Source organism: Zalophus californianus, chromosome X (assembly GCF_009762305.2).
Source record: "Zalophus californianus isolate mZalCal1 chromosome X, mZalCal1.pri.v2, whole genome shotgun sequence".
Lineage (NCBI taxonomy): Eukaryota > Metazoa > Chordata > Mammalia > Carnivora > Otariidae > Zalophus > Zalophus californianus.
The window spans coordinates 1546714-1820109 of record NC_045612.1 but is presented as its reverse complement, the minus strand read 5'-3'; the positions used below and the strand labels follow the sequence as shown (position 1 = coordinate 1820109).

Here is a 273396-nt window from a genome sequence, read left to right as displayed (position 1 = left end):
CTTCTTGATGGGAGGAGTGACAAAGTCACATTGCATACGAATGTAAATGTCTGCGAATACACGAATGGGAAGACTTTGTGGCCATTTTACCATTGACCATACCTCCATCACCCATTCTAGATTTCTCCCATCCCTGGAAAGCACCACTGCCAGTCTAGGTTTTTTTCCTGGAGGGCTCAACCGGATCTTCATCCTACGTAGGTCTGAACCTTTCATTGGTTTCCTCCTTGTCAGGCCACAGTTGTGCAATTGTCTGTTTATGAAACACAGAGACACTCTATTGAATGTTCTCAGTTGCAGGCATTCTTCTTGCTCTCCTTAGAGAGCAGCAATGCTAGCTCCTAATGGACACAGGATCAATTGCCCCACCAATATGACAATCTTTTCATGGCTGGATGGTCCATGGGCATGAGGAGCCTACGTTGACCAGATGGTAACTTTTGTTTCAAGTTCAACAGAACACTTACCATGACCCCTGACAGAAGCAATGCCCCTATCCCAAGAACCAGGAAGGCTTAAGGTTTCAGAAATAGGAAACACCAATTCCTCAAATGGGTCACTGGAAATGATGGGGAGAGCAGCCAATCCTACTCCCACTTCTTGGCTCATAGCACCATGTATTGACTATTAATTCCCTGCATTTGTCACATTATAGAGTAACATCCCCCAACACCACAGGGTGCTTTCCCCAAGGCAGAATCTTTGCTGAGTCTTCAATAGGCTCTAGGTGCTTCTGAGTGATGCAGTGTAGGGCAGGGCCAGTGGCTCCCAAGCACGTGTGCTTATTGTCACACCCCCTTTCTTGGAAAAAGAGTCCCTTGCTCCGAAGTATTGTGTGGCATACCATGTCAATAGATCAAGTGTTGTGTAAGCCCTCAGATGGACTGCTAGCAGAGATGCTGTGCATAGGGAAGGCAAATCCAAATCCGAGGTGTGACTAACTACTGCCCCTTCCAGCATGGGAGGAATCCTGATGTAACCCTCTTGCTACCAAATGGCTGGCTGGTCCTTTTGAGAAATGGCATCATACCAAGAGATCACCATTGATCTCTGCTGCCGGTGGGTTGGGCATTCCGTAGCGGCAGTATCAAGATCATCCTTGGGGAGAGAAAACCCTTCCTTTTCGACCCGTGCAGAACCTCCAGCCCTTGCACCAAGACCACTGCCTTCATGGATCCATCGCACCATGGAGAGAAGCTGGCTGACCTCCACCACAAGGTTTCCTCTATTTGCCTGGTGGTTGAGTTTGAGTTCCCATTCTGCTGGGGGCCATTGACAGAGACACAGGAATCCACGTACCCTTCTTATGCACTCCCCTAGGTACATTAGATAACCACACACCTCTCCTCCAAACCTTCTGGTCTCTGATTGTAACATTGTGATTTATAAAGAAAAATATATATATTTGGTCTTTGTCCCTGTTTTTGGCCCAGAGCTCCTAAAACGCTTGGAATTTCCTGTGAGGAGAGCAATAAAGATGTCTTTTGTTATGTGAATGAGGTGACTTTGGGACCACACAAAGGATGGGGGCTGGTTGCGAGGAGAACCAACTGAATAATTAGAGGGTTGGAACTTTCAGTCCTCCTTCCCTGACCTCCATAGAGGGAAGAGGGGCTGGAGGTTGAATCAATGGCCAATGGCCAGTGTCCTGATCAATCATGTCTTTGTAGGGGCACCTGGGTGACTCAGTCAGTTAAGCATCTGCCTTGGGCTCAGCTCATGATTCCGGGGTCCTGGGATCAAGCCCCCGGGCAGGCTCCCTGCTCAGTGGGAAGTTTGTTTCTCCCTCTCCCTCTGCCCCTGCTGGCGTGTGCTCTCGCTTGCTCACTCTCTCTCTCAAATAAATAAATAAATAAAATCTTTTAAAAACAATCATGCCTTTGTAATGAAGCCTCCTTTAAAACCCAAAAGGAACAGTGTTTGAAGACCTGCGTTGGAGGTACGGGAGAGTGGCATGCCTGGAAAGAACATGGAAGCTCCGTGCCTTTTTCCCATACCTTGTCAATCAGGCTGTTGCTGAGTTATAATAAACTGGTGATCTAGTAAGCATCCTGTGAGCTGCTCCAGCAAATTAATCCAACCCGCAGAGGGGGTCTTGGGACCTCTGATTTATAGCCAGTCCGTAAGAAGTACAAGTAATAACCTGGATTTGACGGGTGCCTGGGTGGCTCAGTCGGTTGAGCGTCTGCCTTGAGCTCAGATCATGGTCTCAGGGTCCTGGGATCCAGCCCTGCATCGTCCTCCATCATCGGGCTCTCTGTTCAGCAGGGAGCATGCTTCTCCTTCTCCTTCTGCCTCTCCCCTGCTTGTGTGCTTTCTCTCTCTGTGTCAAATAAATGTATAAAATCTTAAAAAAAAAAAAAAAGACCTAGATTTGAGACTGGTGTCTGAAGTGGGGTGAGGTCTTAAAAGAGTGAATGCTCAACTAGTGGGATCTGATGCTGTCTCCAGGTAGATACAGTCAGAATTAAGCTAAACTATAGGACACCACATGGTGGACAAGAATTGCTTGGTGCTCTGGAAAAACTCCCACCACACATTGGAATTGGGTACAGAATGTTTTTTACTGACCTTCCAATCTTATTCCTCCTAGGTCCCTGACCAATCTTCCAAGTCATTTTTCATGGACATCTTTATCTCAGGCCATTTCTCTCTCTCTACCAAGTAGAAAACCAAGTGTACTGCTCACTGGGAGGATTTCTCCTCATCACTATCCCTAGGGCCACCCTGAATGGGACTGTAGCTAGGCAGCAGTCTGTTTTTACTAGTACCGACACGATAAGATGACCCTCTTCAATAAGCCAGGTCTAAATGTTTCCCTGTCATCAGTAAGTCTTCCTGACTCCCGCCCCCACCACTCCTGAGTGCATAGGTGTGAACTAGCTGAGGGGGGAGGACCAGTGTGATGGAGGCAGAAGACTTGGGGTCTAGACTACGGGACCACGTACCTGACTTGAGCCTCTGATTCCAGTTAGGCCTGGTCCTGAAGGTGCCATCTTCACCATCTTGCTTCTGTGCCTGCCTGGCCACATGACTTGGAGAGTCTGCCAATACTTAGCTCACAATGGGCAGCTCCGGTCACATAGGTACTAGATGTCCCATGGTCGGCGTCTAAGTCTGTACCAAAGCCCAGTAGCATGACAGCAGCTGCCTTTTGAATAGTAAGTAGCTCTGCCACGGAAGACAGGGCCTTGTTCCTGACCTTTATGGGTCTGTGCCTGGATCCTTCTTTTGAGGCTTCCCACAGACTCTTCACAGCATCATTGTCTACCATGGACAGATCCTCTCGAGCCTTTAGGTTGGCTGTATCTTACGACTGTAATGGCCGAGCAGCTTGCCCTGCAGACCAGACCTTCTGCGGGATCCTTTCTTGCTCTGGGCCACACTCCAAACACGTCATACCTGTGCATCCCAAGACCTGCTTGATCAAACATTCCACCATTTCAGTGATCTACTCAGCATCATGCCAAATACACCCCTCTTCTTGCCTGAGTTAATGTCAGTTTCTTTTTGCAATCAGAAAATCCTGAGAAAATTGGCAAACCGTAAGAGACTCCTAACTATAGGAAACAAACAAGGGTTGCTGGAGGGGAGGTGGGTGAAGAGAAGGGGTAACTGGGTGAGGGACATTAAGAGGGACACTTGATCTAATGAACACTGGGTGTTATATGTAACTGATGAATCAGTAAATTCTATTCCTGAAACTAATAATACACTACATGTTAACTAAATCGAATTTAAATAAAAAATTTTTTAAAAAGAGAAAATCCAAAAAAAAAAAGAAAAAGAAAATCCTAACAGCCTTTTTCCTCTTTGCATCTGAGAGCAAAATGGGTCACCAACAACTCTACTGAAGCCATCTGAGGAAATTTGGCCAGGGTCTTGCCACGTCTGCTCAACCCAGCACGATCTGATCTGGAAATACGGCCTCAATGTGTGCGGTCAGTGTTTCCATCAAAGGATACAGGCTTCATTAAATTGGATTAAATGAACTTCCTTGAATGGGTCATCCAAGAGACCTACCTTAACTGCAGATATCCAAGATATCTACCTTAATGCTAACTCTTTATACATAAAATAAAAACACTTCAATTAAAAAAAAAAAAGAAAATCCTAACAAATACAAAGCCTTCCCAGAGTGTGGGAGAGGAAGAGATCAAGAGACAGTCAATTGATCCAGGGGTAGCTATTTGAACTGAGCTCAGCAATGAGGAAGAGACTGGGGGGGACACCACAGCATAGCAGGATGGCTGTCTCTACCATGACTGCCATGGCCATTGTAGCATTCTTTAGCCTGAAGACAAATGCCAAGGTGAGCCTTACCTGGGTTCTTCTTCTTTTTTTTTTAAGATTTTATTTATTTATTTGACAGAGAGAGAACGCATAAACAGTGGGGAGCGGCAGGCAGAGGGAGAAGCAGGCTCCCCAAGGAGCAGGGAGCCTGACACAGGGCTCAATCCCAGGACCCCAGGATCATGACTTGAGCCAAAGGCAGATGCTTAACCAACTGAGCCACCCAGGTGCCCCCTTACCTGGGTTCTTATCCAGACTGGTTCTCTCATGACTCTGTACTGCTTTCCCTCCATGCCCTAAAGCTTGGATCTCCTGAGGACACTGTATCACGCTATAGAAGGGTTCCACTTCAACCCACCCTTGATTACACAAAGAGGTCAGGAACTTACTTTTATTTTACCACTAGATGTGGTTTCTGGTCCTCATCCCAGCCTTGCCAGATGCCCATCTGGGGAGCCCTATTTCCCAGCAGTCGCTCATGACATTGCCCACTGGCTTCCCCGGAAGGGAACTCTCAGGGAAGCTGAGGCCAGACCCCAGCCCAGAAACTCTGTCCAGCTTCTCTTCAAGTGTTGAGGTTGCTCTCTCCAAAGGCAGCAGAAACTTTGTATCCCAAGAAGTCATCGCCAAACCCAAGGTCATCTAGGTTTTCCCCTAGGTTATCATCTTCTGAAATTTTATAGTTTGGCATTCTATGTTTCAGTCTACGATCTATTTTGAGTTAATTTTTGTGAAGTGTGTGAGGTCTATGTCTAGATTCATTTTTTTCCATGTGGATGTCCAAGGTGTTCCCACACCATCTGTTGAACAAATTGTCCTTTCTCCACTGAATTGCCTCTGTTCCTTTGTCAAAGATTAGTTGACAGCATTTGTAAGGGACCATTCCTGCTATTTCATTTGGCAAAACTGAAAACCCTGCTGATGGCATGGAGGAAGCAAATGGGTCCAGGGCGCTTCTTGTGTTCTGTATGAGAACATATTGTGGCTCTTGGGAACGTGGGTATTTCCTTTTTTATTTTTTTATTTTATTTTTTTATTTTTATTTATTTATTTTTTAAAGATTTTATTTATTTATTTTAGAGAGAGAGAATGAGAGATAGAGAGCACAAGAGGGAAGAGGGTCAGAGGGAGAAGCAGACTCCCTGCTGAGCAGGGAGCCTGATGTGGGACTCAATCCCGGGACTCCAGGATCATGACCTGGACCGAAGGCAGTTGCTTAACCAACTGAGCCACCCAGGCGCCCTAGTTTTTCTTTTTTTTTTTTTTTTAATACAGATGCACAGATTCAGATTACTCACTGTCCATAAAATTTGTCCACTCAAGGCCCACTTACATTTTGTTTATTTTTTAAAATAAGCTGACTAACGCCCATGAAACTACCACCTGGGGCGCCTGGGTGGCTCAGTTGGTTAAGCGACTGCCTTCGGCTCAGGTCATGATCCTGGAGTCCCGGGATCGAGTCCCGCATCGGGCTCCCTGCTCAGCGGGGAGTCTGCTTCTCCCTCTGACCCTCTTCCCTCTCATGCTCTCTATCTCTCATTCTCTCTCTCTCAAATAAATAAATAAAATCTTTAAAAAAAAAAAAAGAAACTACCACCTGATCCTGGCATGGAACCACTACCAGTAACTTACATATACCGTCATGACCCTGCAGTGGCCAATAACCTGCATTAAGATTCATCATTCTCTTGCTTTTTAAAATTGCAATAGAGGGGCGCCTGGGTGGCTCAGTTGGTTAAGCAACTGCCTTCAGCTCAGGTCATGATCCTGGAGTCCCGGGATCGAGTCCCGCATCAGGCTCCCTGCTCTGCGGGGAGTCTGCTTCTCCCTCTGACCCTCTTCCCTCTCGTGCTATCTCTCATTCTCTCTCTCTCAAATAAATAATAAAATAAAATCTTTAAAAAAAAAATAAAATAAAATTGCAATAGAGGGGGCACCTGGGTGGCTCAGTCGTTAAGCGTCTGCCTTTGGCTCAGGTCATGATCTCAGGGCCCTGGGATCAAGCCCCACATGGGTCTCCCTGCTCAGCGGGAAGCCTGCTTCTCCCTCTCCTTCTCCCGCTGCTTTTGTTCCCTCTCTCTGTGTGTCTCTCTCTGTCCAATAAATAAATAAAATCTTAAAAAAAAAGATTCTCTCCCTTTAAAAATAAATAAATAAATAAAATTGCAATAGAGGGACGCCTGGGTGGCTCAGTCATTAAGCGTCTGCCTTCGGCTCAGGTCATGCTCCCAGGGTCCTGGGATCGAGCCCCACATCGGGCTCCCTGCTCGGCGGGAAGCCTGCTTCTTCCTCTGCCCCTCCCCCTGCTTGTGTTCCCTCTCTTGCTGTGTCTCTCTCTGTCAAATGACTAAATAAAATCTTTATATGTATAAGACAAAATCTGCCATTTTCACCATTTTTAAGTACAGTTCAGATGTATTAAGTACATTTCTAATGCTCGACACTCACCACTATTTCCCAAACCTTTTCATCATCCCTTAAGTCTGTTTCCATTAAGCACTGGCTCCCCATTCCCCTCCTCCAGCCCCTGGTAACCTTTACCTACTTTCTGTCTGTGTGAATTTGCCCATTCTGGATGTTTCATTTAGGTGGAATTAGGTAATATTTGTCATTTTATACCTGATTTCTCTCAATAATGTTTGCAACATGTAGCATGGATCAGAACTACATATATATTTTCTAATTTTTTTAAAATTTTATTTATTAATTTGTCGGAGAGAGAGAGGAGAGCACGAGCAGGGGGAGCGGCAGGCAGAGGGAGAAGCAGACTCCCCGCGGAGCAGGGAGCCCGACGCGGGGCTCGATCCCAGGACCCCGGGATCATGACCTGAGCCGAAGGCAGGTGCTCAACCCACTGAGCCATCCAGACGCCCCTGTATTTTTTTATTTTTATTACTTTTAATTTTTTTACATATCTTTTTTTTAATTCCCTCCAATTAAAAAAATATATATTGCCTCCCATTTCTGTGAATCTGTGACCCTCAGGATGGGGAGTCCACTCCGCTGGGGAAGGAAGTGGACAACTTTCACTGCTCTGCCATGGGAGGTCTCCAGGCTGCTCTCCCAGGTAAGTAAGAATGACTATTCCTCAAGAAGTAAATGTCCCATCAATCACTTTAACCTGAAAGATTCAATCTCCATAGAGACTGCCAAAAAGTGCCAATGCCAACTATATTTCAAGTCGTCATGGAGGGAAATTAGCAATAATCGTGCCCCAGATAAACCTCGTTGGCTATGCTGCTGCAGCACAAACTAGATCTTCATATCCTTTTAAGGCCAAATGGTATTTCAACATATGATGGACCTCATTCGTTTCTCCATTTATCTGTCAATGGGCATTTGAGTGGCTTCCCCTTGTTTATATATTTTTAAAAGATTTTTTTAAAAGATTTTTATTTATTTATTTGACCCAGAGAGCATGCATGAGCAGGGGGGAGGGGCAGAGGGAGAGGGAGAAGCAGACTCTCCGCTGAGCAGGGAGCCCAAGGTGGGATTCGATCCCAGGACCTGGAGATCATGACCTGAGCCGAAGGCAGACGCTTAACCATCTGAGCCACCCAGGCGCCCCTAAAGAAATTTTTAAATCGTAGTGACACACAATGTTATATTACTTTCAGGTATACAACATGGCTATTTGACAATTCTGTACATTATGCTATGCTCACTAAGTGTAGTTACCATCTACATTATTACAATATTATTGACTGTATTCCCTATGTTGTACTTTTCATCCCTATGACTTATTTATTTTATGACTGGAAGTTTGTACCTCTTGATCCCCTTCACCTATTTTGCCCATTGCCCCACCTCCTCCCCTCTGACAACCACCAGTTTGTTCTTTGTATTTATGATTCTGTTTCTGTTTGTCTCTTTTGTTTTTTAGATTCCACACATAAGTGAAATTATATGGCATTTATCTTTCTCTGCTTTGTTTTTTTCAATAAAGCTTTATCATATATTTCTTTCTTTAGAGAGAGAGAGAGTGAGTGAGTGAGCTGGGGGAGGAGGACAGGGAGAGGGAGATGGAGAGAGAGAATCTCCAGCAGATTCCCTGATGAGTGCGACTCGATCTCATAACCCTGAGATCATGACTTGAGCTGAAACCAAGAGTCAGATGCTTCACAGGCTGAGTCCCCCAGGCACGCCTACATCACCTTATTTTTGAAATTTATACAAAAATAATCCTGTCTGTAGACTTCTGGGACTTACTTTTTCTCCTCAACATTATATAATTAAGATTTTGGTCCATGATGTTTTTTGTAGACGTAGTTCATTCATTTTTACTGATATATAATTGTCCATACTTTATTTACCCATTTTCCTGTTGAAGGGCATTCCAGTTGTTTCCAGTCTATTGCCATTGCAATGCTGTGAACGTTTGTGTGCACATCTTGTAGTGCAACATATGGATGTTTTTCTCCCATATATGCCCAGGAGAGGAAAACCTGCATGTGTTCAATTTCATAGGTGGGGCCTAATCGTTTCCCAAAGTGGCCCTACCAATTTGTACTCCTATCGAGATACAAAAGAGCTTTGGAATCTATGTCTTCTTCAACTTTTGCTATTTTCAGACTGTTTCTGCCAGGTCAGTGGGTAGAAATGGTCTCTCATTACAGTCTTGCATTTCCCTGATTTACTAGTCAGGTGGATCTTTTCTTCAGTGGTTTCTTGGCCATATGCGTTTTCTGTTCTGTGTTATACCTGGCTTTGTCTTCTGCCAGTTTTTGTATTTTTTCCCTTTTGTTTATTGACTTGTAGGAATTGTTTACATATTCTGAATACTAACCCCTTGCCAATTACATGTATTGCAATTTTCTCTCAATCTATGGCTTGCTTTTTCACTTTCTTTAAGAAAATCTTTGGTAAGCGGAAGTTCCCAAATCCAATATAGTTAAATCGACCAAAATCTTTTTCAGGGGATTACTACTTTTTATGTCTGGTTTCAGAGATCTTCCTTACCCCAGGGGCAGAAAGATACTCGCCTACATTAGCTTGTACGAATTTTATAATTTCTTGATAAGTCACGTTATTTCCTGGGCAAACGTCTGTTCATTCATCTTCTTCAGGGGTGTATTACCTAGTCTTTTTTTAAAATTTATGTATTTTTTATTTTTATTTTTTTTAAAGATTTTATTTATTTATTTGAGAGAGAGAGAGAATGAGAGATAGAGAGCACGAGAGGGAAGAGGGTCAGAGGGAGAAGCAGACTCACTGCTGAGCAGGGAGTCTGATGTGGGACTCAATCCCGGGACTCCAGGATCATGACCTGAGCCGAAGGCAGTCGCTTAACCAACTGAGCCACCCAGGCGCCCTAAAATTTATGTGTTTTTTAAAAGATTTTATTTATTTATTTGACAGAGAGAGACACACGGCGAGAGCAGGAACACAAGCAGGGAGAGTGGGAGAGGGAGAAGCAGGCTTCCCGCCGAGCAGGGAGCCCAATGCGGGGCTCAATGCGGGACTCAATGCGGGACTCGATGCAGGGCTTGACGCGGGGCTCGATCCTAGGACCCTGGGATCATGACCTGAGCTGAAGGCAGACGCATAACGACTGAGCCACCCAGGCGCCCCTAAAGTTTATGTATTTTTAAGTAATCTCTACACCCAACATAGGGCTTGAACCCACAAGCCCAAGATCAAGAGTAGCATGCTCTTTCTACTGAGCCAGCCAGGGGCCCCACGTATTACCGAGTCTTGACTTTTCCTCTTCCATAAAACCAACAATAAACCTAATACCTAAACCTACTTGAAAGAGTACAGAACAGGGGCGCCTGGGTGGCTCAGTTGGTTGAGGGTCTGAGTCTTGATTTCAGCTCAGGTCATGATCTCAGGATCTTGGGATAGAGCCCTGAGTTGGGCTCTGCATTCCCCGTGGAGTCGGATTGAGGATTCTCTCCCTCTCTCTCTCTCTCTCTCTTCCTCTGCCCCATTCCCCCAAATAAAAATAAATAAATTTTTAAAAAGAGAGAGTACAGAAAAAAACCTATGGACAACTCTCACTTTTGAATACAAGTGCAAACATTCTAAAGTAAAGATAAGCAAGACTCCGGGGCGCCTGGGTGGCTCAGTCGTTAAGCGTCTGCCTTCGGCTCAGGTCATGGTCCCAGGGTCCTGGGATCGAGCCCCGCATCGGGCTCCCTGCTCCGCGGGAAGCCTGCTTCTCCCTCTCCCACTCCCCCTGCTTGTGTTCCCTCCCTCGCTGTGTCTCTCTCTGTCAAATAAATAAAATCTTAAAAAAAAAAAAAGATAAGACTCCAGTGATATAGCAAAAGAATAAGATATGATGTATGACCAAGTAGGGTCTAGTCCATAAATACAAGGGTAGTTCAACATCAGGAAATTCTTTCATAGAAGTCATTACACAGGAAATCAGAGGAAACTGCTTCATCACATCAGTAGGTGCTGATAAGGATTTGATAAAACTCAACATTCCTCTGTTAAAACTGAGTACAAATGTATGAATATGGGGGTGAGAGACAGTGCTTTGACCCTTCTGGTGATCTCCCAAAACCAGTGAGGAGCATGGAAACGCTCTACCAACTCCATTTTCAGCAAAATGGCCCCACTCAAAGTGTAAGGGCCTCCCAAAGCAGTTAGAATTTGCATGGAAGCCACGGGGGACAGGTATGCAGAATAAAGAGTGTGCCTGCCTCATGATAGCATATCCCAGGTAAGACCAGTGCACTTTATGTAAGTACAGGGTTTGCTGAGAAGTGGGAAACCTATATCCCTTGCATACAGCAAGAACTACGGGACTTCAGGAACATCGGGAGGACATAGAACAGAAGCCACTTACGGGATACATGCAGTTAAAAGGCAAAGAACAGAGCAAAGCAGGGGAGCCTGGGTGGCTCAGTTGGCTAAGCATCCGACTCTTGATTTTGGCTCAGGTCATGATCTCACCGTCCTGAGATCGAGCCCTGAGTCAGGCTCCATGTGGAGCGTGGAACTTTTTTGGATTCTCTCTCTCCCTCTGCCCCCCGCCTAAAAAAAAAAAGACCATAGCCAAACCGCCAAGGGGCAACACATCTCAGAAACCACCTGAAACAAAGTACACTTCAGTCTTGACTACTGCCTGACACTATGCACAAAATCAATCCCAATTGTACTGAAAATATAAAAATAAAAGACAAAACGAAGCTTGTAGAAAACAATGAGAGAACGTCTTCACCAAATTGGCCTAGTGTTAGCAGAGCTCAGAAAATGCTAACTTATTGGGGCGCCTGGGTGGCTCAGTCATTAAGCGTCTACCTTTGGCTCAGGTCATGATCCTGGGGCCCTGGGATCAAGCCCCGCATCGGGCTCCCTCCTCGGCGGGAAGCCTGCTTCTCCCTCTCCCACTCCCCCTGCTTGTGTTCCCTCTCTCACTGTGTCTCTCTCTGTCAAATAAATAAATAAAATCTTAAAAAAAAAAAGAAAAGAAAATGCTAACTTATTAACATTTCCCTATGGTTAGTGCTTTCTGTGTATTAAATCTTTCACAACCCCAAGATCATGAAGATGTTCTCTCGTTGTTTTCTACAAGCTTTGTTGTTTTGTCTTTTATTTTTAGATTTTCAATACAATTGGAATTGATTTTGTGCATAGTGTCAGGCAGTAGTCAAGATTTTTTTTCTAAGAAAGGAAAGGAGAGAAAAAGACTTTTCCAGGCTGAAGAGGCTCAGGAGGGCTCTATAGATTCTTGTCAGCAGGCCCAAGGTGGTTGTTTTGATTGTTGTTTTAACAATGCCAGGAAGCCAACCAAAGTACTCCCTTTCTTTAAAAGGACATTGCAATGAGATGCAAGTCCCTTTGGGGACCTGGGGGCATTTGCGTATACAGATGGGTCTTGGGTACTTTTAAATTTGAAGGGAAGCCCTTGGAAATTCTTAGGGTCAGATTACAATTGCCTCCAGGAGTAAATGCAAACTAGGAGTTCCTGGGGAGGGGATATTGTCCATTCTCTCCCTCCACTCCTCTAAACGCTAAAGTTCATTGAAATGCAAGTCAATTTGAGGGCAGAGGCATTTGCTTATCCATACCAGGTCTGGGCTACTTTTTAAATTGTAAGGGGGCCACTGGAAATTCTCAGCGCCAGATCACAGTTGCTTCCTGAAACACAGGCATCCTGTGAGTTCCTGCAGAGTGGATATTGTGAATCGATCACACTGACAATTCTCAGATGGGCCCATCCTCTCCTTTCTGCCTCGGGTCCCACCATCTCCGCACAGACTATGGCCTCCAAACAGCTTTCTGAATTTAGTTTCCACCCCGCTCACCCGTCTTTCCTGAGGGTCCCTGAGAGAGCTTTTGCAAATGCAGCTGTGTCCTTCGGAAGGGGTGGTGCCCGCAACAGGGATGTGTGTCTGGGATTCTCTTCTACTCTCTTTGGGTCTCGAGCTGGGTCTAAGAATGAAGCTGACATAAGACAGATGAACAGGAGAAAAGCACAGATTTTGTTGAATTTCTGCAGATACATGGGGAAGCATGAAGACCTGAGGAAGTGAGTGACCAGCGCGGGCAGCTTTTCTACCTTTTATACAAAGAAACAATGAATCTGAAAACTTGACAAGACAGGGGGTAAAGGTGAGTTTAACAAGGTTTGTTTGTACAGATTTCTGGACCCCTAATTCCCCACATACTTTTGATATTAACACTCATTTTTCTTTAAAGATTTTACTTATTTGTCAGAAAGAGAGAGCGCAAGCAGGGGGAGTGGCAGGCAGAGGGAGAAGCAGGCTCCCTGCTGCAAGGAGCCCGATGCAGACTTGATCCCAGGACTCCAGGATCATGACCTGAGTCGAACGCAGACGCTTAAGCGACTCAGCCACTCAGGCGTCCGCCAACACCATTTTTAAATAAATTCATTTTACTCTTAGCCAGCTTAATCACACATTAAAATTCCCTTTCAAAGATTCCGTTCCACACTCTGATTTTACACTGTTTTCTTCTTCTTCTTTTTTTTTTTTACAGTCTCAAGATCAAGAGTCACATGCTCTACCACCTGAGCTAGTTGGGCATCCCTGCTTTTCTTCTTTAAACAATCAGCCTCACTTTAGGACAAAATTACTTTCTTTTCCCTCAATAAAAAAAATGCACCTCCATTCCTCATACCTTCTCTTACCAAAAATACGTCTTACCCTCCTGGCATTCAAAGCTGTTTCCCTTATTATTCCTTTTTTTTTTTTACGATTTTATTTATTTATTTGACAGAAAGAAAGCAGAAGCAGGGGGTGTGTCAGGCAGCAGGAAAAGCAGACTCCCCGCTGCGCAAGGAGCCCAAGGCGGGACTCGATCCCAGGATCCCGGGATCATGAACTGAGCCAAAGGCAGACACTTAACTGACTGAGCCACCAAGGCACCCCTCTCTTATTATTTCTACTAGCATTAATTACATATATTACTTAGAATTCTTAACTCTTAGAAACCTTAATTTCTAGTGAAAACTAGGAAATATTGTGAAATATACCAGGATTCTTTTGATTTGCAAATTTGATACATTTTATAATTTCTAGAAGCATGTTATTTATTTATTTGCCAGAGAGAGAGAGAGGGAGAGTACGAGCAGGGGGAGTGGCAGCCAGAGGGAGAAGCAGGCTCCTGGCCAAGCAAGGAGCCCGATGTGCGACTCGATCCCAGGATCCTGAGATCATGACCTGAGCCGAAGGCAGATGCTTAACCATCTGAGCCACCCAGGCGCGCCCCAAGAAGCATATATTTTTTAAGGTTTATTTACTTATTTGAGAGAGAGAGAGAGCACAGGCGGCGGGGAGGGGCAGAGGAAAATGGAGAGAATCTCAAGCAGACTCTTTGTTTAGCGTGGAGCCCAACATGGGGCTCAGTCTCACAACCCTGAGATCATGACCGGAGCCGAAATCAAGAGTCAGATGCTTAGGGGTGTCTGGGTGGTTCAGTCGGTTAAGTGCCAGCTCTTGGTTTCGGCTTGGGTTGTGGTCTCGGGATCCTGGGATCAGCCCCACCGTAGGCTCTGCACTCAGTGGGGAGTCGGCTTGAGGATTCTCTCTCTCTCCCTTTGTCCCTCCCCTCTCCACTCGAGTGCGCTCTCTCTCTCTAAAAAAGATAAATAAATCTTTAAAAAAGAAAAGAGTCGGGGAGGCGCCTGGGTCAGTTTAGTGTCTGCCTTTGGCCCAGGTCATGATCCCGGGGTCCTGGGATCGAGTCCCACATCCGGCTCCCTGCTCCGCGGGAGCCTGCTTCTCCCTCTGCCTCTGCTCCTCCCCGCACCACTCATGCTCTCCTCCTCTCATAAATAAATAAAATCTTTATTTTTTTTTAAGATTTTTTTTTATTTCTTTATTTGACAGAGAGAGAGAGCGAGAGCAGGAACACAAGCAGGAGGAGTGGGAGAGGGAGAAGCAGGCTTCCCGCTGAGCAGGGAGCCCGATGCGGGGCTTGATCCCAGGACCCCGGGACCACGACCTGAGCCGAAGGCAGACGCTTAACGACTGAGCCACCCAGGCGCCCTAAAAAAAATCTTTATTAAAAAAAAGAGTCACTTAACCGACTGAGCCACCCAGGGTCCCTGAAACAGATGCTTTTTTGAATGGCTATAAATTAAAGAGCAGTCGAGGTACTAGCACATCCAAATCTTGTTTAGTTTCTCTGTTATAAAAAGCCAAGAGTAGATAAATTGCCTTGGAAGAGCTCGAGCAAGCCTGACCACCCAGACCAGTTTGAGCTCAACCCTGACTCACACCTGTGCAGACAGACCATGGAGTGACCCATGGAATGACCAATAACCACCTTTACCTCATTAATAATTCTAAAATCTCCACCCAAGGAGTAGCACAAGCCTCATTTATATGACCTACAATGTAGGTATAGGCATGTTTCCTTAAGGCCCAGGAGAAGCTTTCTTTTTTTAGAGGGAAGGGGAGGGGCAGAGGGCGAGGGAGAACCCCACACCAGGCTGGATCTCACAACCCTGAGATCATGAACTGAGCCAAAATCAAGAGTCAGACACAACCAACGGAACCTTCCAAGCACCCCACAAGCAGCCTTTGTGCCTGTCTCTGCATAGGATGACCAGGCTTCCCTATCTAAACACGCATCCTACCCCTAAACAAAAGGAACCTATTCACCCTTGATCAAAAAGTCATGGCTTTGGAAGTTACTCTCCGAGCTCTCCTTATTTCCTGCAAATAAAGTTTACTTTGTGCGACAACCCCACCTGGTGTATCTGTGACTCCCCAAGGAGTGAACTCAACAGTGGTTTGGTTACATAAAGACATACTTGTTTAAAAAAAAAAAAAAATGGCTCTTCATTGCCAGAGTTTTGCCATCCTTGTAACATGGCAATGGTCTGCTCCTGAATCAGAAATTATGATGGCCAGGGGTGCCTGGGTGGCTCAGTCGGTTGAGCGTCCGCCTTCAGCTCAGGTCATGATCCCAGGGTCCTAGGATCGAGTCCCACATCGGGCTCCCTGCTCCGCGGGAAGCCTGCTTCTCCCTCTCCCACTTCCCCTGCTTGTGTTCCCTCTCACTGTGTCTCTCTCTGTCAAATAAATAAAATCTTAAAAAAAAAAAAGAAATTATGATGGTTCTTCCTGGCTCCCTGACAAACCCCATTTTTTGGTTTTTGCATTTGTTCACCTACCATAAGCATTTAAGATGACTCAAATTATGAATACAGTGGTGGAAAGACTTCTGTAAAGTCATAAAAATCTACCAGTAATGTCTGACCTGTTAGGTCCATAATCCTAGAAAAACTGGTTTTGTTCTCTGAGGCTTCAGGCCTCCTTCTGAACCGTTTAAACACCTGCAGCTGGACTTCAATCAACTGCCGCTTAGATTGAAGCTTTCTCTGGCTGCAAAGCTCATGTCCTCATGGAGGCAAAGAAGCTGTTAGAGAATATGTTTTCCACTTGCTATACCTTCTCCAATCTCCAGTGATCAAGGAACCCACTTCACTGGGCAAATCATATAAGCTTTAACAAAAACCTGCAAACTTTTTGGAATTATCACTTCTCTATCATCCTCAATCATCGGGCAAGATCAAGAGAACTAACGGGATCCTTAAACTTAAAACTTCTAAGCTTGGGGCACCTGGGTGGCTCAGTCGGTGAAGTGTCTGACTCTTGAATTCAGCTCACGTCATGGTCTCAGGGTTGTGAGATCGAGCCTCACGTTGGGCTCCGAGCTGGACATGGAGCCTGCTTGAGATTCTCTCTCTCCGTCTCCCTCTTAAAAAAAAAAAAAAAAAAAATTAAAATAACTAAATTAAGTAAATAAATAAATAAATAAAACTTCTAAACGTGCCAGAACTACTGCACTTCCCTGGCCTCAGGTATTGCTTTTAGGGTTGCAGACTGTTTGCAAACTGAGGTATATTCACATACAACTTTCTGCTGATCCCTTGTCTCATGCTGGTGTGACCAGCTACTGGCCATCTCTAATGTCTTATGCTCAAGCCTATCATTGACAGGTTACAGAAGCCTTCCCAGGTCCCAATGCAAAGGATCCCGCCAGTTCACAGTATGGTGACTGGGTGTTTCAGAAATGTCATCAAAGGAAGACAGCACCCCCCCCCGGAAAAAAAGGAAGACAGCCTTCCAGCCACTTGAAAGGGACCTTGCCAAGTGCTCCTGACCGCTGACACTGCTGCAAAACTAGAAAAGTATCAAAGCCGTGGGTACACATCTCAGCTAAAGAAAGCCCTACCTGACACATGTTCCTCTGTAGTTAAAAAGAAGAATCTAATTCAAAGGAAGAGAAGTCACTGACATGGGGGTAGCCTGCTTCTATCCAATGTGACAGAACAAGACTTCATACTTTAAACATGAAACCCTTTCGGGGGCGCCTGGGTGGCTCAGTCATTTCAAGTCATGGTCCCAGGGTCCCAGGATCGAGCCCCGCATCGGGGGGCTCAGCAGGAAGTCTGCTTCTCCCTCCCTCACTCCTGCTTGTGTGTTCCCTCTCTCGCTGTCTCTCTCTCTCTCTCAAATAAATAAAATCTTTAAAAAAAAGAAATAAACATGAAACGCTTTCGGGGCACCTGGGTGGCTCAGTTGGTTTAGCGCCCGACTCCTGACTCTTGATTTCGGCTCCGGTCTTGATCTCAGCGTCATGGGATCAAGCCCCACGCTCAGGGCTCTGCACTCACCGGGGAGTCTGCTTGAGATTTCTCTCCCTCTCCCTCTGCCCCACCCCCGCACATGTGCAGTCTCTCTCAAATAAGTAAATAAATCTTTTTTTTTTTAAGATTTTATTTATTTGAGAGAGAGAGAGACACAGTAAGAGAGGGAACACAAGCAGGGGGACTGGGAGAGGGAGAAGCAGGCTTCCCACAGAGCAGGGAGCCCGATGCGGGGCTCGATCCCAGGACCCTGGGACCATGACCCAAGCCGAAGGCAGACGCTTAACAACTGAGCCACCCAGGCGCCCCAGTAAGTAAATCTTTAAAAAAAAAAAACATGGAAACCCTTTCTCCTTTTCCTTTCCTTTACTCTGGCATTAGTGGGGAAAGATAACGCCCTGATCTCTACCTCCCAGGCCATTGCTAAGTGGGAGAGTCACTTCTGGAACTTAGACCAGCCTTTCATTTCAGCCTAGGAGAAAATGTAACCGTCCCAACTTTTCACAAGCAAAACAAGAGATCTCATTGGTTGACTCCCCTGAATTTACATTGTTAATTAGAAAGGACCTACCAGGATTCATGAACCAGGATTCATTGCTTTGGCCTGTCCCAACCTCCCTGGTTAGGAATAAAAAAATAAGGCTGTGATCAGGAATTTTTCCTTAATTCTTGAAATTATTGTAGAATCTGCTGCTAAAGATCCTTAGATTCTCTAGCCCAAATAGTTGTTGATAATAGGATAGCATTTTATTATTTTTTAGCTGAGCATGGACGGTCTGTATTGTGGCTAATATCACCTGTTATATCTGGATTAACACTTCCCGGGAAGCTGAAATTCAGTTACATGCAATCACTGAGCAAGCCACTTGCTTACAAGGGTGACTCCTTCAGTGAGGTCTTTCTATTTTGTGTGTGTGGTTTCTTTTTTTTTTTTTTTTTCATTCAATACGTGCCCTCCTTAATACCTATCACCGGGCTAACCCGTCCCCTACCCCCCTCCCCTCTAGAACCCTCAGTTTGTTTCTCAGAGTCCATAGTCTCTCATGGTTTGTCTCCCCCTCCGATTCCCCCCTTTCACTTTTCCTTTCCTGCTACCTTATTTTTTTTTCTTTTTAACATATACTGTATTATTTGTTTCAGAGGTACAGGTCTGTGATTCATCAGTCTTATACAATTCACAGCGCTCACCATAGCACATACCCTCCTCAATGTCTATCACCCAGCCACCCCATCCCTCCCACCCCGCACCACTCCAGCAACCCTCAGTTTGTTTCCTGAGATTAAGAAATCCTCATATCGGGCGCCTGGGTGGCTCAGTTGGTTAAGCGACTGCCTTCAGCTCAGGTCATGATCCTGGAGTCCCAGGATCGAGTCCCACATCGGGCTCCCTGCTCCGCAGGGAGTCTGCTTCTCCCTCTGACCCTCTTCCCTCTTGTGCTCTCTATCTCTCATTCTCTCTCTCTCAAATAAATAAATAAAATCGTTAAAAAATTTAAAAAAAAAAGAATTCCTCATATCAGTGAGGTCATATGATACTTGTCTTTCTCTGATTGACTTATTTCGCTTAGCATAATACCCTCTAGTTCCATCCACATCACAAATGGCAAGATTTTGTTTTTTTGGTGGTTTTTTTTTTTTTTAAGATTTTAGTTATTTATTCATGAGAGACAGGGGGAGAGAGAGAGAAGCAGAGGTAGAAGCAGGCTCCCAAGGAGCAGGGAGCCCGATGCGGGACTTGATCCCAGGACCTTGGGATCATGACCTGAGCCGAAGGCAGACGCTTAACCATCTGAGCCACCCCGGTGCCCTGGTTTTTTTTTTTTTTTTTTTTTTTTTTGATGGCTACAGAATATTCCATTGTATATATGGACCACATCTTCTTCATCCATTCATCTGTTGATGGACAGCTCTGCTCCTTCCACAGTTTGGCTGTTGTGGACATTGCTGCTATAAACATTGGGGTGCATGTACCCCTTCGGATCCCTACATTTGTATCTTTGTGGTAAATACCCAGTAGTGCAATTGCTGGGTCATAGGGTAGCTCTATTTTCAACTGTTTTAGGAACCTCCATACTGTTTTCCAGAGTGGTTGCACCAGCTTGCATTCCCACAACAGTGTAGGAGGCTTCCCCTTTCTCCGCATCCCTGCCAACATCTGTCGTTTCCTGACTTGTTAATTTTAGCCTTTCTGACGGGTGTGAGGTGGTATCTCATGGAGGTTTGGATTTGGATTTCCAGTGGGGTATTTCTTTGATTGGTTCAGGTCTTGCAGACCATGGCTCATTAGGAATTATCCTGGTGTATTATATCCTCTCAAAAGCTGTAAATGCCTGTCCGTGGCTACTAACTATCAAGCAAATGATCTCCCAGAGACTGGAACTTCAGAAGAAAAGTGAAGAGAATGGCTGACTTATGGGTTGTGGACCTGAAGTTGTGGCCTGTGAAGATCACAGGGATTTAGCAACAACTCGAACCTGTAAGTATCAGTAAAAGCTGTAAGAACTACAGAACCATAGCTGAAAGAGGGCTAATGCCTTAAATTTCAACCACATCTCTCAGTCAAGCTGAGAATTTGATCGAAAGGGGAGAATTGTTAAAAAGAGAAACCACAGATGCAAAATGGCATTACTTAGGCCAAGTCACCAAACCAGGGCTTAATACATTACCTAATTGCGATTTTGACCTCCCCCAGAAAGGTAAGTCTTAATGATCAGTTGGGAATTTTCTGATCAGTGCCAATAGGGAATCTATCACATGGGCTTTCTCCATCCCTCAAAGGAAGATGAGGTAACCCACCTAATAAGACTCTTTGTCCTTCCACCTAAGGGAAGCTGACCTTACCTGGAATAATCTTTCTCTTCTTTTGCTAATAACTTTTGGGACCTATCTTCCTTCCTACAAAAACCTTCCACTTTGTACAGTTCCTTAGAGCGACCCTCTACTTGCTAAACAGGATGCTGCCTCAATCATGAATCACTTAATAAAGCCAATTGTATCCTCGAAGTTACTCAGTTGAATTTTTCTTTTTTTTTTTAAGATTTTATTTATTTGAGAGAGAGCACAAAGCAGGGGAAGCAGCAGAGACGGGGGAGAAGCAGGCTCCCCGCTGAGCAAGGAGCCCGAGGCGGGGCTTGCTCCCAGGACCCTGGCATCACGATCTGAGCAGAAGGCAGATGCCCAACCGACTGAGTCACCCAGGCGCCCTGAATCTGCCAGCATCTTGGTCTTGGACTTCCAACCTCCCAAATTGTGAGAAATAAATGTCTGTTGTTAAAACCCCCTGGTCTGTGGTATTTTGTCATAGCAGCCTGAGCTGACTAAAGCATCTTTCTTTTTTATTGGATGTGTGGAAGTATTAGGGGGTGAGTGCCTTTTCAAAATTTTCTCTAGTTTTTCTAATTTTTTTATAATGGGTTTTATTTCTTCTATTTGAGATTTTGACAAAGGATATTATCTTACACATGATTATGACTCATCTCTTCAGTAAACTATTTTTATTGGTTTTATATCTTAAATTTAACCACCATCTTCATTCTTTAGGGCCCAAAAGGATGCAACAATTTGTTTCAGCTTGGGGATCTTTTCTAGCATGGTGTGAGATGGCCACTCTGTGCCATCCCCTTATTCTTCCAGAAGGCACAGAATAGCCAAAGCAAGTGTCTTCCCCGAGGAGCTCTTCAGACATCCCCTCTGGGAGGAGAACAGGGCAGCCTCCCCCCAGCAGGTTTCTGGGCAATTTGGAAGAAAGTAAGAACACATATCCCCAGTCAGAGAACCTAGCGGTGTGGGACCCATGGAGGAAGAGGAACAGTAGAAGGCTAATTCAAGATACCAGCAACCTGTACCTCCCCAAAAGGGCGAGGATGGGTTAGCCCTAGGAAACATTGTTGACACATAGATTCCTCAGTTCCCCACCTCTGAGATTTCCTCAGCCTTTGAGTTTTGAGCTTTTTTTTTTTTTAGATTTTATTTTTAAGTAATCTATACACCCAGTGTGGGGCTCAGACTCGCAACCCTGAGATCAAGAGTCTGACGCTCCACTGACTGAGCCATCCAGGGGCCCCAAGTTTTGAGCCTTTTGTTTCCTAGCTGAGGGTCTCGTCCCTGCAGGCCCCTGACTCTCCTGTCTTTGTGCTTCCAGCACCCTAGTGTTTTCAGATAAGGACATACAGTGTCATTCTTCCTTTTTCCCCCTTAATAGGACGGCCAAAGTAGAAATCAGTCTCTTTAGAAAAGAGTTCCAGGGGCCCTTGGGTGGCTCAGTCGTTAAGCATCTGCCTTCGGCTCGGGTCATGATCCCAGGGTCCTGGGATCGAGCCCCGCATCGGGCTCCCTGCTCGGCGGGAAGCCTGCTTCTCCCTCTGCCACTCCCCCTGCTTGTGTTCTCTCTCGGGCTGTGTCTCTCACTGTCAAATAAATAAATAAAAAATCTTTAAAATAAAAAATTAATTAATTTTAAAAAAGGAGGGTGTTCCAGCTGAACAATTAACACAGCAGTTTTTAATTTCTCCTTTTCTTCTTTGTCTTCCTTTAGAGTCCCCAAAACAGGGTATCTGCTGTTAAGCTTGGGCATTAGTCAGTCCTGGCCAGCCTCCCACCTTCTCTTAATTTGAGTTTCAAGAGTCAAGACAAAGGTGGTCAGGGCCAGAGAGTGATTTTTTTTTTAAAGATTTTATTTATTTATTTGACAGACAGAGACACAGCGAGAGAGGGAACACAAGCAGGGGGAGCGGGAGAGGGAGAAGCAGGCTTCCCGCCGAGCAGGGAGCCCGACGCGGGGCTCGATCCCAGGACCCAGGGACCATGACCTGAGCTGAAGGCAGACGCTTAACGACTGAGCCACCCAGGCGCCCCAGAGAGTGATTTTGACTTACCCTTGGATCCATCGTAATAAATTCTGAGAAACAGGGGAGCATGGTGGCTCAGTCAGTTGGGCGTTTGCTTTCAGCTCAGGTCATGGCCCCAGAGTCCTGGGATCTACACTGTGTTGGGCTCCCTGCTTCTCCCTCTCCCTCTGCCCCTCCCCTCACTTGCTCACTTGTGCTCACTCTCTCTCTGAAATAAATAAATAAAATCTTTTTTATAATACTAAAATAAATATCAATTTTGAGAGACAAAAATCCTCAACAAACCACAGATGAAATAAATGAGGGACTCACTATCTTCTGAGTATGCTGTTGCAGCTTCTCTTCAGCTCACCTTTACATAAAGATTTTGTGTATGACTGTCAGTAACCCCTCTTAATGGGTCTCTGAATGTTTTTAGTTCTTCCAGAGTTATAGGGGGTGGTTGCCAATTGGCTTCCCTTGGTCACTGTACCTCTTGATGTGGTGCCTGTACGCCAACATGCTTGCTCCATCAAATGAGCAAAATCTTCTGGTTGCAGAATTCCATGTGTGGGGTTGTAAATTTAAAACACTCTGTCAGGTGTTTCTGCAAACTTCTGGGCACAGGGAAAAGAGGGTTTTATTTCTTTTTTCACCTGTTTCTTTCTTCTTTTTTTTTTTTTTTTTGAGAGAGAGAGAGATAGGGGAGAGGCAGAGGGAAAGGGAGAGAGAGAATCTTAAGCAGGCTTCATGCCCAGCATGGATCCCAATGCAGGGCTCAATCTCACAACCCTGAGATCATGATCTGAGCTGAAAACAAGAGTCAGATGCTTAACTGACTGAACCCCCCAGGCGGCCCTAGAAAGAGGCTTTAAATGGGTAACATCAGATGACAAAGAAAGGCAAGTGGATGACCTCGGAGTCCCAAGTAGCTTCTCAATGGCATCAGCTTTCTGGCCATCCAAATAGGAAAGGCTGGTTTTCCTTGAATTGAGGCAAGAAAAAGGTAGGATTATATGGCATCTTGCTTTCCTTTCCAGTATTGACACCCATCAGCTTAACACCTTATTAATAACAGAAAGACAACAGGAAAATCTCCAAACACTTAGAAACAATCCATGGGTCAAAGAAGAAATGTCAAAGGAAATTTTTTAAAATACACTGAGCTGAATGAAAATGAAAATATAGCATGGCAAGATGTGTGGGAGACAGCTAAAACAGTGCTGAGGGGCGCCTGGGTGGCTCAGTCGTTAAGCGTCTGCCTTCGGCTCAGGTCTTGATCCCAGGGTCCTGGGATCGAGCCCCACGTGGGGCTTCCTGCTCAGTGGGGAGCCTGCTTCTCCCCCTCCCTCTGCTGTTCCCCCTGCCTGTGCTCTCCTACTCTCTCCGTCAAATAAATAAATTAATTAAATCTTTTAAAAAAAATAAAAAAATAATTTAAAAAAAGAAAATGGGCAAAACAGATGAACAGACATTTCATCCAAGAAGATATACATGGCCAATAAGCACATGGAAAGATGTTCAACATCATTATCCACTAGGGAAATGCAAACTACAACCATAATGAGGCATCAGAATGGCTAAAATAAAAAATAGTGATAACACCACACCAAATGTTGGTGAGGATGCAGAGAACTGGATCACTCTTACATTGCTGGTGGGAATATAAAATGGAGCTGCCACTCTGGAAAACAGTTTGACAGTTTCTTATAAAACCATGCATCTATCACTTGACCCAGCAATTGTAATCTGGGACATTTACCCTAGAGAAATGAAGAGTTATGTTCACACAACCCCGGCGCCCCGGGGTTATAGGTTTGAACCCTACACTGGGTATAGAGATTACTTAAAAATAAACAAATAGGGCGCCTGGGTGGCTCAGTTGGTTAAGCGACTGCCTTCGGCTCAGGTCATGATCCTGGAGTCCCGCATCGGGCTCCCTGCTCAGTGGGGAGTCTGCTTCTCCCTCTGACCCTCTTCCCTCTCATGCTCTCTATCTCTCATTCTCTCTCTCTCAAATAAATAATTAAAATCTTTAAAAAATAAACAAATAAAACCTTTAAAGAAATTTTAAAAATTAAAAAATAATAAAAAATGAACAAAAGATTTAAATAGACATTTCACTAAAGAAAATATAGGAATGGAAAATAAGCACATGAAAAATTGTTCATCTTATTTATCTTTAGGGAAACACAATTTAAAACCACAGTGAGGGTGCCTGGGTGGCTCAGTCGGTTAAGCGACTGCCTTCAGCTCAGGTCATGATCCCAGCATCCTGGGATCAAGACCCACATCGGGCTCCCTGCTCGGCAGGAAGCCTGCTTCTCCCTTTCCCACTCCCCCTGCTTGTGCTCCCTCTCTCGCTGTCTCTTTCTCTGTCAATTAAATAAATAAAATCTTTTATAAAATAAAAAAAAAAATAAAACCACAGTGATATGCCACTTCACACCCACACCCACTGGAATATGGCCAAAAAAAAAACCCAACAACCCCCTTGTTTGCCTGTTGATTCACAGGTACGAGGAGTCCAACGTGGCCAGGTGGCAGCCTTCACTTTCAGTTCAATGGAATCAGTAGTGTCCTTCCTGTTGGAAAGAACACTTACCTTCCTCTGGAGGTAAGGCCTCTAGGACAGCAGAGCGTAAGGTCACAGGAACAAGAAGCACAAATGTTGCTGGTGGGTCACTAGGGGTCATAGGGAGTTGGTGCCATTTCCACCCCTTGATTCCTGAACCCATGGATCCCGGCTATGGGAGAAAGAGCACCATTTACTGGATGTTGATTCAGAGCATATACAGCTTTCTGGAGAACCTTGCTCCAGCCCTGCAAGGTATCGCCACCTAGCCAGCACTGTAACTGAGTCTTCAGAATTCATTCCACACCATTCCATGGTTCTTTCAAGGCAGCTGCTTCAGGATGGTGGGGAACAAACATGGTAAGACCAGTGAATTCTATGAGCGTGGGCCCACTGACACACTTCTTTTGCTGTGAAGTGAGTTCCTTGATCAGAAGCAATGCTGTGTGGAACACCATGAGGGTGGATAAGGCACTCTGTAAGTCCACAGATGGTGGTTTGGAAGGAAGCATTGTGTGCAGGGAAGGCAAACCCATATCCTGAGTAAGTGTGTATCCCAGTAAAGACAAAATGCTTCCCCTTCCATGATGGAATGAATACCATATATACTAATATTTTAAGTTTTAAAATTTGGGATATTATCTTGCTTCTTGCTTGTTATATTATTGAATTTAGGTCAGATTGATGAGGATTTACTTGCAAAGGAAAATATATATCTCAACTGTTTTAATGTTTTATTTTTTTTCAAAGATTTTTGTTTATTTATTTGAGAGAGAGAGCATGAACAGGAAGAGGGGCAGAGGGAGAAGCAGACCCCCTACTGAGCAGGGAGCCCGAGGCAAGGCTCGATCCCAGGACTCTGGGATCATGACCTGAGCCGAAGGCAGATGCTTAGCCAACTGAGCCACCCAGGTGCCCCTAATGTTTTCTTTTTTAAAATGTCATGGTTTAAGAGACACTGAACTCTAGGAAACAAGCTGAGGGTTGCTGGAGGGGAGGTGGATGGGGGAATAGGGTAACTGAGTGATGGGCATTGAGGGCACTTGATGGAATGAGCACTGGGTGTTATATGCAACTGATGAATCACTAAATTCTACCTCTGAAACTTATAAAAAATGAAAATAAAACAAAACAAAATGTCATGGTAGAGGAACAATGATATATTGTCAGGAATGGAAAGGAGTTTTTAAAGTCATTTTCATAAACTCAAGATATTCATTTTCAACTTTTACCTAAAATGAAACAAGTGATGGTATATTTTCAACATTCATCTTCAATCCTTCACCAATAGCCAATTCCAACAAATTATCCTGTAAAGTTATAGTCAAATTTAAATAGTCTTTTAATTAGAGAAATAGATTTCAGATTTTATACACTTTAAGGTTTACAGTTGACAAAATATGTTAAGACACACCTTATAACTTGGTCCTGCTGTACCTACCTAACATACACTTTGTTCCACATGTGATTCACCACCAATTTGGACAACATCACAACTGACCTATATCCTATTCCACAAGGCAAGGCCATTGATTTTACTATTTAGATGTCTCAGCATTGTTCAATCGCTGTTAATGTTTCAAAAGCTTAGGACTTTTCTCTGGTGAAGTTCTACTAATAAGCAATTCACTTAGGTTTCTTCTTCCTGAAAATGTCTATTTCACTTCCTCCTCAAAGTTTATTTTATTTTTTTAAAGATTTATTTATTTATTTATTTGAGGGGGGAGGGGCCAGAGGGAGAGACTCTTTAGGCAGACTCCCCACTGAGCACAGAGCCCAACTCGGGGCTCTATTTCAGGGCCCATGAGATCATGACCTGAGCTGAAACCAAGAGTCAGACGCTCAACCGACTGAGCCACCCAGGTGCTCCTCAAAGTTTATCAGTTAGCTTTGCTACATAGTGAACTACTCCCAAACAATAATTTATTCACTCACAATTATGTGTGTCAGCAATTTAGGCCAGGCTCAGCTGTGTGGTTCTTCTTTTGGTCTCTCTTAGGCTCACTCATGTCAGTTGACAGGTTGGTTGGAGTGATGGGGTGACTGGGGCTTGTGTCTCCAGTGGACAAGCCCAGGTATATTCATATGGTAGTGGTCATAGTATTCCAGAGAGCAACAAGGGAGAAAGTCCTGATGTACAAACACTTTTTAAGCTTCACACTTGTTAATGTCCCATTGACCAAAGCAAATCACATGGCCAAGGGCATATTTGACCATGCAGAAATGGACTCCATCTCTTGAAGGGGGGAGCTGCGAAGTCATGTTGCAAAAGGATGTGAATATAGGATAGGAAGAATTTATGGCTATTTTTGTGATCTATCATAGATATTTACATTGGATATAAAATTCTACACTGGTAGTTATCTTTGCCAGCAAATCAAATATACCATTACATTGCTTTCTGGTTTCTGCAGTTTGTACTGAGAAGTTGGCTGGCTGTCAGTCTAATTGCATAACTGTAAAAGTAATCTATCTCCAGGGCACCTGGGTGGCTCAGATGGCTAAGCGACTGCCGTCAGCTCAGGTCACGATCCCAGCGTCCTGGAATTGAGCCTCGTATAGGGCTCCCTGCTTGGCGGGAAGCCTGCCTCTCCCTCTCCCTCTAACGTTCCCCCTGCTTGTGCTCTCTCGCTCTCTCTGTCAAATAAATAAAATCTTTTTTTTTTTAAGTAATCTATCTCCCCACCCTCCTGTTGCTTTGAATATTTTCTCTTTGACTTTGCTTTTCCTAAACTTTACTCTGATGTACCTGGGTGTGGTTTTCTTTTGTTTTATCTTGTTTTGGGTTCCTATGACTTCTAGAAACTATGAGTGGATGTCTGTCATCAATTTTGGAAGATGTTATTTATGCCCTGTTTTTTCTCTCCTTTCATTTTAGCACTTCAATTAAACACACATTAGACTTTCTTTCTGTATGCCCTATGTCTCTTACCTCCTTTTATCTTGTCTTTTACTATCCTTTTACCTCTCCAGATTTTATTCTGGCTATTTTCTTCTGACCTAACTTCTAGTTCACTGATTTTCTCTTCATCCCCTGTTTAACCCACCCACTGAATTCTTACTTTTGGTTGTTGTACTCTACGTTTCTAGAATTTTTATTTTATCCTTTTTGTAGTTTCAAATTGTCTGCTGATTTCTCAATTTTGTCTATTTCCTTAAATGTATTAAATATGATTATTTTATTTTTTTTAAAGATTTTATTTATTTATTTGACAGAGAGAGAGAGAGTGAGAGCAGGAACACAAGCAGGGGGAGTGGGAGAGGGAGAAGCAGGCTTCCCGCGGAGCAGGGAGCCCGATGCAGGGCTCGATCCCAGGACCCTGGGATCAGGACCTGAGCCGAAGGCAGATGCTTAACGACTGAGGCACCCAGGTGCCCCAAATATGATTATTTTAAAGTCTGCATTTGATAATTCCATTACTGGAGTCCATGTAGCTCTGTTACTGTGGTTTTATTTGTTTTTCTGTTTGTTTTAATGCACTCTACACCCAATGTGGGGCTTGAACTCACAACCCCAAGATCAAGAGTTGCATGCTCTACTGATGAGCCAGCCAGGTGCCCCTCTGTTACTGTATTCTGCTGCTTTTTGTAACTTTATTTTTTTTTTATTTAAAGTTTTTATTTATTTATTTGAGAGAAAGAAAGCACATGAGAGGGGGGAGGGTCAGAAGGAGAAGCAGACTCCCTGCGGAGCAGTGGCCCGGATGCAGGACCCTATCCCGGGACTCCAGGATCATGACCTGAGCCAAAGGCAGTCGCTTAACCAACTGAGCCACCCAGGCACCCTGTAACTTTATTTTTATTATATTTTCTTCCCTCCCTATAGCCTGGTTGTTTTTATTTATTTTTATTTATTTTTTTAAAGATTTATTTATTTATTTTGAGAGAGTGAGAATGAGAGAGAGGGAGAGAGAGAGAGCACATGAGAGGGGGGAGGGCCAGAGGGAGAAGCAGGCTCCTTGCCGAGCAGGGAGCCTGATGCGGGACTCAATCCCGGGACTCCAGGGTCATGACCTGAGCCGAAGGCAGTCGCTTAACCAACTGAGCCACCCAGGCGCCCTAGCCTGGTTGTTTTTAAGTGAGTGTAGGACATTATATATGGAAAACTGCATAAATAAATTGAGGCCAAGGATGATGCTATCTTCCTCCAGAAAAGATTTATATTTGCTTCTGGCAGGCAGCTAGGACAATGGAAATCTTGGATTTCTTTAATCCAGTTTCCAGGTATTAAAATGGCTCAGATCTTGACCACAGTCCCTTAAGGGATAGGGCTACAGTCCTTTTATTTTTATTTTTTAAAATTAATTTATTTTTTAATTAACGTATAATATATTATTTGTTTCAGAGGTAAAGCCACAGTCCTTTTAGAGGGCTGTTCTATTTATACTTTATGTTTACTCCTAGACCTTTGGGTTTTCAACCCAAAGCCTGAGATGTCACCTTTTTGGTGGACCCTGAACTCCAAGTCTTAATCCCTTGGCACATAAGTCTGTCAACAGCTGTGCTCAGCTTCTCATACTCTCAGCTGCCTCTTCTGGAATCAGCAGCTGAGCTCGCCTTTCTCTGTTTCCCCTTTCTCCCATATCTTGGCCCCATAATGCTTCACTGACTGTTATCACTTGGATATTTTCTTTTTTTTTAAAGAAAGATTTTATTTACTTATTTGAGAGAGCACGCGCACGAGAGAGAGCATAAGCAGGGTGAAGGACAGAGGGAGAAGTAGGCTCCCTGCAGGGAGCCTGATGCAGGACTAGAACCCATGACCCTGAGATCATGACCTGAGCTGAAGGCAGACACTTCATCGACTGAGCCACCCAGGCACCCCTTCTTTTTGTTTTTTAAATAATCTCTACACCCAGTGTGGGGCTCGAACTCACGACCCCAAGATCAAGAGTCACATGCTCTACCAACTGAATCAAGCGGGTACCCCTATCACTTGGATATTTTCTTTTTTTTTTTAAGATTTTATTTATTTTATTTTTTTAAGATTTTATTTATTTATTTGACAGAGAGAGACACAGCAAGAGAGGGAACACAAGCAGGGGGAGTGGGAGAGGGAGAAGCAGGCTTCCCGCTGAGCAGGGAGACCCATGTGGGGCTCGATTCCAGGACCCCGGGATCATGACCTGAGCCGAAGGCAGACACGTAATGACTGAGCCACCCAGGCACCACTTGGATATTTTCAAGCAAATGTTTTTTATATTTTGTTGAGCTTGTTTGGTTGTTCTCAGTGAGAACTATAATTCAAATTACTTACTCTGTCCTTACTGGCCACAGAAGCTATTCAGCACCATGCTTTTAGGCTTTCTTTATATTGCTGGATCTACATATAATCTTGCTTACAAATACTGCACAGTGCTCCCTGATGTCCTATTTGCTTCCTCAATGATGGATGCCCAGATTGCTTGCACTTCCCAGTCATCGCAAATAAAGCTGCAATGAGCTTTCTTACACACTCCACCTTACACCTTGTGTAAGAATTACTTTGTGATGTATAGCTAAAAGCAGAATTACTGGATGTATAGGCTAGGTATATGCTTAACTAAATACTCCTATGTTGTTGGGGCACCTGGGTGGCTCAGTCGTTAAGTGTCTGCCTTTGGCTCAGGTCACGATCCCGTGGTCCTGGGCTCGAGCCCCGCATCGGGCTCCCTGCTCGGCGGGAAGCCTGCTTCTCCCTCTCCCGCTCCCCCTGCTTGTGTTCCCTCTCTCGCTGTGTCTCTCTCTCTGTCACATAAATAAATAAATAAATAGTCTTTAAAAAAAATTGAAGTACACTGTAAGTCAGGATCCAGTCAGAAAAACAAAAGCTACACAAAGTATTTCAGTGGAGTGGATTGAATATAGAGGATTGATTATCCAAGCAGCAGCTGACTGGCTACTGGAGGACCTGAGCACAGAGGCAATAACTGGGAGAACAAAAGGAAGGTGCTGCATCATGACCCTTGAAGTTCAGAGGAGGGGTTCTGCGGAGGGAATGCATGCTGCCTATACTGCCAAGTCTTAGGGGAAGGGCCCGTGGTTCTGGGACTTGAACCCCTGAGGAGAGGTGACCCATGACTAGTTCTGAGAATGCCGAAATTAGCTGGAAATCAACTGATGCTCCCAGGCTGAGGACCAAGCCTGGGTGACAGCAACAGGAACAGGAAGCAAACAGGAAGGAACAAGATCCTCTAGTGGCCCTGCTGGTGGAACCTAACAGAGCTGGAAGACGAGGAAGAAATGTGGTTGCAGAATCCTAGTGCAAGCATCACAAAGCCAAATGTGTTGTATTTACCACCACCACCACCACCCCGCCCCCTTTGATGGCTTCTCGTCATCAGTACAAACCCTTCTACGTGTATTTGACCTTCAATCAGCAATGGTGACAACTTTTTGTTTCTGCCTGACAAACTGCCAGCATTATTGACAAAAAATATGCTCACACCCTCTCCCCAAGGTGAAGAGACACAAAGTCCCAACAGCCTTTGTAATCATCCCCAAATCACAGCCACAGTATTGATGATGTTAATTTCTCCTCTAAGTAAGTCATAGTCCCACTTGAATATTCTGTGACCCAGAGACTAAATTGTAAAATTACTCATCAAAACAATCGCTATATAAAGTACTAAAGGGAAAGGAGAGGAAGCAGAAGATAAATTACAATATAATATAATAAAGGGAGAAATTGTACACAGCTGTAACACTCATTTCTATCAATGGTCAGTCCGAAATTGATTTTCTTTAAGTTCCTTCTTCTGCACTTTGGCTGATTGGGGTTCAATACGTTGGGGAGTTTCTCAAACTTTTATTCCTGGAGAGTCTGAACACCTTTCAGAGTGCTGTCTCCCCCAGGGATTGGCTGCTCGCCAAATGGTGCTGTTTTATGGGGCAGTGTGAGTCTCTGCTGTTAGTAGATTAGGTCCTCGGCAGCAGTGAGGCCCAGCTTGGCCTTGGCACGGGAGAGTCTCTATTGTTGAAGTCATATACATAAGCATCCCTGGCACCATGGCCGCTTTGTTCATGGGCCCATTGAGAAAATACTGGGGTGGCTGGGAAATTGGTTGGCTGGCATTCACAAAGCATGTCATTTTATCCATCTGAGTATCGAGAGTCTCCCCTACCCCTTCTGAGAGGTCCATCCACATTCCTCTTCCCCAAACCTCTGTCACCAAACTTCCAACCCTATTCTTTCACCGAGTCATGACCTTTCAGCCAAATCATCAGCAGTTTCCTAGGTATCGATGTAGATCCATACTTCTAGCCTCCTCTCAGGCTGTCAGAATGAGCAACCAACTACATCAAGTTAAATAGCTACTGAGTGGGGCACCTGGCTGGCCAAGTTGGTAGAGCATGTAACTCTTGGTCTCAGGATTGTGAGTTCAAGCCCCGTGTTGGGCATGGAGCCCACTTTTATTTTTATTTTTTTAAAGATTTTATTTATTTTATTTGACAGAGAGAGAGAGACACAACGAGAGCAGGAACACGAGCAGGGGGAGTGGGAGAGGGAGAAGCAGGCTTCCGGCCAAGCAGGGAGCCCGATGTGGGGCTCGATCCTAGGCCCCCGGGATCATGACCTGAGCCCAAGGCAGGCTATTAACTGAGCCACCCAGGTGTCCCCTGAAAATACATTTTCCTAAAGAAGACATACAGGTGGCCAACAGACACATGAAAAGATGCTCAACATCATTCATCATCAGACAAATGTAAATCAAAATCACAATGAGATATCACTTCACACACGATAGAATAGGTATCATCGGGGGCACCTCGCTGGCTCAGTCAGAAGAGCATGTGACTCTTGATCTCAGGGTTATGATTTCGAGTGCCACGTTGGGTGTAGAGATTATTGAAAAAAATAAACTTAAAAAAAAAAAGAATAAAAGGGCGCCTGGGTGGCTCAGTCGGTTAGGCATCCAACTTCAGCTCAGGTGATGATCTCAGGGTCCTGGGAATCGAACCCCATGTCCATGTCAGGCTCCCCGCTCAGCAGGTAGTCTCACTCTCCCTCTGCCCCTCCCCCTTGCTCATGCTCTCTCTCTCTCTATCTCTCTCTCTCCCTCTCTCTAATAAATAAATAAAATCTTTAAAAAAGATCGCATGGAGTAAACTATCTGATCTTCTATTTCACCCATCCCCCCATCCCCCTCCCCTCTGGTAACCATCACTTTGTCCTCTATAGTTAGAGTCTGTTTCTTGGTTTGTCTCTCTCTCTTTTCCTTTGCTCATTTGTTTTGTTTCTTAAATTCCACATATGAGTGAAATCATATGGTATTTGTCTTTCTCTGACTTATTTCACTTAGCATAATACTCTCTAGCTCCATCCATGTCATTGCAAACAGCAAGATTTCATTCTTTTTTATGGCTGAATAATATTCCATTGTGTATATATACCACATCTTCTTTATTCATTTATCCACTGATGGACACTGGGTTGCTTCTATAATTTGGCTATTGTAAATAATACTACTATAAACATAGGGCTGCATGTATCCTTTCGAATTAGTGTTTTTGTATTCTTTGGGTAAATATCCAGTGGTGCAATTACTGGACCATAGGGTAGTTTTATTTTTTTATTTTTATTTTATTTTATTTTTTTAAGATTTTATTTATTTATTTGACAGAGAGAGACACAGCGAGAGAGGGAACACAAGCAGGGGGAGTGAGAAAGGGAGCAGCAGGCTTCCTGATGAGCAGGGAGCCTGATGTGGGGCTCAATCCCAGGACTCCGGGATCATGACCTGAGCTGAAGGCAGACTATTAAGCACTGAGCCACCCAGGTGTCCCGGTAGTTTTATTTTTAATGTTTTGAGGAAACTTCATCCTGTTTTCCACAGTGGCTGCACCAGTTTGCATTCCCACCAACAACACAAGAGGGTTCCTTTTTCTCCACATCCTCGCCAACACCTGTTGTTTCTTATGTTTTTGATTTTATTTATTTATTTATTTTTTAAGATTTTATTTATTTGAGAGAGAGAGAATGAGAGACAGAGAGCATGAGAGGGAAGAGGGTCAGAGGGAGAAGGAGACTCCCTGCCGAGCAGGGAGCCCGATGTGGGACTCGATCCCGCGACTCCAGGATCATGACTTGAGCCGAAGGCAGTCGCTTAACCAACTGAGTCACCCAGGCACCCATGTTTTTGATTTTAGCCATATGTGTGAAGTGATATCTCACTGTAGTCTTGATTTGCGTCTCCCTGATGATCAGTGATGTTGAGCATCTTTTCATGTGTCATGTGTCTATTGGCCATCTGGATGTCTTCTTTGGAGAAATGTCTGTTCTTGTCTTCTGTCCATTTTTTAATTGGATTATTTATGTTTTGGGTGTTGAGTTTTTTAAGTTCTTTATATATTTTGGATACCAATCCTTTATTAGATATGTCATTTGCAAATATCTTCTCCCGTCCAGTAGGTTGTCTTTTAGTTTTGTTGGTTGTTTCCTTCACTGTGCAGAAGCTTTTTTTATTTTTTTTAAATATATATTTTTAAATTTTTTATTTATTTGAGAGAGAGAGTGAGAGAGAGAGAGCACAAGAGGGGGTAGAGTCAGAGGGAGAAGCAGACTCCCTGCTGAGCAGGGAGCCAGATGCGGGACTCGATCCCGGGACTCCGGGATCATGACCTGAGCCAAAGGCAGTCACTTAACCAACTGAGCCACCCGGCGCCCTGTGCAGAAGCTTTTAATTTTGATGTAGTCCCTATAATTTTGCTTTTATTTCCCTTGCCTCAGGAGACATCTAGATAAATGTTGCTATGGCTGACATTAGAGAAATAACTGCCTGGGCTCTCTTCTAGGATTTTTATGGTTTCAGGTTTCACATTTAGGTCTTTAATCCATTTGAGTTTCTTTTTTTTTTATGGTGTAAGAAAGTTGTCTAATTTCACTCTTTCACATGTAGCTGATCAGTTTTCCCAACACCACTTGTTGAAGAGACTGTCTTTTTTCCATTGGACATTCTTTCCTGCTTTGTCAAGGATTAGTTGACCATAGAGTGGAGGGTCCATTTCTGCGCTCTCTATTCTGTCGCATTGATCTATGTGTCTGTTTTTGTGCCAGTACCATACTGTCTTGATTACTACAGCTTTGTGATATAACTTGCGATACCTCCAGCTTTGCTTTTCTTTCTCAAAATTACTTGAGGAGAATGGGTACCCCCTTACAAGTCACCAGAGAACTTTCATGAGAGCCCTAAACATTCTCTTACTTTTCAAGGGGCATCTGGCTGGTTCAGTTGGTAGAGCGAGCAACTCTTGATATCTGGGTTGTAAGTTCGAGCCCCACGTTGGGTGTAGAGATTAGTTAAAAATAAAATCTTTAGGGGCGCCTGGGTGGCTCAGTCCGTTAAGCGTCTGCCTTCGGCTCGGTTCATGATCCCAGGGTCCTGGGATCAAGTCCCGCATCGGGCTCCCTGCTCAGTGGGGAGCCTGCTTCTCCCTCTCCCTCTGTTGCTCCCCCTGCTTTTGCTCTCCTTCTGTCTCTCTGAAAAATAAATAAATAAAATCTTTTATTTTATTTATTAATTTGACATAGAGAGACACAATAAGAGAGGGAACACAAGCAGGGGGAGTGGGAGAGGGAGGAGCAGGCTTCCCGCCGAGCAGGGAGCCCGATGCGGGGCTCGATCCCAGGACCCTGGGATCATGACCGGAGCCGAAGGCAGACGCTCAACGACTGAGCCACCCAGGCTCCCCTTAAAAAATCTTTAAAAAACAAATAAGATAAATAAAAAATTTCTCATCCTTTTTGTAGCCATAGGGCTGCTAGTGCTGGGGATCAAGCACAAAGTTTCATTGTGCAGGTTCAGTCGGATTCCCAGCCTCTCCACGCTTCTCATGTGGAAGGCAGAACACCTCAAACTCAGTGGTGCTTTCAAGCCTGGAGAAGCAAACAAACCAATCCATATGGCCCCTCTTTTGGGATAGGATTCCTGACACCACTCCTGTTACCAGTTTCTCCATCAGTCTGGATCTTATGAGGAAGCCAAAACAATGACGGGTCCTTCCCCAGGAGGGAGCACAACTCTGCCGACACCTTGGTCCTGGACTTTTGGCCTCCAGAACTGGGAGACGCTACCTTTCTGTCGTTTAAGGCCCCTGGTTTGTGGTCCTGTGTTACAGCAGCCCCTGAGAATCATGGAAAAATGGGTAGGGGCTGCAATTCCTCAAACTGAGCAACTTAGAGACAGGGGCAGGGCCTAGCTAGTGCCGGGGCTCCTAAAGGTCAGAAGAGGGCCCTGGGGGGCTGGGACTCAGACCTCTGAGGAGGAGCGGCATTCCTTGCCTGGTGATGGCGTCTCAGAGGTGGGATGCACCAAAGCTGTTTTTGCAAGCGTTGGGAAATTTGAAAATTTGGTTCAGCTGGTGCCATGGGACGAAGCTGCTTGCTGCTAGCATGGAGAAGACTGCCAGGGGGACACATGGAAGGGGCACGTCCCTTCTCCCCCCTCAGCCTTGCAGCCCCCCTCTAACAGCCTCTGGCAGCAGAGTCTCAGATGCAGCCAGGCAGCCAAGCACGCACGTGGTTTGCACAGTCCCCATTCTGGCATCACAAAGCAGGTGACAGCAAAGCAAGTTGACCTCTGAGGTGGGACTGCGTGTACCCACTTCATCCATAATAGGCGGACCGGAAACCGCCCAAATGTCTACCAACAAGAAAATGGACACGTAAATTGTGGTGTATCCATTCAATGGATGCTGCTGAGCGACGAAGAGGAGGGAACTGACACAGAGAGCCACACGGATGATGTCACAGGAAAGGTGCTCTCTGGAGCAGCTTATCAGCCGAGTGGAGGCACGAAGGGGCTTTTCCACAGCGATGCAAATGTTCTACAGCTTGATCTGAGTGGCGGGTTTGTGGGTAAAAAGTGCAGGTGTGCACTTTATTTCATGCATGCTAAGTCTCAGTGAGGACATTTTTAGGGGATTTCAGGGCAGCAAAATAATTCTGCATGATACTGTAAAGGTGAATCAGTGTCATTATACGTTTGTCCAAATCCATAGAACACACAACAGAGAGTGAACCCTAATGTAAGGTGTGGACTCCAGTTAATAACAGACTGTTATTGGCTCATTGGTGCTCACAGGTGTCCCACACTAACACGAGATGTTAATAGGAGTGAAAACTGAGGTTGGGGAGTGAGGGACTCTACGTAGGAACCCCACTCTCTGTTCAATTTTTCGGTAAACCTAAACTTGTTTTATCTTTTTTTTAATGTTTTAGGTAGGCTCCACATACAATGTGGGGCTTGAACTCACGACCCGAAGATCAAGAGTCACACACTCTACCGACTGAGCCAGCCAGGCGCCCCTTAAACTTGCCTTAAAAAACAAAGTCTGGGGCACCTGGGTGACTCAGGTGGACCCCGGTTAGGGGTCCAACTCTTGATCTCAGCTCAGGTCTCGATCTCAGGGTGGTGAGTTAAAGCCCCGAGTTGGGCTCCCTGCCGGGCATGGAGCCTACTTAATCAACAAGAACAACATCTAGGAAGGCAGCCCAGGGCTGATGCCGCTGATGCACCAGGACCCCGGGCTCCTTTGGTGCTGCTGCTCAGCCATCCCCAATAGTCAGCTTCTGTTCAGTGGTCTGGGATGGCTCCTCCCAGGCCACCCGGCATTTGTGTTCCAGGGAGGAAAGAAAAGCACAGCCTAGAGGTTACCCATCCACTCACATTCCACCGGCCCCACCTAGGTGCAAAAGAGGGTGGGAAATGGACTTTCAGCTGAGCAAAATCCTATTGTTATGTCAAAATAAGCACAGATCCTGGGACGAGAAGCAGACGCTGACCGCCGACCGGTACCGCTGGAGATTAAGCAGGGATGATGAGCGGAGACAAGTCTTGAGGGGATTTGCTGTCAACCGGAGCACAGAAACGGGACAAGTGCCAGAGGGGCGGGTGTTCTTAGTGATGGAAGCTGTGATAGCAAGTTTGCCCACAAGACCGATCAACAGCGACAGGAAAATTAGAGACGCAGAGAAGAGAGCAATCCCTGAGGGGGTCATGGAGTGGGAGCCATTCCCCGGGCAGAGGGGCTGACTTCAACGGCCTGCGGCTCAGCCACGGGGGCCGGGAGGGCAAAGGGTTCGGGTCTAGGGCTGGGGGACTGATCTGGCAGTGAGAAGGTGGGAACTTGGGGAAAGAAATTCTCTTCTGATGCTTTTTGTGCTCAGTTACAGATGAAACACAGGCTACAACTGAGCCGTGGGGAAGGCACAGGACCTCACCTTGGAGAGCCAGGGGTTGGACGGACTCAGAAATCCCCAAGGCCGGCTGGTCAGCCCTGTGGGTCCACTTAAGGTGGTCATTCCTTTAAAGTGCGTTTCAATGGCTGAGAGGGTGGCCACCCCAGGGAAGCAGGCAGCCAGGCAGGCGCTCCCAGGTCAGTTATGTCCTATTACACAGGGAAGAGGGGCTCTCGCACCTGCCCCTCTGGTGGGAGCACACAGGTGTCTCGGAGGCCAGCAGGGCCCACGGGAGTGGAGGGCAAGGCTCTGGCACCTACCAGTGTGGGACGCAGCCGGGGGAAATCGTGCTTGGTAAAATGACGACAGTTCCTCTTCATTCGCAGGTTTTTATTTGCCTGTCATAATTCTGATATTTATGTACATATATATATATTTCTTTTGTTTTTTGTAAAGGGCTCATCAATAGACCAAGCAAAGGCATACAGGGAGACCTTGGCTGCCAGGCAGGAGCACAGCAGAGCTGGGAGAACCAATCTTTCCTTTTTCCTTTTTTTTTTCTGTGTGTGTGTGTGTGTGTCTGTTTTTATTTTTCCTAGGATGGGATCATCAAAGCTAATTGCTATAAAACCTAGAAACCACCTAGAGACTCAGACGTCTGCCTACACACTAGTGGCATATGGGGAAAGGCAAGGGCACAAACTTTCAAAGTCACGGTGTATTTACATTCCCAAGGTTGAGGGGCAGGGGAGGCTGAGGAGGGGCACTACTCGGACCGGACGGGGTGGCTAGAGGGTCCTGGGCTGCAGGAGGTGGCAGGGGCAGCGGGGAAGTGTGCCTGCCCCACACCCTGGCAGTGACAGAGGCCACTTGGATGTTGTCTGGTGGGCAGCGAAGGCAGCGTGTGTATAGAGCTCCTGGAAGCCGGCCCCGGGGTGGGGCAGGCAGCGGGCGGCAGGTGCCCACGAGCGTGATAGTGGCTGGTGGGGACTCTTGCCCACCTCCCATCCTGCTTGGAGCAGGTGGTGGGGACATCGAGTTCTGTCCCCAGTCCCAGCCCGGCTGTCCAAAGAGCGGCCACCCCTACTTCCTCTCTGCCCAAAGGCTGACGAGGCAGCATCTGAAGGCTCCTGATGTGTGGGGGATTGGCCCCCGAGCTGGAACAGAGCAGTGCGTGCCCAAGAAGGGGTGCAGCTGGGTTTTGGCAAAAAAGTGGGGACCGGGTAGTCAGAAGGGGATTAGCAGTGAGTTCCTCTCCTCTGCCCCCAACTTCAAGCCTCCCACAGGCCCAGGGGCCAGAGGCTGGGGCTGAGGCCTGAGAGGGGGTGGACGGAGCCTCGGTCCCAAGGGCAGCACAGGCGCTGGGCATGGGGGTCTCAGCCTCTGACTCCCCTGAGGCCCGGCCCTGGACTTGGCCCTGCCTGGCCTTGCCTGGCTGGAACACGCTACTCTAGGGCCCCGGCAGGGTTGATGGGGGAGGCGGCCCCTGAGCTGTCATTGCCTCCTGCCGCCTCCTTCTCCTTCTTGCCGCTGTACTGGCCAATGAAGGAGCCGTCCTCATTGAACTGGACATCCACGCTGCCCCCGTAGTCAGCCAGGCTGTCGTCGCTGCCCAGGGGCTTGATGTCTCCATTGAGGGAAGGCTGGCTACTGCCGAAGGCCTTCTCCTCATTGTCACTGTAGGGGCAGAGGGCGGGAGGGAGTGGGAGGCTGCCCGGCGGAGCCCAGCAGGAGCAGGTGGGTGCTGGCCTGAGGGAGGACGCCTGGCGGGAGGGCGGGGCCCAGGTTCCACCTGCCTTGCATTTGCTCTCAACGCACCGGGGAAGAAGTTCTCCTCCTTGACGTGCGCCCGGGACGGCAGGTGGTGTGCACACCACCAGCGGGGCAGGGCTTGGGCATGCCCAGGATCCCGGGGGGCCGTGAGGAAGGAAGTGGGCGCTCAGCCTGTAGGCGAGCCAGACATGGGGGTGGGGAGGGGAGCTGGGAAGGTGACAGGTAAGCCCAGAAACTGGATGTCAGTGTGGGGACCAGTTGGGGCACGTTGGCTTCTCCCTGAAACAGGGATCTGCTGGGCCAGAAGGCTGGGGGAGTGCAGAGCCCTGGCAAGCGTGGACCAATGGCACTCCCAGGCACACTGTCCGCAGGAAGGCCCCTGCCATCAGGCTCTGACAGTATCTTCCCACCTACCCCCCCACTCCGTCTTACCTCTCCAGGGACCTGACATCACCCAGCAGCACAGAGGAGAGAGAGACACAGGGTCAGATATGAAAGCGAGGGTGGTGCTGGGCGGCCGGCCGACACCTGCTCTTACCCCTGGCTCACCTGTACTCGCCGAAGGTCTCGTCCTTCATCGGCCGGGCCTCGGAGTCTACCTGGGTGTCCTCCTTATCCTTCACTGGAGACACAGACAAGGCCCGGCTTTCTCTCCCACCCCTGCCTGACTCTGGACGCTGGGTCCCATCCCCGGGTTGGAGACACGGGTGAGGCTTCCCCTCTGTGCTCTCTCGACAGCACTCAGAAGCCAAGAAGCCTTCGAGGTATACCGCTCACGCCGCATGGGCCTGAGGGCCCTTTGCTGCTGGTCTGCACAGAAGCTCCCTGTGGGCCCCCTGCCTGCCCCCACACGCCCATGCCATCCTGCCAGAGGCTCGGGGACCGAGGACGACTTGTAGAAGCTCTACCACCCTCGCCGGAGCCCCAGGCCAGGGGTTACCTGAGTATTTGCCGCCTTTGCTGCGCTTGATAAAGCAGAGGATGAGCAAGATGAGGAGCAAGAGAATGACGGCACTGATGAAGCCGATGAACCAGCCCTCAGTGGCAAAGCCGGCGGGAGGGAGCCTCACACGGCCTGCGGGGAGGTCAGGAAGACACTGAGCCTGGGCCCCAGCGAGACACCTACTCCCAGCCCTCTGTCCCTGGGGACAGACACCACAGGGGCTGGGGGTGGGGGTGGTGATGACCTGGGACCGAAGCATACTTGAAACTGACACTCGGCGGGGGAGCCCTCTGGGGGGCAGGGGGCGGGGAGGAGGAGGACCTTCTGCAAAGATGACTGCCTGGAAACAGTTAAAACAGAAGGATACTGAAAGGGGCCATTTCAGGGGCCTGAACTTCTCCATCACGGGCCAAGCAGCACCCAGATTCCAGGAGGAGGACAGTGGAGCCATGGCATGGGGCCTGGAGCTGGGACGGACGGAAGCCTCACCGGTGCCATTGGTCTTCACGGCCATCTTAAGGAGCACCCTCTCCTTGAGCAGGTGGATCTCATAGTCGGTGTCGGGCTGCAGGTCCCACTGTGTGTAGGAGCTCTGGTTGTAGCTGACATACTGCGGTGGCAGATGAGGGCTCATCTTCTCGTCTGCAGGGGCGAGGGCAGCAGGGGTCAGCAGGAGTGCCATGCAGCGGCCCGGTCCCATGCCACCACCCCCTGGGGGGGGGGCCCTTTTGTGCTCACCCCCCAGGGCTTTGAACCAGATCTGGAACCCAAAATTGCACTGGCCCTCCTTGGGGACCCAGGAGACCACGCTGTAATTCTCGCCGGCCATGGCCGAGATGTTGCCAAACTCCGGGGTCCCTGGGGAGCAAGAGCAGGTTGTGGGTCCTCGAGGCGGCCCAAGGCTGGCCCCCGTGGGCGTGGCTGTCTGCCGGGGCCTCCTCAGCCCCTCCAGCTCACCGGATAAGGCCATGGTGCCTCCCTCCCGCACAATGGCCTCTCCGGGGCCCTCCTTCGTGGTGGCCTGCAGCTGGAAGCGGTACCGCAGGTGAGGGCTGAGGTTGGTCAGGTTGTGCGTCCGCAGCTCAGGGTCCGGAAGGTCAAAGGACAGCTGCTCCTTGTCCCCGTCATCCACTGCGAGGAGAGGCAGGGAGTTGGCTGTGGCTTCGGGCTCTGCCTCCGCCCCCGCCCCCCCAGCTCCCCTCCACTCGTCGGCCAAGCCGGGCTGGGACGCGGGGCCCACGACACACGCACGAGGCTGGTAGGAGAGCACGTAGCCAGTGAGCACGCCGTTGTGGCTGAGCGGGGGCTGCCAGTGCAACAGCAGGCTGGTGTCCGACTGGCACTCCAGGTGTAATGCCTCCGGGTGGCCAGGCACTGTGGGGCACAGAGAGAGTGGCAGGTTCCGGCCCGGGCCCGCCTGGGTGGGCGGAGGGGCGGGGGACGGGGGGGGGGGGGGGCGCGGCGGTACAAGGCTCACCTCCCTCTGGGGTCCTGAAGGTCATCTCGCTGGCGGGCCCCAGGCCTCGGCCGTTAAAGGCCTGCACCTCCAGACGGTAGGAGCTGTAGGGCCGCAGGCCTCCCAGGACGGCACTGGTGGTGTTGGCGGGCACCACCACGTGGGCTTTGTGGACATGCCTTTTGCTGTGCTTCCTCTGACTGCCCTCCCACCAGTATGTCACCTGCAGGGGGGCAGGGGCAGGAGACCCCACTGCCCTCAGTGGGCGCCCTTTCCTCCTACCCCAAGGACTCCTGGGAGAGCAGTTCGCAGGTGGCCGAGGCCCACCCCAGATGCTGCTACTCCTGGTGGCCTCACACCTCACCCTGGGGACCCCCCCACCCCCACGCCTTGAACCCTTCCTTACATTGTATCCTCGGAGGTGGCCCTTGACCTGGGCTGGGTCCACAGGCCACCACCTGACCAGCACAGCACTTGAGTTAAGGATCTTGATGCCTTCCAACTCAGGGCTTGCCTGGGGGTCTGGAAACAGCCAGTGACATGGATGAGGGCCCGTGGCGCCTGGAGGCCAGGCCGGAACCCACCCGCAGAAGGAAGATGGATTTGGATGCTATATGGGGGGCAGGCAGTTTGATGAGCAAGGCGTGTGCATTGTGTCAGGGTCTCTCCTTATAGACTGTTTATTATTTGCAAGGGACAAAGGATCTGGACCAGGTGATCAAAATTAATATCTGGTAATGTTCCAGATGCAAGGAAAGGAGAGGCGCAGGACAACAAGACTTCATGGGGGATCCTGGACTGGATCCTGGACTGGGGGAAAAGACTGACAGAATTGGAATATCGGCTGCCAACTAGAAAAATATAGTGTATCAACGATAAACTTCTGTACTTTCACGAGGGCACTTTGGTTACGGAAGAAAATGTTCTTACTCCTAGGAAATGCTCTACTGAGAGCCCCAGTATGGAGAGAGGGGTGGGGGCCTCGCAAGGGCGTGTGGGCTCCACCCCCTGTGGGCGAGGCCAGCCCGATACTCACAGTCTTCCCCCGAGTAGCCAATGGTAATCTGGGGCTCAGGGCCCTTGCCCTGGCTGTTGACGGCCTGGACTTTGATCTCATAAGGCACAAAGGTGGAGGTGTTGGACACAACCAGGGAGGGGTCGCTCACGATCTGTTCCTGCCAGGCACCCCGCGTCCCCTGAGGGCGCCACTGGACACGGTACTGAACCTGGGGGGCATTCCAGTCCATCCACCTAAGGGGCTAGAGGGGGGTGAGCAGAAAAGGAGCTGGTCGGCCAAGAGCACCCCCTCCCGAGCCCAGCCTCATGTCCTATCATCCTCTGGTCCTTCGCACAGTCAGGGGGAGCAGCCGACAGCTGGATCCTGGCCTGATGTCCTGGGGCACGCTCAGCCCGGGGCCCCTCACCTTCCAAGTGATGACCATGTTGCTGGTCTCGTTCCCTTCCCCCTTCACATCCACAGGGTTCTTCTCTGGGGCTGGAAAGTAATGTGTTAACACATCAAAGCTGTGGGCTCCTGCCGAGGCTGTGAAGGTCAAGGCCCAAGGACGGAAGAGCCCTTTTTGGCCCTGGAGGCCAGGAGCCAGCATCTCTGATGAAACCCTGCCTCCCAACTCCCACTGGAAACCTAGAAGCAGAGGGGCTCGGGCAGGTCATTCTTCCCCTTGACTCCAGGTGGCTCACCTGCCTCAGGTGTGACCACAGTCTCGGAGGCGGGGCTGGGCTCTCCAGGGCCGTACTTGTTGATGGCAGTAACTCTAAAGGTATAGTGCACATAGGGCGACAGCTTGAGGGTGGTGGAGGTCTGGTTCCCGGGCACCTTGCCCAGACTATACCATTCCTGAGGCGCCATCTCCTTGTCCTCAAATTCGATGTCATACTCTGCCAAGAGGTGAATGGGCAATTGGGCATGTGGTCTATGGGGGAGGGGTAAGTGGGGGGACAAGTCTGGCTCTCCCTGAGGGGGAGAGGCAGTGCCCAAGGCAACAGGCAACTTCAGAGTCCCATGAGGAACCGTGAGCCCCAAACACAGGTGCAAGCCCCAAGGAGGGGGGCAGCCATGGAGCCACGGTCCGGGGAGGAGGGCGGTCCCACCAGGAGGGAAGGCTACCAGAGGTGGCAGGACGGAGGTGGGGAGGCATCGCGCTCGGGCCTCTTACTCTCGATGGGGGCGTTATGGTCCTCGGCGGGTCTCCAAGACAGGTGCACCTGGCTCTGCTTCAGCAGGTGACGATCAGACAGCTCCAGCTGAGGCACCGGCCCGGGGCTCCCTGAGGGTCACAGAGTGTGGATTCGCACTCCCCAGCTCGGGAGAGGCCTGCAATGTGACCGCGGGCTTCTGTGCCCCCCCCCCCGCCACCTCTAGGCCAGGAGCCCAGTACCATCCCAGGACTCACCCACCACCAGGAGCTCTGCCCTGCTCTCCACCATGTCCAGCTCGGTGCCAGCCACACAGCTGTAGTTGCCCTGGTCGCTGTAGTCCAGACCGTGGATGACCAGGCGCCCGTCCTCTATGAAGTACCTGGCGCGGGGGGGGGGGAGGGGGGCAAGCTTGTCCTTTTGTTCTGCTCCCCTCCGTCCCTCTCTTCCAGAACCTCCCTGCTCAAAGCAGAAGTGCTCCCCCATGGATGAGGCCAGGAGGTCTGGACACCCGGCTCTCCCCAGTCTGCCCCCTTCCACCAGTCCTGTACTTGTCACTGTCTCCAAACTCCTGGAGGTTTCGGCCCTCCCCTCGCCAGGTGATGCTGTGCTGCAAGGACGGATCAAAGGAGGCCTGGCACGTGAAAGTCACTTTTGAGCCTTTCTTCTCGATTGCACTCTGCGGCCCCTGTGTGATCCGAGTGGCATCTGAGGACAATGAAGGAAAGGGAGGGTCACTCCGGTGTCCTCCAGAGACCCTAACCCTCCCTCCTGGAGGTGTTGCTGATCATATCAGTGAAGTTGGGGGGGGGGCGGGTTATCACCTGACCTTTGACTTGCAGGTTAGCCGCAATGGTCACATTGTTCTGGTCATTGGCAGCCTGGCAGAAGTAGTGGCCAGTGTCATTGGCCTGGAGGTCCCGGATGCCCAGGGTCCCATTGGTGTAGGGGAAGAAGCGTTCATCCTGCAGCACGGTCTTCCCTTCCTTGTCTAGCCTACAGTGAGCAGGGCAGGCCCGGCTCATACCCCACCCGGCCGGGCGCCCTGCCCTCCCCGGCTCCCTGGCCCAGAAGATGGCTTAGAGGTGCCCCCTTTGGGGAGGGGTCACTCACCACTGGACGCTGGGCACGGGGGCTCCAAAGGCCTTGCACAGAAGATAGGCAGTGCTGCCCTCGACCGCCATGTAGGTCTCGTTGTCTGGGGTCAGGATCTTGGCCGGAAGCTCTGGGGGAGAAGTAGTTACAGAGGGCAGGGCAGGGCTCAGGGCAGGGCTCAGGGCAGGGCGAGGGTCCAGGAGCCGTCAGGGCAGGCACGGGGCTCAGCAGGACAGCCTCTCCCAGGAGGGCTCAGGGGCATTCTCAGGTCCCCAAGAGCCCTGCCCATCTTGTTTCCCTGCACCCAGGCTGAGCCTCCGCCTTCCAATGTGCCTCAGATATCCCTCCCATCCCAAGCACCCAAGTGTGTCCCATCACTTGAGGCTCCACTGACAGCCCACCTCTTCCTGAACGCCTTCCTGGCCCATCCCTGTCTTCCCCGAGGCTCCGGGAGAGGAGCCACCAGGCTGGCCTCGGGCACATCCTGGCCAGGGTGAGGCTCCACTCAGTGACACATGGTGGGCCAGAGCACTCTCTGAAGCCCCTCTGTAACCTGTAAATGGTGGCAAGCCCCCGCCCTTCCTCCACACCGCCACCCCCCACCCTCACCGCACGCTATTGATGAAGGTGGGCGAGAGATGGGGTGAAGGACCACAGGGAGGAGAGAGGCAGCCATGGTAGGCGAAGCAACTGTTGGCTGAGTCAGTCCAGGGGCCTCGCCTGGTGGGCTTCGGGGACAGACAGACGGGTTACTCACGAACGACATAGATGTAGGCATTGGCCAGCAGGAGCCCATGCCGGTTGCGGGCCTCACACTGCGTCACCATCGTGTCGCTGGGCTGCACGTTGCTCAGGATCAGGGCCCCACGCTGGATCCGGTACTTCTGGTCCGCGGCCAGTTCTGCATGAGCAGTAGGTGGGCCCCGGGCAGGGGCGGGGGGCGGGGGGCGCCCAGGGCAGAGCAGTGAGGCACGCTGAGGCCCCCACTCACCCTGCCCTCCCTCCCCAGGGCTCCCCCACTCTCCCCCAGGTCACCCTGCCTGAGGCCCCACTCACCGTCCACAGGAATGCCGTTGATTCTCCAAGTGACCTCTGGTTGGGGCCTCCCCTGCACTTGGCAGTCCAGGCGGGCAGTCTCCCCTGGCCCATACAAATGGCTCTGGGGTTTGTGTAGCCAGTAGGGGGCAGCTGCAAGGGGGAGGAGGGCGCCCTGAGCCCAGGGCCGGCGCTGGCCACAGACCCCGCCCCCTGCCACCACCACGGGCATTGCAGACTGCAGTCCCAGGAGGTGATTCCTGGGAGCCTGGGCCGCCCACTGGAGGCGTCCTACCCTCCACAGTGACGTAGTAGGTGTGCCGGTCGCTGCCCAGGGAGTTCTCGGCCAGGCAGCGGTACTCGCCATCGTCCTCCTCCACCACGTCCAGCAGCTGCAGGGTCTTGTTGTGGTTCTGGTAGGTGACTCGGTCAGCTGGCATGGGCCCACTTGGGCGCAGCCACTTGATGGTGGGTGTGGGGCTGCCCGGGGGGAAGAGGGGAGAGCACATGGGAGAGAGCACAAGGCTGCTCAGCACGGGCCCACGACAGGCCCCACTGATCTGCCCACACCACCACCCAGGGCACCCAGACTCACAAGCCCTCAGCGATGCACTCCAGGACCAATGGCTGCCCCTGCAAGGCTACCAGATGGCTGCTGGAGTTGCTGGGGAAGAGCAGGCGTGGCTTCCTGTCAATCATGCTGTTGGCTGGGAGGAGAAAGGAAGTGGGTGGCATGGCCCGCTCCTCGCTCCACCCACGAAATTACCAGGGAAGGGGTCTGGGCCAGGTGGAAGTGGAGGCCAAGCTGTCCCGGAGGAAGACTGAAGTCATCCGATCTCTGGGATGGGCTGTGCCTGAGGGTGAGGGGGTGGGGTGGGTATCCGGGTCTTTGGGACTCACTGGCCTTGACCCGGAGGTCAATGGGCTCCTTTTGGATGATGGTCCGCGTGCCAGGGAAGTGGGCGTGGCAGATGTAGTCGGAGTGGTTGTCCGAGGTGAGGACGTTGGCAAAGTAGAGATTGCCGTTCTGGCCCATTGTCACCCGCTCATCCTGCTTGATGTGCAAGATCTCTGCGGGGGTGGGTGGGGGGCACGGAGGCAAAGGTCAGGCCCCCATCTGGGAAGATGTACCCAGTGCCATCTTCAGCCCAGTCGGCAGCCCCCCCTCTCCCCCCCACGGGCACCCACTGCTATTCATCCAGTAGATCCGGAGTGGCTCGGCGCTGGGCGGGGGGTGGCAAGGCAGGACCACTGACTCCCCTTCCTCTGCCTCTACAGGTCTCACTGTCTCTTTCGGCCACTTGGGGGCACCTAGAAGTGACAGAGAGGCTGGCTCTAGGGATCCCAACTCTCCGGGCCGAGGGCATGGGAGGGCCAGGTGGAGAGGGAGTTGACGTTATCAGGAGGCAGGGACTCCGGGTCCTTCCTTTCTGGGCTCAAGGCTGAGGAGAGACTGGGCAGGAGACCCGTTGGCTGTGAAGGGTTAACCTGGGCGGAGGGGGGGGGGCGGTGGGGGGGTGGGGAAAGGCTGTGGTGTAGGAATGGGGGAGGGGAGCTGTGGAAAGATGTGGGAGTCACAGACCCTTCCATCATCCTGACACAGAAACCATGGCAACAGTTCCCAAGGTAACCAGAGGGGTGGAGAGGAGAGAGGAGCATGCTCCGGAGGCAGAAAGCTCAGGGAGGATGGGATGCAGAGGGAAAACCCCAGGGAGAGGGCAGCACAGATAAAGACAGAGCTGGAGAGGGGCGGCGTCGAGGAGGGAGATGGAGGTGGACACGGACGCAGCAAGGAGGAGGGAAAGCGGAGTGATGGGGGGGGTGGCAGGAGATGACCCAAGAGCCATGGAGAACAAGCTGGGACTGCAGAGACGCAGAGGAGAAGAGGGGACAGAAGGCCAAGCCCAGGCAGTGACTCAGACAGAGACAGAGCAGACCAGAGGGAGGGACAGGGCAGCTCAACAAGCCTGAGCCCGCATGCAGGAGCCATGCGGCAGGCCCCGGAGGCCAAGACGGGACAAAGCCCAGGGGAAGAAGCGAGGGAAGGGGAGCCAGGGGTGACCAGAAAGACAGTGGAGAAAGAGACAAAGCACGGAAGGAGGAAGGCGGCTGCGGCTGGCAGGGCCCCCAGTCTCTTCCACACACTAAGCCGCCAGCTGGGGGTGCACGGCTCCCAGCCCGGACTCCCACACCAGCTCCCTGAGACCTGTTCGGGGACCCTCTCATGTGCCCCAGGCCCTCCCAGGCCCCTGCAGCGCCTCGCACCCTCGGCCATGAGCTGGATCTCATGGGACATGGCCGTGCCCAGCTTATTGCTGGCAAAGCAGCGGTAGGTGCCCTGGAACCTCTGGGCAAAGTTGCTGTTGTTGCCCGTGATGGTGAAGGAGCCCGAATGCGGTGCCTGGTGCACGGTCACACCCAGTTCCTCCTTGGGTTTGAAGTGGACGCCATCCCGAGTCCAGCGGAACCTGTGGGCAGAAAAGGGCTCAGAGGCCTGAGACCCTGGAACCCAGGACAGGGGCTGGAACAGGCCAGAGGCCAGGCTGTGAGCAGCCCGGGGCCCCGGGGATGGACTGGGCAGGGCAAGGACCAAGGGTGATGAGAAAGATCTGGGGCATCTGGGCACAGAAGTTGGGTGGCCCTGGGAGGCACAAGGACTAGAAGCTGAGGTCAGCAGCCAGCAAGAGGGCTTAGAAGGTGAAGGTCACTCACTGCACTTCAGGTTTGCCACTGGCCTCACACTTGAGGCTGATGTCATCTGTGGGGAAGACGACCAGGCGCCGTGGAGACTGTTCCGTGATGACAGGTGGTTCCATCACTGGGGACAGGACAGACGGAGACGTGGCGTGGTGAGGACGGTGTCCGGCTCAGTCTCCACCCCTGTCCCATTGTGAGGGAAGCAGGGTTTGAAACCCTTAGAGCCCCAAGGCTACGGGGGTGGGGGGAAGGAAGAAGGAGCTAGAGAGCCATAGCCTTGTGGGTCACGAAAAGAGGGAGAGAAGGGGACACGGTACAAAGGTGGAAAGAGAGAACAGAGAGAACAGCAACAGAAAGTACAAAGCCGGACATGTAAGATGAAGCCGGAGACGGACACCAGGAAGTGCGCGAGGAAACGCGGGCCGGGGCAGAGCCAGGGCAGAGACGGAACAAAGACGGCCCACAGGTGAGAGAGCCAGAGAAGCGGGCAGCGCACACAGGGCACCGGGCTCCCGGGGAGAGCTGAGTAGGTGGAGCATATGCTGGAGGGGGACTTGCGGGCACCCCTCTTTCCCTGGCCTTCTGGGAAACACCCTCCCCCAACTTACCACGGTATCCTTCATCTAAGAAATCCAGGCAGCAAGGGAGAGAGCGGAGAGAAATGCTGACACTAAGCCCCAGCAGGGAGCCCAGTGGCAGGGACAGAAATAAGCCCCAGCAGACCCCCTGGGGAAGGGGAAGGAGGGAACCGGGGCCACGGGTGGTGTGACATGGGGGTTACATGGCAGGCTGGAGTTGTGGCAGGTCAAGACCCAGAGGGCAGGACAGTGCCCCGGTCACTGGTCTCAGGAGTGGGGTCACGCCCACAGGGGGCCAGGCTGTGGGGTTCTCGGCAGACAGGGAGAAAGGGAGAAATCTGTGCCTTTTACAAGGAGTGCCCTTTGGACAGACCCTTGCAACCCCCCCCCAGCCCCCCACCCCCCTCAGGGCCTGCATAACTGACCCCCGTTCCACCCAGGGTGCCTCCGAAGGTGGGGAGGCAGGCAGCTCAGCATCCAGGGCACCCTCCCCTGCCCCAGCCCACTTCCCTCCTAATCCAATTAGCACAGCTCAGTGTTTTCAATTACCCGGGCCCAGCCTTCAGAGCCCAGCCGCCCCTCCCCCCGTGAAACCCTCCCAAAGGCCTGGCTGCATCCGAGTTTCCATCGCCTGCAGGGCTAACGCCAACCCTCTCTTTCTCCCCTTCCTTCCTCCCCGCCTGCCACCAAGTTCCCTGGGGCGGAGGCCAGAGCTACTGCCTCCCCGCGCGGGACCCAGCCCGGCACTGGCCTGGGTGGCTGTGAGGCGGGGACAGGAGGCGGGGAGGCAGGACAGGGAGGGTAGTAGTGCGCTCCGAAAGCTTTGTCTCCGCAGAAGACCTCCGTTAAGGGCCCCCGAGAGAGGAGGAGGCTTCCTGGGGACACTGCAGAGGGAGCCCTGAGCTGGGGAGGGGCCAGTGCAGGCAGCCCAAGAGCAAGAGACGGTGACTGGGATGCGGAACAGGATGGGGAAAATCGACTGGATGGAGGAAGCGGGAATAGAGACAAAGGGGCCTGGAACGGCAGGAAGGGAGACGGTTCTAGCTGGAGGAGACGTTCCAACGGGGAGGCACCAGGCCACCCAGCATATTGTATTGGGGTCAATAACAAGCGCTGGCCGGTGCCCAGGGCAGCCCCCTTCTCTCTCCTCACTCCCCCCTTTCTCCAAATTCTCCCTGCCCCTCCACACACGGACACACCCGGCCAGATGGGCCAGCCAGTGTGGTAGCAGGGCAGGCCAGGCTGGTGCCCAGGGTAAGGCGTGAAAAGCAACCAAGAGGAGACGGAGGGGAAGGAGGACAAGTACATGTATGTCAGTGTCCAAAAGTGTGAATCCAGGCAGACATGTGAATGTTCCTGGGTGAACTGCCTGAAATATGTTTGCCCGGCAGTGTGTTTGTATATGGGTGTGTCTTGCCAGAGAACATCTGAAGGCTATGGGTGTGCGTGCTTGCATTCAGTATTGTACACCCGCCTCCATCTGTGTGGATGACTGCTCCTTTGTGTCTAAACCCCTTGCTTGTGTGTGGTGGTGGTGGTGGTGGTGTGTGTGTGTGTGTGTGTGCGCGCGCGCGTGTGCACGCACCTCTTATGTGTCCTCTCGGGGTCTCTGCCCCTTCTGTATATCTGGGCCTGATTGGATACAGGTGGCTTGTCTGTGTCTACCCACGTGTGCATCTATGTGCATCTGGAACCGGGGTCTGCACAGGTGTGACTGTATGGGCCTCCATGTGCATATCTAAGGGGTCATCCCCACCCTTTGTCCTGTCGGTCCCTCTCCACCTTCTCCAGACCCTCAGCTGCCTTCCCCCAAGGCCAGGTACCTTCCAAGCGCACCTCCCTCCACCCCTGTCCCACTCCTGGCATAGACAGTCTTCCCCACTGCCAGCCCCCAGCTCATCTTTCAGTGATACTGGCCTCCTCCAGGTCCAGGCTCAGAGACAAAGGTGGCAAGGTGAAGGGAGAAAGGATTGGAACTACCAAGGAAGGGGCAGGCTCAACATAAACATCATTATGGTAACACACACCCCACACGCAAATGGGTACTCACATGCGGCCCCAACTCACATGCATACACGACCCACTATACTCAAATGCTAACAGTCAAATACCTGCAGACCTTCCAAACCTGACCAATAAGTAACAGTTATAGTGACTCACAAACTTACACATACAGGAAATCAAAATCACACTCAAGAATATCCACACTTTGTCAGTCACAACCACATACTTACACGCAAAATACACAGTCTGTGCAACTCACAAGCATGTGCAAATTCTCATGTTTTGTCACAAACCTCCAGCCATACTCCCCAACACCCACACACCTACCCATGACCCTCCACAAACGAAGGTTCCAGCAGTCCCACCCCTCAGCCCCACCCAATCGTAAGGATCCAGAAACCTGCTGGGCCTTTGTAAGGTGTCTTGTCCCGTCTCACTTCACAGACAGGGCTACCAAAGGCCCGAGATGGAATTACTCGTCAGAAGGAAGGCAAAACTTGAATCCAGTGCACAAGCTAGCCCATAACCGGGGCCGGCCCCCTTCTCCTGCCCGCCACAATCCTGGCGGCGGGTGGGGGAGGGCGGGCCAAGGGAGAGAGCACAGAGGGCCCCCCCCACCCCGCCGCCAGAGCCAAGCTCGCTGTCCGTGGTCCTGAAACCGATCGCCCCGCCCGCGCCTGTTCCCTATCCATGGTGCTGACACACCCCGCGTCTTCCAACCTGTTCTCTCCAGAGGTCCTGGGTACCTCCCGCCCACTCTGTGCCCAGGAAAGTAGGAGTGAGGGTCCAGAGCCGGCAGAAGGTGAGGAGGCAGAAGATAAAGAGGAGCCCAGCGCGGCGGCGAAGGGAGGCGTCAAGGCTCCCTCCGGCTACTCACATTCGTCGGGGATCTGGATGAGCAGGCAGGGGCTGCACAGAAGGAGAGGCCACAAGTACCGCAGCGACACGGCCATCTTCCCGGCGGCGCCAGCAGCTCGGCACGGCACAGCCGGCCGGGCTCGGCTCAGGCTCCGGCCGGAGGGAAGGGGGCTGGTGGGCGGCTTGGGGCGGGAGCCGGGGGTGGGGGCACTGGGAGAGGGAAGGAGGGAAAGGAAAGGTGGGGGAGGAGAGAGGAGAGAACGGACGACTTTAGTGACTAACATCTGGGCGAGCCCGGGCTCCTGGCCCCGCCCCCCGCCCCGCCCCCAGCTGGCCGGCTCCCCCATCCCTCCCTCCCCCGCACCTTAGAGGGAGAAACCTAGAAGAGTCTTAGCACCGGCTAGGCCTCCAGGTTGCCTTTCATTCCTTTTCTCCTCTGTCTGTGCCTTCCACACCAGCTGCCTCTCCAGCATCAACTTGTTGCCCCAGTCAACTCCCCTGAGCATGCCACAGGCCACTCTGTGCATGAGTGTGGATGTGGATGGGCACGTAGCCAAATATGCACATTAGTATTTATGTGGCTGTGTGTGTGCATGCAGGAACACATTTGTATATGTCTTCTCTGGGAGGGGAGTGCAGTCACGAGTGGGTAGGTGTCTGGGAGAATCAATGCATGGGTCTAGATAGCTGTGTGTGCACACAGGAGAACGTGTGTCTTCTCGTGCGTGTCTGTGGGGGATCAATCCTCACATCTGCTACCTCTGTGTGCACACAAGCAGGGGCACGCATGTATATGTAGAGAGAGAACTCTTGTCGGTCTCATTGTTGTGGATTTCAGAGCCAACTAATCTCTGGGTGCTGTTCAGGTCTAAAAAGCTGGTGGGGGGCAGCAGGATCTTGGGAAGTGGGGACAGGGAAGGGAAGAAAGGGGCCCAGGAAGGTGGCATCTCATAGAATAGTTTGAGGAAATGGAAGAAGGGCGAAGGAAGCCTGACCTCAAGAAGTGGCAGGAGAAAAGCAAGTAGGAAAGCACCTCTCCTCTGTCCCTCAGGCCCCTGGGGGGGGGGGCAATAGAAGTGACTGTGGCCTCTCCCTTCCAGATGCTGCTGCAAGCCAGGGTCAGGGCAGGGATCAGCGGGAGCTCTGGGACGGTCACCTCTCAAGTGTCTGGCAGGCCCAGGTCTTTTTCTGAGTCTTCTTGGCTCAACTCCTAGATGTGTCCACCCAAGCCCAAGTGACAGCAGCCATACCCATGTTCCACCTGCATGCAAGAATCCCTGAAGACTGGAGGCAAGGGGGAGACTCCAGGCAAGGGGAGGTTCTCTGCCAATGATAGAAGAGGAAACACACTCCCAGGAAGACAGCTGACTTTGACTCCAAACAGGAACGGGTGTGAGAAAGAGGCAAGGGGAGAAAGTGCAGGAGGGGTAAAAATAGGTTGCTGGTTGACAGAGAGCTTGAGGCTGGAGCTGGGGTCTGGATGCCCTCCCCAAGACCATACTGGACATCTTCATTGTGCCCAGCCAACACCTCAACGAAGGGGGACCAAGCCTCATCCACAACGCTGAAGGGGTGGGTAGGGAGGCCTAGGATGCCATGCTAAGGCATCTAGACTCTGTCAAGAAGCAATCAGGAGCCATAAATTGGTTTTGGGTAAGGTGACCCGAGAAGAGTGGTGAATGCAACAGACTGCCTGGGGACTAGGTAGGGCAAATGGATGGTGGTGAAGAGCAGTCAGCTTGGAGGTCTCAGACTCCCACATCCAGAGCTGGACGGGGGAGGTGGAGAAGCACCAGGATAGGTCAACATGGATGGGCTGAAGGTCAAGAGAATGACTTGGAGGGCTGAAAGTGGTGAACGCATGGCCAATTCCCAACTTGTAAGAACTAAGCTGGGGCCCAGAGGGGAAGAGCAACAGCTCTGCCCCCACCTTCCCTCACCAAGCCAGTACAAGCAGGGTGGCCCCCAGGCATGCTTGGCCTCCACTTCAAGGCCTGTAGGAAACAGTAGGAGACTCAGATCAGAGGACAGGCGATCAAACAACCACCTTGGGAGCTCTGAACAGTCTAGACTTCAGAGGGGGAGGGGAGAGAAACCAGCGAGGGCAAGCTCAAATAAGGGCCTTTCTGCATGAAGGAGGCCTGAGTGCTCCCTTTGCTGGAATGATGATCACTGTCATGGCAGCTCCTCTTTGTCCTCAAAATCTAGGCTCCCAGAATGGGGCTCAGCACATATACCCCAGGTGTATATGCAGGGTCAGTACAATACTTCCAAGCCCCTGGTCCCCATTCTCTGCCCCATCCCAATGCCCCACAGTCTCCTGGTATTTGCCACCCAGCCTGCCACTTTCCCGGGCACTCAGACAGGCAGGAGCCAGAAGGTTGAGGCCCCCTGACAGCTGGGAGGGGGCTCTGCCTCCTCCACTCCCACTGCTGCTGGGTCTCTGATCTCTCCTCATTCCTCAGGCAATTACAGAGCAAGCAGCTCAGGTTGTCAGCTCAGCAGGCCCCCCAACCCCCATCAGCACCTCCAGGGGCAGGGAGGCAAAGAGAGTGTTCCACAAGCTGGTGTACAGATGGAGCCAAGGCCATGTCTGCGAGGGGTGGGGATGGGCTGGGGAAGACTGAAGGGTGACAGACAGGGTGAGAAAGAGGCAGGAGGGAGCAGGAGAGGCTGAGAAATGGGGCTGGGGGAGGGAGGGCAGGGAATGGGAGACAAAGGGTGCTGGGCCACCACTACAGTAACCAAGAGAGAAATCCAGCAACAGAGACTGGCACTGGGGAAAGGGAGGGGGAAAAGGTGTACAAAGAGCGAGAGATGGGAAACGGCCCAAAGAGCAAGAAGAGTGAGTGGTGTGTGTGTGCACACGGGCACAGGCCTAGTGGTGCCTCCTTGGGCGTCCCTGTCCCTTGGGGCGGAGGGGTGTGCCAGGCAAGGGACTGGGAAGGAGGGAGATGGGCCTGAGGAGGCGGGCTTCCTGGGCTTGGAGGTCAGGCTGGACTGACAGGCAGGGCAGAGAGACAAACGGCTGAGAAGCTGTTGAGCCAGGACCACAGATACAAAGCCCACGATAACAGACCAAGCAGCAGGTCCCGCAGGTCCCCGGCCACTTGTGGCACTGGGGCTAGGAGACAGTTGTAAGACACGATGAATGAGCCACTGCTGGCTGGCCCTCCCGGAGGAGGTGGGGACCCCCACAGCCGGGAGGGAGAAGCACTCGGAGGATCCCAGTGGAGTCCTTCCAAGATCTCTGCTAGTGCAGAGTGAGCGGCCGCCTGGCTAGGGGCAGGTGCCCACACGTGCGCAGGCACATCAGTGGGTGTCCGTGTGCATGCTTGCCCTTTGTGCTGGGGGGAATGCACAGCAAAAGCAGGCTGCTCCCGAGTGGGTCCAGCTGGGAACCCATCCCTCGCCCCCCACACCGCACAGACAGGAAGAAAGGGTGCGGCAGGCACGGAGGTAGACTCGTCCACTGGAGCCTGCAGGACTCCAGACGGGCTCCGCCCTTTGCCGCACCCCAGCTAGATTGTCCCTGGGTCCCCTGGGGAGTCCTCTCCTCTGGCCTCCTGTCCTCTGAGGGGAGGACAACTTGGAAGGTCATGGAACGAGGTTGAGACCTGGGGTCGCTGCTTTCCTCCCTGCGCGCGCACACACACACACACACATGAACCTTCAAGGGTGCCCAGCGTGAATTCCCAGGTCCTGTGTAGAGTCCTCGCTGCCTCTCCCATCTGATAGAAATGCACTTGCTCAAGGGACAAGTAGCGAGAGGGCCCTCCAGCTCAAGGTCTGTTGAGAATGGCAGTGTCCTAGGGCCTCACAGGCCCGAGCAGGAGCAGGGCTGGGGGCTCAGGCCCCAGGTGTGTGAGACGGTCCGAGTGTGGGTGCCTGGTGTGCATGCTCATAGACCTGGGGAATGGCTACGTGCGGGCACCCATGCCTGGGCTGTCTCCCCAGCAGGGCTGGTGGGGGTCTTTGAGCCTGTCACAGCATGTACAGGAGGCCGTGGGTGTCACCTGCACCCCGTGCACTGTGTTCCTTTAAGGCTCCTCCTCACCCTCCCCCCCCCCAGACTGTGGCTGGCGGGTTTCCATGGAGATGGAGCCCAACTCCCTCCACTGGCAGCCCGGAGGAAAGCCTGCCGCAGCCTAATGGGTTATTTAGATAATACATAAAGGAGGCTGCTGGGTGGGAGCCCCACAGGTACCTGGGGGCCTGGAAGCCTTAAAGGATTGCCACCTTGTCCTTTGTGGTTCCCCCCCCACATCGCCCCTCCCTAAGGCGCTCCCCAGAGTGAGCCCTCAGCCCCCTCAAGGCTGCAGTCTCCAAGGCAACAGCTCACCTGTAATGGACCATTCTCCTTAAAGGATGAGGAAAGGGTGGGACAGAGGTTAACCCTTCGTGGGAGAGCAGGGAGGAGAGACAGTCTCCACTGGGGAGGGGAGGGGAAGAGCTCACCATCTGTGGCCAGGACAGTTTTTCTCCACCCCCTCACGTGTGTGTCTCAGCCAGGTGCCCCATTTTAGTAAATAAAATCATGGATACCACTTACCACACGCCAGGGACCCTTCTAAGCACTTTTACTTACGTCACTCAATTAATCCTTAAAATCTCCCCGGGGAAGGAAGTGCTATCATGATCCCAATTTTACAGATGAGGAAACTGAGGCTCAGAGAGCCAGAGCAGTATCCAAGGTCACAGAGCCAGCATGAACGGACACTCACCGGGGGGTGAGCTTCTAGATAGGGCGGAGGTTCCCAAAGCCACCAAACACTACGGGGCGGGGGGGGGGGTCAGCTCACCTCTCAGGCGCCCGGCCTCCCAACATGTGTATCTGCTTGCTTTCCCAGGGGGCCAGGGCCCTGGACAAGGATGGCCTCCAAGCCGTCCTGCCCCCTTGGGAAGGGCTTATTTGCTAGGCAGATGGCAGGCAAATGTGGGGGGCAGGGAGGGAAATCTTGGGAGCAGGCCACGTGGAAGTAGGATGTGACCCATATCACGCCTCAGCACAGAGCAGAAACCATCCCATCCTTAGGCCTTGGGCTTTACATGAGGCCCCATCCAAGGACGCCAGCCAAGAGAAGGCAAATTCCTTTCCCTATTAGGCTTGGGGACAGCCGTGCAGAAGGGGAAACTGAGGCCCAGTGGAGCAGGGGCCAGGACTCCAGCCTCCCAGACCTCTAGAATGCCAGTGCTGTAGCCAAGTTTCCCATGCACAGTTGGGGAAACTGATGCCCACGGCCTAAAAGCTGCCCCTCTTTACCCCCTCTAAGCCTTCCCTTCAGCTCTGGAAAGTGAGCTAAGAACAAGACCAGAATACACCCCCATATGCACACCTAAGAAATGAACCTGGCACTAGAAGGGGCTTTGGGGGCCAGGCTAGAGGGCACAATGTACATCGCATTGCTATGGGCTGGCAGGGCCTGCCTCTAGAACCGGAGGGAAGAGCCGGCAGGCAGTGCAGGGAGGGTGCCAGGCAAAGAGGAGAGGCAAGAAGCCCCAGCTGTCTGCTCGGATCTGCCAGTCCTGGGACACCTGGCCCACGGAACGGGGTGGGGGACGGGCAGGAGGTGCCTGAAAATGGCTCAGAGACTGCCAGGCCCCTCCAGCCCCCTCAGGGCTCCCCACTCCCAAAGGGCTAAAGAGCAGAGGGGGCACAGGAAGCCTGGGGTGGACAATGGAGTCTCTGTTGTCCCCAGGGCCTCAGCATTCCTAAGGCATGAACGCAGGAGGCCAGGGGAGGGGTCGGAGGGCACCCCCCCACACACACAACGGGAAGTCCCATATCATGCGTGTCGTGCTGCCACCGCCATCAGCCCCGCCCCTTCCCGGCATCTGAGGGGACCCATTCGGGCACAGAGGGATCTGTGTGCCCACGCTCTCCCACGAACACAGACAGACGCACACATGCAACCAGATGTAGGATCCCCACACACGCAAAGAGGAATCCTGGAAGCTGCACACACACGCGTGTCCAACACCGTCCCCAGGCAAACGTCCAGCCTGGCTGCCCTCTCTGAGTGCTCTAGACCGGAGAGCTGAGGGAGGGGCTCCTGGAAACCCATCTCCCGCCTTCAAGCTCCTCAATCAGCCTGCATCACGATGGACAGGCTCAGAAGGCCCCCTCGGCTGAATGCACAAAGCCCAGGACTCTGTCACCTCCTGCCCCACCCAATCCACGGCTGACAAAGCCATCCCTGTGCAGGACAGTGGCCGGATGCTCCCCTGCGGCTTCATGAGCTAAGGAGAACACGGAGGGCCCAGGCAAGCTCCTGAGGCCCTGGGTGGGGGGCACTGGACAAAGAAAAGCTTCCAAAAAGGCCAGCAGTCCAGACCCTTCCCCTGCAGAGGGACCCCGGCCCCCTCTCTGACCATTGCCTTTAGGAAGCCACAAAGATCCTGTTGATATCTAGGGAGAAAGCAGACTGGCCTTGCTAAAGGCCTGTCCCCCAGTCCTCTGGCTGGTGGCCAGCAGGCGCCTCCTGTCCACCATCCAGGTCAGATGAGGCCCCTACAGGCAGTCTGGGCCCAACCCCAAGGCGTGGAGCCCACTGGAGGAGTGTTGGAGCAGCAGAGCAGTCACCCCGGGGCTGAGGCTCAGAGCTGGAGCCAAGCTCAGGGCGATTGGGAATGGGGCAGGGGAGGAGGGGGGGGGAGTAGACAAAAGGGGAAGCAAAGAGACTGAGCCCAGGGCACCAAGGGGGAAGGGTGGGGCAGGCAGAGGCAGGGGAAGGGAGGAGGGAAGCAGTGCACTCCCCACAGCAAAATTCAGCTGAGTGGGGAGGAGAAAGGTGATGCCTTTGGGGGGGGGGGGCACGGAGAGCTGGGGGTGGGCAGGGGAAGCCGAAGAAGGGAGGCGGTCAGGATGGGCCCGGTCAGAGCAAGCAGCAGGGTGAAAGACTGGAGGGCAGGGCCTGCTGAGGGCCCATCCCAGCGGGGCCCCACCCAGGGACCCAAACACAGCCGACCATCCATTTTGTGCGAGGAGCAGGCAGGGCCAAAACAGCGCCCGCTTGGGACCCTAAAGGGAAAGATCAGACCCCCTGCATCCCCCCATTGTCTGAATCACAGGCTGGGGCGGGGCCCCTGGGACTGCACTCTGCGTGTTATCTCCCCACCTCACACCTGCAGAGAGGAGCCTCTTGGTCAGCATCTCTACTCCATTCTCCCCTAGCGCATGCCTTCCCCAAGCCCAGGACAACCCTACAAACCCACCCCCTTCATCCCGGAACGGTTTGATCTTTTGCCCAAGAAGGGGGTCCTGGAAAAGCTCCCACCACCTTTGCCCTGGCTCTCCTGGGGGCTGGCCTGGCACTGCGGGTCATGACTGGCAGGGCCTGGCCAGGCCACTCTGCAAGGCCACGCAGCCCTCACTGCCCGCAGGAGGGCCCTGAGACGTTCCTTCCGGCTGCAGCCATTTACAGCAGCACCAGAGACTGTCTCGAGAGGGACCCTGGAGATGAACGAGTCTGTGCTCTCATGTGCTAGCCAAGAGGGCTGAGACTCAAAGCAGGGAAGGGACTGGGGGGCCCAAGTCACTGGGCTGGGAAATGGCAGGTATGGCACATGGGGCCGCCTCCTCCATCCTCCCCAGCCAGTTTGCCCAAGTGCGTGCCATGGAAGGCACCCGCCCCGGCAGCCAAAAGAGGCTAATCAGACAGCCGCTGGAGTAGACCTCAGACGAGGCCCTTCATCACTCCTTGCTTCCCTTTTCCCTTCAGAGAGTCGCAAAGGAAAAAAGAAAACCAATTCATTCCCTTGGAGGACAAAGACGGTGTCGGTCAGGTTTGTTACTGGCTTTTCCATCGGTAGCACGGAGCCTGGCCCAGGTGGGCACTTGGCAGTGAGCAGCTGCCCAGCAAATGACTGCCCACACCATGGGCCGCTGGGCTCCGGGGCAGGGAGGAGCTCATCACTGTGCAGAAAGGGGCCCCTGCCGCCTCGGGGCGCTGTGCACCCACTTAGTGCTCTGCAGGGGGGCTGAGGGCTGGGCACTGGGGGAGGAGCCTCTGGGGAGCAGGTGGTAGCAAACCAGGGAGACTGAGGCTGAGGTGCGCTGAGCGGTGATCGGATCACTGGCAATCCTTAATTTCTTTTGTTCTTTTCTGGATATTTCAAGTGTACCACGATAAAGCTGCATTTCCTCTAGGATCGCACACGCACGGACACAAATAAGTATGAAGGGAAAGAGAGAGCCCAGAATACACACTAGGAGCCACAGGACATTCCCGGTCTCAGCCCTGACACCAACTTGCCTTGCGGCCACAGATGGCCAAGAGCCCCTGAAGGCTGGGGAGCCCGTGGGTGCACGTGTGGGTGCTGCCTGGGTGCGAGAGGCTGGGCCAGACGCAGTCCCACCACCTGCGGCAAGGAGCTGGTCAGGAGTAAGAGGCCCCAGCCCGGACCCTGCCCCAGCCCTCCCAACAAGGGACAAGAAAGATGAGGTTCGGCAGCAGTTCATAGGAAGAAAGGCTGACTGGCTTATTCACTGTCAGGGCCACGTGAGTCAGCAGAGATGACACTGGGCTGCCCAGAAGCCCCTACCCTTTGGGTGGAGTTAACTGGAAGCAGGGCACCTCCTTGGGTGGGTGTCAGGCCTCCAACTCCTTGCGGCTGGCAGATGGCCCCCGGGGTTGCCTCCCTAAGGCAGGCAGTGATGAGCGGGACTCCAGATCCCTGTAGGGGGCACCGGGTTGTACTAGGTGCTCCTTTGCAACCCCTGCCAACCAAGAGATCCCAAAAGTCTGCCCTAGGGAGGGGGGAAAGAGGAATTGCAGGCCCCTCCCTTAGCTGAACAGAGACGGAGACCGGCAACGGGCAAAAGACGTTGAGGCGGGTAGTGACAGCGCCCTGAGCATCTCGCTTTCCAGAATCCCTGGCCCTGAGCCACTGGGACCCTCCCTCCCTCACCTCTACCCGACAGACCCACATTCTACACCCCTGTGCACTGCCGCACATCGGTAGGCGCCCAGGCTGACCTCACACAGTGCACCCTTTCTTGGCCACGAGAGCCTGCAGAAACTGAGGCTCCAGACACACCCTGCGCCTCCGCAGGAGGAGACCCCGGTCCTGGTGCAGGCTTGCAGGGGGGCCCCGGGAAGTCCAGGCTGGGGTTTGGAAAGAAGAGGGAGGAGAACAAAGCCCCCCTTCGCCCCCCCCCCAACGCGGCCTTGGGGCAGAGGGCCAGGCAGCGCCCAGCCCTGTCCCCACCCCTCCCCCCATGGCAGGGGCAGCCTAGGCCAACCCCTACAACGCAGGCGGCGGGATTTTCAGCCAAAGGGAGCCCTCGACTGGGGAAGAGGGGCAGCCACGCCCAGGGCCACACCCCAACGCGGCCGATGGGGGGGGGTCACTCGGCCCCCATCGCGCTCCCTTTCTCACACACGCGCACACCCGTAGGGATGTGCCAACTTCAGCCCCCACCTGCCCGCACAGGCCCTGCCTCACTCCCCGCGGAGTGTCCTTCTCCCGATCGGCATTTTGGGCGTCGCCCAGGTACCCCTCACCTGTCGGGCTCCGGTCCCCGGTCTCCTTCCCCCCCGCCCGGCTCCTGTCCGTGGGGCCCGGAGCCCGGTGCCTGGCCTGGGTGGGGCTCCAGCGACGGCCCCCACCCCCGCAACTGCGGGCAGGGCTGTGCGGCGCTCCTAGCTCTCGTCCCCCCGACCCCGGGCAGGGCTGAGCCAGGGGGCCGGGGGCGTCGCAGCCGCAGCCGGGGCGCGAGGGCAGGCCTGCCCGGCTTACCTGAGCTGCGGCTGGCTGCCGCTCGGGCTGCCCGCCCAGCCTCCGCGCACGCCGGCCTCGGACCCGCTGCCGGAGCGCGTCTGCGATGCCGATGCTGCGGCGGCAGCGGCGGGGCGGGGCGGGCGTGCGCGCAGGGGAGGGGGAGGGGAGCGCAGGGGAGGCGGGGGAGGAGGGAGTGAGATCACCTCCCCCGCCGCCCGCCCCGCCCCGCCGCGCCCTCGCCCCTCTTCTCAGCGGACCCCCGCTGCTGAGCCGGGCTGCTGAAGCCCCGCGCCGGCCGGGAGTCGCCTGTGGCCCCCTGCGGGAGCTCAGTGCGACCCCCGCCGCCAGATTTCGCCAGACCTGCGCCGGCAGCCCCGAAGTCCCCGGCCTCTGAGCGCCCCCGCACCGCGGCACCCCCGCCGCAGTGTCGGCTCGGGGTGCAGGAATCGCGGGGCTAGGGTGCCCCCGGGGCGCGGGGCTGGGCGGTGGAGAGAGGAGTCGGGGGGGGCAACAGCCAGGGCGACCAGGGCGACCAGGGCGCTGGCGAGCGAAGGGCACCCACACGCAACGCGGTCCCGGCCGCGCCCTGGTCGTGGGGGTGTTTGGACGCTCCCCCACCCAGGGGACAAGACTCCCAAGTCCCCGGGGTCTCCCCCGAATCCCTCCCATCCTAGGCACCGGGTCCAGTAGGGCGCGGACCTCGATTTCAGCCCACCAAAGACGCTCCAGGGATGCGGGCAGCCCAGAGCCCAGGGGCGAGGAGGTCACGGAGAGGGAGCCCCTGGAGCCGCCACTCTCAATTCTTAGATCTTCCTCCAACTCCCTGCCGGCTTTCTCAGGCCAGCGTTTTATTTCTTTGTCGTGAGGATTGGCCCCATCTCGACCTTTCCCAGAGGCCCCACTCTCTCCGGCAGTCTAGCACTGGAAGCCTGGGAGGGAGCTCCTCCCCAGCGCCCCCCCCAGGCCCCCCGGCCGTGACCTCCGATGGGAGGCAGAGGGCGCAGCAATTCCGGAGTGAACCGAGCCGGCCGCGGGGCAAGGAAGGCCTAGGGCCTAGATGGCAGATTGCGGCCCTGGTGGCCACGGTATTTTTATGAGCATGCCTGTTGCCCAATGAAGCATTCCCGGGCCTTCGACTCAGCCTCTCAAGACCCTCAAAGCCATGCAGGAGGCCCACGTGGGAGGGGCCCGGACATCCGGGCCTGGAGTTCCCACCCCACTGACCAAAGCGCCGGCTTCCAGTTGCCCTGCAAGGTGAGGCTCGGAGTCCTGCCCTCAGTGAGGGTCTGGATGCGATGTTTCTAGGGGTCTTTAGAAGGAGACTCGCTGAGGAGGATAGGCTCCTGAGTGAAGGCGGAGGGCTGCAGAAGCGGAAGAGCCAAGGGAGCTCCGTCCTGCCCCCCAGGGTTGCCAGTGCGACCCCCCCTCCGCCCCCGTTTGGCTCTAGTAGACCCAGAGTGGGCTCAGAGCTCGGAATGGAGGGCGGTCCTGGGCGCTCAAGAAGGGGGGTTTCCAGGGTCCCTGGGCTGCTATCTGCTTCTTGCCTGCTCTCTCTCCAGCCACCTCTGCCTCCCCACTCACCCCAATAAAGTTCCCAGCCTCTTCCTCCAGCCCCACCTCCACAGATCCTTTACTCCTTTCGGGAATATAGGCTTTGATGCTGATCACTGTGATAGCAGTTAACAGGAGTACAGAGGACAGAGCCCAGTCGGTATGCCGCCCCCGAGTGCATGGTGATGGGTTCAGCCTCCTTGAGTACACTAGGATGCATTCCTATTATGACGCTAAATCACGTTTATTGAGCCCTCCCATGGGCCTGCCATTGTTCTGAGCACGGTTCATGTATAAGCACATTTACTAAGCACAGCAGTCCGGGGAGGTCAATCATTATTAGCCCGTATTACAGGTGAGGAGACTAAAGTCCCAAGAGCTCAAGGAATGTGCCCAGGGAGCATAACTAGAAAGGGTCTCTTTTTCTTTGCTAGATCATTGCATCCACACACGACCCTCTGATGAAGGTTCTGTTATCCTCTCTCTCCAAGTGAGGAGCCTGAGGTCCAGGGAGGCCGTCCTGCAACCAGGAGGGGCCGTGCTGAGCATCCCACATGCAGCTCTGCTCACCTACTCCTCAGCCCATCACTATGGAATGGGCACCACTGTTGCCTCCATTTCACAGATGAGAAAACTGAGGTTCAGGCAGGTCAAGTGACTTACCCAAGGTCCCCCAGAAGGCAAATGGCAGAGCTGGGATTTACACTGGCTTCTATTTGACTAAAAAGCCCATTCTCCCACTTCCGTGTGCCAAGATGGAGGGGCCAACATCAGGGAGATCAGGAATAAGAGAGGACAGACCAGAGTTCCTCACAGCCGTCTTGGGTGCAGTAAACTGGCCCTGGGCAGCCACCCAAGAGTCTGGCCAGACCCCCTCCCCCACCCCCACACAGGACAAAGGCCATGTGATGAGGGAATGGGGTCACTGAAGGCAGTAGAACCAGCCGGTCAACAGGGTGGACTGATGAGTCTGACATAACTTTCTCTAGTTTTCTCCTTTCAGTTTTCCTGTGTCTTCCTGTCTCAGGTGTATCTCTTAAAACAGCACAGAGCTGGGTTTTGGTTTAGTTTCATCCAGCCTAACAATCCTTGCCTTTTTTCAAATCAGCTTTATTGAAGTATAATTTACATACAGTTAAATTTGCCCTTTTGAGGTGTACAGCTCAATGATTTTTGATAAATGTCTTGTAACCATCCCCAAAAGCAAGATATAGAACATTTCCATCACCTCCCCCAATTCCCTCATACCCTTTTGAAGTCAAGCACTCCCTCAAGCCCTGGTCCCTGGCCCCCACTGGTCTGCAGTCCCTGCTAGGATTTACTACAAACAGAACGGGCAGTGTATATTCTTTCGTCTGGCTTCTGTTGTTGCTCAGGATAGTTTTTGAGATTCATCCATATTGCTGTGCATGTCCGCAGTTCGTTCCTTTTTATTTCTGAGTAGTACGCCAGTGTTTGCCGAGATCCCAGTTTGTTTAGCCACACCCCCGCTGGGTCCTTTCCAGCTTTGGGCCCTGATGAATAGAGTGCTCTAAGCATTAACATACAGGTTTTTGTGTCAGCGTGCTCTCATTTCTGTACCGACCAAGGAGTGAGATTGCCTTTTTCTACCGTTGACTTTTACCTGTAGGGTTGAGTTGATTATGTTGGTGGTGGTTGCTACGTGTTTGGATTTGTTCTTGCCGGCTTATTAAGTGCTTTCTATCTGCCTTGCTTTCCAAATTTCTCTTTCTACCCCCCCCCCCCCCCCCCCCCCCCCCCCCCCCCCCCCGCCCCGCACCTTCTATCAGCAAAAGTTCAGGGCAAGATGCAGAAAGGGATTTTGTAAGCATAAGAAAGGGAGTCACAAACACAGCCCCTGGAGGGGCCCCGAAGGGTGTGTTCTGGGCAGGGTCCGCAGCTCCAAACCAGTTTCCCTAAGGCGCTGCTACCTCTGTCACCATCAGCAAGGCGGGGAAATAGGCGGCCACCAGGGCAAATGTTGGGTTCAAGAAGATAACCCCACAGCCCTGAGTCAGGGATCAGCCAGCTAGGACCAGGAAATCACTGCTGCCAAGTGGAACGCTGATGCCGAAGCCCCATGCTTCCTTGGCCTTGATACCGAGCGGAAGAACAGCTGTGAGTAGCAGAAAGGTGCTCTGCTTTTCCTTCAGCCTCTTCCAGATTTCAGGTGCGTGCACCTAACGGCCAAAATCCAACTTGCCTCCCAGAGCCTGGCTGGCTATGCGCAGTCTGGGAAATGCCACGCTTGGGCAGGAAGTTCAAAAGCACATTAAAAGGAGGCCCCAGGGACGCCTGGGTGCCTCAGTGGGTTGAGCGTCTGCCTTGGGCTCAGGTCATGATCCCGGGGTCCTGGGATCAAGTCCCACATCGGGCTCCTTGCTCAGTGGGGAGGCTGCTTCTCCCTTTCTCTCTGCCTGCCCCTTCCCCCTGCTTGTGCTCGCTGTCTGACAAATGGATAAATAAAATCTTAAAAAAAAAGGGGGGGGGGGAGGTCCCAGCCATTCCCTCTGCTCTTGGTCATCATTTAGATAGATTGAATTTGTGTTCTTGTTTCATTTTCCTTTCTGTTTAGAAGCGCTGTATGAATTTTTTTAGTAGTTACTCTAGCTATTTTAATGTGCATTCTTTTTTTTTTTTTAAGATTTGTATTTATTTATTTGACAGAGAGAGACACAGCGAGAGAGGGAACACAAGCAGGGGGAGGGGCAGAAGGAGAAGCAGGCTTCCTGCCGAGCAGGGAACCGGATGCGGGGCTCGATGCCAGGATCCCAGGATCATGACCTGAGCCGAAGACAGACACTTAAGGACTGAACCACCCAGGCGCCCTTTAATGTGCATTTTTAATAAAGCTTACAGTTAATCAATATCTCTGCTCTGGTGGTTTTAACCTATGGCCACAAATTCTTTGATGTTCCTTGCTTCTAGAGGTGGTGCCTCCTTTCCTCCTCTTGAGTCTGGGCTGGACTTGATGACTCATTTTTTTTTTTTAAGATTTATTTATTTGTTTGAGAGCGAGAGAGAGTGGGGGGAGGGGCAGAGGGAGAGAGAAGATCTCAAGCAGACTCCCCGCTGAGCGCAGAGCCCTACACAGGGCTCCGTCCCATGACCCTGAGATCATGACCTGAGCTGAAATCAAGAATCGGATGCTTGACCGACTGCGCCACCCAGGCGCCCCTTGAGGACTCATTTCTAATGAGCAGAAAGAAACAAAAGTGGTGGAGGGGAACTTTGGGGAGTCATGAAAGGCCCTGCTGCTTCCTCCTTGTTCTCTTTCCTGGATTGCTCTGTCTGGGACCAGTCAGTGGCCGTGTTGCGAGGGCACTCAGCAGCCCTCTGGCGAGGCTCCGTTGAGGCTCTTCTCACTGGGCCTGGCCACCCTCTGCCTCACTCACCAATGGCTCACCACCTTCCCCTCGCCCACACAGCATTCTAGCCTCTCAATTTCCTGACCTTCTTGTCTCCAAAGACCTTGACCTCACCTCAGCCTCCCCCCTCACAGTTATGCCTTATAGACCTCGTCATCATCCACAGAATTGCTCTGACATGTTAAGTTCCAAATGCCAATTCTGTGGGCCTGACTTCCAATCTGTTCTTTCCTGTTCTCCAGCTTCCTCCGTTCTGCCAGCCCTGCATTTGGGCTTCACAAGAGCTTTCCAGTCCCTCGACCCCTGTACCCGATCTATCAGATCTCACCGGGCCTCTTTCTTTTCCATGTCCCACCCATGCTTTTTACAGGCTCCAGTTTCTCCATTAACAGGGGGAATGAGGAATATCATTTGCATTAGTCAGGGCTCTCCAGTCAGACAGAACCAACAAGATGCATGTGTGTGAAGAGATTTATTATGAGGAATTGGCTCGTGTGACTACGGAGCCTGTGAAGTCCCAGGATCTAGTCAGCAAGCTGGGGAAAGTTCCAGTCCAAGGGCCGGCAAAGGCCAATGTCCCAGCTGGAGCAGTCAGGCCAGAGAGTCCCCTCTTACTCAGCCTCTTTCTTCTCTTTGGGTCCTCAGTGGATTGGATGAGGCCCACACGCATCAGGGAGGACAGTCTGCTTTACTCACTCTATGTATCCAAATGTTAATGTCATCCAGAAACATCTTCGCAGACACACCTGAGTGATATCTCACCAAATGTCTGGGCATCCCGTGGCCCAGTCCAGTTGACACAAAACGAACCGTCACAATGGTAGTCTCAGACGTGTGGACAGGAGCTCAGGCAGAGTCATACACCTGAGCTCTGGGGAGTGGGGACCAGGGTTTTAAGCAGCTCCTAGGGACCGGGTTATCCTATCCGCAGAGCCGACCTCTCACCCCTTAGCTGCTGCCCCGGGGTCTCAGCCCCTGCTGCTCCTTCCAGCAACCAACTCCGCTCCTCCCTCCTCTGCGTCTGTCTTTGCTTCATGTGGTTGCTTCTGCCTAATCCTAAGTTCTGCTTCCCCTTGGTTTCTACTGCTTCATGACAATGACATATTCCCTTTCCTCCCTGTGTCCTTTGGCTTCTAATCTCACTGTGGTTTAAGTAAGAAAGAAGCTTCTTGGCCCAAATACTCGCTGTCCTTACGTGGGAGGAGCCCTTGTGCAGGTAAACTGATTGATGGGCAAGTGACCAGTGCAAAGACTGGCTGTTCTTGGCCAGGTGCCTGCTCCTGGTCCAAGCAGCTGAGGCCAAGGTTGGGGCAGGCTCTGTGGTATACAGCGTGGCCATCTGCTATGGACTGAGTGTTGTGTCCTATGTTGAAGCCCTAACCCCTCGTGTAACTATATTTGGAGATGGGGCCTCTAAGAAAGTAATTAAGGTTAAATGAGGTCATAAGGGTGCGGCCTTGATCCAACAGCATTAGTGTCCTTATAAGAAGAGACAGCAGAGACTTCTCTGTCTCTGTCTCTCTCATTGTTGTATGACGACGCAGCAAGGAGACAACCATCTACGAGCCAAGGAAAGGGCTTTTGCCAGGACACCGACCTTATCAGAACTCGACCTGGGACCACCTGCCTCCAGGACTGTGATAAAGTAAATGTCTGTTGTTCACGCCACACAGTCTATGGTATTTTGTTGTGGCAGCTGGAGCCGACCACGACACCACCTATGTGTCAATCACCGGTTAGCGGTGCTTCCACGGCAGGGAGCCGTGGCTTGCTGGACATCTGGCTTGGCCCGTCCAGTCTAACCATGCTCAAGTCACCTCTTCTCTTGTGTTTCCTACACCCCCCTCCCCAGGCTTCGAACAGAACTGCCCATTTGGTGTGTGCAGCCCTCCCCTCCCCCACGCAGGCTGCAGAGAGTGCCGTTGGAGAGGGAGGCGCGCGGTGTCTGGCTGGGCGACGCCGGCCCGGAAAGACTGCAGTGCTTCGGCGCGCCTCAGCCGGCCTCCCTCTTCCACCCAGGCGCTCCCCCAGACTCGCTCCAAGTACCGTTGACTCAGAGAGGAAAGGGACAAGGGAAGCAGAGGCATTACTTTCTCTCCCTCCTGAAACGCCACTCAAATGACAGTGAATGACTGTGTTTTTTTTTAAAGATTTTATTCAATTATTTGAGAGAGAGCGCGCGAGCGAGAGAGCAGCAGACGGAGAGGGAGAAGCAGACTTCCCCGCGGAGCAGGGAGCAGGATGGGGGGCTCGATCCCAGGACCCTGGGGTCATGACCTGAGCCGAAGGCAGCCGCTTAACGACGGAGCCACCCAGGGGCCCCTGAATGACTCTTTAAAAGCAAACATTCCCAAGGACAAAAGCAAAGGAAGATGAGGTACCAGCCGCAGGCCGAGGGTGCTGAAGTCCCATGGCAGAGCTCATGCGGGCCTGAGGCGTCAGCAGGGGAGTCGAGGGGAGCAAATCTGTGTAAGAGGCAGCTGGACCCCTCCAGGCTGTCCCCCATCCCGGCAGAAGAAGTCCCTTCTTGGGAGATGATGAAACAAAGAGTGCCTTGGGGCGCCTGGGTGGCTCAGTTGGTTAAGCGACTGCCTTCGGCTCAGGTCATGATCCTGGAGTCCCGGGATCGAGTCCCGCATCGGGCTCCTTGCTCAGCGGGGAGTCTGCTTCTCCCTCTGACCCTCTTCCCTCTCGTGCTCTCTATCTCTCATTCTCTCTCTCTCAAATAAATAAAATCTTTAAAAAACAAAAACAAAAACAAAGAGTGCCTTGGCTGGGCAACACCGCGGACAGCTGGGGACGGGAGGACGAGGAAGATGAATACTTAACCTGCGCGCCACGCAGCCCTCTGGCCCTCCTGCCCTAGTCCGTTCGGGGGCCGACAGCCAGCCCCACTTTCACCGACTGGATGCTGGAGAGGAGTCACCAGCAAACGGCCGTCCGCCGGCTCTCCCCGCCAGTGGAAGGAGAGGAGAAGGGCGGTGGCCGACCGGCTGGCTGAGGGAGGGCCACAGCGCTCCGGCACGTATGCCATCAAGCTGTCTGACCGGGCCATGGACTTGGCTCGGCTCAGCGAGAACAAATCACGGTGCCCGATCTGCCAGGCCCGGATGCCCAGCAGCCCCTCAGTGCAAGAGCCTGACTGCTCGCTCCGCTCGCCTCTGCCGGAGGAGGAGGAGAGTTCAGAGGTCACCAACAGCGAGAGTCGTAAGTGTACGAGCTGTTCCACCCACAGCCCCCAGACCACCTGCAGAGGCTTGCGGATTCCGAATTCCATCCCCACCGCAGGCTAAGACCCAGGGTACCCCCAGTGATGAGCCCCCCCGAGCCCGAGCCCGAGCCCTCACCATGCCCACTCATCTACTGCAACGTGCAGCGCCGCGTGCGCACGCCCCGCGGGTGGAAGGCGGCGTCTCATGGGAACCAGCTTCGGTACTCAGGAAGCACGAAGATCCTGAGGGAGATGTGCGGGTGACAGTGATGTTTCCTGCCCCCCAACTCCCGCCCCCCAATAAGCATTCCCCTACTTCACATCCTCAGAAAAACACAATAAAGAGAGTAACGTTGGGATTCTCCACTAAAAGGGCTCAGGTACATCACCCTACAATGAAGGCCATAGTTGACCAGCCCACCGCTCCCAACACACATTCTTAAATATGAGACAACAGGCAAGGACCACTAGACATCCGAGAAAGCCTTTAGCGTGAAAGCATAAAAGACGGAGATCAAAATGAAGAGGAAAACAATTTGCGGGAAACGGGACCATGAGGGAAGTATTTTCTTAAAATTCCTTAAGGAGTTTTCTTAAAAACTCCTTCATTTCCTCAGGGAGATAATAGAATGTGAATATTCATGAAAGAAGAACAGGGTGCTCTAAAAAGGGAGATTCAAAGAACAAACAAGAACTTTCTGTGATAGGATAAATTAGAAAGTCAGTAACATGGATCTTTTGCTGCTGCCTAAGATACAGAAAGTTGCAAGACAACATCACTTCCATTCCTAGCTATTAGAAGCAGGATAACCTACAAAAGCACAGATTTTTTTTTTTTCTTTTGAGCCTATCAGGGACCTGAAGTTGTTACAAAAAGTGGGCCAAAATCTAAAACTGCAGGCCCTTCCTAGGAAAAAGACCTTGGCTCTTCTATCCTTGGTGGCGGCAGCAACAAGAGGAGGCTGCCATAGACTCGTGTAAGAAAACAGGAACTATGAACACATTTTTAAAGGTCACATATGGGATGGCATGACATTTTGAATCCCTAGGAGCCTCAGACACAAAGAGTTTGCATTCACTCACCAACTCTTCTCCATGGCCTTCGCCAAGAAAGTTTGGAGGTGGTGTAGGTGGGCTGAAGTATTAATGTGCTAGGGGTGCTGAAGTCTGGATGTAGGAGAGGAGAACCGAGAGAAACTCCACTCCAGACCTTCCGGTGGCAGTTGGTGGCGGGGGAAGGGCAGAAGAGCTGAGAGAAATACTGGGTCTGCTGAAACCTTCCAGGCTCCCTAAGTCCTACACTGAGGACAAAGCAAAAGCCTGCTATGGCGGGAGTCAAGGCAGAAGACCTGAAAGACATGCTCCTGAGGCACATTTTCATGGATCCACTAAAGTCTAAGGGTGATGTAGAACTGAAAAAAATCCCCGGACACAATAGATCACAAGTCCACATTTTTTTTAAAAAGATTGATTCATTTAATTTAGAGAGAGAGAAAGCACATGGTGGGGGAGGAGCAGAGGGAGCGGGAGAGAGAAACTCTTTTTTTAAAGATTTTTATTTATTTATTTATTTGAGCACGCATGAGAGGGGGGAGAGTCAGAGGGAGAAGCAGACTCCCTGCCGAGCAGGGAGCCTAATGCGGGACTCGATCCAGGGACTCCTGGATCATGACCTGAGCCAAAGGTAGTCGCTTAACCAACTGAGCCACCCAGGCGCCCAAGAGAGAGAAACTCTTAAGCAGACTCTACACTGAGCAGGGAGCCTGACGCGAGGCTCGATCTCATGATCTTGAGATCATGATCAGAGCCAAAATGAAGAGTCAGACACTTAACCGACCGTTAAGAACCACCCAGGCACCCCAAGTCCACAATTTTTTTTCCAAGTCTGCAATTCTTTAAAAGAAGAATTTGGGAAGGGCTCAATTGGGCCGTCCAGCCGGAGGGTCTCTCATGTGGTTGCTGTCAAACAGAAGCTGAAGCTGGAACCGTGTGGAGCTGGAGCAACTTAGAGGTGCCTGAGCATCTCTCTCTCTTCGTGTCTCAGAGCCCTTCCATGTGGTCTCTCCATGACGGCTAGTTTGGGCTTCATAGCGTGGCAGCGTCGGGGAAGTTGGACTGGTTAGGTGGTGGCTAGAGGCTGGAAGGTACCCTGCTAACAAGGCAGAAGCTGCGTTGCATTTTCTGACCTAGCCTCCGAAATCAAGCAACATCACTCATACCATAATATGTTGATTACAAAGAAGTCACAAGCCTGCCAATTATAAGAGAGGGGGTTAACTTCTACCTGGGTTTTTTTTTTTTTAAGATTTTAAGTAATCCCTACACCCAATGTGGGGCTCGAACCCATAACGCCAAGATCAAGAGTCACATGTTCCACTGACTAAACCAGCCAGGTGCCCCAAATTCCACCTTTTGATGGCAAAATGGCAAGGTTCCAGAACAGCAGAATGGGAGATACTGTTGGGGCTACCTTTGAGAAACACAGTCTGCCCACACACCAGTTAAAAGGCAGAGACTGTCAAGCTAGATAAAATAGCTATATGTTATTTACAAGAAGCATACTTTTAGCATAAAGACACAAGTTGAAAATAAAAGGATGGAAAAAGATACATCACACAAACTCAGCATAAGAAAGCAGCTATGACATATTACTATCAGAACAGAATTCAAGACAAAGAATATTACCAGAGATAAAGAGGGACATTTCATAATGGAAAAAGGACAATCAAAAAGACATAATCAGGGGCGCCTGGGTGGCTCAGTCGTTGGGTGTCTGCCTTTGGCTCAGGTCATGATCCCAGGGTCCTGGGATCGAGCCCCGCATCGGGCTCCCTGCTCGGCGGGAAGCCTGCTTCTCCCTCTCCCACTCCCCCTGCTGGTGTTCCCTCTCTCGCTGTGTCTCTCTCTATCAAATAAATAAATAGAATCTTAAAAAAAAAAGACATAATCATTTTAAATATGTAAGCACCTAACAAGAACAAAGCTCCCAAAATATATGAAGGAAAAATTTGACAGCACCCAAGGGTTCTAGAAATACACAAATCTCCAAACATAGTTAGAGACTCTAACATCCCATTCTCTATAATTGATAAAACAGAGGGGAAAAAATTAGTAAGAATATAGATTTGAACAACACTATCAACCAAAGTGACCTAATTGATATTTATACATCAAGAAAATAACAAGAGGGCGCCTGGGTGGCTCAGTCGGTTGAGCGACTGCCTTCAGCTCAGGTCATGATCCCAGAGTCCCGGGATCGAGTCCCACATCGGGCTCCCTGCTCGGTGGGGAGTCTGCTTCTCCCTCTGACCCTCTTCCCTCTCATGCTCTCTATCTCTCATTCTCTCTCTCTCTGAAATAAATAAATAAAATTTTAAAAAAAAGAAAATACACATTCTTCTCAAGTGTAGATGTAACTTTCACCAACACAGACTACATTCTGGGCAGTAGAACAAGATTCAATAAATTACAAAGGATAAAAATCTTTTTTTTTTTTTAAAGATTTTATTTATTTATTTGAGAGAGAGAATGAGATAGAGAGAGAGAGCATGAGACGGGGGAGGGTCAGAGGGAGAAGCAGACTCCCTGCCGAGCAGGGAGCCCGATGCGGGACTCGATCCCGGGACTCCAGGATCATGACCTGAGCCGAAGGCAGTCGCTCAACCAACTGAGCCACCCAGGCGCCCCACAAAGGATAAAAATCTTATGAAGTAGGATTTCTGACCACATTGATGTTGAATCAGAAATCAATAATAAAACAGTATCTAGGAAATTCTCAAATATTTGTAAATGAAAAAAATATGCTTTTAAGTAAGCTATGAATCAAAGAAGAAATCACAAGCTATATCTCATCTATTAGAAAGAAAATCTTATTTAATTGAATAAAACAAAAAACATAAAATATCAAAATTTGGGAATTCAAAATTAAACAAGTGATTAAAGGAAGTTGTTTAATATTAACTGTTTCTATTAGAAAAGGAAAAGTGTCCCAAATAATTATTTGAGCTTCCACTTTAAGAAACTAGAAAAGGAAGAGCAAATTAAATTTTTTTTCAAATTTTAAATTCAAAATAAGTAGATGGAAGAAAACAATAAAGATAAGCAGAAGTCAATGAAATAGAAAATAGAAAAACAATATAGTAAGTATATGAAACCAAAAGCTGTCTTTGAAAAGATAAATGAAATTGATAAACCTCTAGCCAGTCTGATCAGAAAAAAATAGAGAGAAGATACAAATTACCAATATCAAAAATGAAAGAGAGGGGCACCTGGGTGGCTCAGCCGGTTAAGCGTCTGCTTTCAGCTCAGGTCATGATCTCAGGGTCCTGGGATGGAGCCCCACATCATTGGGCTCCCTGCTCAGTGGGGAGCCTGCTTCTCCCTCTGCCTGCCACTCCCCGTGCTTGTGCGGGTGTGCTCTCTGTCTCTCTCTGATAAATAAATAAATAAATAAATAAATAAATAAATAAATAAATAAATATTTTTAAAAAGAACAGTGAAAGAGAGAAATGAAAGAGAAGCTGTCACTACAGATATTACAAATATTAAAAGGATAATAAAGGAATGCCATGAAAACTTATGCAATAATTACAGTACAAGTTAGATGAAATGGATAGATTCTGTGAAAGATACAAGCTATCAAATTCATTCAGGAATAAATAGATAACCTGAATAATCCTATATCTATTAAGGGAGTTGAATTTGTAGCTAAAAACATTTTCACAAAGAAAACTCCAGGCCTGTGTCTTCACTAAAGAATTCTACCAAATGTTATGGAAGAAAGAACACCAATTCTACACAAACTCTTCCAGAAAATAGAGGGAACAGTTCCCAACTCATTTTACAAAATAAGCCTTACCCTTATACCAAAACTGAAGACATTACACAAAGAGGAAACTACGGACTGGTATCCCTCATGAATACACATGATGTAAAAATACTAACCAAAATTTTAGCAAATCAAATCCAGCCATATGTAAAAAGATAATACATCATGACCAAGTAGGAATGCTAGTTTGCTTTGACATTTGAAAATCAGTCAAGGTAATTAACCATATTAACAGAGCAACAATGAAAAAGAAAAACCACATGATCATCTTGATAGATGCGGGGGGGGGGGGAACATTTGACATAATTCAACACCGACTTGTGATAAAAGTTCTCAGTAAAGTAGGAATAGAGGGAAACTTCCTCAGCCTGATAAAGGGAATGTATGAAAGACCCACAGTTAACATCTTATTTAATGGTGACAGACTAACTGCTTTTCCCTTTTGATCAGGAACAAAGCAAGGATATTTTTCATCACTTTTACTCATTGTTGCCCTGGAGGTCCTAGCTAGTGTGATAAGACAAGAAAAAGAAATAAAAGGGGTGCCTGGGTGGCTCAGTCGTTAAGCGTCTGCCTTCGTCTCAGGTCATGATCCTAGGAGTCATGATCCCGGGGTCCTGGGATCAAGCCTCGCATCAGGCTCCCTGCTCCACGGGAGGCCTGCTTCTCCCTCTCCCACTCCCTCTGCTTGTGTTCCCTCTCTCGCTGTGTCTCTCTTAAAAAAAAAAAAATAGTGCTTGGGCGCCTGGGTGGCTCAGATGGTTAAGCGTCTGCCTTCGGCTCAGGTCATGATCCCAGAGTCCTGGGATCGAGCCCCACATCGGGCTCCTGGCTCAGCGTGGAGCCCGCCTCTGCCTCTCCCCCTGCTCATGCTCTCTCTCTCTCTCTCTCTCTGTATCTCTGTGTCTGAAATGAATAAATAAAATCTTAAAAAAAAAATAGTGCTTAAAAAAACCACATAGATTAGAAAGAAATGTGTTTTAATTCGAGATGACATTATTATCTATGTAAAAAAAATCCTAAGAAATCTACAAAAACCAATAGAACTATTGAGTAGGTTCAGCAAGGTCACAGGATAAACAGTCAATATGCAAATATCAATAGTATTTCTATATACTAGCAACTGACAATCAAATTATGACATTTAAAAGTACCATTGGTTGGGGCACCTAAATGGCTCAGTCAGTTGAGCGGCTGACTCTTGATTTCAGCTCATGTCACGATCTCAGGGTGACGAGACTGAGCTCAGCATTGAGCTCCATGCTCAGCACAGAGTCTGCTTGTCCCTCTACCTGCCCCTCCCCCCACTCATGCACTCCCTCTCTCTCTCTTTCAAATAAATAAGTAAAATCTTTAAAAAAATAAAAATAAAAAAGCATGTGGTTTCACCATTTTTTCAGTTCCTCATTTCCTTACCAGTGTTCCTCTGTCTTGCAAAACTTACATAAATGTGTGTGCTTAAAAAAAAAAAAAAAGAAAGAAAGGGGCGCCTGGGTGGCTCAGTCGTTGGGCGTCTGCCTTTGGCTCAGATCATGATCTCAGGATCCTGGGATCGAGCCCCGCATCGGGCTCCCTGCTCCACGGGAAGCCTGCTTCTCCTCCCTCTTCCCCTGCTTGTGTTCCCTCTCTCGCTGTGTCTCTCTCTGTCAAATAAATAAATAAAATCTTTAAAAAAAATAAAAATGAAAGAAAGAAAGAAAAGTACCATTGGCAATAGCATCCAAGATATGAAATACTTACGGATAACTTAATAACATATGCAAAACCTGTATGCCAAAAACTATAAAATACTGCTGAGAGAAATTAAGGAAACTTAAATAAATGGAGAGAAATACCATATTCTTGGGTTGAAAGACTCGTTATTGTTAAGATCTATCTATAGATAGATTCAGATCTGTATCTATAGATTCAAATATAATAGCAATTAAAGTCCTGGCAGGAGGGGCGCCTGGGTGGCTCAGTTGGTTAAGCATCCAACTCTTGGTTTTGGCTCAGGTCATGATTTCAGGGTTGTGAGATCGAACCCCACATTGAACTCCATGCTCAGTGCAGAGTCTGCTCAAGACTCTCTCCTTCCCCCTCCCTCTCTGACCTTCCCTTGCACTCCAGCTCTCTCTCTCTAAAATAAATAAATAAAATCTTTTAAAATCCTGGCAGGATTTTTTTCCTTTGGTAGAAACTGACAAGCTGATTTTAAGCTTTATGTGAAAATGCAAATTACCTAGACTAACCAAAATGATTTTGAGAAAGAACAAAGTTGAAGAAGTTATACTATCTCATTTCAGACTTACTATAAATCTACAGTAACTGAGACAGTGTAACATTGGTATAAGGATGGGTATATAGGTCAATGGAACTGAAGTGAGAGTCCAGAAACAGACCCACACATGTGACCCATTTGTGGCAAAGTTGCCAAAGTAATTCAGTGAGGAAAGGACAGTCTTTTGAATACATGGTGTGGGAACAGTTGGATATCCACATGCAAAAGAATGAACCTAAACCTTTAACCCATAACATGGAAATATAAACCTTCTAGAATAAATCGTAGGAGAATATCTTTGCAACACTGGATTAGGCAATGACTTTTTACATAGGACACACAAAGTACAAACTGTAAAAGAAAAAAATGGCTAAAATTAGACCTCTTCAAAATTTCTCAAGTTCGCTTTTTATTTTTTCATTTTTTTAAGTAGGCTCCATGCCCAATGTGGGGCTTGAACTTAAAGCCCTGAGATAAAGAGTCATATGCTCTACCCACTGAGCCAGCCGGGTGCCCCTGAAGTTTGCTTTTCAAAGATTTTTATTTTTTATTGTTTTTTATTTTTTTTTAAGATTTTATTTATTTATTTATTTGTTTGTTTATTTATTTATTATTTGACACAGAGAGAGAGAGCACAAGCAGGGGGAGTGGTGGCCAGAGGGAGAAGCAGGTTCCTCGCTGAGCAGGGAGCTTGACAAGGAACTTGATCCCAGGACCCTGGGAATCATGACCTGAGCCCAAGGCAGACGCTTAACCGACTGAGCCACCCACGGGCGCCAAGATTTTATTTTTTTAATGTTTCTCATGTAATCTGTACCCCCAATGGGGGCTCAAACTTACAACCCCAAGATCAAGAATCACACGCTCTACTGACTGAGCTGGCCGCGTGCCCTGAAAGTTTCCTTTTTAAAAGGGACTGTTAGGGGCGCCTGGGTGGCTTAATTGGTAGAACATGTGACTCTTGATCTCAAGCTCGTGAGTTCGAGCCCCACGTTGGGGGTAGAAATAACTTAAAAGAGACTGTTAGTGCAATGAAAACGCAAGCCACATACTGGGGAAAATATTTACAAAACATATCTTTTAAAGAAGTATCCAAAATATATTAAAAATGAAAAAAACTCTACAACTCAATAATGGGGAAAACTTTTAAAAAATTGACAAAAGATTTGACTAGATATTTCACCAAAGAATGTATACAAATGGCAAATAAATATATGAGAAGATTCTCGGGGCGCCTGGGTGGCTCAGTCGTTAAGCGTCTGCCTTCGGCTCAGGTCATGATCCCGGGGTCCAGGGATCGAGCCTCGCATCGGGCTCCCTGCTCGTCGGGAAGCCTGCTTCTCCCTCTCCCACTCCCCCTGCTTGTGTTCCCGCTCTCACTGTCTCTCTCTCTGTCAAATAAATAAATAAAATCTTTAAAATATATATATATATATGAGAAGATTCTCACCATCATCAGTCACAAGGAAAATGCAAAATAAGATCCCAATAAAATACTGTTCAAATTAAAGAGGCTGGCACCGATGCAAAGCAGCAGGCCCACAGGTTCTCATCGACTGACCCAGTAGCCTCGGCGCTAAGGATGTACTCTAGAGAAGTTAAGTCGTGCGCACCCAAAGGCCTGTACTCAAGATTCAGAGTAGCCTTATTCATAACAGCTTCAAACTAGAAACAGCCCACGTGTTCTTCAACTAGTAATGGAATCAATTATCCGTGGTCCGTCCGTACAACAGAACCCTACTTAGCACAAAAGAGGAACAAACTCCTAACACACACAACAGACGTGAACTCAAAGGCATTCTGCTGAGTAAAAGAAGCCAGACACAAAATACTACATACTCTATGATTCTATTTTTATAAAATTCTAAAAAAGACAAATCTATATATATATATTTTTAAAGATTTATTTATTTATTTTGAGAGAGTGAGAATGAGAGAGAGAGAGAGAGCACGAGAGGGAAGAGGGTCAGAGGGAGAAGCAGACTCCCCGCTGAGCAGGGACCCCCCCCCCCGATGTGGGACTCGATCCCGGGACTCCAGGATCATGACCTGAGCCGAAGGCAGTCGCTCAACCAACTGAGCCACCCAGGCGCCCGAAAAATTTGTGAATTTTACTGGATATGAATCATACCTCAAAAAGTCTGATTTTGAAAAGTCTGCCAAGCCAAGGAGAGAAATCATTGCCTAGGTCATGGCAGTCAGAATACTGGAAACATTGAACGATGATGAAGTGGCCCAAGCCGCCACCATCAATGGAAGGCTGGCAGGAGGAAGGGGGGCTGCGTGGCAGGGGCACTTGCAACCACATGCCTGGCGACCTCTGACCAGAAAGGAGATGCCCTCGGCCAGGCTGCCTTCCCGTCAGATGAGGACCTCGTGGTCATCTGGGGGCACAGCCTTCACCGCTCACTTGCCCTCTACGCCCCCAGGTTCTCAGCCCAGAAGAGGGGTGCTCCCAGTGCCCGCTGGGAACCCTGCCCCTCCCAGCCTTCGGGGCTCCTAACCCAAGCACCACTCTCCTTCCTCCTGAAACCAGCAAGCAGGCATTGTCTAACTTTCAAAATTACTATTCACTTGAATTTGGACCTCAGGTGAGTGGACACCCTGTCTTGCTAGCACCATGGACCCATGCATGTCCCATGTGTTTTTATTAAATGTGTTTTTGCCCCAGTGGACCCTACCCTCCTCCCCAGTGCTTCTTGCAGACCATTGGAGCCTCTCCTAGGTGTTCGGTTGCCGTCAGTCTCCCCCGCATCCGCTCCTCGCTCGTCAGTCCGGCTGCTGCGCGGGGTTGGCCATCTGCAAGGAGGACATGCCCATCTCGCCTGCCGGCCTCCTGGCCAGATGCTCTCCTGGCTCCATCACTCCTTCTCCGTGGGTCTGGCGGCCTCCTCTTCCTCTCTCATACCCGAAATGTCCTTCAGGGTTTTATTCAGGGCCTGAGAAATGTCTTTCCCCTCCGTCCCATTAACCCACTAACGGGGTCCCACCATTTCCCCCCTGGGCGGTGGCCTCCCCACGCCCAGCCCTCTCAGCTGGACTGGCACAGGACCCTGCACTCCTTGGGGCAGGGCCCGGGTCCTCCCACCTCTGCACGCAGGGCACAGGGCCCTCAGCACCTGCCACTTGTGGAGCAAAGGGTTCTGATTACAGAGAGCCAGTGACAGAGCAAGACAGGCAGATCCGGGTCCTGCCAGCTCTGGTCCCCTGCCCTGGTGGCTGGCACCTGGGAGGCTCAGTGCCCCGGCTTGAGGCCTCCTGTCTTCTTCTACTCGGACACGGGGCTGGGGGAGACACAAGCCCACACCTTGGCTACCCACAGAATCCTTCCTGCAAATGTAATCCTGGAGGCATGGGGTGGAGGGGGGGGGATGTCTGCTCGGTCCCGCCCCCCGGCCTGAGGCCCACTGAGGCTAAGTGGCCCGCCCTGTGGCCAAGCCCTTCTTTGGCCTTTCAGAACCAGCTTCTCAGTGCTCCCCAGGGTGAGTGTGGGCGCATTTGGCCATGCCCCAAGCACCTCTCCGGGATCCCTCCTCTCTCCTCTCCACGGCCCCTACCCATCTGCTTGTCTCAGGGAGGAGTGGCCTCCAGGTCAGTGCCCTGCTCTCGGTTCATGAGAGGACAGAGGCCCTGGGCCGCCCAGTACCATCTCTGCCGATTCACGTGGCCTTGACGGTGAATAAGCCAGTCAGCCTTTCTTCCCGTGAACTGCTGCTGAGCCCCATCTTTAGTGCCCCGGGGCGGGGGTGGGGGTGGGGCCTGGGGCAGGGGCCTGCCTGAGGCCTGTCACCTCTGATCAGCTCCTCGCTGCAGGAGGTGGGACTCAGCACCTGTGCCTGAGCTATGGCCTCCCAGCCCTGGGGGCTCTCAGCAAGGGATCCAGACCCTCTCTGGCAAGCCCTCTATCTCTGGCATGCCCTCTGGTCTTGGTGGCTTCTCAGTTCCTCCTGAAGTTCCCCAGCACCTATTTAGGCTAGCAGGGGCAAGCTGTGGGCCCAGTCTCGCTTTAATGTCTGGTCTGGATGTGGCCACACACCCCTTGCCTCTTAGAGCCGGGAGAGAACCACCGAGGAGGGAGAGGCCTTCCCCAAGATCTTTGCCCCAGGCTCAACAACAGGAAACAAGGAGTGCAGGGAGTAGCGATGGCCAAGGAAATGGCCTCCCGGCTCAGGGGCCCCGCCCCGCACGTCGGCTCTCTGCCGGGATCTGGGCAGAGAGACCTTTCAGCTTCCCTCTCGAGCTGGCCATGCGGCCCCCTGCGCAGCAAAAGTAGGCTCTTCCAGGGGCTTATCGCCGGCCAGCTTCAGGTCTTTGCCCATCCTGTCACCATCGTCAGCCTTTGGGGGTTGGCTTCCCATTTTACAGAGACAGAAGTTGAAGCCCGAATTGCAAGGTCACACGGCGGTCGAGGGGCCAGGCAAGGACATGTGTCCTCCGCAGGCGCCTGAGTTTCCTGGGCAGATGGGGGAGGTTCCATCCCACCTGCGACGCTAGGCCCCTGGCATGGGGGGGCGGTATGAGAAAGGATGCTGGGTGTGGTGTGACTTTTTACCAGTGGCTCATGGCTTTCCCTTGAAAAATCTGTTCTAGAATCCTGCCCAGGAACTCCTACCTTCTACCATTTGTGTTGATCTGGACAGTAGTAGAAAAGTTGTTTCTGTGCTTCTAGGTTAATAATGGCACTGTGGTGGGCGCCTGGGTGGCTCAGTTGGTTAAGCGACTGCCTTCGGCTCAGGTCATGATCCTGGAGTCCCAGGATCGAGGCCCTCATTGGGCTCCCTGCTCAGCAGGGAGTCTGCTTCTCCCTCTGACCCTCTTCCCTCTCGTGCTCTCTGTCTCTCATTCTCTCTCTCTCAAATAAATAAATAAAATCTTTAAAAAAAAAGTTTAAAAAAAAATAATGGCACTGTGGTTACAGGGAGGAAAGCGAGAATGTTCTTGTTCTTAGGAGGTGTGGCTGAAGGGTTCTGACATGGGGTGTCAGCATTCTGCAACCTGTGCCCAAATTGTCCAGCAAAACACATTATAAATACGTGTGTGTGTGAATGTATGGTACGTGTGCACGTAGTAGGCGTGCAGGGGTGGGTGTGTGATGGGTGTGGGAGACCCCGCCCCCCGCTGCCTCCGCCCCGCCCCCGCCCTGCTCTCTGGCCAGGAAGAGGAGGCCTTAGTCTGGGCTACACTTGTGCCTGGTCCGTGGGAAGCCGTTTTGGCCTTTAGCCTTGCAGGTCATCAGGGAAGACGGACAAACAGGAAAACAGGGCCAACTGGGCTCAGAGCCTGGCCGAGAGGCATGCAGGCCACTGCCTTGGGCTGGGCCGTGCAGGCCTTGGCTGAGCAAGGCCAGGATCTGTGGCAAGAGCAGGAGGGGACTGGAAAGAGGGCTCCTGGAGGGGGCCGGGGTCCTGGACGCCGAGGACGCAAGGACGGAGAGCCCAGCCCTGAGGCCCCGGGAGGGGAAGCCGCTCTCAGACCCTCCACACAGTGTGCGGGGGCATAAGCGGGTCGAGTGTGGCTTTATGGGCATTTGGCTCTTTATGTGCATCTGGGTGTGTGTGAGAGAGACAGAGACACAGACAGAGACAGAGAGACAGAGATCTGAAGCCGCCCCCTCCTCCTAGGACAGGTAGGTGCAGGTGGGGCGGGGGGGGGGCGTCCCTGGCTCCCACAGGACCCTGGGGAGGAAGCTGGCTCTCACAGGGGTGCATTAAGCCCTGGCTCGACCCCGCCCCGCCCCCTCCCTGCCCGCCCCCCCTCATCTCCGGAGGAGGCCCTCATAGGCCCAGGAGGAGCCAACACTCATGTACTGGGGATTCCATGAGCTCTCACCCCTTCCTCGCCAGGGCCCAAGAGGAACAGAAGGAACCTGGCATGAGAAAGGAGTCAAGCTGTGCCACGAGAAAGCTGGGTGCCCTTCAGTAGGCCCCACCCATCTCTGGCCTCAGTTTCCCCACTTACAAAATGGAGCTGCTGAGCTACCTGATCTCCCAGAGCCCTGCCGGACCTGATCTTCTGGTCAGGTGGGCCCTGCAGGGGGGCAGGCGCAGGCAGGGGTTGGGGGAAAAGCCTGCCTGATGGTCACAGCCAGACCAAGCTGGGGACCAGCGTAGGAGGGCTCAGGCCCTCACGAGTCGGGGGGGGGGGTGGGGTGGGGAGGACTCCTGGGGACTAGACAGGAAGGGCAGCACAGGAGGCCAGGAGCTTACTTCCCGGTGCCACAGGCAGGAGGCCAGGAGAGGCACGTGGGGGAGGGGAGGGAGAGGAAGTCCCCTCCTGGGCAGGTCACTCCCAGAGGCCGGGCTGGGGCGGGGCAGGGGATGGAGAGCAGATCTGAGCTCCTGGGCCACCTTCGCACCCGCCACTGTCCAGCTGCCCGGAGCCCAGAGAGCCCAGCCAGGTAAGGGGCTTCAAGGGGCCCCAGGGACATGCTGGCCTCTCCTGCCCAACCCCCGCCCTCCCACGGCCACCTCTCCCGGACTCCATCTGGGTGTGTGGGGGAAGCAGGTCTGTATGTCTGCCTCAGATCTTGCGGGCTGCCGAGGTGGGTCCTAGGACATGTTCATTCATCTGCATGACTGCTCCTTTCTATCTTAACCTGCCCAGGATTGGGAGGAGCACAGGGAGCCCTGAGGTCCTTGACTGGCGCAGTGGGGCCAGACCTCACCAACCTTGATCCGACTAAGGGTGTAGACCCACCTCCCCATTGCGGGAACACACACACACACACACACACACACACACACACACACACACACACACAGGCACCTCACCACCCTGGCACCTCTCTAGGGGCCCCTGTCTAGAGATAAGACAACGTGGCTGACCCCTCAAATGGGAGGCTGAGCTCGATACCGTGTCTCCTCCAGGCGCTCGAGACACCTGCCCCAGCCCCACCATGCTCGTGGCATCCACCACTTCTGGTAAGGTTCCAGCCCCGGGGCCCCGACCCATCCCCCCACCAGTCCCTCCACTGGGATGAGCCAGGTAGGCTGAGTGGGGTTGGAAGAAGCAAAGAAGCCCCTCTTTCTGAGACCTCCCTCACCCTGCTCTCCAGGCTGCCTGTGCGGGGAGGGGAGGGCATGGCATGGCCCTGCGTGCTCACTGGGGGCTGGGGCTGCCCTTCCCTCCCCAGCACGTGAGGCGGGAATGGCATCTGTTTTGCTGGGAGCCGGGACATGGGAGGCTGGAGGGAAGCAGGAGGCCCAGGTTGATGGCTGCTCGGACCACTGGCTCCGCCCGTCCAGCTGGAACCTCCTTGGGCCCGGGGCCCCGTGCCCAGCACACCCCCTAACTTGGCCCTCTTCCCCCGCCCCTGCCCAGCTGTGCCCTGGACCCTCTCCCCGCCTCTTCTGCCCGGCAACAGCAGCGAGGAGCCGCCGGACACCCGGAACCCGCTGCTCGTCCAGGCAGAGCTAGCCCTGCTCTCCACGGTCTTTGTGGCCGTGGCCCTGAGCAACGGCTTGGTGCTGGGGGTCCTAGCACGCCGGGGCCGGCGGGGTCGCTGGGCACCCATGCACGTCTTCATTGGTCACTTGTGCCTGGCCGACCTGGCCGTGGCTCTGTTCCAAGTACTGCCCCAGCTGGCGTGGGATGCCACGGACCGCTTCCGTGGGCCTGATGCCCTGTGCCGGGCAGTCAAGTACCTGCAGATGGTGGGCATGTACGCCTCCTCCTACATGATCCTGGCCATGACGCTGGACCGCCACCGCGCCATCTGCCGCCCCATGCTGGCATACCGCCACGGAGGTGGAGCTCACTGGAACCGGCCAGTGCTGGTGGCCTGGGCCTTCTCGCTCATTTTCAGCCTGCCCCAGCTTTTCATCTTTGCCCAGCGTGACGTGGGAAATGGCAGTGGGGTCCTTGACTGCTGGGCCCACTTTGCTGAGCCCTGGGGCCTCCGAGCCTATGTCACCTGGATCGCCCTAATGGTGTTTGTGGCACCTGCCCTGGGCATCGCTGCCTGCCAGGTGCTCATCTTCCGGGAGATTCATGCCAGCCTGGTGCTGGGGCCGGCAGAGAGGGCTGGGGGTGGCCGTGGAGGGCACCGGACCGGCAGCCCCAGTGAGGGGGCCCGGGTGTCAGCAGCCGTGGCCAAGACCGTGAGGATGACGCTGGTGATTGTGATTGTCTACGTGTTGTGCTGGGCGCCTTTCTTCCTCGTGCAGCTGTGGGCGGCGTGGGACCCGAAGGCGCCCCTGGAAGGTGCGTGTGGCCGTGGCTAGGACTGCGGGGGACCGGCCAGGCTCGGCCGCATAGGCACCTTCACCCCCACAGACACCTCCAGCCTCGGGCTCGGGAGCACGCATGGGCTCACGTGGATTGCTCTTCCCTAGTGAGCAGATGGGGTCACTGCACCTCTGCACGGGCAACCTCAGTCCCAGCCCGGACTCTTCCACCCCCACAGAGGCCCCCTTCGTGCTGCTTATGTTGCTGGCCAGCCTCAACAGCTGTACCAACCCCTGGATCTACGCCTTCTTCAGCAGCAGTGTGTCCTCCGAGCTGCGCAGCCTGCTCTGCTGCGCCCAGAGTCGGGTCCCACCCAGCCCGGGGCCCCAGGAGGAGTCCTGCGCCACTGCCAGCTCCTTCCTGGCCAAGGACACTTCCTCCTGAGAGGCTTTTAGAGGCTCTGTGAAAGCCCGCTGCCTGCCTGGGGCTGGCCCCGGGAGCTCTGGGGAGGAGGGGGGCTCTCCGGGAACTGGCTCCGGGGCGTGGGGAGGGGCTTGGGCCGTGGCATTGGGCTTCCACCCCAGCCGGTGCCTGCCCCTGAGATGGAGGTCCCAGGGAGCCCGGCAGGAAGGAAAGGGGGTGGAGCCAGAGGACCTCCCCCCCCCCCCCCCCCCCCCCCGCCTCTCTAGTCCCCTCTCACTCTCTCCCTAATAAAGGTTCCAGCTCATTTCCCACCCGGTGAGTCTCCTTGGATCAGGGTAACAGCGGTTGCAGGCAGCGTGGAAAGTCATTCTCAGATTCCCCCCCACTGGCCACCAGACCCGGTGCACAGGTCACCACGCCACACGGCCCTGGCACGGACAACTCTGTGCCAAGACCCCTCGTGGAAGCTGTCCTGGCTGCCTAAGCTGCCACGTTTGCTGAGCACCCCGGCATCTGACCGTGCCTCTGCCTGCCCAGCCCCCCAAGACAGACAAGTGGCTTGCATGGGGGAGTGAACGCACAGGCCTTTATAAATGGCAGCCCACACCTGCCAGCCTCCACCAGGTTCGCACCCTCAGCTGAGGCAGAGACAGGCCCCGGGCACCCACCACCCAACAGCCCCTGACAGGCCGTCACAGCAAAGCCGGGGAGGGGCCTGCCCCCAGCCTCCTTCTACAGCTGCCTCCCAAGGGGGCCTAAGCCAGGGCTGGGGCAGGCAGCCGTGTCCTCCTCTGCGAAGGGGGCGAGGGCAGGAGCCCAGCGCTGGCTGCACGGGGCTAGGGAGAAGCCAAGGGTAGCCACCCGGGGCGAGGCGGGGCCTGCAGGGCAGCTGCAGAGCCTCAGTGCTTAAGGGGCGAGTCCAGGCTCTGGGGATGGGACGCCGAGGGGGACACCGGGGCCCCGGAGCCCCGGGAGAAGCCTCTGGTCTTGCCGAGGCGGCCACAGGCTGGAGACTTCAGGCTGCAGGGCCCGGGGCTGGAGGAGCTGGTGGACGCTGGCCCAAGGCCTTGGCGGGCGGAGGTCTTTCCCAAGAGCTCCTTAAACACGGAGTCCATGGTCTGTGCCACGGCCTAGAGGGGAGAAGAGAGAGGGAGGGCATCTGGTGAGAGCCTCCCCCAAGCTAGCCAGCCCTTTCTCCCATGCCCAGGTCAGGGGGTCACCACCTGAGCAGGAGGGGGGGCCTTCCTCCCTCTGCTGCCCAAGCGTCCACTTGAACTCCTTCTCATTCCAAAACCAAAGCCCTCGGCCACCTTCCTGTCACCATGCCCCTCCTCTCCACTGGCCCCGAAGCTGCTGCTCCTCCTCCCCTGCCTGGTTTCCCTCCTGCCACTCTTGGTGTGGCTGTCACAGACTCCTCTGGGGACACCAATAGATCCCCCCTTTTGTCATACCTACGCTCTCCCTGGCTGGGATCACAGCCACCCCTTGGCGCCCGGAGCCACCAGTGTGCTGGGGCCTCTCAGGTCAGTGTCCCCCTGCAGCCCACCTGGCCCTGCTGCCCACCCCCCCCACCCCTACACCACTTGACTCCTGCTTCCCTGGCATGAGCGTCTGTGTGGTCACAGCTGGCATGCTACGTGCTCTTGGGCTCTGTCGTCCAGCTCACACTGTCCCCAGGGCTTCTGTCTGAGCCCGGCGGTGCTCAATGGGAGCCCGCAAGTGGGTGTGCTAGGCCCATGAGAGCAGGGAGCCGGGTCTCCCCAGGCTGCCCCCTTGCCGGAGCCACGCCCAGCACCCATTCTCTCCTCCCATGAGAACCACCAGCCTGCCCGGCTCCCCAGCCAGCTACCCACCCCGTCTGTGTCTATCTCTTCCATCTGTCCCCTTGGCTACCAAGCGCCTGCTAGGTCACTTCCTGTCACGTATCCTGGCTCTAGATGCCATGCCTGCCTGGGACTCCCACTTGCCACTTCCCGCTCAAGAACCAAACGTGGGGCCCAATTGCATGAGCCCCTGTGTCCCCCTCCACCCTGCTTCTGGGCTCGTCCTTGCCCTCTGGACTCACACCCTTGCCGGCTTCTCCCTCCCTAGGCCGGGCTCAGCCAGCTGGTCTGAGGCCAGGAAGGGCAGATTTGAACCTTGGGACAAAAGAGTTTGGTTCCTAAGGGGAGGCAGAGACCCCCCCCCCAGGAGAGGCGCCCCCCCCCCCCCCGTGCCCCGCTCTCTGCCACACAGCCAGTCCTGGCTCTCACCTTGTCTACCTCCACATACCGCTCCGGGGAGGTGGGGACCAAGCAGTGCCGTCTGTGCCCAGAGGGGCCCCCGGGTGTGCCCAGAGGGGCCTCAGGTGGGGTGCATGGCTCTGGCCTGCAGGGTACAGACAGGGCATGGCCAAGGGAGGGGGGGAAGAGCGAGGCTGGCCCAGCGGGTCCATTCTGTCCTCCTTTGGTGTCCCTCACCCGGATAACTCTCCCCCAGCTGGGCCCCTCTCCACATGGCCAAAGCCAGACCCCAGCCCCTTCTGACCTGGCCCAGCACCTGCTGCCCGGGACAGCCTTGGCTCCCCAACAGCAGTGCTCAGGCCGAGGTGGGCAAGGAGGGCCACCAAAATGAGTCTTCCCGAAGAACCATCGTTCCCCCGCTCACCGATGGACGAATTCCATGGCCAGGAGGACCTCGGGACTGTTCGCCTGCGGCCCCTGGCCCACCTTCTCTGCACTAGGGTGGGAGAGACAGCTCGTTGAAAGCACTCATTCCTGGCCCAGGCTCTGGGGGGCCGGCGGGCTCAGTGCTGGCCAGAAGGGGTCTGGGCCGCCCCAGGCCTAGGGAAAGCTAGGACTCGGGGCAGGGGAGGGTGCAAGACACCTGGGGGATGGAGAAGCTGCTCACTCACCCCCCGGGCAGCGTGATGTACTTGTGCGGGATGAGTCCCCGGGCGCCTGAGCACTCGCCCCGCCACCAGTCGCCCGAGGCCCGTTCGTGCAGCCGCAGCACGTCCCCGCGCTGAAAGCTCAGCTCCTGGGCTGTGCGGCCCGTGTAGGCAAAGCAGGCCACGGCCTCCACGACCCCCTCCAGGTCTGGGGAGAAAAGGGGGTCCAAGTTGGGAGGCGGAGGGGGCACCCAGGGCGGAGACAGGATCGGGTCCCTCCTCTTCCGCCCTCACCATCCTCCTGGGCCAGGGTCCCAGCTTCCAGCTCCGGCTCGTTCTCCCCGACCAGGCCCTCCAGCTGGCCATCCCTGGGGTCAGAGCAAGGCACCTGAGTAGATGAGGGGGCTCCCCGCTCTGCTGGACCCCCCCCTCCCCCGCACACAAAGAGCATACCCCAGGCAGCTGGAGGAGGGTGGTGCCATGCACTTCTCGTAGATGGGGCCGGGCAGCAGGGTCAGGGGTGGGAAAACCCGGGAGGGCTGCACGATGAGAGTCTGCACCAGCTGGTTCACCCGGCCCTGCAAGGCCACTGGGTCCTGCCCGGCAGGAACGGGCAGCAGTGTCGGCCCGAAGCACACCGCCAGGTTGTAGGGGTCCATCATGTTCTCGTCGCTGTACTGAGCCAGGCTGGGGGCACACGTGGGTCACGGGCTGGGAACGCCCCGCCTGGTGACCCGCCCATGCCCCACTGCCAGCCCTCCCCGTCCCCCAGAAAGCACTCACTGGTTGAGGAAGGTGAAGAGGTAACGCAGGACGACCAGCACCGGTGCGGGCAGCTGGGCCAGGAGACGGCTAACGTGCTCCACCCGCTCGGCCACAGCCTCCAGCTCTGCGGCGCAGGCCACCCCCCACCCCGCCACCCCGGGGAGAGAAGCGGGAGTGAGGCCGCAGTGACAGGGAAGCGGCCCCTCCCGCCCGGCCGGCCTCCAGCCCTGGCCTCACCTGCAGAGGCCAGCAGCTCTTGGAGCAGGTCCAGTGGGAAGAGCGGGGGATCCAGGCTCCGGAAGTAGAGCTTCAGCACCCCTGCCACTGAGTCCAGGTCGTGAGCTGTACAGCCCTCCACCAGTGGGTCCTCCCCTGCAGGTGACACAGGGCGCCGGAGGCTGATCACACCAGCTCCGGCTCTCCCCCCACCCCTACCCCCTCCTGCCTGTCCCTACCTCTCTCAAAAGCGTCACGGATCTCTGAGACTCGGGGCTGGGCGCCTGACACCCGGAAGATGCCCTCGTGCTGCAGGCCTGGGGAAGGATGAGAGCCTATGGGTGCCAAGTCCCCTCACCACCCCCTCGAGGATCGGGCGCCGGGTGGGCGGCAGGAGGGCGCAGGTCTTGCTTACCATTCAGGTTAATGAAGCGGACACAGCTCTCCACCACCAGGGGCACGGGCTGGCCTGAGCTCTGGGGACAGAGAGAGTGCTCACTTCACTGTCCCTCCTTGTCACCGGCTCCCTTGTATTTTCTCTTAACAAGCCGTGATGGTTATTGGCAAGGAGGCCTGGCATGTGTTTTGTGAGATTCGCTCCCGGGCGTCTTACATTGTTTGCTCTTTGAATACACACAGAGTGCATAATCACATCATAAGACAGGCCAGCGCTATTTCTTCTTTTCAGACCCTTCTTGCTTCCCTTACTTCGCCGCCTAGGAACCCCAGTGGCACGCTAGCCGAAGCGGGGCTTGTGGGCTCTACTTCTCACATGCTCCTGCCTAAGGCTTTCTGTAGATGCCTGGGGTTTTTTTGGTTTTTGCTTGGTTGGTTGTTTTTAAATACTTTATTTATTTGAGAGAGAGAGCGAGCGAACACGAGCGGCAGGCGGGGAGAGGGAGAAGCAGACTCCCCACCGAGCAGGGAGCCCGACGCGGGACTCGATCCCAGGACCCCAGGACCGCGACCCGAGGCAAAGGCAGATGCTTCACCGACTGAGCCACCCAGGCGCCCCTCTGTAGATGCCTGCTACTAGTGAAGGATGTTCCCTTCACTCGGTGGAGGCCTGAGAGCGGCCCATCCAGGAAGGGACAGTTCACCAGCTGTCGACAGTGGAGGACACTGGGGGTCACAGGCAGCCGGGCCACAGAGATGGCCCCGGGCTGGAGAGAAACCAAAATGCAGGGGAGCGCCTGCGCTCAGTTGGAGCATGAGGTAAAGCCAGTACCTGGATAAACTTCTCCATGTCCCCCCCGAAGAGTTTCTGGTTGTACTGGGAGCTGGGGCGGGGGTGGCGGCTCTTCTGCTGTTTTCTCTGTGTGTACTGGGTCCTGTAGTGGACGGAAGCTGGCTCTGAGGGGAGGGGGCCCGGAGAATAGGCTGGCCCGCCCCCCAGCCCAGCCAAACAGGGCCTGGGAGCCCACGAGTTAGTCCAGAACCCACCGGGCAAAGGGGGAAATGGAAGCCACGGAACGATGAGCAGCAGAGCCGGGCCCCAGGAGAGGGGAGGTGGGGACATGGCAGCTCGGTCCCTGCAGAACCCACTCATCAGAACACACGGGCCCTGCACGCAGCACGCACTCACCAAGACACCTCCTGCTCCTCTTTGTCACCTGGGGGTAGAAAACATCGGTGCACTTTTCAGACCAGGAGGTCCTTAATGCACGGCAGAGAGAAAGGCTAACAGAACAGGGGCCAGGAGCCCTGCTGGGTTCTTTCCTACCTGCCAACCAACTTCTCTGGGCAGAGAGGAACATGGGCTGGGTGGGGGCCCCGGGCAGGAGAGCGGAGGGCAGGTGCGCTCCGGGCCCTGGGGGTGGGGAGGTAGGGGCCCAGGGCCAGAAGTGGGGCCCACCTCGCTGAATGGCCTCCTGCAGTTTCTCATGCTTGGCCTGCAGCTTGGCAAGGATGCTTCGTCCACTCAGGTACTGCTGGAGCTTCTGGGAAGCCCGAAGAAGAGGCCAGAGTTTTAATCCCAGCTCTGGGTCCTCCCCGTGCCCCGCCCCGGCCCCCCCAGCTGCCCCTTCCCCACCATGATGTAGAAGGTCTCCGTCTCCTGTTGCTGGCCCCGCCTCCGGCCCACCTGCCGGGTGCCTGGATCTGAGCTGGTGGACTTGAGGGACTCGGTGGAGGGGGTGGAGGGGCTGGCTTGGAGGGGGTCAAGCACATCCCCGTCTTCCGACGCCATTACCTCCAGCAGGGCCTGCAGTGTGGCCTTCAGAGTCTTGCTCACCTGGAGAGCGGCCAGCACCAGGGCAGGAAGAAATGGGGCACGAGCGAGGGACAGGTAGTCCAAGTCAGAAGGAATGGGGAGGGGAGGCCACGGCCACCTGGTTCCCTGTCTCCAGGTCCGTGTCCCCACCCCGAGCCAGGGCACTCATACCTCCTCCGTCTCGATGGTCTGTCGGTCCAGGCGGCTCTGGATATTCTGGGCTCGGGGCAGAATCTCGTCCCGCAGCTCCATCTCCAGCCGGATCTCAGCCACCTGTGCAGGGCAGCGTGCAGGGGACTGAGGGCTGAGCCTGGGGGCACAAAGCTCAGGCGTGGGAGTGGGCTGGGCAGTGGGCACCGAGGCCTCCGGGCATGAGGGCAGCATGCACGTTTCCACCGCCTCGGCGGCTGCTGTCCAGGACCCCCAGTCCTTGACACATAACACACCCGGCTCTCCCCAAGAGAAAGGAACTCGTACGTGCGCACGGACCCTTGCGTACAGACATGGCAGCACTACTCCTAACAGCCCAAGGACGGAGTGAGCCCAGTGCCTATCGGCTGATGAATGAAAAAGCAAGTGTGGGACATCCATACAATGGAATGTCATTCCGCCACAAAAAGGAGCGGTGTCCTGGCTGATCCATGCTGCATGTAGGTGAACATAGAAGACATTCTGCTCTGTGAAAGAAGCCAGACACAAAAGGCACATATATCATATGATTCCATTTACATGAAATGTCCAGGAGAGGCAAACCCACAGACACAGAAAGGAGGTGAGTGGGTAACGGGGGGATGGGGCAGGGGGGTGGGGAGTGACTGCTTCCTGGGTCCAGGGTTTCTTTTGGGGGGTGAACGTGTTTTGCAATGAGAGAGTGGTGATGGTTGCATAACTTGGCGAATATTCTAAAACCCATTGAATTGTACACTTGAAATGGGTGAATTACACAGTATATGATTCATACCTCAATAGAGCAGTTGATTATTTTTTAAAACATGGTCAGGAGGGCTGGGGTCTGAGACATAAGAGGGAGGGCCTAGCTAGAAAAACTGCTCACTCTAATCAGGCAGAAATAGATTCCCTGTGGCAAAATGCGAGTGCCTTGCCCCGTGGGCAGAGTGGGGGATGGGAGGAGACCGCTTTAGGAAGCGAGGAATGCCTCTCCTTTGAATTTAAGCATCCAGAGAACTCTGACACTGACATCAAGTTAAAATTGAGAGTGAAGACTTTGAAGGCGCCTGGGTGGCTCAGTCATTAAGCGTCTGCCTTCGGCTCGGGTCATGATCCCAGGTCCTGGGATCGAGCCCCGCATCGGGCTCCCTGCTCGGCGGGAAGCCTGCTTCTCCCTCTCCCACTCCCCCTGCTTGTGTTCCCTCTCTCGCTGTGTCTCTCTCTGTCAAATAAAGAAATAACGTATTAAAAAAAAAAAGGAAAGCTAAACATGCCCCGCTCTCTGTCCTCCTCAAGCCCCACTGGAAAGGGACGCGGGAAGGCCTAGGTCATGGGGTTACCAGGCGAGGCCGGCACTGGAGAAGCCACCAGAGCGGCAGAAATGCCACCAGACCAAGGCGGCAGGCACCTGGCAGGCACAGGAGGTGCAGAAACCAGGAGCTGCTAAAGTCTGTCCGGGAAATAATACCGTGGCTCCTCAAACAATTATACCTACACTCACCATAGGAGCCAGCAATGCCACTTCTGGGCGTTTCCCCAAAAGAAGAGAAAGCAGAGGCTCCAAGAAAGATTTGCATGCTCGTGTTCACAGCAGCCAAAAGCAGGAAGCAACCCAAGTGTCCATGAAGGGATGAATGGATAAGCAAAACGTGCTCTGTCCATATAATGGCATGTTCTTCAGCCTTAAAACGGAAGGAGATCCTGTCACAGGCTACAACATCCATGAACCTCAAGGACACTATGCTGAGTGACACCAGCAAATCACAACAGACAGATACAGTATGAGTCCACACGCATGAATGATCTAGAGTAGTCTAGATCTAGATTCAGAAAGACAGAAAGTAGGACGCTGAGCGCTGGGGGGCTGGGGGGAGGGCGAGCGAGTGTCTAACATGGACAGTTTCAGTTTGGGAAGACGCAAAAGTTCTGGAGACGGAGGGTGGGGATGGGCTACACAACAATATGAATGTGTTTAATGTCACTGAACATCGCACTTAAAAATGGTTAAGATTGGGGCACCTGGCTGGCTCAGTCAGTAGAGCATGTGACTCTTGGTCTTGGGGTCATGAGTTTGAGCCCCACGTTGGCTACAGAAATTACTAAAAAAAAAAAAATCCATCCATATATATATATATATATATATACAGCTAAAATAGTTAAAATGGTAAATCTCATGTATGTTCTATCAGAATTATAAAAAAAAAAGTCTCTCCAGGCTCTAGGAAACATTAACATTAAAAGACCCTCCCCCAAACCCATACAATTAGCAGAAAAGTCGAGATTTAGCCCCTGGAAAGGATAAATCAGAGGGATTTTGGACTTAGGGACACTAGTCACAGCTAAAGAAGGGGACAAAACTTCCTACTGATGAGAAAGAAGAAAGCAGCCACTGCCATCTGGAGCCGCCCAGATGGGACGTGGTGTTATCCTACTGAACATAAGGAATGTCACAGAGCATCAGCATCAGACAAGGTCACTCTGTGACCATGAGAGGTGACAACAAAAACAAGAACACCTCATAATCACATCCGAGTGCAGACAAAAACAAGAACTTTGTCCAAGCCACAGAAATAACCAAACCTCCCTCTGTTCAGGCTAATAGGAGTGTGGGCTGCTTTAGCCTCCCTTCATCCCCCACCCCCCCAACTCCTGCCCTCTAGATAAGATTTATGAAGACATCCAATCAGAGTTATCCCTTCTTCCCAACAGTATCTAGGCCGAGTCCCTCTCCCGAATCCCGTAACCTCAGCCCAGGTCCCACTAGTCCTTTCTAGCACCTTCTTACCAGGACACCCCAGGCTCCCCACCATGGGGTTCTCCCTCAAAGCGATGGTCTAAGTCCCTTCCCTGAGGGGAAGCCCCCGTTGACAAGCTCTGCTCATGAGCATCAGATATCTCATCTAATCTACCTCCCAGCAGCTCCTCTTAAATATGACCTGATGGCCAAGAATTGCCAGCCATTTGAGGGAAGCTCTAAAAATGAAAGAAAAAAAAATTAAATGAAAGAGAAAGACGAAAGCAAGCTTTTTTTTTTTTTTTTTTTTTTTTTTTTTTTTTTTAGCTGTAAGAAAACAGAAAATGCGGAGAGCGGAGAAAAATGTCAAGAAAACAAAAATGAGGGGCGCCTGGGTGGCTCGGTTGTTAAGTGTCTGCCTTCGGCTCAGGTCATGATCCCAGGGTCCTGGGATCAAGCCCCTCATCGGGCTCCCTGCTTGGTGGGAGGCCTGCCTCTCCCTCTCCCACTCCCCCTGCTTGTGTTCCCTCTCTCACTGTGTCTCTCTCTGTCAAATAAATAAATAAAATCTTAAAAAAAAAAAGAAAACAAAAATGAATGTTTCAGAATGATTTGAGAAAACATGATGTCCACAAGACAAGAACAAAGGGTTATTTTAAATAGGAATTTGGAAAACAAAGCAGAACTAAAAGGTATAGAGGTAGGAGAAGAAGAAAGAGAAAAGATAAGAAAATTAGAGAATCGACCCATGAGGTCCAACGTCCAATTACAGGAATTCCTGAAAGCGAGAGAAAAGAAAATTAGGGGGAGGAAATGATCAAAGGAATAATATAAGCCCAAAACCTAAGGCCACAGTATTCTAAACCGACAATGCCCACCAGTTGCCCAGCACCGTGAAGGATAAAGGATCCCCAAGGAGCATCATCACAAAATTTTATCAGGCAGGAAAGAGACTCCTAAAAACTTCAGGGAGAAAAATTGCAGGTCACACACAAAGGATCAGAAATCAGAAGGGCATTGGACTTTGCACCGACAATGCGGAAAGCCTGGAGCGATGCCTTTAACGGGTCAAAAGAGAAACTTATTCTCAACTCTGAATTCTATATCCAGCTAAACTACCAACCAATTTCAAGGCTAGAATACAGGCATTTTCAGACAAGCGAAGTCACAAGCTGCCTGGGGCGGTGGACGGAAGGAGAGGAGCCGGGGGTAGGGCTGCGCGCTAGGCTAGCCAGCTGTGGAAGGAAGTCTGTTGACAAGCAACTAGCAGCATGCTGTGCAATTTGAACACAGGGAGGGAAGCCCCAGAAACAGCAGGTATAGGGGACAGCAGGGAAGTGGCTGTTTCTGGGGAGTGGAATCGGGAACAGAAAGGGTGAGTCGGAGAACTACCAGGGGCCATCATAAGCCTTGAGTAACATTTGACTTTGTCAACTATGATTCGGATCAATATACAGATTAAAAAGCTAAAAGCTCTGTGCAATCCCTGTCCATTCACAATGCCCATTTGGACAAACTGGTAAGGAAAAAAAACAGCTCAGGGACAAGTGAAAAGATGCTAGCTATATTCTACTGCTTGTATGGTTTATTTTCCTTCAACTTGGTATTATGGATTGTCTAAAACATGCAGAACACTTGGACAAAGACTATATGGACAGCTAGATAGCCACCTACTACCTGGTGTCCACCTGGTGATAGTTCTGCTGTGTTTGCTGCGGTGGGGAGGTTGCGTTCAGCCAATGAACAGCAGAAGTTTGCTTGCTTCAAATGCAAGTGGCGAAACTTCTAGGGAGCCTCATTTGCCTCGAGGCCATTGAATGAGGGTCTGAGAAATAAGCTGCATTCAGGAGTTTCCACTCCTTAGCAAAGTGGGATTCATTCGACTTAACTGCTGTTACAATGAAGACCAGAGAACACAAAGCCCTTTTCATCCATGCCTGGGGGGCGGTGACCCTCACCTCATCTCCCTCATGGGGGTGGTAGTCAAAACGCAGTGGGGGACAGAAGGCAACTGCATGCATCTCCAGCACCTTGACCTTGTCCCCTAGAGGATCTAGGGCCTCCACGGCCTCTTCCAGGCTGCCCAGGCCCTGCATCTGGGAGACTTGGGTGTGGCTCTCGGCAGCCGCGTAGCTCCGGAGCACCTGCCCCAGGGCTAAGTGGAATCCTGTGTCACAGCACTGGGGAGGAGGCAAGCACATGGCTCAGGTGGGCCCCAGGGCATAGCCCCCTGCCCCCCCGCCTGCCCACCCGGGACTCACGTCCATGAGGTCCATGACATCATGCAAGTAGTAGTTGCTGACGGCAGCATTGACACTGGCCAGGCTGAGCAGGTACTCGTTGCGTGCCTTCGTGCACTTGAGTTTGTGCTCCAAGAACTTGGCCTGACGCTGCTCAAGACCACAAAAGTACACCAGGGTCACCTACTCGGCCAGCCAGCCAGCCCCCATCTCAGGCCTTCCACAGACTCTCCACACCCCCCTCCCCATGTGGACATGTGCCCACTCTGCCCCCCCCCCCGCCCCCGCCACGCAGAAACTCTCCCATCTCGGGCTGGCAACCCCCGTTCTGTCTCACCTCCTCCAGGCTTGGTACATCCCCAACCTTTCAGGGGCCACCTCAAACATTCTCTCCATGCACATCACCCAACCACCCATCCTATGTGTCTTCTTGCCCCTCTGAGACCTGACAGCACTGTGCAAGGCAGGGATGGGTGGGTGCAAAGGCTTCCTGCCTTGGGAGCACCAAAGCTCTCTTCACTCCAGCTGGGTAGGGGAGGACTGTTCTCCTGCCACCCCCCACCCCGGTACCTCATCTACCACCCTAGGCTGGAGAGCCCTCGAAAGCCAGCAGAACTGACTAGGCCCCAGCCTTACCAGCCCTGCTTTCTCCCTCCCTGCCCCACCTCCCAGCAGGTCCCAGGGAGAGCCAGGGATTCCAGGGTCAAAGGTTAGAACCAGAGCCTTCGAAGACAGACAGGTGCTCTCCAGGCCCACCTTTTCCACCAGCCGCCCTCCCTTCTTGAGGGAGCTCTTGCGGAGGGGTCCTGCCTCGGTGGTGGTGGTCGTGGTGGTGGCGGCGGCGGCGGCACTCCGACCCGCCCGCTTCTCCTCCTGCCGCTCGGCTTCCCGGAGCTTGGCCTCAGCATTCACGCTCTCCATGTGGTACACCTGGTATGTCTTCTTGGCCTGCAGGGAGGACCAAGGCCAGGCTGCCCTGCTGAAGGCCATGGCCACAGCCAGCCCTCCCACTCCTCCTCCCAGCCCATCTGGGATTCAGACCTGAGAGCTAGCCGACCCCATGTAAGCACTTGGGCCAGCCACCCTGTGCCCAGAACAGGGAGAGACGGCCGTGCTTGCAGTCCCCCCACAAACCCGGGACTCTCCTGGGTACTCAGTCCTCTTCCTTGCGCCTGGCTTGGGGGGGGCGCGAGATGATGGCCTCGCTCTGATGGGGGCGGGCCCCGCCCTGCGCTCACCGTCTGAAGCTCCGACACCACCTCCAGCAGCTCCTCCTGCAGCTGTTGCTCCAGATCCTTACTCTGAGGAGGACGCCGAGTGTGAGGAGGGCGCCGTCCCAGGGCAGCTGGGCCAGCGGGCACTCAAGGCTCCGCCCAGCCCCCCTCTGCCTGACACCCGCCGGGCCTCCCTCGAGCCTGGGGCCAGCCGCACCTGCTGCGCCCAGGGCAGAGGCCTTACCTTCTTGATGATGCGCCCCACATCCTCTGCGATGTGACTCAGGCGCTGGGCCAGGGGCCCGGCCAGCACCTCGCTGAGGGTCGCGCTCTCCCGGCTCTGCTGCCGCGTCTGCTGCAGCAACACGGCCCAGCAATGCAAGGGCGAAAGGAGGGACGGCTCCTTCCTGGGGCAGAGGGGCACTCAGGCCGGGAGCGGGGCCCTCGGGCCCTGCTGTGGCCCTCCCGCCCCGCGAGTACCTACCGGAAGCTTTGGTGCTCCCGGCTACTGCCCCCAAGGCGGCCGCCGCGGCCGGAGAAGCGCTCTGCCAGTTTGTCCAAGCCCCGGGAGTACTCCAGCTCCACCTCGGCGCGCCGCCGCATGAACTCGGCCAGCTCCTGCAGCAGCTCCCGCCGCAGCTCCCCCTGCAGCTCCAGGCAGCGCAGCTGCTCACTCAGCTGCCAGCGCATCTCTGCAGGGGACGGCGGCTCAGGCCTGGGGAGGGGTGCCCAAGCCCCGGGAGGGGAAGGAGGCTGGCCTCCAGGGAGGTGTTCTGTGCTCAGGCTAAAGGGAACAGCCCAGGCCCACCCAGCTGAAGAACAGGAAGGCTGCTCTAAGGAGAGAGGGAGCCTGGCCGATCTGCTGTGATGGTGGGAGCACAGAGTTGCCCCAGCCCCGTCTCACCCTGTCCCCAGCCCCATCACTCCGCGGTTCTTGGAAAGCCCCTGACTTGTTTGCTCTGCCACTTCCTGCCTTCCGGGTGCCTGGGACCCCAGGCAGGGTAGCCTCCTGCGAACACACACACGCACAGGGCTGCGTGCGGGCAAGGCTGTCACGGCGCTCTGCCGAAGCTGCAGTGGACTGGTGGCCTTCGTGGCCGGGAACCCTGCTCTTGGCCCCCCAAGGGCAGCCCCACCGTGGCCGGAGCGAGCTGGTTGGAGCTGACAAGTGAAGGAACTGAGAGAGCTGGCCTGCTTTCCGTCTCCGGTCCCCACTCCCCATCACCCACCCCACCTCCCAGCAGAAAGAGCCACACCCAGGGCCCCCACACCGCTGGCTTTTGACACCTTATCGCTGGCTTGATTTGGCAACACTGCTTTCCCCACTAAAGCAAAGAACCGCCTGAATGACAAGCTTAAGCAACCTGCTACAAACACTTTTGCCACCCACTGGGTGCCCAGGTGGGCACTGGGGATCCCAGGTAATAACACTGTCTGGGCTTCTGTCAAACAGGTCACCCACTGACTAATCTCCATCCACATACCCAGGGACGGACGGTAGTTGATTTCTCCATTCCGGAGATTGTTGATTACATACCCAGTCTGTGCTGGGCATGTTCTAGATGAGGATGTATAGTGGCAAAGAGGGTTGACCAAGGGCTTGCCCTCATGAAGCTGGGATGGGAATGGGGGTACAGATCACAAGTGGACAGGGTCATCTGGGTGGCTCAGTCAGTTAAGCCTCTGACTTCAGCAGCTCAGGTCATGACCTCAGGGCTCTGCATTCAGCGGGGAGTCTGCTTCTCCCTCTCTCTCTGCTCCTCCTCCCACTCATGCTCTGTCTCTCAAATAAATAAATAATATCTTAAAAAAAAAAAAACAGATCACAAGTGGACAGATATATCCTAGAATGTCCAGGAGCAAGGGGTGCTGAGGATGCAAACAGCAAGGTGAGGTCAGAGCTGGAGGTGGGGGCGGGAGGGGTTCTCTTAGAAGAGGGTGGTGGGGAGGTGAAGGAGGTGACAGAGGGGCCACAGGGCCATTTGGGAAAAGTGTTCGGACCAAGAAAAACAGTGAAGGCTTTTGGACCCAGTGTGGCTGCTGGGGGCAAAGTGGAGACGTGCGAGAGGCCCGTGGTGAGGGAAGGACGTCCGGCTGGCACCAAGGGAGAGAGCAGCCACAGCACCCGGGCCAAGTGGGGAGGCCAGGCAGAGGTCAGGAGACAGACACAAAGTGCCCGGCCCAGCTGGCACCTCCTGAACCAGTCCAGACAGAAGACGCTGAGGGCTCAGACCAGGGAGCGGAACTGGCAGGAGGTGAGAAGGGGCGGGACCCGGGGGTCCACTCAAAGAAGTCCACTGTGACCTGCTCAGTGCCAGTGCTGTTGGCATTTCTGTCCTGCCAGTGACTTCCCGGGGGCTGTGGGCATGCGGCAGCCTCCAGGGGTTGTGCCTGCCTGGCATCCCCATCGCCTCCTCCGATCTCCCTCTGGAGAATGTCTCCTTCCTATTCTCAGCCCCTGGGTCCCTCTCCCAGATGCGGCTGCACACACAGTCCTTCAGCCCCTCCCCCCCCCCCCCCAGCACTGGCTCAGCGAGGGGCTGGGGGCCACAGTCCTCACGCCTTCCCTGGAATTACTGAACAGGAGAGCTCTCTTTCCACCGCGGGATCAGGCTGGGTAAACAGAAGCCAGAGGTGGGGAGGGTGCTTCCTGACAGTGAAACCAACGCAAAGCAGGGCAGAGCCAAGTGAGACAGAGTCTCCCTATACCATCTGAGGCCAGGCTCCGGGGGCTGGCTCTCGGCTCCATGGGTCAGGTGGAGTGGGCTCCATGCCCCTTGGAATCTGGACTTTCTTCACTGAATCAGGGTAACATTTTGGGGAGAAAAGTACATCTCATTTCATTCTAAGCAAGACCTGAGATGTCCCAGCTCACCTCCCCTTCCTTTGCTGTTTGCCCCGCCCTCCCAGGGCAATCTTTCCCTGGAGACCAATTGCAACTGAACAGTGCTGAATAGAACAGCCATGCGTGGGTGGGTTGGAACCTGGATTCACACACTGGCTGGTGTCAAGAAGATCCTTGACTGGGGCTTGGCCCCCAGCCTCTGGGCTGTCACTATCCAGCTCTCAGATCTCAGCTCAAATGTACTCATCATCAACCCCTCCCTGACCTCCCCAGCAACTAGGTCTGGCCCTCCTCCCACACCCTTTCTTGACATCTGTGCTTTCCCTTTATAGTGGTTGTCACCATATTTGAACCTGATTGTGTTAGGGGTTTTTGCTACATGTCTCCCTACAGGCCCTGTGAGCCCTGTGAGGGCAGGGGCTGGTTCTTTTGCTTAGCACTGTATTCCCAGGGCCTAGGACAGAAGAGATGCATGCAAAACATCTGTCAGAAGGAAGGATGGAATCCACATATGCTTGCATTGCAGAGCTGGGTCCTGGGCCCCACCAACACTTCCTGTGAGCAAGGCATACGGTCTCACTTCTGCTGACAAATAAAGCAAAAGAGAAGATGGCCACCGAAACCACGACTATGCTGACCTTTCAGAATTTAGGGTGTCAAGGCAGTGATCCTTTTTTTTTTTTTTTTTTTTTTAGTATGGTAAATAGTTTCTCTGGCGGGGAGGAAGGGTTTAGAAGCTAAAGTCACTGGAGACCCAGAGCAGGCAAGGAACATTTTAAAGACAGCCTGGCTCAAATTCCCAATTTTTCAGCGTGAATTAACTGGTCCATATTTGCTGACTGAAGAGTTTCCAAAGTCCTTCAGCTTCCTGACATTTTGGGGAAGCAGGATGGGGGATCATTATCTCCACCCGAGAATGATGAAGGCAAGGCTTCTCTCACCCTGCAAAGTCACCTCAAGCTGGCTCCGGGCAGCAAGCCACCTTTTCCAGATGGGGAGGACTCAGGCATACTTTGGTGTTAATTGCTCGAATTGGATAATTATGTTAGAACTGCATCTCAGGGCACCTGGGTGGCTTGGTTGGTTAAGCACCTGCCTTCGGCTCAGGTCATGGTCCCACGGTCCTGGGATGGAGCCCCGCATTGGGCTCCTTGCTCACCGGGGAGCCTGCTTCTCCCTCTGCCTGCCGCTCCCCCTGCTTGTGCTCTCTCGCTCTGACAAATAAATACATAAAATTAAAAAAAAAAAAAAAAGAACCTGCATTTCTGGGTGGGAAAGAACTTCAAGGTTCATTTCCTTCTCCCTCCTAGGGGTTGTTATTGCCGTGTAACCAAGTGCAAGACACTTCTCCCTGAGCTTCAGTTTCCTTCATCGGTAAAAGGGAGCAATTAAGAGTGATATATGGGCTCACACATCTGAAGACACAGGAAAACTTTATGGTCCCAACTGTTGGCACTTGGATGCTACCTTCTTTCTTTTGGAAGAGTTACCACGCCCTGGATAAGACAGGCAGAAGCTGTCGACTAAGAATTTGCAAAGCTGATTTGCATGTGATTTGCACAAAGTGATTATCAGAACCCAAGGAGGTCTACCCTCAGAAGGCTTTGGAGCTGGCCCTGCTGAATCTCTAAGGCTGATATCCACTGCGCCAGTTTGACCCAGAGACAGCGGCCCTCAGCTCTGAGCCACCTCAGTGCCCAAGGGAGGGCAAAGGAACTGGTTTCAAGGCAAAGCCATCACTAATCCAGGCACCTTAGGCACTCAGACTCCTTTGCCTGGACCTCCTCCGCAAAACCAAGGTGCTCGATTTCACTGTGGCTACAATGTCACTTTCTGGGGGGCACCGGGTGCCCCCTTCCCTCACTCGGGCTCTTGGGTGAGGTGCAGGGAGAACCAAGGAGGGCAGAGTAACCAAAGGAAGGGAGGGAGGGAGGAAGGAAGGAAGGGGAAAGAGCCCGCGGTTGAGACCAAAGGGGCGCGGAGAAGCGGGCAAAGGGCTCAGGCTGGCGGGGGGGGGGGTCGGGGTCGGGGTCGGGCTCGGGCTCCCTCCCTCCCCCCCTCAAGCCCCTCCGGAGGTCGCTGGGGGTGGGTTGGGGGAGGGGAGGAGCAGCGGGCCCCGGGCCAGCGGCGGGACTTTTCCGGCGCCCCCACGACCTTGGGGTCTCGGCAGGGAAGCGGGGCCGGGGGTGGGGGGCGGGCGCCCGACGCCCTCTCACCTTTCACTTGTGCCTCATACTCGGCCTGCAGCCCCCGCTCCCGGCGCAGCTTCCCATGCGCTGCCATGGCTTCCGGGCGGCCGCGCCGTCGAGCCCCACTGCTCCCACGCGGCCGCGAGCGGGGCCGGGCGCCGGGACCTGAGGCTCTGCAGCCAGCGCCCCCGCCGGCCCCGCCCCGCCCCGCCCCCAGCTAGGCTCCGGGGGCGGAGCAACCCCCCCCGCCCCCCCCCCCCCCCCCCCCCCCCCGCCTGGCACTGCCCGCGAGGGCTTTCCGGCGGGGTCCCACTGCGGCTGGGCCCTGCCTCCCCCTCGTGCTGGGCTCTGGGCACACACCTGGGCTGCCTGTGCCCAATGCTCAGCTGCCAAGCAGCCAGAGCCCCTGGGAGAGCCTCAACGTGTCCAGCAAGCTGGCACCCTCTGGCTGCTGCCCCGCCCCCAGAAGGTTGTCTGGTCACCACTGCCAAACCACACCCTTCACAGCATGGCCATGGGCCCTGAATGCCAGTAGGCAGTGACACTATAGCTGCTCCGGACCCCCAGGACATCGGATGGAACCTACTCATCCCAACTCAGAGCCCTGATAAGCACAAGGAGCCTGGAGAGCCTGGTGGGAAGTTCCCAGGGTGGGTGGGGAAGGAAAGTCAGCACCAGAGATTAGAACCTCAGCCATTATTCCCTCAGGCCCCCTCGTTGCGTTGCGGGGAGAGCAGGGTTTGGCTAAGGTTCCCCTTCTGCTCAACCCCACAGGGAGGAACAAGCCTCATTTCCCCATAGGTAGTTACCACTTCCTGCCACTTCCTGCTGCCGGAAGAGACTCTTCTGCCTTCTTTCCCCTGCCGCTTGCACCTTCTTGCCCCTGCTGCTTGCACCTGCCCTGTCTTAGGCTTGGGGCCTGGGGTTCAGCCTTCCTCTTCCCCCTTCAGCGTAAGGCCTTAACAAGCCTGGAGGCAAATCTTGGGGCCTCCCTTATCCAGGAGTGCTGGAGTTTCCCTCCACCCCTCTCTACCAACTCGAAGCCAAAAGGCAGCCGATTTTCTCTAGTAAACTGGGAAGGCAGGATGTAGGTGACAGTTGACAAACCAGACTAGACAATGGTCTTTAGTTCAGTGGGAGGGAAATCCCTGGGGTATAGATGGTGGGAGGGGGCGGGGCAGTTAGGTTCCAGCCCTGTGCCCAGGGAGGCGAGGAAGGCCTGTAGGCACTAGTGCAAGGAGTCAAAGTCAGGCTCAGTGCAAACGTGGGCACATGTGACCTCGACCTGCAGCTGGGGGTAGAGTGGCGGGGGGGGAAGGAGGTTGTGCAGGTCCTTCTTGCATCTAACCTACGAGCAGTTCTCTTGCCCAGAAGGGGAAAACAGACGTCCTCAGCTCCCTGCCCACCCACCCCTACTCCTGCCCAGGACCAACGCCCTTCTCTAAGACACCACGTGTCCACGGGGCCTGGGGTTGGAAGGCCTGGGAGCTGGCCTGACACCAGCAGGCCCAGGACCTGGGCTTCTAAGAGCTGGCCTCAGCAGTACCACTGCTGGAGTCCTCTAGCAAGGCAGGCGAGCCTCCTGCCCCTTCCCGAAGCATGCACAGGCACTCCCGCATGGAAACCTGCCCGTGTGTCAGGAACCCATGCACCGCATCAGCTAACCCCAACACACCTTGCCCCCTACCCTCCATCTGAACACTGACTGTTCCCCCAAAGTCACTCCCCCATCCAGCAGAGCCATGCCCAGACCTCAACCCCCAGGAAACTGCTGCTGAACTGGCCTCAGCCCCTACTTTCAAATGCTCTCCTCTATCCTTTTCTTTTTTCTTTTTTTAAAGATTTTATTCATTTATTTGACAGAGAGAGACACAGCGAGAGAGGGAACACAAGCAGGGGGAGTGGGAGAGGGAGAAGCAAGCTCCCCGCCGAGCAGGGAGTCCGATGCGGGACTCGATCCCAGGACCCCGGGACCATGACCTGAGCCGAAAGCAGACGCTTAAAGACTGAGCCACCCAGGCGCCCCTCCTCTATCCTTTTCTGGCTCCAGAAATACTCATGTGATGCCCCATTAGGCCACTGCTTTATTTTTATTTTTTTAAAGATTTTTTTTTTAAAGATTTTTATTTATTTATTTATTTGAGAGAGAGAGAGAGAGAGAGAGAGAGAGAGAGAGAAACAGCACGAGAGGGGAAAGGGTCAGAGGGAGAAGCAGGCTCCCCGCCGAGCTGGGAGCCGGATGTGGGACTCGATCCCAGGACTCTGGGATCATGACCTGAGCCGAAGGCAGCCGCTTAACCAACTGAGCCACCCAGGCGCCCATATTTTTTTTAAAGATCTTATTTATTCACTTGAGACACAGAGATACAGAAAGAGAGAGAGAGCATGAGCAGGGAGAGAGGCAGAGGGAGAAGGAGAGGCAGGCTCCTCGCTGAGCCAGGAGCCTGATGCGGGGCTTCATCCCAGGACCCTGGAATCACGACCCGAGCAGAAGGCAGATGCTTAACCATCTGAGCCACCCAGGTGCCCCAAGGCCACTGCTTTAAAACTTGACATAAGCCCTGGCTTTTAGGATGCTCGTTTGGCCTTTGAGGCCCTAGTGCTTGCTCTATCTTCAGCTACATTACTCCCCTTCAAAGAATCCAAAAGCCCATTATCCCGCAGAAGATGAGGACCAGATGTGTGGGACCTTGCACAAGGTGTTGAGGAGTGGAGCATGCACTCGGTCCTGAGGGGTGACCTCAGGGCTGACATAGGTCAAGTATGCTGTGCGGAGGGACGGGCTAGAGGGAGATGAGATCAATGTTACAGCCGTCCATGTCAGAGCGAGAAGGGACGAGAATATTAATTGGGCAGTGAAGGTCCCATACGAAGATGCTGTGAGGCCCCTATTTTCCTACAAGTCGGATTTCCAGAAGAAGCTTAAGAACGGGGGCTTCCTTGGGGGGGGGGCGCCTGGGTGGCTCAGTTGTTAAACGTCTGCCTGCGGCTCAGGTCATGATCCGGGGGTCCTGGGATCGAGCCCTACGTGGAGTTCCCTGCTCAGCAAGGAGCCTGCTTCTCCCTCTGCCCCTCCCAATGCTTGTGCATTCTCTCTCTCAAATAAAATCTTAAAAAAAAAAGAATGGGGGCTTCTGGGGTCAAGGTTGTGCACCCAGTCTGTGTACAGGTTCATCCCTTGGGGAGACGTGCCCGGAGCCCAGAGAAGGTAAGGGTGCGCCTGCTTTCCCACCGTCTGCCTTCCAGCCCCAGCTCCGCTCAGCAAGCCCTGCACAGAAGCGGCCCCTCCCACAGGCGGGTGCTGCAGAGACCGGGAAAGAGCTGGGCCCCAAGGGCCGCTCGGGCCTGCGGCTTCCCCTCTCCCCTCCCCGCCCCGCCCCCGCCGCGGCCCCCACCTCCGCCCAGGAAACCCAACCGCCTGGAAGCGGCCTAGCGTCAACCTGCCGCCAGGGACACAGGGCACGGAGGGCAGAGGGCGGGCCAGGTCCCTGTGGGCCGGCCGAGGGCGGAAGGAGGGTGCGGCCCAGCGCCGTGGGAGCCTCCGCGGACTTCCCCCCCGCCCGCTCCCGACCAGCGCTGGGGCGCGGCCGAGGCAGTGCGCATGCTCGCCCCGCCCGGGAAGGCCCGCCCCGCCGCCGCCAGACCAGTCAGAGCCTGGGAAAGAAGGCGGTGGCGGCTGACGAAGAGGAAGGGACTGACGCCAGGCGCAGGGGGCGGGGCAAGGCTCCAGCTCCCCCTCCCAGAGCGCGCCGGCGAACGGGCGGGCTGGCGCAGGCGCACCTTTGTAGCCTCGCCCTCTCTAGTCTGGGCTTCCCCGGAGGCCTGATGGTCACGTGCCAGGCGCCGGCCAGAGAGAAAACGGAGCTCTGGGCCCCCGGTGGCGAATTACTCAGCCTAGCAGGGGAGCCGGGCGCTATCTGCAGTAGCAGGCGCATGAAGTACAGTGACAGCTTTGGAGTACTGACCTCTGCTGGGAGGTGGGCAACCCAGGCAGAGCCTGCCCAGGGACTAACAGCAGCAAGTGATTACACTGCAGCCAGAGGGAAGGGCAGGGACAAAGGCACGGGAGCAAATCTTAGGGCTGGAGTAAAACCACAAAAACGGAGGGCTTACAGAAACACACCCAGGAGCACCTGGGTGGCTCAGTCGTTAAGCGTCTGCCTTCGGCTCAGGTCGTGATCCCAGGGTCCTGGGATCGAGCCCCGCATCGGGCTCCCCGCTCAGCGGGAAGCCTGCTTCTTCCGCTCCCCCTGCTTGTGCTCCCTCTCTCGCTGTGTATCTCTCTCTTTCTCTCTCTGTCAAATAAATAAATAAAATCTTTAAAAAAAATGAAAGAAACACACCCATAAATACAGAGCACAAACTGCTGGTTGCCAGAGGGGAGGGGGGGTGGGGGATGGGTAAAATGGGTGCAGGGAAGTGGGAGATACAGACTTCCAGTGATGGAATGACTATGTCACGGGAATAAAAGGCACAGCACAGTGAATACAGCATGATATTGTGATAGCACTGTATGGTGACCCACGGTAGCTACACTTGTGGTGAGCATCGCAGTACAGAGAGAGATGTTGCATCACTATGCTGCGCACCTGAAACTAATGTAACATTGTGCGTCAACTATACTCAACCCCCCCCCCAAAAATGGAGGGCTTATAGTCTGCAGGAAATGACATTACGCATTTGTCAAAAAACAGAATGCAGGGCGCCTGGGTGGCTCAGTCGTTAGGCGTCTGCCTTCGGCTCAGGTCATGATCCCGGGGTCCTGGGATCGAGCCCCGCATCGGGCTCCCTGCTCCGCGGGAAGCCTGCTTCTCCCTCTCCCACTCCCCCTGCTTGTGTTCCCTCTCTCATTGTGTCTCTGTCAAATAATAAAAAAAAAAACAATGCACAACACAAAGAAGGAAATGTAAAGCCTGGACTATAGTTAATTATCGATATTGGCTCATCAACTAACAAATGCAACATTTAATACAAAATGTTAATAGGGGAAAACTGTGAGGGGGCAGGGAGGTACATGGAAACTGTACTATCTGCTCAGTCCTGTAAACCTAAAACTGTACTAAAAATAAAGTCTATTTCCAAATGAAGGTTTAGGTTAGGGGGCAGACTCTATGGGTATTACGGTGGTCAAACACACAAGACTTTCTGATCTCTTGGATGGCAGGGGAGGGAGGAATCGAGGACAGTTAGTTGCCAGGGCTTGAGCAACTGGGTAGCTGGTTGGGCCATTACCAGACAAGGACATCCAGTGAACAGCTGGATTTTACGCATCAGGAGCCCAGCAAGGCAGTGGCAGAGCAGGGCTCAGAAGGCAGAGCATCTGCCTCCCTGGCAGGGACTGGCTTCCAGAACTCCAGGGTCTCCCTCCCCTGGGCCCAAAGGTGCCAAAAGCCATTGGACTTAGGAGCCCCACCTCTAAATCCCTGACAAAGCTCTTCCCTTCTACTTGGGCTTTGGCAGGACACACGGTGCCAAGAGACTACGAGGTCCATATCCACAGGGACACAGAGGGGCTGGGGAGAGGCAGTCCCCCACCCTCTCCACCAATGTGCACACTCGCACGCACAAACTCCCCAAGGCCACTGGGTGAAGTTTATTGTGAAACCTCGAGGGGCAGCGAGGACAGAACGGGCATGTCAGGGTGGGGAGAGGAGCAAGTGCAGGCTCTAGGAGGCGGAGTCAGAGGCCTCTGAGCTGTCCTTGACGTCGGTGCTTTCTGTGGTCTCGCTGACCTCGCTGAGATCCTTGCTGTCCCCACCGCTATCCTCAGCAGCCAGGCCCTTCTCCTCACGACAGGCCTCTCCCGAGCTTGGAAGTGAGTTGCCTCTGCTCTCCACCTTGTTCTCGATGGAGCCCAGCACCACGTGCCTGCCCTTCTCCTTCAGCTCCAGGTGCCGCCTCAGCTGCCGCCAGGAGTCCGGGGAGACGCAGGAGGAAGGAGACAGGGCCTAAGTCTCCAGGCCACGCGGGCCCCCTCCTGCCACCCACGCTGGGGATGGGGGAAGCCTGCACCTGTCACTTGCTGGGGGCAGCAGGGCCAGGGCAGGGCCCTTTCTCCTCTGCCCAGCTGTGTCTCACCCCTGAACCCTGGGGGCCCTAGTTCTCAGCACATCCAAGGGCCTCCTCCCTCCCCTCTGCCACCACGCCTCAGACAGTACAGGCTGCCGCAGAGAATGACACCTTGGGGGCGACAGCCTCCTTTACAGCCCTGCCACGGCCCAGCTCCCCACCTGTCAGCTGAGGAACGGAGATGAAGAGGGCCAGGCCTCCCGGCTGTGAGGGCACCAGTCCCCTGGGGACACTTACCTCATCGGCCATCTGGGTGAGGTCCCGCTTCATGGCGTATGCATCTTCCCCATCTGCGTAGTACTTGGGCTCCACTTCGCTGATCCTGGGGGCGGGAGGTGCAGAAAAGAACGACCCAAATCAGAGGGCAAATTCTCCTCAGTCTTCTGGCATTCTCGGCCAGTGGGACAGCATATCTACTTTCCCCCGAAGGACCCTTTTGGAGACAGCAAGCCCCATCTCCCTCTGTGCTCTCCGGCAGTTAAGCAGTAAGTAGCCCCCAGTGCCTTTACGCCTCTGCGGGCTGCCACTGTCCTTTGTCCCTAACCTGGCTCGCAAGGATCGGTTTCTGCGGTGTATTATGAGCTGAAGCCCTGAATTTAGCCATCCCCTTCTCTCCATGCCCTGTTCCGTGTCTCTGACTCAACAAGGAAGACTGACTCCTGCGCCTAGCAACTGGAACCGAGGAGGACGGGTGCTGGGGCCCTGGTTCCTGACAGTCACTGCCAGACCATGTGACCCCCTGCTCTGAGCAGCTTAGGGGCCAAGCCTGCACGGGGAGGGGGTGGGGGGTGGGGAGGAATGTACGTGCAGACTCAGGTACCTTGCCACTGTTTGGAAGGGGCGTGGACGTGATAGCCTAGGAGAGCCTGGCAGCCCTAAGACCTCAGAATTGTTGGCCACCAGAGACATCTGCATCCAGATCAAAGATCCCTCCCTAAATGCCCGTCCCAACGGTCCCTCTTCATCCCCCACCAAACTGAAGCTAAAGCTGTCTCTGTGGGCCCTCCATCCCCAGCCTCACTTTCAAGCAGCTTTCGCCACCAGGTACTGTCGTATCACTTCCCTGCCAGGCTTTCTCTGTCCTGTGCCAGGCACACAGAGACTCCCATGTCCCCAAGTGGGCTTGCCCTCATCCACCAGGACACCCCAGAACTCTAGATCCCTCCACTGCTCTTGCCGAAGGCCCTACCTGCCTGGACGTGCTTAGGTTTCTGTAGCACCACATTCTCCTTTCTCCCGGTCCCTCTTAGATGCTTCTAGGTGCCAGGTCACCTTGGGCCCTGCTTCTGCTCATGTCCCGGGCCCTCACCTCTACTCCTGAAGCTTAACCAAGAAGCCTGTGTGCCCTCCACCTAGCCCTAGCCGACATCAGGCAACACAGCAAGCCACACCAAACACTCTCCTGCATCACAACACGCAGCTGCTGTTGCCACCGAGACTGAAGACATCCTGGTAATGTGTGGAGTCCACAGCCTGCTTCCCATCTCAGCCGACTCCAGGTCTTTCCTCCAGCCACCCCCATCCCCCCACCTGGAAGGCAGCTCAGCCCATCTCAGATGCCTGGATGAGCCACATCTGTGACCACCCCGTTCCATTAGAAAAGTCTCGAGCTACTTACTGAAAGTTGAGAGTGTTGGAATAGAGGTGCAGGGCGGCCCGGTTACTGCAGGAGAACAAGGCACTGCTGAGCTGCACAGACTTGGCCAGACAGGGACAGCATGTCCAGGTCCAGCCCCTCCTCCTAGCGCCCCCCTCCCCACTAATCCCACTTCCCAGATCTTCTCCAAAAGCCAGGGCACCCCAGGACCCACATCAAGACAGCATCTCCTCCCCGACCCTCCTCCCTCCCTCAGCCCTGGCTTCCACCTCTTCCTGACATGCAGGGAGACGTATTTGGCATTGAAGTTCTCTATCATGGCTCGGGAGGCCTGGTCCATCAGCTTCTGAGCCAGGCCGAGGCGTCGGTGGGAACGCTTCACAGCCTGGTGGGAGAAGGATGGGACCTCAAGGGCTGCCCCAACTAAACCCACCTCCACCCCTGCCAGAACCTGGGCGGGTCCTACGCACCAGCGAAGTTATATGTCCATGGGGCACATCATCCGGATCCTCTTCCCTAAAGCAAGAAGAAAGGAGAGGCTAGAAAGGAGCCTGGTGCAGATGCAGTCACCCCACACCCCCGGTGCATACGCAGAGCAGGAGCACCAACTCCTCTGCTGGCTCCAGGGTTGGGGAAAGCTGGGACTCTCAAAACCCCACGCAGCAGCCACAACACAAGCGCAGTGTCAATGGAGCACAATGGAAATGCTGACCATGCTATAAAGAACTGAGCTATCAAGCCATGAAAAGACATGGAGGAACTTTCAATGTGCATGACTTAAGTGAAAGGAGCCAATTCGAAAAGGCCCCCTACTGTATGATTCCAACCATATGACATTCTAGAAAAGGCAAAACTACAGACAGTAAGTAAATATGTCGGTGGTTGGCGTGGGGAAGGGGGGGGGGAGAAGAAATGAAATAATACGGAAGATTTTTAGGACACTGAAACTACTGATTCTAGAACAGCAGATACTTATTATATACGTGTGTCCAAGTCCACAGAAAATACAACACAAAGTGTGAACCCTAATATAAACCATGACCTTTAGTAATGAAGCAATACTGCTTCATCAACAGTCACAAATGTACTCCAAGGTGTTAGCGATAGACGAAACTAGGGGTCAAAGGGCAGGGGGTGTATGGGAACTCAATACTTTCCACTGATTTTGTAAACCCAAAACGGAACTAAAAATCAGTAGATTAATTCATTAAAACAAGAAAAACCGGGGCGCCTGGGTGGCTCAGTTGGTTAAGCGACTGCCTTCGGCTCAGGTCATGATCCTGGCGTCCCGGGATCGAGTCCCACATCGGGTTCCCTGCTCAGCAGGGAGTCTGCTTCTCCCTCTGACCCTCTCCCCTCTCGTGCTCTCTATCTCTCATTCTCTCTCAAATAAATAAATAAAATCTTTAAAAAAAACCAAAAAAACAAAGAAAAAAAAAGAAAAACCGATACAGGGCAGCATCCACCAGACACACGTGGTGTTGGTGCCCCCCCCCCCCAATCCACTCCCAACTCAGGCACCAGGTTTCTGTCTCCTTCCTTGGTGACTCACATTTTGGCCAGGACGTACCCCACAATCTTCCCGTTCTCATCCTCTGCGATGTAAGAGAGCTAGGTGACAGGGAGGAGAAAGAAGTTAGAAAATAACTTCCTGTCAGAGCTGGAGGAGCCCTTGGCAGACACTTGGCCCCACTGCCGGCCTGTCACTGTGTGCATGACAGCAACCGATCAAGTGGCGAGTTTAGTGACAGCTCCTGATCTCTAGGTCCAGTGGCTTGGTTTCCTTCCACACACCCCACTGCTGCTCCTCCCACTTGGATTCTCCCTGGCCTGGTTTTCTTCCCCACCCCCAAATTCCAAAGCTGCCCACCTGGGGCCAGGAAAGGCCATGGTAGAAGTAGTATTTCATCTGGTAGTTCTCCGGCAGACACAGCAGATTGCAGTGCTGCATGTTCATTAGGTCCTCCGGCTGCGGGGAAGGCAGGCAGTGGAATGCAGTCAGGCCAGGGGCTGTGGTGACTAAGTAGGCCTCAGCCACGTTAGAACCCTGCTCCCTGTCTGTCTACTCATCGACCCCCACCCCCGCAGGGCTGGGCGGGCGCTGTGACTATCTGTCTTTGCACAGGCCTGGCGCACAGCCGCTGTGCAAAAAACATCTGTTCCAGGAATGGACGTGAGCGCCAGGAGGTTCCGGGACACCATGCAACTGAGCCCCGACATCCCTGTTCCGGTAGGTCCAGCCCCACGGGGACGATGGCCTTCACCTGTCTGTGCCCTGAGGCCGCAGGCGTGTGGGGCGACCGGCCCGGTGCTCGGCCGGGCCCCTCGGGAGCATGCGCACGCGGCCCCGGGGCCGCGCACCCACGCGGCGCGGACAGCCTCCCGTCCCTGTCCCTCACCCTCGCATTGCGGATGTTCATAACGGCGGCGGGGCACGCGGTTCTCAGCGGGTCGTAAACGCGCAGTCAGCTGCCGCCGCTCTCCAAGGCGACACCGGGGCGGCCAGGCCGGGGCTGGGGCTGGGGCTGGAGCTGGGGCTCGGGAATCGCGGGGGCGGCGGCGGAAGGGGCGGCGCGCACCAGGCCCGGCCATCGGCCGGAAGTGCCCGCCGCCGAACCCGCCCTCGCGGCCTCTGGGCCAATGCTTGGGACGGGGGCCGGGGCGGGAGTGGGGCCTGTCCGCGAGGCGGGGCGGGGCGCGGGGCGCGCCAATGGTCGGGCGAGCCCCGGCGCGGGGCGGGCCTATCAGAGGAGTGGGGCGGCCCGGCGCGCGGGGCGGGCCGGGGTCTGCCGTAGGCTAGTACGCTCCAGCCGACTCCGTGCTACCCTCCTCCCGCGAGCCCACAGACGAACGCACACCGGCAGCGCAGCAGGCTCAGTTTTATTTCGCGCCTTGGCGGGCGGGGGGTACGGCGGGAGGGGAGCCGGGACTCGGGGCCAGGGTGAGGTGGCTCAGCAGGGCGCCCAGCATCTCCTCGCACATGGCGAGGCACCTCGGCACATGGAAGCAGCCTGCGGGGAGAGGCAGGACAGCGGGTTGGGAGGCCCAGGGACAGCCGACTGCCCCAAGCCCCTGCGGCCCCCGCCCTTTCTGTCCCCCACTCACCTTTGAAAGGACCCCCTTTGATGGTGAGAGCGACCTTCCCCTCTTGGGTCAAGTAGCCAAACCATTCCCCGTACTCAGGATCGCGAAACTGGAATAACAAGATAATGACAGCCTGGGCCTGCAGGAGTCTCCCAGGTGTCACAAGGCCAGTAAAAGGGGCGCTCACTGTCCCCACCGCACCCCTACCGCGGGGTCAGAGCCAGGGCTGACCCCAGGTCATGTGGCTCCAGAATCGGTGCTTTTATTATTTTTTAGTTAAGATTTTATTTTTTTATTTGACAGAGAGACACAAGGAACACGAGCAGGGGGAGTGGGAGAGGGAGAAGCAGGCTTCCCGCGGAGCGGGGAGCCCGATGCGGGGGCTCGATCCCAGGACCCTGGGATCAGGACCTGAGCCGAAGGCAAACGCTTAACGACTGAGCCACCCAGGCGCCCCAGAATCAGTGCTTTTAAAAGCGAGACCGCATCCAGGACAAAGATGAAGGCCTGGGGCTTTTCCTCTTTCTGCCTGGGGATGGGAGTGTGCAGCTAGACAACCCGGGGGGGGGGAGGGGGCCACAGGCTGTGACTTGAAACACTACAGAGAGGGCCTAAGAAGCACCCTGTTTGGGGATGACGAGAATGTTTTACATTTTGATAGATACACAGATGTGGTTACACAGATGCATACCTTGTTATATCTTAGTGAACCGAACACTTCGGATATGTTTTACTATGTATAAATTGTACTTCAATAAAACTGACTTAAAGAAACAAGGAGAACCCTGGTGGAGGTGCTGACCTTCATGTAACTTTGTAGCAAGTTGCTTCCTCAGGGAGGAGTCTGCTGGAGATTCTCTCTCCCCCTCTCCCTCTGCCCCCTCCCACCCCACCACCCTCCCCCTTCGCTTGCACGTGTGGGCACGCACACACTCTCTCTAAAATAAATAAATCTTCCTTAAAAAATAAAATGTATTCTTGGGGCACCTGGGTGGCTCAGTCGATTAAGCATCTGCCTTTGGCTTGGGTCATGATCCCAGAGTTCTGCTCAGCGGGGAGTCGGCTTCTCCCTCTGCCCCTCCCCTCACTCCTGCTCTCTGGCTCACTTTCTCTCAAATAAATAATCTTAAACAAATAAAGTGTATTCTTTAAATTTCACTTTATGCAGTTAAAACTGGTGGCCTCTAACACACGTTCCTTATCAATTCATTCACTATTAAGATAATAGCCTCAGGTCTCCTGATTCCCGTGTTTGGAAGTCGTCATTGTGTGTGTGCGCGCGCAGTACTTATGGACACATTTAGGATCTCTCTTGATGACAAAGTCTGGCACTGTTAATACCACCGTGGAAGTGAACGTTGGATTCCAATTAGAGGTTAGTGCAAATGAAGGTGTCATTTTCTCCCAGGTTTCGAAGCCCACATACCCCGGAATAAGACCACCTATATGGTCCCTCCTGTGCTGGGATCTACCAATGGAGTGTGGATCGCGACTTTAGAAACACACCAGGAATCTTCATTCATCACTAGGCTCAACGCCCAAGGTGCCCCCTAAGCAGCAGCTAGTACATCACTCTGTTCATAGTGCTTGGCCTCTGGTGGACCCCTGGCTTCCTTCCGACCTCACAACTGATTCTTGTCTCCTTTGCTGGGCCCTCCTAATCCCTCTTCTCTTTTCCTTCTGTACCCCAAAGCTTACTTTGCCTCACAACTCACAGTATCATCTATATTCTTATGATACCCAAGTGATCGTGGCCAGCCCAGACTCTGACCCCTCTGCCCACTGCAGCTCACACCCCAGGCCACCATCCTCACCTGTCTCCCTGCCTTTGCCCGTGCTCTACAGCCTCCCCTCCCCCCAGGACCCAGTAATATGCCTAAATCCCACAAGGTAACTCCTCTGTGCAGAGCAACCCCTTCTGCCTTTGCTCCTTCCCACTCGCCCCCCAGTCCCGACCTTGATCTATTTTCCAAAGCTGTCATTGCCATCCACATGTTTGTGTGTTTACTTGTTTATAGTCTACCCCCCCCCCACACACACACATCAGCTCCAGAGGGGCAGGAGCTGCTTCGCTGATTGCATAGAGGGCACCCGGGTCCAGACCTCCAGGAACTCAGGCCAGCTGAGGGACCATGCCCAGTGAGGGGGAGAAGGGAGTGTGGAATTAGCCTCCCCATCCCGGCCTGCCTAGCCTCCTCCCACAGCCCAAGAGAGCCTGGCTGTAGCCCGCCTGGAGAGGGATGGCTGCCTGCTGTTCCCTCCGCACCCACGCTGAGCCCAGGGAGAGCTATGGGCCAGGAAGCAGCACTTACCTGGCGGAAGGTGTACTCAGCCACCTGGTAGAAGAGGTGCAGCAAGGCAGGGTCCCCGCTGTCACTGTAGCCCATGAGGAAGGCAATCATGGCTTCACTGTGTGGCCACCAGAGCTTCATGGCCCACTCCAGCTGAGAGCAGAGCAGTGGCAGGTGTCTGAGAGCCCTGGGTCCCACCCTCTGCTGCCCCGCTAAGCCCATCCTCCAGATCTTGGCTCAGGCTCCAGCCGGCCCAATCACTTGGAGCTTCATCACGGGATGGATGTCCCTGAGGGTCTGAATGGCCCCTCTGAATGGGACTAGCTTCCTGACCCGGATGCACCCCCGAGCCACCCCTTCCAAAGGGCCAGGGTGGGGTGGCCTCCCCTTTGACCCTGGAATTGAAACCCTGTCTGCCTGCTCAGCCTGTCTAAAGCCCGATGGACACCAGCTCCTGCCGATGGCAGGGTCAGTCACCCTTTGCAGATCTCAGCAGGATCAAAACACAAGCAGAGGCATCATCAGATCTAAGGGTGCAAATCTGCTCCTGCTACTGACGCCTGAGAATCACCCAGAGCGCCTTTCAAAGATGAAGGGGACAGATGTCTCAGAAGTGGCATTGTCTGCACATGAGGTTGAGGGCCGCTGGCCTAGAAGTCAAGAGTTTACCACCAGGGTCACACTGGGCGAGTTCGTCACTCTGAGACTCAGGTCCCCCTCCGTGAAATGGGTGATGACAGCGCCCACCTCCCAGGGAAGAAAGCCTTGAACAGGCTAGTACCATGTGGCCCTGGGCACATTCCCACCTGGGTAGGGCAGAGGCCATCAGCATCCTGGAAGTAGAAGAGGCCTCCATGGTCAGGGTCCCATCCAGAGCGGAAAGGCAACAATAGGAACTTGTTGATAACGTGAGCTCGAAGCTTGGGGTCACCCTTCCTGATGGCGTAACGGAGCAGGAACCAGCCAGCTTCCAGCGCATGGCCTGGTGAGTGCTTGGGGTTAAGGCAGGCAGTGGATCCCCCCCTCCACAGGCAGGGGGGTCCACCTCCTGTGCTGACCACAGGTGCCTCCCTTCCTCCTCCACCAACTGTGGGAGCTGCTCTGAGCTCACCCCACAGCCACTCTCCTGCAGAAAGCTTGCCCTCCCGGTCTGTCCCAGACTCTCTTTCCTGCTGCTGACACCCCAGCCTGGGAGGCCTGTCCCGGCTTCTCTGCCTGGTCCTCAGTAGCAGGTGGGGGGTGGAGGGAGGAAGGCAGACCCCAGGCGCTCCCGACATCTGAAGCCCACAACCTGACACTGAGCATTCCCTTCCTCCTGGGCCACCCCCAGCCTACTCTACGCCTCACCTGGGTTCTGGTGCCTCCCCAGGCAACCAGAAAGTTCCTCACTGTCCTCTGACACGTTCTCCAGCACAGCCTGTCCATCCCTCTGCAGAGGAGGGAGGAACAGAAGGTAAAACTGCCTTCAGCTCCTGCCCACCAACCAGAAAGGCCCGCCCGCCCGCCCTTCCCTCTGTCATCTGCAGTCCTGGGCAGGCCTGGCTCAGGGCGGGGGGGGGGGGGTGGATTTGAGAAGGAGCCCAAGGGCCTGAATGGGTTCTGACCCTTGCCTGGGCCCCCGAGGTGGGAAGGGTGACACACTGAATGGGGGCTGAGATTAGGTCACCTGGGCTGCCCACAGAGGCCCGGAAGAACTTGGGTCTGGCTGGGTTTCCTGCTCTCTAACGTGCCAGGGCTTCTGGCACCTTCCCTCCCGGCCTTGGCCCCAGCAGGCTCCCTGGAGCCCTCTGCCTTTCCCAGGGTCTAGGCTCCTGGGCCCCAGCCATGCTCCCCGCCCCCACCCCCGCCATGTCTCCCCCGTCTGTATAAGGGGGCCACCGAGGCCCAGCTGGGGGTGTGGGTGTAGGCAGAGGAGGTGCCCCAGGGCATAGGGAGTGGGAGCCACCTTGCGCCCCCCCCCCCCCAACTCCCAGGCCCCATCTGGCAGGTGAATGTCAGCCTCCCGTCCCCTGGGTGTGTCCCCCCCCCCAACCTGGACATGCCGCAGAATCCTCTGGGCACACCAGTCCCCCAGCTCCGCGTAGTTGCCCGCCAGCTCCTCGTCCGCCTCTCCGAGCTGGTCCACTAGGTTGAGCAGCATCATGGGCACCGCCATGGACTCGGAGGCCAGGGCCCCGGGGAGACGGGGCCGGCCCAGCCCCGACGGGTCCTCCCGCACCCAGTACACGATCTGATCCATCATCTCCACCGCTTCCTTCTGGGTGGGGAGAAAGGGAGACGAGGGGAGGCCCAGGCCGAGGCCGCCCCCCTGCGCAGTCTGGTCCCTCAGGTCCTGACCCGGGGTGGGAGAGCCTTGTCCTCCCACCCGCTCACGGGACACCTGCACCAAGGGCCTCCTCTGGGCCCGGCCCTGGGTTGGGTGAGGGGGGGCAGGGGTGGATCTGTCCCACCCTGCCTCGGGGGGCTCCCAGTTTGTGGGTGCAGGCCACTCCCAGGCAGTGAGGTCGGGTCTGAAAGCCCAAGGGGCTCCGGGGAGGAAGGAGAGCTCCCTTCCAGCCAGAGCCGGGTGTGGATTGGTCTCTCTCTGCTGTGTGCGGAATCAGAGGTAAAGACTGCAGGGAGGGGGCGCCCCTCCCAGTACAGCACAATGAGGGGAGTGTTGCCAGCAGCCCTGGGGCCATGGGGGCCCAGAGGAAGGACTGACATTGGCAACAGACCCAGCCTGCAGACAGAGCCCAGGGAGGAGGCTTGCACACAGAACAGGAATGCATCAGGTGGTCAGGTCCCGCTCAGGTGAGGGCATGGAGACTCATAAGGCAGCCTTCCTCCCACACACCTGGTAACGCGCTTCCCCAGTCACCCGCCACAGCTCGTTCATGGCCATGGTGTAGAAACACTCGCTGAAGATGGTCCGCTGCACCTTGACCGGGCGGCCGTCCCGTGTTAGCGCGAAGGCGCACTTCTTTCCGGGAGGTGCCACTCGGGCATAACGCAGCAAAAATTCGCCACCTGGTGGTTGGGAAGTTGGCATGCTAGAACTCAGGTGAGGACGCCCCCCCCACCCCACTCCCCCCCCGCCCCCCCCCCGCGCCGCCGACCCGTCACTGCTTCTCAACCTCCCTAGGAACTAGAGTAAACTTGGAGGTGCCTCTGGGGACATGGGGACACGGAGGGGGCACCTGCTTTCGCTGAATCCAGAAGTTCAGGGCTGCGGAAACGCTCCAGTTTTCGGTACAGGCGACAATACATCCACACCTGTGGGGGAGTAGAGGGAATATGGCCGAAGTGGGGAGCAGCGGGGGTGCTTAGGTGCCCCCGTCACGGGAGGAGGAGTGTGGAGATGACCGGCCTTGTGCGTGCAGACTGAGGACAGGCCAAGCTGACTCCAGCTTCTGCCTCTGGGAGAGCGTCTAGCCTGGGCACATCCCCTACCTGCCTCCCCTGCAGCCAGACATACTTGAGGTCATCATACACCTGCCCATCTCGACCAAGGCATGTGAAGAAACCCCTGTGGGATGCATAGTATTAGCAAAGGGGGGAAGGGGCCTGGCATCCACCGGATCCACTGCTCTGCTGGGCTCAGCAGATCTGAGTCAGCTGACAGTGAGGTGGGGGCTCAGGAGGGGCAAAGACCCCTGCTGAGGGCACCAGAAGGGCGAGGCGCACCCATGCTCTTGGTCGTGAGAGTGCTCCATCCAGAAAGCCACCACACGGTCCAGTTCCTGCTCCACACGCTCCTTCCAGGTCTGCAGAGCCTCTCGCTCCTTTTCCATGTCCTGGGGGGAACTCGGGACTTGGAGACACAGCTTCCCCACAGACCTCCCCATCTTCCTAGGTCCCAACCTCCCCAACAGGCTCCTCTGTGCCCCAGGTCACCCCACACTCCAGTGGACCCAGGGCTGCCTGAGCCGTCTCCCCTGGGCCCCCAGGCCTCAGAACCCAGAACTCAGGGTTCCCCACACCCTTGCACGGAGCTGTCCTCTGGCCCGGCCCGGCCCCAGGACTGACCCCACCGTCCTGAGAATCCTCCAGGACAACACCCTCCCCACTACGGGCCCCACCACTGGCCTGCCACACTCGGAGACCCCCGCTCATCCTTCCGTCTCCTCCAGGAAGCCAGACAGAGCTGGTCTTGGTCCCGTGACTGTCACTCAGCTGACCCAGCCGTGCCCCACCCGCCCCCTCCTCCCGGAGGTTCCGCAGAGTCTGGGGGCGGGGCTTGGCGCTCGCATGGCTCCGCCCCCGTGCTCCGGCACCGCCCCACGCTCGCTGGCCAAGACCCTTGAGCCGCAGAGCAGGGCAGAGCTGCAGCAGTGAGCACTGCTGGGCGCCCTCGGCTCGAGATCTTCCTGATGGGAAATGCTGGGTGAACTGGCAGGGCACTCTGGCGCGGGCAACACGGGCCTGGCTCCCGCACATCTGCTCCTCCCAGCCACCTCTCCCCACCCTTGAACTGAGTTGGGGGGAGTGGTGGGGGAGGGGCCCGGGCAGGGCAGGGCTTGCTGAGGGTGGTGGCCCCAGCTCTTGCTTAGGGGAGGTCCTGGCTTTGGGTCCAGCTGGGCTTACACCCACCCACCCTGCTCACAGAGGCATGTCATTAGTTATGATATATCCCTTCACGCCCAGCCTCTCCCCGTGCTTTTCCAGCACTGCCCCCCTCATGCCTAGCCAAGGACAAGCCTTTGATATGTGGAAGGTTCTAAGGTTCCTGTGGACGAGCATGCTGGCCTTGGGTCCAGTGGATGGGGCCTTGGCCAATCCCAAGGCAGAGAACTGGTACCTCAAGGCAGGTGAGTGGAGGGATGGTGGATGTGGGTGCCACACGGCCATCTGACACACACCTGGCAGATCTGCACAGGCCCCCACCCCTCTGCGGCCAGCCCCACACGGACCCCTTTCACCGGCTGGCCGGCACCTTCCCACCCCCAGCCATCACTCCTACTGCTCCAACTTGAAGGGCATGTGCCCACCCCAACCCCCACCCCGACCACTGGGTTCCAAATCAGATCAGAACTGGTGCCATGGGGAAAACAGAGCCATGGTTCCTGGTATCATGATCAACAGGACAGGGCCCAACATGAGACACTGAACCCAGTGGAGTGAGCACCAGGGAGAGGCTTGCCCTGGGAGGCTTCCCAGGAGAGGTGGCCATGAGCTGGCATGGCGTGGGCACACACGCCCAAAGGGCAGGGATGGAACGACTGGATGAGAAGGTAACGAGGACATCTCCCCACGCCCCTTGGGTCCCTAGCACGAGCCCCACGTCCCCGCACGGCTCCTACTGGCCGGTCGGCACGACCCCCTCATGCCCCCATCCACTTAACCCCAGCTGTCCCACCCACGCTAGCGACACCACCACCAGTTGGACTGCCAGAGTTTGTTCAGTAGAAGTTCTGCTCCTTCTCTTTGGAGCCTGACGTGTGCACGAGGGAGCCAGCAGCGTGAGGAGTCACTCCTGCAGCACCTGCTGAGTCTCAGACACAGGAACCACCCCATGGGCGAGCCAGGTCTGTCCTGGGGAGCACTCTGGGGGACCTGAGCTCTCGGTGCAAAGAGCCCAGCTCAGCCCTCCCCACCCGTCCGAGGAGGACAGCGGCTGGTACCTGCCAGTCCCCTGTCCCAGTCCCCCGGCCTCTGGGTGGGGAAGGGAGGAAAGGCGATCTGGTCTCTAGACAGGGACTTGGCAGCAACTGCCCAGGGAGCCCCTTGGCCTCTAAACCATGGCTACTGTGGGACCTTTTGTGAGGAACCAGGTCCTGGCCCAGCTCAGTCCCTAGGACTGTGCGCCTCGGCGGAGCCTTGAAACTTGGGAGGCAATCGGGAACCCTGCTAACTGCCCTTTGAGCAAGAGGCTCCTAGAGGTTTGGTGAGCCACGGGGGTGGGTGGTGGCGTCACACCTCCAGCCTCCTCCCTGGGAGTCCTGGACACAGTAAAAGAGCAGGTGGTTATTTCAAAAAAAGTCTTTTAATTGTTCAAAATAGCACAAAACGACATCGCACTATGGTAATATTGAGTCACGGGGGTTACTCTACAATAGATGAACGGGTGTACTGTTCTCAGAAATGAGAGAAATCAAAGGGCGCTCAGGAGAAGGGACAGGGAAAACAACGGGACCAGGCGAGTGGGCTCCAAGGTGACTGACTAAACGTGACATTTTCCACAGCGAAGTATACTATAATACAACAAACCAGAGGCCCCAGAAGATGCGGGCCAGTGGCAGGGGTCTGCGGAGGCCGGGCCCCTCACTGCAGCTCATCTCCAGGGCAGAGATGGGGGGGGGGGTCTGAAAAGATTGGCTGCTCGCTTTAAATCCTTCTGCACAACCCGCTGGCAAGCCTTGCTCAGTGCCTAAAGCTTGGGTGTGGGGCAGAAAGCTGTCTCATGAGCCACACTAAGAAGTGCCCCAAGCCTCCCAAGTTTGGCCCTGGGAGGATGGCCATGGCCCTGCAAATTCACAGACCTGGTGTTGGTAGCCTGCTTCTTCCCCGTGGTCTCTCCTGGGTGACACCACACATCTGCTCTCCCAGGCTGCTCTCTGAGATGGAGTTGCCCTCCATCCCCTCACCCCACCCCTTTTGAAACTTTTGCCCGTAGGGGGTGGCTGCAGGAAGCAGCAGTTGAGGGTGGCAGATACTCTTAAGCCAGTTTGCCAAGGAGGGAGCCTGGGGGCTGGTGGGGGGGAGGGGGGGGTCAGAGGGAGGGGGGGTGGGGGGGATGTTGAGAGCCCTGCGAACCCACGACCTGCTCCTCCTCAGAAACCTGACTTTAGGCTCCAGCAGACTCTCAAGCTCAATCCTACAGGTGTAGAGCAATCACCCATGGGGAGTGAGGTCTGACAGCTCACCCCTCCTTTGTCCCAGAGGCCTGGGGACAAGCAAAGGGGCAGACGGCAGGGGCCAGCAAGAGGAAATTGGGCCAGGCAGCCAACACCAGGCCCGCAGGGGAGAATCCACGCCTCTCCTGTGCCAGCTGCCCCCAGCTTTTCTTCCAGAAAGATCCCTGCCAAGGCTTAGCCAAGGAGAAAAAAGTAAAAGTTAAAAAATAAAAAAAAAAAGATACACATTCTGTACACAGCTAACAACAACAACAAAAAAAGGGACAAAACCCCACACACTAAGGCTAAAATTACAATAAAAATGTTAACTTCATCAATTCCAACTTAAAAAAAATACAACAAATGCAGCAGTTGGTGGTGTGGCCCCTAGCCCCGACCCAGGGGCCAAAGCCAGGCTCGGTGGGGGCTACTCTACGCCCCGCTGGGAGTCAGGAGATTTGCACAGAACACTGCTCAGGCCACCACGGGCTCATTCCTCCCCCTTTCTTTCTTCTTCCTTCCTTTCTAGCTCTCTAACTGGGAAAGAAGAAGGAAGGGGCAAGGGGTGGGAGTACGAAGGCCGCTGAGACGGGGTTGGACGAAGCGGAAGCCCAGGGCCGGGAGGTGGCAGGATATCCAAAAGTAACAAAGGAAAATAGAACCAGATGGACATTGAGTGCACAGGTGCCCTGCCAATCTTCTCGGAGCAGAGGCAGGGGAGGGGAGCTGGGGGGGGGGGGGGCGCCTTTCTTCTGCTTCCATGCTGCAGCCCCTCCCGCCCTTGGTTGCCCCCCCTCAGAACCAAGGTGACAAACTGCAAGAGGCGTGCGCGTGCTGGAGGCACGTGCGTTCCGTTCCTGCGTCTCGGCTGCTTCATCCGAAGCGTCCGCCTCGCCCCCTCGAGGGCCTCGAAGTTCCGGGCTTGCTCGGCCCCCAGAGGAGGGCACTGGTAGGAGAGGAGGGGAGGGCGCACTGTCTCACTCGCTCACTGCTCTTCCAGCTCTGCCTTCTGCTTCCTCCCACAGCAACGGTAAAATGTGCTTTCTTGAGATTATTTCAAAAACAGAGGGAGAGAGAATGAGTGGCGGCGGCCAGTGGCTCCTGAGGGTGAAGTGTGAGCGCCGGGTGGGTAGGAGGGGTGGGCCCTGGCAGGTGGCGTTCCTGAAGCGGGGGTGGGGGGGGTGGGGGGGTGTCTGGCGAAGAATCCAGGTGCAGGGGAGCTGCCTCTCACTGACCATCTGCCTTAGATTTCTTTGGAGCGGATTTCCTTGGAAGAAGACAAGAAAAAGGAAAGAGAGAGCATCAGCACGGGCCCTGACGATGGCTGGGAAACCAAAGGTGGGCCTCACCGCCGGCCTCCGCCCGGCACCTCACACCAGCTCACACCAGCTCACGCCCTGTGCGCGGCCCCCACCGACGCTCAGAAGGAGACGAGCCCTACTATTTCTACCCCCGCTTCCTCCCAGTAGCCGCCTATCCCCAGCCTTAGAAGGTTCCCAAAAGGGGCTTCCTGCTCACATTTCCGGAGAGGACATGGGCCGCTTGCTGGCTGGCTTGGCGCCAGAGCTGTCTTTACTGGTTTCTGAAAGGAAAGACGGAGCGATAAGCAGCTCGGCGAGGTGGGAGGGCTGGCCGACTTCAGCCACACAGCAGCCCACAGGCCAAGAGAACGAGAGTGGAGGAGACAGGGGCACCCTGCCCGCGCCCTACAGAAGCCTGCGGAGAGGGACGGCCCCTCCTGCGTGCGCCACCTCTTGCGGTTGCCCTAGGCCCAGGCAGAGGCCCTCATGGTTCTCCCTGGTTGGCCTCATGGGAACTGGCGCAAAGCCCGACAGGGCATCCTGGGGCGTCCACTTCCCACCCTGCCCCCTGCACTTGGGCGTCACCTTGTACCTCCTACTTGAAATTCATAGTCCCCCGTCTCACTTCAAAACACCCCTGGGAGAGCTTTCCCCAAACCCGCAAATGAGGCGAGGTGCCCACGAGACCCCTCCACAGCACCCACCCTAGGTCATCTCCCCCTCAACTCCCTCATGTAAAGCTCTCCAGTCCAGCTCGGAGCCGGGTCACCGCACCTCACATGACGCTTGCCCAAGGAGCCTCCCGAACGACACCCACCTTGCAACCACCTCACTTGGGTGGCCGGGCCATAGCCCTTCTCATTGCGGGCGGCGATGCGGAAAATGATGGCGGGCTTGGTGGTGTAGTCGATGTGGGCGTTGGAGAGGCTGGAGGATTGCACCAGGCAGGAGGGGCTGGGCCCACAGTACACCCGCATGAAGGCCAGCTGGGCCGGGGTGGAACTCTTGGGCTCGCCACCGGCCTGCGAGCTCTGGATGGCCAGGTACACCGAGTACTCGATGATTTTGCCGGAGGTCACAGACGGTGGCTCCCAGGTGAGGTGAGCACCATCTGGACTCTAGAACCAAGGGGCCAGAGGTCAAGCCCTGCTGTCTGTGGCCCTTGTGACTATTTCACTCTGCCTGTCCGGGAACAGAGGAGCGAGAACACTTCGCAGCTCCCAGAACCGACTGCTCATACCTCACCCCTGTTCCTGACACAACAGAGCTATTTCACAGCAGATGCAAGGAGCTCTGAGGACATGGCCTCGCCTGCCCCGACCCGGAAGGCAGCCTGACGGAATGACGAAATAACACGAACGGGGACTCAAAGCACAGCCTCCCTTCACCTGCTCTGCCACCGACTCTGTGACCTGGCACTTAGCCTCTTGGTGCCTCGGTTTCCTCATCAGATCCCAGACCTCCTCAGGATGTCGAAGGATTGGATAAAAAAACATGTTGAACGTGGCAGGTGACAGACCCTCACTGAACACTAGCTGCCATGTCAGAGGGGGGGAGAACGAAGCCGGGTAGGGGAAGGAATTTACCCTCATCATCCTATAGCCATCTGCTGACAGGGCCAGAAGCTGCACCCCAGACCTGGCCCAGCAAGAAGGGAGCTCCCAGTGTATGGACTCGGGCTAGGCCTGCTCGACTCCAGCTGGGCACAGGGTCGCCCCACGGCAAGACTCACTTTGCTGATCTTAATGGCACAGGGGGCCCCTGGGAAACCAGGCAGACAGGTCTTAAAGGCTGAGATCTCGCTGAAGGGCCCCCGGCCGCAGGCGTTGATCCCAGCAACTCGGAACTTATAGGCTGTGCCCGGCTGCAGCTCCTGCTTCTTCAGCTGGTTGTAGTCGGGGACGGTGCCCGAGTCATCCTGGGGAAAGAGGCCGGAAGAACAGGAACAGAGAGAGAAAAAGATGACCTAAAACCCACTGTCGAGAGAGCAGCTCCGGGGTCGGGCTCCGGGGCCAGCACAGCAGTTTCCCACCCCGGGGATGGGGCAGGAGAGCAGCAATGGCGAGAGGGGAGCAGCACTGGGCTTCTTTGCAGCTTCGAGGGCCATAAGAAAAGGAAGTGTGTGGAGAAGGCTCTACACCTGGCTGTCCTCGGGCCAGCCCCAAAACGGAAGGCACCTCTGGGGAGCTTCAGAAGTTCCCACGAGCCCCGATACCTGCCTCATGGCCAGGATCCACCCACCCGAGGGCATCGGCTCCCAGGAAAACTTACGTCAGAAGGAACAGCATCATCTGGTGGCAGGAAATAATGTGTCACCATTACATTGGTACCCTTAATGACCCCCACATCAAACCACTGGTTCTCCTTCTTCACAGGCGCTTTGCTGGGCGGGGGTGGTAGGTCTGGCTTCTGGAAGGCGGGACAGAGATCAAACCCTCAGCCTTTGGGGCCCAGAGGCAGTATCCCCTGAAACCCCATCACACCAGACTCACCACACCCAGGGACTCGATGCCATTGGCCACTTCAGTCAGGGTAGCTGCAGCCTGCAGCTTTGCGGGGCTGGCTACCACCACCGGCTGGGGGGCCACAAACGTGTTGGACGGAGCCAAGCCTGTGAGGAAGAAAGACATCAGTGAGAGCGGCCCCAGAAACCTGGCTTCTGCGTGGGGAGCCCTTCCCTTGGGCCAGAATGCGCCGGTCATGCCTGTGTGGAAGCGCCCAGACGCTCGCCCCCAGACCTTTTCTCCCCAGTCAGCACAGCTCCCGGGGGGGAGGGGGGAGGCCCTCCTGCTTACTCTCGGTGGCCGTGGAGGGCAGCAGGGCCACGGTGCTGGGGACAGCCGCAGCCAGCTCACTGAGACAGTTGCTCTCGATGGTCGGGTCGTTGAGGCTGTCGGCAGGGGCCAAGGCCTCGGTGGGGAGGTGGTGGTGCTGCTGCTGGGCCTGTGCCTCCTGCAGCTGCTGCTGCTGCTGGACCAGGGCCGCCAGCTCCTGCTGCGTCAGCACGATGGGGATGGTGGTGGCCTGGCCCTCCTGGCCCTCGGCCGACAGGTGGCCCAGCTCCGCCTGCGTCACAGCCGCCGCTGCCTCGGCTGTGTCCATGGGCTCCCCGGTGCCTGCTCCGGGGGGGGGGGGAGGGCAGAGATACACACACACACACACACACACACACGCACGCGCTACTCAAGAGGAGTGCCAGCCGAGGTGGCCCAGCCACCCCCCACTCCCCTCCTAGCCTAAGGTCCCCTGGATACAGCCTCACTTCATGGCCCACCTGCACCCTGCCCTCCCCATACCAAGGGGCTCTGCCTACTCCTTGGGTGCCAAGTCCAGCCGCCCCGCTGGGCCCGCCCTCCCAATCACGTCTGAATCATGCCACGCTGGCAGGAAGGCTCCAGAACCCCCTGTCCTTGCTCCTCCCAAGGGGCCCATCTTCCCCTCAGGGCTCCCGTCTGGCCTGGACTGAAGAAGCTGCAGTGAGCACCCCCCCACCCACCACCTACCCATGACGGCCTGCTGTGCGGCCTGGAGCACCGCCTGGATGGCCAGGGCCTGGGCCTCCTCCGTGGCCGCGGCCTGAGCGGCTGCTTCGGCAGCAGCAGTTACCGCCAGCTCCTCAGGGGTGAGCCCCGTCACCATGAGGGTGGTGGTGCCCGCCTGGGCCTCAGCCATCAGCTCCTGGGGAAGGGACAACTGGTCTACTTCAGACTGTGTGGGCGGGGGCGGCTGGACCACCACAGTGGCCACCACGGCTGAGCTGGCAGGCTCCTGGCCCGAAGACGGGTCCCCTGTACTGCTCAGATCCACGGCGGCTTGGAGCTCAGGGGTCTGGGAGGCTGACAGGACCTCGGCGGACTCCCCCATCAGGGGTGTGGAGGCGGGCTGCAGGAGTTGCCGTGGCGGCAGCTGCTGGCGAGGCCCTGGCGAGGCCTGGAGTTCCTCCGGGGGCTGCAGGATGTCAACAGCAGAGAAGGGCATGTCAGAAGTTTCTGTGTTGGCTATGGTCACTGTTATCGTGGCCGGGATGGGGACTTCGGTGGTCAGAGCCCCTGGGGTAGCCTCAGTCATTGATGAGATCTTCTAGAAAGGGAGAGAAGCCCCCGTCAGAGGGGAGGAGAGAGTGGCCAGAGCCAGGCAGCCTTCATCTTTCCCCGGAGACCTGGTTTTTCATTCTCCGTGGCCAGCATCACCCCATCTGATGGGGAGGGCAGCAGGTGACTGCGCGATGCGGGGCGGGGGGCGACGGGGAGGAAGGCTGCGGCAAAGCAGGAGACCCTCGGGACCTGCTGGCCGATTTTCACCCATCCTCAGAGAGGCATCCTGGTCTAGCCAAAGGGGCGCTCCGGCTCCTGCCATGTCACCCTTACAACTTGTAGCCAAACGACAAGCCACGGGAGACAGCCACGGAAATCAAAGCGTCTCCGAGACGCGGGGGCCTGGGAGACCCCTGCCTCCTGTCCTATGACGCCCCGAGCTGCCCTTTCACGCTCAGAAGAGGGAACCGCGGAGCGGCCCTGTGCCTGGTGCGAGAGCGACACCTGGTGTCCGAGTCTGGAACAGCACAGGCCAAAAGTGCAGTGGGCAGCAGGGAGGAGACGCGGGGTCCTCCTGGGCTCTTACCGGCACCGAGGGGCCTGGGACCGGCGTGGACTGTGTCACAGTGGTCACGGCCCGCGTCAGCGTAGAGGACACGGTTGTTGTAACGGCACTGGAGCTGGTGATGTTCACGCTGTCACCCTGGGTGCTCTCCACCTCTCCTTGGTCACTGGCAGCTGGTGGGGGATCTGTAGGGGAGGGGAGTGAGCAGAGAGAGAGGTAGGGGAGGGGAGTGAGCAGAGAGAGAGGTGACGAGTAGTACTAGGCCAGCAGGGACCTGTGTGTGTGTGGGGGGGGGGGGGGGGCAGCGGCGCAGGTCAGCAGGAGCCGCAGGGCCTCCAGCTCGGTTCTGCCCCACAGGGGACACAGTCTCCTGGAGTACCCCAACCCGTGCTGGGACATCGAGCCCCAAGAAATCCAACTACTGGCCTCTGGCCAGGTGGGTCTTTTAGTTACCACGCCCTCCTCGGCCCCTGAGCTCCGGGCTCCAGGAGACGACTAACGCCACGAGGTTATCTTCACTCACCTTGGTTCGAGCTCATGTTGGCGGTGACGGTGGTGGCCGTGTGCGTGGTCCCGGTCTCGTGCGTCTCACAGGGGGGATTGGAACAGACCCTCTGTGTCGGGAAAGGAGCCAGCAACGAAGCACCGGCCTGGGGGGTGACGGTGGCCGGTGCTGCCACCTCCAGGCCGGACTCTAGGGTCCTGTGGGAGGGAACAGTATCGGGGAGCAGGGCGCCCACACTGACTGACATGGTGGTACCAGTGGAAGTGGTCTGGTGTGTCTCACAGGGGCGGCCGGCAGGAGGCTGCTGCCCTCCCTCAGGCTGGCCCGCACCCCCACTGGAGGTGGCTGTGGTGGGTGTGTGCGTGGTGCCCGTCTCGTGGGTCTCGCAGGGCGGGTTGGAGCACACCCGCTGGGCGCTGCCCGCGTTCGAGGTAGTGGCGGTGTTGGTGGTGCCCGTCTCGTGGGTCTCGCAGGGCGGGTTGGAGCAGACTTGGCTCACGGAGGCCGAGGGGCACAGCAGCGCCTCCAGGGCCGTCACAGTCACGGTGGTGCCAGGCGAGCTCTCGTACGTGGGCGTGGGGGTCCCCCGTGCCTCGCCGGGCTCCCCGGCACCCATGGCAGAGCGGACCGTGGTGGGGGTGTTGGTTGTGTGGGTGTGATGGGCCTCCAGCGGGCGCCCCACGGACACCAGCGGGCTCAAGCCAGCCACGGGGCCATCCTTGCCTCCGAGGACACCGGGTCTGAGCTGGCCGCTCATGGGAGCCAGCTGCACGAAAGCAGTGCCGCCGCGGCCGCCGGCCCCCACTGCCAGGCCCGGCCCGAGGAGTGGGCCAGCCGCGCACGGGGCCGCCCCGGTGGCCATCACAGTCATGGTGGTGCTGGTCACGCTGGTCTGGCGAGTTTGGCACAAGGGCTTCCCGGGACCCTGGGCCCCCTCCAACACCCCGGCAGCCACGCTGACCCGCACCACGGCAGGCGCGGGGCCAGCCACGCAGGCGCGCCGGGCATCTCGCTGCTGGCCGGCCACGGCGGTGGTGGCCGTGCTGGTGGTGCCGGTCTCGTGGGTCTCACGGGGCGGGTTGGAGCAGGGGCGCTGCCCGGCCATGTTGGACGTGGCGGTGGTGGCCGTGTTGGTGGTGCCCGTCTCGTGGGTCTCGCAGGGTGGGTTGGAGCACACGCGAACCACGCTGCCGTTCTGCTGCCCTACTGTCGAGGTCACGAGGGAAGCAGCCGCCTCCTGCTTGTCACAGACGAACTGCACTTGGGCGGGCTGGGGCTGCCCCCCGAGGTTGGCCACAACGGTGGTGGTGGCCGTGTTGGTGGTGCCCGTCTCGTGCGTCTCGCAGGGGGGGTTGGAGCACACCAGAGTCACGGTGCCCGGTTGCACCTCCCCCTGGCCCGAGTCAGCAATGGTGACCGTGGCCGTGGGCTGTTCTGTAGTAGGCGAGGCCAGAATGGACACGGGGAGGTCATGCACGGGCTGGGCCTCGACGCCACTGGGTGCCGTGATGAGAGTCACCTGGGTAGGCTGGGAGACAGGCTAGGGGAGATGACAGACGGGAAGAGTTACTTCTGTAACTGCCTGTCTGTCCGTCCCTCCGGCCATCCTACAGCGTTACCCATGCTGGGGGGGGGGGGGGCAGGAAACCATCCACTCAGCTCCTAAAGCGACAGCCCTGCTCTCCTTCTGACCCCCAGACACTGACTTGCTCAGGGACCAGGGAAGAGGCACGGCTTCACCTCAAAGGCCATGGGGACTGGGAAGGGGCTGTGGGGTTGGGTCCGAGGCTGGGGCCAGCCCTTGGTCAGGGACAGAGCCCCGCTGACCCTGCACCACACAAAGACCAGCAAGAGATGCTTTGCCACTTAAACAAATTCAGCTTAAGACGTACGAAGAAAAAAAACACTATGTACGCAGCAAGAGAAATTATTGTATCCTCTACGTGGTAAGAGAAAACATCTGTCCAGAATTCAAAAACCAGAACCACCTAAGACCTAACGTCTTGACACGACAGTCGGATGGTGACTGAGAATCACAGTGGTGCAACAGGGAAGTGCCTTCCCCCACCCCCGCCCCCGGGGTCCACGCGGGTGAGGAAAAGAGGGCCTGGCGTGGGGCCCCAAGACGAAGAGCAAAAGCCTCGGGCTGTGGCTCATCCGTGCGCACATGGAGTCCGGGACATGCGCCCGCCCACCCCTGCGCTCTCCCAGCTGTCCTACCTGCATGGTAATGGTGGGGGTGGTGAGCCCGCCGGCTGCCGTCAGCGTGGTCTGTGCGGCTGACACGGTGATGGCAGTGGGGTTGATCACTTGGCTAGAGAGGGTGGCGATGGTGCCCAAGGTGGTGATGGGTGTGGCCAGGGAGGCGCTGGTACTGTGGCCCCCAGCTCCGGCAAGGCTGGTGGAAACGGTGCCTGTCACTGTGCCGAGGGTTGTGACACCTGGAGGGGAAGGGGGCAGGGGTGGGGTAAGGCCCGCGGCTGGGGCCTTCCCCCTGCTAGCAGCTTTTCCCCTGGTGGGGCCAGGACACGGGCAGACCTGGAGCACACCCCAGGGGAACAGAAGGCTGGGAGTGGGCACCTCTCCCATGGAAAGGCGGGCCCAGCATCTAAGCTACACACCTGTGGTGCCCTTCACAACCAACGTGGTGACAGCTGGCTTGACGGCAGAGACTGTGACAGGAGTGACCAGGCGGACACCCCCCATGGGCACGGTACGGAGGATGGTGCCCGGCTGTCCAGGGGCCCCCTTTAGCACCACCTGGAATGCCAGAGGAAAGCGCCCCCATATCACTCCAAGGTTGCCCAGACCCTGTGCCGCCCCCTCCCGGGCCCCTCAGGAGGACACGTGTGGCCTGCTGGGGTCCTGGGCTGGACACTGGGGGAGGAGGGGAGGGCCAGGCATGCCTCACCTGAGTCACTCCTTGCTGCCCGTGGCCAGTGGCGATTTTAGGGACAGCTGTGATGATTTTGGCAGGTGCTCCCGTTCCCGAAGTCATCACCTTGGTGGTGATAATGGTGATGGGGGACTTGATGCCAGGACTGCTGGTCACACCTGGGCAGGAGAGGGGCGGCTTGGCCTCGGGGGCTCTTCTCTGTCAGTACCCCTTGCCCATCTCCCTCGTGCCTTCCCACCCACCACCCCTTGACTCACAAACCAAGTACCAGTTACAGCTGCACCCCTGCCACCTCCCTACAAACGTGAAACAAAAGGCGAGGAGAGGAAGAGAGAGAAAAGGCAGAACAGAAGCAAGAGCACGCCACAGCCCAGCCTCTGCCCGCCTGTGTGGCCTTCGCCTCCCTCCCTGTCCGTGCCCTGGAGGCGGCCCCTACCTGTGGCGCCAGCCTGCGTGATGATGGCCGACATGGGGATGGTCTTGATAATGGTGGTCGTGCCAGGCTTGGTGGTGCTCGGGGACACGCTGCTGATGCCCAGGATGGTGGGCTTAGTCCCAGCCCCACTGGCCTGTGTGGTAGTGATGATGGTGGTGGGCTTGCCATCTGCGGAGGTCACTAGCTTCAGGATGGTCCCGGCCGGCAGGGGCCCTTTGGTCTGCAAGAGCAGAACAGGCAGAGGACAAGGTGGACTGGCGTCAGTGCCAGGATGGAAAGTCTGACACCAAGTGTGCTCTGGCCCCTCTCTACTGGTGGCCCGAACAGCTCACGGAATGTTCTGAAGACTGGGAGAGATGGGACCAAGCCACAGGACTCTCTGTGCCACACGTGCTTGAGGTCTTCTCTAGGCAGGGAGGGGAGTTCTTCCTGCGGCCCAGTGCCCCCTACTTGTGTCCGCGTCTGGGGCCCACGAGCTCACCTGGATGATCTGAGTCACTGGGCCTGTAGATGCCTGGCCCGTGACTGCCGAAGTCTGAACCGGTTTGGTCTGAACCACTGACATCACTTTGCCCAGGTTGGAAATCTAAAAAGGAGTGATACGGAAACCAATCAAGAGCACAGCTTGGGTTGGGGCTCTCCCGGCACAGGCCCAGGGCAGCTGTCACATGCAGCAGGGTGGCACCTGTCACTCACCAGAGCACTGCCTCCTGGGACAGAGATGGGGCTCTTCACCAGGGTGATGGTCTTGGTGACTCCACCCACCACGGTGGTCACCACCTGGGCTTGCTGGGCCACTGTCACAGTCCCTGACTTGTGGACTGTGATGATGGGGCGGGTGGATGTGTTGGCAGCAGAGGAGACCGACGTCCCCACCTGGGCAGCCGCAGTCTTCAGCATTCGAGTGGCTGGGTTGCTCACCTTGAAGGGGCAGAGACGGGCCAATAAGCAGGACAGAGAGTCCGAGCCCCTGCCCAGAATGTCCTGGCAGGCCCATGGCTCCCTCCCCCACCTGCATGCTCTCCTACCTCCCCCCACCAACCCACCTGCAGAACGGCTCAGCTTGGTTTACCTTTTAGTGAAGCAAGGGAGGACAATGGCAGACCGCACACCTAGCCTAAGGCTGTCCCAGCCCCCAAAGTAACCTCTTGTTCCACAGCCCACGGCAAGCAGCAATTATGGGCCAACAGCCCTGCAGCTTGGTCCAAAGCCCGGAAGGAGTGACCACTGTCATATCACACTGTCCAGAAGGCCCCTGCCCCAAGGCTGCTGGCTCTGATTCAGGCCTGAGGAGTGCTCACCATGACTGGCGAGGAGGCCACCTTTACGGTAGCCGGGAGGGTGGTGGTACCAGGCGTCACAGCCACGGTTTTGACGATGGTGGTGCCTGCTGGGACACTCAGTACCGTGGGCGCCGAGGAAGGAGGGATCTTCTGTGTGGCGGCCGCTGCGGCCGCCAGTGCGGCCATGCCGCTCATCTGTGGGCTGCTGCCAATCACCTGCGGCGGGCACAGCGAGCATGAGCCCACTGAGGCCACCCAGCTCCCCGCTCCAGACGCTTCGGCAGAGCCCAGCATTCCTCTCAGTGGCATCCCTCAGCCCCAGCCCGGCCTCCTGCCACTGGCCAGGTGCCCAACCCAGCGGCAAGCGTCTGCCAGAAGCTCTAGGTCTTTTCTGAAGACCACGGAGTCAGATAGAGCTCTCTCCTCCTGGCGCCGGGTCAAACCCCAGCTGGCTAGCTTCTCCCCTCAGGCTTCCAAACAAGAAAGTTCATGCTTAGGATGCCCTTGTGTGAGTCAGATTCAGACAGCAGGGAGGTCCTTCTGAGGCATTAGCTTATTAATTTATTATTAACTCAGTAATGACAGGCTGCCTCCTCTGTGCTTCGCAGCCGAGAAAAGCCCAAGCTGGGCGCCGTCGATCACCAGGAAGTCCCACCCTACCCGATGGCTCCTCACCGTCCCCTGGGCACTCTGCGTTGGCACAACCATTCGCACGCCTGCAGGAAGGGAGGTCACGGTGACGGGGGCTTTCCCAGCCTGGCTGGCAGGTCTCATGGTGACCAATGGGGTTCCTGTTGTTGCCTGAGGACCGGTGACTTTGAGAACAGCGGGAACACCTGGCGAGGGAAGCAGGTGGCTATCAGCGGAGCCCCAGACCTCCGTTGTGTTCAATGTGTAAATGTGAAGCGCTTCCATGACCCGCTTGTGCGTCACGTAGGGTCCTTCCAGACACCCTCAGGGACTGGCTCCGTCCCAGCACTCGGCGGCCCGAGCCGGTGCCAATGACCATCAGGCGTGCTGTCTTCAGCAGCCCTCGCTCAGGCACACCATCTCCTGGTGGACTAGCCCCTACCCTCAGGCAAAGCACCAGGCCCCCAGCTCACCTTGAGTCCTGGCTGCAGTGGGCACGGAAATCGAGCTGCCAGGCACTGTCGGCAAGACCTGGATGGTGGTGGTGGTCGGGGGTGCGGTGGCAGCCTGGGGCAGGAGCGTGATGCCTACTTGGGTCAGCGGCTGCACAGCAGGTGCGGCTGCTGCTGGGGCAGGGCTCTTGGGAGGGTTGGCAGGCACAGACGGGACTGGATTGGGTGTGGGGGAGGTGGCAGTAGCAGCCGTGGCAGGAATGTCATATTTCTGGAGCTGCAGAAGGTAACTGTCGGCTGTCGCCACTGCCCCCCAGCTCACCTCCAGGGAGTTGGTGTTGGCTCGTACCAGCTGTACCCGGGCCGGGGGCGGTGGCTTTTCTGTAAGAGAGCGCAGCTGGTGAGAAGGGAGACCAGCAGAAGGCCCCACCCTGGGCCTCAGCTGTGTTGTGGTGGCCTATGGCTCCTATCCAGCTGCCTTACCTGTCTCCAGGTACCAGAGGTCCTTGCAGCAGACCTGGTTGTTCCAGGCCTTTCGGTAGCCGTCGCGCCCACTCCATATGTATAGGCGGGTATTGATGGCTACGGCGCAGTGGCCAGCTCGGGCCCGGGGAATATTGTCCTCAAGCGTGTCCATCAGGATGGTCTCCCAGGCCATGGTATCTGGGGAGGGTGGGAGGGGGAGGTCAGCAAGGGGGCAGAGGAACCCACAACCCCCAGTGGCCCTTTGCTGTCAGGGATGGGGAATTAAAAAACAGGAAGTCATCAAAGATTATTAAACTAAGAACAAACGAACGAAAAATAACTCAGTATGGCAAAAAAACCATAAAAGATAAAATTATAAACCACAAACTACAAACTGGGAAAACTATTTGAAACGCACAGCCAAAGGTTTCAGTTCTCGCACATCAAACAACACAAGAGCCTATAGAAAGAGATGGGCACAGAGGAACGCAAGTTACGGAAAAGGCGACAGAAGGCTCTAAGGAGAAATACATACCCTCGCTCAAAGTAAGAGAAATGCAAACTGAAACCGTAAGGCGCCTGGCAGTTTGATTCTCCTGCCTGTTGCAGCCGGGGCTCCAGGTGAGCCGGGGGGGGGGGGGGGGAGAGGGGGGCTGGGGGCGGGCCCGGGGGGAGAGTCAATCACCTATCAGACCTGGTGAAGAACAGTGTACCGGCGGCACCTACATGGGTACGGCCTCCGTGCAGGACGGCTTGGCAACGGCCTTCAACAGCGAGTCTACCTTTAGGTCTTTACCCTTCAAATGCACTTGCACGTAGGCGAGGACAGTGCAAGGATACTCACGGAGCAGCGTCTGTGCAAGTTTCAACACCTTGATAGCAATTCAAAAGAATGAGGCCGCTCGCCGTGCGGGGATGGGATGGTCTCCAAGACAGAATAAACCGAAACGGCCAGGCGCGGCGCGGCGCTGCGGAGGGCAGGCTGCCGTTGTGTTTGTTTGTTTATAAAGGAACCTACAAACGATGCTGGTATATGTAGAAAAGTCCCTGCGGGGTGGATGACAAGCCCCCAACATGGCTGCCTCTGCAGAATGGGGGGCGGGAGGGAGGCTCTGCACGGTTAAGCTTTTGTACTTTCAGATGTCGGACCATGTGTAGGAAAAGAGCCTATTCAAAACATGAAAGCGAGCACCCCTCAGAGTGCTCTGACCAGTGGCTACTTCTCGTGGATTCTAGAGGCACGGGCCTTAGAAGCAGCTTCGCTCCCTGCACACCCCACACAGCTCTCGGGACTGAGGAGGGCCAGCCTCCCGCAGCCCTCCGCAGGCCACTCCGAGCCCGAGGAGGCCATACCCAGGTTGAGACAAGCCAGTGTGTTGGTACACTTCCACTCCTTCTCGTGTGTGGCCACTTTGACGTCATCCATGACGAGAGGCACCCAGCCACCAAACACGTACATTCTGGGACGAGGGAGGGAAGAGTAGGAGAGGGTTGTAGAGGAGGTGCCAAGCTAGAGGCCACCTATTCCATCCAGAAAGTTCTAAACACGCTTGGTCCTCCAGCTCTCCCCAGGAGAGTCCCCCGGGATGCATGAAAGCTCTTGATGCAGCCCTCTCCTTGGTGGCTCAGCTCTCACAAGAACTGTGTCACCTCCACCACGTGGCATTGTTACTTAGCTCGTCTAAAGCTCACCTCAGTCCCCATCGCTCTCATATGCGCTTTGGGACCTTGGCGTTGACAAAGACACCCAGCTGCTTGTGTAGAGTATCTAGAACAGTCTGCGCCCCTCTACCCCGAGGTCTGTCTTGATCTCCCGGGGTCGTAATGTAAAGACGGGGCTGCAGAAGGCCAGCCCAACCAGAAAGAGGCCTCCTCAGGCCTTAGGAATTGCAGGAACAAAACTGAGAGCCCTCTGGGGGCGGGGGTGGGCTAGGAAGAGAAAAGCCATGGCCAGCTACTCACTTGTTTCCTATGGTTGTGGCTGAGTGAAGACTTCGAGGAAGAGGTGCCACCCCGCTGAGACTGGGCTTATTCCACGTCAGGGTCTCTGTGCAGAGCAACGGAGAAGGAAGGGTTACCTACACTAAGTCAGACTCGGGCCCTCTGCCCCAGAGGCTGTTCCCCAGGTGCAGGGAAGGCTCTGGAAAGTGGGTGCCCACCAAGTGCAAGAATTCCATGCCTGGCCTCCCTACAGCCCAAAGAGGCCCTCTGGTCACCAGGTTCCAGCATTTACCAAGCTCGGTTCACAATCCTGGCAAGTACATCTCGTCCGACACTTACTGAGCACCTGCTGTGAGCCAGCACTGCTCTCGGGGGTTCGGGCTGGAGTGGAAAGCGCATCCTCAAAAGGCACTGCACTCCACGAAACGCGTCCACCCCCATGCTGCCTCTACGGTCTATGGACCGAGCGTCGGCAAGCGCTGTGCTGCTAGGAATTTCGCTCACAGTAAACGGTTTCCTTTGAGTGCCAACACTGATCTACAGTTCAACGTATCCCTGCAGACACATCTCCCCGCAGCCTTCCTTCAGGCCAAAAACCTGACCTTTTTTCAACCACTCCTGATATCCACCCTGGTTACGAGCCCAAGTAGTCCCCGGAGGTCTCACGGGTCTCTCAACATCCCGTTTCACTGTGAGAGACCAAGGTGCGTCACTCCTATTACAGTCTCATCACTGACGAATTGACGGGGACGAATGCTACCTCATCTGGCCAATTCCATCCTAGAAAGGCCTTCACCCCCTTCCTTTTACCCTCCTCTGAGAGAGCAGACCAACTGAGCCAACTGAGCCTTGCTCTTTCTTAAAAGCAATGCCACAAGCCCGGGGCCAAGAAGAGCACAGCCACCAACAGGCTCCTGCTCCCACCCCGCCACAACGAGGAGGAGCTAAGCGGCACGCTCACTCCATCTCGCTGCGAGCCCCATCTCCCCACCCCATGCCGGCCGCCCCACAGACTAGCCTGGCTCCAAGGCTACCGGAGTAGCAGCACCCACGTCTTACCAATGTCCAGGGTCCAGAGGTCCCCCAGTCTGCAGCCACTCATCCCTCCATAGATCACCAGCTTGGACTTCTTATTGTCTTTCTCAGTGTAGACCACAGCAGTATGTGACTCCCGGGGCGGAGGCAGGACGCCGTAAGTGATGGGGATGTCCCAGGCCACCACTCCGGAGCCTGGCCGCAATTCCAGGATATATAAGTCATTCAGATACCTAGAGGAAAAAGGTCAGTTATGGCAAGCCCTGACTCCATGCGCCAGAGGCCTCACCAGCTCCCAGGGGTGAACAGCAGACTCCTTCGGAGACAAAGGGGGCTAAGTCACACGAACCCCAAGTTCTTCTACCCTGAGAAGGGGCTGCCAGAAGCTCCCAAGGATGAGTGTGAGTCCAAGAGGAGCAGTGGGATGGGGTGCGCTGAGCCGCCTCGCACACAAAACTGGGCACCGTGCTAGGGCCTCCTAGGGCAAAAGGGGGTGCCAGTCTGGGACTACCTTCAGACTTCAGAAAGGTACTTGGCCCCCGGCCTTGGAAAATACCATCATTAAGACTGCAGGCAGCAAAGGCTAGGAAGGAAAGCGCCAGCTCTAACTTGGTCTGAGGAGCAGGGACCAGCTGAAGGCAAGGTGGGTTGTGACCTCCTGGCCCAGCCCTCCTGCCGAGGAGGGAGCCACCTCCTCTGAGTTAGAGACCTCAGAGCCAGAAAGCTCCCTATAGGGTATCTAGCGTCACCCTCTCATTTTACAGAAGAAACGGACTTGGCACGGGGGAGTTGGCTGGTATGTGGCGAAGCACACCCACTCTCATGATTCCACATGAAAGGGACAAAGCCTCACCTCGGAATGTTGTTCTTGGGGTCCTCACTATCGTTGGCCAGACCTCCAAACAGGTAGCACTTGTTGCCCACAAGGGAGAAGCTGTGCCCAAGCCGAGGACATGGAGGGGGTCCGTTTTTGGGCGTCTTTGCTTTGAGTCTCTTCCATTCCCACCGGCTTGCCTGCAAAATCAAGACTCAGGGATTGAATCAGGGATGAGCTGGTCACCATCAGGGCCTGGGCCATTTGTCGGGGAGGGAGGAGCCGGGGGGGGGGGGTAGGTAGGCACCTGAATGGAGTAGGAAGGTCCTGCAGCCTCCCCTCCCACCCAAACATTGGGAGCGCACTGTGGGCCATTACCTGAAGCTCATAGAGGTCATTGCTGTATTTCCCATACTCCACCATCCCACCAAACACCAGCAGGCGAGTCCCATCACACACGAAGCCATAGGCTGCACACCCGGGGGGAATGTCCCCTCTCACGGCTGGGATGAACCACTGGTTAGTCGCTGGGGAATGAAAGGAAGCAGAAGTCAGAACACCTCAGGAAGTCTTAAGAACCAGAGCCCCCACTCCTCTTACTCCCCAAATCCAGCAGCCTGCAAAACGTGGTCTGAGAAAGGAGGGGCCAGCCCTCCATCCAAGCCATCTTCTAAGCCCCATGACCTCAGAGGCCACCTCAAAACAGCCTGCAATCACCCAGCTTCTCATCAAGGTCGTCTTAATAAGCAGGAAGTCACTAACCAAGATAATTCATTAGCTTCTGGGAATGTGGCCACTGACTTCCTTCCCCTACCGCTCAGTGGGTCCAATATTGGAAAGAAATGTCTGACACCCGAAATACCCTCTCAGTGGCCCTGTGCACCTCTTCCTGGGGGCGCAGGGCTACACTCTAAGTGGCTCAAAGAGTGACTGTGGCCAGCTGAGGGAGGCCAATCAAGGCAGCCCAGCCTGCTGGCTGAGGAGAGCCAGCGGGGGAAAGAATCAATCTCTGCTGGTGTCTCCTAGGTGATGGTCCACACCACCCACCTTTCCCCTCATGTCACACCCATGCTGATCTAGAACATTCCTGAAAGCCAGAAGTGGTGGCTGCAAAAGCTTCCCCCAAATCCATCACCTCTAAGTGGGGGTGGGGTGAGGAGGCCACCACCAAAGAAGACGGTGAATGAGAAGCCCTCCCTTGCTCCACCCAGCACCCCGCTCCTCCCCGCACTTCAGGCTTGCATCCTGGGTTCAGCTCCCCGTACACCTGCCATGCCAGGGCCTCCCAAAGAAGTGAGAGGGCGCACATTCTCCTCTTTTGAGGGATCCTTTTCATTACACATTATTTAAAGGACTATCCCTGGGGCACCTGGGTGGCTCAGTCATTAGGCATCTGCCTTCAGCTCAGGTCATGATCCCAGGGTCCTGGGATCGAGCCCCGCATCGGGCTCCCCGCTCAGCAGGGAGCCTGCTTCTCCCTCTCCCACTCCCCCTGCTTGTGTTCCCTCTCTTGCTGTCTCTCTCTCTCTCTGTCAAATAAATAAAATCTTTAGAAATAAATAAATAAAGGACTGTCCCCAAACAACATGCTACACTCCCTCCAAAAACCTCAAACCGGGCACCAGATGCAGATCTGATTCCACACGCCTAAAACTGCTTTTGGTCAAATGTGAGTGACTTGAGACTGAAGCACCCGGTGGGTGGACAAGGTACCGGAGCATGAGCAGCCCTGGAGTCTGAATGGGGGTTAGGATCATCCCACAGGGAGGGCCTTGGGAGGCCCCAGCTGCTCAACTGCTTCTCAGCCTTTCTGTATAGGCATGTACTTAACTTGGTCCTTGATACATCTCTTCTGCACACTAGGTAACAAGTCCTACATACACGTCAGCCAAAAGGCCCGCCCTCACCTAAAAGCACACTGTACCTCCTGAGAGTACAGCCTTTCCTGGGGTAAAAGTGCCCCGCCGCTCACTGCTACCCAACTCTACAAGTTGGTTTGGAACAGGCTGTTGATCCTCCCCCGCGCCACCTACCCCTCCTCCATGGTTCAGTGGCGTCACCGGGACTCCAGGATGAACAGCAGCACCCCCGCCCCCCCTGCCGTCTGCCACTTTCCTGGTAGAGGTGCAGCACTGTAGTGCCTGCGGCATGCGCGTGCGCCCAGACCCTGGGCCCCAGCTCACGGCCTCACTGTCATCCCCACTGCGAAAAACAAACCAAGAACGGCAGCAGCTTTCTCCACCGAGGCAAACCACCATGCACACACTAGAAGAGACGGAATTCCATCCAAGTTACTGAGATAAAAGCTAAAAGAAGCCTTGGAGACTGCCTCGGCCAAACCCCCTCAGTTGATAAAGGAACAGAGCCCGGGAGGGGAAGTGTCTTACTTACCTGAGGTCACAGAGCAAAACAGACACAGACAAGAACCTCGTCACCAACTTACGCTTGATCTTAGCCAAAAGGTCAAGAAGCAATACCTCGTCACCAACTTAAAAGTAATCACTAGGTACCCACCCAAGGGCTCCACGTACAGGGAGCTGTCGGCCGCCCTCACTCGCCTGAGCACCCTCCCAGGTGCTGCACAGAGCTATGGAGCCATTACGGGGCCAGTGTTCAGGGCTGTGACAAAGCTACATGGCAAACAGGGTCAACCCACAGCTTTCCCATCGCGCTCTAATCACGGGCCCAGCTGGCCCGGCTAGAAGTGACGTCCCAAGAGCTCACGATCGCCAGCTCATTTAAGAAGAGCTGATCTAGGGGCGCCTGGGTGGCTCAGTCGTTAAGCGTCTGCCTTCAGCTCAGGTCGCGATCCCAGCATCCTGGGCTCGAGCCCCGCATCAGACTCCCTGCTCAGCGGGAAGCCTGCTTCTCCCTCTCCCACTCCCCCTGCTTGTGTTCCCTCTCTTGCTGTGTCTCTGTCAAATAAATAAATGAAGTCTTTAAAAAAAAAAAAAAAAAAGAGCTGACCTTGTTCTAGAACACTCAGGGCAAGGACCCTCCACACCGCTGTCAAGAGCAGTCTGTCAGGCAGCACCCGTTTCTGGTATGAGGCCACAGCCCCAGTTCTGCCCGTGAGATGGCACAGCCGCCGTCTCGAACACACCAGCTGCTCTCAGTTGCCCCGTAATCATATTATCTCTAGCTCATCGAGCGGGGCATCTTGTAACCCAACCTCTGGGTCCCACATTCTCCATTCGCTCTGGCTTGTCAGTGCGCTCAGCCGGGAAGGGGTTTGAGGAGAGGAGGCCACCTGCACACAGGACCCTTCGTGGGATGACCAGAAACATGACTCCATCTTCTCTCTCCTCGGCAAGCCTGAAACCGCAGCTTTGGGGTTTTGTCAGCTGCCCCACCCCTTTCCTCACTAGCCACCTCCATCTGTAGTCGCTCCTGTCAACCTCTACACATCACCCCCTAGAGACTGTACCACACAGCTGGGGAGACAGTCCACCGGTGGCCTTTTTGTTCGCTCTGTCACGCCAGGGCGCTTCCTGCGTGGCGGACGCAAGGCCAAGCGCAGGGAGGCACAGACAAGCCCACTCTCACCCGCAAGCTCCCAATCTAGCAGGAAGGCTGCCGTGCCCTCCACTCACGATGGGAGGAGCGGCCTGGGACACGTCTGCAGCACACCTGAGCTTGGGAGCACAGAACAGGGCAATGTGGCAGAGGGGACTTCTCAGAAAAGGTGAATTTGGAGCCAGGCCTTGAAGGGTGAACAGGATTTCCTGACAAATGAAACTAACAGGCCCAATCAGGAAGTGACTGCAAGAGCCCAGTTAGAAGAGAGGAGGTCTCAGAACGGAGGGGGGAGCATATTTGAGAAGAGCCTAACTTAGCGGCCAATTAGCTACAGGGACAGAGGCACAGGAAAGTGTTTCCAAGGCGGTGGCCTGTGCCTGTTAACTGAAGGAAGAAACAGCCCAACTGTCTCCATGAAGATCTATACTCCAAGCGCTCCCGCGTGACCCTACCACCAGCTGGCAGGGTGACCCTAGACCTGTCACTTCCCCTCTCGGACCCCAATTTCCTCATGTGCAAAAACAAGGAAGTTCCACTAGATGTTTTCCAAGGCTGTTAACAGTCACTAGACGTTAAAGAACCACTGAGGCAGACCAGCCTTGGGCAACTGGTTTGGTGACCAGCCACACCCTCCCTTCGCCAGGGCACACCCCACCGTCAGCACCAGGTCCTCTCCATAATCCGCTTTGCTACGCTGAGATAAAATTTCCTAAGGCCAAGGACAGTAGCTACCTCAAGACCTCCCAAAGGCCAGTCAAGTGTCCCACAGCTGCTGTGATAGCTGTCGCCAAAGAGGAAGGACACACACCCTTCAAATGTCACCCCCAGATCACTGAGCTAACCAAGACAGCGAAGTGCTCACACACGCCCTGAACGCGCCCCCTGGAGCCGTTTATCTTAGCAACAGGGAATGCTTCCAGCCAGATCAGCTCTCTCTCCACAAGGTCTCTCATCCCACAAAAGGAAAAGTGCAAGAGAAGAGGCATAAGGAGGATATGCTCTGACCTGATTCAAAACAAAACAACGGCAAGCAGAAGGGCAGCTGTCGAGGCAACAGCTAAGGCTCCCAGGCCCCTGCGTCCGTGCCCCCACTGGTGGAAGAGGGGCATCTCTCCCGAGGAGAACGCAAGAACCTTGCAGCTACAAGAACCACAAGCAGACACCAAACGCTGGACAAATTCCTGCTCCGTTCAAATAATGAGCAAACCCTCAGAGGAACGGGGAGTTGGGTCTGCTAGTGGCTCTCCTGAGAAGTTGCCTGAGGAGTTGATTAGCGCAGTTTCCAAACTGCTAACCTGGAGGAATCCAGGGCTGCAGCCCTTTGGGGAACGCTGGCTAGCCTCTACTACATGACATTACCCTTGCAGATGTGGAATGAATTAATGTCAAAGTGGCCAATTCATTTTAATAAACTAATGAATATGCAGAAGCCCCTGGAAGCAGTGGACTTTAGAGCTGATGGTAATTAGGCCCCTGCCCTACTTTCTAAAATTGTATTTCCCTGTTAAGGAGCCTGCTCCAGGCCTTATGAGAATCAAGTCAGTCCAAAGAGTTTAGAGGATTCTGCTCAGGGCAGTGGCCTCTCTGAAAGAGCCCTGCCCCTCGGCCTTGCCTTACTGAGCGAACTGCCGCCGCCGCCGCAGCTGTCTGAGCTGGCACTGGGCACCACCAACCAGCCCAACCTCGCTGGGGGCAACAGGTGCTGAGACCCGGAACGCAAAGGGTCACCTGCAACCCACCAGCCTTTGAAAGTCAACTTAGTAGGGGCAACAACCTACAGGGAGCAGAGAAAGCTGCACACTCTGCCTCAGGGGAGGGAGAGGAGGGCACCCAACCCTCACCACGCTAACCACTTCTCCCTTGGGCGCCAGCTCCCCACCCCAGAGCAACCTCAAAGCTGGGAGGACGTGCCCAGATTCAAGGACCTGGTACTGCCAGAGCCCTGGGAAAGAATGGACCTGGAGCGAATGGACTCTGCTATAGATGCGATGCCGGAGAAAGAACTGGAAAACAGCTCCCAGCCACCACCAAGCTGAACGCATTCCCCTGCTGCAAGAGGGGGACTCCCTAAAAGACCACTGACAGGTGTGTGGGTGTGTGTGCGTGCGCGCTCGCAGCCAGCTTGTGCTTTTCCCCCAGAAGAGTGCACGCGGGCCCGCTGGCCTCAGGGAGAATGCCTAGCCCCTCCTTCTGAGCAAGGCGAGGTGCTGTGTGCCATGGTCCCTTCAACAGGCAGCAACACAGTGTGCAAAGCAGGCCAAAGAGGCCACTATGGGCAAGAGGCCACAGGAGGATGCGGCCCAGTCCCAGAGCTAGCAAGGACGCTAGGCAAGGGGCACGCACAGCAGCTTTCTGTGTCCGGAGGAATCATACTCCTCCCAATCAACGACACCCTGGGTTTGGGGGAGGTATGAAAATGGGCAAGGTAACGTCAACCTCACAGAAGGAGGAGAGGTAAGGACCCACCTAGCCCACTACGGATCTCACTGGATTTCACCTCCTACACTGGAGGGCCCTAGATCAAGAAAAGCAGCAACCTGAAGAGAAAAACACTACAGAAGTAAACGGCGAAAGGGGGAGACAGCAATGCCGCCCTATCTGTGAGTGCCCAAGGCTCCTGCACAACCTCCGAGACGGTTACCCAGCAGGGCACACAACCCCTCCCCCCCCCCGTCGGGATTAGGGTGCTCAACTCTGCCCCTAATCCGTAATCTAGAAGCCTGTCATTTCTCCCGAATAAGCATCAAAGATGAAGAAGAGCTGAGCAGGCGCAGGAGGAGGGAGGAAGGGGGTGGGACTCTGCCTGCGCCAAAGGGACGCATCCGCCAGCCCGCCCGCCCGGCGGGGTAACGGTGTGTGTCTCAAGTCAACGCCGGCGACGCCCCCGCCCCCTCACCAACCGGACTGGAGAATTCCTCTCGGATAATGAAAAGCACTCCTCAAATACAGGAGCCGAGGGGGAGGGGCAGTGGAAGAACGGGGAGAGAGGAGGAAAAAGAAGAGAAGCCGGGCTGAGCAAAGGGTCGCGGAACAGAGAAGAGAGCTGATCAGTGCGGAGGGAGAGGGAGGAAAGGGAGGGAGAGAAGGAAGGAGGGGAGGGAAAGAGAAAGAAGGGGAGGGAGGGGGGAGAGGAGGGAGGGGAGGAGGGAGAGGGGGGAAGGAGGAGGAGAGGGAGGGAGGGAGGGAAGGAGAGGGAGAGGGAGGAGATGGAGGGAGGGAGGGAAAGATCCCAGGACCCAGCGGGCTTTGCACTCACCCGTGTTGTACACGTGCAGTTCGTCCACTATCCCCTCGTTCCCGCCGCCAAACACCACGATGAGTTCCTTGATGGCCACGGCTCGGTGGCCGTGGCGGGGCCGGGGCACTGGACCCGACCAGCCCACCACTCGCTTCCAGCGGGGCTGCAGGAGAACCGCTGGCGAGTTGGCGGGCGACACGGCCGAAGCCATAGTTCCGGGAAAGGCCGCAGCGGGAAAAAGTCACCAAGCGGGAAGGGAACCCCCCAATTCCTCTCTCACACACCCCCTTTCGTCTAAGGTAGCTCTCAACGGAGAAGCGGTTCCTCACACAGCGGTGGACGGCTCCATGGAGGCCGCCATCTTAACTACCCTCCTTCCCTTCGGCTCTTCCCCTTCTTCTAGCTCACCGCGTCTCTTCAAGAGCCTCCCGAAACTTTCGAGCGCCTAGCCCCGAGAAGCTGGAGGCCGCCAAGTCCCGCCGCCCTGACTACTCGCTCGGGCGCTCCCGCTTACAAGCTCGGGCGGGAGGCCCTGGGAGCCGCCATCTTGAGCCGCCTCTCTCTCCTCCCTTCCTCAGTCGTAGCCCTCCCCCGCCGGAAATGGCGGAGCCCCGGCCCGGTTCCCACACCCCCCAAGTCCCCTGCACTGGCCGGCTTCCGGGGCGGGTGGAAAGGAGCCACAAGCACCGCGGTTGTCCCAGCCCCGCCGGCGCTCACACCACAATTGTGGGAGCCGCCATCTTGAGACCGTCCCGCTTCCCCGCCCAGCGCTTAGTGCAGCCTCCGCTCCCGAAACAGCCTCGACACTCGTAAGGGACAGAGGCGCGCCGGAGGCCAATGGAACGAACTTGAATGCTCGGAGACTCGCGCCGTACAGCTCGTGAGGTCTCGAACCTCTCCCTCGAGTCCGCCTCTGCTGCTCAGGCTGCGCCTGCCGCCCTGGGAGCCGCCATCTTGAGACTAACTCCCCCTTCCCCCCTATTCTCTTCCTCCTGGGTCAGTTCTTCCACTGCAAACCAAACGCAAGGCAGCGTCCGATCCTCGCTTCCCTCCTTATGACTCCTTCCCACAGGAGCCGCTCCAAAGAGCCAGAGTTAGGCCCCGAAGTGGCAACTGTACGGCAGGAGGAGCGGTAACGGCAGGGCGCTCATGCCTCCTCCCTGGGAGCCGCCATCTTGTGTGAAGAAGTAACAACTAAACATGGCGGCAGCGGCGGTCGGGCGAGGGGGCGGAGTCGGGCGACGTCACTGTCTCTTCCCCCCACCACCACCCCCGCCCTCGCAGGGCCGCTGTGAGCCGAGGCCTCTTAAAGGACCCCCGCGCTGCCTCGCGGCGAGGGCCCAGGTCCGCCGCGCGCTAAGCTTGGGCTCAGGCCGCTCTCGGGTCAGGCGCAGGCGCGCCCAGCCCCGCGGCCCAACCCCCCCCCCCCCCCACTGCGCCCTCACGCCTCCGCCCTGGGAGCCGCCATCTTGCCACTTCCCCTCGCCCGGCCGTCCACGGGCGTCAATAGCGACTTTCAGCACAAAACAAAGATGGCGGTTGAGGCATCTGGTGAATGCCCGGATGAGAATACCTCAAACGAGCTTGTCCCCGCCCCCTTGGGAACAGTACCCCAGGTCGCTGAAGGAACACACGCCCGAGGAGTTGCATTTAACTAGCAGTGGGGACAAGGCATAGACTGCTGAGGGAGGCTGAAGGGAGACATCAGAATTGCGCCTCGAGAGCGGACATATTCCCAATCCCCACACCCAGCGACCGCGGGAGAAACGGCGCGAGACGCGCCGGGGCTGGGGGGGGGGGGGAGTCGGAGGCGGGGCGAGTGGGCGGTGACGTGCCGGCTCCCAGGCTCGCCGGCTCCGCCCCCGGGAGCCGGCGCCACCGCCGGCGCTCCAACTAAAGGAGCCGGGCCGGGCGCCCGGGACCGCTTCCCGTCTCCCGCTCTGCCGGCCGCAGGGCGGGCAGCCAGGCCGGCGGTCTCCGAGCCGGGCGGGAGGGCGCGGGAGAGCTCCGCGTCGCCCCGCGTCACCTCGCGTCACCCCGCCCCGCCTGCTTCCCAGAGACCCGCGCCCCGCCCCTACGCGCAGGCGCAGAGCCGCTTTTCGGGTCCGCCCTTCTCCGAGATTTGAATTTCCCCCAGCAAATATAGAGAGGGAAGTACCCGGATGGTGATCACTGGCGTTTTCGCGCCAATACTGTAAGATCTCGCCGCAACCTTGAGAGGGGGGGTACTGGCATCAGCTCCATGTGCCAAATCTTGCAAGAGGCCGTCCGGGCACTGCACCGTCGTCTGCACTGTCAGACTCAGGCTGTAGTGCAGGGGTCCTGCGCAGGTGTCTGGGAGCTTGGAGCCACAACAGATAGTTTTCCCACTTTCTCTCAGCTTTATCTTTATTTTCACCAACTGATAGTCGAAATTTGGCCTTTCCTGCAATTACGAATGTAGGCTACAGAGCACAGAGTGTTAGCCTGGTGACTTTGTCACCAATGGAAGTTACAGATCATTTCAGATAATTTAGCTTTTGTTGTAGTTATCCTGAAATTAACTAAAATACAAGACTTACCAGCAGGCAGAATAAGGACTTTGAAATTATTGTAGCTGCAATCTGCCCGTAGATTCTGTAATTTCATTTACTGGTAAAGTAGCACATATATTACCGAATCACACATTTCCGAAACTATTTCCATACCATGTTTAAACATATTAAATTTATGTTGTTACTCTGTTTTTATGCATTTGGAAGCGTTTCTTTGAGAAAGGCCAAAGAGACCTGTGACAGCCAAAGGACAAGAGTCCTCCCCTGTAAATGACAGTGCCACCAACTGCCCTAAATGACCTTGGGCATTCACCTCATGTCTGTGGCCCCAAGTCCCTCCCCTGTAAAATAAGGAAGGTGAGCTGCTGGTTTCCAAGGGCCGTGCCTGAATTCAGCAATTCTCTCCCTAGAGTTCAGGAATCACTGGAGTTGCTCCAGGCTTCTTGGGTATCCAGGTGGCCCAGATTGGCCTCACCTGCTGGGGGTGTCGCATGTTACAGCCCTGAGGCTGGCATCCCCTCATCTGCAGAAAGGCACTGTGATTGCTGACGGTGCCTCCTGCTTAAATGCATATAGCCCCAGGAAGCAGGAGAGTCTAAGGAACATGTGTTAACACCTTAGCCAGGATATTGTCATCCTTTGGAGGACTTCCCCCAAAAGACCCCAGAACTGCAGGCCAATGCTGTTGAGCCTCTGGCCTTCGTGTGCCAGATGCTGGGGGAATCTGTGTCGTGTAGCAAGGGTCATGACAGTTCAGGTGTGCGGAGGAGGTTGGCTATAAAGTACCCAGCCTGGTCTTCTTGGTGGATTCAGGAAGGTGGTTTAATGACATGTCACTTTGAGCTTGCATAAGGGCTCAGATGGACTCTGCCCAGCAGCCAGAGAGAAGAGTCATTTTCCACGCCCTTCCCGGACCTCCTTCTCTAATAAGTTGACAGTATTTGACTCCTGTCCCCGGCTCTCATCCATGCTTGCGGGCAGACAGGAGGTCCCAAAGGCCTGGCACTTCATGCCACAGAGCCAGGCCCCAGAGAAGTGTAGGTGAAGTGTCCCAGCTGGAGTCAGGAGCTGAATGGGGAGGCCGAGTTGAAAGTGTTAGCAGACCTGAGGCAGGAGGGAATGAGGACAGCAGGATCTCATTCTAGCTGAAGGACAGACTGGGCCTGGGAGCTTTCAGGGCTCCATGGGGATGGCACTTTGACGTGTGGCCTGGAGATTGGGACGTGATCATGCATGGCGTGGAGAGCCAGCCACTGAACGGTGTTAACTGGGGACTGGCACCATCCAGCCCAGCGGTACTTGAGGAAGATGTTGGGGGCTGTTGTGCGCAGACCACGTTAGCAGCGGCCAGCCTGGAAATGGGAACCCCAGGGCCGGGGGGGGGGGACAGTCCCCCCCACCCCCGCCAACCTGGACCTGGAAGCTCGTTAGAGAAGGGCTTGGGGGAGGCATGTGACACAGCCACAAGCTGAGAAGGAGGCTTATAGTCAATGAGGAGATGCAGAGTCAGGGTGAGTGCTTTAGTTCACTGGTGGAAATGCTGGGCCTTATGGTCCTCCTGAACTATGGGCCCCCAAGGCAGGGTGGGAACAAGAAAGCTCAGTGGGAGGCTCAGCAGCTCCCTCCCCAGAGAGTATAGGTGGATGCCCAGGGCCCAGGTGAGAAGTGAAATGGTAATGTGCCAGTGGAAGCATGAAGAAGAAGAGAAGAGGTGCTGGCTTGGTGCTCGAACTGAATTGAATTGGAATTGAGCAGGGACTCACTGAGCAAGAAGGAGAGCAGAGAGTCACACCCCACCCTGCCCTTTCCAGGCCTAAATGGCCGGAGGGGGTATGGGCATTGTAATGCCTCAGAAGTAAACACTGTGCGGTGGTCCTCATGTATAAGAGCTGACTTAATCCTCACGATGACTCTTCCGCTGGGAGGCCCTGGCAGCATCTCACGGGACGGGTATGCAAACTGAGGCCCAGATCGGTTCAGGGCTGAGGTCACACAACTAGAAGGTGGGGGGAGCCGGAGTTTGAACACAGACAGTCCCTCTCAACCCCACCTGCCGCCCTCTTGGCTTTTGAGTCATTTTCATTTTCAGAGCACTGAACCTTTTCTCTCTACGATGGAAATACCTTTCTCGGCTACTAGGCCAACTCACACCACAGCTGGTCCCAAAGCAGTTGACAGTCAGTGATAAGTGCACATGGTTTTCCCATGGTCTAAGTCTGTGACTGCAGGAAATGGAAAGAAGGCAACTTGGGACAGTGTGGCCACTTCAGGGGAGGGCAGAGGGGAGAGGCTTGTCCTCCCCCCCCCCCCCCCGCCACCGTCGTCCTCCCCCACCTTTCCCTCCTTTCCTCCCCCCCTCCCCTCCTTCTCCTCTGGCACTGTCCCATCCCTTGCCTTGGATTCCAGAACTCACCATAGCTAACAGTCTCTAGATATTGGTTCTCGGGATATTTGGTTAAAAGGGCTTGGGGCTGACTGGAAATGTCAACATTTATGATACTGAGGTGGGAAAGCCCATTCTGAATTGTAACAAGAGACCTTAGAAAGGTCTAAGTCTCTAAATGCAGTGGCGCTAAGGGAACTAGGGCAACGAGCAGGATTTTTCTAGCACACAGATGAAAGAAGAACCGCATGGGGGTCAGGAGAGAAGGGCACGAAACCCCTAGGGGAGAGAACATTCTAGAGGCTTCCAGAAGCCACGAGTAAGAAGGTGAACACACTGTGGGTATTGCTTTACTTTTATTTCTATTTTCTTCTGATGAAAACTGTTGGTGGATCCTAAGGCAGAGAGTTGGGAAGATGGAGGCTCTCTTTTGGATAGTTTTCTTTCTAACCACACTCTTTTCATAACCACAGAGGAAAAAGGCAGAACGCTCTTCCACTCCTGCCAGCCAGTCGGCAGGACTGCTACCTCTCTCTGGCCTGCGTCCACCGCTCTGGGGCAAGGTCGCGGCATCTGCATCAGAAATCATGGGGACTTCTTCCTGCTGAAGAAGCTGGCTCAGCCGGGAGGCCAAGGCGTGTTTTGCAAAAGCAGTTTATCTGAATTCTGAACTGACAGTGGAGGCTGCCCCAAATCCTACCCGGGGGCTCCATGTGAAGCCCGAGTCCAGACAGGCCCTCTTCCACGGGGCTGTGGCCAGCTGCTTCTGCGCGGCCACCGTCTACACGGGGGGTGTTCGGTGGCATCTTCGTCCAAGTGGGCTCTGAACGCTGTGCCGAGGCCCGCGTAGCCAGCGTCCCCGTCTTCCTGGCCACGCCCTTCAACTCATTAAGTTGGCCTACGTCCTCCTAGGGGTGTACTGGCTACAGAGAAATGCCAGGGCCCCAGGGCGCCCCACGGAGACGCAGGGAGCTCATTACCTGAAGGATGTCTTCGCTGGCATGGCCCTGGCCTATGGCCTGGTTTGGTGGCTGCGGATCGCGACGCAGTTGCGCCCCGCTGCCCTGCTTGACCAGTGGCTCACCTTGTCCATCTTTGCGTGGCTGGTGGCCTGGTGCCTCTCCCTAGACAGGGGTTGGGAGGTTGTTCCTTGCCATCAAGTGTCTCTCCTTGGGCAGTTACGGCCTCACCCTGCTGCACCCCTGTGGGTTTGAGATCGCGCTGGGCACCCACATCGCAGCTGCCATGGGCCAGGCCCTGCGTGCCCACAGGCGCTACGGCACTGCCTCCTCGGGAATCTCCTTGGCTCTGGGCACGCTCTCCTGCTTGGGCTTTGTGGTCCTCAAGCTGTGTGACCATCAGCTCGCGCGGTGGCATCTCTTCCAGTGGCTCATGGGCCACTTCTGGTCCAAAGCCTGTGATGTGCTCCAGTTCCACTTTGCATTCTTGTTTCCGACAAATTTGAACACTTGCCAAAGCCCTCCTCCTGAGGGGAAAGTACATTAAAGTGTGGAAAGAAAAAACTTTAAAAAAGAAGAAGAAACGGGGCGCCCGGCTGGCTCAGTCAGAAGAGCATACGACTCTTGATCTCCGGGTTGTGAGTTCGAGTCCCATGTGGAGTGTAGAGATTACTTAAATAAGTAAAACAGAACTTAAATAAAGAAAACCAAAATGTGGGGCACCTGGGTGGCTCAGTTGGTTAAGCGACTGCCTTCGGCTCAGGTCATGATCCTGGAGTCCCGGGATCGAGTCCCACATCGGGCTCCCTGCTGGGCGGGGAGTCTGCTTCTCCCTCTGACCCTCTTCCCTCTCGTGCTCTCTATCTCTCATTCTCTCTCTCAAATAAATAAATAAAATCTTAGAAAAAAAAAAAAGAAAACCAAAATGTGGAAAGAAGCTGCTTGCAGCCACTGACCACCCCCCACCCCCCTGCAGCTGTCATCGGTGTTAAACTTCCCAGGTGTGATAAGATACGAGGGTTACATGGAAGACTGTCCCTTCCCTCAAAGTTGTGGGCTTCAAGATGTAGAGGTGAAATGTTATGCTGTCTGCAACTTACTTTCAAAGAGATAAAGCAGATATCTAAGTGCAGGGGGTGGAGGGGGTCATTGTACACTATTCTTGTAACTTTTCTGTAGTTTGAAATTTTTTCAAAATAAAATATTGGGGTCATTTGCCCCCAAGAAATCCATCACTATCACGGTTGGAGAGAAATGGTTACCTGCAATAGCTCTGGGCTATATGCATGTCAGGCCAGGCAGCGGGCATGCCAGTGAGTGTCCCCAGAGGCGAGTGGGTTCAGGGAGACCGAGTCACATCAAACACATGCTAAGCAGACTGATCAAAAGTCTGACTGCCAAGCTGACAGCAGGTCACGTGGAAGAAGCCACATCACCTCAGATCCTTTGTGGACCAAGGCAGGGTGTGTCTAGATGAAGGAAACACAAATGTCAGAAGTTGAATTCTCAGCAGAGGGACACCTGGGTGGCTCAGTCAGCTAAGCATCTGCCCTCAGCTCAGGTCATGATCCCAGGGCCCTGGGATCGAGCCCCACATCAGGCTCCCTGGTCAGCGGGAAGCCTGCTTCTCCCTCTCCCTCTGCCTGTCACTTCCCCCTGCTTGTGCTCTCTCTCTCTCTCTGTCAAATGGATAAAGTCTTAAAAAAAATAAAAATAAATGAATTCTCAACAGAATGTTGCCCTTGGAGCCAGGGGGTGGCTTAGATGTTCTTAGCAGCAAGGCTCACTGAAGCATTGTGTGTATGTTTCCATTGGAGAGACCCAGAGCCTGGTCTCGGCAAGCCCTGCCTCCCTGTTCTTTCATCCTGCTTATTAGCACGCCCTTTACATCCTTGTTTCATCCCCCGTCATTGGAAGGGCATCTGTTGTTGTTTTGTTTTGTTTTGTTTTGTTTTTTTAGATTTTATTTATTCATTTATTTGACAGAGAGAGACACAGCGAGAGAGGGAACACAAGCAGGGGGAGTGCGAGAGGGGGAAGCAGGCTTCCCCCTGAGCAGGGAGCCCGACGTGGGGCTCGATCCCAGGACCCTGGGACCATGACCTGAGCCGAGGGCAGACGCTTAACCGACTGAGCCACCCAGGTGCCCCGGAAGGGCATCTATTCTTGAAAGACAAAGGTGAAGGCAGAGTTAAAGAGGGCACTGTCTCTGCCAAATGGCATCTCAGGATGGGCTGCCCATGTGCACCTGCTCAGTGTCCCCCGAGGCCCCTCTCCCTGGAGCCTGCAGGTTGGCATGTGGACCATTGCTATGACCGTTGAGATACTTTTGAAACTGGGTACCTGTGCTGGATGTTCTGTCCCACCTGGGCACCTCTCAAGTGGGTGGTAGGTCTGAACCAAGCCATCACCTGAAGAACCCCACAGGTGAGGGCCGGTGAGCCTCGCCTCTGCTCGGGCAGTGGCTAGCCAACCTCTAACCCTCTCACAAGGCCTGGGCAAATGGTGTGGCCTGGCTCAGAGTTGGGGGCCCGGAGACAGGGCATGCCAATGGGTGAAGAGCAGGGTGGCATTTGCTTGGGGAAACAGCTTTGTTCCATGACAGTGTGTTGAAGGCTCTGTATGCCTTAGAAGAGGAAAAAGGCTATGGGTGTCTCTAGGGAGGCCACCCTTACCTCAGAGAAGTCAGCGGGAGGGAGGGGAAGATGTGCTTCCTTGGGTGGCTCAGGGAGGAATGAGGATGGGAGGGTGGGGGCAGAGGGGACCAGGGTCTTATCTGGGGGGCGGTTTCACCTAGTATCTGAGTGACTCCTCCCCCCACTTTTGCTGTTTTTCTCTTAGAAGCTGTTTGCCTCATTGATAGAGTAGAGCCACTGAAAATGGCTGGGGTCTGCACGGCCTTGTTCATTCCACACCTTTGAGCAATAACTTCTCATTTGATTTCATTTCATTTTTACCAATTCTTAATAAATAAGCCTGAGAACCTTCTGGTTTTTATGCCACTCCTGTGTCAGACTGGGTCTGCACAGGAAACAGGTGGCATGCTCAGATTTGGGTGACTCAGGACAGTTTCATGGAGAACTAGGCACACCACTGTGGGGGTGGGGGACCGTGGGGGGCCCTTTACCACGCCGGGACCCGGGGAGACACGGGGCAGAGCAGAGACGTCCAGAAGCCCAACCGCCTCTGTCCTGCCTGTCTCCCATCCAAGGTTGTCAGATAAAATGTAGCACCACAAATGATGTTTTAGTCCCAGCGTGTCCCAAATATCACATGAGACGTGCTTATTGTAAGAAATTGTTGCACTGTTTATCTTAAATTCAGATTTAACTGGGTGTCCTGTCTTTTTATTTGCTAAATCATCTAACCCCTCTAAAGCCAGAGGCCTGGAACCTTCTCTCCTCCCTGCCCCCATGCGGCTTCCTGCATCCCCTCCAGCCGTGGTGAGCCCCAGGTTCTGGGGCTGGCATCTCAGAGTGCCTCGGCCCAGCAATGTTTGAGCCACTAGAGGAAGAAGGCTGGTGGCTGTGCCACCCTTGCCTGTCCCCCCGCCCCGACCCCAGTCCCTGTGTCTGCTCTGTTTCTCCACCTTACCTCTGCAAGGCTGAGAGGCCAGTGGTTACCAGAGGGGTCATCTCCCTGCTTTTGGCCTAAACGGTCTAGAGGTCCCAAAGCTGGGAGGGCTCTCCGAAACCATCTGCCCCAACCCCCTCATTTCACAGAAACGAAAACTCCAGAAGTCCCCCTTGGCTGACAGTTGCATCAGAAACCCGGCATCCCACCCCCCTGCCCGAAGTCCTGCCCACTGCGAGGCTCTACCTCTCCCTGATGTCTCAGCCTCTCTTCCTTGCTTTCCCATAACCACAGCCCGGGGATGTGCCCCCAGTGAAAACAGTTGGGGTGGTTTTGCTGATTATTGGGGTGATACTGGCTCATTGGGCTGGGGTGGTGGGGGGGTGGGGGTGGACAACGAGCCACCTGAGAGACCTATCAGGATTCTGGTGGCCCTGTCACGGGACATGCAGCTCTGTGCACTTGCATCTTCTGTCCTTGGCGGGGGACTGATCCGGGCTCCTTCACCCCGGCCTCTTCCGGGCGCTGATTCCTTCCCAGCTTCCACCGGCTGCACGCAGTGCTGCTGGAAGCTGCGTGTGCGCTCCGCGCACCAGAAAGGTGTTAGCACGCTTTTCCACTTTGTGCCAACCTGATGGGGGCAAAGCGAGAGCTCACTGTGACTTTGGCTCCTGTCCACCCCTCCGCACGCATGCATGCACCACACACGGACGCACCACGCACGGACACGTGCCCAACTGGTGCTCATGCATTTGTTCTTCCTTGTTTTTTTTTTTTTTTTTTTTAATTTTATTTATTTGAGAGAGAGAGAGAAAGCACGCACACACATGAGCAGGGGCAGAGGGAGTGGGAGAAGGAGAAGCAGCCTCCCTTGCTGAGCAGGGACCCTGATGCGGGGCTCGATCCCAGGACCCTGGGACCATGACCTGAGCCGAGGGCAGAGGCTTAACCGACTGAGCCACTGAGGCGCCCCATGTTCTTCCTCATTCTTGACCTGTCTTTTTCCTTCTTAATTTGTAGGAACTCTGTTTTATATTATAAAGATTAACCATTCATCTGGCACACATATGATAAGTATTTATTTTTAATCTATCATTTGTATTTTGACTTTGTGGATATTTTAAAATAACATGGTTGAAGATTTACATGGTCCTGTATGGCTCTATGTCTCTCTTTTTCTACATAGCTTTTGGGTTTCTGGTCTTAAGACATTTTTCCAGGTGCCTAGATTATGCTTGTCTATTCATCAGGTAGCTTTGTCAAATCTTAACATCCCTATTGCGGCTTCAGATCTTTTCACTATAAAATTTTCATTATAAAATTATTAAAAATAGGGGCACCTGTCTGGCTCCATTGGTGGAGCAGGCGACTCTTGATCTCAATCAGGGTCGTCAGTTCGAGCCCCACCTTGGGCGTAGGGAATCCTTTAAAAATTTATTGAAAACAGGGAGCCTGTGTGGCTCATTTGGTTAAGTGTCTGCCTTCGGCTCAGGTCATGATCCCAGAGTCCCGGGATGGAGCCCCACGGTCGGGCTCCCTGCTCAGCAGGGAGTCTGCTTCTCCATCTAACCCTTTCCCCTCTCATGCTCTCTCTCACTCTCTCAAATAAGTAAAATCTCTTAAAAATTATTTAAAACAGTAATTATAAAAATAGTTAAAATTTACATTTAGAAATAAAACCATTCAGCTGATATTGTCAACGTGACAGTTTACCAAACTGTAGTTAGCTGGTGCTCTCTGTGATCATGTTGAATTGAGGAGAGAAAATGCCAAAACTGTGTGTAAGAAGTTGCATTGTAGGGGCACCTGGGTGGCTCAGTGGGTTAAGCACCTGCCTTCAGCTCTGGTCATGATCCCAGGGTCCTGGGATCGAGCCCCACACTGGGCTCCCTGCTCAGTGGAGAGCCTGCTTCTCCCTCTCCCTCTGCTTTTCCCCCTGCTTGTACTCTCTCTCTCTGTCAAATAAATAAATAAAATCTTAAAAAAAAAAAAAAAAAAAGCTTAATTGTAGCCTGGGAGGACAGAGGCATTTCCAACAGGTAGAGAGCACTTCCCTCTCACGTCTGGAAATCTCCGTAAGTTGAAATCTTTGGATGAGCATAAACCAGGTGGTTTATGTCCTCCAGTGTGATTGGAGAGCACCTCTTTCCTTTCCAAATGGAGGCTTGGGTCCCGGGTCCTTTTAGCAACCCCCGGGCCCGTTTCTAAGACAAGCAGTCTTCCTCCTAGGTGCCGCTTGAGCCCCTGCTGCCTTTCTGCTGAGCAGGCTGTGGTGGGCCTGCGGCTCACTGACGCCCAGGGCCTGGCCCCCGTGTGTCTGGGGAGCTGCCCAAGCCTGCTTGCTGTTTGCAGCCTGGGCCAGGGTAGCCTAGCAGGTCCTTCCAACCATGGTCAGGTTTTTTTAGTATTTTCTTCCATTTCCTGCCCTTTGCTTTGATCTTTGCCCTCTGTTTCTCTTCAGAATCGCTGACTTCTGGTTTTACTTCTGTCTCTTCTTTCTCGGCCCCGCCTGACTTCCACTGGGGCCTCTGCCAGGGTGTGTGGGCTGCTACCCTCTCAGCCGGCTCAGGTCTCTTCCTTTGAAAGACATGAAACCTGACATGAGCCCCATCCCTGCCTTCCTGCCCAGAGGTTACCCCCACCCAGGCTCAGGTATACCCTATCCCCCCACATGCTCTTATACCTTTCCTGTGTGTGGGCATATACACTAGCGATATTTGCAACTGTCTTGCGTGCCTTGTAACTTTCTATAAATGCAACACAGGGTCCAGACCCTTCTCCCACAGCCTGCAGGACTGGATCGGTGCGAGTTTTTCCCCGGGTCTCCTGGGGTGTCCGTTGACATAATCCCTTCTTGGGTGCCACATCCATGTCTCTCTTCGTATGTGTGAGCCCTTCACGAGCGTATCTGCCATGCACGGCTGCATTTGACTAGAAGTTGCCAAATCCATCGCCAAAGAGGTTGCTGAAATGACTGCCCACCAGAGTTCCCATTGCTCCCTGTCCTCACCGGCACTTGGTGCTGTCAGAGGATTTACTGTCTGCTGATCTAATGGGGGTGAACGAGAATGTCATTTCCTTCTTGGTTGCCTCTCCTGGCTTAAAATAAATTAAACATAGCCACCATATAAGCCAGCGATGCCACTTCTGGGTGTATCCCCAAAGAAGGGAAAGCAGGGGGTTGAAGAGAGATTTGCACACCCAGATGTTCGTAGCAGCATGATTCCCAATAGCCAAAAGATAGAAACAGGGGCGCCTGGGTGGCTCAGTCGTTGAGCGTCTGCCTTCGGCTCGGGTCGTGATCCCAGGGTCCTGGGATCGAGCCCCGCATCGGGCTCCCTGCTCGGCGGGGAGCCTGCTTCTCCCTCTACCTCTGCCCCTCCCCCTGCCCGTGCGCTCTTGCTCTCTGACAAATAACTTTTTTTTAAAAAGATTTTATTTATTTATTTGACAGAGAGAGAGAGAGATAGCGAGAGCAGGAACACAAGCGGGGGAGTGGGAGAGGGAGAAGCAGGCTTCCCGCCGAGCAGGGAGCCCGATGCGGGGCTCGATCCCAGGACCCTGGGATCACGACCCGAGCCGAAGGCAGACGCTCAACGACTGAGCCACCCAGGCGCCCTGTGACAAATAACTTAATTAACCAAAAAAAATAAAAGGTAGAAGCAGCCCTAAGGGCCCATCGAGGGATGAATGGAAAAGCTAAATGTGGTCTATCCACGCAGCGGAATGTTCTTCAGTCTTCAAAAGGAGGGACATTCAGGCACCTGCTACAACACGGGTGAAGCTGGAAGACATTCCGCTGAGTGAGGGAAGCCAGACACGAAAGGACAGACGCTGTAGGAGTCCCACCTCTACGAGGTGCCCAGAGCAGTCAGATGCAGGAAGTGGGAGCCGGGGCGGGGGTGCTGGGGGGAGACGGAGGGGGCGTCCGTGTCTAATGGGGGCAGAGTTTCAGTTTGGGACGATGGGCAGGTTCTGGGGAAGGATGGAGGGGTTGGCTGCACAAAATAGGAATGTTCTTAATGCCACAGAGCTGTACGCTTACAAATTGTTAAGATGGTAAATTTGATGTTCTCTGTATTCAACCATATGTTTTTTTAAAGATTTTATTTTATTTATTTGACAGAGGGAGACACAGCGAGAGAGAGAACACAAGCAGGGGGAGTAGAAGAGGGAGAAGCAGGCTTCCTGCAGAGCAGGGAGCCCGATGCGGGGCTCGATCCCAGGACCCTGGGATCATGACCTGAGCTGAAGGCAGACGCTTAACGACTGAGCCACCCAGGCGCCCCAACCACATTTTTTTTAAGAGAGAGAGAGAGAGAAAGAGAGAGAGCGAGCAGTGGGCGGGGGGGGGGGGAGAGGAGGAACAGAGGGAAAGGGAATCTCAAGCAGGCTTCATGCCCAGCATGGAGCCCCAATGTGGGGCTCCATCTCAGGACCCTGAGATCAGGACCTGGGCAGAAATCAAGAGTTGGATGCTCAACCGACAGATTCACCCAGGCGCCCCCAACCACATTTTAAAAAATCCGTGTTGATTTTTGCCATTGACTAGTTTGGGGGTATTCTGTAAGTTCTCTGTACCTCACTTGCCTCTCTTGCTCCGGGGGCGGGGGCGTGGTGGTGTTTGTGAGCAGCTTAGCAAGCATCTGCACGTAGTAATGTGTCCTTCATACTTTGCCTTAGAGATGAGGGAACACGCATCACACTGGCAAGAGCTAACAGTTATTAATTAAGGGCTTACTGTCCAGGAAAGTGAGTTTAGAGAAGTTGAATGACCTTCAAGTTCCTGCAGTTACGAAGTAGTCAAGGTGGGGTTCGCCCTGGGGCTTTAGACTGCCCTCCCCACCTGTTGCTGCTACTTTGTTGTTTGTAACTGAAGCCTCAACAGCCTGACTTGAGATCCAAACATCATTTTTGAAAATACACTTTTAAATTGAGATGGAAGTCACATCCCATACCGTTCACCCTTTTAAAGGGTACAATTCGGTGGTTTTTAGTATATTCATAGGGTTGTGCAACCATCACCACTGTCTCATTCCAGACCATTGTCATCATCCGAAAAGAAACCCTGGACCCATTAGCAGTCACTCCTGATTCCCTCTTCCCCCCAGCCCCTGACACCCACTCACCTCCGCTCTGCCTCTGTGGATTGACCTGTTATGGCCATCTGGTATAAATGGAATTGCTCAATATGTGTCTTTTGTGTCCCGGTCCTTTCATTCAGCGTGTTTGCAAACATTCATTCATTTTGTAGCCCATCAGTAATGACTTAGCCACTCGTCATTCACAGCGTTTCCACCTTTTGGCTCTTATGAAGAATGCTACTGTGAACATTTCTGTATACATTTCTTGTGTACGGGAGCAGCCCATGACTCCATGAGTGGCACTGAAAGCCAATGATGGCTTTGTAGCCATAAAGCAAGTAAGTGTGAAGACCTGCTGTCAGACCACATTCTTGGAGCCCAGCGCAATTCGGTCAGAAGTCAATAAACGGGCACTCTGACCGGCCGGCTTTTGTTACCATTGCTTCCTTATGGCCATTCTAGTGGGTGTGAAGCTTTGAAAACACATTCTTAATTTTCAAAAGCCTGTCATCTTTAGTGCACTGCAATAGCATGTGCACTAGGATGAGGTGGGGGCCAGGTGTGGACACGGGAGGCCCGTGACATCGCCTTCGCTAGAGAGAACCCTGCCCTTGCCCAGCAAGCACTTCAGAAATGTTTTCCAATGTGAAACTCTTCATCTCTGCCATTTGGATGGGCTTTTTCCTCCCAGATGATTGTTGCTTATATTGGTACAACCCCAACAGGTTTGGGGAGCTGAGACTGTGACTCCTACAAGGGACTGAGCCAGACCCACCACAAACAGCAGATATCACCCCTGAGGGGACTTCAGACAGGGACATGGTCAGAGACCGTCATAGCGTATCAAAACCACAATGTCCAGGCATATGCTGTTTACTAGAGACACACCTAAAACATGACTGCGCAAGATTACACGTGAAAGAATGAGAAAAAAGATACACTTTGGCACCTGCTAACTGAGAGGGCTGGAATAATGTTAAAAGAGTTTCAAAACACATAAAGCAAAAATTGACAGAACTCCAAGGAGAAATGGACAAATCTAGCATCAGAGAGGGAGGTTTCTATGGGCTTCCCTTGAAGGTATTTAGGTAAAAAAAAAAAAAAAAAAAAACAGTTCTGTGCAGTTGCAGGAAACATGAACAAGCCCATGAGTGGCATCGAAAGCCATAAAGCAAGAAGCAAGTAAGTGTGAAGACCTGCTGTCAGACCACATTCTTGGAGCCCAGCGCCATTCGGTCAGAAGTCAATAAACGCACACACACGCAATTGCCATACGTTGCAAAGTTTTACGAATCATAGAATTTTAAAATACAACTACATTAATAAAAATAAGTACATAATGACACTGGTGGGTGATGGTACTTCAAGCGAATCTTATAGCATGAAAAGCTGACATAAATTCTTTCTATGAGCCTTTTAAGTACGCGACTCGAACTTTCCACACACGTACACTGGAGGCTCCAACAAACCAACCCCCAATGGTAAACACGACTGTGACCTCTATCACCACAGATTGGTTTTGCATGTTCTAGAAGTTCACATAAATGGAAGCATATGACCTGTGACATTCATACACATAGTAGCACGTACATTCCTTTCTACTACCAAGTGGTATTCCAAGGAAACTAAAGGGACCCCATGAAAAACGGCTTTTTTTCGCTCCTTTTCCTGTTTCTGTTCTTGCTAGGAGCTACACCCCCGCCTTACACATGCCTTCTAGAACAGATAGTCTATATCCTCCTTGTGAAGGTCAAGGATTTAATGATTTTTTGGAGTCTTCCAGTCAACAGATAACACCTAACAGGTGACCAGACAGGGTCGTCAAGAACATTTTCCAAGCCCACCGGCTCATCAAGACCTCTGGCTCCAGGGCACAGGTGACTTATGGAGGACATCTACATACTCATGTTTGTTCCTGGGTTACTGAGGGGACACGCACCAGACCATTGTCCTCCATATAAACCCCAGATGAACTCATTCCCTCAGTCTCCCGGACGCTGCCTGTATCGACACTCTCGTAGGTCTTTGATAAACTCTACTCTCACTTTCTCTTGGCTCTCAGTTGATTTCTATCCTGCATGAAGCAAAGGACGCACGTGGCTGGTCCTCTGGAACCCCCTCTGGGTCCTCAGACCCACCTGGCCTGCATCAGTGTGGATATTGGACAGGTCTGTGGATCTGTTCATTTTGTTGGTGGGCATTTGGGCTGTTTCCAGCTGCTACGGACAAGGTCTTTGTGTGGATGTACACAGTCATTCCTTTTTGGTGTAACCTAGAAGTGGAATCGCTTGCTAGGGTAGGTGAAGTTGAAGTTCATAAGAAACTGCCCAACAGCAGACAGCCTCTCCTCTCTGCTCCCTTGGGGTGTATTCAATTAACTTCTAGCTCCTTAAAAAAAAGGAAAGAAAGAGAAGAAAAGAAAAAAGCAGAAACTGCCCAACAATTATTCACAGTATCCATGGTGGCTGCCCCAGTTTACACTTCCCCCCTGGCTCCATGTCCTCACCGACACTTGGTACGACCAGTCCTTTTAGTGTAATCATTCTAGTGTGTGTGTGTGTGTGTGTGTGTGTGTGTCACGGTCTTCTGCTTTTCTCTTGCATTTCCCCTTGACTAATGAGGTTGAGCATCTCTTCCTCTATGTCTGCCCTAGTGGGGAGAGCCAGAGGCAGGGGCGGCAGAGAAGGAGAAGAGGGGTTGCAGGGAGGAGAGCCCAGCAGGGAGAAGCACCGGGGGCCCTCAGGGCGGGGCTCCTCACTCTTGATCAGCAGTAACTGGAGGTGAGGTGCTTTCTGGGTCTGTGGCCCTGAGCCATGGGAGAGCCACAGGCTCTGGGCGGGGCCTCTCCTGGTTTTTGTTCCAGACTTCCTGGCTTTGGTGGGAGGGGCCCTCGGTGCCCCGCCAGGGGTAGCAGGGTTTTAAGGCACACTCCCGCCGGGGGACAGCTAGGAGAGCAGGGAAATTGACGTTGCCAGAGTTGACCCCAGAAGAAAGAGAACAGCTGAGAAGAGAAGAAAATGGGGAGAGACACCAGACAGCCACCGCTGCAACAGCCTCAGGCCTGCCAGAAACAGGTAGTTCTAGTGTATTAAATAAAATAAAGAAAAACTTCCAAATGGGTTTTACGAAACCAGAAGAACCTTCTCCTCACAGGAGAACATTAGCAGCACACAGACTGTGGGCTCATTCCAAGAGTTCAGGCTGACCGAATGAATGAAACTGGTTTCCAGAGTTGACAAAGAGAACACCCCACTACAAAGAAAACTGCAGATCATTATCACTGATAAATATTGATCCACGTTTTGAAAATAAAAATATTAGTTAATATAATCCAAAAGCAGGTTAAGAAATGAATATACCTTGCAGGATGGTCACGAATGAGACCGGCCTGGTTTGGACTCCCATGGGGCTCCTGATCTAATAGAGGAGAGGGATTTAATAAACACACACGCACGCACACACACAAATATATAGTCAGAAAATGTGACATTGTGTCGTGGGTGGGAGCAGAGGCACTACTGCAGGCAGAAGAAATAGCACTTGGCCTGCTAGGCACTTTTCGTTTAACTGGCTGAATTCTGCCCACTTAGCTGTGTGGCCTTGAACAGGTCACCTGACCTCTCTGAACTTCCTCCTTTCACCCACAGAGTAGAAACAATATCTGTAGCTTCACTGTATTGAACTATGCCCACATGATTTATCATCTACAGAAGGACACTTTTAAGAATGAGAAAAAGGCACTATTGCAATCAAGCAATAGTGGAGTTCATTCCAAGAGCACAGAGATAATTCAATTAGGAATTATGTTACCATCATTAGTAATATTAATGTGTCAAAGGAGTAAAACATGACATCAGTAGATGTCAAAAAGGTATTTGAAGCAATTCCACTTCCGGGTGTCCACTTGAAGGAACTGCATGCAGGCAGCATGACTCACAGCAGCTGAAAGGTGGAAGCCACCCAAGTGCCCATCAACTGATGGATGGATAAACAAAATGTGATAGAGACATACAATGGAATGTTATTCAACCTTAAAAGGGCATAAAAAAAATTTTTTTTAAAGAAGATTTATTTTAGAGGCGCCTGGGTGGCTCAGTCAGTGAAGCGGCCAATTCTTGGTTTCGGCTCAGGTCATGATCTCAAGAGTCGTGGGATCGAGCCTCGCGTCGGGCTCGGCGCTCAGCACTGAGTCTGCTTGAGACTCTCTCTTTCCCTCTCCCTCTGCCCCTCCCCCCAACTCTCTCTCTCTCAAATAAATAAATCTTTAAAAAGATAGCTTTTATTTTGAAGTAATCTCTACACCCAATATGGGGCTCAAACTCATGACCCAGAGATCAAGAGTCATGTGCTCCATGGACTGAGCCCGCCAGGGGCCCCAAAAAAGGAATAAAATTCTGATACATGTTTCAACTGATGAATCTTGAGAACATTCTGAGTGAAAGAAGCCAAGATATAAAAGGATACATAGTGTATGATTCCATTCTGTGAGATGGCTGCAGTAGGCAAACTCAGAGAGACAGAAAGTAGGGTGGTGGGTGTCAGGGACTGGGGAGCGGGCTGGGGAGCAAATGTCTGATCGGGACAGATTTCAGTTTGGGAAGATGGAAACATTCAGGGGATGGATGGTGGGGATGGTCACACGGCAATATGAATGATCTGAACTTCAATGCCACTGAGCTGTACAGTTAAAAATGGTTGAAATAGTAAATCTTATATGCATATTTTACCACAATAACAAAGTAAAAGAAAAAGATATTTGATGAAATTCACTTCTCTTAATGACATAGGACTCAGAATAGATGATGTTCCAGGGCGCCTGGGTGGCTCAGTTGGTTAAGCGGCTGCCTTCAGCTCGGGTCGTGATCCCGGAGTCCTGGGATCGAGTCCCGCATCGGGCTCCCTGCTCAGCGGGGAGTCTGCTTCTCCCTCTGACCCTCCCCCCCTTCATGTGCTTTCTCTCTCTCTCATTCTCTCTGTCTCAAACAAATAATAAATAAAATCTTTAAAAAAAGAGAGAGAAATATATATCTCAAGCCAAAAGGCAGTGCTATGCCTAATGGTGAAACCCGGGAGCATTTTCATTAGCCAAGAACAAGATGATATCCTCATGACCACCCCTATTTGACATTGAAAAAGAGAAATACAAGGAATATATGTTGGAAAGGACAAAGCAAAGTTCTCATTATTTGCAAATAAGATGATTGTACAACGGAAAATTCCAAAAGAATCAACTGAAAAAGAATTCTAAGAAATAAGCAAATGCAGTCAGTTGGGTGGTTACAGAATTAACACCATGCCACAAAAGAGTGGGTTTCTACATAAAAACGAGTTAGAAAATGTAGCGGAGGACCCTGTTTTGTACCCATTTCCTGTAGCAACACCACCAACGAGAAAAACCAACCAATACGCAAGAGCTGCGGTCTTTCCACTATTAAGTGTCATTTAGTGAGATGCCAGTCAGTGTTCCTCTGCTGACTGCCCCTACCCACCGTGGAGAGGGTTCATCCCCCTGCCCTAGCTCTGACTTTGGTGGCAGGAGACACACGGTGGCCGTGAGCCCAGTGGGAGCCCCTTATCAGTCAGCGAAGGGTCCTGTGGTTCCATTTGCTAGAATCGTCTTGCCAGCCTGGATTCTAGTCTCTTCACTGGGCCGAACTCGAGACTGGGCCCCACTTTCTCTCCAGCTTGTCTGATTTTCTTCAGCACCGGGTTCACCCTTTTCCCCAGTCTTGGGAGTAGTCTCAACTCTATGGAAGCAGACACGTGTAATGATTGTATTTTTACCATCAATTGCCCCTCCCTTCAGTTATACCAAATCCCCCTTAAGATACTGGAGACCAAGTCCATGGCTTTTCAGGACTCCTGTAGTTATTCTCCTTCTGATTCCTAATCTCAATGGTGTTCATTTTCAAACATGACCCTTGTACCCAATTCCAAGCACTCTCCCCTGCACGAGGACTTCTGCCTTACCCCTCAGCCTTGCCTACCCCACAGTTCTTGCTGCTGGCGGCCCTTCAGTAGGAGATGCTTGTGGGTAGGAGCTAGCGAGACAAGCCACTTGAAGCCCATTATCTCCTGGTGGTGCCAAACGGTGGCTAGAAGCTCTACCACTTCTAGATGAGACAGGGTGACTTGAGCAGAGGACAAGCCCCCCCATTCATTCCCCTCAAATGTCACAGCAGCTGGTGCCCCTTGTTGCCAGGGCACTAGTGTGACAGCTGGTGGCACTGGGAGGGCCAGTTCTGCTCAATTACGCCCCTCAGCAAGCTCCAAGGAGACGTGGCTTCCCCCAGATGCAGCAGCTTTTGACCTCAGAATGTGAGCTACTCAGCCGAGAACTGAAACCATAGATAATCACCCAGCCTCTGGTCTCCCAGTACTCACATGCCTTTGGTATGCCAGGAAATTCTCGTCTAGGAAGAGGAAGTTGCAAATAACTTGATTGTTTATTTCAGGAACTTCCCCAAAATCCATTTATCCAAACATTAAATTAATCAACTAGCCCTCATCAGGGTAACAGCTCCCACCAGAGAACGCTAGCTGGCTCAGTGGGTCTTTCAAGGTTTCCTCCAAAGCTTGCGCCTTGAAGCACCCACCAAGCCTAACAGGCTTCACGCAATCCCCATCACATGTCCTCGTTGAATGTCCCGCCTTAAACCAGACCCGAGAAACCGAATTAAAAACACCCCACCCTTGACCTCACACTTCCAAGAAGCTTGATTTTGCTTGACTTCTAGGGGAGTGGGAGCCACCACGGGCCTAGGGGTCTTAGTTGTGAAAGCTGAAACCAACATCCTTTCCTAGCCCTGTGTTAAACCGCACCGACGGCACTCAAGACTTCCTGCCGCCGCGGGAAACAGTGGGACAGGTACCCTTTCTCATTCCGTTCTCACACCGGGTAAGAGCAAAGTAAAGTCACTTCTAGCGCCAGAACATACTCATTCCCGGAAGGCAGGACTGTGACCCAGCGCTTCGTGGAGCCTCATCTCAGCTCTTTCTGAGTCACGCCCCTCGGCTGTGGCCACCAATCCAACGTGATGATGTCATAACCTCGGACTCTCAAGGCTCGTGTGCTTCTGTTCATTTCCTCTGTCGAGGTGGTGCTCTTCCTCATTGTAGTGAGTCCAATAAACTCAGCTTTGCTTGATCAACAGGTTTTTCCGGTGGTCATTTTAGGGGGCCCATAGCCAACAGCTACAATTGGAAAGTGGGGCGGGGACCCCCTTTATAACCCCTGATGGGTCTCGTGGCTCTGGTGGCTGAGCACAAGGTAAAAAGAGACCATACATGTTCTTAAAGTAGGTTGTGTTCAGTTCCCAAGTTAATTAGCCAAAGGTGCAGAATAGTGTCCAAAGCCAGATGGCCACACTGGCGGGACCAGATGTGGCCCCCAACCCCCTACATGCCTCAGCTGGGCAGGGCCTCCAAGTGTGGGAAGTGTTCATGTCTTCTAATACTCGCTTCCTGGGCTCGCCACCTTGCATGACTGCCTCTATGAAAGGCAGGAACAGTTTATCTAACACGACCATGGATTGCATCTGTCACATGGCAGGGCCTCTGACCCTTTACAGGCTGTGGCTGTACCTGGAAATTCACCCCATATATGATTTTTTTTTAAAGATTTTATTTATCTATTTGACAGAGAGAGACACAGTGAGAGAGGGAACACAAGCAGGGGGAGTGGGTGAGGGAGAAGCAGGCTCCTCGCTGAGCAGGGAGCCCGATGTGGGGCTCAATCCCAGGACCCTGGGATCATGACCTGAGCCGAAGGCAGACGCTTAACGACTGAGCCACCCAGGCGCCCTCTATTTCTTTTTGAGACAGTTTTGGAGATTTCTCTTTTTCAAAGAAAGTCGTTCAGTTAATCTAGAATTCCAAAGGTATTGGCATAAACTTATATGTAGTATTTAGTATTTTTCATTTGAATTTCTTCCTCAACCCAAACTTTATTTAGAAGAGTGTCTTAAAAGTTCTAGTTGAAGGGGTGCCTGGTTGGCTCAGTGGGTACAGCATGTAACTCTTCATCTTGAGGTTGTGAGTTTGAGCCCCATGTTGGGTGTGGAGCCTACTTAAAGAAACAGTAAATAAAATATTTTTAAAAATTTCCAGTTGGAGATTCTGCAGGGAGGAAGGGCTGTCTTTTCCTGGTTCATCCGAATTTCTTTGCATTGTGCTCAGTAATCTGTCTGATTTACATTTCTTGGAATTGGTTAACATTTTCTCTGTGGCCCACAGCACGATATTTTTCTGAATGTTTTGTATAAGCTTGAAAAGTGTGTATCCTCTGTTTGTTGGGCACAGTTCTCTGTGTATCAGATCAATGTTGGTCTTTTGCATAAAACATTTAAACATTAAAAGATAAACTCATAACAAAGAAAATATGAGTGACCTTTCAAAATGATCTTGAACTGGGAAAAGCTTTTTTTTTTTTTTTAAAGATTTTATCTATTTATTTGACAGAGAGAGAGACAGTGAGAGAGGGAACACAAGCAGGGGGAGTGGGAGAGGGAGAAGCAGGCTTCCCACCCAGGCACCCCTGGGAAAAGCTTTTTAAAACCTGGTATTGCAAGCCAGAAGCCGTAAAGAAAAAGATTAGTAAATTTTTGCATGGAAACTACCACAAAGTTAAAGACACATCACAAAGCAGGGTAGAATATTCACAACACATGTGTGCCCAGATCAAGGTTATGATCAAGAATACGGAAAGAACTCTTCATACCAATAAGAAAAAGTTGTGGAAATCTGACCACAGATCTGACTAAATTGTGCACAGAAAGGAACTTTGGGGGGCCTGGGTGGCTCAGTTAATTAACTGACCGTCTGACTCTTGGTTTAGGCTCCGGTCGTGCTCTCAGGGTCATGAGATGGAGCCCTGCATTGGGCTCTGAGCTCAGCTTGGAATCTGCTTGAGAGTCTTCCTCTGCCCTCCCCCTCGCCGCTCCCCGCCCCCACCCCCGTTGCTGCTCGAGCGCGCGCACGCGCACACTCTCTCTCTCTCAAATAAATAAATAAATAAATAAATAAATCTTTTTTTTTTCGAAAGGAACTTCAAAAGCCAGTGAAGACAATAAAGGAATGTCTAACCTCACTCATACTGAAACGCAAATAAAAAGCAAACTATGCTTTTTCACTGATTAGATTTGCAAAGGTGAAACTTTTGCCCAAACCCAGTGTTTTGGAGGCAACTTTAGCAAAATGACCTAGTAATCCGGCTTCTAGAAGTCTCAGCTAAAGATACCCTTGCCTAAGTCTGCGAAACTACACATGTAGGGATTCCGGACTGTTTATGATGGTAACGGCACAGACAGAAAAACTGGAAACAATCGGACTGACCCTCCCCAGAGTACCAGTTGGATCTCTATATAGTGTATTCATACAGTGTCTACTAGGCAGTTCTGCAGAACGAAAATGAGGTTCATCTGTGTGGAGCCCGGAAGGTGCAGGACGGTGAGTGTAGTTTGAGTCATGGGAGGTGACTGTGCTGGTTCGTGGGGCCCCCCTTGCTGGGGGAGAGTCCGGGCTGGGAAAGTGAGAAAGTCTTCTTCTTCTTCTGTACTGTTTGGATGTCTTTGTAATGAGCAGGTATTTTTAAAGGAAAAGTTTGTTGTTGTTGTTGTTGTTTTTAAATGGACTCTAAAAATGTTCTGGCTAGGGGAAAAAAAAAAAAGGGCCACATGGTGGCCGGGAATGGGACTCCCTCTGATCCCAGGTTGGCTTGACTCCCAGCCTGCTCACTGGTTGCCGTAGCAACAAGCTGAAAGTGGGGGAGTCGGCTATCTCGGGTAGCCATGAAGGCAGTGACTCAGCAGAAAACCCAACCCAAGAGGGAGGTCTCCATTCACTGTTTTTGCCTGCTGACTTTCATTCTCTTCTAGAAAAACAACAGCGGGGGGGATACTTCTGGTGTCACATTTGCAGTCTGGTGAGGTAATACAAAATGAAGGGGGTAAGAGAAGTCGACCCTCTCTTCTAGTTGCTCCAGAGGCGAGCGTTGCTTCTCTGCTGTCCTGTGCTTAGGATACCACGGGTCCCCGTCCCTCTGCCCGCCTGGCCTTTGACTCTACTTGATAGGCAGCCCTGACTTCTGGCGCTTCATTCTAGATCCTCCTGCTGACAATGTAACGCTTCTTCAAGGTTGCTACAGCGACTGGTGGCTGGTAGGCCAGAAGCTTGGCTCTCGGAGATCTTTAGAAAAAAGCGAAACCAAACCAAAGCAACCCACCCGCCACTAGTGGTTCGTAAACCAACCGAGAGTAAGGCGAAGGGATGCAGGTTGGATTTGACTGCATTCATTGTCTGCACACAGACCTGTCGTGAATGAGGGTAAACCAGTGGCAGAGTTTAACATCTTATTTATTTATTTTTGTTGTGATGCGACCCTGCTGTGCTCACATTGACAGAACTGAGGACTGAGAAGCTGGACTGTGCTGAGCTCCCTGAAGGGTAGGGGAGGAGGCCAGAGGGTAAGGCAGGGGTGGGGTGCCCACAGCAGGATGGCAGAGATGCTGGTGGCCCAGGCCCAGGTGGGGGAGGTGGAGATGGTACAAGGCCAATGGGAGAAGACGAGATGTGTTGGTTCTTTGGTGTTGGCCCTGAGCGGGAGCCTGGGAGGAGTGAAGAATAACTTTTGGATACTTCTGACTCTGGCCATGATAGAGCATACAGAAAACAGCTATAAAAGTTGGACAAAATGTACATTTTGGAGAACAAACAGCAGAGGCATGACTTGAGATAAGGATGGAAGCAATACTTAAGATAGTGGCTGAGAATCTTCCAAATCCCCAGATTCAAGGAGGTCACCAAATTACAAACATTAAACAACATAGATACAAAGAAAATCACAACCCTGTACATCACAGGTAAACTGTTGAAAATCCCAGACAGAGAAGGACTATTCAAAGTAGCCAGTAAAGGCACTGTGAAGACAGACCGCTGACTATCCAACAGAAAGACCAAAAGGTGATGGGACAGTGCCTGTAGGGGTTGAAAGACAAAGATGGCCAACATGGAGTTCTATACCCAAAAGAGTAACCTTTAAAAATGAAGGCAAAAAGAAGAAGAAGGAGGAGGAGGAAGAGGAGGAGAGGGAGGAGAAGGAGGAGGAGGAGGGAGGAGAAGAAGAAGAAGGAGGAGGAGGGAGGAGGAGGAGGGAGGAGGAGGAGAAGGCAGCGGCAAAATAAATACGTTTCTGGCAAAGGTTGGGGCAACTCGATGCTAGCCTATCCGTACTGTAAGAAATATAGCAGGTAGTTCTTTAAGCTGAGGGAAATGATCCTGCACATGAAAAGATGCTCAACATCATCAGTCATTAGGGGTGTGGAAATCAAAAGCGCAGTAGGATAGTACTTCACACCTACTAGAAAGGCTGTCATCAACTGCATGGATAGTACCAAGTGTGGACGAGAACATGGAGAAATTGGAACTTTTATCCATTGCTGGTGGGGATGAATTATATCTTAATAAAGCTGTTCAACACCCTAGCATATTCGCCCCAGCCCTCTTAATAAACACATGAAGGAGATGCACATTTCCCCCATAGCATATTTGTTATGTACAGTGTTACTTGAAATAGACCGATGTCTATGTTGTTGGACCCCGAGAGGGTCTTTGGTAGTGTTTATAGGAGTAGTCAAGATCAGAATATTCATTAATGTCTTCTATAGTGATGGCACCCTCTCCTTTACTTGACCCAATTTTCTGCCAAGAAATGAAGTAACTTGTGAAAGAAAGGGAGGGAGGAAGCAAGGGAGGGATCCAAGCTGCAAGAAGGCATGGAGAGCACTAGAAAGGGAATATATGTGAGGAAACGTAAGTAAAAATGGACTGTTTAAAATAACAGCAGTAATGTCTTTGGGGATTTAAAATATATGAAAAGAACAGTGTCAAAAGCAAGGGGGGGGGTAAATGCAGGGATGCATGAGGGTAACCCTAGAGTCATAACACTAGTGATATGGAAAGAAGATGAAAAAATGAGAAAGGAGGGGCGCCTGGGTGAAGCGTCTGCCTTCGGCTCAGGTCATGATCCCAGGGTTCTGGGATCGAGCCCCGTGTCAGGCTCTCTGCTCAGCAGGGAGCCTGCTTCTCCCTCTCCCTCTGCTGCCACTCCCCCTGCTTGTTGTCTCTCTCTGTGTGTCAAATAAATAAATAAAAAGAAAGAAAAAGGAGAAAGGAGGGAACAAGGAGCAGATGGGTCAACTGCCCCAAAACGTGCGCGCACGTGCGCATGCACTTGTGTGTGGGGCGTGGGGGTTACTGGTTAAAGGGCACAGAGCTCCGGCTGGGAGGACGGAAAGGCTTTGGGGTACAGAGAGTGGTGATGGTTACACCGCACTGTGAATATTTAATGCCACTGAATTGTATACAAATAGTTCCAATGATAGGTATTGTCACGTATATTTTGCCACAATAGACACACACACACACACACACACACACACACACACACACACATACACACAACCATATTGGTCAACACATTAGAATGTCAATGGATAAACAATGATTGCAGGGCTGGATAAAAGGGGGGGGGGAATCCCAACAAAATGCTGCTTAAAAGAGACATTGTATTTTTTAAAAACAATTTTATTGAGGTAGAATTGATATAAAAGGAACTACACTGTTATTTAATGCTGTGGAAAAAAAATAATAAAGCCTACACTGTTAAAGTTATATCTGTGAAACAATCATCCCCAAAGGTTTCCTCGTGGCCCTGGTCACCCCTCCCTGCAGCCCCTCCCTCCCTGCCCACTCCTAGGCGGCCGCTGACCGGGTTTCTGTCCCGAGAGATAAGTCTGCACTGCCTAGAACTGTGTACGGATGGTCTGCTCCTTTCACTCTGCTTAGTGATTCTGCGACCGGGGGTTCTTCCTTTCTTATCACTAAGTAGTCTTCCATTGTAGGAACACGCCCTTTGCTTGTCCAGTCACCTGATGTCCATTTGGGTTGTTTCCACCGTCCGGCTGTTGTGTACCAGGCTTTGTGTGGATGTATGAGTTCAGTTCCCTTGCGGAAATCCTACAAGTGGAATGGTCGTACCGTGTCGTACAAGTGCATGAGAACATTGTAAGGCACTACCAAACTGTTTTCCAAAGTGGCTGACCCATTTTACATTCCCATCAGCAGCGGATGAGTGTTCCAACTGAAAATGCAAAATGCAAACGGCCTACAGGAGGAAAGCCGATCATGAAGAAGAACAACCCGGAGAGCTTACCACCAACAGAAGTCAAGACTTACTCTAAGGTTCACAGTAACAAAGCTAGTGTGGGGGCGCCTGGGTGGCTCAGTCGGTTGAGCGACTGCCTTCGGCTCAGGTCATGATCCTGGAGTCCCGGGATCGAGTCCCACGTCGGCAGGGAGTCTGCTTCTCCCTCTGACCCTCTTCCCTCTCGTGCTCTCTATCGCTCATTCTCTCTCTCTCAAATAAATAAATAAAATCTTTAAAAAAACAAAAACAAAAACAAAGCTAGTGTGGTGTGGGGGCGGGGATAGGCAGACACGCTGATGCAGCAGGACCGAGGCTAGAAAGAGACAGCCAGTGGATCGATGACTGACAGAGTCCCCACTTTCGTTCTGTGGGGAAAGATAGTCTTTTTACCACCTGGTGTGGGATAAATTGGATGTCCATGTTGGGGGGGAAAAAGGACATCTTGATGTCTGCCTACCACCAAAAACAAAAACCAACTGGAGATGTAGCATAGACCTAAATATGAAAGGTGAAGCAATGAAGCATCTAGAAGTCAAAGGAGAATATCTTCATGACCTTGGGATAGGCAAACGTCTCTTCAGCAGAGGACAGAAAAGATTGATAAATTGGACTTCACTAACATTAAGAACTATTCATCAAAAGGCCTCATTAGGAGAGTGAAAAGGCGGAAGACTTTTATGGTGCACACATCATCCAAGACTTACGTCCTGCCTGCTCACCTATGAACAAGAATGACAACCTAACTGCACAATGTGTGAAAGATTTGAACGTGCCTTTCACGTACACAGGGCCAATCAGCAAATGAACTGATGTTCAACATCGCTTGTCATCGCAGAAATGCAAATGACAACCACCGTGAGACAGCATCTCCCACCTGTCAGGATGATGACAATTCAAACATGCGGATGCTCTCAAGTGTTGGTGAAGGTGTGGAGCAACCGGACCGCTCATACCCCGCCTGGGGGAGGTAAATTGGTACCGCCGCTTAGGAAAATGTTGGGAAGGACCCCCTGAAGCCAACCTATGACCCAGCATTCCTACGCCCAGTACATAGATGTGCCTGTGCTGCTTTTGTTCTGTAGTTTCTCGTGGGGTCCTGCGTCAGGGTTGGCCTCGGGAGAAATCGGCATGGAATTTGGCAAGTGAGAGTGACGGAGTAGGCATTTTTATGCTCTGTCGGCCGGCGTAGGGCCAGATGCCATTCTGGCCTGGGCAGCGGCCACCGGTAGCAATTCCAGCCCAGAGACCAGCCCTGCCGACCTGAAGTCCAACAGCAGATGCAGAAGTCACAGTCTTGTGTAGACGGCCGGGGCTAACAATATCCATATTTATTATTCTCTTGCTTCTCGGACTGAACTGTGTTTCCACACCTGAGACATGAGGGCACACGTCACCAAGACAGGCACTTTATTTACTCCAGCCCCACATGGAACAGCTCCCGGATGTCCGTCAACGGTAGGAGCCACAAAATGTGCTCTATTCATACAATGGAACAGTCCACAGGAATGCGAAGCAATGAGGCGCTGCTATGCGCAGCAAGGCGGCCGATTAAAGAAGCTGGATGCGAAAGAGCCTGTGCTGCATGATTCCCGTTCTCTGTGTGAGGGATCCTTCTGGAATGACGAAGTGCCTTTATACTGGTTTTTTGTTTGTTTGTTTTTTTTTTAAAGATTTTATTTATTTGACAGAGAGAGACACAACGAGAGAGGGAACACAAGCAGGGGGAGTGGGAGAGGGAGAAGCAGGCTTCCTGCCGTTCCTGCCGAGCAGGGAGCCCGATGCGGGGCTCGATCCCAGGACCTGAGCTGAAGGCAGACGCCTAACGATTGAACCACCCAGGCGCCCCTGTACTGGTTTTAAACATGCTGGTGAGCTCTTTGGCACTCCTCCTGCCCAGAGTGAAGGTGACACAGCCTCCCCTGGGGCTCTCGCAGGACACTCCCCCTTAGGGGCCAGCTCCTGTGCTGGGAAGAAGCCACATGGTGTGTTTAGGTGTCTTAGCTCCAGCAGGGTCCTCGGCTGACAACCATGTGCAGGGGCCTCCAGATGCTTCCAGCTCCCAGCCTTCAGACCACTCCAGCGGACAGAGTGGAGTAGATGAGGCATCCTGTCTGAGCCCTGCCCAAATTGCAGGTTCGTGGGCAAAAGAAATGTCATTGTCTCAGCCCCTAAACTTTGGGGTGGTTTGGAGGAGACATATTGTGGTCTAAGCCATGCCTGATGCATGGCTGTGTACATATACGCCAAGTCACGGAGCTGTATGCGCAGAGCTGGTGTGCTCTTCTGCTTTTAAGTTGTACCTCCTTAATGAAGTCTATTCAAAAAGCCTAACTTCTGAGGACCCGGCTTGGACAGCCGGGCGGAAGGTGGGTGGTGGTCCCGCTACACACTCAGACAGGAAGCTTCTGGTGACTGGGAATCCGAAGTTCCATCTTCTCATTTAGGCCTACGATGCCTGTGAGCCCTGGAGAGGACACGTCTGGTAGGCAGTTGGAAGCATGGGTAAACAGCTCAGGGGAGGGTACATTGCTGCACATGTCATTTGGGAGTGATCAATACATAGATGGTGTTTAGAGGCTTGACAATGAGTGAGGTCAGCTCAGGAGTAAGTGGAGGTAGTGAAGGCAGCCCAGGGGGCTCCCTCGGGGGCTCCCACCTTGTAGAGGTTGTGTAGAGGAGACAGAGAGGGCAGTGCTCCAGAGGTGACAAGATGAGGGCAGTCCGAAGGACCCATAGGATAAAGTCAGAAAGGAGCCACTGGATTTGGCAACATGATCATTGGTGTTCTTAACACACCACTTTGGTGCAGAGTGGCGGGGTGGACGCAGATTAGGAGTTGAAGAGGGGCGCCTGGGTGGCTCGGTCAGTTAAGCGTCTGCCTTCAGCTCAGGTCATGATCCCAGGGTCCTGGGATGGGGCCCTGCGTTGGGCATCCCCACTCAGTGGGAAGTCTGCTTGTCCCTCCGCCCCTCCCCCTGCTCGTGTTCTCTCTCTCAAACAAACATCTTTCAAACAAAAAGAACACATAACATTCCTAAATGTGTATGCACCCAACAAGAGCTTCAATTAGATGCAGCAAAATCTGACAGAACCAAGAGGAGAAAGACAAATCCAGAATTACATTTGGAGACTGTGATACTTTCCTCTCAGTCTGCCAGAGAGAACTGGTAGAGAGAAAATCAGTAACGGTACCGAAGACTTGAACAACACTATCAACCACCTTGAGCTAATTGACATTTATATAACACACCACCCAATTGCAGAACATACACTCTTTTCAAATAAGCATAGAACATTCACCAAGCTAAACCATATGCTAAGCCATAAAACAAGTCTCAATAATTTTAAAAGAAATGAAATCAGGCAGAGTAAATTCTCTGTACTACAATGGATTTGATGTAATTAAAAACACATAACAGGGCTGCCTGGGTGGCTCAGTCGTTGGGCGTCTGCCTTCGGCTCAGGTCATGATCCCGGGGTCCTGGGATCGAGCCCCACATCGGGCTCCCTGCTCGGCGGGAAGCCTGCTTCTCCCTCTCCCACTCCCCCTGCTTGTGTGTTCCCTCTCTCACTGTGTCTCTCTCTCAAATAAAGTCTTTAAAAAATTTTTTTAAGATTTTATTTTATTTTATTTTTTTAAAGATTTTATTTATTTATTCATGAGAGACAGAGGAGGAGAGAGGGAGAAGCAGAGGGAGAAGCAGGCTCCCAAGGAGCAGGGAGCCCGATGCAGGACTCGATCCCAGGACCCTGGGATCATGACCTGAGCCGAAGGCAGACGCTTAACCATCTGAGCCACCCAGGCGCCCTAAGATTTTATTTTTATGTAATCTCTACACCCAACATGGGCCTCAAACTGACAACCAAGATCAACAGTTGCACACACGACCAACTGAGCCAGCCAGGCATCCCGTGAGGAATTGAATTTGCAACCTTTCCACAAAGAAAACTCTGGGTGGAGATGGCTTCACCGGTGAGCCCATCAAATACGGAAGTAACACCAAGCATACACAAGCCCTTTAAGAACCTAAGAGGAGAAGGGAACACTTTCCAATTTGTTTTGTGAGGGCCCTGATGCCAAAACCAGACGGACATTACCAGAAAACTGCAGGTCAATATCCCTCACGAACATAGATGCAAAAATTCCCAGGAGATATTAACAATGGTGAAAGACAGAATGAAAGAGTATTTTGCGCCCAAGTTTGAGGACAAGGTAAGGGTGTCCATTTTCACCACTTCTATACAACACTGACTATGGAGGCCCTAACCAGTGCAGTAAGGCAAGAAAGAGAAAGGCATAGAGATTGGAAAAGAAGTGGTAACTACCTTTACTTCCGGAAGAAATGATTGGGTACATAGACTATTCCAAGATGTCTACCCAAAAAAAACGACTAGAGCTTGGTCCGTTCCTTGATTTTGGCACCAAAAAATGAAACAAAACAAAAACCTACTAGAGCTAATAAATGAATTTACATAATGCAAAGCCGTTATTAAAAACTCAATTGCAGGGGCGCCTGGGTGGCTCAGTTAAGCGTCTGCCTTTGGCTGAGGTCATGATCCCGGGGTCCTGGGATCGAGCCCCGCATCGGGCTCCCTGCTCAGTGGGGAGCCTGCTTCTCCCTCTCCCACTCCCCCTGCTCATGCTCTCTCTCCCTCTCTGAAATGGGTAAAATCTTTAAAAATAAATAAAGTTTAAAAAGCTGAGCTGCATTTCCAGAAACTATCACTGATCAATTAGACAATGAAATAAAGGGGCACCTGGGTGGTTCAGTCAGTTGAGTGTCGGACTCTTGGTTTTGGCTCAGGTCATGATCTCAGGATCGGGAGACGGAGCCTCGAGTCGGGCTCACGCGCTGGACACGGAGCCTGCTTGAGATTCTCTCTCTTTCTCTCCTTCTGCCTCCCCCAACCCCAAAGGAAAGAAAATGAAATAAAGATACCATTTACAACAGCATCAAAACCATAAAAAATACATGGGTGTGGAAAGGAGGGCCTCTGGAGGAGATTTGTTTAGTGGGGTGTGGGGCAGCGTGTTTGATGTCGGGGTTGGAGTTAGGAACCCCGAGATGGAAAGCATCGGAAAGACTCGAGCCTTGCAGTGCAACAAACTCCGAGAGTACAGCCAGAGGTTGAGACGTAAGCTTTTATTCCTCCTGGACAACTTGGACTTCAGCAACGCCTAGCTTCATGGGGCATGTAGTGTGACTCATGGTCGCAGATACATCATCGTAAGCCTGTGCTACTTTCCAGGACAATTACATGAAACCTGACTTGCTTTTAAAAATGTGAGTCCGATTTTCTTCTTCCTCCCTCTTTGCCTTGCTTCCAACTCCCCACCTTCCTGGGGCTTCTCGCTGTCTGGGTAACACAAGGTTTGGGCCTAGCCCAGCCTTGGGTAGTGGCCCCTCTGTCACTGTCAGTGCCTGGCCCTGAGTGAGACCAAGCCAGTGGCCTCTGGAGCCTGACCTGGCTTGGCACCTGTCGGAGGGCACACCCAGGGGTGGCCTGGCCAGCAGGCCCTCACGTTAGGCTTCGCTCCCGGGTCCCTGGTGCAGCCTGCAGACACGGGCCTGATGAGAGGGCACTGCCGGGCTCTCTGGGGTGTCTCGTGCGTGAACTGAACCACAGAACAGCCACACCTTACTTTTTCAAGTTACAAGAGGCTGGGAGGGCCCCAGGCCTCATACGCTCTGTTCTACAGAGCGGCCTCTTTTCCCTGGGGCTTCAGCCAAGTCCAAAGAGAAGACCTAAGGGCTGCCCTGCCCAGGTCTTAGGGGAGCCAGCTCCCTGCTCCATCCGACTGGACCGGCCACCCCGCTCACCTCTCCTCCCCGACAATAACAGCTTTCCTGTCCCCCAAATGCTGGAACGAAGGCAGGCCTTTGAGACAGCTTCTAGCAGCTGGCCGGGGGCGCTCAGAGCCCGGCCTGTGCCCATACCCCTAGAGCAGCTGGGGCCACCACCTGCTCTCCCCTGTGCGGAGGAGGCCCCCATCCCCCACCGCCCACAGGCTGCTGAGGATTCGAGAGCCATGAGAACTTCCGACTATGAGAACTTTGACTTCCAGGTTTGGGGAATATGCCAGGTGAACAGATCAGCTCTGAAATTCATCACTCTCTTCGGGCCCCTGCCTGTTCTGGTGTTCCACAGCGAAGCCTGCAGGAGGAAGAAATACCAGTTAGTAAGCGGGGGAGGCTCCCCAGCTGCCAGAAACCCTGGCTCAAGGGCTGGACTGTGCTGCCATCTCAGGTCCTGGGCATTCCCTGGAATTAGGGGTTTCAAATGGCACCTGCTGGAGCTTTGTATGTTCTGGAAGCAATGGGGGGGGGGCTGGCACCCCCAGGCTAAGGGAAGGTGTTGCTGTCAGGAGGAGGTGAAGGAGCTCACACAAGGCCTTGTCCAGAACACACAACTTCCCGGGGGAGGCGTCGGGGGCAGGCTGGGCTTCTAGCCATCGTCAAGAAGGGTGGCCTGCCTTTGAGCTGTCCCACGCCCTCAGGGAGCAGGGGCCTTGTCCATGCCCGATGGGAACAAACACTGTGCTGTTCGGGGCTGGCATGAGGAAGCATGCCCGAGCGGCCCTGGAGGCCGGCCATCCAGCTGCAGAGCGCACAGCCGAGCCCTGTCCCTCGAGTACGGGGCCAGTCCCAGGCGTACCTGGGAGGGAGCTTGATGACAGCAGCTGCAGGCTGTCCAGGACCCCATCCTCATACAAGGCCAGCTTCTGCACCATCTTCTGTCGGGCCGGGTTGATGACGATCCGCGGCGGCCGCGATGAGGCGGAGCTGCTCACAAGCGATCCTGGGGCAGAGAGAGCACCCTCTCAGCTGCCGGGGCCACGGTCCCTGGGCACTCCTCAGTGACGCCGCTGGCCTCACGGGTCTTCCCAGCCCCCAGCTTAGCTCCCTGCCCCTTTGGGACAGAAGTCCTCCGTGCCGTCTCTGAAGGAAGGGCCTGGAAGGGGCCATGCCGTCGCCCGGGCTCCCGGCTAGGCCAGGAACCCAGTCCTGAATAAAGCCTTCCTTGTTCCCGGCTTTCAGGAAGTGAGCTCCTGGCCCCTTCTCACCCACCTGGAGGGCAGGGCCTGGAGCTTGCTAAGGACGGAATGAGATTAAGAGCAGGCCCCCGGTTCTCTCCTCCCAGAAGGCTGGGGGCAAGGAGTATGGGGACTGTCACCAAAAGAGGCCCCCGGTCCCTCTTCTGGGCACCTGTCCCCAGCTACCTTCCATAGCTGTCAGCTGGGGCCCCGGGCCACTCCCCCAGCTCGACTCTTGGGTGGCGCCCCCTTGAGTACAGCCGGCCTGCCCAAGGGCTGCTGGGGCCCACACGGTGGCCCCCTGCCCGGGGCTGCCTGGCCAGGCCAGGCCTGGGGGGCAGCTCGGGCTCAGGTGCCAGGAATGCAGGGCAGCAGACAGCCCGGACACACTCTCGTCACTCTCCACGGGCTGGTTGGGGCCTTTCTGGAGCCACTCTGGAGCCTGGGCTGGTGCTCCTGAGGGAACCGCCAGGGGCTGCAGTGAGCTGGCACCACGGGGGGCACTGCCAGTGAGGGAAATGTAGGAGTTTTCCTGTGGGGAAGAGGGGCCTCGGCTGGCAGCCTCTGGCTGCAGGGCTGGTCCTGCCACGGCCGCCTGCAGCTTCTCCAGACTCTCATACACCTGTGAGGAGAGAGGGGGCTCTCAGGGGGAGTGGGCCAGGCTGGGTCGCTCCCCAGCTCCACGGGCAGGCCACGACTGGCCACTCAGACCACTCACAGCCGTGACGTCAGAGGGCCCTGCCCCAGAACACCGTGGTCGTACCACAGGGCTGCTCCAGGTCATCTGTGGCCAGGCTTGGGGCCTGGGCCCCTGGACGCCGCAGAGACCACGAAGCTGGGAAAGCTCTGTCCCTTGCTTTTTTTATCCCTGTCACAGGGAATGCTGAGAAGTCACGGCCACTAAAATGAAGGACTGAGAATGGCTTTTCTCTGTCTTCTGGAAAGCAAATCTCAGTGCCCTACTGCCCTCAAATGGGGCCTCTCCGTTCTCACCCGTCAGGGGAAAAGAGGTGAGGGTCAGGCAGCTGCGGCGGCACAGTGCACCCAGAAGGGGGCGCAGTAAAAGCCCTTTGCTTCTCTCTCTCTACCAGTGGGCTTCAGCAGGAGGCTCCAGCCACCCTAAGCAGAACTGAAGGGCAAGCTAAAAATGTTTGGAGACTGTCTCCAGAAAGAGGTCTGGCAGGTGCCATGGGCAGCACCTGGAATGCGGGGTTTCTGATAGGCTACCACCTGCCATGGGCAGCCAGAGTCTCGACCGCTTTCCGTCCCTACCGGCCTCCCTCCTGCCCAGGGCTACCTGGGTCATGGGGGGTCTCCTCTTGGCCCGGCGGTGCAGGCAGCAGCAAGCCAGCTGGCCCAGGGCCAGGCCCAGCTCAGGTGGGCATGGCCCAGGCCTGGGGTCCAGGTGCTTCTTACAGATCTGGGTGGCAATTGGGGCAGCCCAGGCATCTGTGGCCAGACCTGCTTGGAGTGTGGTCTGGGTGCTTTTCAAAGCCACCCCGGCCTCCTCAGCCTCTTCTTCAACGAGGTCTTTCTGTGGGACAGATAATATGAGCGTGGCCACCAGTTGGGGGGGGGGGGGGATGCCTTCAGCCCCATTCCCCAGGCTCTCATCACTGACTCCTGTGGTCTTTCTTGAGATTTATTAAGCACCCATTGTGTGCCCAGCACAGCCCCAAGGTCCTAGGGATCCAGTGACAGAGCACCCCAGGCCCACCCTCATAGAACTGACTTCCTGCTGTGGGAGAGACAACAACAAGCCTCTAAACCAACGGAAAACTTCGACAGACAGGCCCATGGGGCTTCTGACCAGGGCCTGAGCAAATAGCACTTGGAAGCTGGGATCTGAAGGCACAAATTAGCCAGAGGTCAGAGCCGAGGAGGAAAGGGAGCACCCCACAGAGAGGTACCTAGGGGTGCAAACGGAACTGGAGGCCGTCTTTGGTTTTGAGATGGGAATGACCGGGAGGAAGCACCTGGGTCGGGGGGTGGCCTTTGAGGCAGAAGGAAAGGTTCAAACCAAGGCCCTGGGGCAGGCAGCGGGAAGCTAGCTGAGTTTGAGGGACAGAGGGAAGGCTGGTGATAGCAGAACCTGGGGAGTTGTGGCCATGTTAAGGGATTGGGCCTTCACCCCAAGCACAGTGAGAAGGCAAAGGGGCTTCCACAATCTCTTTTTTTGTTTTTCAAAGATCGCTTTGGCCGTGGCATGGAGAACAAATAGGAAGGGTCCAAAGAAGCCCAAAGAAGGATCCCTGAGGGGTCTGGCCCACTGCCCTGGGGCAGCTATGACAACGTGGAGAGCAACCTGAGTTGGGTTGGCTCTACACACAGAGCCAACAGGACGTGCTGACGGATGTAGAAGGTGAAGGAAGGAGGGCTCCTGGCTGGCTCCCTGATTCTAGCCTGACCCACCGAGACTTGGTAATGGACAGAAACCACCCCAGGCCAGGAACAGGAGCAGCAAGAGGTATACCAGTTGTAAAACGGAAAGAACAAACGTGACTGAATGCGTTCTGGGCCCGAGAAGACTCTGAGCACTGAGCACGGCACGTGTATGGCGTCTGTTCACATGTGGGGAGGCGGGCCCAGCAAGGACCACTGGTCAAACTGGGACTAGAACCCATGCCTCCTGTCTCAGCAAAGAGAATCCAAGGGGTGGGGGCAGCTTCGCCACAAGCTGGCGCGCTCGTCTACGGCGCGCCCGATTTCCCACCACAGCCTCTCCCAGGGCCCTGTGTTCTGTTTTCCACAGGAGCCTCTGGGCCCAGAGCACTGGCACTGCCTTGCTGGGACGACCCCTTCCCCGCTCCCGGCCCAGGTGCCACGTCTAGAAAGGCCCCTAGCATCTGCAGAAGAAAGACAGGTTTTTCCTCAGCAAGGTCAAGGGAAGCCGTTTGGAGCCCTGCCTACTTTCAAAGATGAGTCAGCAGTAGCAGAGGCTGGCTTCTGTGGGGCACTGCATTCCAGATCATTCCACCCTCCAGGGCTGCACCTGTTGGTTATCAGGAGTAGCGCCTCCCGGCCTGCCCGCCTGCCTCCCTCTCCCCTCTGCCTCCCTGCCTGCCTCCCTCCGTCCCTGCCCCACCTCAGGAGGCTCACCAGATACTTGGTCCCGGTACCATGCATCCTCACGGCCCTCTGGCCGGCCAGGGTCTCCAGCACTACCTGGAGAGGGCAGGACGGAGGGTGTCGCAGTGGCTCCTGGGGGCTTGGCAGGGACGGCCATAGGACACGGGGCTTGTGGGGTGGAGAGGGCGGCCTGGCCCAAAGAAGCCGCTAAGGCTGACAGGGGCACGGCCCTCGGACGGGCAGATGAGGGCAGGCTATGGGACTGACGCTTCAGCGGTGTGGAGGGCCCCCTTGAGGAAAAGGACCGCAAAATTGCACATATGAGATGAGAGGCCGGGCCCCCATGGGAGGAGCCCAGGTCAAGTGGAGAGGGGCTCTGGAGCTGAGGCTCCCGTTAGCTTCCTGCCAGATTGACCTCTGGTCTCATATGGAATTATCCAGGCCCTCCTGCCTTTGCTTGGCCACAGCTCCCCGACCCCCGAGCCGGCAGAGGGGCCCGGGGCTCACCACGCCGAAGCTGAAGGTATCCGTGTCCACGGCCAGCCTCCCTGTCTTGACGTACTCCTCAGGCAGGTAGGCCAGGGTGCCACGCACGGTCCGCGTCCGGGCCACCGTGCTGCTCTGGCCGGGACTGGCCCCTGCAAACCGGCTGAGACGGGCCAGGCCAAAGTCTCCCAGTTTGGGCATCAGTCTCTCATCCAGAAGGACGTTGGAACTTGGGGAGGGAAGGAGCGGTGTCAGGTCGGCCCTGGCCCGCTCTGCACCCGACCCTCGCCCGGCGCCGACAGCCCTGGACTCAGGGTGGGCCAGCTACCTGGGGGCTCCCTCACATGCTTCGGTCCCTGCTTACCAGTTGGGGGGGGCATCCTTGGCTTCTGCTTCCACACCTGTCCCATGCCAGGTACTCAAGTGACCCAGGGTCCCCAGCTCTGATGTCCCAGGCCTCAGGGCTCCAGCCCGTCCCTCACCTCAGCCTCAAGCAGGAGAGGGCAGGCCTATTCTCATGGGGGACACCCAGAGCAGGGCTCCTCGGGGCTCGGAGAGCAAGTACCACTGCTGCCTACTGACAGAAGGTTTGGGAGCATCACTCCCCTACCGCAGACTCTATCCTTACAGCGCTTAGAGGCCCCAGAGGCCCGTGTCCCCCCCTCACCTTTTGACGTCTCCATGGATGAGGCTGGGGCTGTCCTGGTGCAAAAACTGAATCGCCCGTGCTGTGCCCAGAAGGATGTTCAGTCGCTGAGGCCAGGAGAGAGGGGGGCAGGCCTGGCTCTGGAGTGGCAGAGGAAGCAAAGGGGCTGGGAGGGCCACAGTTCCTTCACCCCTAACTCTCCCTCCACCTGTCACTGTGGGTTCTAGACAAACCGCTTCACTCTCTGGGCCTCAGTTTCCTCTTCTGGAAAACGAGGAGCAAAATCTGCATGAGATACTTCACAAGAAGGTGGAGACTAAGCTATTCCACTGCTTTGTAAAGCATGCGGAACGTGTTTCCCAGAGTCATCATGAAATGGGGCGCTCCTCAGTGCTTGGAGCTCCTTCCTTCTCTCTGGGGCCATCGGGATGTTGTCGGAGGCATTCTCCCCAGCTCCCCCAGCACAGCATGCCTGTCCTGAGAGCGGAAGTGCCCTGTGTGCCGTCAGCCCTTGCGTCTTGTGGGTGCGTGGCTAGAGGAGGGTCAGCTGCAGGTCCAGATGGCGCAGTTTACTGCCCACTGCCTCCTATTCTCAAGGGCCATGCTGATAAGACCCTTCAGCTAGTCTGCTTGCAAGAGGAAGGGGCGTGAGTTGGGGCACCGAGTCAATAACCCCCTTTTTAGAAGCAGCTTGAGCCAGGCTCCCAGGCACGCAGGAACAGCCGGGGAGGGACCACGGGAAAGGGTGCCAGGGAAGACGGCAGCCCACCTTGGGCCAAAGCCTGAGCCCGGGCCCTGCCCGCCGGTGGGACCCGCTCACAGAGCCTGAGAGCTTCAGCCAGGTGCTGGGAGGGCTGTGGGGCCAGGGAAGCGTGCCAGGCCAGGGACGGCTACCTGGGAGTGGAGGCGGTCTTCCAGGGAGCCATTGGGCAGGAAGCCATAGACGAGGCAGTAGAAGCCACTCTGAGCACAGTAGCCAGCGAAGTCCACGATGTTTGGGTGACGAAACCTGCTTGCAAGAGGGGGACCTGAGTGCTTTCCATTTGGCCATTGAGGGGGTGGGCTCTGGGGGCCTGAGGGAGCCAGGTGCCACACTTTGTGGTCCTGGAGGCCAACGGGGCCCTGACCCGGTTCTCCCTCTGCCCCCAGACTCACCGTGACAGTTGCCCCACTTCGGTCAGGAAGCTCTGCTTCACTGTGGTCCACTCCAGGTCGGCCCCCTGCAGCCCCCAAGGAAAATGAGGGCGGGGAGGCAGCATGAAGCTCTTGCAGCCAAGGCCTGATGACCGCTCTCACTGCCACCTGTCCTGGGCCCAGAACCACCAAGGGGCTGGGGACCTCGAACCGGGGAATCAGAGGGCTGAACGAGGTACGTGGGGGAGCATGGGAGACGCACCAGACAAGTGAGGGTCTGCTGACAACCTGCCAGGGCCTTTGCAGGGAAGGCTACACCCACCTCCTTCAGCCTCTTCACAGCGTACAGCGTGTTCCTCATCACCGCCCGGTACACACACCCGAAGCCACCCTCCCCGATCTTCAGCTCTTCTGAGAAGTTGTGGGTGCCCTGGGAGATCTCGCTGAGGGGCCAGCAGAATGGAGAGGGCTGGGCTCCCTGCAGAAGGGACACTGGGCTCTCTGGGTTAGGCTGTGGGCAGAGATCCTGGATCAGGTGAGGTCCTCTGTCTTCCCCTCTGCCTAAAAGTCAGTCACAAGCGCCTCCTGGCTGGCCCTACTGGGCTGGCTGGGGTGCCCAGGTGTACCAAAGGCTACATTTTTTTGCTCCTTGTCTTGAATCTTTTCCTGGGGGCAGGACCCACCTACCTTGGTAGAGGAAGGGGCTGGATATGGTGGTGGCTGTAGGGCAGCAGGGCTTGGGACAGGACTGAGCTCAGCCCCGGAATGGGTCTGGGAGCCTGGAAAAGCTTCATAAAGATACCAGTGAGAGGCAGGCCGAGACCGACGGCATGGTTTATGGCAGTGGCCATGGTCAAGGTGGCCCTTTCCAAAGGTCCATCAAGCCCAACACCCGGGTTCTCTTACCTGGGGAGGGGAGTGTGGAGGCTGACGTCTGCGACTTCCGGGGGCGGGGGACCTCAGCCTCACAGGGTGCAGGGGGGCTGCTGGGCCTCGGGCTGCTGGTGCTGGGGGGCAGAAGAGGGGCGGGAGGGTGCCCTGGGACACCAGGAAAGAAAAGGGCGGTTAGGCCCAGGCGGGGGTGGGGTGGGGTGGGGTGGGGTGGGCGGGGAGGGGCCCCGTAAGAGGCCCCGCACCCAGCCCGGGATCCCGCGCTCACAGGCCGTGATGATGTCCCGAGCGCGGAGCAACTGCAGGTGCGTGAGGATGCTCACGAGGTCGGCCACGCGGGCGTTGCGGTTGATCCAGGGCCACAGGACGCTGGCCGTGCGCTGTCCGGAGCGCTCGCACAGCCGTAGCTCGGTCTGGTCGCGCACGATCAGGGCGGCTGCGGGGCGGGAGGTGTCAGGCCTGGGCGCCCGGGGCCCGCGCGCCCTCCGCCCCAGCGTCCCCCCGCCCGCCGCCACCCACCGAACTGGCACCAGTCGGCGGGCTCCAGGGCGTCCATCACTTTGTAGAAGCGGCACATGACCCAGGGCGGCACCTCGTACAAGAAGTGCTGGGCGCCGGGGGCCGCGGGGTCCCCCGGGCCCGGCCCACCGGCCATGGCCGCCGCCGCCGCCCCCGGGCCAGGGCCTCTTGGGGCCTCTCGAGGCCGGGGCGGGCGCGGGCCTTGGCCGGCCGGGTCCGCGGACACTGACTCACTTCCCCTTTAAGCCGGCCTCGTGCAGCGCCCGGCGGGGCGGAAGGGGCGGGGTCCGAGCCCGCCGCCATCTTGCCCGCCGCCGCCGCCGCCGCCGCCTCCGCCGCCGCGACCCTCGGCCACACGGGGGCGCGGCGCGCGGTCTCTCCCCGCGAAGGCCGCGCCCCTTGGTCCGGTTGGGCGGTGAGGCGAGCTTCTCAGAGGAGGGGCCGCCTGAGTGGGGCTCTGAGCGATGGAGGAGAGCGGTTCCGAGCACTGGGACAAAGGGCATGGCAAGGCCCGGGACATTCCAGAAAGGGCTAGAGCTGGGCCTTGTGAGCGTCACTGGGAGGTCCCCTTACGAACTTTTGGCTTCATTCGGGAGGCAGCAGAGAGTCGTCAGAGATCCCAGGCAGGGCAGGGTCAGATGTGGGTCACACAGAGGACCCCCGCTGCGTCCTATCCGCTGGCCATGAGGCTGGGTGCAGGGAGAACGATCTGGAAGCTTGTACAGCAGGCTGCCCCAGCTCGGAGCGTTGTTGCCCACCTCCTCCGCCCTGCATCCCATCTTTTCCACTCCTTCAGGAACCTGCTCCAGCAATTATTTGCTCTTTACAGTGTTTGCAACTTTTCCTTCTTTGGTGGCTTCTTCCCACTAGCACATAAAACGTGTTTATGTCTCTTAAAAACAGGCCTTCAGCTTCTGCTGTGCCTCCTCCCTCTTGTTGCCATGCTCCTGGCTCACTTGGCACTCCCCCCTGTGAGGATGGCAGAGTCCAGCCTCTCCCGGGCACAGGCTCGGTTCCTACCCTGTCTGATGTCTTCACATTAGTCCGTCTTGCCCATTCCCACAGTGCTCTGCGGCTACTGCTTTCTTTGGATTCTCTGGTGCTCCTCCATTCCAGCAGCCCCTATTTTGTGGTCATTTCCCTGAACATCTCTGGAGTCCATTTCTTCCCCAGGCACCCTGCTCTCGCGACTCCCTCCTACCCTGAGGACCCTAGGCCCCTCTGGGCAGAGCTGCCTGCAGCCGCTACTGTGCTTGGCATCTGGGGCGTGTCCTGTGTGAGCGTCTGTCCTCGTTTGCCTCCCGCTCTAGATGGGGGAAGGCAAGCAGCAACAGTGCCTGCTTTTTTGTTTCTCCAGTTGGATGAGTGCTTGCCCGGCAACAGGTCTCCTTCCCTCACCACCCGCCCCCCTCGATCCTGACCCCAGAGGGCTCCCCATGAGGCTGTCCCCCCAAGATGGGCCTCCATGGGAGCCTCTCTCCCCAAAAGTCACAGCCATCGCCAGCCACACCCTGGGCCCCAGTGCTTTCTCATGGGGACAGCCTTTACAAAGACTACCAACTCCGGTCCGAGAAATTATCATGCACACACACACACTAAGCCCTAAAGGAACAGCAAATTTGTCCTCCTTGTTCACTGCTGGACAGCGGCTCCCAGGACAGGCCTGGCACATGAGACATGCTCAATACACACAGGTCGAATTTCAACCCTTTGTTTTAACCTTCAAGGCCAGGACATTCGAGTGCACCTTCTAGCAGCGTGTGCCCACATTCATTTGCATGTGAAGCTGGACTCTGAGCAGTTGTTCCCTCCAGCCCAGCAACAGCCTCGTGAGAACAGCTGTGGCGGGGGGCAGGCAGCTCCTGAGTGCCAAGTTTGCAAAAGGTCTGCAAGCCCCACAGTGATGACAGCGCCCCCTTTGGGCAGGGGGCCAGGTCAGCAGAGGCCACGGGAAGGTCTCAGGCTGTAGGCACAGGAGCCAGAGCTTGGGGATGGCAGCTGGTTTCCAAAAGCACCTGGACAGAGGAGGCACCCCTGCCATGGCCCTCAGGAGCAGGGGACTTGTGTGGCTGTGCAAAAGGGCTGCAGCCCACTTGCCTCTGGACCTGGGGCTCAGCGGGCCGACCCGTGCCAGGTCCTTCCCAGCCTGCCACCCCAGAGCTTCCCATCACACGCTGGAGCAGTGTGCCTAGAAAGTGTAGCCTTGGAACCCAAGGGGAGGCAGTGTATGGAGCAGGCTGGTCTTTCCTCCCAAGGCAGTCCTGAAAGCGACTGGCTATTTGGGTTCAGGGACAGCCAGACGGAATCAGGAAACATAGCACCATGCTGTCCTGTGAGCTGTCTGATAATGAAAGCCCAGACCTTGAGTCACTTTCACAGAGAGATTTATCGAGAATGCTAACAGCACAGGATACAGTACTTCCCAACAAAAGGTGCAAACGCGTCACTTAGAAAGGCATGCTGAGTATTCTTTGCTTTCACACGTATTAAAAAACTTACAAAAATAAAATAAAACTGCGTGCTGCCCATCTTTTCAAATAGTAAAAGAACCTTATGAAAAAATCACTTGATTTTACAACAAAAGACACAAACGGACATTTTTATGTAAATTTATAAGGCAAACTCTTTATATAATAAATAGGTTACAGGGATTCAGTGGGGGGGGGGTGTTTTTGAAACGTATACAGGTACATTCAGACAGGTTTACTGAAATGGTACAAATTTCCTTAATAAATTGCCTTTTGTTTTTAAATATATCAGTGCTTTCAGTCATTTGGCTATACACAAAGAACCTTTTTTTTGAACACTACAAAAAAGCAATCAATATTTTTTGTTTTTAAAACGACCTACTTATTTTCTAAAGTAATTGTCCCAAAACACAAAAACTGAAGGTGAATGTGATGGAGGGCTTTGGAGACATCTCTAGCCAAGTCTGTCCTGGGCTGCTCCCTGTTCCACACACACCTCTCTCCCACCCTCGCCGGGCTTCCGAGCTGGAGCTCCTCTGTCTAGGGTGTCCAGTGTCACTGTGACTCAGGAGGGGGAAGCCACCCTGCCTGGTTCTTCCTGATACTAAACCCATGTGCAAATAGTCATGACAGTCAGCATTGTCTTCGCCTTTGGGGGGGGGGGCTGGGTGCTAGGGGAGCACACATCTGTCCCTGTTCCGTGAGCCCAAAACAATGTCTGTTGGGGGTAATGGCTTTTCTCAGAAGGATCTGGTTTTGCCAGGGGAAGGGAAGTGGGGTTTCTCATGCCCAAATTTTGCTGGGGATCAGATGACAGCAAAGAAAGTGCACCCCCTCCACCATCGTCATATCACCCAGGACGGTGAAAAATCTAGAGGTCACATTAGTGTTGTATACTCTGGGACTGGGTGGGATGTGATGGGGGTGTCCTGAACAGTAATGCCTACCACCTAGCCTGTCCAGGAAGAGCTGCATCAGGTGGAGAGTGGCCAATCTGCCCTGTCAACATACAACTGACCTGTGGCCACAGTGGAGGTCTCCAGGGAGATGACCACCCTTATTCTGAGCTATGCTCCTCAGGCCTGCCCTATCCTCCTTCCACTGAGGCAAGGTCGGCTCTGCTCACACCCCTCCTGTCTCCCTTGGAAGGAACATCAACCTTGTCTGTCCTTAAAAATAATGATGATGCTAATAATCTCAGGGGGAAAAAAGGCAACAGAATCCACTGGGTGGAACAAAACCTGGTTTTGCTCTGACTTTGAAAATGGCAACACATCAGCTATTTGGTCCGTTGGCTTAGGCTTAACTTCTTTGGGTGGCATCTGGCTGATCTGGGCAGGGGTCATCTCTTCGGATCTCCCCTCCTGGGGAAAAAGGACAGCCCCTCTCATCTTGGTCACCATCCCCTCCCCTCCAAATTCTTTTGTTTGTAAAGAAAAGGTGTCTAGAAGCATTTGTCTCTGGAACAATTACTTTAAACATGGTTACAATACAGACTTCAGTTCAAACACAGAAGAGATTTACTTAGCAAATTTCCTTTCACCCACCAAAAATTACACAAATATAAGCCTCAACACCACAGTTAAGAGGACCAGTAGAGAGAATCTCATGTTTGGAACACAAAAGGAGAAATAAAAACCAAACCAAACCCAAACAGAAAAATCCCAGAAAAACGATGGAAGGATGAGGGAGAAGGGGAGGAGAGCAAACACAGCACACGTTACAGTGTCCGGGTACACGGGAGCCCAGCGCGAGGAACGGGCTCGGCACACATTGAGTAACAGTCCTGGTGATATTTGGTCATATATTCATCAACTACTGACTCTGGAGCGGCCGTTATTGATTGAAGCAGTGACAAATCAAACGGAAAAGGAGGCCTTGGTAGCAAGGGAAGGAGCAGGCTTCAAGTTCTGCAAGCCTTTTGCACTCCACCGTCCAGCTCCCCAGAAACACTCAACTGGGTGGGCCCTGCTCCGTCCAGGCGGGCGAGAGGTCACTGGGTGAGGCTAAGTTGGGCGCTGATTTCAGATTTCAGTCAGAAAGCACGCACGTGGACACACGTGGACACCCACCTGTTAGTGGCAAACATCAGCAGCAACGGCCTCCTCGCCTCCTCTGCCCCCATCCCAGGCTGGGTGGGAAAGGACGTCGTGACCCACTGCTAATACTGAACGCAGGCTGGAGTGGGCCCCAGACTGGGCCCAGAGGCTGCCCCAGCCCAGGTCCTCCGAGGGCCCCACAGGTAGCCTGGCCACCCAGAGGGCTTATGAGTGTTTCTCTTTTGGTTCAGGCCTCAGAAGTAATGATGCAGGGAGGGAAGCTTTTGGCCCTGGTGATTATAATGCTCTCTGCTTTGGAAGAACAAGTTTCTGGGTTGTTGTTGTTTTCTTTTTTTTTTTTTTGGTGTTTTTTTTAATTACTTAAAAAAACGATCAAAAAGAACTGTTACGGCTAAACTCTCTAGCAGATATTGCTCATTAAGAATTACAAAAGCAAATGCAGTTACTCGTAGGATGGGGGAGAAGAGACAGGGATGTTTCTGGAGTCTTGCTACCTCCTAGAGGGGACCCAGTGGACTCTCATATGTGGTTCTGGGGTCCCTGGTGTCTACCTGGTGCAGCTCACACATTCAGAGATGTGACAGGCCTCCCATCTGCCCTCCAGCCTCAGCAAAGTGGAAGCCCTACTGGTGGGGAGGCCTGTTGAGCTGACTCTCCATACGTGATCACTCTGACTGGGTCACTGGGAGGGCTGGGGGTGGGGTCAGGCCATCCCCTCCCTCCTGGACTCGAGCTGCCCCACCCAGAGGTCGAAGGGGGCCAGGTGGTACCAACTACATTCCAGACCTTGCCAGCCAGGGCAAGGAAGCACTCCTACACCCACCCGTTGAAGTGAACTGTCTTGCACCAGCATCCTGGGACCTCTCTCACAAGCATGGGAGACAGTGCAAAACCCGGATGCTGCCTGGAGCCTCCTTCGCTTGGCACAGGGAAGCCCTTGAAAGAAGCGAGGAAAGACCATGGATCTGCTTGGACAGAAGAAGTGACCAGCAGATAGATTTGTAGTTTTTTTTGTTTTTTGTTTTTTGTGTTTTTTTTTGTTTTGTTTTTTTTTTTAATTTTCCCTTGTCCTATGCTATGGTTATCAGAAATATTGTAATTAAGCAACAGGTATAATTTTAACAGATCTTTTGTGTGTGTGTCTGTGTGTGTGGAGCCACAAGCAAAATGAGTGTATAATTGTGCAATATACAGATATATATATATAAAAATTCAACTGCTGTGTGTCTAGTTGGTGCATTAAATAAAAGGGACAGAAAAACTAAAACCAAAGCTAAAAAGCAAAACAAAAGCCGAGGATAGAGGAGACCAAGCAGGCCTATGCGTATAGTCTATAAGATATTGGATATAATCAGGGTCACCAGGAAGAACACCTTTGTCACTGGACACACAAACACTGAAGGGAGAGGGACTACCAGTGAGCAGGAGCCAAACCTCTTGGCCTTTTCATCTCATTGTCTCTCGCTGCTGAGGACCTGAGAAAAGGTAAGCTTGAAGGGGGGCTAGGGGAGCAAAGGCAATTTGCAAGTTTCCCTAATGCTCTCAAACGCAAAGGCCGGACTTCCCTCTGGAAGGGTCTCGGCTCTGCCCGGTACTTGTTCTTGTGCCTGCCCTCCCTCTGGCCCAGGGGCTCTCGCTGGTGAGGGGCGAGGGGGACACACACCACAGGGAGTGTTCAGGCCTCTGTCTTCACCTCTGCATGCAGAAGGGAGCACCACTTCACCTAGACCCTGGGCCCCAAGGACAGCAGAGAGGGGGAATGTCCTCAGGGAACAGGCAGAGGCCAAAGGGGAGACCTCACCCTCACCTTCCTAGTTGCCTGGACCCTAGTTAGAACTTCCTTCTTCCCGAAAAAATCAGCACTTGGGGAACATCCTGTCGAGATGAGAAAGGAACAAGAAACAGGTGGTGCTGGGTGGTGAGAACGTCGCAGGCCTTTGGACTCACTGGTGACACTCTGCTTCCCACACCAAGCGCTGGGCCCCTACAGCTTTGGGACCAGGCAGGACAGGGGGCTCCCCAATGCGAAGATGGCCCCAAGTCTCAGATCCAGCAGCTTCAGGCTGGATTCCCCTTTTCCTGTAGCACTCACATGTCAGGCCAAGCTCCAAATATTTTCATATCAGCACTTTTGCAAAAGCTTGCTCTTATTCATTCAGCAACATGGAAATGTAATTTTCTGCCAAATGTTTTCTAGATTTTCCTTCTGAATTGTTGAGAATGGGTTTCAGTGTTCACTTTCTTTCCCCTTTAATATGTAACTTTAGACCCTGGGGAGGCAGTATGCTATGCTGCCAAATGTTTTCTAGATTTTCCTTCTGAATTGTTGAGAATGGGTTTCAGTGTTCACTTTCTTTCCCCTTTAATATGTAACTTTAGACCCTGGGGGAGGCATAACTAGCGATATATAACAGACTATGCCTTTTCTAAAGATTGATACAGCATCTAAAAGAGAAAGACGCAAAAATGGAGACTCGACAAACCCCTCCAGAGTGGACGAGTTTACTGGCGGAGAGAGCGAAGGTGGGGCCCTTACAGAGAACAGAGTAAGATCAGGAACGCGACATGGTGGGGCCGCAGGGGCCCAGGAGCAGGGGCTCTACCACCGGCTGGGCGACGCTGCCATGCTTGCCCCCGCCGCCCCCCTCCCCCCCCCCATGAGCCAAGACTCCGGGAACAGGGCTCTAAACACAGCTTGCTTCCTGAGGTCTGGGCCACCAGTCCTAAAATCTGTGCGTGACTCACATTAGGAAACAATTCGGGGCGACACTGGCTAGGAAAGGATGCGCAAAAGGCTTCTCCAAGAACCAGCACCTGTGACCTTCCCTGGCTCCGTCAGCCCAGAGAGCCAGGTGCAAATGCTCCGGAAAGGGGGCACAGAACTCAGCTGCTAGGCTCCACTTGGGCTCTGCAAGATCCAGTCGGCCCCCCTTGGTGAGTTCACTTCATACCTGTTGCCCCCTCCTGCGCTTCAGTTGCTTACTAAAAGTTACTTCAATCCAGAGGTCCTGTCAGCTAAAGAAACACCTTTCCCACCAAACATGGCAGTTTGTTTCAGGTTAGTACCTTCTTTCATCATCCCTGTCAGGTCAATGAAAAGCTGCGCGGAGGAGCAGGTGACAACCTGGGGCTGCTCTGGGTCCTGGTGCCGTTTGTGGCCTCTAGCCTGGAATGGTGCCCCTGAACAGACTGTTGCCCGCACCTGCACGGGGTCTCAGGAGTAGAAGCCAGGTGCCGGCTGTGGCCAGTGTCCCTGGGCCACCACCACGGCTTTCACCTTCCAGGGAGTTGAGGGGGCTGAGGTCCTCGGGTCGTTTGGCACTGATGGACTGGGGAACAGGGCATTTCTAGGTGTCACCTGTGCCTTCTGATAAGGGGAATACAGCAGCAGCAGAAGGGAGCTGTCTTAGAGCCTGGCTGTGGCTCGGTGCCCTGGTTCACTACAGTGTCAAGGCCAGCGGTTCCACTGGTTAGGGCAGGCCCACCAATGGGCAGGGCAGGGCAGAGCTGGGCAGGGCATTGTAGGAGGAGCTCAAAGACATAACAGCATTCTGTCGGGAGAGGAGGTAGTAACTAACAACTAGAACGAGGGTGGGGGAGGCTGAAAGTGACTGTGACCTAGCCCTACAAACAGGTGTCTGAAAGCTGTCAGTTAATTTCTGTATTCTTCACACAGTCCCTAAAAGATGCCCCCAATCTTCATGATGTTCAAGCACACACAAAATCGAGGTCACACCCCCAACTGGGCTGGACACGGCTGGTGAGAATCCCATAGCCTGGCTTTCCCTCCAACCTCCTGTCAACCTGACCCAGGACAGGGGCGGTATGGGAGCTGCAGGGCCCCTGCCTGCCAGGGCGACAAACCACCAAGGTGACCTGCTTAATGGTGACTTACTTGTGATGCCTTTATTAGGTGAAGAAGAGGGAATGTGGGAGAAGGAGAGAAAACCCTAAGGAGCCTCAGGGGCTGCCTGCAGCTTTGGAACTGTAAGGAGAAGCAGCTCCTTAAGGGGAGCGAGGGGGCTGCAGGTCAGGCCGGGCCGAAAGAAAATGAAACTTGAATTGCTGTGCTCTCAACCACCAATGCCCAGTCACCCCTGAATGGTCACGGGCGAAAGGGGGGCATGGTGGGCCCCGCACTCCTCTTCCCAGGACCAGATGGTACTGAGCTGATGGAGAGGCCAGCTCTTGACACTGGTTCCGGGAGTCACATTCCACTGGACTAAGTGTAATGCATAAAAACCTAACCGACCAAAATGGACGGTGTCTCCACGACAAACTGGCCAGACGCTATACTTGCGTGGACAGGCATCCTTTGTGGGTGCCAGGAGTGCGAGGCCACTTCGGAGTCAGGAGCCTTATGTCCTTGAAGGAAGAGGGATCCTGAAGGACCTGCCCTGTCCTCCGACCCCCCTTCCCTTCCTGGGGAGGAGTCAGAAGTGAAGCCCAGAGGGTCAACAGCAGAGGGGGTCTGGTTGTGGGACTTGCTTTTGCAGCATAAGGAAATGGGTACAAAAATGCTACGAAGGCCAACTATGATTCTGCAAACAGAATGGGGGCAAACTCCCTTGCTTCTAACCATTCCGGAAGAGACAAATGCGTTTTTTTTTTTTTAAGCTACTGATTGGAACTGTCAACTATGGTTCCTGATCACTAAGGACTGGCAAGGAAGTGCTAGACGGTTTTTAGGATGTTTCACTCCTTCATGGTTACACTGCAGTAAGGAAGCCAGGGGACAATAACTGAAATACACGAGACAACACGCACTTGACAGTTCATGGCAGCAGCTCGCATGGGACGTGCTTGTGGGTGTTTCTGGAAGCATAAGACTGCTGTCTCATTTGCTACTTTGATAAGGTACTTCTCAGTTGGACAGATTTAGATATAAGAGACATCTCTGTAAACACAGAAAAGGATATACCAATATGATGAAGATATGCAGCTAGATAAGGACTTCCTGAACACAGAATGAAAGGATGGGGTCCTAAATGGAGATTGATCAATGAACACCCATAGCAAAGCCAAGCCTCTCGGCCCCCACACCATTCCCCTGGCATAGATGTGGAGATGTGTGATATGCCGGCCCCACCCGGTCTCCAGCAAGCAAAAGCCAGACATTTTCCATAAGAAAAGAACTCATGGTTAACTTAAGAGAGGAGCAGAGGGGCCAGGGGCCTAGGCACTGGTCCCAGCTCAGGTCTGGGGCATCTGCATTTCTTCCCACCTGCTGCCTCGTTGCACCACACTGTGCTAGCTGGGCCTGGCCAAGGCCAAGGTCAGAGCCAGACTACTTGATGACTACGGCAGGCCATGGGGGCCTCTGCGCTACCCTCAGCTCCCAAGTCCAAATCTGTCCAACTTCTCCTGCCTGCTTCTCTCGAGTAGGTTGAGAAGGCCCAGAATCAGGGTCTGACCAGGGAAGGGAGCTCCCTAAGAGAACAGGATATTGCTGCTCTCTTGCCCCTCAGAGAGGCCAAGTTGCTAGGGCCAGGTGGACTCAGCAGAGCCCGGGGCTTCTTCAGGGCTCAGAATGGGGGTGTGGCTAGGGCTAGGGCTGGCAGTGGGAAGGCCAAGGGCAGGGTGAAATCTGGGGGCCTGAGCTGACCAGCATCAGCTCAGGTAAAGCTGGGAACTGTGGGTGCCTGGTACAGAAGGGATGAACGAGGAGGGGAAGAAATGAAAGGATGAATGAAAGAAGGCAGAAATGGAAGGACAGAAGAGAAACCAATCAGGAAGTCCTTATAAAATTGCAGCAAACACTTAGAGTTTCGGAGCTTCGTGGGAACCCTATGTGCTGAGCCCACTTTAAAACAAGCGCAGGTATATACAGATCCAGGTAGTTCTAAACACCGTCATGTCTGGTGGCTTGAGGGACAAAGTGTCACCAATTCAAGCCAGTTTGCTCTCAGAGCATGTTTGTTTTGAAGTGGGAACATGAAGACTCAATAGTGCAAATAGTTCTAAGCTGTCCCTAAAGGAGTAGAATTGGAAAGTTTTGGAAGAACATTTTCCCCTCCTTCCCCCTTGGCCCCCCAACCTGTGCACTAGGCCTCTACCTACCAGTCACAGGCTGCTCTGAGCGACTAGGAATTCCATCGGCCCCACTGCTCTCTGCCACCCGGAGGAGCCCAGGAGCCCAGGGCCAGCCTGCCTGCGCCTCATCCTGCTGCTTCCACGGCCTCTCTCTCTCTCTAGCGCCGCCCACTGGATAACGGCCCCGGGCTGTCCTCTCACCTGGTCACCTGACTCAGGCCAGTCTACGCCCAGCAGCTCGAAGGACTGACTCCCTCCCAGCCGCGCCAGAACTGGAGCGAACAGGTGCTACCTCCCCGTCCTGTGAAATGTCCTAGTCGGTTTTGGATTGGGGCTGGTGTGGGGCCAGATTTGTGCCACCATGGGTGAGATCACACAGGCTGTAGCCACTGGCCATCTCTGTCTTTTTCTCTAAAGAATCCAACTGTCCCTCCTGCCTCACACCTCCTTGTCCCAATGTGGGTGGGGGTGGGGGAGGCGGGGGAGCTGGAGGGTGGGGGTGGCGCAGGGTGGGGGGAGAGGAGAGCGGAGACTGGGGCACCAATGGCACTCTCTGTCCCTAATGACCACATGGGGGGGCGTGGGGGGGAGGTCTGGGTGGGAGGGGAGGTGCAGGCATACCCTAAGAAGCCTGGTCAACAGCTTGTCTGGTCAGTAGTATCTGCAGCAAGCCTTGTTGAAGGAGCCTAGTTTAGAAAAGTGCAAAGCTACTTCTGGCCCTGGTTAGGTCTTCAACCTGACTGTGCTTGTCGGTAAGAAAAACATCCCAATGCTCCAACTACTCCCACCCTGAAGCCACGAAACTCTAAGTTTACTGAAAGAAAAAAAAATATTTTTTATTTCAGTTAATCGGGAAGCTTTGTCAGAGCCCTACCCATAAGGAGAAGAGACAACAGCTGCCTTTATTCTTGTTGGTTTGCTTTGCAATCCGCTCTGTGTAAAGTCAGCTAACTCTCTCGGTCACGGGCGTCCGGCTGTCCACAGGCTCCTCTCTGTTTGGCCTTGGCATGGAGGATGAAACAATGTCTTTGCGCTCTCCCTCCCCTCGGTGTTTGTACTTGTCTGCGGCCGTGGCGGCGGTCGCGACCGTGGGCTGAGTCTTAGCTGGCTCCTTGGGGCAGCCGTCGCTCTCCAGCGAGCCTCCTCTCGCCATCTTCTCCTCTTTGCAGACGCCGCTGCTCAAGTCCTGGGGCTCAGGGGGGCTGGCGGGGTCCTCGGAGCTCTGGGGCTCGGGCGGGGGCGGGGGTGGGGGTGGAAGCAGCGGCGCGGGTGCCTTCGGGGGCTCTGAGTGGTGGTGATGGTGGTGGTGCTCCTTCTTGGGGGGTGAGGAGGCGCTGCCGCTGCGCCCCTTGGGGCTGCTCTCCTTGCTTTTCCGCCCAGGGCTCTTGCAGGTCTTCAGTCCCTTCCCACTCTTCTCGCCGAGGGTGGACACCAGCAGGGGCTTCACCACCTCCTTCACCTCGATGCTGACGGTCTCCCGGGTCTTGCGCTTCTTGATGGGGAGCACGGTCTCCTGCACGGACCGGATGGAAGACTCCTTCACTGCTTTCTTCTTGGCCTCTGCGGCAGCGGCTGCCACCACACTGCCCGGCTTTCGGCCCCGCTTCTTGGGAATGGCCTGGGGGTCGGCCTCGGCTTTTCGCTTCCTGCCAGGGCGTTTGATAACCATGACCTGGGCTGACGTGGTGGCCCCGCCGCCCCCTTCGGCCTTGCTCCCCGGTGAAGCTTGAAAAGGCATCTTGACGAGCAGCTTCCCGGGACTTTTCTCCAGGACCCTTTTCACCTGCACACCCTCTGATGCTGCTGCCTTGGGTCTCGCAGTGCCGCTCCCTTTGGGGCGTCCCCGACCTCTGCCAGTTCCTGGAGCTTTGGGAGATTTGGGCTTCTTAGGTGGTTTCTGCTCTCGCCGGGAGGGGCTCCCTCTCCCAGTTACCGTGAAGTCAAAATCATTAGGGTCCAGGGAGGTGTCGCCTACCTTTTCGAAGTACGCAATCAACTCCACTTTAGAGCGAAAGGCTTTTCCCTGGGGACTGTGGGAAAAAATGGAGAGACACAAAGAACGATTAGAAGCTTCCACGCTAATGTACAAAGATGGGGCAGAGCAGAAGGTGGTGAACTCTGGGACAGGACGTTCTGCAACTGACCTGCCTGATGATACCACTGAATGAGAGTCACAGTAGAGAAAAGCCAAAACAGGCTAAAACTAGAGGGGCACGGCCACAGCCACACGTGAAGCAGTCAGGTTGCTGGGCAGCGGTGGCGGGCACCTAGAGAGTGTGCTCGCTCCAGTGACAGCCGTTGCCCGGATGCCCCTGAGGGTCCGCCTACCACCAAGGCCCCTCCTCTGGCCCCCAAAGGGCCTGGCCTGGGGACCCTCTTGAGCCATCAGGATGGGGGGCCCATTCTGCTGGCTGGTGCCTGGGCCCACTCAGGAAGTAGAGCACTCCTCTGTCTGAACCTGGGCATGCTGCTTAGCCTCTCTGGGATCGGTTTCCTCATCTGTCAATAGGATAATGCTTTGCTCACCCTTGTCAGAGTTGTTGGAATCAAACGAGGTTGTCTGCAAATGTCCTTCCAAAACTGTTAACCTTTTCTGGATCATCTAAGGGCCAGAACTAAAATGTACTTATTCAGTCCTCCTCTGAAGCTCTGGCTTGGAAGTTACTCTGTTTGAACAGAAAATGCCCAACGACCAGCCCAAAGCTGGACAAATGCACCAATGACAGCTGGAAAGGCATGTGTCTTTCCTGAGGCCCTGTCAGAGAGCCCAACCTTTCCCAACATGATTCACAGAGTGGACTGAGCCCTGTGAATTCCTACTTCTTCTGGGTCATGAAGCCATGTCACAGAATAACTCACAGAAAGGAGTTTTAACTGGTTTTGAGAAGAGCCCCTCAGCTGGATGTTTTCCAGCGGGTATAATGGGAGGAACCCAGAGAGCTCTGCTTGCCTTCCAAGCGCAGGCCACGACACATGGCAGGTCCTGTGGCCTCTGGGCCCAGCCTGGGCAGGGCCTTGTGTCCTGTTTCCCAGGTGACCTCTCCTGGTCTCCTCACTGTGGCCCTGGGTAGGCCCTACTGCTATGCTACCTCCAGACAAGACCTGAAGGGCTGGTGGAGTAAAATCACACTCTGCTATACCCTGTGTACATCTCACTCACGGCAGTGACCTCTGTACACAGTCATTTCCAAACATACCTGGTGGGGTCTGCAAGTGGTCTACCAAAGCCCTCCCAACCCAAGGTGGGGTTATGCACACACATTTTCCTGATCAACAAGTAACAAAGAGCCGCCACTCTAAGGGATTCCCATTAGTTTCTTAGCACCTGTCCCCAACCTCCTGCCCACCCAGCCTTCCCTGCTCGGTAGAGACAGGAGTTGCCCTTACTTACTTGATCAAATACACATCATACTTCCCAGCGGAGCGGCCAGATTTCCTTTGCTTAAGCTTTCGGGTCCAACCTTCAGGCAGAGTGGGGTCATCATACATGGGTCCCCGGTCACGAATGATGGAGCGCCGCTGTTTGGGGGAGGCAGAAGCTTCTGGGACAGCTGGGGCTGAGCCTGACCCTTCTGAGGTCTCTGCTTTGCCTGCCTCTGCTGGTTCAGCAGAGTGGTGAGCCGGTGGCTGCAGGGGCTCATGCTTGCCCTCTTTGTCTTCTTTCTTATCCTTCTTCACCTTTTTAAACTTCAGGGGTTTGTCCTTGAGGCCCTGGAGATCCTGGTCTTCTGACTTTTCTTCCCTGAAGTGTTAAATAAGTATGTAAGTATCACAGGGAACACATGATTTGTAGAAAAAGTGAGCAATGGCAGGTTTGGGGCACCCCAGCACAGGTCGGGCTCTGAGAGACAGGGCTGCCCCGCCAATGCTCACCCAGATTTTGATGCCTTTCCCCTGCCTGTCCTGTGACCACTCTGACTCCTTCTGTCCCAAGTCCCATTCCTCTAACATACAGGAGAGTGAGCGGCCTGTACAGGTGGTATTTTTCTGGGCAGAAACACCATGTGGCTTCTTAGTGCAGTGTCTTGGAAGAGGCCACTTTACAAGCTGTGCCCGAGAGCCTCTAGGCTTGATGGCTAACAAGAGGCCCTTGACTGCTGGAGAGGGAGCTGCCCACCCAAAATGTGGGCAGGGCTACTCTTCATGAAGACCTGGCTTGGGCATTACTATAGGTTCTGTATTTTAAGTTTTCTCAAATGTGTGTTTGATAAAAACCAGTCATGGGGCACAATACAACTTACTGACAGTAACAGAGCCTAGCACTACCTTCTTGGGGAGGTGGTGCACAGCACAGTGCTGTGGAAAGAACATGCAGGTTTTGAACCAGCCAACCTGAGCTCAAATCCTGACTTTGCAATTTCTAAACATGGGCCCAAGCAAGTGACCTCAACGTCCCGTGTCTTAGCTTCCTCATCTTGACAATAGGTACCAACACCCCAGAGGGAGAAAAGTCACAATGGCACTATAAAACACTGGCCAACTCGGGCAACCAGAAACTGCTGCCCAGGGTTCTGGGAGTGAGAAGAGAAGCCATCCCAGGTCTGGTAAACTTTTATCACCAGACATTCCCTTACAACACATGACCACCTCAGACTCAACCAATGGAAGGGAAGAGCAAGGAGTGCAAAGGTGCAGAAGAGCACCCTCCCCATTCCAGGGCAGGCGCCTCCCCATTCTTTCACACTGACAGAGCAGCTCCTTCCCTATATTTTGGCTCCACCTGGTAGGGTCCCTTCCTTGCGTACATCGGAAATGATCACCATGACGCCCTGGACCCTGGAATCAGAGTCTGGCCATGATGTTCTTGGGGCAGGGCTAAGAGGGCAGAAACAACCCGGGCTGGGGAGGCTTGGAATCGGCCATGTGCTGGTCTCTCGGCGATTCATTCTAGAAAAGAATAGTATCTCAGCCCTAGAACTGTCCTGTCCCACAAGGCTCGTGTCAGCACTGGTCACTACCTCATGGCCGGTCTACCCCAAGCAACCTCTCCCTTGTTCAGACTGTGGAGATTCCAATGAAGGCACTGTGGTGTGCACTGGTAACCAGACTCAAATGACGTGGGTAAGCTGCCAAAGGTGGGTTTGTATCAGGACACACTTGGCACCATGAGGACAGGCCTTTTCTAAACAGCTCGGGTCAGGGGTCGAGAGACAGGCTTGCCCCTGAGTTCCTCCCTATCCTGGGTTGTCCTCTAGCAGTTCAGGGCTTTAAGCACAGCTGCCAGGGTCACCCTGATCCAGCCCATGGCCCATAGGAGATCTTTTCTTGCTGTAAAGTGAGGGTCTCTAATCTGTTGCAGCACAGAGCATAGTTTTCAATCCTCGCAGTCTTAGCTCCTCAGCAGGAAATGAGGAAGCATCCTGGGAAGCTAGGTGTGGCCTGTGGCCTGCATGCCCCCATCACAGAGGGGAGAAGGGGAGCTTGCCAGTGGCAGAGTGGCAGATGGACTGGAACGACCACTTCCACACAGTCCACCACAAGGGCACTGCTGAAGGCCAGGGCTGCTCCCTGGAACCTGGAGAGTCCTGGAGTCAGAGGACAACACTGCACCCATGGGAAAGGTCTGGCTTCTTCAGAATGCTCATTTATATTCCCCAAATGGCTTAATCACCATGAGGTCAAGTACAAACTACATGCCCTGGCAATGCATCTTATATATATAAACAAGGGTATCAATGCCATCAAAAGCAATCCCTTCTAGAACTCTACCCTAAAGAGGCACCCCCCAAAATGCAAAACAACAGGTGTATGATGTTATTTGTAATGGCATTATTTTTCCTGCCCCAATACTGCAGACAACTCAGAGAGCTGCCAGCAAGGACATGCGGAATGAATGGACGACACTACGCCTATAGCATGGAGAGCCATGCAGCTGAAGAGAGCTGTCAAAGAGCACCTCTGGATCTCCTATGGATCGTAGGCTGACTTTTATGTGAGAAACAAGGAAAGAAGTGCTTCCTAGTCCCAGGGTGGGTGGGAATGAGGTAAGGTATAGGCGCGAGACAAAACCCCTCTGAATCATGTAAAAGTTTACATAACCAAAATGAAAACAAAAATAAGTGATAACAAAACGTTACTATATTGAATGCAAACACAAACACATGAATTTAACTGTATATCAAATTGATACCATACCACAGAGAAAAGATTTATTTCAAAAAACTCTGACCACAGTGCTCTGGCACATCCTTGGTGGGACATATTCTAAGGCCTAATACGGCACCCCAGGGGCAGGGAACGCACCCAATGTCCACAGAGGGAGCCAGGCTGGTCCTGGGAGAAGTGGGTGGTTGTGGTTCTCCAGTGGCCTGTGGGGGCAGAAAAGCAGGGGAGTGCTTGGACGGAGAAAGGGAAAGTCAAAGGACACAGTTGCTGGTCTGGCCGAAAGGGCTCCTTGCACTAGGTGACACTGTGACAAGGCGAGTGTCCAAAAGAACAAACTGACTGGAACACAATGAGGGACAAAAGAGGGAAAAGCCTATAGGAAGCAAGGGAGCAAGCCATGTGGCTACGTGCCAGAAGGTTCTGGGCAGCAGAGAGGCCTCAAGGGGGATGTGGAAGGCTGTCAGGTTGCTATTGGGGAGCCTCGGGCAGGGGAAGGGATGAGGGCTCTTATCTTACAAGGATCATTCTACTTGCCGTGCGGAGAGCGGACTTCAGGAAGCCACCTTCATATATTCTGGAGCTGGGAGGATCCCCAGAAAAACCACCCTTCCAACTCTTCAGTGTTACAGATGAAAAGAAAAGGAAGTACACAAAATTCCCTTGTGTGGTTGGGGAACTTGTCTGAGGTCACAGTTGAGTTGATGAATGTTCATCAACCACCCTTGCCCTGAGCCAGACTCTGCTAGGGGCTGGAACAACAGGCCAGAATTATCAGCATTTGGTTTTCAAGAGCCCCCAGTTTAGTCAGGGGGACAAGAAGTAACAAAAAAATAGTGACACCCTTCCCTGTTCCAGGCACAGGGGAAGCCCAGAGATGGGGATTTCCTGGAGGAGGAAGGCTTGAGCTGGGTTTCCAGGGCTGAGGAGTTCTACTGGCTGGCAAGGAGGGCTCAAGACAGGCCAGTGATAGTAGGCAGTGATAGCAATAGCTCCATCCCTAGAGGGAGGAGTGACTAATGACTCCTACCCTGTGTCACCAATGGCTCTGGGCTGGCCCTCTCTCCCGTCTTCTTTTGGGTTAAGATGGCACTTCTGAGGAGCATTCCCTGCTCCTGCCTTCCCCAATCCCATGAGCAAGAGTGCCCTAGGCCCCCCAGTGTGGTTGGAATACACCACTACATAGGTCAGCCCCCGCCCCCCGAACAGTGCGTGCCTTCTTTATTGTTGTCCCTCCACCTGACGCACAGTGCCAGGCACAGGAGTGCCAAGTGACGATCACAACCTAGAGGCTGTACTACCTTTGCTTCTTTTTATGACTGTATCCCTCTGACCAACAGCTCTGAGGAGCAGGGGCTAGCTTAGCACCCAAAGCAGGCACGGTCTGAGTAAGTGAATAAAGGATGAGTTTGGGTGCTACCGTAGCCTGCTGAGCACTGGTGGGCTGGGCTGGCAGGAGACGAGGCTGGGGCAGTTAAGTGAGGGCCTGGGAGAACAGGCAGTGACAGTGTGTGGTGACAGGGAGGGCAGGGTTGTGGGGGTAGCAGTACGGAGGACGGCTCCAGGCTTCCACGGATCAGCATCAGGTCTGCAGACACTCCTCCTGTGGAAACTACAAAAAAAAACGCTAGACTGAACATCTTCTAGAAGATATTACAGAAGATGCTGTTTAAAAGTTTTACTTGGGGGCGCCTGGGTGGCTCAGTCGGTGAAGCGTCTGCCTTCGGCTCAGGTCATGATCCCAAGGTCCTGGGATGGAGCCCTACGATGGGCTCCCTGCTCAGCGGGGAGCCCACTTCTCCCTCTCCCTCTGCTGTTCCCCCTGCTTGTGTTCCCTCTCTCGCTGTCTCTCTGTCAAATAAATAAAATCTTAAAAAAAAAAAGTTTTCCTTACACTGGTAAGCTGGTGGAAAAGTAAGGAATATACAGTTTAAAGAGTAAGGGAAGGAAGGTAGGAGATCCTGTTCTATGGATAAATCTGGCAAGTGTCCCGTTAACAAGTGATCAAACTGAGCATCAGCACTGTCCCATCCTGTAAGAATGGGTAACTGAGGCCATAAGGAAACAACTGGAAGATTCCAAAGAGAAGGGCATTCCACCCAACTTTGAGTCTGGACTCTTCAAACTGCGGCCTGAAGAAAAGGTTTGGGAACTGCTCCTAGTTAAATAGGACAGCAGAAGGCAACATGCAATCCTGTACTGGCTCCTGGTTTGAAGGCACTGAAGGGGTGGTCATGGGCCGTTTGGGGAATGTAAGTATGGTTCACGCTAGCACGGTGCCAAGCTCCTTGAGGTTCAAAAGTGTACTGTATGCCCGCAGGAAAGCCAGGTTCAAGCAGCACTTCTGAGTGCAATGTGGCAACAGTGACTCAGGGAAACATGCAGTACTAATATGTGGCAGCATGTTTTGAAAAGGGGGGGATGACAATGTAACTGGAAGCTGTGCGGGTTGACAGTGATATTTTGAAGCAGTTTCGGGCAAGTTTTCTAACAATTAAAGAGAACACCTTCACATTACACGAATACATTAGGAGGGAAAGCTGGAAACCTTGCTGAAGGGCCTTCTTTTAGTGGCTCAAAGACCCACAATGTTTTCCACAGCATTACGCTCTATATGGTGAAGCTGTGAGTGCGAATGAAGGGAAGGTGTCAGGGTTATTACCCTGTGTTTAAATAAAAATCATTGCAAGGGGCACCTCGCTGGCTCAGTTGGAAGAGCATCTGACTCTTGATCTCGGGGTCGTGAGTTCCAGCCCCACACTGGGCGCAGAGATTACTTAAATAAAAAAAACCCAAAAATCACTGCCGAAGGCAGCCTTGCCTAGGACGCCACTTTAAATGTCAAAAGAACTGTGTAATAGAATCTGCGTGTGGTGTGGCAGGAAGCACAAATCTGGGGGTTAGAGCTGATGGTAGTGCTGGGTGCAAATGTCAACAGACACTTCAGTGTGCCCTGGTGCTATGTCTCTTAGCCAGAATTTTAATCAGAATTGTCAAAGATTTTGTTAGTGAGCTCAAATCACGTAGGTTTGGCGTGGCTTACCCCTCCCATTTTCCCCATAACTCTTACTTTTTATTGTGTGATTTGTAGAACACACATATCACGTGGAAGCAGAAAGGCCTTCACAAACTTTAAACATCTACGAGGCAGGAAAGAAGGCTCTTGAGTAATAAAACATCATCTAGTAAGTTTGCTTCTAGAACGCAAACGTTAGATCAAATCTTTTCTTTGATCTCGTGAAGGAAAATGAGAGTTGCAGGAATCTTGTTTTTGAGCCAAATTACTGCATCCCAAGGGGTTTGATGGCGAGAACTGCCTGTACTTTCGTAATAAAAGTAACCTCCAGTAATCCTGCAGAAGGCCGCCCTGGGAAGCTATACCTGGCACTCATGTGACCCCAGGCTCCTGTCCATTACAGGGGTGCAGGCAACCAACAGCTGGCAGGTGCAGCTGGCTAGGCAACTGTGACTGAGGAGGGACTACTCAATCCCCGAGGCTTTCAGATTAAAAAAGAAAAAGGCTACAAAGCCAGGTGAAAGCAGCAGCTGAAAGGTGTTTTTCACTTGACTTGGAATCCAGCCCCCTTCCAAGTGAGCTCCAGGGATCCTTCTAGAGGCACAGCAATATCCTGGCCCCATTTCAGTCATGTTTGCATGAGGCCAGTTTCAGGATATGGCATTTCTCAGCACCGTTCATTTCTAGTCACCCATTCCACTGAGCTGCAGAAGGAGCCTGAGTCCTACAATGAGGCCATGACCCATCAGGGCAAGGTGGTGGCTACTTCCCCAGGTGAATGGTCAGGGACCAGAGGAGAGAAACGGCCTTCTTGCAGTGGCTGCTTCCATCCTGCAGTGTCATTCACTCAGTGCTTCCAATTCTTTCTACCTTCAGTATGAGCTGCAGAATCTCAGAATCAAGGAGGCTTCTCTGCACGAATCAATAAAGACAGCTGCACTTTGAGATGCCAGCTTCAGTCTTTTAAGATCTGAGAGAAATCAAACTGGCACTGGAAGAGAGTGTCTCAGTGGTCTCCGGGGAGCAAAAGAGCAAATGGGGTTCAGCTCAAAGGCTACAGCAGTAGAACCTGAACTTCAGCGGCTCTGAATTTAGCGTATTTTTAAATACCTCAGTTTTCAGAAGATCCAAGAGAAACTGTTTTGAAAAGCTAAATAAAATACAGTTCTTGACAGTCAAAGGGAGCTCCTTCCCCAAATGAAGGCACCCGGTGCCATACGGTAGATCTCATCTTCATAGCATGAGTCCGTCACACATGGGGCAAGAAAAGCAGGTTTAAACAAACACTGCTACTGTGGAGAACAGTCAGGCAGTTCCTCAAAAGGTTAAACATGGAATTCCCACAGGACCTAGCATTTCCACTCTAGGTGTAGACCCAAGAGAACTGAAAACAGGGACCTGAACAGGTATCTGTACACCCATGTTCATAGCAGCATGATTCACATTAGCCAAAAGGTAGAAACAACCCAAGGGTCCACTGACAGATGAATAGATAAGCAAAACGTGGTCCATCCACACAATGGGATGTTATTTAGCTTTAAAAAGAAATGGAATTCAGACACAGGCTACAACTTGTATGAACTTTGGAGACTCTATGCTGGTGACATCAGCCAGCCACAAAAAGACAAATACTATATAATTCCATTTATATGAAGTGTTTCAAATAGGCAAATCCACAGAGAGAAAGTAGATTAGTCATTACTAGGGGCTGGGGGTAGTGGGTAATAGGGAGTGACTCCTAATGATTATAGGGTTTTTTTTTTCTTTTTTTTAGTGGTGATAAAAATGTTCTGGGACCAGAGGTGATGGTTGCACAACACTGTGAATGTACTAAATGCCACTGAATTGTACACTTAATTTTTTTTAAAGATTTTTTTATTTACGTGACAGAGCTAGAGAGCACAAGCAGGGGGAGGGGTAGAGGCAGAGGGAGAAGCAGGCTCCCCGCCAAAGAGGAAGCCCGATGCAAGGCTCAATCCCAGGACCCTGGGATCATGACCTGAGCCGAAGGCAGACGATTAACCATCTGAGCCACCCAGGTGCCCCTGAACTGTACACTTTAAATGGGCGAATTTCCTGCTATGTGAATTATATCTCAATTTTTATAACACCCCACTAAAATGACAGCTGATTTTCCCTATTACCCTAAATCGTAAAGGTAGGTTTTACGATGCCCAAGCAGTGCTCAGAACCCACAGCTGTCTCCAAGCAACCCTGTTTGGCTACAGGCAGAGTCCAGGCAAGTAACTCTGCCATCCATCCGAGAGAAAGAGGCCAGCATGGGACTGAGGGTGATATATGCTAGACTAGACCAAGCCAATTTGAATGCCATCTCTGAAGCCCAGGACATGGTAACCATGGCAGTTGAAAAGAATTTAGTTCAAGAAGTTTAATGACATAAAAAAAAGTTTAATGACCAGGCATTTAGCCAAGTTGAAGGTTGCCGGCTAAATATTCTGAGGGCATTTGATCAATCTTTTTCTTATTGTGGTAAAATGCACATAACATAAAATTTACCATTAGCAGCACTTAGTACATTCACAATGTTGTGCAACCATCACCACTATCTAGTTCCAGAACATTTCATCACCCCCGGAGGAAACCCCATACCCATTAAGCAGTTATTCCCCCATGTCACCTCACTCCCAGCCCTCAGCAGCTACTAATCTGCTTTCTGTCTCTATGGATTTGCCTATTCTGTCCATTTCATATACATGGAATCCTACAACAGATGGCCTTTTGTGACTGGCTCCTTCCACTCAGCACGTTTTCTAGGTTCATTCATGTTATAGTATGTATCAGAACTTAATGCCATTTTATGGCTGAATAACATTCCATTGTATGGAAACAGCACACTTTGTCCATACATCTGTTGATGAATAGCTGGATGGTTTCCACCTTTTAGCTACTATGAACATTTGTGTGCAAGTTTTTGCATGGATATATGTTTTCAATTCTCTTGGGTCTACACCTAGAGTGGAAATGCTGGATCATATGGGAATTCTATGTTTAACCTTTCGAGGAACCGCCAGGCTGTTTTCCACAGGGTTTCCTTTGGGATTGATGAAAATGGTCTGCAACTAGATAGGAATAAAGCAGGGCAGCAGAGACTGCTTCCACTCTGGAATGCTTAGCAGATAGGGGCAAGCAAGCTTTTAAACAGAAGTCATCATAGCAAGACCACTGGGAGTGGCACGGGGCAATGTTTCACCTACTCACTCATTCAGCAGCTAACATTCTTCTACTGAGCTGTGGATGAGGATGAGCTGTGCTAGGGCCAGGAATGCTACAGCTTTTTTTTTTTAAGATTTTTTTTATTGGGGCGCCTTGGTGGCTCAGTCGCTAAGCGTCTGCCTTCGGCTCAGGTCCTGGGATCAAGCCCCGCATTGGGCTCCTTGCTCGGCGGGAAGACTGCTTCCCCCACCCCACTCCCCCTGCTTGTGTTCCCTCTCTTGCTGTGCCTCTCTCTGTCAAATAAATAAAATATTTTAAAAAAGATTTATTTATTGGGGGGGGAGGACGGGAGGGAGAGAGCACACGCACGAGCAGGAGGACCAAAGGGAGACAGGGAGAGGGAGATAATCTCCAGCAGACTCCGCACTGAGCACGGAGCCGACTTGGGGCTCGATCCCAGGACCCTGAAATCATGACCTGAGCCAAAACCAAGAGTCGGAGGCTTAACCGACTGAGCCGCTCAGGCGCCCCCACCCTGCATCCATTTCTTATCTTTCTCCTGGTGCTGTCTTCTGAGCAGAGTCAATAATGAAATCAGCAATTTTGACGAATGTTGTGAAAGGGGAGATACTGGGAGGTAGGGGAGGAACTCCAGAATATGGATGCAATGGCAACACTATGGCCTGACGATGTGAGGCTGCTGGGGGTGGGGGGAGAGGGTCCAAGGTGGTAAAGCTGGTGAAGCTGTGGATCATGAGGTGGCTTCCCCACCAGCTGCGCCCATGAAGGCCACTGGAGGGGGAGCTGGCCAGATGAGATAAGGACGGGAGAAAACCAAGAACCCAATCGTCATTAGTGATGTTTCTGCTATTTTATCTCTTCCCCTAGAAAGGCCATATTGTTTCAATTTGCTCTCCATTCTCTAGTTTCCACATCTTGCAACTTCTCTTCCATCATGTTCTCTGGAGCCTTCGCTCCTACATGCCACAGGGTGCTCACAGTCATCCCCTGCACGAGTGGTTGGACACTTGGCCTCCAGTGCCCCCATGACAAATATCCAGTCTTCAGCATACCAACAGCCAGTCTCCAAATGCACTTACATTATATTTGCCTTTTTGGTCCCCAGCAGTACATTCCCACAGCTGCTTCTTCCCCCACTTGTCTGTTGATACTGTTTTCTTCTTACCTCTGTATACTTTATGTAAGTTTTACAGGCTTTTATCAAAGCGTTGGCTGCTTTTATCGAAGAACAGAGTATTTGCCAAAATAAATTTTCAACAGAGGCAATATAGTTTTGGGGAAAAAAGAGGCAGAAAGGAAATCTCTAGTAATGGAAGAGACAACTCCAGGAGCCAGCTCACTCTGTGTTTTCCTTATTGTGCCTCTCACTAGTGTAGGTCACCTCCTATCTGCATTCCTAACAAACTTTTTCCCAGTGATGACATCTGAGCCCACCGGAATGGCCAACAAAATAGGTAAAAAGGGGGAAATCTGTCAGTGCTGGCAAATAAGGGTGCCACCAACGGCCGAAGCACTCTGAGTGCTGTAGAAATGCTGTGGCTGGGCCCAATGTGAGTGAAGCACTGTTTGCGCAGTTCTACCTTTACCCAAATACGGGAGCACAGGAGGGACCCACCAGGAAGGTCTACGAGTCGGATTCTCCAACAGAGCCCTAAGAAATCTTCAAGGTCAGAACAACAGGACCTTGGAGCCAGGCTGGATGAAATACAGTTTGCTCGTGGCAAATGGAAGGGCCTGGAATACCACTAGTGCCCTACATGGAAAGGCCAGTAACAGGCTGAGGGGTTTCCCTGGGCACTGCTGAGAAGGGGGACAGCAGAGAAAGACTGCAGTGCTCCAGTGCATGGCTGGAACATCCAGAAAGAGATGGAGATCCTACTTGTTCCAGCACCCTCCCCAGCAGCACCCTGGGCCCCCATCCTACACCCCAGCCTGTCACCTGGGTTTGGATGACAGGGGTTCAAAGCCATGGGGAAGCACTGGACAAGCAGGAGGGACTAAATCTCTACCCCATAAACAACTCTGGGGACTGGCTAAGAAAGTAAGTAACACACCTGGTGACAAGACAAGTATCAGCAAATTCAGTCACTTCCCTGTGTCTAAACACTAACCAGGGAGAAAATACAATGGAAAGATTGAATACTGTTCCTGCAGTCCAGAGCCCACTGGAACCCCCTTCAGAGCCTGACATTTACCTAGAATAAGCATCTGTGAACAAAGAAAAGTATAGGGGACAGGGCCGTGACTTGCTTCCTATGACCATCGCATCACATGCCACACAACAGAACTGATTCCACACAGATTAGAGAATTAGCTTTAAATGGCTGGTTACAACCTCCCACAGACTTGCTCTCTCCCAACCCCTAATAAAACCGAGAAACAAAGGTGGGAGGAGGTGTGAAGGGAAGACTCCATCAAACAAAGCAAAGGGACATAAACCTACCCAGCAGCCTACTGGGGCTCCTGCCCCTATCCCAACTCCGGAAGCCATGCTGGGGAGCCGAAAATACCCAGAGGCCTTAGACAATGAGCCGGAGAGAAGCAACTAGGTGGGAGTCTGTCACTTTTTCTGTTTAGACCCAGGAACTACAGAATCTCCTGCTGGGAGGTACCCAGCAAGCCAGGTGGGCTCTGTGAGAGGTGACTGCTCTTGGGTACATAAGGACCCAGGGAACTTCCCAGAGCCCGAGGTGCGCCCTTTTCCTGCATCCCTGTGGGAACGGCATATACATCCCTTAAGCAGCTAGAGTGAACCTTCGTATAAGACACTTAACATAATTCTTAAGGCAGAAAGAAGAATCCAGATACTGCCAAACACTACCCAAGGGTGCAGCTCCCCTAGTGTGCAACTTCTCTGACCACACAATACCGAGCTCAGAGGAGAAAGCAGTGAGAAAGGATGCCAAGAGACCAGGAAGAAAAAGCCAAGAACTCCCCCGCTGTACCAAAGCCAACAGAATATCTGGAAATGACATGGTAACTCTGCAAACATATTATGGCCAAAAGAGAAAAAAAAAAAAAAGAGATGACTCAGGAAAGGCAAAGTCTTTCACCAAGAAGAGAATATGCTGCAAGGAAAAGAAGGAAATTCTTCGCAACTTTGTAAGAGCATGTTCTCAGTAAGAATTCAAAGATGAGATGATAAAACACAGTAAGATGAAAGGGGCAAATTCCCAACCTAGACAAACTGCAGACCAAAACACATCATTATGGAACTAATAAATACATTTAAAAACAGCCAGAAACAGAATATACATAGCTGAAAATCAAATCAGACAAATAGTGAATGCAGATGAAAAAAAAAAACAAAAGCTAAAGCAATTAGAGCAAAGCTAATAGCATTGGAAAAGAGACAAAGACAATCCAACATAAGGATAATTTGTGTCCCTGTAGTAGGGAACCCAAAAAATGGAACAGAAGATGCTATAAAAAATACAAGAGAACAGACCTGAAACAAAGATGAGCTACATTTCCACCTTGAAAGAACACAATGTGTTCCCAGGAAAATGTGATAAGGAACACTTAAGAGTGAGAGAGACTCTGGTCAACCTCCTCACCTTCAAGGATAATAGAAAGAATGCTTCAGGCATTCCGAGGGAAAAAGCAAACACAAACAACTTCCAAGGTAGAAAGAGCAGAGGACCAGGAGTGCACAGCATCTACACAACCGCAGGGCAGCTGAGTGCAGCGGCGAGCAGCACAGGCCGGGAAGCCAGCCTGCAATGAGCTCAAATCCTGGCAGGGCCATTTGTGCTGCACTCACGTGTGCTCACGCACCACGCAGAGATGTCTTGAGAGATGGGCAGGAGCCTGATCCCTGGGGGAGGCCTCTATGAAGGGAGTCTGAACCCAGATCTGAAGGAAGTGAGGGGTGAGGGAGTGGGTCATATAAAGTGCGGCCCAGGTATAAGGAGCAGCAAGAGCCACAGCCCTGACCCAGGAACAACCTGGCCTGTTCTAGGAAAGGCAAGAGTGGTGGGCTGGACCCAAGTGAGCAAGGAGGGGAAGATGAACTCAAAATGAAGCAGACCAGCCCAAGTAATTTGCAGGGTCCAGTGCAAAATGAAAACGCAGGACCACTTGTTAAAACATGGAGAATTTTGCGATAGCCGCAGTAGAGCATTAAACCAAACCTGGTTCTTCTAAGGCCTGGACACTCTACAGGCTACATGCCCAGGAAGCTGGCTTTGCTTCCAGGCAATGGACTTTGGGTTTCATTTTGAGAGGTAAGAGGCCCCCAAAGGGTTTTACTCTGAAAACTGACATGACCAGATGAACACTTTAAAAAATTCACCCTAATGCTGAAGTTACAGCGTGTAAGGGGGGTGAGGAGGCAGAGAGACACCAGGTGCTGCAGGGCGAGCTCATGGTTTGGGGTACTAAATGTTTATTAGGGATTGACATCTGTGAAAAAAGGGGCAGGACGCAGACCTGGGCAGAGGAAGAAACTGAAGTGTACCACAGGCCCAACAAAGCTCCTGTGCACCTTGGACAGAGATGGCAGGGGTGTGTGGGGGCGGTTGTATCCCCACCTCGCTCAGTCACCTGAGTGCTGCCCTAGAAATGGTGGTATGACCTTGGCAAGGAGGCTTTTGCAGCTGAGGCCCAGAAGAGCCCAAAGGAACTGGAGGCTGCCTGCTAACTGCACTCCTGGTACAGCAACCTCCACACCTGCTGCACAGGGCCATTGCAGAGTCTTCGTGGGTGATTAGGTGGCTCGTCTAGGCGCTGGCAGTAGAGGGCACGTGTATGCTGGGGGCAGGGGGAGCACAGATCAAGGGTCCTTTTTTTTTTCCAAGATTTTATTTGACACACAGAGAGAGACAGTGAGAGAGAGAACACAAGCAGGGGGAGTGGGAGAGGGAGAGGCAGGCTTCCCGCGGAGCAGGGAGCCCGATGTGGGGCTCGATCCCAGGACCCTGGGATCATGACCTGAGCCGAACGCAAACGCTTAACGACTGAGCCACCCAGGCGCCCCCAGATCAAGGGTTCTGACTCCCAAATTAGATGTTTTCAATGTTGAGGCATTTCACCTTCTAAAGATCTAAAGGGCTATTGGATATGTAAGTGTGCAGTTCTGGGGAGAGGTCTGGGCTAGAGGAGATATCGGGGTCCTCAGCACAGAGGTCCAAAGAGGCAGGTGAGTGAAAGAGGGCACCTTGGATGCCAAGCGTGGACAGCCCTCCCCCCACTATCTGTAGCTGTGATGAAGAGTCAGCAAAAGAGACAGAGGAAAAGAAGCATGATCAGGTGTATCTGCCCAGATTATTGATGGCAAGTGACAGAGACCAACTCTAGCTGATTTATGCAGACAAGGATTTGATTAATAGGCTACTGGAAGATAGAAGGTGGTGATGTTTCCACAATATGAATGTACTTATTAATACCAGAGAACTGTACACTTAAAAATGGTTCATATGGTAAATTCTGTTATGTGTATTTTACTGCAATAACAAAAATTAAGGAAAAAAGGCTACTGGGTGGCCAGACTATCCTTAGAGGGTTGGAGGAACAGGTTGGAGTCTAGTTGGCCAGAAACAATATTCCAATCCTGGGGCCAGGCTGACACAGGGCAGCTAGCACTGCCTCTGCCACCCTGCAGGGGGCAGCACGGACCACCAGCACCATGGCCACTCTGTGGCCCAGTTAACTTGTCCTTTCTGCAGCCCAGATGCTGAGCAAGGGCTCCTCTGCTGGCTCTGATCTCCTCTGAGGATGAGTCTGACCAGAACATGGGGCACAAACCCATATCCTTGTGCAGGACTCAGGCCATTTTTTTCTGTAAAGGGCCAGACAGTAAATATTTTCTGTTTTGCAGACCACATGATCTCTGTCACAGACACTGCACTTGCCTGGTATATTGGGAGAGCAGCTACAGACAATGCATCAAGGAAGGGGTAGAGCTGGGTTGCAATAAAACTTTATTTACAAAAACAGGCAGTGGGCCAGATTTGGCCTTGGGATATAGTTTGCTGACTGCTGCCCTCGCTAAAAGGGCAACTTTAAAAAGGGAAGCATCTGGCATTTAAGCGACTAGTCAGGTCACCTGGCCTCCCATCAAACTCATATGGTGGGGGGAGAATTCCCCCACAACACAGAAGGGGGCTTAGAGGTGAGATGTTCAAAGAAAATAAAACTAAGCCAGTGACGCTGCACCACGAAAGGGTGGGGTCCCCAAAGGGACACAAGGAAAGGGTTTCCAGGAAGGAACCACCATGTTAAGAGGAAGACTCACCACTGGCCATGGCAACATGAACATCAATAGGGGAACATCCACTAGGGGCTAACAAGACTGACTGCTCTGTGGATTGTGGGGGAAAACTTCCATGAACCGGGCTGAGCAGAGGGGGAGGAGAGGAGGGGAAAGGCGAGAAGCCAAATCTTGAAGAGCTTGGCCAGAGGCTAATAAAACTGGGTGGGAGATGAAGAGGGAGTGCTCAGTGAAGATGGGAAATTCTAAAACACGTTCATATGGTGATGGGCATGAGTCATGAGAGAGAAAACTGACAGGGTCCCAGGAAGGGTGGAATCTGTGAGCTCAGAGCACAGGAAGTCTTTGTCACCAGCGGAGCTGTCTGTTAGAGCTCTGTGGGTAGAGCAGTTTCCAGTGATGACAAATTCCAGGCTGTGATTATGGCAGTGGGTGGCAGAAGTCACTGAACAGAGGAGGGGTTAAGGGCCATCTACAAGCACATTTAAGTCACCTGTGGGATGGAAGGGACTGGGACAGACAGACAAACTGTAGGCCTGGCACCAAATCCTTAGCAGAGGGGAACTGTCTGGGCAGTGAACAAGCCTGCAACAGGGAGTGTATGGGCTTGGAAAGCTGAGTGGCATGAGTGTCACAGCATTCTTTTTATGAGAACATGGATCCTGAACACAGAGGACACAGCTTCTCCTCCTGTCTGAGGTCCATGGGCTGTGACAGTCAGCAGGCTGCTTCTCTTAGCATGAGGTACTGTCAGGGAGCCAGGAATGCAAGAGGAGGATCCAACCCAGATAAGGCCTGGGGGCTTAGTTAGGGTTCTTTTCAGGGAGAGATACTTGAACTGAGTCTTCAAGAGTAAGTAAGAAGAGTAAATGTGGCAAGGGAATGTCGGACATAGCCAGGAGTGTGAAAGCAGTTCTATATAGCTGAGGGGTATACGTGTGAGGAAAAGAGCAGCAACGAACAGAAGAGGACAGAAAGAGGCAGGGGTCACATCAGGGGCCCTGATGCCATTTGAAGACAGGGGTACCATTCTTAGGTTTAAAGCAGGGGAGTGAGATTTGACTCTAGGGACCTCAGGGAAGACAGAAATGTGTAGGAGAGTTGGCCAGTTATTGCAGGAGTCCTAAGTGAGATGAGGGCTTGAACCAGGTTGGTGGAAGAAGGGATGTAGAAGACACAGGTGGGAGAAGTAAAGGCATGAAGGCAGGGAAGGGTGGGGCAGGTTCCCAGCTTGCATGACTGCTGCTGCCATCAACTGTGACAGAGACCGGAGGATGTGGTGTTTGGCTGTTTGCTCTTCTGATCTAACTACCTTACTTTGGGGAAGGCAGGGGGGTGGTGGGGGAGGCAGTGGGTTGAGGAGAATAGAAGGGAGAAAAAAGGGCAAAAAACCTTCAGATGCCTTCTGTGGTAAAATCTGACTAATGTGCACAAACACCCCATGTGCCTTTTCTAACATGAAACAAAACCAAGTTTTATTTCCTTCATACTTCTTTTTGTGCTCTCTGTCGCCACCTAATGGGATGTCAGCTGAAACCCAAAGACCTGTGGACTGACCAGTGGGCAACGGGAGGCTCCTGAGATGGGGACGGGGGGCGGGGGGCAGCATCTGGGTGGAAAAGGACCTGTCCAGCTAACTTTAGATGTCTGACAACACCTCTAGGGTCCATGGACCACCTTCTGGAAGATCAGAGGTTCCTGGAGCTCACAGAAATATTCATTAATAATACCTTGTTCAGGGGCGCCTGGGTGGCTCAGTCGGTTAAGTATCCGACTCTTGGTTTTGGCTCAGGTCATGATCTCAAGGTCGTGAGATCGAGCCCTGCCTCAGGCTTCACACTCAGTGCGGAGTCTGCTTGAGATTCTCTCTCTCCCTCTGCCCCTCCCCTCACTCATGCTCTTTCTAAAATAAATAAAATCTTAAAAAAAAATACCTTGTTCAACCTAAGATCATTTTCCAGACGTGCTTTGACCTTGACTTCTCTGTACTCCCAGGATCAACTATCAAACTGAAGTATACTGAGGGAACCACTGTGTAGTTATCCACGAACTCTTGTCTTGTGGGACAAAAATTGTGGGGCGCCTGAGCTTAGCTGTTTTGGGTTCTGATGTTTAATGTGCCACCTTTCGTTTAGGTTTATAAATTTGGGAATGCAAAAAAAAGAAAAATCTCCTAATGAAAAGTCTTAGCTATGGGGACAAAATGAGGAGCTATACCCCTTGCTGTGTATTCATATGGGAGAAGGGATGAGACTGAGCTATTAATAATCCCACCATGGGGGCCCAACCCTCATGTTCTCTTCTAACCCTAATTACCTCCCAAAGGCCCCATCTCCAAATATTATCACATTGGGGGTTAAGGTGTGAACACATGAATTCTGGGGGGAGGGGACACACAAACACTTTGGTCCATAACAATGGAGATGTTTATTTTCTACTGTTAAATGGAAAATGAAAAGGCAGTGGATGGCACTATGTACACTGTGTGAAACCGATTAAAACTCAATCTGAGGGGCGCCTGGGTGGCTCAGTTGGTTGAGTGCCCAACTCTTGATTTCAGCTCAGGTCACGATCTCAGGGTCCTGAGATTGAGCCCCACGTCAGGCTCCATGCTCAGCAGGGAGTCTGCTTGAGATTCTTTCCCCTCCCTCTCCTCTCCTCCCGTTCCCACAGATGTGAGTGCACGCTCTCTCAAAAAAAAAAAAGAAGCTTCAATCCGAAAGACAGTAGCACAACAATGAGAATGTATTTCATGCCACTGAAGTGTACACTTAAAAACGGTCAAGATGGGGGCGCCTGGGTGGCTCAGTTGGTTGGGCGACTGCCTTCGGCTCAGGTCATGATCCCGGAGTCCTGGGATCGAGTCCCACATCGGGCTCCCGGCTCAGTGGGGAGCCTGCTTCTCCCTCTGACCCTATCCCCTCTCATGCTGTTTCTCTCTCTCTCTCTCTCTCAAATAAATAAATAAAATGTTTAAAAAAAAAAACAAAAAACGGTCAAGATGGGGTGCGTGGATGGCGCAGTCGGTTAAGCGACTCTTGGTTTCGGCTCAGGTCGTGCTCTCAGGGTCCTGGGATTGAGCCCCGTGTTGGGCTCCAAGCTCAATGCGGAGTTTGTTTGGGATTCTCTCTCCCTCTGCCCGCCTGCTTGTGCTGTCGCTGTCTCTCTCAAATAAATACATCTTTTAAAAAATGGTCAAGATGGTAAATATTATGTTACATGCATCTTACACATTTAAAAAAAAACCCCTCAATCCAAGGGAAGGCAAGAAAGAAGAAAAAATAAAGAACAGAAAGTGTGGGAAAAATAGAGTGGTATGAACAATCTAAATGCATTAGCAATTAAATGGATGTTAATGGATGAAACAGATTTTTAAAAAATCCAGCTATTTGCCATTTTCAACACCTACATCTAACCCATAAAGACACAGAAGCAAAGAAAATGAAAAGTGGCAGCGCTGACCAAAAAACACAGGTGGTATAGTGCGAATACCCATCAGATGTAGTAAAATTCAAGGCAAAAGCCCTATTAGTTATAAAGACAGTCATTTCATAATGCCAAAGGGGTTCAATGCACCAGGAAGATAAAACTGAAAACCTGGGCGCCAAGGTCACTCAGTCAGTTAGGTGTCTGTCTGCCTTTGGGTCAGGTCACGATCCCAGGGTCCTGGGATTGAGCCCTATGTCGGGCTCTCTGCTCTGTAGGGAGTCTGCTTCTCCCTCTATCCCTCCCCCATACTTGTGCTCTCTCTTTCTCACTCTCTGTCTGAAATAAAATCTTAAAAAAAAAAACAAACCTGAAAACCTGGCTTCAAAATAAATAATACAGCCCAAATTAACAAAGCCCATGAAGAAACTGATGTGTCCAGCAGCAGAGAATACTGAGACATGTGTTCCCCAGCAGTGGGTAAATCAAACAGACAAAATGACAGTGAGAAGAGAGTATATTTTCATAACCCAGTGAACAAGATTGAGGTGATGAGCTTATATGGGCTCCTGCATTCCCACCTGGCAGCTGCACACTGCATTCAGGCAGCATGCACTTCTCAACATGCTGTGAGGGCTTGTGTCACACAGACCACATTCTCAGACCATACTGCAGTTTAGCTGGAACTTGATTTTCTTTTTTATGACAGTAACTAAAACAAAACAAAACAAAAACAAAAATACAAAGCCACATGCTTGGAAATTTAAAAAACATATTTCTAAATAATTGGGGGGATGTCAAAGAAAGACTCATAAAGGGAATTGAAAAACCCTTTCAGCTGACTTAAAATGATGATACTACACATCAAAACTTGATGCATACATCTGAAATAGTTTGCAGGTCAGCTTTAAAAATGCTTGTATTTGGAAAGATTGGAAATCAATGAGCTAAGTTTACAATTTGAGGAGCAAGAAAAAGAAAACCAGAGAATGTACTCCATGAAAGCAGAAGACAAGATAGAGATAAAAGCAGAGTGTAATGAGTTGTAGGCGCACAGCAATACAGGACAATAATGCCAACAAGTTCGCTCTTTGCAAAAGTAATAAAACCAACAAAATTCTACCAAGACAAGGAAAACAGAGAAGGTACAAGTAAACAATACTAGAATGAAAAGGGAACATAAATATAGATGTTGCAGAAGTTTATAAAAGTTATGCACAACTTCACTGCTAGTAAATTTAGTAACAGACATAATGGACAAAATATACCTTAGCCACACTGACCTGAGCAGCTGCAGGGAACATAAAATTAGGTTTCAAGTTATGTGTACGTGCACAGAACACCTTACAGGAAATATATCAGATCCTGGAAGCAGCTGTTCCCCGCAGAGGGGCCACGGTGGCCCAGACCAAGGGTCACCCTATGGTGTGCACTTCCTGAGTTATGAACCATGTGCATGGGTCACCTGCTCAACAGCAAATCCAAACACACCTGTAGACAAGGAAAGACCTCACCTGGCTGGGTGTGCAGGCTGGCCCTGGAGGTGGGGAGTGAGCTGTGTGGCAGGATCAAACCCCAATATTAGTTGGCACTAAGTCTCTTTCCTTCTTCCTGTCCTTTTAACCTTTACAAATTTAGTAGGTGGAAATGGCATCTTCGTTTTCATTTGTGTCTCTATCACTGAGGCAGAATTCTTTTCCTATCTTCACTGGCCACCTGTATCTCTTCTTTTATAAATTTCCTGTTCACACTCTTTGTTAGTGGTGACCAGTGGTAAGTTAGCAATAAGAACTGTTATATTCAAGTCTAGACTGAAAAGGAAATTTAAAAATCTCCCCAACTCACAATAAACAACTGTGGAACAGCCCAAGATCATTGTTCCCAGTGCCCAGTTGGAGGCATTAAGTCTGGGAAGACTCACTGGATGGTGATCTGCAGCTGAACTATTCAAACCCTTCAGACTCACCCAAATCCCATGAAATTGCATCCAAGCGTGCATGCATGCATTCATTCACTCACCAAACAGCCTCTGTTTGTCAAGCACCGGGCTTTGATGGAGGCCGGGGTCTGCTGAGAGCCTCACTCAAAGCAGGCACTAATGGAGCTTCCTGCCCTTCCTCACCTCTTTCCAGAACAGCCCTTTGAGGCACTACCAGTATTCCTACGTTATAAGCCCATGACCCAGACAATATATAGTCCATCAAAAATCTCAGAGCAGGACATTTTCCCAATACTCTCACAATCATGACTTTACAATCTCACTGAGTGTTCAGCAACACAGCAAAGCAACGTTACCAAAGGCAACACTGAGGCTCAAGGAGGGAAAAGTGACTTGACAGCTACTGGTGAGGCCTGGGATTTAATCATAAGGCAACATGGCTCAAAAACCTATGCTTGTCCACTATACTAAGATAAAATTGTGAAAGTAGCAGGTTTTTACCTTGCCTAGACCCCATGCACTGCAGCAAGATCCTGGGTTGCAAGCAACAGAAACCAAATCTAGCTAACTTCAATCACAAAGGAGTTCTTTGGCAGATCTGGAAATGGAGAGTTGACTCGTGAACTAAGCCCACAGAAGCAGCTGCACAACTGAGAACACTAAGGGGCCATCTGGTTGGGACACCCACCTTGGGCACCACCACCACCTCATCCACTGGATTAGCCACTACTGTTGGATTCCTGATGCATGTGCCACTACCATGACTTATCTCTCACTGTCCCTCAAGAGTCAAAGTGCCCAAGGACAGTATGGGTTTGGCCAAGCTTAGGTCTCACTACCATCCCCTAGCTTCCAGGGAGCAAGGAGAGGGAGTATCTGTCACCTGTAGCAGGCACTGCCAGTTACCCCTCAACGCCCAGATTCACTGTTGGTCTTCCTAGCAGGACCCTGTGCTCAGCTAAGGAAAGACATTTTCCAGCTTCCCAGCAGAACTGGGATGACATTCTGGCCAATGGGACGGTGGCAGAGTACATTGTCTGTCCTATTCTTTATGCCTGCTCTTGCCCCACGGACCATGGGCAGAGCACACCTCCCTGCCCACTGGCTCTGTACCTGCTCATATGCCTGGCTTCCACTGATGAGACTGAGGAGGAAGAGACTGTAAGTAGCTTCTGTGTCTCTGCTCATTCCTTTCAGGAATGACATCCGCCTAAGAAGAGACTGTCCCTGGCAGTTGTTTCTCCCTCCAGGTCCTGGAACGATAGGCTTGGGAACCGATCTGGACCCCATTTGGCAGCTGACCTAGACCTATGAGTGTGAAATAAATGACTGCTGTTCTAGCCACTGTTCGTTCCTCAGTAAAAACTGACAGATGTGGAGATGGAAATGGAAGTTACTCAGTGGGACTGGAAGGTGAGCCCATAAGTGCTCTTCTGCCCTTCCTCCATGCCTCCTTCTTCCTACCCGGAGAGAAGGATGCAACGGCTAGACCTGCAAATGCCATCCTGTGACCATGGGCAACCTTCCGGATAGAAGGTACCTGCTTAGGGTAATGGAAGAAAAGGATTGAGGGGCCCTGGATCGCAGATACTTCTGGAGCCACTGCAGTGGCCACTGGGACACCCTGCCTCCAGACTTCAGGGCACAGGAGAGAAGACAACTAATCCCAGCTTAGGCTTTCTTAAGTAGAAGCTAAAGTCCACTTCTACCTAAGAGCCACAAAATGGGGGATTCAACACCAAAAAAAGTATCAAGGTGCTTAGAAACAAACAAAACCCACACCAAAATGTTCACAATAAACCACATGTGAGGTTCACTTGTTACACGGCTATTTCACCAAGTTATCACAATCACTATAATGCAAGCTAGCTACTGAAATATGACAAAATAAATTCTGAGATTTTTCCTATTTCTGTTGGCTAAAAATGCAGCCTTTGTTTGTTTATAAGTGAATCCAAGACACAAAAATAAACCTAGATAATTCACAATGTATTGAGGACAACACATATGCCTTCTATGTGATAAGTTCCCAGCATTATTTACTCAAAGAAAACTTACTTTACTGCAAGAAATATAAAAAGCTTAAAAGTAAAACAATTAATAACATAACACACTACCTCCTACAACACCAGATTCCTTTCCTTGCCTTCATAGTAGTGGGTGCCATAACCTGACCAGAACAAAAACAAACACATTGTTCAAATTGCTGAGACTCTGAAAGTTCAATTAGCCAGAGCATTTTGCTCTCCCAAACTACAGCCACCGAGCAGGAAAAGGAGCGGCCCAAGCCTGCTGAGTGAGCCTGGATACCAGGTCCAGGTAGCAGTCATACATACACGTGTGCTTGGAGGCCATCTGGTGAGCCAGAAACTCTGCCCCTTAGCGCTCCTGGAAGACTCAAGAGTGACTCCATCAGCCGCTCATGCTGGACACCGTACTACACAGGGGAAGGTCCCAAGGAGTTGCATGGGGTCTCTGCTCCAGAATCTCATAACCCACTACAGAAAGAGCAACAGGCCAGAAAACCATTGTCCTTTTTAGCTATGCGGGCTACCCCCGATGTCTGTAGGGGTCCCTAAGGGCCCAAGGAGGGGCGTGGTCAGGCTCCTCAGGCCTGAGAGCTGGGGTGGGCAGTGTCAGCCTCTTCTCAGCAATCAGTTCCTCGGGTTCTGCCCAGTCGGGCGGAAAACCTTTAATAAAGGCCATTCTCATGGGTACTTTAAGCAGCACATCTGCTGGTAAAACACAAATGTTGTTACTCAAATACAAAGCCACAGATTGCAAAGACACCTGACAGTCTTTAAAATTCATTTCTCCTGTTCTGCAAAGCTGCATTGGAAAATCATGCTGTTAAATTACACACTCAAAGAGGATGTATGTTTAAAAAGTGGGGTCACTGCGTGGGTGTTATTTAGGCTTTCATCAATTTGTTCCGTGTTTTTGGATAACTGCAAATCCCCCAAAAGTAAATCAAACTAACCACTCCACATATCTGCCCTTTATGCATACCTTCTGACTCCAGACTGCAGGTTTGATTAACCCAGAAACAAAATTGTTCCTCTTGGCCACAGAGAAGCTAATGAGTCAACAGCAGAGCAGGCTGCGTTCTATTCTGTCCCTCTCAGCGTAAGACAAAATCTTAGGGCACGGTCCCACTACAGAATTCATTGCATCCATCCATGCAATAAGTATGCATAATTCTAGGCACTGAAGAGAACAGCAGGGAAGAGGTAAGAAAATCCTTGCCCTCATGGGGCTTCGATTCTAGTGGGAGGGAGAGGGAGAGGGAGAGACAGACAGAGACAGAAACAGAACACAAAATCAATGAGTAAAACAGCATATAGCAGATGGTGACAAGTGCTAGGCTAGACAGGGGGAACTGGTGGGGTAGAGGCAGATGTCAGCTTTCAGGGAGAGCCACACTGAGAAGGTGACATTTGAGTAGACTTGAAGGAGACCAAAAAGGGAGTCGTGTAATACCTGGGGGAAGAATGTCCCCAAGAGAGGGAAGGGCAGGGGTATACCCAGATGGTCCAGGAAGGAAGGCTAGGGAAGCCACAGTGGATGAATGACAGGAGAGTGGCAGGAGAGGTAATCACACCAGGCCACTGTAAGAACTTTGGCTCTAATTCTGAGGGGGGGGGGGGGCCCAGGGAGGGTCCTGAACAAAAGAATGCCATACTCCAGCCTGCACGTTGCAGGACTGAACAGAGATGCAGGCAGCAAGCAGCAAGGCTGGGAGCTTGGACCAGGATGGGACCAGCAGAGATGGGAACTCGTCAGGGAGAATGAACAGGGCCTGTGGACAAATGGGACATGGTGTGGAAACTATGTGGGTAACTAGCACCAGGCTTCTGGCCCAAGGAGCAAGAAGACAGGGAAAGAGAAGGCAAGGGGGGGTGGTGGTGTCAAGGCCCAGGTTTGAACAGGTACAGCTGGAGAAGCCTGTTAGAAGACAAGCAGATATTAAGTCAGCACTGGGAGCATGGGTCTGGAGCTCAGGGGACCTGGTTAGCCTGGAGACATAAATTTGGTAGCCAGAGGTTTGCAAATGGATAGAGAGCCATGAAGCTGGATAAGATCACCTGGGGAGTGAAGGTGGAGAAGTATGAGCCCAAGGCCCTCCAACATCACATGGGGCACAGAGGAAGACCCAGCACACACTCACGAAGGACCTCTTGAGAACTACCAAGAGTCTCTGAATACAGTGGACAATCCTGCCCTGCAGGGATGACAGACAATTAAGATAAATATGGTCAGTCACCTATTCTGTTAGAAAGGGACCAAAGCTGTGGCTTGGAAGAAACAGGGTGGTCAGGGTAGGCCCCACTGAGAAGGTATACACCGATGCAAAGCCTCGAGGGAGGGAAGGAACTGACTCACGTAGGTAACTGGGATCACTGATACTGACAGGAAAGACGAGAAGTTAACAACTGGCTCCTGGATTTAACAACACAAAGGTCATCATTCATGTCAGCAAAGGGTTGACTAGAAAGATCTCAAGAAAGTGTGTAGAGAGACAGAGTGGAGTCCTGCTGGTAAAGGGAAGCAAAGAAGCTGGAAGGGTGGTGGGGTCAAGGGCCACTTTTGTCAAAGTTGGAGAAGTAGCAGCAGGCTTCAAGGGGGATGGGAAGGATCCAGCATTGAGGAAAGAATCCCTGACACAGGAGAGGGCTGCAGAGATGGCCAAGAACAGGAACAGGAGCAAGGGCCCAGGAGAGGAGTGGCAGTATGGGGTGGGGGGTAGATGCTGGTGAGGACATGCAGGACCTGCTGATGTTCTCTTTGGACTGCTTCCCTGCTCTCCAAGAAATAGGAAATGAATGAGGTTATCAGCTGCGAGAAGGTGTGATGGCTGATGAGGAGGGTGGGAGAGGCAAGGAGAGACTGGGGAATTGTTGTATGCTAGCCAGAGAAGTCAGGGGGCTCTATTCAGCTGTGTGGCAGGTGATGACTGAATTTCATCAGGGTTAAGGCTTTGACAACAGAGTATGACAAAGCATGAAAGTCGTGAGGGTATAGAGGTGGCATGCCAGGGAATTATCACGACTGCCCGTGCCATTTGCAATGGGAAGGAGATGCGTGAGGATATGAGGGAGGCCCGGGCCAGGGAGCAGATGGAGCCTTCACTGGCATCTGAGTGCCTGCAAGGACAAAGGCTTATTATTGAAGCTGGGTATGGAGGCACTCAGCTGGACACACAGAAGGAGCTCTACTTTTGCAGATGATGGAAACGATTAGGGCTACACTTTCTGGCACCAGCAGGAGCTACTGTAAAAGTTGTCTGACTATGAGAAAGAACAAAAAGTTGTGGCTATGCTTCAGAGCACGTGCACCTTTTAAAAAGTCATTTTTTAAATGAGCACAAATGTAAGCACTTTCACTTCTTCAAAAAAAAGGATTTTATTTATTTGTTTGACAGAGAGAGACACAGCGAGAGAGGGAACACAAGCAGGGGGAGTGGGAGAGGGAGAAGCAGGCTTCCCGCTGAGCAGGGAGCCCGATGTGGGGCTCGATCCCAGGACCCTGGGATCATGACCTGAGCCAAAGGCAGACACCCAACAACTGAGCCACCCAGGCACCCCACTTTCACGTTTTTTTTAAAGTAAACATTATGCCCAATGTGGGGCTTGAACTCATGACCCTGAGGTCAAGAGTCACATGTTCTACCCACTGAGCCAGCCAGGCGCCCCAGCACTTCCACTTATTAATGTTTCATTTCCACGTCTAGTCACAGCGCGAGGTATAGGGGTATGAGAACAGACTTAAAGGAACCCTTGATTTTAACTACACAAACTTTCCAGGGAATAACAAGGTTGTTCTGTTACAGCTCCCAAACTGTGGCAGCCAGAAAGCCAGGAGTTACATGGGTGCTGTGTGAAGACCACTCAGGACAAGATAAACATCTCATTAAGTCTACCATGAGAGCTCCGTTAGCTAAAATACTGTGGTCGTGCTACACAAAATAAAACTGAATGCCCACTGTCCCTCTGCTTATAGCCTGGATTCCACTGAAAACAAGTTCTGTGGGGACTCCTGGCTTTCCCTGGGCCCTTCTGCCCTGGTGATGGACAGGCTTCTATAGTGGATTCAATGGTGGCCACAAAAAGGTTCATACATGCCTTAATCCCTGGACCCTTGAATGTGACCTTATCTGGGAAAAGAGTCTTTGCAGATGTGGTTAAGTGAAAGATCTGAAGACAAGCTCCTCCTGGATTAGGGTGAGAAGCCAAGTGCAGATGGAAGCACCAGTGGCAGTGATGTGACCACAAGCCAAGGAGCATCTAGGACTGCCAGGCAGCTGCCAGCCACTGGAAGAGGCAGGAAGGATCCTCCACTAGAGCCTCTGGAAGGAGCGGGGCCTTGTGACACCTAAATTTTGCACCTCTGGCCTCCAGCACTGTGTGAGCTCTAATTTTTACAAGACTACGGAACCTTAACCAAGGATCCATGTGACTTCGGGACACCTGGGTGGCTCAGTTGGTGAAGTGTCTGCCTTCGGCTCAGGTCATGATTCCAGGGTGCTGGGATCGAGCCCCATATTGGGCTCCTTGCTCAGTGGGGAGCCTGCTTCTCCCTCTGCCTGCCACTCCCCCTGCTTGTGCTCTCCCTCCCTCTGACAAATAAGTAAGAAAAAGACCCTCTGCAACACCATTGCCCTCAACCCCACTCTCACTCCTCTGGTCCTCATCAAAGCATAACTTTTCAGAGTTGTCTATACCTGGTCTCTACTTCCTCACCTCCCACTCACTCCAATCTGCCTTCTGTCCCCATCACCTCTGATGAAGTTCACCACGTTATAGCTAGGTCCCTGCTTAAAATCCTTCATTAGACAATAACAAACTATATACATGCATTTGCTACCTAGCCCTTCAAACCTTGAAGAAACAAAGTACAGATGTATAAAGAGGAAGAAACCTCCAACAAAGATGATAGCAGGAGGGGACTTCTGAACAGATATATTTCACAAATTTCTAGACACTAGAAGTAGGAGGAATACGTTGACTAATGGAACAGAGCAGAATGTACCACAAAGGAGATGGGAGCCCGTGTGCTGGTTAGAACCCCAAAGAGGATCTCAGAGTAGACCGGGGACAAGCAGTGCCCCTCAAACTCTCATACACATGGGGGGCTTGCAGAGCATCAGATTGTGATCCAGGAGGTTGGGGCAAGGCACTTCCAGAAAACTCCCATGTGAGGCTAATGATACTGGGGCTGGTCAGTGGAGCACCCTTTCAGTGGCAAGGTGCCACTTTCTCCCATGGGCAAGAAACCAAGGGGTCTTTTCTAAATCCAAGAAGGGCTGGAACTTTCCCTTCCTCCCAGCAAGGCTCCGGGTATGGCTGACAGCAGCCCAGGTGAATCCCATCTCTATCTGGCCTCTGAGGGTCCATGGCATGAGGGCTGACTCCTATCTGCTTACCCTGCAAAGCCAACTCTGGTTAACCTGCCCTGCCCCCTAGAGAACTCCTACTCCAAATCCCTCTTCGGGGAGAGACCCTACAGGAATGGGGGACTCCACCAGAGCAGAGGCAGTGTGCCAGCTACTCAGGCCTCTTGTTCCCAACCTGAACGGCTCACCAGGGCTAGGGGAAGAGATCCAGCAACATTGATCCAGCAACCAATTGGTCTCTTGATCCAGAGACCAATTCTGTCCCTAGAGGAAATATAATATTCTGGGAAACATTCTAGAAGACAATATAGCTATAAAACCAGAACAGAAGTGTCCACAAACAAGAAAGAAACAGACAATAAAAGAGTTCAGAGATTAAAAACAGATTAGCTACAAATACAAAACAACAGTGTGGCATTGTTTACAATAGGAAAAGGCTGAAAAGGATCCAAATGTCCATCCATAGAGAGCTGCTCAACTAAAGCACAGTTCATCTATACAACGGAGTCTATGCAGCAGGAACAAAAAGAATGAGGAAGAGAAAACTCCATACTGCCATAAAAAAGGAGGAAATCTACAATGATAGGGAACGATCTCCAGGACAGACCAAGTGAAAACGTGTAACATATCCATCATGCTAACTTTCTATGTAAGAAGAAGGAGAAATAAGAATACATGTCTATTGGCCTATCTTTGTAAGAGGAAACACTAGAAGGATGAGCAAAAAACTAATAAAATCATCACCTATAAGGGAACCAAAGGGGGTAGAAACAGAAATGTGACTTCTGAGTATATATTTCTTATATAGGGTTGGCTTAAAAAATTTCAAGTATATTATACTAGATTCAACAGACATCATCTTGCATTTCAATGTTGCTTACATGTACATAAAGTGTGGGCCTATAAGCCATTAATATGAAGAAGCACTATTACAATCGTAACTTATTACTCTACAATCATAACTAAACAAGATTCAGTGAAGTAGCAATTCCCCATATTAAATTAGGCTTGACTTTTGAACCATTAAATACTTTACATATTCCAAAAATAGAGAAAAAAAGCAAACAATGCTGAAAATAAGACTAGCTGTATATCCAATCAATAACATAACCACACAGAAAAGAACTACTCCAAGTGACTTTTCCCCAACATATTATAAAGAATAAATTCAAACATACAGAACAACTGAGCAAACTGCACAAAGAACACCCCCACATTCTCATCACCTAGACTCTGCTGCTGTTGACTTCATTCATTTATCCAGCAATCCATCTTATTTTTGGTGCATTTCAAAGTTTGCACACCAGTATACCCAAATACTTTGGCATGCATATCATTAACTAGAGTTGAAAACTCATTATTTTTTTTAGGTAAAATTTACCTCTAGTGAAATGACAAATCTTTTAAGTGTATCATTTGATGAGTTCTGTCAAGTGCCTGCATCTGTATAAGCCAAACCTCTTTTAAGACAGAAAACATCACTATGGCCACAGAAAAGTTCCCTGGTACCATTTCTCATTCAGTCATACTCAACATCCTTATCAACATTTGGTATTGCCAATTTTCAGTTTTGGCCACTCTGGTGGGTGTGTAGTGGTACTTCACTGTGGTTTTAATTTGCATTTCTCTGATGGGTAATGTTAAGCATGTTCTCGTGGTCATCATTCAGATGCCTTCCTTTGTCAAGTATCTATTAAAATCTTTTCCCCTTTTTATTATTGAACTGTGAGTTCTTTATAATTCTAAATACAAGTCCTTTGTCAAATATATGATTTCTATTTTCTCTATGACTTGTCTCAACTATTTTCTCAGTGATTTGTCTCTTCATTTTCTTAACGGTATCCTTTGAAGAGCAAAAGTTTTAAATTTTAAATTTTTCTTCATGTATTTTGCAGCTTTGTAATTAGGCACATACATATTTGTGACTGTTAATGTCTTCCTGATAAACTGACCCTTTTCTCATTACGAAGTATGTCTCTTTATCTCTGGTAATATCCTTTGTTTTGAAGTCTCCTTTTTTTTTAATATTAATATTGCTACTCCAGCTTTCCTATGCTTACTGTTTGCACAGTATACCTTTTCCCATCCTTTTATTTTCAACCTAGTGGTGTCTTTATATTAAAACTGCTTCTCTTATAGACAACATATAGCTGGGTTTTGATTTATTTTTTTAAAGTAAGCTGCTCATCCAGCACGGAGCCCAACACAGGACTTGAACTCATGACCCTGAGATCAAGACCTGAGTTGAGATCAAGAGTCAGATGCTTTTAACCGATGAACCATCCAGACACCCCGGGCCTTGTTTTTTAATCCAGCCCACAATCTCCGCCGTTTAACCAAAATATCTAGTCCATTTTCATTTAACGTAATTATCTATACAAGTGGATTTAGGGCTACTGATTCGTGCTTTCATTACGAGCATATTTTCTTTTATGTCTTTGAGTATAGTTAAAACAGCTGCTTTAAAATCCTTCTCTGCTAATCCCAACACTTGGGTCATCCTGGGGTAGGTTGCCATTGATTGCCTTTTCTCTTGAACAGGGGTTGGCTAAGTATGACCAGCAGGCCCAATGTGACCCTCTGCCTATCTTTGTAAATAAAATTCTGTTGGAATGCAATCATGCCTATTCATTTATGTACTGTCTATGGCTGCTTTCACACTACAACAGCAGAGTTGTATAGTTGTGACAGAGACTATATGGCCAGGAAAGCCTAAAACAGTTACTACATACAGAAAAAAAATTTGCTTATCCCTGCTCCTGAGTAAGGGCCACGTTTTCCTATTTTTCCAAATGTCTAGACATTGTGAATGATACACTGTCAAACTTTGGGTTCTGTTATGTTCCAATAAAGAGTATCGACTTATTTTAGCAGGAAGTCAACTTGGTAGAATTCAAACTCCAAACTCTTCCCTATGGTGGGCAGCATCTGTAATCTCTGTTCATTTCTTCTGTCTCAGCTGAAATTTAGCCAAGTTTATAAGAAGAATTTGTGCCCCCTGCCTGTGACTATCTGCTTTCCAGGATTTCTACTCTTGGTTTCCAGCTGCTGTGGTTGCTGTGAACTCTGTCCTGATTCTTCAACCACTGAGACTTCAGGATAGTAGTAGTATTAATATTATAATTTTGTAACTATTTTATGTACATTAGATAAAGCAAAGAAGTATGTAAATTAAGAATCTTCAGGGCGGGGCACCTGGGTGGTTCAGTCAGTTAAGCGTCGGCCTTCAGCTCAGGTCATGATCCCAGGGTCCTGGGATCAAGCCCTGAATCGGGCTCCCTGCTCGGCGGGAAGGCTGCTTCTCCCTCTGACCCTCCCCCTGCTTGTGTTCCCTCTCTCACTGTCTCTCTCTCTCTCTCTCTCTCTCTATTAAATAAATAAATAAAATCTTCATAAATAAATAAAAAATAAAAAAAGAATCCACATTTTCAGTGTAAGAAAAAGACATAAAAGGATAAAAGTTAAAGACAAGCCCTCAAATGTTAAATTTCCACAAAAACACACCATTATGTATACAAGTTTAAAATTTTTTTCCAGCATATTTTTTAGTTTTGTCCACTGAGAGCGCCTAGAAAGAATGTCACCCCAGTAAGAATGAACACATCTAGCACCCAAATCTTGGCTCCTAAATACCATTTTCCACTAAAAGGAATCAGAACTCTTGGAACCAGTTTTGGGGCAGGAAAAGCACACATGGAAAAAGCACACATGCTTTCTTGTGCCAGAAAGCAAAGAATCACTCAAAGACTAACTGATGAGAGTATGCCAAGAGGACATGGGTGCCAGCATGAAGGGACTCACACTGACCAAATCTGGAATACTTTGATTAAAAAAAATAGTGACTGTAGCTGAACTGTAAAACATTCCATAAATAAAAATCCATGAGTCCATACTTACATGAAAGAGAAGAGAAAACACAACAGCAGATAGTTTGCCATCATCTGGGCGTGACTATTACACCAACTCCTTACTCTGGGATTCAGTAATTAATTTAGTAGTTAAAGGCAAAGATTTAGTACTTATGCTGTTTTTTTTTAGGAGGAAATATAGATCCTCCTTATTTGATGAGGTAAAGTTCTTTACAGAAGAATGCCAATATTAAATGTAGAAGAGATGACAGAATTAGAAAATCCATCATTTTGTAACTCCCAATGAAATAATAGACTGAGGCAAGGATCACCAATGAATGCTAAAATCATCAGATGAATAGTTGTTGGGAAACAGAATCTCTGTGTCATGCCAAAGCATCATACCACATATTACTTATCAATTACAACAGGAAAACTGTGCATCTGCATCTGGAAAGATCTGGCAGTCATCTGCTTCTTCAACCAAATGGTAAAACATAGCATCAGGAACCGCAGGAAAACTATCCAGTATATGCCTGCTGATCTAATACAAAATAATCTTGGCCAAAATGGTTACCTAAACAAGCCCTCAAATCTTTTTTTTTTAAGATTTTATTTATTTATTTGACAGAGAGAGAGACACACAGCGAGAGAGGGAACACAAGCAGAGGGAGTGGGAGAGGGAGGGAGAAGCAGGCTTCTTGCAGAGCGGGGAGCCTGATGCGGGGCTCGATCCCAGGACCCTGGGATCATGACCTGAGCCAAAGGCAGACGCTTGACTGAGCCACCCAGGCGCCCCAACAAGCCCTCAAATCTAACTTCTCATTTATAATTAATTATAAGGGATATACAAGAAAAGAGACACATGTAGAATGTGGCCCTTTTGTAAAACAGCTGGGCTGGTTGCTCCAAAAAGTCAATGTTGCAGGTGGACTGGAGGTGGGGAGGCTATTCTTCTTAAAAGAGAAAAAGGAAACGTACTCAAATGTAAGGTACAAATCTTCATTGCTTTCTAGTTCCCCTCTTCCCAAACAGCTGTAAGAATCATTTGGGAAAAATCAGGATTTAGAATGGCTGTCTGATGATAACATTAGAGAACTGTTAATGTTTTTAGATTGCTCAGGGCACTGTGTTATATTGGAAAATGTCCTTATTTTTAGGATATGTATGCTGAAGTACTTAGGGATGAAATGTCATGATGTCTGCGAATTCCTTGCAAATGGTCAGCAAAAACATATAAAAATGCACATCTCTAAATAGACCAAGCAAATATGTCAAAATGTTAACAATTGTTGAATCTAGGCAGTGGGCACACAGGCTTCACAGTAAGTAGAGAAAAAGATTTGGCTGAAATAAAGAATTTAACAGAAGGGATGGAAATAAAGTCTAGGAGATCTTCCAAAATTCAGAGTGAAAGAAAACAAAAGGAAAATATGAGAAGATTGAAACAGAGGACCAATATAAGAAGTCCAAAATTAAGCTGAAAGGAATCTCCACAAAAAGGAGAAAATGGAAAAATGAAACATATTTTTAAAAAAAGAGTTGACAATAGACAAAAGTATTCTGACTGAATGACCCTAGTATAATGAATGAAAAAGACACAACTCCAGACACATTCTCATGAAATTTCAAGACACCAAAGAAAAAGAAAAAAAAAATCCTAAAAATTTTCCAGGGAAGGAGAGAGAAAAGAAGTCCACCTACAAAAGAACAACAGACTGACATCAGATGTTTCTTCCATTAGTGACTTTGCACGCTAGAAGACAATGGAAGCAGTGCCCTCAAAGTTAGGAGGAAAAATGATTTTCAACTTGGAATCTTATGCTCAGTCAATAGAACCAAAGAACAGAAGAAAAGCATTTCACACATGCAATGATTCAGAAGGCTGTCTGTTACAATGCTTTTGCCTGCAAGTAACAGAAAAGCCAAGTCAAACTGGCTTACACAGTAAGAAAATACATTCTCTCATATATAACTGGAAGCCCAGAGCTGGGGCAGGCCCCAGATTCCTCCTGTCCCTCTGCTCCCCCATCCTTGGTGAGGAAGTGCCGTCACTTCCTACTAAGTAAGACATAGTACGTCAATCCGAGGTTACACCAGAGCTGCCAACAGCATCTTCCTGATTTACATCCAGTGAGGGAAATATAGTCTACCCTGAACGTACCATCAAAGCCCTTCCCGGGGCGCCTGGGTAGCTCGGTCGGTTAAGCGACTGCCTTCAGCTCAGGTCATGATCCTGGAGTCCCGGGATCGAGTCCCGCATCGGGCTCCCTCCTCGGCGGGGAGTCTGCTTCTCCCTCGGACCCTCTTCCCTCTCGTGCTCTGTCTCTCATTCTCTCTCTCGCAAATAAATAAATAAAATCTTTTAAAGAAAAAAAAGCCCTGCCCTTCATTCTGAGTGGACCAACTGAGACCATAGGTCCAACCTTGATCAATAAGAGTTGCTAAGGGAATGCAATGTGTGGAATGACTTAAGGATCCTTGCTGGTGGTGGGAGTAAGGTAGAAAGGTGAATTATACCAGGGTTCTGTTAGGAATGGGTAAAGAGGGAATGGACATGAGTAAGCAACAAGAGTGTCCACTACAGTTTACACACCCTACCATGGTAAGTTATTGAAAGATGTATTCCAGAAAACAAGGAGTAAGCCATGTAAAAGACATGGCTTTTGGGAAACAGTGGCTCCAACCCAAGAGCTCAGTGAAGGAAAGATCCAGGTGGCAGCTGTGTACAGCCTTAGAGAGCAAGTACTTGTCCAGATTGCAGGAGGGGAACAGAGAGCTCTGAGTGGAGTCTGTGAGAGGGGAAGGGGAGTTGATTACATAGAACTGCAAGAAAGAAACAGCATGGCTGAAAAGATTTTACAACAAGATCAGCGAACACTATTAAAGAAGAGCAAAAGGCAATCAGAAACAGTGGGAAGATCTGTACAAGAAAGCCAAAGTCCAAATATGAAGCAGGTTAAACTCTGGCAAGGATTTTAAGCAGGTGATGGAGTCTAAGAAAAGAGGATCCAATTTACCTTGCCTGGTCATTCTCCTTTGAGTGGTCTAGCAACTGTGACTCCAGACCTATAAAGAAGGAAATGTAATCCTAGCATCTGTGACTTGGCCTCAGGGTAAACAATATTTACATATGTGTAACAGTATCAATGATGTTGACAGGTTTTCAACTTTAGAATTAACTTATGACCACTTGGATGTGGTTGTAGGGCAGAACACAAATGTTGAGAATAGTAAGAATTGATATGGTCAAGTGTAGCTTTCAGGAGGTAAAAGTGGGGAAAAGGTGGGAGGAAAAGCAGGGTCATTAGTATCCTCACCTTAACAGAAGGGAAGTGCCATGTGGACTAAAGTTGATGGAACAGGAACCACTGAAGTTACAGAGAAAATGTGAATATGAATCTCAACATGGGAGGTGATGTATGCTAAGTCATCCTCTTTCATTTCAGGGAGTTAACATAAGTCCCCAAAGTTGGTAAATGAAGAAAGATGTATAAGCATATGACTTAATTTTGAAGGTAACCATCAAAGAAACTGAAAGTAGAAACAGTTAAAAGCTGTCATATCTGGGTTGTGGAACAGGAAGAGGAAGGGGTAGGCTGTTGTTTTCACCATAACCTGTTTTGAGACAAGTTATATTGTTATCGAGTGGCTGTAATATTTTGATAAAAACTCAAACCCCAAACAACCTAACCCTTCAATAGTTTCCTACTGCCTCTGACATGAATATAAAAAATCCTGCACTGGGGCACTTGAGTAGCTAAGTTGGTTAAAGCAACTGACTCTTGATTTCCACTCAGGTCATGATCTCAGGGTTGTTGAGATCCAGCCCCGAGCTGGGCTCTGTGCTCAGCGCCGTGTGCTTGAGATTCTCTCCATCCCTCTGCCCCTCCCCCTGCACAAGCACACTCACTCGCTCTAAGATAAATAAAATCTTTAAAAAAAAATCCTGCACCTAGCCCATCAACCTGTCTCCCTGAATCACTGCCACCCACACCCAATTCTGCTCCAGCCACACAGGGCTTCCTTAAGTGCCTCAGACAGCTAAGCTCCCAGGCTGAGGGCCTTCACACATGCTCTTCTCCATTAGGAAAGCCCTCCTCCACTCTGCATCTTGCCCACTTCTGTTCACCCCTCAATTCTCGGTTTCAATACTGCCTCCTTAGCACAGGTTTCCTTATCCCTCCCAAGTTGGACTGTTTCCCTATTACTCATGATCATGGTGAACACCCCTCTCCCCACCCCCACCCCCCACGTCCTTCAGAGCACTTAACCTGCTGTAATTACATAATTACTTGTCTATTATTTAAAGTCTGTCTCTCCCGCCAAACTTAAGTTCCATGAGGAAAGGTACCAATTTGTCTCAGTCATCCTACAGCCTGCCTACTACAGTGCCTGAGGTACTGTAGACACCTAACTCTATCATGGAATGAAGGGTTGGATGACAGCCTGATGAACCGTGGATCTTTCAGCATGGAGCAGCAAAGAATTCTGTACTTAAACTGAACTGTACTGGCCAGATGAAAAGTTACTAAATGTGGAACAATACCATCATTTAGAATTGAGTGTCACTATAACAAATAGTCCTATGAAATCAAGAGATGCAGGCACAGAGTGGAATCATCAGCACACAGCCATACCTGCCATTTGGCGCAATGAAAACACATAATCAATGGATATCCCAATTAAATCGAGGCACAGACCTCAATGAAATGTCATGTACTCATCAAAAACGATGGTGTAAAGGGGTGACTGGATGGCTCAGTCAGTTGAGTGATGACTCTTAATTTTGGCTCAGGTCATGATCTCAGGATCATGAGATCAAGCCCCGTGTCAGGCTCCACGCTGGACGTGGAGCCTGCTTAAAATTCTCTCTCTCGGGGTGCCTGGTGGCTCAGCTGGTTAAGTGTATGACTTTGGCTCAGGTCATGACCTCAGGGTTCTGGGATCAAGGCCTGCGTCGGGCTCCCCACTCAGTGGGGAGTCTGCTTCTCCCTTTCACTCTGCCCCTCCCCCTGCTTGTGCTTGCTCTCTCAAATACATTTTTTAAAAATCTTTAAAAAAAAGATTATCTCCCCCCCACTCACACACACACGCACTCTCAAAAAAAAATATATGATGGTGTAAAGATATTAGCCAGATGTTATCTATCTGTAGGTGCCATGTTTATAGGCAATTCTTACTTTTCCTCTTTATTTTCTAAAAATTTTTTCCATTGAACAGATTATTATTTTTATAATTAGAAAATGCAGTTAAGGGACGCCTGGGTGGCTCAGTCAGTTAAGCACCAACTCTTGATTTTGGCTCAGGTCATGATCTCAGGGTCCTGGGATTGAGCCCCGCATCGGGCTCCGCACTCAGCAGGTAGTCTACTTCAAGATTCTCTCTCTCCCTCTGTGCCTCCCCCTGCTCTCTCTCTCTCTCCAATAAATAAATGAATCTTTAAAAAAAGAAAATGCAATTAAGTTATTTTTATCTTAGGGAAAGGTGGTGTTATCAATCTATTTTTACTGACATGGGTAGATATCCACAACCTACCGTTGAGGAAGGCAGGCAAGTTACAACAGCACATGTTGCATAATCCTATTTATTTAAAACAATATGTATGCACAAGAGTGCATAAGGAAGACTCTAGAAGAATGTTTAAATGCCAACAACAAAGGTGACTTTGACACTATTATTTACCAAGCATTTTATGTGATTATTAAGTATTCTTGGGGTGTCTGGCGGGCTCAGTTGGCGGAACATGTGACTCTTGATCTCAGGGTTGTGGATTTGAGCCCCACATTGGGTGTAGAGATTACTTGAAAATAAAAAAAATCTTAAAAAGAAGTATTCTTAAACAGCTTTAGTTGCATTACACTTTGCACGGATTCTACAAAACACTAAATGGGTTAATAAAAATATTTGACAGAATAATTTGAAGTAAGCTTTAAATGTCATTTTGTCTCCATTTATTGCACTTGTGCTCTAGAGCTTTCTTTAGGCTCCTTCCCCACATACTGACTACTCAAGTGCTGACTGCTCCAATGTTTGTAGTTGCATGGTATAATGTACACAGGTGTTCTTAACCTTTTTCTGCCATGGACCCTTTGGGCTCTCTGGAACCTCCCCTCAGAAGAATGTTTTGAAATGCATAAAATTAAACGCATAGAAATTGACTAACAACATATGTTGACATGGGTGCAGAGTAATATGTGCTTCTTTAGGAAACCATTAAATAACTAGGTCAAATAACTACCCTAGGTTTGAAGCATGATGAGAAAAATGTTTCCAAAATATCTGTAACTGTAATGTGATAAGAAAGTATCTTTCATCTCTATTGGTGACAAAGTCACAGGTACTCCTAATACTACCATAGTCTGTGGCCCACATTTGTCACTGAAGGAAAATTGAATTTTCAGTGAGAGGTTAGTGAAAATCAAAATGAAGTATTTTTCCCATCCAAGGTCATGGAACCCATGGATTTTCAACCATGAGTCAGAACCCTTGGTCTAGGAAGATACACACCAAATAGCAACAGCCGTTTTCTCCACGTGGTGGAATTCCCAGAGTGATTTTCATATGCATTTTCTGAGTTTTCTGCAATGATGCTTTACTTGTGTAATTTAAACAAACAGCTTAATACTACATTTTTGTTTGTCTTAAACAACCTGGAAGAGTAGCTAAGAAATTTTAGACAGTTGCTTATAAGCTACATTTTTTATAGGGTAACCACTTAAAAGACTTTCAACTTTCCCTAACTCCTTAAGTATTATGACGACTTTAATCATTCCTATGTTCTTACACGCCTAGAAAAAAATTCACTAGAATTATTTATTCTGGAGTTAAGCGGAACAGAAAGACAAACTGTCACAACTGCAGATGTTTGTCTGTTTTTTTTTGCCAAGTGTAATTCCACAAACAGCTGAAAATATTAGAGCAAATTAGTACTTAATATGGACTGATACCTTCTGCTGTTTACAAAAGCACAAAAAACAAACACACAGAAATTCATATTTTAAAAATATATTAAATATGTATAGACAAATTTAAAATATAACTTATCAAAGTAATGTCAAAACTTAAGTACCACTAGAAGTCCCAGAAAAAAACAAAATACTTTAATATTTTCAAAAATAATCCACATGTAGAAAGTCAGCTCGTGCTTAAAAGTGCTCAAGCTCGTGTTTTAGCAATGTGGAATGGTGCAAAGAAGATGGGAACAAAGGGAAATGTGCATATCTCAGAAGCCTTCTTTGCTTTCTTTCAAATCTAAAAATAAAACCCTTGGACTGCCCTATTAATAAATCTAGAAAATGGATGCCTTTTTTTGTAGAAAGCTTTCACAAACAAAGAAATAAAAATATCTTCTTGGTTAATAGGACCAAAGGATGTAAACATAAACCAGATGTCAATCCCCGTTTCTCTAAATTCCATTCTCCCTCTGGGCTCTGGTGGGGCTTCTGTTGTAAAGATGTTTCTACAGCACAAGGAGACATGTTGAATGAAGGTCTATACAGAGCAACACGGACCAAGCTCAAAAGCCAAATACTGAGCGAAAAGAATGAGTTGCAGAATGTGACACAGAGTAGGAAATCCTCCTGCATATTTGTAAAAACAGTTTTGAATGTTATATATTATTATGTGTAACAGAGCATAAAGCTTGCATGGAGAGTATCCCCTTTGGGCAACAGGCTACCTCAGGGAGGCAGGGCAAGCAAGTGCAACCACGGCCTGGGATTTCACTGGACCCGTCACAATGGAATTCCACAGGAGGAGGAGGATGTGAATAGGGCAAAATGCTAACATTTCTGAAGTCTGAGTAGAAAGCACCTGAGTAGCTAACATGTGAGCAGAGTGAAGAGGCTAGGGAGGAAGAGGGCCAGGAGGACTGCAGGAAGGCAAGACCTCAAAGGCAGAAGGGTCAGAATGGCCTAAGGGAGGGCAGAGAAGTAGGCATGCAGAGATGAGGCAAAGAGGGCTCTGATCCAACCTCCTGGGCCCAGGCTTGGGGGGATTACAGTGGTGCCATCCATGGTGGCTCATCAGGGTGGACCTGGTCCTTGACAAAAGAGAGCGAGCTTGCTTATGCACTGCTTCCTTCATCATGAAAATCTTGGTAAAAAATAAATAAATAAATAAAAATCAGAAGAACTAAGCTCTGAGTTTGGCACCAGAGTTGACTCTCACACCACCCAAACTCCTGCCTTCCTCTCAGTATTGAGTATCAATGAATGAAGTGTGTTGGAGAAGGGGAAGCCCTCTCCTTATGGGTCTCCTGGGGCAGAAGTGGAGGGAAGGAAGGTTCCATAAAGAGACCTGAAGTGGGAGCCCTGGGGACCTGATGGGTAGGTGGGAAGTCAGCTCAGGGCAGATGGCCTTCAGAGCAGTGCCGGATGGAAAGGGGACAGGATGAAATGGCCAGACCTCCTCACATTGCCTTCTGGGGCTCAGGAACATCTCAAAATGTGATGCAGCTTAGAAGGAAAGCAGAGCCTACGTGGCACAGCTGGTGTGGTGTGTCTGATTTCCTTCCAGCAGACTCTGCAAACAAAAATGCTCCTCGCCCTCAGGCCTGGCTTGCTGCACCTGTCTCATCTCTGAGACCCAGCCCACCAGTTCTCTCTTGTCTGAGCCTCTGAACATGCTGGTCTCTCCCCAACTCATACCGTCTCCTGGACTAGCTAATTGTTGCCTTATCGTTCAGGTTTTGGAGGTCACTTTTCAAAGAATTCTCTTCCTTGACCTCACTTCCAAGTCTAGGTGGGACCCCTCTAACATTTATGCGCTCCCTTAGTGGTCAGTATTCTTCCATCATAGCATTCAGCCCCCTGTAAAGTAACAGTCTGTTTGCCTATCTGTATCTTCCTTTAGATCAGAAGATAGCTAAGAGTAATCCATAGCATCTAGTACAGTAAATGACATAATATATGCTAAATTGGTATAGGGTGAAGTAATCAAGTATTGCTCTATAAAGAGTACAAGAATCAAAGAGAAATGAAGCAAGAGCAATCTGGTCCTGAATACTTCCAGGACATTCCTTATGCATATTACAATACAAATAAGTCCAGCAGCTTCAGGATACTTCAACTCTGAGTCCTAAGGAGCCACTGCAACTTAGTACCAAAATAAAAATGCTCCACTTTCTTCAAAATTCACAAATGAGAATTGGCTGAAGTTCCCCTTGTCAAATAAAGCATCGTGCCTCACAGGCTCTGCTCACATGAGGTCACATCTGATGAAAGGGAAGCTTCCGAAGTTTTGCTTTCTAACGCTAACTGCTAAAAATTATTTCTTCCTAGCCTAACGGCTCTCTAGTCTCTACAAATAGCACCACAGCCATATTTGTGTGTTCATCTACTCAAATGTAGTCTTTTCTTTAAAACTATGCAATTGGGGCGCCTGGGTGGCTCAGTTGGTTAAGCGACTGCCTTCGGCTCAGGTCATGATCCCGGGGTCCTGGGATCGAGTCCCACACTGGGCTCCCGGCTCAGCGGGGAACCTGCTTCTCCCTCTGACCCTCTCCCCTCTCATGCTGTTTCTCTCTCTCAAATAAATAAATAAAATCTTAAAAAAATAAAATAAAATAAAACCATGCAATTGGGGCGACTGGGTGGCTCAGTCGTTAAGCGTCTGCCTTCGGCTCAGGTCATGATCCCAGGGTCCTGGGATCGACCCCCGCATCGGGCTCCCTGCTCAGCAGGAAACCTGCTTCTCCCTCTGCCTCTCCTCCTGCTTGTGTTCCCTCTCTCGCTGTGTCTCTGTCAAATAAATAAAATCTTTAAAAAATAAATAAAACTATGCAATTAACAGGACACCCCTGATTTAGCAGTATCTCTTCAAGTTTAAAATGCATATACCCGGGTGCCTGGGTGGCTCAGTCGTTTAGCGTCTGCCTTCAGCTCAGGTCATGATCCCAGGGTCCTGGGATCGAGCCCCGCATCGGGCTCCCTGCTCAGCGGGAAGCCTGCTTCTCCCTCTCCCTCTGCCTGCCTCTCTGCCTACTTGTGCTCTCTATCTCTCTGTCAAATAAATAAAATCTTTAAAAATAAATAAATAAATAAATAAATAAATAAATAAAGTAAAATGCATATACCCTTGGACCCAGCAAGTCCCACATCTAGGAATTTCTTCTACAACCCTTAAAAAGAATGATATGGCTCTATAGAAACTGATATCAATCTCCAAGATACATTAACTAAAAACACACACTCACACTCGTTTGTGTGTACATGCCCACAAAATATATAAACACAATTATGAAATAGATAACAATATGAGGTATCTAGAATAGTCAATTTCATAGAAACAGAGAGGGTAGTTGCCAGGTGGGGGAGGGGGAATAGGGAGTTAGGGTTTAACGGGCGATGGTTTCAGTTTTGCAAGATGAGAAGGATTCTGGAGACACATAATGGGGATGGTTGCACAAGAATGTACTTAATGTCACAGAAGTATACATTTAAAAATGGCTAAAATGCTAAATTTTATGTTATGTATATTTTACCACATTTAAAAAATTACACCCAGGCGCGCGCACACGCACACACACACAGATTAATAAGAAACTGATAATGATGGCTGCCTCCAGGGAGAAAAATGGATATTTGGGGACAGGGTGGCAAGGAGCTCTTTAACCATATAACCTCTTACACAACCTTTTTCATTCTGTACTATACACCCATTTTTAAAAATTCATTAAAAAAACCCCAGCCTTATACAAAAAGCTTTTTCCTTAATCATAAGTCATTTATATCCTTTCTCTAAATAAAAAATATTTTTTCAATCCAAATCAGGATTCCACTTCAGTTTTAAGGTTATTTATTAGATTTAAATGATGCAAGTTGCAAAAAATTACTTTTTCCCTAAGAATATAGTCACCAAAAGCCTGCCTTTATTTTTATGAGCTATTATAGAAATGCTTCAAAATCATCACAGAAGAAAATTACCATTTTTATCAGTACACAACTTTTATTCCATCACAACCGAGCTAGCTGAATATAAAACTGTTTCAACAGCAAAAAGCCCTCATCATAATTCAAGACAAAAATCAACCCACAATTACATGAGTTAGGAAACAAACGATGCTTATGTTGCAGTCTACCCTAAGCTCTCACTTCTGTGTCAGAATCTAAAACACACACACACACACACACACACACATGCACATGCACACACACCCTCTGGATTCCTCCTAGTTTATCCAAAACCTACTTTGTGAAGATCCTCTATTTTCTTGAGTCTTCTGGAATGAGCACTGTAGCTGTTGCCACTGTTACTCCAACTTCTGTGGCCCTGCCCCAAGTCAAGGAGAAAGCAGCACTTGCAGGGCCCCACATTGCCCCCTGCCTTGAATCAGGGGCTCAAGTACTTGTCGGGTGAATGAATAAATGATTATATGCTGACCAGCTTGCCATCAAGTCTCACAAAGAAAAACTTCAGAAAAAAAAAAAAAAGTAAGAGATGCTTTGCTTACTTGAAGTCAACATATGATAAAGGTGAAGACCAGATGACTGAATCACCGAATGGCTATGACACGACTGGCTAAGTGGGCTCTAGAACGCATCCCTACCCAAAGTTCAATACAAAAACAAGCATTTTTATAACCATAGGAAAAACATAGGACAACTTACCTATAAGATTCTTTTGTATATATCAATATAGTACATCAAGTTTGTTTAAGAAGAAAAATATATAGATGAATACTGACATGTTCTTAAGGTAGGAAAAGACTTTCTAAGTATAAAAGCAAAAGAAAAAAATCCTAACAGAAATTTTATACATCAGGGGCGCCTGGGTGGCTCAGTCAGTTAAGCATCTGCCTTCAGCTCAGGTCATGATCCCAGGGTCCTGGGATCGAGTCCTGCATCAGGCTCCCTTCTAAGTGGGGAGTCTGCTTCTCCCTCTGCCCCTCCCCCTGCTTGTACTCTCTTACTCTCTCTCTCTCTCTCTCTTACAAAAATAAATAAATAAAATCTCCCCCCCAAAAATTTTATACATCAAAAAAGACAAGCAGAATCAAAAGATATACGACAAGGTAGGAAAAATATTTGCATGATGACAAAGAGTATCCTTAATACAAGTTCTTACAAATCAATTTAAAAACAAATATCCTGATGGAAGAATGAATGCAGAACACCAACAGGCAAGCAATTCACAAAGACCAAATGCAACTGGCTGATGATTACTGAGGTTCAGCCTCAGTAATAACCCAAGGAGCACAAATTTAAAAGATGGGCATCCAATTCTGGGAGGGTCTGGGAAGTGGCACTTTCTCAGACTGTCATGGGAACTAAGATAGCCATTTTGGAAGGTGATGTGGTGGTACCCATCAGCAATTCCAAGTCTAGGCAGCTGTTCTTCAAAAAGACTGGCACATGAGGAAGTTCAATCCAGTACCATCTCTAATAGAGAACCACTGGGAAAGCCAATAGGGGGACAATGCATGACAGTTTAAGTCAGCACCAGATCACACTGCCATTTAATGGAAATGAGGCAGAGAGAAACATATCACAAGGACAGATGTAGAATATGTATAATATCATCCTCATTTTGTTAAAAACACAAAATGTGCATATTTGTATAGCCTGAGAAGATTCAGAAGGATCTACATTAATAGTGGTTACTCTAGGTAGTGAACATGGAGAGTAATGGGGAGCTTTCATCTTTTTACGTGCTATACTTTAAAATGGTTTGTTCTCTATAAAAGCATGCATTATTTTTATAGTTTCTTAAAAAAGGAAAAGAAGAAAAATAATAAGATATCAAACACTTATCTAGTAAAGACAGGTTCTGTCCTTGGAGAATTCCCTTCAAAGTTTCTTGAAGCTCAAATGGCTGTCTTTTCCACTCATAAGTAATAAGACATTTTTTTAAAATCTCTCTTCCTTTCTACATTTCTTAGAAGAAACTATATAGAGTGACCACTGCCTGTTTTATAAAATCCATTCATAATCTGAGAAAAAGACTATTAAAAACATAAACCACCCCCAGGCCTAACATCTACCAGAAGAAACCCATTCACTGCCCATATTACATTTAGTCCACACAGTTTCTGAGACAATGCACAAAGCACCAGCCATACAACTCCCACCAGCATAAATACGTGGTGTACAAAGAACGTCCTGTCAGCAGGGCCCAGAGTACACCCCACAGCAATAAAGGAGAAATGACAATTTGAGTCACAGGATCAGGACTGGAACCAAATTTGGGACTTGGAGGCAGTGCAATGCTCTTCACTTCCTTCCACACCTTCTATTCTCCTTTACCCAAACCCTGCCCCTTCCAAAGTCCCCTACTAGGCTATGTTATGGATGTCCACAAAGCTTTAGACTGAGGTGTCAGAAACCAGCAGAGAGACACAACAAAGTGCTACCTGGGGGTCTCAGCTGCAATCACAATGGCAGCATATGTATAAACTCACATTTTTTCTTAGGAAACGGAATGGAAAAATTCAATTAGTATGTTCTGCCTTACCACATGGAATGTTTGAAATCCAGGTGTCAAAACATCAAATGTGGAGTGACCACTGATTTTAAAAAAGCTTGAGATATTGAGCCTGACAGTTGAGAAATTAAGGAACCACTCATTTTTACAAAATTAAAATCCACACAATGGCACCAAAGTAGCCAAAAGTGTGGCTTATAGAGCACCTGAGTGTCAGACCTCATATGGCTTGGATCCTCAGCTTTTCAAAAGGCATTCATTCTGCTCTAGAGTCTCAAGAGCCAGACCTATGTCCGGGTGCTCTCTTTAGTTCCGGGGAAGGAGAGTAGCAAGCACAGCCATTAGCCATGCTCTGCTGTTCTGAGACAGCTTTCAGGAAGCCATCCTTCTAGGGGACCACACACCAGTTCCCATATCTGAAAATGTTTTACCACTGCTCACTAACATTGACCAGGAAGTCATTTACCCAAAACCAAAGCAAACAAAGCACCATGCTGAAGACCGCTAGGCAACAGCAGCAGTGGCAGGTGAAGAGCTCAGTCAAAGCGCTCTCTCAGCTCAGCTGACCTGCTTCAAGGTGAACTGAAGTTGCAGATCACCAGTTCCGGCTCTAATCTGACTCCCGCCCCCAGATCACGCTGTGGCTACCAAGTAACCCTACCCAAACTGACCTTTCAGGGCTCAGGGAAGTGACTTTTTTTTATTATATGGCACAGTTTGGCACAGTTATATCTTTAGTCTTTGGGGTACTTTTATACTGTCCAAGAGTAGTACATCTTGTTTTTTTTTCCTTTTTTTTTTTTTTTAAAAACAGATGGCCAAACCAGGACATATACTAAAAAAAAAAAAAGGAAGGTTACTTACCTGAGCCCTAACATTCCAGCTACCATGGAATCCTGTTGGAGCTGGTCTACAGAAGCAAGATGTATTCTGGGGAGTCACATGTCACATCAAAGCAGGAACTGGTGAGTCTGTATTTTTATGGAGCCTAAAACAAAGAAAATCGTAAGTTGAAAGCCCCCATTGTGCTGCACGACCTTTTTCCCAGGGCTATTTGGGACATTTTGAAGATAAACATATAGACAAAGTACTATGCTATTTCCCAGCTTACCTACTAGAAACAAGGATAAACCGCAAATTACTAGCACGTAACACACAGTACTAAAATAAAGATTCATGTGTGTTAGAATCGACACTATCACAAGTCTTGTCACCTCTGAGGGACACTTTGGCACTATAAAGCATACTGTTAGTGGTGATCCCTGGTAAGTATTTCTCGCACTATGTCATACAGAAATACTCAGGGAGAGAAAACATGTTCAAGAGAACATGCAGCATCAAAATGTCATCCCAAAAAGAACACGTGAAATCCAGAGGCAAAGTCGGCCTTCTTTTTCAAGCAGCTGAATTTGAAATGAGCTGTTGTTAACATCACTTAAAGGAGCTTTAACCCTGAGAGAGAGGGGGGAAAAAAAAAGCAGCACCAACAGAAACCAAAAGCCCTGGGAGATCCAAAGCCCTCCTCCAATATATGCAAGTCTGTTTCAGAGCAATCGCTTTTAAGCCTCTCAGATCAGTTAAATCACAATGTTCAACAATCTAAGTTATTAGTTTGATAGTTTCTCTTCTGCTTTTGAATACATTCAAAAGAAGACTTTTGTCATTACATTTTTCATCAAGATAACATCATTTCCTTGTTAAAACCTACACTGCCCCATATTAGCTAATCTCTGGTTAGCTTGCTGGCCGAAGAGCAGCACTTTCACCTTTAGACTAAAAAAGTCTAGAGTATACAACTTAGAGACTATTCACACAAACAATTACTCATGTAATTAAACCCAGAGGAAGGGCAACACCAACCAAGTCTTTTACAGCTGGTCTATAACTACCAGGATGGTACCTAGAATTATCTATTGAGGTACAGTAAGGCCTTACAATTCCCTGAAACAGTCAAGTCATAGAATGCTTTGAAATCCAGAAGTCAAGGTAACAGTATTACTGTTAGCTATATAATAAAAATCAAACCGGTATCCTGGCTGGGAGGCCCTGGCAAAGCTACAACTCACAGCCACGGTTTGTTTTTTACTTGTAAACTGAGGGAGCTGGACTAAGGGTTCCTTCCAGCTCTGAAATTTTAAGATCTTTGATTAACTCAAGATTTCACGGAAAAAAGAGCAAGCAAATGAAAGCAGTTAAGTGAAAACCCAATAAAACAGTAATTTGCAGCTCCATATATATGATGCCCCCAGCTCCTAGGCAAGGAAGACAAGTGAACCCTTCCTAAGGCTTGCTCCGGAGAGTTCAGACATCTGCAGGAACTGCTAAACAGCCATGGTGAGGACACCTTCATATGCCAGCAGACCCAACATAAGTATGCCCTGAAGAAGTTCTAAAGGTCAAGGCTTTATTCTTCAGTAGAATGGCCACACACACCCCCTCTGATTTGGGAATGGGGATGCCCTGCCTGCCACCAAATTCCCACTCCCACTCAGTTCCCCGCAACAGCATACCTACCATCAAAAATGGCAGAACCAAGTATTTAAGTAATGGCATGCAAATCAAGATTTCAGTAGGAAAAGGTTCCTTGCAAGAGAAAGGCAGAAGAGAACAGAGAAAGGTAGAAGAGCATAACTTTGTGTAACTGAAGCCCAAGGAAGAAGAACCCATTCACATCTGTCCTACTGGAAACGAGGTAAAGGCACAGTAGTCACAGTGGTGACAACAGCAATCTGACTGGAGAAGGCTGGTACAGAAGAATTGAGGACAAGGTCCTTCCGTTGAAGCAGAAATAATGCTCTACCCAAGAAAAAAGATCGTGTCTACCAGCCACATGAGGCTGGTCTGCATGCATGTCACCACAGCAGAGGGTGGTGAAAACAAGCAGGTGTCCTGTCGCACTCCCTGGAACTCGCCACCAGTCTAGGACTGTGTTTCCCCCACCCCTCCACCCACATGCACTTAAAAAACTACAGTTGATCCTTGAACAACACAGGTTTGAACTGTTCGGGTCCACTTATATGCAGATTTTTTTCAGTATAGTACTGTAAATATATTTTCTCTTCCTCATGATTTTCTTAACGTCTTTACTGTGTTTAAGAATACCATATACACTACACATAACATACAAAATATGCATTAATCGACTGTTTAACTTAATAATAAGGCTTCTGGTCAACAGTAGGCTATTAGTAGTTAAATTTTGGGGGGGGGAGTCAAAAGTTATACGTGGATTTTCAATTGCACGGGGGTGAGAGGTCGCGGCCCCCAATCCCTGCATCGTTCAAAGGTCAACTATAGTTACTACAAATGTCAAACATTTTCTGGGATTCTCTCCTCCTCATAAATAACTCAGGCAGCCTGGCGACAAACTGCCCTTAGCCAATTAAAAGATTTCCACTGATATCGCCTCTATAAACGATCAGGACACATCATTTATCATGCAAACAGTCCCAAGGCAGGTACATTAGTGGTGGAAACTGGATTGGAGTAAGGAACTAACAATTTTGCTTCTGCTCTTCTCTATTTCAAGGTTAAAGAAACAAGCTTCTCATTCAATGCCCACATAGGGGACGGAGTATTCGGGTGGGGGCAACATCATATTGGACTTATCTAGCCAAACTCCAGTTTCTTTTTGTCAAACTCCACAGTTTGCCTCTCCACCCACTCTAGCTTTGGCCACACAGAGGCAGGGTAAACGGGAAACAATGACTCTGGTTAGAAATTGCAAATAAAATGTAAAATTGTATTCTAACCCTCCCAATACATAAACAGCAAAAAAGTCGAGGAGTGTTTCACTGCATCATGCTCTGTCAGGTGAAATAAAGACCTGGTACTGTAGGTTTAAAGCATTCCAGGCACATTTGTAACAAGAAACAGGATAGTGTGATAGCCCGTAATAGCAAGAAAGCCATAGGTTTCTTCAAGCTGTTAGAACGTACTGACTTCAGATGCCACCAGGCACTTTTCAGAGAAAACTGTATTCTGGAAGCTGCCTGTGCTGTTTAAAAGGCTAGAGGTGGGGCGCCTGGGTGGCTCAGTCGTTAAGCATCTGCCTTCGGCTCAGGTCGTGATCCCAGGGTCGTGGGATCGAGCCGGGCATCAGGCTCCCTGCTCGGCGGGAAGCCTGCTTCTCCCTCTCCCACTCCCCCTGCTTGTGTTCCCTCTTGGGCTGTGTCTCTCTCTGTCAAATAAATAAATAAAATCTTTAAAAATATATAAAATAAAAGGCTAGAGGTATGATGAACAGCTAACTGGAGGGGCACCCAAGGAGGTAAATGCATTGCCAATGATGCAAAACAAAGCAGAGTCCTCATCCTGTCATGTCATAAGCTGAGATGCACAAACCTTGGAATCTTTGTCAAGTGAGGCTTGTGCGTCTGTGTGTGTGGATAGGAATGTACCTCAGTCATCTGCCACCAAGCTGACATGCCACATATGGGTATCTGTGGCAACTTATTTAACCAACTGTACTCTACTAGATTGACTGTGTCCCTTAAGGTTCTCCTGTGTCCGGGTAAGAAAATAAAAGCAAGTGTTTCTTGGGCTTCCTGACTGGGATTTGAAACAGAAGTCATAAAAAGCCCATAAATAAGCCTATTCCCTAAGTCCCTGGTGGAAATTCCTAAAAGACCAAAGAAACCTAGACACCGTTTTATTTATTTTTTTTAAATAAGGATCCAGCATATTTCAAAAGACCCAAGAGGTCAGCTTAATCTTGTTAACTGAAATCGCTGAAATCCAGATGAAAATTTTGGCCATGAAACACGAATTTCTTTTCAAGTAATAATTGCCTATTAACAACACTGAATTTTACTACCACGGCACAAATAAGCTTCATTTTTCTGGTATAACAAAACACCTAAAACTTGTCAGAGTCTTGCAAAGTCTAAGCCACTTGGCATCACGCGCTGCTAGATTTGCTTCCACCATCACCAACCACCCCCCTGAATTTGATCCTACCGTCTCACAATTTGGGGTACTAATCCCACACAACAGAGACACAACGTGTGAATGGCTCTGCAGAGTCCATTCCTGTTCCTGGAAAAAGAACCAGAAGCACACATCTGCCTGACCATGAGTCAGGAATATCACTTTTGTGGTGGAGCCCATTTCTGCTGTGACCAATCCACAACGAACACACTCACAACACAGGCGACCACCACAGAGGTAGGTATTCCAGAGCAAGCCTTCCCAACCTCTGGTCCACTTAAGCAAGGTCATTAACGGTCTCCTCTGTGAAAGCAATTTTTTTAGACTCTTTACGATGACATTAAGTCTTCAGGGCAAAACCACAGAAACATTGCCACACCACGTAAAAGTCACCTGAGTTTCAGTTTGGGTAATTCAGTTATAACCAAACTAAAAAGAAAATAAACTTTCAGGGGCAATTGACAGGAACCACAGCGATGCGATGAACTTGGCCCATCTGGTGATGATGATCTTGAGCAGGGCGCGCTCCAGAACTATAGAAGCCGGTTACATACTATGTCCCACTCCACTTATGTAACTAGAAGATCTCCGGCGAAGGGGGGCGGGGAGGATGGGAGGGCGCTCACATTCTGAGGCCACGGAACCCCCCAAAGACCCTGGAGGAGCACTCCCACCGAAGAGCCTCTGGCGCTCCCGGACACACAGTCCCCTACCTAAGGTTCATGATGGGAACTATAACCGCCTCTTTATGAGTTGTGGGACCAGGAACACAATGTCTAGTCCCTTTTGTGGGTGGACAATAATTCCCACCTACTTGTTCCTGCTAGAGGGGAAAAGAGATGGTGGACCGACTCGCTCGCAGTGGGGGCAGAAAGTCATGGAATGGGCGAGAAGGAGGGGGAGGCAAAGCCTGGAGATGGGGGTGAGAGCACAGGAGCCCTTGTGGCGCACTCTCCCGACGGGAGGCGGACTGCGCACGCGCGCCAGTGGGGGGGCCGAGTAACGGCAGAGGGGGCGCGCGAGGGAGGGAGAGGGGAGAGCGCGATCCAGGGAGAGGCCGGGGCGGCGGGCGCGCGACGACGCCGCGGGCCCGAAGCCCCGAGAAGGGCACGACGCGCGCGCAGCCCCGACAGGCAAAACCCCGGCGACAGGGGCGCCCGCGGGGCCGGGGGCCGGGATGCGCGCCGGAGGCGGGAGGGAGGGGGGCGTCAGGCGAAGTCGGCCCTGGGAGACCGCGCCGAGGACGGTCACCGCGAGTGCGGGTGACGGGCCGAGGGGGGAGCCGTCACCGGCGGCGGCGGGAGGGGGAGGGTAGAGAGGAGGGACGCCATCCGCCAGCCGTGTCGCCCGACCCCGCGGGCCCCTCCCGCGCCACGTCCCGCCCCTACCCTCCGCCCCCCGGCAAGGGTCCCCGCCCGCGGCCGCGGCGGTCCCACTCACAGTCTCTCCTCCTCGCCTCCTCCTCCTCCTCCGCTCGGCGCGGCAGCGGCGGCGGCGGCCATTTTCCGGACGGCTTTTACCACAGCCCTCTCTCTGAGAGGAGGGAGCGCGCGCGCCGCCGACGCCGGGACCCCGCACGGCCGACGTCGCGCCCCGCCCTCCCGGCCGGCTTGCGCGCTGCTGCACCTGCGCGCCCGCGCCCCGCCCCCGGCACCGCCGCGAGCCCTCCTGCCATTGGGTGCGACGACCAGGGTGGGGCGGGGTCTCGGTGACGATGCTACCAATTGGCTGGAGTTTGTGTCCATTCCGGCTAGGGAAAAGGGGGTGGAAACTCTGTCCAGCTCCCGATTGGTTGCCATCGACCGTCATTTGGGGAAAAGAGGCGGCTAGGGCGCGGAGGGGCTGGTTTAGTGGGAGGAATTTGAATATTAAAGATTAATGGGCCCTTGCGGATGCTGGGGCAAGTGAAGGCCTAGGCTCCGCACGCCTTTTTTGCGTGGCCTTCCTGGGCCATTGACCCGCTGTACACAAACGCACAAACTACGCTGCTGTAAGAGTTTCACCGCACCTGTATTTTCTCAGTATCACCACCTTCGCTAGAAGCAGCAAAGTTGCCTAACCTGGAGCCTGACGTTATTCCAGACAACGGACCTTCGTTTCAGGGGCCTACCCATTGCATTCTTTCATCTGAGCCTGCCGTGTGCCGTATGCTACACTCTCATGGGGTCAGGGAATAAATAACAAATCACAGCCCTGGCCTTCCTGAAACTCTGGCGGGAGAAGACGGTGCATGCCCAGGCTGCAAAGAGATCTGTCATTGTTGTATCAGATGGTTTGGTGGAGGTGTGGAGAAGGGGCAATGAGAGCACAAAGGAAGCAGCGCTTAGCCCTGCCAGCTCTAACACCTGCTAGAAAAGGTGATTTGGGAGCTAAGATCCAGCAATTCTGTGTCAGAAAAATAAGAGTGTGGGAAAAGTTTTATCCAATGGGGTGTGCAGGACAGGACTATTTCTCAAGGCAAAACCTTAATCTGATTCCACCTATCATCCAATTCATCCAGTGCTCCTTGTACTGGTTCTGTGCTTTACAGGGAACCTTCTAGTTCTGATTTGCCACCTCCCCCCTTCATGTATTAAATACCTGTTATGTGCCAGGCACTGTTCCAGGTTCTGGGTTCACAGTACTGAACAAAACAGTACGCTAACATCCTTGTGGCAGAGATTCATAGTGAGCATGCAGATAAGTATATAATATAATGTCACATAGTGATAAGGGCTTTGATACAGATAAAGCAAGGGTGAAGGGGCTGCTATTTAGATATCTATAGGCTTTTGCCCTCATTTTATTCCCCCATATGGACATCTGGGGAGAGAACATTCCAGGCAAGTTCAAAGGCCCTGAGGTGATACTATGCCTGGCATGTTGGGAAGAAAGCTTCCGTCGCTAGAGAATAGTAGGGTGTGCGGTTGGAGAGGCAGCTAGAGCCACCATGGGAACTGGGAGCTTCTTCTGGGATGAGAAGTCCTCGGAGGATTTTGCACTGAGAGTTAACATCATCAGATCCATGTTGTAGGTGCAGTGTGGAGGACTGCCCGTGGAGGAACAAAACTAGGAACAAAAGCCCAATCAGGAGACCCTGACAACAGTCTAAGAGAGGTGACAGTGGCATTAACTAGGGTGGTAGCAGTGGAGGTTCTGAGATGTTGTGACACTCAATCTGTATTTTCAAAAATTGAGCAGAAAAGATTGGATGTATAGAGAAAGAGGAGAAACAAAGATGATTCCTGAGTTTTTCACTGAGCAACTGAATGAATCGGTGCCTTTCACTATAATGGGAAAAACTGAAGGAAAAGCACATTTTTAGAGGTACATATCAAGAGTTCTGTTTCGACCATGTTAAGCTTGGGGTGCCTATTAGATGTGCAAGTGGAGGTGTTGAGTAGGCGTTTGGGTTAACAAGTCAACAAGTTGAGCATCCAACTCAAGAAGCTATAAAAGAGGGGCGCCTGGGTGGCTCAGTCGGTTAAACGTCTGACTTCAGCTCAGGTCATGATCCCAGGGTCCTGGGATAGAGCCCCACGTCGGGCTCCCTGCTCAGCAGGGAGTCTGCTTGTCCCTCTGCTCCTCCCCCTGCTCGTGCTTGCTTGCGCGCACTCTCTTGCTCTCTCTCCCTCAAATAAGTAAATAAAATCTAAAAAAAAAAAAAAAGCTATAAAAGAAACAGCAGAGTAAACCTGGAGAAAATAGAAGAAAAATAAGGATGAGTAGAAAATGATGAAACAGAAACAAATGATAGGATTGGAACATCAAAAGCTGATTCTTTGAAAAGCTAAAAAACAAAAGCCAGCCCTTTAACAACCTAAATATAAAGAGAGGAAAGACAAATTATATTAGAAATGAAAAAGAGATGCAACCATGGATACAAGAGATTATACAATAGTAGATAAAACATAAATTTTTAAAAAGGACATTATAAACAACTGTATGTCAGAAAATTGGAAAACATAAACAAAATGAACAAATTCGTAGAAAAGCACAGCTTACCAAAACTGATCCTAGAAACATAAAAGCTGGATAGACCCTCTATGACCGCAAAGAAATTGACTATGTATTTTTTAAAATATTTTATTTACTTATTTGTCAGAGAGAGAGAACAGGCGCATGAGCAGGGGGAGCAGCAGGCAGAGGGAGAAGCAGGCTCCCCGCTGAGCAAGGAGCCCAATGAGGGACTTGATCCCAGGACCCTGGGATCATGACCTGAGCTGAAGGCAGACGCTTAACCGGCTGAGCCACCCAGGGCTCCCATCTGACTATGTATTTTAAAAATCTACCACCTGCCAAAAAAAAAAAGAAAAAGAAAAAGGCTCAGAGAGCTTTACAGATGAATTATACCAAATTATTAATGAATGGGTAATTCCAACCATACACAGAAAAAAACCTCTCCAAACTTATTTTCTGAGCATAAGAGAACTACTATAATGAGCCAATGAAAGTGTGCCATAGGATAAGTAAATAGATGTAAAAATTCTAGACAAATAAACTGAATCTAGCAGATTATAATTAGATATCATAACCAAATTGAAATTTTTACTAAGAATGCAAGGATGGTTTAAAATTAGAAAATCAAGGGGGCGCCTGGGTGGCTCAGTCGTTAAGCGTCTGCCCTCGGCTCAGGTCATGATCCCAGGGTCCTGGGATGGAGCCCCACATCAGGCTCCCTGCTCTGCAGGAAGCCTGCTTCTCCCTCTCCCACTCCCCCTGCTTGTGTTCCCTCTCTCACTGTGTCTCTCTCTGTCAAATAAATAAATAAAATCTTTAAAAAAATTTAGAAAATCAGGAGTGCCTGGGTGGCTCAGTCAGTTAAGCATCTGCCTTCGGCTCAGGTCATGATCCCGGGGTCCTGGGATCGAGCCCTACGTTGGGCTCCCTGCTCGGTGGAGAGCCTGCTTCTCCCTTTCCCTCTGCTGCTGCTCTGCCCACTTGTGTTCTCTCTCTCTCTGTCAAATAAATAAATAAAATCTTTAAAAATAAATAAATAAAATTAGAAAATCAACCTTAACAGATTTAAGGGGAACAAATTATATGATTATTACAATAGATGCAGGAAAAGTGTTTAATAAAATACAACACCTACTTATGAGAAAAACAAACAACTTAGAGAGCTATGAATAGAAGGGAGCCTCCTCAATCTGATCAAAGGTATCTATTACAAAACTTAGAGCAAACATCATATTTAATGATGTTAAGTGGGAACAAAGTAAGAAACAGAACAAGATCTATGGTGCAACATCATTCATGTAAAATAAAACACATGTATCCTCCTCTGATTCTCTTTTAAACCTCATCCTTGGAGTTTCATCATGAGAAGAACCCATTAGACCCAGTAGAGAAAGACCAATTCCCTGGCTTTTAGGATGCAGACATATAGATATAGCCAGTAATAAAAAGCTGGAAAATGTAATAATAAAAAAAAGATTCAACTCACTCTGGCTACAAAAAATATAAAATGGCTGGGAATAAACTTAAGAAATGCCAAAAACCTATATTTAAAACCTATAAAACTTGACCGAAAAACATAAAAGAAGACCTAAAAGGAAAGAAAGAAAGGAAGAAAAAGAAAGAAAGAAAAAGAAATTACCACATTCCTGGAAGGAAAGAGTTACATAATAAAAATGTCAATTCTTCATAAATTAATCTGGAAATTTTTTTCCCCAAGTCAAAATTAAGGATTTTTTGTGGACTGTAACAAGTTAATTCTAGATTGGGAAGAGTAAGTGTACAAGACTAGAAGTCAAGACATTTTTTTTTTAAGATTTTATTTATTTGACAGAGAGAGAGACACGGGGAGAGAGGGAACACAAGCAGAGGGAGTGGGAGAGGGGGAGGCAGGCTTCCCTCTGAGCAAGGAGCCTGATGCAGGGCTCCATGCCAGGACCCTAGGATCATGACCTGAGCCGAAGGCAGACGCTTAACGACTGAGCCACCCAGGCGCCCCTAGAAGTCAAGACATTTTTTAAAGAGAAAACCAATGAGGGGGATCTTGCTAAATTCCTTAGTTTGACTAAACAGGACTTAATACAATTTCACTTTTGCCATTGAAAAGTAGAAAAATATACTAGAGTTTAAAGTATTCACTAGTAGAATTAAAAATGTGTCATTTAGGGGCGCCTGGGTGGCTCAGTCGGTTAAGTGTCTGCCTTGGGCTCAGGTCATGATCCCAGGGTCCTGGGATCGAGCCCTACATCGGGCTCCCTGCTCAGCGGGAAGCCTGCTTCTCCCTCTCCCACTCCCCCTGCTTGTGTTCCTTCTCTCGCTTTTTCTCTCTCTGTCAAATAAATAAATGAAATCTTTTTTAAAAGATGTGTCATTTTTAAAAGATGGGGTATAATATTTTTTAAATGGGTCCCCTTAAAATGCAGACTGTAAAAGATAAAAACCAGGAAAATAGGGGCACCTGGGTAGCTCAGTCTGTTAAGTGTCTGCCTTTGGCTCAGTTCATGGTCTTGGGGTCCTGGGATCCAGCCCTGCCTCAAGCTCTCTGCTCAGGGGGGAGTCTGCTTCTCCCTCTCCCTCTGCCTCTCCCCCTCTTGTGCTCTCTCCCTCTCTCTCTAATAGATAAATAAAATCTTTAAAAAAAGACACACAGGAAAATATAGTATGAATAGCAATTGACAGAAAACCAACAACCGGAAGGATTTTATCAATATGACAGAGCACCAACTCCTAATCCATCTGTCTAAAAATCCCTTGGACAGGGGTGCCTGGGTGGCTCAGTTGTTAAGCATCTGCCTTCGGCTCAGGTCATGGTCCCAGGGTCCTGGGATTGAGCCCCGCATCGGGCTCCCTGCTCCGCAGGAAGCCTGCTTCTCCCTCTCCCACTCCCCTTGCTTGTGTTCCCTCTCTCGCTGTCTCTCTGTCAAAAAATAAATAAAATATTTTTAAAAAAATAAAAATCCCTTGGACTGATAGGAATATATATATATATTTTTAGAAAAGCACATCCAAAATGACAATGGAAAATGAGAAGGGCAAAATGGACGGTCCAGAGTTGTAGAACTAGCATCTCAGATAATAACAGAAAGAAATAAACCCATCAAAGTAAAGAAAATGTGGTGAAAATGGGAGGTTATCCTCAAAGGACAGATTTCAACAATTTTTTGGAAAGCAGGCAGGAATTAGTTGAATAAAATAGGTGGGAAAATTCTAGCCTGGAACATTTGATAAGGGAACTACTGAGGAAGTGGGAGTCGGTTTGCCAGGTATAAGACCAGAGAGTAGGCTCAGAATCAGCAGGCATGTGATGGAAGGCAATAGAACTACATGGGACCAAACACATGGGAATTAACTGAAGACCCCAATACAGAATGACTGCAATAGTTGGAGCCTCCTCTCCTCTACCAGATAGCTGAGCTGGCAGCTGGTGCAGGCCTGCAAGAAAAATACCTGACAGTTCTCTAAAGAAATGGAATGAAATGTCTATAGAGAGCTAGTTTCCAGCATGGATATTGGCAATTCCTGAACAATTTTCTCCTCGTTCTAACATTTGCAGAATGTGAACTCTGTTCTTTAGTTCCCTGCCCTACACAGAAGAGTCATAGCAGGAAAACAGACCTATTTGCCCTAAAGCAGATTAAATCCACAATAGCTATCCAGCCTTTCTTTATCAAATATAAAAAGCCACTAAGGATTATCAGAAATTTGAAGAAGGTCTTCAACATTAAAAATAATCAAGTATAACCTATAGGAAAAAATGAACTTGGAGGAATTCCAGAAAATGCAGGGAACATATGGAAAGAAAATTTTAATTTAATTAGCATATTCAGAGAACTAAAAGAAAATACTGTATCCACAAAACAAGAATAGAATATTATGCAAAAGGAGTGGAGAAAAAGAAAGAATTATTGGAAATTAAATGTGATTATTGAAGTTCAAATTCCAATAGAAATATTGAAAGGCAAACTGAAGAAGTCTGCTAGGAAATAGAACAAAACAATACAGACAAAAAATAAGCGGAAATATAAGGACTGGGAAAAACAATCTAGGAAGTCCAGTAAGCAATTAACAAGAGTTCTTGAAAAATAAAAGTGAGAAAAAAGAACAGGAATCAGAATAAGTAGCATCAGACTTCATAACAACACTGGATGATAAAAGATAATAGGGCAACAATAAAAGATAATAGGGTGGGGCACATTGGTGACTCAGTCAGTTAAGCGTCTGTCTTCTTCTTGGGTCGTGATCCCAGGGTGCTGTGATCGAACCCTGTGACCTGCTGCCTGCTCAGCGGGGGGTCTGCTTCTCCCTGTCCCTCTGCCTCTCTTCCCTGCTTGTGGTCTCCCTTTCTCTCAAATAAATAAATAAAATCTTTTTAAAAAAAGATAATAAGGCAATGCTTTCAAAATTCTAAGAGAAAATGATTTTCAATTCAGATTCTACACCAGCCAAAATATCCAACAAGTATGACAATGGAATTAAAATATTTTTAGATATGCAAGAGCTAAGAAAATTTACCTCTCACATATACTTTCTTAGGAAACTACTTGAGGATGTTCTCCAGCAAATCAAGGGTGAACGCCAAGAAAAAGGAAAACGTGGGATCCACAAAACAGTGGATCTAATCCAGGAGCTCAGTGATAGGAAATACCAGGGATGCCAACTGGGCAGAAGGCCTGATTGGCAATCAGTGCAGATTGAAGTAGGAGAATGGCAGGCTCTGGGAGAGAGGACTCCAAGAATTCAAAAAAGAAAGGGCATGTGTTTGTGAACTCAACATATGAGATGGCGCGATTGGGAGCTTGAAGGAAATTGAATGCGATGATGGTTAATTAGTACAAGAAAATAAGGAAAAGCAACTAGAAACAGGAAAGAAAGAACTGATGAGGAATTTATGATCAAAATGGGAAAGAAAGTAAAATATATTATAGTTTTACCAACTGATTGTGCACAAGAAGAGAGAATCCTCTGGACCTTGATGCCAAAACAACTCTCTTTCCCAATGGCCTAGGGTTCATCAAATTCAAGCTATATGAAGGAAATGTAATCCTAGCATGTATCTTCTTGATCTGGCATCAAAAAATATTTATATAAATATAACCCACATTTGTGTCTTTGGTTTTCAACTTGTAGAAAACTTGTTTATATACACAGAACATGGAGGGATAGGTTTTTGTTGCAGGAAGGGACACAGCCCTCTTCTCCTTATATATAGTGAAGGGTTAACTCAGCAGGCCTGGGTGCTCCTGAGGGTGGTCTTAGGGACCCCTGCCACACCATATTTGATATTCATACTGTTATCTTTAGTTGTTTGTAAGTATAAATATTACACTCGAACTTCTTCTATTAACTTTATTTTTTTTATTTCATTTATTTATTTGAGAGGGAGAGAGAGAAAGCACAAGCAGGGGGAGAGGCAGAGGGAGAGGGAGAAGCAGACCTCGCCTCCACCCCCACCCCCGGGCAAGGAGCCCGATGTGGGGCTTGATCCCAGGACCCCGAGATCATAACCTGAGCTGAAGGCTGACGCTTAACCGACTGAACCACACAGACGCCCTAACTTTCAATAGTAATGTATCTTTGACCACTCGATAGCAGCTTCACTTGACTTTTGAACTGTGGGAGTCAACATTTACATCTCATCCTGATAAAGAGGAAAAGATAATCTCTAAGAAGTGAGAGAGTGGAGGAAAGGGGAACAGAAACATTGGAGATTGAAGGGTCCCAATAGGCAATATCCATTTTTTCCCTACCTGAATGTCATGGAACTTAAGAATATGATTCTAGGGTTCATCAGAGTAAATGCACAAGATGGGCCAAGAAACTGTTGACTCAAGAGAAGACTGCCTTACCAGATATCCAAACACATTCTGAAATGAATATAACACAACTTTGGTACTGAAAGAGGCAAATGATCAATGGAACTGAGTATAACCCTGAAGAGACCCAGACACAGTCAGGACAGATCCCAGTTTCACCCTGTTTGCATAGCCCTTCTCAGATTCTGGCTCCCCCCCCCTTTTTTTTTTAGAAAGGGAGTGGGAGGGGCAGAGGGAGAGGGAGAGACAGAAAATCTCAAGTAGGCTCCACGCCCAATGTAGAGACTGACGCAGGACTTGATCTCAGGATCCTGAGATCATGACCTGAGCTGAAATCAAGAGTCGGATGCTTAACCTACTGAGCCACCCAGATGCCCCACGGCTCCCCCTCTTCTTGCGTGATTCAGGAAGAAATCCTACTGTGGGAAACTGTGGTGGCCAGTGACCTAGCTCTAGCCAGTGTTAAGTTCAGGGATGTCCTCCAGGGGCTTCTTTTTTTTTTTTTTAAGATTTTATTTATTTATTAGAATGAGAGAGAGAGAGAGCACATGAGAGGGGGAATGGTCAGAGGGAGAAGCAGACTCCCCGCCAAGCAGGGAGCCCGATGCGGGACTCGATCCCGGGACTCCAGGATCATGACCTGAGCCGAAGGCAGTCGCTTAACCAACTGAGCCACCCAGGCGCCCCTCCTCCAGGGGCTTCTGTTAAGCCACAGGCCTTCTGCTCCTCCTGGACAGGATTGTGTCTGGAGGTGACATCTGAAACAGTGGCAGTAGCTCAATCAGGCATCAGGGATCTCTTCATGAGAACTTTCTCTGTGGTTAAGGGTTCCCCCACCATAATTACTTTTTCTGTTGCCTATATCACAAGTTGTTTGTGACCCTGGGAGACTTATGGCCACTTCTGTTATTTCCCAGTTTGGGCTTTTCATTTTGTTTTCTTTTGGTTCTTTTTTCCCCTTGCTTAGGTTAGCTACTGTTTTATCTTTTGGTCTTGTTTTTGGGTTCTCAAAGAACCAGTTTTGAGACATTTACTAGTTCTCTGGTTTCTCTGTGTTCCAACTCAGTACTTTCTGTTCTCATCATTCCTATTTTCTAGATATTCTGCAATTCTTTTCTCAGACTTTTTTAACCAAAGGTTTTTTTAAAGGGAGATTTAAATTCTAAAGGTAGGTTTTTGTTTTGTTTTCCATTTTAGTCGTCAACATTCTATTCCAAGAACGTGTTCTGTATTCTTTTCTATTTTTTGAAATTTCTTCAGGACTCTTTCTGGCTTAAGATTTGGTCAGTGGTGCATGTCTCACTTCCCTCTGCCATGACGCCGCCATGGGCTGTTCCTTGTTGTGGTCTCAAACTGGCTATTTTATTCATTAAGGTCCTCCCAGGAAAACAGGAACTATGTCAACCGAGGGCATTGAATGCCAGGAAAGGGGCACCGGCACCTAGGACTACTGAGAGCTTGCTGGGGAGGCAGCTTGGAGATCCGTCCAGGTAGGAAGTCGCTGCCACCCCTAAGGCTGGAGCTCCCACTGAGAGGCCCTCCTTGATTCCAGGTCTTCTCCCTGAGCTTCTCCAGCCTTAGGAAACCCACTGAACAATATCTACTGATAAGAGCAATTTTTGTTGAGAGATAAGGAAATCAGCCCGCTTGAACTTTCTCCCACCTCTTTTCTCTCTCCATCCTTGGTCTCATTCTCCGAGTTTTATTTCTGTACCCTCGTGGCTCTGTTTCTCACAGTTCCTGGTCTTTGTGGATTTCATGTTCACTGTTAGTCTTCAGAGCGCTGCCACTCCAAGTGTCTGGGTTGGCTAGCGTTTGGCAGCAAGCATTTTGGCATGGGTTTCAGACGATCACTCATTTACAAAATGGGATGATTCCACCTGAACCTGTTACTGACTATACCCCTTGGCCTACCTATACCGCACGGGCCGGCCACTCGAACCCACGGCTCATTGGTTTATCCCTTAGATGTGCCAGTTAATTTGAACAGCCTGTGCACTGGCTGAACTCTTCATAGACATGTCTGCTCTCAGCTGCCTCCTTTCTATATCAACGGAAAAAGTAATATTGGTGTGTGACAAAGGAGAATTCAAAGAATATTAAATGGCACCCAAGAAGTATCTGTTCATGTCAATAGGGAGAGCACTTTGCAATAAAGAAGTCACTGTAATGAATCTTCCCGAACAGAGCAGTATTTCATTTGGGCAGAGGAAGCACAATTTGCTGGACATACGTGATGAAATGGGCAGAAATATAACAGTCTTATTCTTGGGGCAAAACAAAGAGAAAGACACAAGTTGGTGTTTTGTATTTTTTTATGGGATGATCAGTCAGGTGCAACCACAAGAGAAGACGGAAGAGAGGCTAAGAAAAACAAAGTCTATTACACTCATAGGTCTTAGAGACAGGACACATGCCACGTGGGGCTACATGGGGACACCCCAGGGTGGTCAGGAGGCAGACAACAGGAGTAAGGGGAAGGTTTAGGCCAGAAACTTTACTGCAGTTTCCACGAGAAAGGCAAGGCAGGACAGGGGAAGCAGTTTAGGGTTAACTAGTTTAAATAATCTTAGTGGGCTTTAGGCTACGGGGTGTCTCTAGTTGCCTGACACCTGACCCTGGGATGATTAAGGCAGAGGAATATTGCCTCCTACGCCGTAGGAGGTCTTGAACTGGATTGATTAGTTTGTGTATCAGAGACATGCTCCTGGGCCCTGGGAAGGGCAGTCTCTCCCCAGCCAGAAAGTTGTGGGTTTTTTTTAAAGATTTTGTTTATTTATTAGAAAAAGAGAGAGAGTACGAGCAGGGGGAGCTGCAGGCTGAGGGAGAAGCAGGCTCCCCAGTGAGCATGGAGCCCAACGCGGGGCTCGATCCCAGGACCCCAGGATCATGACCTGAGCCGAAGGCAGCCGCTTAACTCACTGAGCCACCTAGGTGTCCCAAAAGTTTTTTTTAGGATATCAAAACATCAAAATACACAGGAAATGTACAAACTTCGCTAGTTCGCTAAACTATAGTTCGCTAAAACTATAATCTGTGCCATTTGTTTTCTAACTACGTCATACGTAGTTAGAAAGCTATGTACCATACCTTAAATAGCAGTGGTGCTGTCCTGCTCTGTGCCTTGGTTCTGCTTCCCTTCTGGGCACCTATTTCTCCCCAGTGTTAGCTTTTGTCTCCCCCACTGTAAAGGTGAGCGCCATGAGGACAGGGCTGCACCTTGTTCTCTGCTCTATCCGGTGCCTGAAAAGTGCCTGGGCTACAGTCAGCACTCAAATGTCTGTTGACCTGACAGAGAAATTCCCAAAACACACCAGCACCTCTATCGCCATTGTTATCAGTGTCAAGAAGGAAATGGCATCTTTGTCAGATTTCATCACTAGCTCCAGTCTGGAATGATGCACAGTGGGAGGGTTGCAAGTTTAGACAGGGTGACAGGGAAAGCTCGCTTTGTATAAATGCACGAGAAAGGTGATGTATATAAGATCTGAGTATTGGGGGCTCCTGGGTGGCGCAGTCGGTTAAGTGTCTGACTCTTGGTTTCAGCTCAGGTCACGATCTCAGGGTCGTGGGATTGAGCCCCGCGTCAGGCTCCACACTCAGCTCAGAGTCTGCTTGAGATTCCCCCCTCCCTCTGCCCCTCCCACTCTTGCTTACTCCCTCAAATAAATAAATCTTTAAAAAAAAAAACAAACAACCCTGAGTGATGGCTAAGGAGAGGGCAACCTCATCACTTGAAGAGTCAAGTTCCCCCCAGAAAAGAGAAGCTGAACAGAGCTTCTGGGCCGGGGTCTGGCCTCAGCTTCCCTGGGAGTTCCCTTCCGGGGAAGCCAGTGGGCAAGGTCATGAGAGACTACTGGGAAACAGGGTTCCCCAGGTGGGCATCTGGCAAGGCTGGGATGGGGACCAAGGGCTGCACGTGTCTGTCTTTTATGTCACACTTTTCCGATCCAGACTGGCTGCCCCCAAATCTGGAACCTGGAGTCAGGCCGGACCCTCCTCCTTAGACTCCTTTCCCTCTCTCCTCCCTCTGTTGAAACTTGTGTCCCTGTGGCCCTTGTCCTTTTTTGTTGTGTTTACCCACAGTTTTTTGAGGGAGGGGCATATTCTCCAGCAGTTCCCTAAGAAAGAGCGTGCAGGAGAGAAATTTTTGAGAACTTCCTGTCTGACAAAGTCTGTATTCTGCCTTTAGATACAAGTGATAATTTGACTACTTATGGAATCCCACGTTGGTAATGATTTTCCTCGAGCATCTAGAAGCACGTACCTTGGAGAGGGTCTGTTGTCACCCATGGGCTGGGCTCGGTCTCAGCCCAATTCTCTGGAGAAGATACTTCTAACACCCGCCTGGAGGCTTGGATCGGGGTGCGGAGGAAGGGATGTCCGTTCTGAGCACATAGGCAGGAAACATTCACAAGCTCTCCCCATTCCAGGTAGCGTTTTAGTGCCCTCGCCAGGTGCAACAAGGCAAATGTCCTTCAGAGAATGAATGGGAAGCATCGTGCGGTACATCCACGAGAGGGAATTCTACTCTAGGGCAAGCTCAGAGTCATCCCACTGAGTGAAAGAAGCTAGGCAGAAAAAGAGTCTACACTGCATGATTCCGTTTATATAGAACCCTAGAAAAGGCAAATGAACATGTAGTGATAGAAAGCAGATCAGTGTTGCCTGAGGATTGGGCCCTAGGGACTGGTGGGAGAGGGGATTTACGGAGGGGCATGAAGATTCTTTTGAGGGTGATGGCTATGTTCATGATCTTGATTGTGGTGGTTTTACAGGATTATACATGTGTCAAAATGTGCCAAATTGTATACTTTATATTCTATTATTTTTTTATGTGGGGCTTGAACTCACAACCCTGAAATCAAGACCTGAGCTGAGATCAAGAGTCAGACACTTAACTGACTGAGACACCTAGGTGCCCCCCAAATTGTATACCTTAAACACTACACTTGGATGTATGTAAGTTATACCCGAATAAAGCTATTTGAGGGGCGCCTGGGTGGCTCAGTCGGTTGACCGTCCGACTCTTGATTTTGGCTCAGGTCTTGATCTCAGGGTTGAGGGATGGAGCCCTGCATCGGGCTCCACACTCAGCAGGGTGTCTGCTTGGGATTCTTCTCTCTCCATCTCCCTCTGGCCCTCCCCCTTCTCTCCCTCTCTAAAATGAAGAAATAAATCTTTAAAAAAAAAGCTGTTTGAAATAAAGTGCTTCAAGTATATTGTACAATCTAAAGGACAATTCTGCATCAACATTGCCAGGTGCCCTTCCTCAGCTGCTGGCTGTCACTCCTGCTTTCACTGTTGTCATCGTCATTTCCTCATTTTTCTTTAGAATTTTACCACCTAGGGGCGCCTGGGTGGCTCAGTCAGTTGGGTGTCTGCCTTTGGCTCAGGTCATGATCTCAAGGTCCTGGGATCGAGCCCCTCAGGGCTCCCTGCTCAGCGGGGAGCCTGCTTCTCCCTCTCCTCCTGGCTTGTGTTCTCTGTTGCTGTCTCTGTCTCTTTTTCTCTCTCACATAAATAAATAAAATCTAAAAAAAAAAAAAATTTTACCACCTAAAGGAGCTTCCCCAAACAAGGGTTTAGTCTGGCCTATTTTGAATGGAATAATGCAGTCTGAGTTTGTTTCTCTCTTTCCACTAACCATTATGTTTCTGTTATTAAATATAGCTACAGTTCATTCATTTGCATTCCTGTATGATATTTCAATGTATGAATATACCACAGCTTATTTATCCATTCTAGTATTGTTGGGCATTTGGGGGGTTTCCAGTTTTTGCTTATTAAGGAGAGCCAAACGTTCTACCATGAACATTCTTCTTGGAGCCTGTGTGCATGCGTGCATTCCGTCCACCCGGGGCACACGATATGTGTGTGTTCAGTCTGAGCAGATAATGCCAATCGGCTTCTCAAAGTGATTGTACCAAGTTACAGTTCCACCAGCAACGTCTGAGCATTCATTACCTCACGTCCTTACCAACAGTTGGTACTGTCAGAGCTGGGATTTTTAATTCTTGCCTATCTTGTAGATGTGTAGTGGTATATTATTGTGCATTGATTCTCCACTTCCCTGATTACTATTATGATTGAGCACCTTTTCATACATTTATGAAAAGTTCGGCTTTTGTGAGGTGCCCATTCAAGCCTCTTGCCCATTTTTCTATGGAGTTGTTGGGCTTTTTCTTACTAAATTGGAATTCTTTCTGCGTTTATATATGAGTCCTTTGTAGCTTTTCGTTCTCTTTATGATATTTTTGATGAATCCAAATACTTGATTGTAATGTACACCAGTTCTCAATCTTTTCCTTTGTGCTTAGTGCTTTTGTCTCTTGTATACAAACATTGCTTACTCCTAGCAATGAAGATATTCCCACATATTTTTCTCTAAAAGAGTTACAGTTTTGCCCTTCCTCTTTATGTTTCTAATCTATGTGAAATTGATTTTTGTATATGGTGTGATATAGAGGTACAGTTTCATTTCATTTCAATCTCCATATGAACGCAGCTGTCCTGCCCCAATTCATTCATTGGTTCTTCCTCTTCCCACAGCCCTAAATGCCGCCTCTGTCGTGTATGAGTCCACATAAGAAAGGGCCCTATTTCTAGGCTTTCTATTCAGCCCAACTGCTCTATTTGTCTGTCCCCGCACCAAACTACACTGCATTAAGTTCCACAACTCTAGAATATGCTCCAAATCTGAAACAGCAAGTCTTTCCCCTTGCCCTTCATCTTCAAGAGTGCTTCTTCTATTCTTGGGGCTATGCATTTCCACAGAAATTCAGAAATTTTAGAATCGTGAGTTGTATTATGATCTTGATAGGTATTGCACTGAATCTGCAAGTCAATCTGGGGAAACAGTATCGAGTCTTCCAACCCAGACACTTATTTAGATCTTCTTTAACGTCTCTCATTAAAGTTTTATAATTTCCTCCACAAAAGGCCTGCAAATCTTTTATAAATGTATTCCTAGGTATTTTGTATTTTTTAAAATGTTATTGCAAATGGTATATTAATTTTTAAAATTTCATTTTTGAACTGTTCACTGCTGATAGAAATATAAATAATTTTTATATATGGATTTTATATCCAGCAACCTTGTTAAACTCTCTTAATAACTGTAATGATTTATCTCTAGATTCTTTGGTATTTCATAGTACACATCAAATCACCTGTGAATAATGACAGTCTTTTCTTGCCTTTAGCTTTTGCTTATTTTTCTTGCCCCGCTGCACAAACTGGGACCAACATGACAATGTTGACAAAAGTGGTGATGACAATGAGCATCCTTTTCTGATTTCTGATCTCCAGGGAAAGCTTTCAACATTTTACCATTAAATGTGGTGGTGACTATAATTATTTTTACAAGGCTTTTGTTAAGGAAGCTCACTTTAATTCCCAGTTTCCTGAGTTTTCTTTTTAATTATGTATGAATGGATGTTGAATTTTATTGTATGCCTTTTTTGCACCTATTGTGATGATCCCATAACTTTTCTTCTTTAACGTATTAATGTGGTTAATTACAATAAATTATTTTCTATTGTTAAACCAACTTCGCACTCCTAAGATAAATGCAACTTGGTCACTACGTATGATCATCTTTATATACGGCTAATATTTTGCCCTGCTCATCTGCATCTATGCTCATAAGTGAGCTTGGCCAATAATTTTCCTTCTTATAATGTCTTTAACAGTTTTGGTGCCAAGTTTATGTTTGCCTTCTAACAAAAGTATATCCTCTTTTGTTATTCTCCGGGAGAATGTATATAAAAGTAGAACCATTTGTTCTTGAATATTTGGTAGCTCTTGCTGATTAAGTCATCTGGGCCTGGAGTTTGCTATAGGGGGGATATTTGATTACCAATAAAAATATTTTATGATTATATGACTATTTATGGTTTCTGCCTTTTCTTTGTGTGTTGTGTGTGTGTACATATTTAGTTTTATTGTAACTAGGCAACTTGTACGTTTTAATGTTTAAAACTGAGCATCATCTTTTCTTCCCAGTGAAACAAAAAGAAAATTTAAAAATAAACAGGAACGAAATTACAATAGAGGTCAATTCCAAGTAAGATTCTACAGGTTCTGCTGATTCTCCCATTGAGTAGCAGGGCTCAAGTCATCATTAGGAGAGAATTTTATTTTCTTTCTTTATTTTTAAGTTTTTATTTAAATTCTAGTTAGTTCACATATAGTGTAATATTGGTTTCAGGAATAGAATTTAGTGATTCATCGCTTATATACAACACCCAGTGCTCATCACAACAAGTGCCCTCCTTAATACCCATCACACATTTAACCCATCTTTCACCCACTTGCCCTCCAGCAACCCTCAGTTTGTTCTCTATCCTTAAGAGTCTTTCATGGGGGCGCCTGGGTGGCTCAGTTGGTTAAGCGACTGCCTTCGGCTCAGGTCATGATCCTGGAGTCCCGGGATCGAGTCCCACATTGTGCTCCCCGCTCACCAGGGAGTCTGCTTCTCCCTCTGGCCCTCTCCCCTCTCATGCTCTCTCTATCTCTCAAATAAATAAATAAAATCTTAAAAAAAAAAAAAAGAGTCTTTCATGGTTTGCCTCCCTCCCTCTCTCTCTCTCTTTTTTTTTTAAGATTTTCTTTATTTGATAGAGACACAACGAGAGAAGGAACACAAGCAGGGGGAGTGGGAGAGGGAGAAGCAGGTTTCCTGCCGAGCAGGGAGCCCCATGTGGGGTTCGATGTGGTGTTCGATCCCAGGACCCTGGGATCATGACCTGAGCCGAAGGCAGATGCTTAACGACTGAGCCACCCAGGCGCCCCTGCCTCCCTCTCTTTTTATTCCCTTCCCCTATGTTCATCTGTTTTGTTTCTTTCTTTTCAAAAAGTATTTTATTATTTATTTATTTATTTATTTATTTATTTATTTATTTTAGAGAGAGAGCACGCACGCGTGATGGGGGTGGGCAGAGAGCAGAGGGAGAGGGACAAGCAGACTCCCCACTGAGCACAGAGCCCATTGCAGGCCCCATCCCATGACCCCGAGATCACGACCTGAGCCGAAATCCAGAGTCAGATGCTCAACTGGCTGAGCCACCCAGGCGCCACACATCTGTTTTGTTTCTTAAGAGAGAATTTTATTTTAAAAGTGTCATCTACAGGGCGCCTGGGTGGCTCAGTTGGTTGGGCGACTGCCTTCGGCTCAGGTCATGATCCTGGAGTCCCGGGATCGAGTCCCACATCGGGCTCCCCGCTTAGCAGGGAGTCTGCTTCGCCTTCTGACCCTCTCCCCTCTCGTGCTGTTTCTCTCCCTCTCTCTCAAATAAATAAATAAAATCTTTTCAAAATAAAAAATTAAATAAAAGTGTCATCTTCAATTGCAAGGATGTTCATTCAACATCACAATTAAACATGCCAGAGGAGAAGCCATGTTGTCAAAATACCCACTTAACCCATGCAAATATCTCAAACCCACCCTCTGCTGACCTTCTATAACCACATTTTTAAGGTTCTTTTTCTTTTTTTTTTAAACAATAGGAAGTGGACAGATACAAGTTGGTAAATGCTAACTGTCCATATTCATGTAGAGACACAGTGTAATCTCTGAGCCCAATATCCAGAGAAAGGAGGAAAACAGCTAAAATTCTAGGCACTACTACACAGGGGCCTCCCACCCTTCAGCTTCCAGCTTCCTTCTGCTAAGGGAGCGGAAGGCTTCTCTTTTTTCCCACAGAACACAGTAGTGTTGATTCCGTAAAGTTTTTGTTGAGACAGGAAGGGATAAAAATGAATTTGGAAAGAAAGGGGTAGGTATTCTTTTCTCAAGGTGTTTCCCCCCAAAATAACTTGAGAACCATGGTATAGAGGGAGAGAAAAGAGACTTCAAAAAACAGGGCAAAGTAGCACAAGAGGAGTGAAAAAAAAAAAAAAAGACTGCAACTTGCTCCCAGGGACCAGAGAACATTAAAAAAGGAAGGTTGGAATCCACCGGTGTTCCATTGCTCAGCTTCTCCTTCCTCCTCCTCTCCTTCCCCCCGACATCCTCATCTTCATCTTCTGCACCTTCATCCTCATCTCCCTTCATCAGTGTCTTCCAATCCTTCTTCTCCTTCCCCTCCTCCATCATCCACACCGGGAACCAAGTAGTGCTGTCACGGATTTGACCAAATATCATCTTTGATGACCTCTCCTAACTCATCCGCACCTGCATCAGAATGGTCAGGAAGCCAGGTGAAGAAGCTCTCTGGTTCCTCATGCTGTCTCTTCCCGCTGGCTGTATTCTGCGTTTGACTTGAACGTTTCTTGTCAAATCCTTTTCAGATTTCCATTTGACTTCAGTGGACTTTGAAGATGGATCACCACTCTCATTCAGATGAAATTCTTTGGAAAGAACTTTATTTTCTTTTTTTTTAAAGATTTTATTCATTTATTTATTTACTTACTTACTTACTTACTTACTTATTTATTTGAGAGAGAGAGAGAGAGAGAGCATGAGAGGGGGGAGGGGCAGAGGGAGAAGCAGACCCTCCCGCTGAGCAGGGAGCCCGATGCGGGACTTGATCCTGGAACTCCAAGATCATGACCTGAGCTGAAGGCAGTCGCTTAACCAACTGAGCCACCCAGTCACCCAGAACTTTACTTTCGAACTAAGGGCTTTCATCACAATAAAAAAATCTATTCTGCACTCTGATTTAATATCTTTAAATTCGGTCACGTCAACTCTTGTCAAATGATGCAGCGCCTCTTCACCCTCCTCCCCAAGCAGTGCAGACGCTTGTGGATGACTGACAAATGTTGTTACCCCCAAATTTGGAATTCTGGTAGTAAAGTCCAACCTCTCCTGAAAAGATGGTTGGCAGAGTTTGTTTTATTTCTGTTCTACTTGCAAAATCTCCTCACTGGTTTGTTCATTAAGTCTGTCTATTTCCTTTTGTACTTCATCAGTCTGTTCAATTGCTTCTTGTTGTTCCTTTTCTCCCTTCAGCAAGTGCTGAGAGGTCGACGTCTCCTCCAGCTTGGGGGCAAGAGGCAATCTTGGTTCCTTCATTTGAGGCGGGAACGAAGACTGGCGTTTGAGGGTCATGTTGTGAGTAAAGTCCACAAAAAAATGGCAGATGCATGCCTGGAAGAAGCTCTGATTACTCTCTGCCTTTTCTTTTTCTAAGAAATTGTTCATTTCAAAGGCATTTTCCAAGGTATTGACATAAAGTTATTCACAACACCCATTATTTGAAAACATTACTGCATCCGTGGTTATGTGCCGTTTTCCATTCATGATATGGTTCTTTGGTGCCTTTCATCTTGTCCTGATGAGGTATGTCAAAGTTATGATCCTGCCGGGGAAGGTTCTACCTCCGCCAGGCAGATCGCTTTGCCGCCTGCTCTATCAATTGTGTCACCATGCTGGTGACAACAGTCTACATTGGTGTCTGAAGTGGGAATGACACAAAGGCCCCATCTACAAGTGGGTAAACTTTATTCCAAACTTAAGAAAAAGTGGATTTTCTCCCAAATTAAGCAGGACTTTTTCATGAAAAAAGAACTGGACTTTCTTCCACTGTATTTCTGATTGAAGCTCACAACCATATTGCTTGTTAGTTCTAATGAAGATTGCAATACCTAGGATTTCTTGGAG

The 273396-nt window shown here is 51.8% G+C and overlaps 9 protein-coding genes and 2 pseudogenes across 24 annotated transcripts; 3 read left to right on the top strand and 8 right to left on the bottom strand.

The window, feature by feature from the left end:
• Nucleotides 1–38306: 38306 nt before the first annotated feature.
• On the bottom strand, nt 38307–62370 carry L1CAM (L1 cell adhesion molecule). Of its 2 annotated transcripts, XM_027609421.1 has the most exons (29): nt 62266–62370; nt 52544–52734; nt 49693–49707; nt 49100–49205; nt 48653–48855; nt 47576–47698; nt 47288–47458; nt 46983–47094; nt 46683–46867; nt 46409–46540; nt 46110–46253; nt 45371–45482; nt 45087–45253; nt 44809–44965; nt 44515–44639; nt 44278–44388; nt 43802–43999; nt 43525–43595; nt 43137–43359; nt 42507–42622; nt 42122–42323; nt 41896–42018; nt 41602–41775; nt 41383–41502; nt 41134–41286; nt 40642–40776; nt 40251–40323; nt 40134–40145; nt 38307–39605 (listed from the first exon to the last, which is right to left on the bottom strand). In XM_027609421.1, exons 2-29 carry the CDS (start codon nt 52617–52619, stop codon nt 39374–39376), a joined length of 3771 nt encoding a protein of 1256 aa, XP_027465222.1. In that variant the 5' UTR covers nt 52620–52734; nt 62266–62370; the 3' UTR covers nt 38307–39373. The 2 variants fall into 2 exon arrangements, with proteins under 2 accessions (XP_027465222.1, XP_027465224.1); XM_027609423.1 differs by lacking the exons at nt 40134–40145; nt 49693–49707.
• A 1039-nt stretch (nt 62371–63409) lies between these two features.
• LOC113930555 lies at nt 63410–70641 on the top strand (annotated as a pseudogene).
• A 12124-nt stretch (nt 70642–82765) lies between these two features.
• On the top strand, nt 82766–86238 carry AVPR2 (arginine vasopressin receptor 2). 4 transcript variants are annotated; one of them, XM_027608690.1, is made up of 4 exons: nt 83814–83862; nt 84332–84385; nt 84786–85667; nt 85870–86238. In XM_027608690.1, the coding sequence occupies exons 2-4, from the start codon at nt 84361–84363 to the stop codon at nt 86073–86075; spliced, it is 1113 nt and encodes a 370-aa protein (XP_027464491.1). In that variant the 5' UTR covers nt 83814–83862; nt 84332–84360; the 3' UTR covers nt 86076–86238. The 4 variants fall into 4 exon arrangements, 3 of the variants coding, with proteins under 3 accessions (XP_027464491.1, XP_027464490.1, XP_027464492.1); XM_027608689.1 differs by having other exon boundaries at nt 85799–86238; XR_003522645.1 differs by lacking the exons at nt 83814–83862; nt 84786–85667; nt 85870–86238 and adding exons at nt 82766–83091; nt 83309–83485 and having other exon boundaries at nt 84332–84518.
• A 385-nt stretch (nt 86239–86623) lies between these two features.
• Nucleotides 86624–103704, bottom strand: ARHGAP4 (Rho GTPase activating protein 4). 4 transcript variants are annotated; one of them, XM_027609360.1, is made up of 22 exons: nt 103534–103703; nt 98957–99164; nt 98717–98879; nt 98497–98559; nt 98015–98206; nt 97280–97408; nt 96977–97198; nt 92288–92389; nt 91937–92137; nt 91760–91844; nt 91490–91517; nt 91133–91235; nt 90320–90380; nt 90144–90239; nt 89926–90060; nt 89707–89812; nt 89377–89610; nt 89218–89291; nt 88948–89131; nt 88701–88772; nt 88307–88421; nt 86624–87184 (listed from the first exon to the last, which is right to left on the bottom strand). In XM_027609360.1, the coding sequence occupies exons 1-22, from the start codon at nt 103598–103600 to the stop codon at nt 86954–86956; spliced, it is 2871 nt and encodes a 956-aa protein (XP_027465161.1). In that variant the 5' UTR covers nt 103601–103703; the 3' UTR covers nt 86624–86953. The 4 variants fall into 4 exon arrangements, 3 of the variants coding, with proteins under 3 accessions (XP_027465161.1, XP_027465162.1, XP_027465164.1); XM_027609361.1 differs by having other exon boundaries at nt 90144–90221; nt 103534–103702; XM_027609363.1 differs by lacking the exon at nt 103534–103703 and having other exon boundaries at nt 98717–98824; nt 98957–99087.
• Nucleotides 103705–109076: 5372 nt separating this feature from the next.
• Nucleotides 109077–113776, bottom strand: NAA10 (N-alpha-acetyltransferase 10, NatA catalytic subunit). 3 transcript variants are annotated; one of them, XM_027609250.1, is made up of 8 exons: nt 113572–113775; nt 113043–113141; nt 112743–112783; nt 111643–111688; nt 111442–111557; nt 111194–111238; nt 109813–109897; nt 109077–109409 (listed from the first exon to the last, which is right to left on the bottom strand). In XM_027609250.1, the coding sequence occupies exons 1-8, from the start codon at nt 113590–113592 to the stop codon at nt 109173–109175; spliced, it is 690 nt and encodes a 229-aa protein (XP_027465051.1). In that variant the 5' UTR covers nt 113593–113775; the 3' UTR covers nt 109077–109172. The 3 variants fall into 3 exon arrangements, with proteins under 3 accessions (XP_027465051.1, XP_027465050.1, XP_027465053.1); XM_027609249.1 differs by having other exon boundaries at nt 112725–112783; nt 113572–113772; XM_027609252.1 differs by having other exon boundaries at nt 109119–109416; nt 112725–112783; nt 113572–113776.
• Nucleotides 113777–114031: 255 nt separating this feature from the next.
• On the bottom strand, nt 114032–120721 carry LOC113930554 (renin binding protein). Of its 2 annotated transcripts, XM_035725769.1 has the most exons (11): nt 120616–120721; nt 120214–120323; nt 119980–120055; nt 119727–119802; nt 119384–119556; nt 118580–118804; nt 117895–117976; nt 117354–117529; nt 116569–116700; nt 114278–114365; nt 114032–114183 (listed from the first exon to the last, which is right to left on the bottom strand). In XM_035725769.1, the coding sequence occupies exons 1-11, from the start codon at nt 120640–120642 to the stop codon at nt 114053–114055; spliced, it is 1296 nt and encodes a 431-aa protein (XP_035581662.1). In that variant the 5' UTR covers nt 120643–120721; the 3' UTR covers nt 114032–114052. The 2 variants fall into 2 exon arrangements, with proteins under 2 accessions (XP_035581662.1, XP_035581661.1); XM_035725768.1 differs by lacking the exon at nt 120616–120721 and having other exon boundaries at nt 120214–120609.
• A 1772-nt stretch (nt 120722–122493) lies between these two features.
• Nucleotides 122494–147863, bottom strand: HCFC1 (host cell factor C1). Of its 5 annotated transcripts, none has more exons than XM_027608017.2 (26): nt 146495–147863; nt 140098–140246; nt 139759–139919; nt 138930–139138; nt 137892–137976; nt 137283–137389; nt 135948–136127; nt 135486–135845; nt 135058–135218; nt 134401–134598; nt 133796–134020; nt 133581–133685; nt 133100–133319; nt 132679–132821; nt 132389–132527; nt 131988–132208; nt 129786–131307; nt 129284–129447; nt 128167–128743; nt 127459–127782; nt 127156–127274; nt 126935–127072; nt 126396–126581; nt 125481–125781; nt 124881–124944; nt 122494–124629 (listed from the first exon to the last, which is right to left on the bottom strand). In XM_027608017.2, exons 1-26 carry the CDS (start codon nt 146685–146687, stop codon nt 124590–124592), a joined length of 6291 nt encoding a protein of 2096 aa, XP_027463818.1. In that variant the 5' UTR covers nt 146688–147863; the 3' UTR covers nt 122494–124589. The 5 variants fall into 5 exon arrangements, with proteins under 5 accessions (XP_027463818.1, XP_027463820.1, XP_027463819.1 ...); XM_027608019.2 differs by having other exon boundaries at nt 128167–128740; XM_027608018.2 differs by having other exon boundaries at nt 127459–127779; nt 146495–147862.
• On the top strand, nt 147677–152899 carry TMEM187 (transmembrane protein 187). The gene is given in 6 exon segments (XM_035725726.1): nt 147677–147767; nt 148229–148579; nt 152048–152178; nt 152180–152282; nt 152285–152534; nt 152536–152899. Coding segments are annotated over 6 exon segments (1290 nt in total).
• Nucleotides 152900–179342: 26443 nt separating this feature from the next.
• On the bottom strand, nt 179343–188228 carry IRAK1 (interleukin 1 receptor associated kinase 1). 2 transcript variants are annotated; one of them, XM_027609073.1, is made up of 14 exons: nt 187995–188228; nt 187744–187911; nt 187491–187622; nt 187272–187372; nt 186907–187095; nt 186606–186670; nt 186345–186459; nt 185472–185590; nt 184826–185033; nt 184349–184414; nt 182547–182783; nt 181436–181871; nt 180871–181014; nt 179343–180369 (listed from the first exon to the last, which is right to left on the bottom strand). In XM_027609073.1, exons 1-14 carry the CDS (start codon nt 188128–188130, stop codon nt 180308–180310), a joined length of 2178 nt encoding a protein of 725 aa, XP_027464874.1. In that variant the 5' UTR covers nt 188131–188228; the 3' UTR covers nt 179343–180307. The 2 variants fall into 2 exon arrangements, with proteins under 2 accessions (XP_027464874.1, XP_027464875.1); XM_027609074.1 differs by having other exon boundaries at nt 181640–181871.
• Nucleotides 188229–194841: 6613 nt separating this feature from the next.
• Nucleotides 194842–253608, bottom strand: MECP2 (methyl-CpG binding protein 2). The gene is made up of 3 exons (XM_027607823.2): nt 253480–253608; nt 201947–202297; nt 194842–200585 (listed from the first exon to the last, which is right to left on the bottom strand). Exons 1-3 carry the CDS (start codon nt 253539–253541, stop codon nt 199499–199501), a joined length of 1500 nt encoding a protein of 499 aa, XP_027463624.1. The 5' UTR covers nt 253542–253608; the 3' UTR covers nt 194842–199498.
• Nucleotides 253609–254922: 1314 nt separating this feature from the next.
• Nucleotides 254923–272844, bottom strand: LOC113930551 (annotated as a pseudogene).
• Between the last annotated feature and the right edge of the window lie 552 nt (nt 272845–273396).

Coding starts and splice junctions, on each gene's coding strand:
- IRAK1 (XM_027609073.1), bottom strand. CDS start 188,130: ATGGCCGGTGGGCCGGGCCCGGGGGACCCCGCGGCCCCCGGCGCCCAG. Junction 186,671..186,906: donor CTGTGAAGAGGCTGAAGGAG/GTGGGTGTAGCC, acceptor TGGGGGCTGCAG/GGGGCCGACCTGGAGTGGAC. Junction 182,784..184,348: donor GTACCGGGACCAAGTATCTG/GTGAGCCTCCTG, acceptor TCTGTCCCACAG/AAAGACCTCGTTGAAGAAGA.
- L1CAM (XM_027609421.1), bottom strand. CDS start 52,619: ATGGCCGTGTCGCTGCGGTACTTGTGGCCTCTCCTTCTGTGCAGCCCC. Junction 43,360..43,524: donor ACATGGTCATCACTTGGAAG/GTGAGGGGCCCC, acceptor ACCCCCCTCTAG/CCCCTTAGGTGGATGGACTG. Junction 41,287..41,382: donor CTGGTTCAAAGCCCTGGGGG/GTGAGCACAAAA, acceptor TCGCCCCTGCAG/ACGAGAAGATGAGCCCTCAT.
- ARHGAP4 (XM_027609360.1), bottom strand. CDS start 103,600: ATGGCAGCGCATGGGAAGCTGCGCCGGGAGCGGGGGCTGCAGGCCGAG. Junction 91,845..91,936: donor CGGAGACCTTCTACATCATG/GTGGGGAAGGGG, acceptor CGGGCTTCCCAG/AAGCTCCAGCAGTACCTGAG. Junction 88,422..88,700: donor GCCATGGAATTCGTCCATCG/GTGAGCGGGGGA, acceptor TGTACCCTGCAG/GCCAGAGCCATGCACCCCAC.
- AVPR2 (XM_027608689.1), top strand. CDS start 84,361: ATGCTCGTGGCATCCACCACTTCTG. Junction 84,386..84,785: donor CGTGGCATCCACCACTTCTG/GTAAGGTTCCAG, acceptor GCCCCTGCCCAG/CTGTGCCCTGGACCCTCTCC. Junction 85,668..85,798: donor CCCGAAGGCGCCCCTGGAAG/GTGCGTGTGGCC, acceptor GCTCTTCCCTAG/TGAGCAGATGGGGTCACTGC.
- HCFC1 (XM_027608017.2), bottom strand. CDS start 146,687: ATGGCTTCGGCCGTGTCGCCCGCCAACTCGCCAGCGGTTCTCCTGCAG. Junction 135,846..135,947: donor CCTCTGGTACCTGGAGACAG/GTAAGGCAGCTG, acceptor GCTCTCTTACAG/AAAAGCCACCGCCCCCGGCC. Junction 127,275..127,458: donor GCCCTCCACGGCCACCGAGA/GTAAGCAGGAGG, acceptor TCTTCCTCACAG/GCTTGGCTCCGTCCAACACG.
- LOC113930554 (XM_035725768.1), bottom strand. CDS start 120,374: ATGGGGAGGTCTGTGGGGAAGCTGTGTCTCCAAGTCCCGAGTTCCCCC. Junction 114,366..116,568: donor CTGAGTACACCTTCCGCCAG/GTAAGTGCTGCT, acceptor TTGTTATTCCAG/TTTCGCGATCCTGAGTACGG. Junction 114,184..114,277: donor CAAAGGGGGTCCTTTCAAAG/GTGAGTGGGGGA, acceptor CTCTCCCCGCAG/GCTGCTTCCATGTGCCGAGG.
- NAA10 (XM_027609249.1), bottom strand. CDS start 113,592: ATGAACATCCGCAATGCGAGG. Junction 109,898..111,193: donor TCCAACACTCTCAACTTTCA/GTAAGTAGCTCG, acceptor TCCCGCCCCCAG/GATCAGCGAAGTGGAGCCCA. Junction 109,410..109,812: donor TCACCCAGATGGCCGATGAG/GTAAGTGTCCCC, acceptor TCCTGGCGGCAG/CTGAGGCGGCACCTGGAGCT.
- MECP2 (XM_027607823.2), bottom strand. CDS start 253,541: ATGGCCGCCGCCGCCGCTGCCGCGCCGAGCGGAGGAGGAGGAGGAGGC. Junction 202,298..253,479: donor GGAGGCGAGGAGGAGAGACT/GTGAGTGGGACC, acceptor TTAACACTTCAG/GGAAGAAAAGTCAGAAGACC. Junction 200,586..201,946: donor TATGATGTGTATTTGATCAA/GTAAGTAAGGGC, acceptor TTTTTCCCACAG/TCCCCAGGGAAAAGCCTTTC.